The sequence below is a fragment of the Kogia breviceps genome, chromosome 19, assembly GCF_026419965.1.
Source record: "Kogia breviceps isolate mKogBre1 chromosome 19, mKogBre1 haplotype 1, whole genome shotgun sequence".
NCBI lineage: Eukaryota > Metazoa > Chordata > Mammalia > Artiodactyla > Physeteridae > Kogia > Kogia breviceps.
In genome coordinates this window covers 41,495,831-41,784,188 of record NC_081328.1, presented here as the reverse complement: position 1 = coordinate 41,784,188, position 288,358 = coordinate 41,495,831, and the positions used below count along the sequence as shown (strand labels likewise).

The 288,358-nt window shown below is 43.4% G+C and overlaps 3 protein-coding genes across 5 annotated transcripts; 1 reads left to right on the top strand and 2 right to left on the bottom strand.

Annotated features, from left to right (window-relative positions):
- Positions 1 to 43,833: 43,833 nt before the first annotated feature.
- LOC131746964 (ADP-ribosylation factor 2) lies at positions 43,834 to 58,606 on the bottom strand. Of its 2 annotated transcripts, none has more exons than XM_067020817.1 (5): positions 58,334 to 58,606; positions 55,775 to 55,941; positions 52,472 to 52,582; positions 47,510 to 47,634; positions 43,834 to 45,625 (listed from the first exon to the last, which is right to left on the bottom strand). In XM_067020817.1, the coding sequence occupies exons 2-5, from the start codon at positions 55,920 to 55,922 to the stop codon at positions 45,464 to 45,466; spliced, it is 546 nt and encodes a 181-aa protein (XP_066876918.1). In that variant the 5' UTR covers positions 55,923 to 55,941; positions 58,334 to 58,606; the 3' UTR covers positions 43,834 to 45,463. The 2 variants fall into 2 exon arrangements, with proteins under 2 accessions (XP_066876918.1, XP_058904786.1); XM_059048803.2 differs by having other exon boundaries at positions 44,108 to 45,625; positions 58,013 to 58,402.
- A 7,547-nt stretch (positions 58,607 to 66,153) lies between these two features.
- Positions 66,154 to 223,071, top strand: NSF (N-ethylmaleimide sensitive factor, vesicle fusing ATPase). 2 transcript variants are annotated; one of them, XM_059048767.2, is made up of 21 exons: positions 66,154 to 66,304; positions 93,214 to 93,299; positions 95,186 to 95,285; positions 97,618 to 97,657; positions 112,054 to 112,220; positions 114,962 to 115,069; positions 115,539 to 115,614; positions 118,615 to 118,770; positions 151,895 to 152,094; positions 167,012 to 167,177; positions 168,259 to 168,333; positions 168,521 to 168,708; positions 176,170 to 176,265; positions 179,538 to 179,694; positions 182,768 to 182,901; positions 194,539 to 194,605; positions 196,830 to 196,909; positions 217,073 to 217,207; positions 218,303 to 218,416; positions 222,179 to 222,234; positions 222,688 to 223,071. In XM_059048767.2, exons 1-21 carry the CDS (start codon positions 66,293 to 66,295, stop codon positions 222,731 to 222,733), a joined length of 2,259 nt encoding a protein of 752 aa, XP_058904750.1. In that variant the 5' UTR covers positions 66,154 to 66,292; the 3' UTR covers positions 222,734 to 223,071. The 2 variants fall into 2 exon arrangements, with proteins under 2 accessions (XP_058904750.1, XP_066876730.1); XM_067020629.1 differs by having other exon boundaries at positions 66,286 to 66,366.
- A 6,557-nt stretch (positions 223,072 to 229,628) lies between these two features.
- WNT3 (Wnt family member 3) lies at positions 229,629 to 277,825 on the bottom strand. The gene is made up of 5 exons (XM_059048772.2): positions 277,452 to 277,825; positions 238,290 to 238,531; positions 234,306 to 234,571; positions 233,215 to 233,702; positions 229,629 to 229,703 (listed from the first exon to the last, which is right to left on the bottom strand). The coding sequence occupies exons 1-4, from the start codon at positions 277,823 to 277,825 to the stop codon at positions 233,223 to 233,225; spliced, it is 1,362 nt and encodes a 453-aa protein (XP_058904755.1). The 3' UTR covers positions 229,629 to 229,703; positions 233,215 to 233,222.
- Positions 277,826 to 288,358: the final 10,533 nt, after the last annotated feature.

The window sequence follows — 288,358 nt, the reverse complement described above, 5'->3', positions numbered from 1 at the left end:
TATTCGAAAAGTGATGAGAAGCTGTTGGAAGGTTGAGAACAGAGGAGTGAAATGATCCAGTTTGTGTTTTAAAGGCTCACTCTGGCTACAGGCAGGGAGAGACTAGGGAAGGGGCTTCAGTAACAATTACCCAAGCCACTTGGCTAGTTCGGGGCTACGGCTGGCATTTGAACTCAACCACTCTCACTCCAGAGCCCTGGGACTTCACCCCTGGGTCTGCCGTCTCCTGAAGGCTGATGTGCAGGTATCAGCTCTTACCTGGATTGTTGCAGTGAGCCAACCTGCCCATCCATCTTTCTGCCTCCTGAAAACACAGTAGGTAGAAGACAGGTTTCAAAGGAAGTCAGAAAGTGACAGGACCTCTATGACCTGCTCAGCCTCGGTTTCCTATCAAATGATGATAATGTCACGTGCTCCGAGGGCGGTTATGAGCTTTAACTGAGACACTGCATATGAAGTGAGGTGCTGGGACACACTGACTGCACTAGAGAATCCAGAACCTTCTAGGCCTACTTCTAATAGCCTTGGGAAGAGGGTCCCTGATCCCCACTGTTTGGTTTTCCTTTTCCTGGACAGGCTGGGATCCTGTCCCCTGGGTGTAAGGCTTTGCCTCCTATTACCATGCAAAGTCCCCAGAGAGAGGGGTTACATTCCAAAGTCCCTGTCAATTCCCTCTGGAGTAATAGCTTCAGCAAACCCTCCTGGAAGCCTGCTTGAATGAGGGTCTCAGGGCCCGGTCTGTGGGGAGAGGAGCGCCAACCAGAAGAAAAATGACCCTCAAATTAGGGCCAAAGATCCTCTTTCCCTCTCAGGCAGTTTACCTGCTCTCCAACCCCAGAATTCACTCACATTCCTTGACTCCATTCTGGGGAGAAGTTAGCCAAATTCTGACCCCTCTTGAGCCCATAGTTGGAGCTCGCAGGCTAGGACCTTGCCCATGTGAAGAGCTGGGACTGAAGGCTTGGTGTTGATGTTTGGGGCTCTGAGGCTCAAATCTTTGAGTTTTTCTGATGGATAATGTTCACAATTATTCAAAGGAGGAAAGCTCCAAACAGATTATTAAAAAGCTCTGACCCAAACCTGCTCCTGGTGGAGCACATTTTGACATGTTGACTAGTGATGGGTGAAGAGCTCTGGCTGAATAAAGAGGGATTATGACAAGTGTGTGCAGAACGTGAAGTCAGAGGGCACCAACTGGGGCAGTGGAGTGTCTGGGGTTGCCCACTGGCCACATTAAGGAGTTGGAGCTAGAGAACCAAAGTGAGGAGCTGGGGAGAGACAGCCAGGAGCATTGAAGAAACCCTGCCAGAATATTCCCTTAGGACATGCAAAGCTAACAGTCGAGATCTAGGAGACAAGTGTGGCTACAGTGTGGAGAGAAGGGGTTTCCGGCTTCCATTCCATTTCTGCCCGTCTTCCAGGCAGCCTGGGCAGCTGGCTCACGGAAGGCCAGCCTCTTAATTCATAGGCTGACTGCCTGTCTCTGACCACACCTTTCATCAGTTCCAGGCCAGCCCCGGCCAGGCAAGGGCCTCCCAGCTGGCCTCCAGCTCCTCACCCACCCACTCCTTTCCAATCTCCACAAGGAAACCTCTCTGCAGCTTTGATTTTAGTTCCTCTTCCAAGAAGCCTCTTCTGGGTCTGTCACTTCTTCCCCAGAAAGTGGTGCCAGGAGGCCTCTTTTATCCCTTGCTCTGAGATTCTCTACTACCTCTCCTCTTCCTCCTGCACCTTCTCTGCCTTCTTCAACTCCTCTTCCTCCAGAAAGCCTCACTTGAGCAAGGGAGAGAAAGGAAAAAGGAGTCACATGTAACTGCCTGGCAGCATCGCGTCTTCTCTGCTGGGCGCTCCATGTCAGGACCAGAGGAGGCAAGCAGCATACCACCCACACCACCACTAAAACGAATCAGTCAAGCTCTTTCTAAAGTTTATACAGAAAAATCACCAAGCAAGAATAGGCAGAAACCTAAAAGAGAATAGTGAGGGGGCTTATACCTACGGGATATTTAAAACAGTATAAAGCTATGGTGAGTAAAACAACATAAATAGACAAACAGATCAATGGAACAGAAAAAAAGCCCCAACTCTATCATGAAAACAAATAGCAACAGCAATTTTGTATGTGGTGAAGATCGTGTTTCAATTTACTGGAGATGAGATGGATTATTTATTATATAGCATGGAACAACTGGAAAAAAAATTTAGATCCCTGTCTCGCACCTTATACTAAAGTAAATGTCATATCCATCAAAGGCTTAAACATAAAAAAAGAAAATGAGACCAGAAAAATAATATTGAGATTTTAAAAATTAATTTGGAGGTAGGAAGACCTTTAAAATGTGATACAATACCTAGAAGTCATAAAGAAAAGGTTGATACATTTGATTCCATAAAAGTCAAGAATTTCTGCCATGGGAAAGCATACCACAAACAAACAACAAGCTGGTATCTCTTAGCGCCACGCAAATGGGTCGTTTTCTTAATATGTAAAGATTTCTCCAAATCCATAAGAAAAAGGAACAACAATCCAGATGCAAAGTTATCATGTAAAGAGTATAAACAGGGCTTCCCTGGTGGCGCAGTGGTTGAGAGTCCGCCTGCCGATGCAGGGGACACGGGTTCGTGCCCTGGTCCGGGAAGATCCCACATGCTGCGGAGCAACTAAGCCCGTGAGCCATGGCCGCTGGGCCTGCGCGTCCGGAGCCTGTGCTCCGCAACGGGAGAGGCCACAACAGTGAGAGGCCCGCATACCGAAAAAAAAAAAAAAAAAAAGAGTATAAACAGACAGTTCACAAGGAAGGAAGAACGAACAGCTCTCAGACACATGTAAAGATGCTCAACTTCGCTCATGAAAGAAATGCAAATTAGGCTACAAGGAGAGAGCACTTTTTCTCACCTATCAAATCAGCAAAGATAAAAAATATTTGTTAACACACTTTTATATTGATATATCGCCGGGGACCGTGTAAATTGGTACAATCTCTGAAGAAGGCAATTTGGCCCTAACAAAATTAAAAATTCATATGCCCTCTGGCCCAGAACTTCTGCTCCCAAATATTTATCTCACAGATTAAGCATAGAAGTGGGTACTTGCAGGGCTGTTGTATTGAAGCACCTCTTGTAAAACAAAAGGTTAGAAAATGATTTAAATGGTTAATAGAGGATTTACTAAATGAATTGTCCATAATATGGAATACCAGCAACCGTCTCAAAACTGTTTAAAAAATGTGCCTACTCTGTGCCAATCTGGAAAGATTTTCAAGACAAGTAAACTGGCAAAATCAAGGGACAAAAGAATGTGTATAATATGTTACCTTTTCTGGGAGAACAAGAAAAATTTCCTCCTACGTGCACTGATTGACATAGACCGTCTCTGGAAGGATCTGTGAGAAAGTGGAGTGGTGGTTGCCTGTGGGGCGGGCCTAAGTGTGTGAACTGAAGGCGGTACTTTTCAGAGGAAACCGTTCTTGTAAGTTTTGGACTTTGTTCTGATTCTAACAAATAAAATCACTGAAAACAAAACCAAACCCAGTTCTTTCCATAGTCTAACAGCTTTCCTGTCATGATTGACCCTTATTTCTTGCTCATCATGTGTTGGTCTTATTTCAAAGGCCACTCTGGGGACTTCCCTGGTGGTCGAGTGGTTAAGACTCCGCGTGGGTTCGACTCCTGGTCAGGGAACTAGATCCCGCGTGCCACAGCTAGAAGAGCCCGCATGCCAACTAAAGACCCTACGTTACCATGCAGCAGCTAAGACCCGGCGCAGCCAAATAAATAAATATTTTTTTAAAAAACCAAAAAACGCCACTCTGATGGTTGGTGCCTATTACTCTCAAAAGCAAAAGCAAAAAGCAAAAAAAAAAAATTTCCCGTGGGACCCCACCCCCCTATCGGAAATTAATGAAAACGTCTAGCTGCCCCTCCCACCACCCCAGCCCTAGCAAATTCCAAACGCCCAGCTGTTTCAAAGCATGGGCAAAGCCAAGGCCTGGACAGATTCGATTCCTTGGTATGTGTGTCTGGGGTGGGCTGGTCTGCGGGGAATGAAGAAAGGGTATCTAACCACATGGGCATGAATCTTCCCAGCTGAGAAGTACCTCATCCCCAGTAGAAAATGGGAACAGTTCCCAGGGAGCATGTGTTTGCCCCAAGGCATCTGGCAAGGTTCCTGTTTCACTTGGAAAGTCATTCCTCCTTCCAACCATCATGTCCTAATCCCTTGCTTCACCAACCAGCCCAGGCTGGGGTGCAGGGTGGCACCAGAGGGAGGGGAGCACACGGAGAGGCGGCATGGTCCCTGCTTGCAACAGCAGCCTAGGGAACCACTAGGAGTTTAGAAACTAGCCTGATGGTTCCCATGCCTGACTGAGCAACAGAATCATTTGGGGGAAACATTTAAAAATACAGATTCCTGGGAACTGTATTCAATATTTGATAATAACCTATGAGGGAAAAGAATCTGAAAAAAAAAGGAAACATATGTATGTATAACTGACTCACTCTGCTGTACACCTGAAACTAACACAACATTGTAAATCAGCTATACTTCATTAAAAAAAACACCCTTTCATCTTTAAAAAATAAAATAAAAAGTGAAAAAATAGGGACTTCTCTGGTGGCACAGTGGTTAAGAATTGGCCTGCCAGTGCAGGGTACACAGATTCGATCCCTGGTCTGGGAAGATCCCACATGCGGCGTAGCAACTAAGCCTGTGCGCCACAACTGCTGAGCCTGTGCTCTAGAGCCCGTGTGTCACAACTACTGAAGCTCGCGCGCCTAGAGCCCGTGCTCCACAACAAGAGAAGCCACTGCAGTGAGAAGCCCGCACACTGCCATGAAGAGTAGCCCTTGCTCGCCGCAACTGGAGAGGATAGCCTGCGTGTGGCAACGAAGACCCAGTGCAGCCAATAAATACAATTTTTAAAAAGTAAAATACAGTTTCCCAGGTCCCATCCCCCGCTAGTGAAGCAGATCTCCCAGAGGACGGGGCCAGGAACTTGTATTTTAAAATATTTTTCTAGATGATTCTGATGCAGCCCACCATCCAAGATGTGCTGACTGGGCCCCCTATCTAGGCTAAACCATTTATGGGACAGGTGGGGAAACTGAGTCACATAGAGTAGTAATTCGCCAAGGTCACGCAGAGAGCTGGTAGAGTGTCACCCACAGTCGAGCTTGTGCTGTGTGAAGGTTCAGCACAGAAGTGCCCGGGAACTGATGGGCTGCAGTCTCACTTAAGACCAGCCCCATGTATCGGCAGGGTGGGAGGTGGCCTGGCCGAGGTGTGACTGCAGGGACCCTCAACTCCAAAACCCTTAGTGGAGCAGAAAGAGGAGTTCACATTTCATGAGCATCCACTCTGTGCCACGCACTGTGCTGCACCACCTTGCCCCCCAGTGTTCGTGTAATGATCACCACCGCAGGCAGGCGTTCACACCCATTGTACGGAGGAGGAAACTGAGGCTGAGTAATGCCAAGAACTTGTGAAGGCCCAGAGCCAGTGAGGAATGGAGCTGGTTGTCAACCCCGAGGTCTGTGGCTCTGAACTCAGTCTTTTCACGGCCCGACTGCTTTTCCCCAGATGGGGTTCTCAGATGGGATCCCACCTTGGACACCCAGGAGGCATTTGTTCCTTCGTTGACACAGAGTGGCTTCCCAGGGCTGTGAGCAAGGGCTTTGGAGCCACACAGAGCTGGGCTCAGCGCCTCTTATTTGCTGTGTGACTTTGGGCAGGTTACTTAATATCCCTGAGTCTCCATTTCCTTGTGTGTAAAAGAGGTATAAGTTCAGCTAGTCCATAGGTTATTGGGAGAAGTCATTTCATCATCAAAGTATAATGATGTCTGACAATTCTTGAGCCCTTCTGATGTGCCAGTCACTGCACTGAGCACTTTATAAGCATTACTTCCTTTTGGCCCCACAACAGCCCTAAATGCCAGTGCTATTACTGCCTCATTTTATTTATGAGAAAACCGAGACTCAGAGAGGTTAAGTAATTTGTCCAAGGTCACACAGCAGAGTTGGGACTCAAGCCCAGAAATGGAGCTCTTATCCACCACACTTCGACCTACATTTCAGTGCCATGCCTGGCACAAATGAACGCTCAGCCAATTCTAACTATTAGTAATATTAATATCCTGCTGCTCTCCTCAGAACAGAGAGCAAAGTTCAGGGTAAGAGGATATTGGTGAGGACATGTGGGAGAGGAGAACATATCTTAGCCCCTAGGAGGCTGATGTAGGTCACTGTGGCCCAGTTACTGATGTGAAAATAGGAGGTCTGTGCTAAAAAAAAAAAAAAAAAAAAATCGCGTGGTCCCTGCTTCAGCAAAACACTCCTCTTGCCTTGTTTTGTCCCTGCCTGGTGAGATTCTATTTCTAGTTCCCTTTTGAAGAGTGATCAAGTCACTTAGGTGAGAGCCTGGCCACGTTATGAACACCAGGTGTAGCGGGGCTGACCCGGCCTGGCCTCGGGTACCGAAGGCAAGTATGAAATTGGCAGAGGTCTGAGAAATCCAGACTTTCACTCACTGCCCGGTGCTTAATTGCTTTAATTAAGGTTCAGAACTGCAGGTCAAAGGAACACATGACATGATCATGGTTAAGGGGTGTAAACAGGATCTTAAATCAATTTGTGATTAGGACTTCTCTGTTACTGACATCAGCTATTGTGTCTTTAGCTTGTGCTGAATGCATTCCTGGAGAAGAGCTTTGTCCTAAAGGAGGCTCCGGAGCAGAGTGGGCTTCTTGGGAAAGCTGTTTGGAGAAGGTGTGACTTGCACACAGTCATGAAAGAAGATATGTGGGGATGGCAAAGAAGAAAGAAAGAGGAAAACTATTTTAGTGCCTACTGTACACCAGGTTCATTTACATTCAGAAGTCTGGACCATCCTCCCAGTAATACTTGGAGATAAGTATGTGCTCCCCATTCTACAGATGAGAAAACTGAGGCCAAGAGCAGGCTGTAAACCTGGCCTGAGGTCACAGGGCTAAACAAGCAGCAAAGACAGAACAGGAAGATTCGCCAAGCGCCTCCCATGTCTGCCACTAACGTTTCCACAAACGTAATACTTAGGAAAACCCTCCAGCACGGGTGTGCTTCTCACCATTTTACACAAGAGGAAACTGAGAACCAGAGAGCTTAAGAGGCTTGCTGGCGAGTGGTCTGTGTTACAATAAAATTCACGTTCTTTTCCCGGTACCTCAGAGTCTCAGATTGCAAAGAATCCACGGATCTGTAGTGTATCAAACAATGACAGAATAAATACTACACCTTTTCTGTTTGCGTACTGCTTTTCAAATGTTTGTAAACTGCTGTCATACTGGATACAAACAAATCCATTTTAAAGGGTAACAAATTCAGAGTTGCTTTTTTAACAGTGTCCCTCCCCCCAATCTGGTCCCAATCGATGGTGACCAAAATGAAACTGCTGAACCTTGAGGGTCTGAGACATGGGTTGATGATGTAAAAGGGCTTTCATAATGGAAAAAGTTGGCGAAACTTGCTTTGCCCTCTTTGGTAGGAGCATGTCTGGGAGGAAAGTGGGTACTCTTCCAAGGGAATGCATCTGACAATGGGGGATCTGGACAAAGGGGCAAGGAGATACTTCTTCAGCAACGGGGTGGAGGTAGAGGGGCTGGGAAGGTGTATTCACTTTTCTCTGATGATGCTGATTCTGTGACAAACCACCCCCCAGATCTCAGTGTCTTATAACAATGAGCTCGTGAGGCTGCAGGCTGGCTGTGGTGGGATTCAGCTCTGCCCCACCTGTCTCTCATCCGGGGACCCAGGTTGAAGGAGAAGTGGCTGCACGAGGCATGCTCTTCTCAGGGTGCAGGGCTGGAGCCCAAGAGGCCAAGCCAGCCAAGCAAGCACATTTAAGACCTCTGCTTGGATGAGCTACAATCTATCGGCAAAGCCACAGTCAGCAGGGCAGGGCAGTATACTCGGCTGCACAGTGACGCCGGGAGAGAAATATGCATTGCACATAACACAGTAATCCATAAAGCGTGTCTCTGCCTACGGCCATCTGGGCGGGAAGGCCTGGAGGACCATTCTAGGGGAGCAGGTCCCAAGAAGCCAGAATTAAAAATCTGCAGTAGTTTTAGACCTGGACACCCGTGGCCATCACCTAACAAATGTCAGGGATGGAGGCCATTTGGGGCCCTTTGCTGGGCCTGATTCTGAACCTGCTCTGCCCTCTGAGTTGTGGCTTCAGGCTTGGAGCCCCAGGATAGCTCAGCCGGTCCCAATCCAAGACTATCTCCTGCCTCCCCGCATGCCCATCTCAGGCGATTGCTCCCCAGCCAACTCGTGAAACATTCATTTCCCCTAATTCAAATATTTTCACCCTTTAGAAGCCTTGTTAATACTGTGTTTTAAGAAGCATTTAAAAGAAATCACTCTCTGCTCTGGCTGGAGCCGTAGTTCGTAAATTATTGATTTCTGCCGGCAGGAGATGAGGATTCTCTTCCTTCTTGAACAGAAAACATGTTGCCCTGGCTGGGGTCTCAAGAGAGGCAAGTAGGAGCTGGTGCACGAAGAGGGTCTTCACCCCCACCCAGGGCAAGGGAAGGAAGAAACATGCCCCGTTCTGTCCACCCTAAACGGGGTTCCAGTTCCTGGCTTTTCTCACCCTGGTTTGGGCAATGGGCCTGGCAGAATTCCTGCACTGCCTCTGGCCAGCTGTGCTACCCTGGGCCAGCTGCTTGGTGTCTCCGGGTTGTAGGCAATATCCCTGTAAATATATAGAATAGTGCTGCCTGCAGCTCAGGGCCGCAGGGAAGCGAGGAACGAATGAGATGATGCCTGAAGGAGTCACCATTAACCCCCAGGTCCTAATAAGTGTAATTTTCTTCCTTCTTCCTAGGGCTTTAAGTTCCATCGGAACAGGGCACCCTGCACTTGCAGGTACCCCATGCAGGCTCTGGAATCAGTGCCAGACTGCGCCTAGAGCAGGAAAAAATTCCAACCTGGGTTCACCAGGGAGGCCCTCTGTGCTGCTTAGAGGCCCCCGCAGCGCAAGCCAGCAGTGCCCTTGAGCCTGGCTTGTTCACCCAGAGGTAGGAATGACCTTGATGAGGGTGTCTCTGAAGCGTGGGAGCCACCGCAGCCCGCAGTGCTCAGTGTCAGGGTGGGAGCCTCTGTGCAGTCTGCCTTCTCCATGCCAGCCTTTGCCCCATCCCGTCATCCACAGGGGGTCCATTAGCATCTCTCCACTTTCGCAAGGCTTGGTAAATCAGGCTCCCTGTATGGCAGTATTCACTGGAGACCAGAGAAAGGGACGTGGAGGTATTGGGAAAAGGCAGCTCAGAGCCCCAGGGAGCAGGGCTGGGGAGCACGTAGAGCTGGATCTGCTCGAACCCAGAGGAGGAAGCTGGACGTTTGACCCACTTTCCCTGCCATTGGCCATAGTCTGGGGTTCAGGCAGGGGGAGGTGGCAATGGGGGAAATGGGTGGCAATGGGGTCCCGGGCAGGGAAACAGTGACACTGGACACCAGGCCCTGGCCCAGCTTTGCTTCTCGCTGAGTAGACCAGTGCTTGGGCGCACCCAGAAAGCCAGAATCAGCGCATCTTAGCCCCTGAGCGGAGAGACCTGGGAAGCCGGGAGTTTCTCAGGACGGTGGCCCAGGTGCTCAGTAAATCGTTCCTAAATATCCAGTGCAAAAGCTTTGAATTTTGTGATGCAAATTAGGACAGATGCAAGGGTATCCCTGCAATGCCATTTTTGGTCATCGTTCTGATGAGCTTTTGGGAGAGGGGGATAAGGGTTTGTGTTACTACAGCCCCTGGAGTAGTCCTGGAGTAGCCAGAGGGAGAGGCAAGCATGTGTACTCACAGGTGGAAAAAGATAGACTGAAAGTCGTTGATCTGGTTCAACCTCCCCAGCTGAGTGAGGAAACCCAGACAAGGTAAAAGGTTTGGACAAAATCACACAGCAAGTTAAGGACCCAAGTTCCTATCCAATTCCTTTTCTGCTTCTCCTTTTTTTTTTTTTTTTTTTGGCGGTACGCGGGCCTCTCACTGCTGTGGCCTCTCCCGTTGCGGAGCACAGGCTCCGGACGCGCAGGCTCAGCAGCCATGGCTCACGGGGATCTTCCCAAACCGTGACACGAACCCGCGTCCCCTGCATCGGCAGGCGGACTCTTAACCACTGCGCCACCAGGGAAGCCCATGCTTCATTATTCTTGAAGAGCCATAAGAGAGAAGGAGAGGAGGGGTGGGATCAAGGGGATGGAGAGATTAAGGAAGTATTCTGTCAGGAGATGGGGCAGAACTGAGCTTGGAAGGATGGGTGGATTTCAATCGATGGCGAAGAGCCCGGTGGGGAGACAGCATGGGCTGAAGTGGGCAGGGCAGAGGTAGACATTGAGGGTTGGTGAGTGAGTAAAGCGACAAGGAAGGTAAAGCTTAAAGTTCAGGCAGGGTCACTATGGGAAGGGCCCTGTTTCCTTTTCCCAGAATCTACCCTGGGAGCCCTGCCTGCAAAATGGTATTGAGGACTTGTACTCAACCCCAGCCATTTGGCCTTCTCTGCCCGACTGCCTTTCTAAATCAATTCTCCCTGCCCCCTGACATTAAAGGGGAAGCCATATACCCGCCAGCCATGCGCCATGTGACTTTGTCCCCCTCCAGGCCACAGGGACTTGGATGAGGGGTGGACAAGTGACTGCTTCATCCATAGTCTGATTCAAGGGCACCAGGAATGCTCTCTTGAGAACATCACTGAGACACACAGAAACTATAGTCAGGAATGGGGACTGAAACCAAAAAGCTGTAACGTGGGGAGAGGGCAGGGGCAGTTAAAATAGCTCTGTGCAAAGTGAGTAGTCTGCTGGACCCCAGGAGAAGGGCTGGAGTCTCAAACCTTCCAGCTCAGCCGCTGAGGCCCGTCTCTGCTGCCCTGAGGCTGCCTGTTTTCTTTGCCAAACAGCAACACGCCCAGGCAGTCAGGGAGTTACAGTTCCTGGTAACAAGCATGCCTTACGTAGAACACAGCTCAGCCAGGGCAACCGGCCTTAGAAGTTGTGGCCCCAGAAGAAGCTACCCTAGTCCCCTGCATCTTGAATTAGTATCAGAAACAATCTCCAGAGACTTCCCTGGTGGTGCAGTGGGTAAGACTCCACGCTCCCAATGCAGGGGGCCCGGGTTTGATCCCTGGTCGGGGAACTAGATCCCACATTAATGCCTCAACTAAGAGTCCGCATGCCACAACTAAGAGTCCGCATGCCTCAACTAAGAAGTCTGGATGCCACAACGAAGGCCCAGCACAGCCAAAATAAATAAATAAAATAATAAATAGATAAATGTTTTTTGAAAAGACTTTAAAAGACACGATCTCCATAGAGGCCCTGCTGCTCTCCCACCCCAAATGGTTTGTTTCTCTTGGCCTTTGCCACTGTTGTTCCCTGTACATTTAGAGCCCAGCTCAAGACTCACTTCCCCAAAGAAATCTCTAATTACACCAACCTCACCTGACAACGCCATCACTAAGCCCCAGACAAAATGGTGGTGCCAGAATGAGAGGGACCGTGAGAGGCAGCCCTTTATAATTTACAGCAGGCTTTTACTTCCATCACATGGCCTGAGTTTCACAGCTACCTGGGAGGATGCGGGGAGCTGCCTTATCTTCTCTTTACTGCTGGTGGGGGACAGGGCTGGGGCTCAAGCCCAGCTCACCCAAATCCCATTCTGAGACCTTGTTCACTTCATCTCCTACAGTGGGTAATTCATTGCTGGGCATATAACTTGTCCTAAGAACACTCAGAATTGTCTTTGTTAATTCACTAATTCAACTAAGATTTATGGAGCACGTTCTTCATGCCAGGTGCTTTTCTAGATCCAGGAGATACTGCCATGACTAAAACAGACAAAAATCCCTACCCTTGTGAACCCTGAATTCTAGTGGAAGGAGGTATCCAGTAAACATAATAAATAAGTAAAAGATACAGCATGTTAGATGGTGATAAGTAATAATGGGGAAAAAATAAAGTAGAAAAGGAGGATAGAAAATGCTGGGTGTGGGGTGACATTTTAAAATAGTGTGATCAGGGAAGCCTCACTGAGAAGGTGAAATGTGAACAAATATTTAAAAGAGGTAAGGGAATTGGCCACCCAGATATATTGGGGGTGGGAGGGGAGTCTTCCATTTGAAGGGAATGGCATGTGCAAAGGCCCTGAGGCAGGTGATTGCCAGTCCTGTGTGGCTTGTGGCAATACCTCCTGCTCTTTTTCCTTGTATAGTTTGGCCTCTTCAGTTTACTTTGTCCTGCTGCTCCTTTCAAGGTGCTGGCCACAGAAGGAAGGCAACACCTTATAGCAGCCAAGATAATATTCCTAGCCCTATTTTCCAAAAAGAGAGGCCCAGACAGGCTATTGCTATGTCCAGTGACTAAGACAGAGCCTTAAGAGTCTTTTCCCATGGCAGACTCTGCTCCAAAACTCAGGCCAAGACACTGGCCACTAGCTCCATCTTCTTCTGATGGATGTGCACCCAGTTCAGTAGCTTGGGGGTCATTGGCTACAGATTCCTTGAAACTTCTATTCACCAACCTCACTGACTAAGAAGGACTAAAGAGATGAAGACAAAATACACAGGCAAGCACCAAAGAATGCAGAAGGGACAAGATCAGGAAGACAATGCCATGCACATGAGTGACCTCAAGAGAGACCTGAGAATGTCAGGCCATCAGTGGGTACCAGCTGCCCCCACTCCAACACCCCTGAGTTTCCGTATTTCCTTGAGCAGGTAAGGATGTGCAAACCCCTTGCCTTCACCCACACTTTATTCCCTTCCCTGAATCATATTCTCTTTGTCATCTACTCCCACTCAGAGTGACTCACACATGTCAACAGACCCTACATGCTTTCCCCACCCTTCCTGCAGTTCCCAAGACTGGCCCCTGGTGCATATGGGGCTGGAGGGGGCAGGGAGTGGGGAGACTCGGCATTGGCTCCAGTGCTGATGCTGCTGGGCAGGGAGCAAGAGGGAGACCTGGAAATGAAGTCTCTGGAGCCCCTGAAAGGAAGGCTCATGGATTTCTGCTAAAGGCAGAAAGTAGGGGAAAAGTAGGGTAGAAACTGGGGCCGGAGGCGAGAAGTCAGAGATGGCTGGCTTTACAGACTGTGCAGTTCTGCTGCCCATCCAGACATGGCTGACTTTCCTCTGAGGAGGGCTTAGACTCTCCCCCAGGTACCCCTCCCAGCATCTCTTCTCCTGTCCCTAGCCATACCAAACGTGGCAGAATTTTCAGGGATGTCTAAGGGACGCAGAATCCACTGGGACAGCAGTTGAGAATAATGAAATGGATGGACTGAAGAGAAAAAAATTCCATTTCTCTTCCCCAACCCAGTATTTACCAAACATTGAAGCCCCATTCTCTTTTTTCCTAGCAGGGAAGCAATTACACAGCCCGACAGCCAGTCCCTGGGGCCCAGGCTGACTTGGAGCTAATGACTAATAAACATTGAACTAATACTCTGGACCAAATTAAAACTAATTTGGATCCAACCGTAATGACCCAAATGAATTCCACCTCCATGGTCTCCTCCACACATATTCACACACTCACACCAACTTATGTCTGAGCCCTAAAGTCTCCCCAAATTTGGGAGTCCCAGGACAAAAACCCAACCCACAGAGACATGGCGTCAGGACCAACATCTCTCTCATTCTTATTGAAGCAGCTCTAGACTCCAGCATGCAAGGCCCTGGTCGTCTGCCCACCCCCCGGTGCTGCATCTCACCAAACCCATCTCACACTCTCTTCACGTGGCCCTCTGGAGGCCACTCAGCTCTTCTGCTCGCTAAACGCATTCAACTTGCCAATGACTGCTTCTGTCTTTACAATGTATGAGGACCCCTATCTCTCTGCAAATCCTGATTCAGTGCCTCTTCTGAAAGCTTCTATGAAGAAAGCTTCTTGGGGAATCCTTGTCACACACTGAATCAGGGTTTATGTCTTGTCCCACATTCCCACCTGCACAAGCCTCCTCTTGGCATTACTCAGTCCCTTCCTGAAGCCTTGAGAGTGAAACCTTTGTCTGGAGGGGTGAAGATCTACTCTTTCTTCTCTATTTTTTCCTTCCAAGGTGGTGAGGCTTTGGGGCTGGTCATACCCACTGCCTTTTCTCTTGAGAGTTAATAGAAATTAAAAAGGGTCTTGCTAGAGAGCCTGGCTCTGGTTAAGCTTTCAGGAAAGAGATGGGTGTAGGGTTCCTTTAGGTTCTGTGTTATCTAATCCAGCTCCACTGGTAAGAAACAAAAGAAAATTGAAAGCAACAGTCCCATATGAGAATAAAGAGTATGCCCATGGATGGAAACTTTCCTGAGTTTTAGCTCTCAGGAAGTTAAGACTTCAGGGAGTGAGGTCGACGAATGGGTTCCATATATGTCCAAGGTGAGTAACGACCTAGCCAACATTTTCTGATTCAGACAAGGATGAACCAGCAGGAACACTGCTCAACCATCCAGTCGATTCCTCTAGTTTAAAGGAGAAACTGAGACCAATAGACGTGCGACCTGCCCCTCATTCAGCGAGTTAGTCAGGGATCAGTGTTTTGATCTGATGAAATACCAACCTTTCCAATTCCAGTGATAGAGCTAAAGCAATTCCTTTCCTCTGTGAGAAGTAGACCTGCACAAAGATACAGTCTGGATGAAGGCATGGGCAAGTTGCCTCCTCCTATCCCTCCTGCAGATGAGTGAGGAAGGCAGGGAGGTCCCTAGCTAAAGAGGGAGTCCCAAGTGGCAGCCTCTCCCCGTTCAAGGCAAGGGAGGGCACATGCCGAGGGTGGAGAGGGGGGATGGGCACTGTCCCAATGGGCCCAGGTCCTGAGAATGCTGAGGGCAGGGGAGGGCCTGAGGAGGGACAGCACTCTCTCAGCAGTGACCTCTGCAGCCTCCTGCTGATAGGGACAGCTGGCTGTGACTATGACAAACAGGGCTTGAGACCATGGCCATGCAGTCTAGGGCTGGGCACTCAGACAAAAATTGCCCACCGATCCTTTTTGTATTTTTATATAAATTTATTTATCTATTTACTTTTGGCTGCATTGGGTCTCCATGGCTGCAAGCGGGCTTCCTCTAGTTGCTGTGAGCAGGGGCTGCTCTTCGTTGAGGTGCGCGGGCTTCTCATTGCAGTGGCTTCTCTTGTTGCGGAGCCCGGGCTATAGCCTCGCGGGCTTCAATGGTTGTGGCACGCGGGCCTCAGTAGTTGTGGCTTGCAGGCTCAGTAGTTGTGGCGCACGGGCTTAGTTGCTCCGCGTCATGTGGGATCTTCCCGGGCCAGGGCTCGAACCTGTGTCCCCTGCATTGGCAGGTGGATTCTTAACCACTGCGCCACCAGGGAAGTCCCTGCCTACCAATCCTTTTTAAAGATATAACTAAGAAACCAATGATATGTTTACATTTCAGACGTAGCATTAGCGCTTAAATTTAAACTGCACTGCTGCAGTTAGATCAACTGATTTTATATCCAAGACCTTTAGGCTTTAAATACTCTAGGGAATGATACGGTGACTAAAGAAAGAACATTTCATTATAAAGTGGGGTTTTTTTCCCCTTAAAGGGCATAGTTCCTAAAACAGGGCTTGTCTCAGGGACCCCTTTATCAAGATGGCCAGAGCCCTTCCCCCTGTGCAGTTTTCTGAGACCCATAATTATATGGACTGTTTAGGATTGTTCCTATGTGTTCTCACATGGGTGTTTTATTGTCTCCAGCTGGATTAAAAGACCCTTTGTGGCAGGAGCTGGGTTCCCTATGTCCTTTGGGTTCTTTCATAGTGCACAGCTGAGTGCCGATCCGTGAACAGAAGCCCAGAGGCTAATTATTTCTGTGATTGTTGTTCAGCACCATGGACAGAACCTCTCCTCTCTTCCTCCTTTTCCCACGCTATTTGATTTCTTTCAAGACAAAGCCCCCAGCTGCCTCCTTGAGGGCTCAGCTCCCCTCAAACACGCCTTTCTCCTGGGGGGACTGCACCGGGAGCCAGAAGCCACATGGGAGAATAAAAGGTGGGAGAAGGACCCTGGAAAGGAAGGGATTTCATTACATTTCTTGCTGTGCTTAGAATGAGAAGACCACCTGAATTTTGTGTCCCAGACAGAGCCACAGTCCCCAAGCACCCCCAAGAGCTGCAGACACCCGTCTCAATAGCGCCCAACATGGTCTGTAGTCACGGGGTTGTAGGCCGACAGAACACCTGGCCACCTGGGGTGATGTTGGGATAGAGCCAGGGCTGGTCTGAGCTGGGGAGACCCTTGGCTTGGCAGGAGACTGAGGGGATGAAGAACACGTTTGGACTGCAGATAAGGAGAGAGTCAAAGGCTGATTGGGAAGGCAACCTCAGTCATTAAAGTCGGCAAAGCCCTGGGCAGGGGACAAGACAAGGGGCCAGCAGCTGAGACCTGCAGGAACAATTCAGAGAAGATTCAAAGTGGAAAGTGGTGGTAGGTTCAAGCCAAAGGTTGCAAATACTACTATGGGGCTGGGAGTTTCCTCTGGCTTTTTGATATTGGCTGTGGGGTGGAGACGGGTCACCACTTTAAAGAGGGGGTGCCAATGGGACACATCACATGGCAGGAGAAAGACAGAATTTTCAGTGGGCAATAATCCAGCACCCAGTAGAGGTCAGATAGTACCACTCTAGAGCTGGAATTAGTCTTACAATAGGTTACCTGGGAAACAGACTCTGAAATGGAGATTTGTAAATTTCAATAAATTCACACATAGGAAACTTATTGAAGGTACTTTTGGCAGCAACACCTGGGAGTGAGGGCTGGCGGGGAGAGTGAACAAAGTGCGATTGGGCAGAGAGAGGAGGTGAACTGGGCTGAAGCTCCAACAAAATTCTCAGCCAGTTCTACGGGGAGCTCTGGAGCTGGGCTGACACTTCTGAGTTGGCCTGTCCTGAGGCAAAAGCGATGGGTATTTACATCCCCACACTCAGAGTTGGATGCCGCCTGCGCCCAGGAAGCAGGAAGGTGGCATGACCTTGAGTGAGGTGGCCGTTTTGGCTGAGGGCGAGTCCCGGAGGGGGTCTGAGCTGACGGGCATCTGCTAACACTCCCGAGGGCTAGAGGAAATGAAGACCTTGGTCCTGAAGAAGAGATCAGGGTGACACCTCACATCATCCACTACATGGACCAACAATTTGGACCAACAGTTTGGACCACACTGGGTGGAGGGCACATATCAGAATCGCAGGAGGAGGCATAGTTTAAAGAGTTGTCCAAGATGTTCTGTTACAACCTTACCCCCCCCCACACACACACACACAGAGGCCGTCATGATTAGGAACTGCTGATCTACTCCCACCTGCCCTGAGATGAAGGAGGTGATTTGCCCAGGGACACACAGCAGGTGAGCAGCTAGTGTGAAAGGAGCCCAGGTATTCGTGGGCTGCCATTGGGGTATGAGCCCCATTTCCCAAGTGAGCACCAAAAAAGTAGCACCCATGCTGTACCTGCTACTCATCCTCTGTAATGAAAAAAGCCTAGCAGACACCTGGTCCAGAGAAGATGGAGATGTGGTTGGCAGGTGGAGGTGGGAGAGGAGGTGCGTATGACAGTACGTGCATGTGGAATTGGATTGGGTTTTTTTGTGTGTGTGTGGTACGCGGGCCTCTCACTGCTGTGGCCTCCCCTGTTGTGGAGCACAGGCTCCGGACGCGCAGGCCCAGCGGCCATGGCTCACGGGCCCAGCCGCTCCGCGTTATGTGGGATCTTCCCGGACCTGGGCACGAACCCGCATCCCCTGCATCGGCAGGCGGACTCTCAACCACTGTGCCACCAGGGAAGCCTGGATTGGTTTTTTAAAAAGCAGTTATCATGTATAGATATGACCTTTGTGCTGTGTATACATGACTTAACCTGAAGAACAAATCCTCTGATTCTTAATTAACCTTTGCATTTGAACCCCTTGACCAGGCAGCAAATGGAGGCTGGTGAACTGGAAATGACAGCCTCACCTCCCCCATGCCCCAACCTGGCCAGCCACCTAGGCTGGTAATTACCTTGGCCAAAGCTGGGGACTTTTTACAGGCTGATGAACAAATAATCTCCTGCTAATAACTGTGATAACCACAAAGCGAGTCCTACCCTCCTTTATTTCCTGATTAGCTTCTGTGCAACCAAAGAGCAGACTGTAATAATATTTCAGTCTCTCTCCCCACCTCTCCCTCCCCTTTCCTTCTCCCTCCCTCTCTCTCATTTCCTCCTTTTAATAATATAGACTGGGGATCAGGAGACATAGCGTAAGGAAGGGAGACATTTGCCTGCAGAAGCCTCTCCCCTCAGGAAAGCCAGATGCTTCGGCCGTGTCCTTTAGCAGACCTGGTGAACAGCTGACATTTCTGGAGAGTGCACCTCAGTAGATGTCAAAGCAATCTGGAAGGCTGGCTCTTGGCCCACAGTCACATGGAGCGGGTGGGGAGGTGTCAGCAAGGTCTTTAGCCCTCAGGGCTCCCAGCAGAACTGAGCAAGGAGCAGCAGGGGAGAAAGGGAAAAATCGATGGGACAAAGAAAGGGAGAGGAAGAGAAGGATGGGAGAAGGATGCAAGAGAGGAAGCAAAGGTTAGATACAGGGTATTATTGGGGGTCTGGGCATAGAAAAAAATGTCCTAACAGTGGCCTGGGTCTCTACCGCATCCCTCTGAGTTGGTTCATTGCTTCTGCCTGGACTGTCTTTCCTGTCTCACTCACCTCAAAATAATTATATTTTATAGTGATTCTATAATGGTAGAATCACGTAAGAGTGCTTACTTAGGGCCAGGCCTGTGCTGAGCACTTTACGTGTGCTATCATGAGCGAAGCTCAAGAAGCCCTACAAGGTAGGCACCATTCTTCCCATTTTGCAGGTGAAGGAGCTAAAGCACAGAGAGGTTAAGAAAATTGCCCAGGGATCATACAGCTAGTTCACGATGGAGTCAGGCTTTGGAGCCAGTCAATCTGACTCTAGAACCAAGCCCTTAATTATTCTGCCCAATTCCACCTCCCCCAGAGCTCTGGGTACATTTCCTGTACCCAGCTGTGCCTGATGTAGCAGAAAGAGCATTACATTTAAGCCCCAGCTCTGCCCCACCCAGCTGGACAACTGTGAGCCAGTTAACCTGCTTGGGCCTCAGCTTTCTCATCTATGAAATGGGTATGAGAATACGCATCCCGCTTACTGCACAGTACAGGTGCAGGGATCGAGTGAGATTATATTTGTGAAGGCTCTTTGTAAGCCCCCAAGGGCCTTGCATTTGTCCACTTCCACTTGGTGAGCTCCTGCCAGGACCATGAATGGTCCTTGCATTGCTTATCTGAGTCCCCTCTCACATGTGGTAGGGGCTCAGGAATTGTATGCTTCCTGTTGAGCCTACTCCTTTTTCTCCTCCCCAAACCCCAGCCCAGCCCAGTATTCACATTCTGATGGGAAGACATCTGCCCTCTCTTTCCAACCCATCCCACGCTTTGCTTTGAGACCAAAATTTCAAAAGTACAACCGAGACCGCATCACAACCTGCTCAAAATCCTTCAAAGTGCTCAGAGGATGAAGTCTGAGCTTCTGAGCCCCTGCAGTCGGGCCCCCACCTCTCTTTCCTGGCCTCGTTTCTCAAGACTTTCTTCCAGGATATTCCAGTCCTCACTCACTTCTACTGTCAGTTTCTTCACCTGTAATAACATCATAGGTAATGAGCTAATGGTGCCTGACACACGGTTAGCGTTCAATAAATGTAATCGAGATGTTCAGTGAGGGCTTGCCCTGCTGTTTTGGAATCTCACCTGAGACCCCAAGGCTGAGGACTTCAGGTGTGAAGTGCCCACGTGTTCTGAAGGGAGGTGCCGTGCCATCTAGGTAGGACTTATCAAGACTGGCCCCATGCTGGTTCTACAACACTTGCCCCGTTATGCATTTCGGCCCATGTGGAAGAGAAGGCTAGAGATGGAGGTGATGGGCGGGAGGTGGGTTTTTTTAGACTCCTCGGCTAATGGTGAGAGCTGGGGTAACCACAGGCCTGCCTGTCTCCATCTCCCCAAGCCAAGTGAGGGCACTCCATTGGCCAGATACGACTGTGGACCTGGAATCAAACATATCTTGGAAAAACTTGACCTGTGACCTCCCCTCCCTGCCAGAGCTGAGAAAATATAGAGCCTAGGGCCCAACTCACCCCTGAAAAAGTCTAAAGTCAAGAGACCAACTGGAGCAGCCTGTGTCAATGTAAGAGAGACCATTGAGCAGGGAACAGTCCCCACCTGCCGAGTTTAGTGGGGCAAAGATGCCAAGTTTCTCCGAGGACCAGGTGGACGCAGGGGGAGGTGGATGGACAGGACCTGTGTTGAGACGACCCACCCAAGAGGCCCCAAGGACCATCTCCCGGGGCGAGGAGGCAGCCCTGGCAGGAGGCGGCTATGTGAGTGACGAATCGAAGGGAAGGGAGTACGAAGGGAGGAGCTTCTGCGGAGTCACAAAGTGGTCAAGGACCATACCTCACCCAGGGCGGTAGGATCCCTGACTGGTTACTGTTTATTTATATTATCTTTTCCAGCACTAATTCTCAAACCTCCCCTAGAGGAGTGCTCCAGGTTAGACTAACATCCCACTATCTCCCCCCACACAGAGTGCATTTCCCTTTGCTTATATTCCTTCCCCTGCCTGGAATGCCCATTCCACTCATGTCTACCATTTAAAACACAATCAGTTTCTTCAAGGCCAAGCTCAGTCTTGCTCCCCTGATGAAGCCCTCGCTGATCTGGCCTCCCAGGTACCTGTCCTTTCTGTGAATTTGCTACTTACAGTAGCCATAGCTAGTTGCCTATGCCAGTGTTCGCTGTCTTCTTATTTAAAAACAAAACCTCTTCGTTTTAACTGGGCACATGGCCACTCACGATAAAGACTGATTTTCATAGCCTCCTTTGCTGCTAGGTACAGCCAATTAGATATAAACAGCAGTATTTAGAGCCAGCTTCTAAGAAACTTCCTTAAAAGTCTGCTGGTGTGTGTCTTTTAGCCCTGTTCTTCTTTGTTCCTTCATCCTTTAACATGCCTGGAATGCAGATGCAATGGTAGGGAGCTTAGCAGCCATTTTGGACCGTGAGATGGCCTTGGGGAATGGGAGCTACATGCGAGGAGCAAAAGGAGACGTATGGGTTCTTGGCACTGTGGGGCTATACTACAAGTTCTGGACTGCCTACCTGTGCATTTTAAAAGAGAGAGAGACATACTTCTATCCTGTTTAGGCCACTATTATTTTCATTTTCTTATAGGAAGCAGCCAAACCCAATCCTAATTGATATACTGCCTAAATTACACACAAGCTAACATGGGTGAAAGTACCAAGCATACTAAGTCCCATAGGACAGCATCTCAGTCAATCTCCTTTCTCTCCTAACCTGTGACATCTCTGATATCATAGACTTACACAGTCTTTATACTGTCAATCAACTATGTATAGGTTTGTGTATCTCCAACTGTCTAAATATAGCTCCTATTATATAGTGCTTTTCAAAGTTATTTTCCTCCTGAGCTTCTTCAGTCCTTCAAATAATACATTATTTGTAACGTATCTTACAGATGTGGTTCTGCAGGCTCCAGGGGAACCGAAGCAGGTCAGGTACCCAGGTCTGCTCTCTCTAGATTCACTGCTGTTCCTCCTACCTGATCCCTATAGCCACTAGAACTAAGCTCCTTCATTTATTGTCATGTTCTTACCATTACAAAGAATGTGAACATTCTCTGGTATGCACACAGTAGGTGTTCAATAATAAATATATTATATGAAACCCCAAGAAGTTAAGTAATGCATCCAGGCGAGTTTCCGAGATATATCTCAACCAGGGGCTGGCAAACTGGCCTGCAGGCAAATCTGGCCCACAGTCTGTTTTTGTAAAGCCCATGAGCTAAGAATGGTTTTTGTATTTTTAAATGGTTATGGAAAAGTGAGAAAAAGAAGAGGAAAAGGGGGCAGGGGAAGAGGAAGGAAGAGGGCAGGAACATGTAACAGAGACCACAGACATCCTGCAAAGCTTAAAGTTATCTGGCCCTTTACAGGAAAATTTTGCTGTCCCTGGGTTAGTCCATCCTCATGCAGCTGGATGTTTTATCCACTAGCAGCACCTTCACCAGCTGCTGTCCCCTGAGAGACACGACGCCCAGAGAGCTTGGAGATCCTGCACAGAGAGCCCGTGGGATTGATCTTCAGCCCTCTTGTGCCGGCCCCGGACGGAACCCCCAGGCCCTCACTCTCCACAGCACCACCTCCTTCGGGATAGATGGGGATGAATTTTCTATCCCCCTCATCCACCCTAAGACTTGGAGACCTTTATGATTCACTGGTCAAATACTCAAGCCCAATTTAATGAAAATTCATTGGCTTTTTTCCTGTAAAAAGAATGAATAAGTAAGCAAACATCTGTGGCTGAGGCTGTAAACTGAAGTGTGAAAGCCCAAACAGGCTGAAACCATCACAGGAGAAACAATCAGCTCCACAGCATTTCTATTTCCAAAAATACCAGCCCTCTAGAAAGGAAGCTGAACGAGGTTCCCATTTCCAATACCCCTGGCAGCATGTCCCCCATCAGATCCCTCAGTTATTCACTCAGTAGATGTTTCAGTGGTTAAGAGAACGGGGTTTAAAGTCAGACGATTTTTACCAGCTGTGTGCCCTTAGCTGAAGCACTTAACCTCTCTGAGCCTCGGTTTCCTCATCTGTAAAATAAGAATGTTCACATTTACCCGGTAGGATATGCAAAGCACTCAACAGAGTGCCTAGCCCTGAAGTGCCCACTAAATGGAAAGTATATATTTGATATTATTATACTGACCAGCCCTCACTCTTTCTCCCCTCCTCCTTCCGACCCTCTTCTTTATTTCTCCCTCTTTATCACTCCTCAGTTACATGCTAAACCCCATCCTTGAAAACAGTCCAAATTACCTCTCTAACTTGGCCCTCTCCTTTCTGGCCATGCCCCCAGCCTTGGCACCAAATCTTCCTTAAGCTGGCTCAGACCATCATCCTCCAAGCCTCCTGCCAGGGGTCTCTCCATTCTTCTTTTCCTGCCTGTTGTCCAGGCCACCTTTCTGCCCTTTGCCGGCACATTGTAAATCTAGAAGGTAAAAAATCCATCTTTTATTTGGCGTAGCATCTTGAGAAATCCGTCCATTTTGAAAGCAGGGATTATGCCTTTCTTATTCTACTGACATCTCTGGAGCTGGGCCCATAGTAGCGGTTCAGTGAGCATTGGCTGGTAGCCTGGCCAGGAGAGCGGACAACGACCAGCTCACGGCCAGAGTGTCCCTGTCCCATGACAGGTGTGGGTCCCAAGAACCTCTTGGACTTAGGGACTGGGTCAGGCCCAGACAACATTGTCCAGTTGGAGGGCTGCCTGATGTAATAGAAAAAAATGTGGATTTGGAAGTGAGACATGTCTGGTTTGAATCTTGGCTTCACCTCTGTCTGTCTGAGTGTACTTGGACAAGTTGCTTCACCTCTTTGAGCCTTGATTTCTTTATCTATAAAGTGGGATCAGTCTACACTGAGATGCCTATTTACATCCACTAGGATGGCTATAATCAAACAGACAGGTAATAACACATGTTGGTGAGGATATGGAGAAATTGGAACCTTATGCACTTTGAATGTAAAATGGTGCAGCCACTTTGGAAAAAATCTGGCAATTGCTCAAAAGTTTAAACATAAGAGTTACCATATGACCCAGCAATTGTATTCCTAGGGCTACACCCAAAGAAATAAAAACATGCGATCACACAAACACTTGTACACAAATGTTTATTAGCAGTGTTATTCATAATAGCCAAAAACATGGAAACAATTCAGATGTCCATCAACTGATAAATAAACAAAATGTGGTATACCCATACAATGGAATATTACTTAGCCAGAAAAAGGAATGAAGTACTAATACATACTACAATATGTTTGGGTTTTTTTTCTTCGGCTGCACCACGAGGCTTGTGGGATCTTAGTTCCCCCACCAGGGATCAAACCCATGCCCCCTGCAGCGGAAGCATGGAATCCTAACCACTGGATAGCCAGGGAATTCCCTACATGCTACAACATGGATGAGCCTTGAAAACATTATGCTAAGTGAAAGAAGCCAGACACAAAAGATCGCATATTGTATGAGTCTATTTACATGAAATGTCCAGAATAGGAAAATCCATGGAGACAGAGAGTAGATAAGTAGTTGCCAAGAGCTGGGGGAAGGCTGGGGGACTAAGAGTGAGGAAAATGTTATTTTTTGGTGGGTGATGGAATGTTCTAAAATTATATAGTAGTGACAGCTGCACAACTCTGGGAATAGAATATAAGCCATTGGATTGTACACTTCAAAAGGGTGAATTGCAGGGTCTGTGAATTTTAGCCCAATAAAGCCATTCTTTTTTAAATGGGGTGGGCAAGACCTCCCCACCCACCTCACAGGGTTGTTGTGAGGCTCAGAGGAGGACATGGTGCAGGGTTTTAGACACCGTGTCATGTTAGTACAAATAGGAAGGCTGGGGCCGTGGCTCTTCATACGGATGGAGCAGTTTGCTGCCCTCCAGGGTAAGAGTTGCTGAGGAGTGACACTGCCATCTGGCAATGACAAGAGGAGGTTCTGGGCCTCTGATCTGTCCATCCACCCCAGAGCCGGGGAGGCAAGAAGTGTCTCCTCTCACACTGCAAACTGGGAGGGACCTGACCCCACCAGGACACTCTTTTGTGTCCCAAGGCTGCCTCTCACCTCATCAGAAAGCCTCAGAGCTCAGCTTTCTACCGGAGAAGGGAGGGGCCCGTGTAACTTCAGATTTGGGAGTAACTAGGAGCAAGGTAGGGGAGAAGAGGAGGGCTGTGGGTAACAGACCATATCTTGTCGTTGTTGTTGGCTGCACCGAGAGGCTTGTGGGATCTTAGTTCCCCGACCAGGGATGGAACCCGGACCCTCGGCAGTGAGAGCACAGAGTCCTGACCGCTGGACCTCCAGGGAATTGCCGACAGACCATAGTTTAAAGAAAGGTGGCTTCAGCCCTCTGAAACCTTTAGCGAGCATCAAAGGCTAAAATAATGATGATAATGACTGATGGTTGTCACGTGAGCATTTACTAACTGCCAGGCACCGTGCCAAGCAAATATACACGTGTGTAATCATCACAAAGGTCACAAAGACCTTATGAGGCAGGGACATTGTTGATTCCATCTTACAGAAGACAAGATTGAAGCACAGAAGTTTCAAGTAAACTGCCCAAGATTGCACAGCTAGAAATGACAGGGCTTCCCTGGTGGCGCAGTGGTTGGGAGTCCGCCTGCCGATGCGGGGGACGCGGGTTCGTGCCCCGGTCCGGGAGGATCCCACATGTCGCCGAGCGGCTGGGTCCGTGAGCCATGGCTGCTGAGCCTGCGCGTCCGGAGCCTGTGCTCCGCAATGGGAGAGGCCACAACAGTGAGAGGCCCGTGTATCACAAAAAAAAAGAATAGAAATGACAGAACCAGGCTTTGAACGCTGGTAGCCTGGCTCTACTTCCTGTTTACTCATATGCTCTGTTAGACTGTGTAAAACATATAGGCTGCACGCAGTGGAAGACCAAGGTTGTCACCAAGCCTGTTCAATGGCCCTCCCCTCAAGGAAGTAGGTCTCAAACTTAACCAAGCACCGCAATCATCTGGGGGAGGGGATGTGTGCAAAACACAGAGTCCTGGGCCCACCCCAGCGAAACGGATTCACTGAGCCTGGCAGACCAGGAATCTGCATTTGTGACCAGTACCCCAGGTGACCCCGATGAAAGCTGTTCAGGACATACTTGGAGACACTTGGCCTCCCCGAATCAAGAACCAACTTTGGGGCCAGGCCGCCTAGGTCTGCCCCACGAGGTGGACTCTCCCTGCTGAGGCAACGCCACACTTACCGCAACTCCACTGCCCCCCTCCAAGTCCCACCCATCTTTAAAGGCCCAGGTCGAGTTCCACATAGTGTCCTAAGCCCTCCACAGGAGTAGCAGACCACTCTGGTCTAAGTCCTTAACCCCTTCTAGAGGAACCCGTACTGCTTCAGAACCTCATTCTAAGCTGTCTGATATCCCTACCTCAGCATCCCGTGGCTACAGGCTTTTTCTGATGAACTAGACCATTGCATGTGCCTTAAATGTAGAAGGAAGCTTCTATTTTCCTTGTGTGTGTCCCCCACAGCTCGTAGTAGGTTAGCATTCAGCAGAGACCTGTGGATTTGGTTACAGACCTCAAGTGCCAATATGCTCTTATTGCAATGATCAGCATGACCTATGTGCACAGCTGGCCGGTTCAACGCCTGCCTGCCCAGGGGCCCAATCCAAGGGTCTGGATCCTTCCTCCATGGGATCCAGGTGATTTCTCCATGCCAGGCACCATTTTAGCACTGCGGGTCCAGAGGATACACCCTCTCTGAGGGCTGACACATCCAAACAGCTCATTCTAATACAGCATCTTTGGGTGCAATTTTGCCCCCTGGGGACAGTTGGCAGTGACTGGAGATATTTTCACTTGTGACAGCTGGCGTGGTCGGGCTACTGACATCTAGTGGATAGAGGCGAGGGATGCTGTTAAACATCTTACAACGCACAGGACAGCCCTACGACAAAGCAGCCCCCAGCCCCAAATAACAGTTCCGAGGTTGAGAAAGTCTGCTCTAACAGACTATGCCAAGACCTGCAGCGTAGCAACGACTGATGTTAATGATGAGAACCCAGAGGAAGGAACGATGAACTCCCAGGGAGTAGAGGGTTGTTGGAAACGGGTTCGCAGAGGAGATGCTCAGTACACATGAACTGATTGACGAGCGATGGATAGCGAAGATTTTACCAGGCAGAGGCAGGGAGGAAGGAGAGGGTGTTCCCGGCTGCGAGGTGTAAGAGTGGCTGGCAGGTTTGAGAAGCTGTTGCTGAGTACAATGTGGCCAGAGTGCCTGGTGCTTGTCACCCAGCACATCTGCTGCCATCTTATTCCCTCACTCATTTGCCCAGCAAACTCTGACAGAGTGGCACGGGCAGCTCTGGCCCCGGTGGAATCATCCCCGGTTCCGAATTAGCGATCTCTGAGCAAGCAAGGTTTACTTCGACGGGTGTACAGGGTTGAGCTGAATGTGGCCATTTAGCTGCAGTGAGAGGTGAGACCCCCCTAGGTCTGCAGCTGTGAAAACACAGCAGTGGCATCATCTTAAAAGGCTACCATCTGAGGTTGAGGTCTTCCTTCCCAGAACAATGAACGAGGGGTTTCCTGCTGTGGCACGTGAGGAAAATGGGTTTGAAAGAGTGCACATGCTTCTCAAAGTTAGATAGGAATGAACACACATTACAAAGGAATTCTGAAAAAAAAAAGAAGTAATTCTGGTAATGTTTGTCTCTTTAAAAAATAATAATAGTAACCAACTGTAGATGGCCCTGTTTATTTTAAATAGGTGTTTTCCTGGATGAGCTCAATTTTGCCATCTCCTCTCATATCTCTCTTTAGGTGTCTCTCTCTCTCTTGCTTTGGCTTCTCCACCTCTGTCTCTCTTCACATTGAGTGTCTGTGCGTGTGCGGTGTGTGTACATGCTTCTCTTTCTTGGTCTGCATTTTTGTGTTTCTTTGAATCTGTTGCTCGCATTCTCTCTCTCTGCCTCTCTCTGAGTTTCAACATTTTTCTTATTTCTTTTTTTTTTTTTTTTTTTTTTTTTTTTTTTTTTTTTTTTTGCGATACGCGGGCTTCTCACTGTTGTGGCCTCTCCCGTTGCGGAGCACAGGCTCCGGACACGCAGGCTCAGTGGCCATGGCTCACGGGCCCAGCCGCTCCGCAGCATGTGGGATCTTCCCAGACCGGGGCACGAACCCGTGTCCCCTGCATCAGCAGGCGGACTCTCAACCACTGCGCCACCAGGGAAGCCCATTTTTCTTATTTCTAATCACCTGTTTCTGAGTCTGCTTCTCGCCCCCTTCCCCATTCCTTGAACCTCTTTCTCCTCCTCTGTCTTCAGCCTCTCTCAATAACTGACCACAGTAGATAATTGAAGTGTATTTCTATTACTGGTTGTATTTACCGACTAGAGTTACTGCTTCCCAGTCTTGATTTTTACAAGCAATTGATGGAAACGTTTTCTATTTCTCTCACCCTAATGTTCCCTGAAGGAAGCTGCATTTTACTTTCATCTTCCTCTGTTGATTTAATTTTCTATTCTGTGGGTCACCCCTTGAGAGGAAAAAAATATAAGTTCTCCACTGTCCTTTCACTGTATTTCAGAGACGAGCTGGCCCAGGCCCAGGTGGTGAGGTTCTGGGTTGGGGGTACCCCAGTGCTCTACCACTGAGGGATTTTCTTGGTCGATCTGATTTTATTGGAGCCAAAATGTGCTTTGAGTTTAACAGGCAGCTCTGGAGGAATATCTATGGATTCCTAATTCATCACCACAGATTCCCTCTTCTTCAGTGTTGTCTGTAGTGGCTGGAGAGAGATAGAATATGATTGAACATGGTCTCAGGGAGCAAATACTTTACGTCTTAAAAGGAGAGAGATTTTCAGCCTGGCAGGAACATTGAACTAGATCCAGGAACTCTTCGAAGGTTTGCACTTTCCTCTTTGGCTTGGACCTTTGATACGCGGGATGCCTTTTTTGCTAGGTTATCGGGTCCAGCGCTCCGTTCGACCTCTTGCTGGAATTGACTTCTCCATCTTTTTGTCCTGGCCCTCATCCTGTCACTCCTGGACCCTCCCATGGGTCATGATAGATAGAGTCACAGGACATGGAACATCGGGGATGAAAGGGTCCAGGCTAATTGCCTCGCCTGATAAAGGAGAAAACAAGTCTCAGAGGATGGAAATGATTTGCCCAAAAAGCACAAGGCTACCTGGTGGTGGATGTCCCCAGTACCCCTCCAAGCCTGTCCGCACATCAATGAAAGGTAATGCTACCTGGCTGGGGTCTGTGGACTAGATTCCCATCTCTGCTGACAGTTCCAGGATATGGGGCACATGGCCAGCCTGGCAGCATGAGTGGGTCCATATGGCAGCCCTCAGGGACCATCCCAAGGCATACATGATGCTCGCCCCCCAGAAGGATCACAGATGACCCCCTGCCAAAGTGAAGCGGAAGGAGGAGGGGAAATTACTGAAGCAATCACTTCTATGTCCACTTTCAGTCTCATTGAATTCAATTTCATTTATTGATCTCTTAGTGTAAGCCAGCCTCTTTGCTAGAACTGGGGACAATAAGAAGTTGAGAGCTTTAGGCTATAATACTGAGGTACATGCGAGGTCACAAAAGGGCAGAGAATCAGTCCTCTCTCCCAACTCAGCTGGGTAGGGGGGTGACTCCAGGAAGGCTTCCTGGAGGAGGTGATGTCGCGAGAAGTAACTGGACTAATGTTCCATTGGACCCTTCCTCTGTGAGCTCCTGGTCAGGGCCTTCTAAGAAATACCATGGAAATGAAAGGCATTTTGACATATTAGCAACTCAAATCAAAACACTTAGTGTTTCCATCTCAGTCTCCAGACTCATTCACCAGCTGTGTGGCTACAGGCAAGTCACGTGACCTCCTGAGTCTCCCTTGAGTGCTCTGGGGCTGGGGTGAGTGTCCAGCAAGATGTGATCTGGGAATGCAACTTGCACATTTTAAATTGCTCCAACACTGTGGGCCATTATAACCCTTAGGATTCCATTTAAATCCTCTGGCCTTGGAGTGCAGCTGAAAGCAAAGCCATACCCCTTCCCTGGAGGGCACAACAAAGGAGCAAAGAAGTAGGGCCTCAGACTCAGTGTCCTCGGACTCACCCTGAGCCTCTCCTGGCCTCCGTTTCCTCACCTGAGAAATGAGGGTGTTGGTCTTTTCCTTTAAGGTGCCTTCCTGCACACAGAGGCCTGCGTGACCTCTGACCCTGACTGCCACCTCAGGCTAAGCCCCTAGCTCTGCCACTTTGGTGCACCACAGCAGAGCAGGAGCTCTGCTCCATACAGGAACCAAGATGCTGCATATATACAATAGAATATTACTCAGCCATAAAAAGAAACAAAATTGAGTTATTTGTAGCGAGGTGGATGGACCCAGAGTCTGTCATACAGGGTGTAGTAAGTCAGAAAGAGAAAAACAAATACCATATGTTAACACATATATATGGAATCTAAAAAAAAAAAAAATGGTTCTGAAGAACCTAGGGGCAGGACAGAAATAAAGACACAGACGTAGAGAATGGACTTGAGGACATGGGGAGGAGGAAGGGTAAGCTGGGACGAAGTGAGAGAGTGGCATGAATGTATATACACTACCAAATGTAAAACAGATAGCTAGTGGGAAGCAGCTGCATAGCACAGGGAGATCAGCTCAATGCTCTGTGACCAACTAGGGGGTGGGATAGGGAGGGTGGGAGGGAGACGCAAGAGGGAGGAGATATGGGGATATATGTATACGTATAGCTGATTCACTTTGTTATAAAGCAGAAACTAACACACCATTGTAAAGCAATTATACTCTAATAAAGATGTTAAAAAAAAACAAACCAAGATGCTGGAAATGAGCTCCATCCCCAAAAAGAGAGGACTAAGGAAAAAAACATGTGCCATTTTCCTCAAAATAAAAACAGAGGCAGATGGCTGGGAGGGTTTTCATGGCTAATTAAATATGCTTTAGTCTCTAAGTTAATTATGAAATGATTCCTGCAGGGGGAACTCTGCTTTGTATGGAGTGGGTTCAGGTAAGTAGCCTGGGGAGGCTGCTAGGGCCCCCTTTGCATCTCTCTCCGACATGAATAAAAGATCCTCCTGTCCAGGCCTCAGAGGCAACAGCAAAGGCCACCAATTCACGGGGTGACAGGAGTCATCACTTCCCCAGGGCATCTGTAAAGAGAGAGGTACCAAACAGCAGAGCTGAGACTCTATAATTTCCTTTCAGAGGATTTCTTCTAAGGACATTATCAGAAACCCAGATAAAGATTTCCTGGACAAGAATATTCGCCGCAGCACCATTTATAATCATGAAAAATAGGAAACGGCCTAGATGCCTGCAACTAGAGAACTGGCTACATAAATTCTGATACAACCAGACAATGAAATATCATGTAGTCATTAAAATGGCGTTTTTGAAAACTACATAATGACATAGGGAAAAGCTCTAGTTGTATAAAACAAAAAGAGCAAGATGCAAAATTGTATATAACGTACCACCTAATCTTATAAATAGTTGTGCACAGGAAAAAAAAAAAAAAAGGTGGCACGTTAAATGCTAGTAATGATTATTTTTGAGAGAGAAGATTCTGGGAGCCTTTACTTCTTTCCATGAACACCTTTCTGGACTTTCTTAATTCTTTGCAATGAGCATGTATTACTCTCATAGTCGGAAAAATAACAAAATTTTGTAAATGCCAGAACCACTTATTATAATGGATTTCCGAGTGGGCCTGAACAATTTTTCACACCGCCTTTGAAGTAAATGAACTTTACTAAAATGTGAGATTCCAGGATCGGTAAAGCTGGGCAAGAGTTTATTTTCTAGAACTCTCGAGGGCAGGTGCTTTCAACGGGCAGCACTGCACGTGTTAATTGCCCACTCCTACTGGTGGAAGGAATGTGACATGGCATCTGGCTTTGTCAGCTATGACAAACGTCCAGGGGTCCGGGAGAGAGGAGGTAGGCAGGAGTTCCTGGAACCACCTAATCTAAGGATTTGATGAGGCCTTGGGGCTAACGCGGTTGGCAAGGATACAGCGGAGGTGTTCCGAGTAGGAGAAATCTTTACGGTCTGGAGAAGCATAAGAACGAGAAGAAGGTCAAGGGTGAAATACCAGTCTGGCCAGGACCAATACTGGACTCTCCTTGGTCTCTGGAACCTCCTTGGAGTCCCCAGAATTATGTAGGGACAGTGGTAGCCAGGCTGACCTGTAGAAGCTGAGAAGGTATGATTGAGCTCACATGCCTACTGGCATGACAGGCATAGGAGATGGAAATAGAAAAAAAAATTCACAAATGTTCATATGATCCAAATACCACTTAACATTATGACTGTTGCCATCCCTTGTCAATTTAGCAAGCCCCCATCACTAAAACAACTCACATCCCAGAATTTAAAAGTGGCGCGGGGGGCTTTCCTGGTGGCGCAGTGGTTGAGAGTCCGCCTGCCGATGCAGGGAACGCGGGTTCGTGCCCCGGTCCGGGAAGATCCCACGTGCCGCGGAGCTCAGTAGTTGTGGCTCGCGGGCTCTAGAGCGCAGGCTCAGTAGCTGTGGTGCATGGGCTTAGTTGCTCCGTGGCATGTGGGATCTTCCCGGACCAGGGCTCGAACCCGTGTCCCCTGCATTGGCAGGCGGATTCTTAACCACTGCGGCACCAGGGAAGTCCTGTCAGCTATACTCTAACTCCTGGTTCCAGCACTTCCTGGCTGTTCTATAGCATCTCTGAGCCTCAGTTTCCCCATCTGTAAAATATGAATTATAATATCAACCTTATGGGTTATTGGAAGAATTAAAAATATGAATCCCTGGCTCATAGAAGGGGCTCAACAGATCCTAGTTCCCTTATCCACTACCCAATGTGCTTGGTGAAAGCAGGTCACAATCGGACACGTCAGAAAAATTGCTAAAACCTCTACGTGCTTGTTTTGCTCTTAAACCAAACCACACTCCATTTCCCCACTCCCTGCTGCAAATGAATACAGTTTTCTTTTATTTGGAGGCTGGCACAGCTGTTCACTTGCAGAAGTGTCCTGCTCAACTCCAATGACCCGATCTTGGAGCTACTTTAACATAACAGTCTCTCCAGGTGGGAAACACTCTAATTGGTCTAGAGGTTGAGGAAACTGGCTTAAGTGGCCTCCCACAGCTCCGGAGGGGGCTGCATGGGAACACTTCATACCAAGGTCAGTAATTACACAATTTCTACTTCGTGCCACTTAGTGCCAGTCATGGAGTGGGGTTGCCTTTCCCCACTACTGGTGGAGAGTAGGTTGGCTAGTTCAAAAGCATGCTTTGATCATCTGCAGATTGTTGGATACAGTGCCAAGGAACGGAGCAGGAAGAAAGAAGCGGGGGTACAGTAAGAAACAGCCCAAGAAGCACCACCGTCAGCAGCGCTTTGCAGGAGCCAGCTAGATGCCAAGAAGTAGCCAGATGGGAAGACTCAAGGATGCCTGGGGCCCTGATTAAAGTCCATTCCACACCTGGCTGCTCACCTAGTCACCCGGGGAGTTGTTAAATATACAGATTCACAGGTCTACCCCAGCCCAATGAGGCAGATTCCCTGGGGTGAGGACCCAGCACTCTTTAGTTTTAACACACTCCCTGGGTGATTCTGGTGGTACCAGCATAGCACTGGTCTGAGGATAGATTTTGAGGAAACACGATACTAAATGTGATAGGAGGGAGGACGTTGATGCCCGCAGATCTGGGTTCAAATTCTGGGTCCGAGGCAAAAAAGAAAAAGACCAAGCATAATAGAAAAAAGTGATGAGTTGAGCTACATAAATTTTTTTTAAACTTCTACCATTCAATTATTATTATTATTTATTATTATTATTTCTATCTGTTATTATCTTCATAATAGATACTATTATGAAAATGAAGAGACAAACCACAGACTGATATTTGCACACAACATCTGCTATGGGCCAGGCCCTCTTCGAGGGGCTTATTTAATCATCACAACTTTCTGTGGTAGGTACAATTATTGTCTCCATTTTACAAATGAGGGAACTGTGTTCCAGCAAGGTTAAGCAACTTGCCTGAGGGTGCACAGCTAGAAAACTGGCAGAGCTCGTCACCAGGACTCTACACTGCCTCCCAGCTCAAGCATAATTAACAACCAGAGCAGCGTGTAAGATAACCTATTGTGGTCAGGATTGGCAGAGGATACTCCAGTTCTTTCCTCGATTGAAGTAGAATTTGTTCTTTATTTTGCAGAGCTTGGAACTCCTCTGGGACCCCCAAGTTGTTTTCACCACACAGGAAATTTGGGGTTTGGTACCGTCTCCAGCCCTTTGCTGCTATTTGCAGATGGTCTCATCCTCTGTCTGCGGCTGCTCAAAGTTCACCTGTGCACCAGATTCTCTAGTAACAACGTTCCTGAGAGGTTGGTGCCTCTGAGATAAAAATCTACAGGATGCCAGATCCTGATGGACGCCGAAGCGGTGGCCCCCTTCTTGGTGCCCACTCGATGCCACATGCCTGTTCTCCCTTCAGCAGTAAGTAATCGTGGGAGGGGACTGATGATCGGCTCCTTTGGGCAGCTAGAGTAACTCCCTGATTGAAATAGATCCTCCACTGGACAGAAATGCCACTGTCTCAACCTTTCCCAAGTAGCATCATTAATCATCCCCCAGATTCAATAGTCCGGGAATGTTCAGCAGCCCAAGAACGTCCTTTCTTAGCCTGGTGAGGAGTGCCGTCGGTCAGAAAGGCAGGGAGGGGTGGGTATATCAGAAGACCCCTGGCCACCGTCATAATTGCATGAGTAGCAGCCAGCTGGGAGTGATCCAAGGGGACTGAACAAAGGAAGCAGGCTGGATAAGAGGGTAATATGTGGAGGGGCAGTTTGGAGCCACTGCCTCCAGAACCTTCTCTGAGTCTGGCCCTATGAAGAGTAGAGAAGGAGAGGGGAAGAAGGGAGACCTCAAATCTCAGCAGCAGCTGCAGCTGGTCCTTCCCATCCAAGGGGCCAGGAACTACTGACCCTGACCAGGAAAGCCTTAGCCTCAGCTGGGGAGCTTTAAAAATGCTGCTGCTGGGCTTCCCTGGTGGCACAGTGGTTAAGAATCCGCCTGCTAATGAAGGGGACAGGGGTTCTATCCCTGGTCCGGGAAGATCCCACATGCCGTGGAGCACCTAAGCCCATGTGCCACAACTACTGAGCCCACGTGCCACAACTACTGAAGTCCGTGAGCCTGGAGCCCGTGCTCCGCAATGAGAAGCCACTGTGATAAGAAACCCACACACCACAGTGAAGAGTAGCCCCCACTCACCACAACTAGAGAAAGCCTGTGCACAGCAACAAAGACCCAATGCAGCCAAAATAAATAAATAAATAAATAAAATTTTAAAATACAATACAATAAAATAAAAATTAAAATCTTCCAACAAACAAAAGTCCAGGACCAGATGGCTTCACAGGTGAATTCTATCAAACATTTAGAGGAAAGCTAACACCCATCCTTCTCAAACTCTTCCAAAAAATTGCAGAGGAAGGAAAACTGCCAAACTCATTCTATGAGGCCACCATCACCCTGATACCAAAACCAGACAAAGATACTACAAAAAAAGGAAAATTACAGACCAGTATCACTGATGAATATAGATGCAAAAATCCTCAACAAAATACTAGCAAACAGAATCCAACAATACATTAAAAGGATCATACACCATGATCAAGTGGGATTTATCCCAGAGATGCAAGGATTCTTCAATATACACAAATCAATCAATGTGATACACCATATTAACAAATTCAAGGATTAAAAACCATATGATCATCTCAATAGATGCAGAAAAAGCTTTTGACAAAATTCAACACCCATTTATGATAAAAACTCTCCAGAAAATGGGCATAGAGGGAATCTACCTCAACATAATAAAGGCCATATACGACAAACCCACAGCAAACATCATTCTCTTTTTTTTTTTTTTTTTTTTTTTTTTGCGGTATGCGGGCCTCTCACTGTTGTGGCCTCTCCCATTGCGGAGCACAGGCTCCGGACGCGCAGGCTCAGCGGCCACGGCTCACGGGCTCAGCCGCTCCGCGGCACGTGGGATCTTCCCGGACCAGGGCACGAACCCGTGTCTCCTGCATCGGCAGGCGGATTCTCAACCACTGCGCCACCAGGGAAGCCCAAACATCATTCTCAATGGTGAAAAACTGAAAGCGTTTCCTCTAAGATCAGGAACAAGACAAGGATGTCCACTCTCACCACTATTATTCAACGTAGTTTTGGAAGTCCTAGCTATGGCAATCAGAGAAGAAAAAGAAATAAAAGGAATACAAATTGGAAAAGAAGAAGTAAAACTGTCACTGTTTGTACATGACATGATACTATACATAGAGAATCCTGAAGATGCCACCAGAAAACTACTAGAGCTAATCAATGAATTTGGTAAAGTTGTAGGATACAAAATTAATGCACAGAAATCTCTTGCATTCCTATACACTAACAAAAAAGGTCAGAAAGAGAAATTAAGGAAACCCTCCCATTTATCATTGCAACAAAAAGAATAAAATACCTAGGAATAAACCTACCTAGGGAGACAAAAGACCTGTATGCAGAAAACTATAAGACACTGATGAAAGAAATTAAAGATGATACCAACAGATGGAGAGATATACCATATTCTTGGATTGGAAGAATCAATATTGTGAAAATGACTATACTACCTAAAGCAATCTACAGATTCAATGCAATCCCTATCAAATCACCAGTGGCATCTTTTACAGAACTAGAACAAAAAATCTTAAAATTTGTATGGAGACACAAAAGTCCGCAAATAGCCAAGGCAGTCTTGAGGGAAAAAAACGGAGCTGGAGGAATCAGAGTCCCTGACTTCAGACTACACTACAAAGCTAGAGTAATCAAGATAATATGGTACCGGCACAAAAACAGAAATATAGACAAATGGAACAAGATAGAGAGCCCAGAGATAAACCCACACACCTATGGTCAGCTAATCCATGACAAAGGAGGCAAGAATATACAATGGACAAAAGACAGTCTCTTCAATAAGTGGTGCTGGGAAAACTGGACAGCTACATGTAAACGAATGAAATTAGAACACTCCCTAACACCATACACAAAAATAAACTCAAAATGGATTAGACACCTAAACATAAGACCGGACACTATAAAACTCTTAGAGGAAAACATAGGAAGAACACTCTTTGACATAAATCACAGCAAGATCGTTTTTGATCCACCTCCTAGAGTAACGGAAATAAAAACAAAAATAAACAAATGGGACCTAATGAAACTTAAAAGCTTTTTCACAGCAAAGGAAACTACAAACAAGACGAAAAGAAAATGCTCAGAGTGGGAGAAAATATTTGCAAACGAATCAACGGACAAAGGATTAATCTCCAAAATATATAAACAGCTCATGCAGCTCAACATTAAAAAAACAAACAACCCAATCCAAAAATGGGCAGAAGACCTAAACAGACATTTCTCCAAAGAAGACATACAGATGGCCAAGAAGCACATGAAAAGCTGCTCAACATCACTAATTATTAGAGAAATGCAAATCAAAACTATAATGAGGTATCGCCTCACACCAGTTAGAATGGGCATCATCAGAAAATCTACAAACAACAAATGCTGGAGAGGGTGTGGAGAAAAAGGAACCCTCTTGCACTGTTGGTGGGAATGTAAACTGATGCAGCCACTATGGAGAACAGTATGGAGGTTCCTTAAAAAACTAGAAATAGAAATATGACCCAGCAATCCCACTACTGGGCATATACCCAGAGAAAACCATCATTCAAAAAGACACATGCACCCCAATATTCATTGCAGCAGTATTTACAATAGCCAGGTCATGGAAGCAACCTAAATGCCCATTGACAGATGAATGGATAAAGAAGAAGTGGTACATATATACAATGGAATATTACTCAGTCATAAAAAGGAACGAAATTGGGTCATGTGTAGAGATGTGGATGAATCTAGAGACTGTCATACAGAGTGAAGTAAGTCAGAAAGAGCAAAACAAATATCATATATTAACGCATATATGTGGAACTGAGAAAAATGGTACAGATGAACCAGTTTGCAGGGCAGAAATAGAGATACAGATGTAGAGAACAAACGTATGGACACCAAGGGGGGAAAGTGGCGGGGTGGTGGTGGTGTGATGAATTGGGAGAGTGGGATTGACATATATATACTAATATGTATAAAATGGATAACTAATAGGAACCTGCTGTATAAAAAAATAAAATAATATTCAAAAATTCAAAAAAAAAATGAAGCCAACAGATCAGAATGATGGGCCAGGGTCTAGAAGAAATGAAAAGAGACAAATGTCATTAATGAGGTTGCTAAAAGCAGCTGAACAAATGTAGAAGAGGGATGTGGTTTCACTGCAGTTCACGGAAGAGATCTGACAAAGAGATTGGAAATGACCAGAAGCTAATGTGTTACATTAGCATGAAGTAGCTGCCAAAACACAATGGCAACCTTCGGCTATACAGGAGATTAGAGGAAGAATGGTCCCAGTTCACACTGCTCCAGCAACAACAGCTCGTATTTATTGAGTGCTTACTATATGCCAGTACTGTGCTGTGCTTACATGAGTGATTTCTTGATACTTCTTGTGTCGTTTTGATCAAAAAGGATGTCTATCATACTGGCAGAGGGAAAAGTCTGTTTGTATGTAAGACTGAGCAGAAATATAATGTGTGGAGTCAGTGAACTGAGGGCAACATCATAAGAGACAGTGTTGGTGGGAGAATCTGCAGGGTGTTTACATTCCTGGGACCCTCAGGGGGAGGTGAGCAGTGAATCGAGTTAGATTTCAGCCAAATGGAGCCATTGACCTGACTAAGGCTGAATTATGTAGACCCAGCCTGGGGGTCTCAGTGCGGTGTGCTCCTCCTCAAGTGAATGCGTTGCAAAGAGAAAGGGCTGGAATAACAATAACTAAATTGTAGGGCAACACATTGTCCAGTGAGCCCCACCCTGGGGGTTGTTTGGGAGAGGGGTTTGTGCAGTGGATAAAGGGTGAGATTAAGAGGACACTCTCTTGAAAAAAATGCCATGGGGACTTCCCTGGCAGTCCAGTGGTTAGGACTCCATGCTTCCACTGCAGGGGGCATAGGTTTGATCCGTAGTTGGGGAACTAACATCCTGCAGGTCGCAGGCATGGCCAAAAAAAAAAAAAAAAGGCCAAGAAAAAAAAAAAAAGGTGGACAGACTGCTACAGCTTAAAAGAGATTAAAGAAACATAAACAGGCACTTCCCTCGTGGCTCAGTGGTTAAGAATCCGCCTGCCAATGCAGGGGACACGGGTTCGAGTCCTGGTCCGCGAAGATCCCACTTGCCGCGTTGCAGCTAAGCCCGTGTGCCACAACTACTGAAGCCCATGTGCCTAGAGCCTGTGCTCTGTAACAAGAGAAGCCACCACAATGAGAAGCCCGCGCACCGCAAAGAACAGTAGCCCCCACTCGCGACAACTAGAGGAAGCCCGCACGCGGCGACGAAGACGCAGTGCAGCCAAAAACAAATTAAAAAAATTCTAAAAAACATAAACAAATGTAATGGATAAAACTTGATTGGATTCTGGTTTGGAAAAAAAAAAAACCCTGCTATAAATGACAACTGGTAGACAATTGAGGAAGTTTAAATATGAACTGGAAAAGAGATATTAGGAAATGAGTACAGCTTTTCTCAGGTGTGATAATTGTCTTGTGTTTATGTTCAGGATATCTTCACATTTAGGAGATCTGGGAGGAAATTTTTAGGGGTAATGAGTCTTGGTGTTTGTATGTTGTTTTCAAATGAATCAGCAAAAGAAGTGTATATAAACAGAGATCTAAAGAACCAATGGAACAAAGTGAACAATTGTTGCATCTAGGTGAAGATTTTCTAAATCCTGCTTTCAACTGTATGTTTGAAAATTTTCAAATAAAAATGTTGAGGGAAGAAAAAGAAGGGAGTTACAAATACGTCAGGAAGTAACTCCTTGGGCATCCGAGTCAGGCGCGTCAGCTGATGTTGGTTGCCGCTGCCTCCACCTCGCCACACTCCCTCTACCAGGGACCAAAGTTCCTCGGGAGGAAAGCCCTGCAGGCAGAGATGGCAGATCCCCTTCCCCTATTGGTTAGTGTGTATCCACTGGGCTGATTAGCAGCTGTGACAGCTTGCTATTTTGGATTGCTGTCCTTCACTCTAGCCATCACCAAGCCAGGCCAAGCCCACCTAAAGGGGTTGGACAGCAGAAGCCCTCAGGGAACGAGAGTCAGCACCACCCTGACAATAGCTCAGACGGAGACACTGAGGCTCAGAGAAGTTGGAGCGAGGATTTGAATCCAGAGAGCCTTAACTCTAGGATCTAACCTGTTAACCTTAGTACTAGGCTGGCACCTGCAGAATATTGGGCCCACCACTGGCCCCACATTTTAGGAAGGACGCTGACAGATCAAGGTGAGTGTGGCAGAGACAGCCACCAGGAGAGCAGGAGAGGCTGGAGATCGTGTCCTATGAAAAAGCTCGGGGATCTCTCTACAGGATAAAAATGACTTGGGGGGCATGCAACGACTGTCCTCAAGCGCTGAAAGAGATGGTAGATGGCAAAGCAAAGAGGTTTATTCTGCACCACAGGCTAAGAGATAGATTTCAACTTTCTAAGGATTAGAGAGAGTTATCTCAAACTAGAATGGGCTGCTTTACGAGGTACTGAGCTCCCTGACACTGAAAGCATTCAAGCAGATGCTGGACAGCCATTGGTCAGGCTTTCTACTCTGAGACGCGACTCTCCCTCTCTTCTCAAAGTGCCTACAGCACTGCTGAGAGACCTACCGAGTTGGCACCCTCATCGCTATTGGTTTCATGATTATAAACTTCATACAGCTTTATTGAATATTCATCTATCATACAATTCACCCACGGTAAGCAAACAATTTGATGGTTCTTAGTAAATTTATAGTTATACAACCATCGCCACCATCCAGTTTTAGAACACTGTGATTATCACTCTTGCTTCCCAAGAACATTATCAGCATCCAGGGTAGGTCCAGGTCTCCACTGGCCTCAGCGCATCTCTGTGCCCTGGCTCTCCCCCTTCATCCACTGCCCATTCCCCTGGCGTGTCAGCTGACACAGTTCTGCGCTTGCTGCTCTGTGTCCCTGCCCAGACGTCTCCACTGGGCACTTTTGCTGCCTTCCCTCCGCCTCTGGCAACCTCTGGAGGCCAGAGCCCACGGCAGTAGTACGTACTGGAAGGACACGGGCCCTGGTGCCCCAGACCTGCATGTGAATCATGATCGCGTGGCCACCAGCAAATCACTTTGTATCCTTGAACCTCGGTTTTCCCCTTTGCAAAGCGGATATAATACAAGTGCCTTGCTGGGTGTGACGATTAGACACGACGTGTGCGAAGTGCCTAGAAAAGTACCCAGTATGCTCAGTAAATAGCAGAGATTACTGCTTCACGATTACAGTTGTGGGGGCCACCTTTATAATTACTGGCAGTCAATTCCTGGGTGCTCTGGGTGCCTACTTTGTCTTTCTCCTCCAGGCATATCCCTGGCTGTCGTTTTCTGGGTCACTCTTGGTGTCCAGGCAAGAGGATGGATTCTCGCACACTTGGGAACCCCGGCGACCCACCCCAGCAAGGGCTGCGTGTCAGTGTGGTGGGGCAGCAGCACCGCCTAGCGGCAGTGAGCAGCAGCAAGCTATTTACCGACCAAATCAGTAGCTGGTCTAAGGATCTGGACACACCGTGAAAGTCACCTAGTTCAGTGGTCCCTCCAAAGCTTGCGTGTCGGTCACAGCATCCTCCTAGAAGCCTTCCCATGACGTGCATTAGAGTAAAAGAATGAAAATCAAAATAGGAGAAAAGTCCTTAGTGTGGTACTCCTCAACGTCCACCTGGTGGTAAAAAGCAAAGTTTAAAAAGTGTCGCGGGCTTCCCCGGTGGCGCAGTGGTTGAGAGTCCGCCTGCCGATGCAGGGGACACGGGTGCGTGCTCCGGTCCGGGAAGATCCCACATGCCGCGGAGTGGCTGGGCCCGTGAGCCATGGCCGCTGAGCCTGCGCTCCACAACGGGAGAGGCCACAACAGTGAGAGGGCTTCGTACCGCAAAAAAAAAAAAAAATAGTGGCCCCACCAAATCTAGATAGAACGGAGACCAGTGGTTAATAATGGCCTAGGGCCGGAAGGTATGAAAGAAATGGGGAGTGACTGGTACAGGCTGCAGGGCTTCGTTTCAGGGTGATGAAACTGTTCTAAAATTGATTGCAGTGATGGTTGTACAAATCTGGGAGGATAGTATCGAATAAAACCAGCGAAGTGTAACGGGGGAACTTTATGGAAATGTATCTCAGTAAGGTTGCTGCCAGAAAGGGTGAAAAGAATATCAAACATTTCGAAAGAAAAAAGGGTCTTCAGAGCATATTGTCAGATTTTCTGTGTACTGTTTGACAACCTCCAGATACCCGTGGACAAAGGACTCAGGTCACTTCAAGGTGTCATGCTTCCTTTCACTTGAAATCTATCTCCACAGGAGTATAAAGCTACCTGTCTTCAGAAACTCACATGCAAATATTCTCAGCCCTGTTAAGGCATTTTAAATAGATCAAATTACATGACCCACAATATATAGAATTGACTCATGGACCTCCCTGCCATTACCCCCACATTCTTGGTATTCACTTACTTATTCGCTTACCGGGGGTACGGCTCTGGGAACTTCCTTCCCAGGCAAGGAAATTGGGAGTCAGAGGTTGAGTCCAGTTGAATCCAGCTAGTGAACGAGCAGAGCTCGAATTTCAGCCTTGGCCTTTGATTCCAGATTCAGAGCTCTCGCCATTCTGATTGATAGGGCAACCACACATCCCCTTTTATGCCCCATCTCCCTGCATAATTGTTAGAAGCACCTCTTTCCCTCTCAAGGTAATAAATTCCAGTCACCTAACTCTGGGGCAGTCTTTTCCCTGGGGCTCTGCCTCACTTGTCATCAGGCTGATGCCTCAGGACTGAAGCTGTGTTCAGACCAACAGCACCTCAGCACTTCCCAAAGCACCCACCAGCTCCCCAGGTCCCTCACCTGCCCAGAATAGGTGAACCCACAGAAATAGGAAGTAAATTAGTGGTGGCCAGGGGGGCCATGGGGAAGGGAGGAATAGGCATTGGATGCTCATGGATCCAGGGTTTCTTTTGGGGGTGATGAACATAGTCTAAAGTTAATAGGGTGATCACACAACTCTGTGAATATGCTAAAAATCACACTTAAAAAAAAAAAAAAAAAGAAGGGCTTCCCTGGTGGCACAGTGGTTGGGAGTCCGCCTGCCGATGCAGGGGACACGGGTTCGTGCCCCGGTCCGGGAGGATCCCACGTGCCGCGGAGTGGCTGGGCCCGTGAGCCATGGCCGCTGAGCCTGCGCGTCCGGGGCCTGTGCTCCGCGCAACGGGAAGGGCCACAACAGTGAGAGGCCCGCGTACCGCAAAAAAAAAAAAAAGAAAAAAAAGAAAAAAGAAAAACAGTGAGTGTGGGACACAGCAATATGGTCTTTTAAACAAGCATCCCAAATGGTCTTATGGTTAGAAAAGGACAGAGGATTCAGCAGGATTAGGTGAATAGACTGGGAAAGATTAAACATAGCCCCCCATCCTATCCCACTTCACTGCTCCTGTAAATAATACTGATCAGTTTGTGGCCAGCACTGCTATTCACACCTTAGACATCAAGATATCCCCCAGGGAAACACCAGGCAAGGCATACAAAGGTCTCACAACCCTATGAGGTAGCTACTATCCTCATTTAAGAGTTAAGCAAACTGAGGCTCAGAGATATGGAGTCAAAGAGTAACAGGCCTGAGGCCAAGCAGCTAGTGAGGACACAGCTGGGATGTGAACATGGCTTTCAGGCACCCAGTCTTTGCTCAAACCCACTACACTGAAGTGCCCCCCCCATAAACCCCAAATGACCAGCTCCAAATTCACAGAAAGAGAAAGACAGGAGTTGAAAGTGTCATGTAAGGTAAGAATGGAGAGCACGGCTGAGAGCAGAAGGGCCGAGACAGCACCTCTGTGGCTTCTGCCTTTTGTACAAGTGCCCTGGGAGTTTTCAATAGCAAGTCTGCTAAGATGGAGAGGGAAAGGGATTTTCAAGTAGTAGCTCGAGTCATCCAGAAGCACATGGCTGTCCTCTCCTCCTCCAGACCAAGTTCTTTACTGTCCAACCAATCAACAGGTGTTTAATGAGGCACAGGACTGTACCACATACACGGTACTAAGCATAAACACAAAAGTCTAAGACACAGTCCCTGTCAATTTGAGGCGTACAATCGAAATCTTTCTCAGGACTTAACTCCGTGGTTAAAAATCAAATCTGGACTTCGTTGCCAGTATTGCAAGGAACATTCTTTAAAGTCAATGTTTTAAAGAAAAAACTCCACATTTATCATGGCATGAAATTTCTTCCTAGTAAGAGCAACTTCATTGTTATCAGTAAACAAGGTTTACTTTTGTTAAAATTCATCTTACATTCTCCTCCTCTGTAATCTGAAATGAAGATTTTTTTTTTTTTTTTTGAAAAAGGAATTTTAAAAGGCAGTAGTGGAACAGCTTAGGTAGAAATGTGGCCAACAGCTGTCTGGGCAAAAGAGCTCTAGACTATTGAGTGAATCCAGCTCATTTCCAGGCCATTGTTACTATTTTGAGGACAACATAAAGCACGTTTCCACGGAAGACATTATTGCCAACCAGAGAGGGAGTCAGTGGCACGGAGAGTGGTCTGGACGAGACGCTCTTCATAGCAAAATTTAGCACCAACCAACTCGGCTGCTGGGAGTCCCGTTCCCCGAATGAACATCTTGATTCTCTCACAAACTCTCAGAACTCACAGGTGTGTGGTTCTGGGAACACAGCTAACCTAAACTGCAAGATGGGCTAAGATACTGTACACGGTGACGATTCCATCCCGGGAGCAAAGCTCCTGCTTCGAGCGGAGAACACTCAGCGCAGAGGCGTGGGAGCAGCAGCCTCAGGAGACAGCGATGTAGGGACACAAACACGACGGCGCCTCCCCGCCTTAACCCGGCCCTGTGAGCGGCGGCGCGGCTTCGGCCGTGCGCTGGGTTCCTACCCCAAAAGGGTCTCCATGTGGCAAATACGAGGCAATGAAGGGAAGGACTTGATGGTTTCTACCGTTACGGGGTCTGGTGTTACGGGGGTTTTTTCTAATGAAAAAAGATCACTGATTCCTCCCAATGAAGTACATTAAACCAGGGTGTCTGGGCTAGAAAATAACTTAAGCTCAGATCTTAACATCTTAACAACTTAACATCTGTGGTTAAGCAAGGGCCTTTTTGTCTTTGAGGATCATTTGCTTTAAAGCACTGAAAAGTGAGCTGCTAGCTCTGGCAGTGATGGGAAAGAATGACAGTTCCTTCCTTTTTACGAAAGGATGCCAAGTCTAACAGGATCCCCAGGTGTGCAGGGACCCCAGACCTGGACTAGAACCACACCAAGGAAGTCAGTCCACGGCTCACCCTCCCCCTTCTTCCCACCACAAAGACCACGCTGGCTATCGGGCACCAGGGAACCCCCGGGACTCCTCCGTCGACTGCAAAACTGATCACCAAAGCTATGGAAATAGAAGGTAGCATATAAAATGTAACACTGCTTGTTTGTACCATGTAGGACTGGTTTCCTTAGAGGGCGTATAAGGCACCATGTGAGAAAGCTGCTCCCACGCCCGGCCACGCACCCACACTCAGCTCCTCCCACGCACACACGCACACAGCAGAGGCCAGCTGACTTTGCCACGACGCACAGGGAACGCAGCCCTTCCCGTCACTTCTGGGTTTTGAGCTGGTTGGAGAGCCAGTCCAGGCCTTCGTAAAGCCCATCTCCACTGGTGGCACAGGTAGCCTGAATGTACCAGTTTCTCTGGCGGAGGGAATGTAAGCCAAGCTTGTCCGTTATCTCTGCTGCGTTCATAGCGTTGGGAAGATCCTTGAGAGAGAATATTCAAAAGTCAGTTGATAGATGTTATATCCTCATAAGGGAACATTATGCTCTTCCTCCAACATCTGCCCTTAACCCACAGTCTTATCTCCAGCCTCCCAGTGGCTCAGGCTCCAAATCTTGAAATCATCCTTAATTTTTTTTTTTTTTTTCTCTCTCTCTCTCTCCTCTCACAAACTCCACACGAGGAAATCCCACCAGCTCTACCCTCAAAATATATCCAGAATCTGACCACTTCTCACCGCCTGATCCCACTACCATCACCTCGCACTGGGTACTGAAATTACTTCCAAATTGGTCTCCAGGCTTCTGGTCTTGCTCCCCCGAAGTCTAAACACAACCCGGCAGTCAGTGAAAGTCAGGTCAAGTCATTCTTCTATCACAACCCTGTGACATCTCTGACTCTCCCGGGGGAACAGCCCGAGTCCTCAGGGTGCTCTGCACGGCCTTCCTAACCTGAGCCCCCGTGACCCCTCCTAACTGTCCTACTCTACCTACAGCCCTCACCACAAGCTACTGTATTATAAAATTGACTGACTTAGTGTGTTTATTATGTGCCTCTCGTAACTAGAATGCAAACTTCACCAGGGCAGGGATCTCTATTTTGTTCTCTGATGTATTCCAAGTGCCTAGAACTGTGCCTAGCACGTTAGTAAGCTCAAACCAAATTTGAATAAATTAGCATTAAAGGTAGATCTAGACGCAATGATCTGGAAGGACATCAAAGATATGCTAAGTGAAGAAGCAGGTTACAAAACAGAATGCAGAATATGATCTCCAGAATTTAAATATGAATATAATCATATAACTGCTCATATAGGCACAGAAAGTTTTATCTCTGGAAAGAACTCTAAGACATTTAACAACGTTTTACCCTGAAGAGTGGGGCTAGAATGTTTCACTTGATATTGTGAACTGTCCGCATATTTATACCATGAGCATGTTCTGTTTTTATAATTAAAAAGAACAAATGTCACTTTCTTTTATGAAAGTCCGTTGTGTTCACTAGTGAACTTCAAGCTGACATCCACCCCACCATTTAAAATCATGTTTATAAAGGGCTAGATGACAAGAGAAAAGGCCTTCAATAAAGTGACAAAACAGGATGCAACACTGTCAAAACAGTACGATCTCGATTACACAACGAATGTGCTCATGGAGGAGAAAGTGCGGGGACACACATCAAAACGTGACCCTGGTTTATCTCAGGCTGGTACATTCCACAGGATTCTGCCTTCTTTTCCACGCGTAGTTCAGTTTCCTGAGGCTGGATGGTTCTACACCCTGCTCCTACTCCTCTTTTACTGCTTTTGGTTATATTTACACAGAAGCCGAGTTTCCCCAAGGATAGGCCCCATATGATCCAATCTCATCTCCTCCTTTGCTTCCCCCCACCCCCAATCCCGTCCCAGCTGCACTGGCTGCCTTCCTGCTGGCCTTCAGGTGTCTTCTTATTGATGTCATCTTATCAGAGAGGCATTCTAGCCCTTCCCCACATCTGCCCCCTCCTCCACGACACTCCCCCCAGACATATTACATGTGGTTTATTGACTGACTCTCCTCCCACTAGAATATAAACTCCATGAACACAGGGATTTTCGTCTGTCTGGTTTACTGCTCCATCTATATCACCAATACCTAAAACAATGCCTAGATCTTAGTAAATGCTCAGTCGATATTTGTTGAGCGAGTGAATGAATGTAAGACATATGCTAACAAAGAGGTGGAGAGAAAGGCTAGGGACAGGAGAGAGGAAGGCAGGCAGCTAATTAAATGTCTCTATTTTTAAGGCAGCTAATTAGATATCTCTATTTTTAAGTGAGCAGCTGGCAGTACTTTTCAGTCCCAGGATTCAGAAAGCCAGCGACATACCTGTTTATTTACAAACACCAATAAAACTGCATCTCTGAGCTCATCTTCGGCTAACATTCTGGTTAGTTCTTCTCGGGCTTCATTGACCCGCTCTCTGTCGTTACTGTCGACCACAAAAATCAGACCTAGAAAGAAAGCACAAGTGTGTTAGTAATCTGAACCTGGGAAGGCAGCTGTTTATACGTCCTTATAGCTTCTCCCTGCTAACACATGTGGTTTCACTAAAGCAATCAATACGTTAGGATTTATAATCTTTAGAGTTGGGAAGCCTCCTGTACATCCAACTAGCCTTTTTCAGAGGCATCATAGCCCTTCACCAGATGAACAATAACAAGAATAGAGGGAGAAAAGGTTAGGCTTATTTTTAATCGCTTCATTTCTACATCATGCCTACATGATGAAGACCCGATAAAAATCTATGGACATCCAAGTTCAGATAAGCTTCCCTGGTTGGCAATGCTCTGCATATGTCACACAGCGATGTGCCAGAAGGGTAATGCATTCTGACCCCATGGGAAGAGGACGATGCGAGCTTTGTGTGTGGTACCTCCCAGATCTCGCCCTACGCATCTCTTCCTTTGGCTGGTTCAGTTGTATCCTTTTGCTATAACAGAACTGTAATTGTAAGTATAGCGCTCCCGAGTCCTGTGAGTTGTTTTAATGAATACTGAACCTGAGGGGTTATTTGGAACTGCCAAATTTGCAGATAGCTGGAAAAAAGTGAGGGTGGTCTGGGGAGCCCCGAATTTGCAGCTGGTGTCTGAAGTGAGGGAGTCTTGTGCCCTGAACCTGTGACGTATGGCCCAACCCCAGGTAGTTGGTGTCAGACGTCTTTGCAGCATCCCACACTATACAGCAGCAAAGAAATCCCAGGAAGCAAAAGACAGGTCAGAGAAAGGGACCACCACACCGTATCTGAGCAAAGGTGGCTGAAACCTGCACAGATCTGGTCACTGCCACGTTGGCTGGAGGCAGAGGCGGGGCTGCTAGGATCTCAGAGGAGGTGCCCAGGAGGAATCCAGCACACACTCCAGACACAGGATGCAAAAGACTGTCTTAGCAGTAGTCCACGGGACATTAATGGTAATAAATACTGGATGGTTAGCTGACAATTAAGCCTTCTGTGAGACAAAAATGGGAAGTGGCTGCCAAAAGAACTATCCTAGGCTCTATCAACAGTAGTGACAGCAGCTCAGTTTCTAAAATACGGGCAATAAAAAGCCGATGCTACGGTGCGTCAGTCAGAACATCGTGGGAATGTTACGTGGCTGGTGCTGGACCCCACACTCTAAGACACAGGCGAACTGGAGGGACAAAGAATGACTAGGAGGGCAAAGGAATTAGATACCATGTCATATGAAAAACAATTTATATAACTGGAAATAGTTTGCCTAGAGAAAAGATTCATTGAGGGGACTGACAGCTGTCTTCAAATGTCTAGAAGCTGTGACATAAAGAGAGGTTCGACTTGTAAGTAGATGGAAGATCAGTGGGTAGAACTACAGGAGGTCAAGCTGATAGTCAAGAGAAATGCAGGTGCAATGGGCTGCCCCAGGAGGCGTGCCTGTCACTGAAGATGCTTGTGCCCAGCTTAAGCGGCCACTTGTGGGGACACTGCAGAAGGGATTCTGCTGACAGGAAGGGCAGTGGAATGAGATGACCTCTGGGTTCCTTCTGCCATTGAGATCGCACCACCATGTCTAGGAGGGAAAATCTGTGCTGGCCCTCGGCCCTTTCCCTCTGTGCTTCCCAGGCCAACCAACAGCTGCCTGACCAGCTGTCTGGAGCAGCCCACTCTGGCAGACGGGGGTGCCCACAGCTTCTGAATGTCTGCGGCTTACATGAGACTCAAAGTCATGTCTGTTACATCACATCAGACCCCAAAAATGAAGAACATTCAAAACTCCCCGCCAAAGATTTGATAGGCCGCCAGTAAGTTCTGGACTCTGGTCATAACTAAGCAAACGAGGTTATCCTGAAGTTTGAGGAGATCCTTAGTCTATGATGCAAAACTGACAGGGTGGAAGCTGACATATTATCCCTTTGCCATGCCTAACAGAAAGAAAGGTTTATAAATATTAGGTCCCATTTTATACTGTTTTTATTTTAGATCCTTATGTGAGAAACAAAAGAACCTAGCCATCAGACTGACTACACTTCTGAACTAAGAAAAGCTAGAAAAGGTAAATTTACAAATGAATAGTACGCTGTAATTTGTTTTTGGAAGTGGGGAGAAGAAAATTTAGATTAAAAAGGACGGCCTGACTGTTGGGAAGTGGCAGGAAAAAGAGGGACAACATCCAAGATTGCTAATGGCTGAAATGTTTGGACCCACCAGACAGCAAATCCATTCTTCGAAAGCCCCCGTTTGCTAATTTCATGAAGAGTCTAAACCACCCACCACAAGGTCCTAGAATATAGCCAGTTAGTTCCCCACCATCAAAGCAGGAGTTACTGAGACTCAATACAATTAGACTTGTTATAAAGAGAAGATTGAAAACAAACAGGCATTTCTACTTGGTGACTGAGTGTGACAACTCTTAATAAGGTGGGTAAAGGGAACCCTGCCTGAGAATGAGGACAAAAAAACCTCTAGTAATTTGGACTCTGTGACAGTTAACTTTATGTGTCAACTTGACTGGGCCACAGGGTGCCCAGACATTTGGTCAAACAGTATTCTGGGTGTGTGTGGGAGGGCGTTTCTGGATGAGATGAACATTTGGATCAGGACACTGAGTACAGCAGATTGCACTCCTCAGTGTGCTCTAGTCCAATCCAATGAAGGCCTGACTAGAACAAAAGAGAGGACGAAAGAATTCACTCGTCTTGGAGCTGGGATATGTGTCTTCTGCCTTTGGACTGGAACTTAATCATCAGCTCTCCTGGGTCTCCAGCCTCTGCCAACTGCAGATCCCGGGACCCCTCAGCCTCCACAACCATGGAAGCCAAGTCCTTAAAAGAAATCACATACACACACACACACACACACATATATATATATATATATACACAAAAACATATTGTTTATACATGTATGGATAGCCAATCCATCATACTGGTTCTGTTTTTCTGGAGAATCCAGACTAATACAGGCTCCTGAGTGCCCACTACCTTCCAACCACAGAACTAAGCATTTTATAAAATTAATCTCTTTCAAGCCAAATGATCCGGCACAGTAGGTGTTCACCTCCATTTTACAGATGAGGAAATCGAGACAGGAAAGATTACCTAACTTTCCCAAGGTTTCATAGCCGAGCTGGGGTTCAAACCCACATTTTCTACTTTTATCACTCGTGAGGAATTACAATAGTTTGACCAACATGGCAAGTGCCAATCCAGGTTAAATGGACACTCGAGTATGAAAAAGCGTATTGTCTGCAACGGATTGAAACACAAAGACATAAAAATCTAAGAGTCATCATGGAAGGTTGCTAGGGTATCGAGTTGTTTCTCTAAAAATCAATAAAGGGAAAGAATTAAATACTTTTCCTGCCTTTCTTATACAAACTACATTTCAGAGAAACCAAATATTCGATGAAGGGATTCTTTGTTTAGAAGGATTTCAGCTTAATAGACTCAGATGGAATGACAGAAAAAAATGGAGGGATAAACTGTTGGAGAGTAGCAGACGACTAAAGAGACATAACAATGAAAAGCAACGTGTAAACTGTGATTCCTTCACGAACAAATCAAATGTGAAAAGGACGTATTTGATACAACTGGAAAAATCTGAATAAGGACTGGGTACCAGATATTAAAGAAAGAATGTTAATTTTGGAAGTGTGATAATACATGGAGATTATGTTTTAAAAAAGTCTTTATCAGTTTGAAATAAACACTGAAGGATGTATGAGTAAAAGGCATCATGTCTGGCATTTGCTGTAACACACTCTGGGCAAAACACTGATAACTGCTGAAGCTGGGTGATGAGTACGTGAGGATTTGTTATGTATCCTCTTCCTTTTTTGCATTAAATTTTCCACTAACAAAACTGAAAAAAGAAAAGATAAATGCACTATTTTGAGGAAAGACATTCTAAATCTATAGGCTAAGGAAATAACTACAAATAGAGTTAAGTGTTAAAGGTAATAGCTAAAATAATGATACAAAATATAAAGGGACAGTCGACTAGGGTATTTGGTCTGAAAAGATCAACAAATATGGGTCTTTACTATGAAACACATGCAATGAAAACACCATAGGTAGTAGAGTCTTCAAAATTAAAAGAGTCCAAATAAATTCTAAAGTGAGTATGTAGATGCCAGGTGGTTATGATTCTACATGAGAATCAGGGTGTAAAAACTATATGAACAGCTTATGGATATCTTGACAGGTGATACTCTGTAAGGTATCATTTATCCAAAATATAATCAATGAAAAAAACTCAAACAGAATGATGGGGGACTGGAACACATTAAAACCCCAAATTTTAAGAAACCAGTGATAAGGAAATAAGGTAATGATCTGGGATATTCATGCTTATTCAAGCACTTGTAGAATAACGCGCAGTAGGGAGGCACTGTGGCCACACGGGATGCTGGGATTTGGGACTCCAGCCGTCACTGTTCATTTCTTTCTCTCCACAGGCATAATTTTCAAATATTCTCCACAGGTTTAGAAGACTGTACTGAATTAAGTTCTTCAAAAATTGGTACTTCATCTAAGGCACATACAACTTTCAATTACCCAAAAGATGAAATTCATTAGAACAACCATTTTCTAACTGTTCTGGATTAAGAGGAGATTCCTATATAAGGCATTAAAGCCCAAGTACTTTTTCAAGGAAGGCAGGGACCACTTCTCAAAAAGAAACCTCCCCAATAAGTGTAAGTGGGTCAGCAGAAAAGAAGGAATGGCTGAAGGTCCAAATAAAGCAGCGCACCACAAGGTTTTGCTTCAAGCATCGACCTTTAGGTGTGTTTAACAGAAATGGTTGCAAGGCTAGAACTGGATAATCTTTACCTTGTGTGTTCTGGAAATAATGTCGCCACAAAGGTCTGATTTTGTCCTGGCCACCAACATCCCAGACTGTGAAGCTGATGTTTTTATATTCTACCGTCTCCACATTGAAACCTAAATTGGGAAGATGGGGAAAGTGTTTAATGAAGACTTCCGCTGGTTCAACAATTCAAAATAATTTCAGCTACCATTTGGGCAGTACTTTTCATTGACGAAGCAGCCTGCCAGTCAAAGATCCATAGCTTACAAAACAGAATGTGTTAGTCAGCTTTCTCCCCCATGCATTGTGACAGGTGTCTCCAACCTTCTCCACTCCCTCTAGTCTCCCTCCTCACACCTCCCCTCCCTCTCCCAGCAGCTCTTCCTTCATACTTCAGAGCAAACAGAAGCCATCAGTGGGACTGCTTCCGCTTCCCACCACACACTGTAGAAACCCACCTATATCTTCACCCACCCTTTTATCCCTCCCTCTAGGAGCAATGGAAGGGGGCAATTAGCTAATGTCAATCCCATACCCCCACGTGCTGGATGCAATTCACCCACGCTGTCTGGAACCTTCCAAGTCTCCAACCTGTTTAAGTCTTTTGCATCTTTCAAAAAAGATGACTCCACACCTTCAAGCGCTACCACCCTCTATTTTCCCTTTTAAAGTCAAACTTCTCTAAGACGTTTAGCTACCTTCACTGTGCCAACTTTGTCACCTCTCACCCAATACACCTTAGTTCTACTTTACCATGTCTCGCTGGTCTCGCCAAGGTCAGCTAGGTCAGCATGTCAATAAATCTGACAAATGCTTTCCAGTTCTTATGTGATTTGATTTTATATCTGACACTACTGCTCACTCCCTCCTTGAAACCCTTCCCTGGCTTCCCATTTTCCTTCTGTTTCTATGGCTGTACCTTCTCAGTCTCTTTAGTGAGCTCAGCCATATCTGACTGATCTTTAAATGATGCTTAGTTCAAAATCATTTACATAGAACTGTTGCACATAACCTAAACATCCATCACTGGAAATTTGTTAAACACGTAGCCACATAATGGAATACTATCTAGTTACTAAAATATGATGTTGATCTGTACTGATTATTATTTAAGACCCCAAACATAGTGGCTTAGAACAATGATTTTTCCCCCCTACCCAATTCTGTGGGTTGCCTGGGCTTTCTCTTGTAGATGCATTCAGCATTCAACTATTGAGTCCTTTGGGGGCTAGCTGGACTTCTCTCTCTCCAGGTGGTCTTTTTATTCCCAAGGTGGTGGTAGTGTTCCGAAAGAACAAACCCCCAGACACAGCACTTATCAAATCTTTGTGTGAATCACATTTGCTGATGTGCTCTTGGCCAAAGCAAGTCACATGGCCAAGCTCAGCACCATTGTGGAAGGAGACTGCACAGGGGTTTGGCTATTGAGGGGCGTGATTCATTGGGCGCCATTAGTTTAACAATCCACCACAAAATCAGTATTCAATTCATTCACCAAATATTTCCTGGACATGTGTCACGCATTTTGCTAGGCTCCTGGGGACAGTGGTGAACAAGGCAGACATAATTCTTCCTCTTATTCACACTTTTGGAAGAGAGACAGTGAGCAAACAATGACAAATGTGCTCAGAGTTACTAAGAAGTTCAGGTTGCTATGGAAACTTACAACAGGGGGAAAACCCATCCAAGGGATCAGGAAAGGCAACCCTGAGAAATGATGCTTAAACTGAGACGGAAAGAATGAGCTGGCATTAGCTACATAAAGGGGGGAGGGGGGTAAAAAAAGAAGGCAGGAAAGCATTCCACAGAGAGGAAATGACATAGAAAAAGATCCAAACACATTGTTTAATGCAGAGTAAGTTGGAAGACAGCATGCATATGACTTCACAAAGATATTCACCAAAGTCACAGTGTTTTTTCACACTTGTTTAGATTTTTTTTGTATGTATGACATTATGGAAGCATGAATTGTTTTTATAATTGGAGAAAACCCAGTAATTATGCTATTTTCATTTTGGACTAATAACATTTTTAAAATTATGGGTATGAACACTTTCTCCATCTGGTTTCCTCTTCCTTTAAGTGCTGCAATCTCTGAAGCTACTGCCCAAGTTGGAAGTTGATCGGTTGGTTCCTGTGCCTAATCCAACATTTGGAACACTATTGACATTCACATGCCGTCCTGGGGAGGCTATTCTTGCTCAGGAGTTTGGATCTGGAAGCAGCTGATGAAGCACAGCCTAAGTTCTGTCAAAACTGCCTTTGAGGGGCTTCCCTGGTGGCGTAGCGGTTAAGAGTCCGCCTGCCAATTCAGGAGACACAGGTTTGAGCCCTGGTCCGGGAAGATCCCACGTGCTGCAGAGCAACGAAGCCCGTGCGCCACAACTACTGAGCCTGCGCTCTAGAGCCCGCGAGCCACAACTACTGAAGCCTGAGCGCCTAGAGCCCGTGCTCCGCAACAAGAGAAGCCACTGCAATGTTAAGGCTGTGCACCACAATGAAGAGTAGCCCTCACTCACTGTAACTAGAGGAAGCCCACGCACAGCAACGAAGACCCAATGCAGCCAAAAATAAATATATAAAATAAATAAATTCGTAAAAAACAAAAAAAAAACCCTGCCTTTGCAAAAGTCTTAAAATAGCTGACAAAACACAGTGCTGGGCTTCCCTGGTGGTTCAGTGGTTGAGAATCCGCCTGCCGATGCAGGGGACGCGGGTTCGTGCCCCGGTCCGGGAAGATCCTACGTGCCGCGGAGCGGCTGGGCCCGTGAGCCATGGCCTCTGGGCCTGCGCATCCGGAGCCTGTGCTCCGCAGCGGGAGAGGCCACAATAGTGAGAGGCCCGCGTACCACAAAAAAAAAAAAAAAAAAACAGTGCTGGTTTGCAGGAATAACTACACCGCCAGATAGTCCTCCAGCATTTGAACAAATCAGATTCTTCACTTGACCACCAGCTCAAAAAAAAAAAAAAGTCACACTACATCTTTAAACACTAGGAACATACTTGGTACGGAGAGATGCTTCCACTTAGAAAGGCCAGCTGGAAGAAAGATGGATTTTAATAATCATTATCTTTCCCTTTTTTGCCAAGCAGATAGGGTTAAACTTGTTCCACCTAAATGTGTTCGTATGACTCCCCTGTAAACCTAGCAATTTGCCAGAGATGCCAGGGAGCAATTAGGAAATTGTATATTACCTGGTTTTGGCCTCAAAACCGCTCTTGGGGCGGACAAGATTTTCCAAAAAAAAAATTCAATAATGCAAGAAGTATGTAAAAGTATAACATACTAAAGTGTAAACTGGTCTTGTCATAGGTTGTCAACATACCTATCGTAGGGATGGTAGTCACAATCTCTCCCAGCTTCAATTTATACAAGATGGTGGTTTTTCCAGCGGCATCCAAACCCACCATTAGAATCCGCATCTCTTTTTTCCCAAATAGACTTTTAAACAGTTTTTCAAAAACATTCCCCATTGTAACTGAATTCTGTAACCTGAAGGAAAAGAAAGGCAAGTCAAGTAATTGTTCTCTGCAGAGATACAGAAACATAAATACAAGATATATACATGAAATACAAGTCTCCATTAGAGGTGGCTCCTAGTAAATACTGAACAATTTTAAGTATAGTTTGGCCAGTAAGGAGTAGAGTATCTTGTTTTCAAAGAGAAACTCAACTAAGCCTTTTGATGCCTTGCCAAAAAATTCTCTTTTCCACTGCAGCATCCAAGTGGGACATGTGAAGCGCAGTCGCAATGGTGGCAGCGTTTAGTCATCTTAAGTATGAAAGCAATGTCACAACAGACACAACTAACACTTCTGAAATGAGAACTCAGGAAGCGGAGAGCCGGTTTATTTTACATGGTGTGAAGCAAAGTCTTTAAGGCAGGTTAAATATCAGCACCTTTTAGAAATTCAGTAGTTGCCTTTGGCTAGCAGACAGTATCAAGACCCAGAAAAGAACCTAAAAAACTTCAGAGGTGAGGAAATACAGCCTGGGAACCTGCACTGCTAACAGAGAAATTAACTAGGCAAAGAGTAGAGGAGATACCAAAGCATTCAGTGTCGACCATCACCTTACTCTTAATTATTTTTAGCTTTTTTGGAAACAATTCACACACATATAAACATAAATGATAACGTACAGTTCAGTGAAAATGTCATGAACCAAATAAAAAAAAAGATGATTACCAGCGACCCAGATCTCCTTGTGCCCCTTCCCAATCATTACTCCCCAAAAGGTAATCACTATTTTGACGTCTAACTGCATAAATATTCAATATTTTTCAGTAGAGTGCATGATAGATTCTATAAAGGAAGGCAATAGTAAAGACAGATTAGGGATTTCCCTGGTGGCACACTGGTTAAGAATGCACTTGCCAATGCAGAGGACACAGGTTCGTGCCCTGGTGTGGGAAGATCCCACATGCCGAAGAGCAACTAAGCCCATCCCTCACAACTACTGAGCTTGCGCTCTAGAGCCCACGAGCCACAACTACTGAGCCCACTCACCTAGAGCCCGTGCTCTGCAACAAGAAACCACCACAATGAGAAGCCCAAGCACCACAACGAAGAGTAGACCCCGCTCGCTGCAATTAACCAAAAGCCTGCACACAGCAATGAAGACCCAACACAGCCAAAAATAAATAAAAATTTTTTTAAAAGACAGATTAGCTCTGCAGAAATTTATTCTACGTCTTTAGTTTTAACAGATCAGCCTATTTGAGGTGTGAACTTGACATTCTCATTAAATATTTAAAAGTAGTACTGTCTACAACCCTAACCTTGCTACTGGAAGTCTACAAAGATTCTTCAAAGAGAAATAAAAAATCCTTGTTTTCCTTTAAACTGCTAACCATAGGAAAACTTTATTCCTGGGCAGAGCAGGGTTAAGACAGAACAAGGACAGCCCATCTCCCATTCATCCGGATCCTAGGGACCTCAGAGGGGAGGTCACCAAGTTCCAGAGGCCCACCTCTGAAATTCAACTGTGTCCTACAGTAGCTTAACTTCATGGATGATGTCCAAGCACACACCATTTTATTCTACGACCTGGGAAAAGGAGCAGAGCATTTATCCTGTACATAAATTAGGTACAGGGGAACTGCTACAACCAAAGAATAATGATGAATGTTTTCATCATTCATAGAAGGGCCATATAGAAAGTATATAGAAGTCCAATGCACTATGGCACTCAAAATCTTGTTGGGCGACAAAACTAAAGATTCCTTATCTTCGTTTCCGAAAAAAGATAAATCTCACACATGAGAAAAAAAACAGTGAGGAACATTCTGGGAAAGGGAAGGTACTTCCCACTTAGATGTCCTATGAAGCAAATACTTGATTCCTCCTCCCAACTACAGTACACCTCCAAGGTTCTCCCTCCTGCTTCTCTTTTCCTCTTTTTCCTACTCATCTGCCAGAGGCGCCCAGAGCCCGCTGCGCTGCTAGAGACCCTCTGGAAGACGCCGGCGACCCTGGCGCCTATTTGGCACGCTCACCCTCCCCTACCACGAGCACCAACTGTCCGTCAGGGAGAACTGTGTGGAGATCTCCAGGACACGAACCAGAGCGGGTGGCCAAGTGGGCGTGCGCAGCGGGCAGACACGCGCGCTGGGTCCCCGGGGAAGGCGTCCGAGTGTCCTTTCTGCCCAGCCGCCAGGCCGCTTCCTCTCGACCTCCGGACCCCCGGGAGAGCGGAGGGCCCAGCGACGGACAAGCCAAGCCTCTCTCGATCCCCGCAGCCCCTGGCCTACACGAGGGCGGAGAAGGGACAAGACCCCTTTCTGCAAGCCACCCGCTGCTCTCTAGCTTCCCGACCTCTAAAGGTGCGGAAATCCAGCCAGGCCTTGAGTGCCGCAACCCTCTCTCCCCAGTCCGCGACTCACCAGTCCCCAAACTGATCACGGGTACCAATACCGCTGCCTTTAGGATTTCTGATCCTCTCTGTGAAATGGCGACAGGCTTGGGGGGGAACAGTAACCAACCAATCACCCGTCGCCTCTTGAAGCTTTTGTACCAGTGAGCGCGAGGTTCCGTGAGTGACAAAAAATATGACCAGTGTAAAGGACAATAGGAGCCGGGGAGGGAGGAGACCCTCCCCTCGCGACCTAGGCGACGGCAAGAAGCTCTGGAAATGCCGGCTTCATTTTTCCAATGACAGCTCACCGGGTCCTGGCAAGACACGCCCATATGCCCCGCCCCTAGGCTGTGCGCGACCAATCAAAAAAGTAAAAAGATTTCCGGTTTGCTCCGCCAATCAACTCGGAAAAATTCAAAGGATTGAACTAACCCGATTCGGACCAACTGGGTAGGGGCATGTGGGCGGGGCCAAGCTCATGGTGCTATTTAAGGAAATTTGCTGAGGTTGAGCTAAAAGTAGAAACTAGTTTGGGGTGTTGTTTTGTGTGGGAAACATCCAGACACCGACACCGGAATTAGGCATAAGGAAGGTTTCCTGTTCAGTCTGAAGCTGGACAGCCGCCCTGCTTTTGAACAGATTTTCAACAGTTGGGGAAAATACTAGCCACCTGCACCCGCGTTCAGGCGCACAGAACCACAATCCTCACTTTCTGAGAAATAGTCTAGATAACGCATCCCCCTAATGACAACTTGGTTCACTAAAAAGTTTACAAACGCCCGTAAATGGTACATAACTGTTCCTAATGGTACATAAACAGAGAAAACTAACGTCTATTGAACGTGGTATGTGCCAGGAAATATGTTAAGGACTTAACCTGCATGACCATAAAGCCCCGCTAGTTGGAATCTACTATTATTCCCATTTTACAAAGGGGAAAATTAAGTAGCGGCAGAGTTTTAAGCCTAGGTCTGTCTGACACCTTAATCTTTTTAATCAAATGCTTCCCTGATCACAATGACTGTATATATGAGGGTAAATATAAGTACATATGAGAGGTTTTTCTACATGACTCCTTTAAAATTATACTATTTTTTCCTAACTATAAAAAAAGTCATTTTAAAAAATATAATGGGAAAAAATAGAGACACTTCCCACCAGAGAGGGAGAGGAAAAAGAGGAGGAGGAGAAAAAACTCACCCATCATCCTGTCATAAAGAGGCAATCACTGCTACCATTTTGGTTTATTCCTTTCCATTCATTTTTCCATGAAATTTTTACATAGTTCAGATTATGAATATGTACAATTTTGTCTTTTTCACTTAATATTTTAATTTGAGCATTTTCCAGATTGTTTAACATTTTTCTTACAAACATTTTTGATAGCTGTGTGATATCCCATCATATGGATATACCGATTTATTTAATCATTTTCATGTAGTTGTTGATGAAAAAAATTAACCAGTTGATCTAAGAAAGACATGGACAATTTTGTTCAAGCCAAATTGAGGATCATAACCCAGGAACAGCCCCTCAGAAAGCTCCAAGAACTGTTCTGCCCGTTAAAGGTCAAAGCACAGTTATATAAATTTTTTGAGACAGAGGGGGCTGTACATTAAATGACGTATTTTTTATAGGTTTTTAAAATAAATTTATTTATTTATTTTTGGCTGCGTTAGGTCTTTGTTGCTGCGTGCAGCCTTTCTCTAGTTGCAGGGATTGGGGGCTACTTTTCTTTGTGGTGCCCGGGCTTCTCATTGCGGTGGCTTCTCTTGCTGCTGAATGCGGGCTCTAGGCACGCAGGCTTCAGTAGTTGCAGCACGAGGGCCCAGTAGTTGTGGCTTGCAGCCTCTAGAGCTCAAGCTCAGTAGCTGTGGCGCCAGGGCTTAGTTGCTCCGAGGCATGTGGGATCTTCCCGGACCAGGGATCGAACCAGTGTCCCCTGCATTGGCAGGTGAATTCTTAACCACTGTGCCACCAGGGAAGTCCCTAAATGACATATTATTGACAGTTTACAGAATCCATATCTACATGGACAAAGCGAGTAGTGGGTCATGGGTCACAGTGGCCCCTTATGAAATTAAGCAGAGAGGGGAGTTGTCTTGGTGATGCTAGGAGAATGTTGCTATTTATGGTTGAGCAGGTATTTCTGCTGATAAGGAGGTTTGGTGAATGTGTAATGCAGATACACAATCCCTAGTAGAGGGGAGAGAGGAGGCCCAAGGGCAGAGAAAAAGAAAATTTTTTTTGGCCAAGCCACGCAGGTTGTGGGATCTCAGTTCCCCAACCAGGGATCAAACCTGGGTCCTCAGCAGTGAAGCTTGGAGTCCTAACCCCTGGACCACCAGGGAATTCCTGAGAAAATACTTTAAGTTTAAATTTTCCTTGACTTGCCTTAGAGTACAAATTTGTATTTCATCATAGTTCAATAATTAGATTTAAAACAATTTTTTCTCTTATGAATTATACTGCAGCTAACGTTTTTTTCCCTTCCTGCATTCCTTGCTAATTAAAAAAAAAAGAATTCCAAAAGTTCAATCACTGAGTCAAAACATTAAAATTGTTAAGGCTCTTGATATATATTACGTGCCAAACTATTTTCTGAGTATATTATAAAAATTTCCATTCCCATCAACCAAGTGAAAGCCAAACTTACTTACTTCATCATTAGGTAAGCTCTTTTTAAAAAGAGGGTTTTTTGTGTTTTTGTTTTGTTTACTAACTTGATAACCAAAAAAGTATCTTATGTTGGTTTAATTTTCAATTCTTTGATTACTTGGTTTATTTTTCCCCAAATGTTTACTAGTATTTTTATTTCCTGCACTATGAATGATCTATTTGTGTCCTGATGACTTGCAAGAAAAGATGTAGTTTTGCCAGCAACTATGAAGTTTGTTTGTTCGAATGGAGTCATCATAACCTGAAAAAAAGGTGAAACAGCAAAGATAAGATTTTTTTTTACCTACCATTGTTTGTGCCTACAGAAGCAATGTTTAGGCTGATAACAATAGAGCTTTTTGCCTCCAACCCTCACAACCTGAGAATATGCATTATTTTCACATGAGCTGCATCAAGCCTGTGAATAAAATAAAGTCTCAGTCCATATGGCACTCAGTTGCTAAAGGATTACAACTATATAGGTACATACACAAATATGTTTCATACATACATATATATTTCATATATATAAACAGATGGTCCCCAACTTACAATTAAAAAAAAAAATATATATATATAGGGTCCTTTTCTTTCTTTCTTTCTTTATTTATTTATTTATGGCTGCATTGGGTCTTTGTTGCTGCGCGCGGGCTTTCTCCAGTTGCTGCGAGTAGGGGCTACTCTTCGTTGCTGTGCGCGAGTTTCTGATTGTGGTGGCTTCTCACTGCGGAGCACGGGCTCTAGGTGCGCAGGCTTCAGCAGTTGTGGCTCACAGGCTCTAGAGTGCTGGCTCAGTAGTTGTGGTGCACGAGCTTAGTTGTTCTGTGGCATGTGGGATCTTCCCAGACCAGGGATCGAACCCATGTCCCCTGCATTGGCAGGCGGATTCTTAACCACTGCACCACCAGGGAAGTCCCCCAACTTACAGTTTTGACTTATAATTTTTCGACTTTACAATGGTGGGGTGGCAGTACAAATTCAGTAGAAACCATAGTTCAAATTTTGGATTTTGATCTTTTTCTGGGCCAGTGATATGCCATACATTTGGGCAAAATCATCTAACACGAAGCCACACAGCTCCCATAAGGTCTGTGGGTCAGGCACACGTTCACAAGGATAAACAACTGATATACTTAAAACCATTCTGTACCCTTACAACCATTCTGTTTTTCACTTCCAGTACAGTATCCAATAAATTACATGCGATATTCAACATCTTATTTCCAAACAGGCTTCGTGTCAGATGATTTTGCCCAAATGTAGGCTAATGTAAGTGTTCTGAGCATGTGTAAAATAGGCTAGGCTCAGCTATGATGTTTGGTAGGTAAGATGTGTTAAATGCATTTTCTACATAACGATATTTTCAACTTATGATGGTTTATAGAGACATAACCACATTGTTAGCTGAGGAAGAGCTGTCTTTTTTTATAAGAATATGCATGGCGGGAGTTCCCTGGGTGTCTAGTGGTTAGGATTCCGCACTTTCACTGCCAGGGGCCCGGGTTCAATCCCTGGTTAGGGAACTGAGATGTCGCAAGCCACTGGTTTGGCCAAAAAAACAAAAATATCCATGGGGAATGCATGGGAGGAGGCTAGAAGGAAAAGAGACCTAACTTACTAGTGATTGTATTCAGGAGTTGAGGTTGTGATTTTTTTTTTTTAAGTGACTGTGAGAAAATGTTGTACTAACTTTATAAGGCAAAACAACTTATTTTTAAAAAAATACAAAATTTTGATAATTAGGAAGGAAGTGTAATAGAATAATAGAAATCATGATTGGTGTTCAGGGGAAATTTAACAAGCTCACAAGCTCTGTACAAGCTCAACTCTGGCAACTCTATAAATACAAATTGCTTATGGTGATATTGATTGAGTGGGGTTTTTTTTCTTAATAGAAAACACTTCTCATCAATATAATATTATCTGTACAGCATGGAAAGTACAAAGTGCTCTTGGAAGAAGCAGAGAGATAATTTCATCCTGAGAAGCATCTTATTTGGAGATCTCTCCCCGCCTCTGAGTTCGACTTTAAAATTGGTTAATAGTGTTATTAGTATTAGTTTTAGCACTCTTGGTAGTGGTAGTTAGTATCTGCCTTATAATTGCTGGGTCAGGTGCTTAATGTATTAGGTACTGTATGATAATTACCTCATCCAATTCTCACATGAATACATTTAAGTTTAGAGAGTTTAAATGCAACACAGTATACCCGGACCACCTCCCCTCAAGTATCACTAAACTTATCCTTCTATTCTGGTCATGTTACTGCTGGAGAGATGTACTTTCCCTCCCTTGGAAAGTCGTGTTGTATATATTCCTTGCCCTAGAAACAAACCTCTCCAGTAAATTTGCCCTTAGGAGAAACCTTAAGACACCCTTCACTTTTTCTCAGGAGTCCTCTGTAGAAAATGTAGTCACCCCCAATGTGGTTTGTGGGCCTCTGGTGTCTTGAAGTTCTAGACAACTCAGCCCCTCCCAGGAGATTGTGACTTCCTTCTCTTGAGATGCATAAAAGCTCATCAGACCAGTATCTGAATGATTCTTTTTCAAAGAGATGCAGGCAGCTCTCTGGATCCACGATGTTTCTTATGCAGGGTTATGCAGCCTGGCAAGTGCATCGGGGCTTTCACTAAAGGATCAGCTGGTTTCCATAGCAACATTCATTCCTTTCCACAGAGGATTCTATCATCTCTCCTGCCTACTGAGACTTTCCAGAATGAATTGATTTTTGTGACTATAGGTGTTTGTCCTTGATCCTCCAAAGAGAAAAGACACAGTCATCAAAAAATAAATAAATAACCCAACAATAAAATACCTGACTGCAGCTAAAAGGCTGCATTGCATCAGCTGGTCTTCCTTCTTCTAAAAAAACTCTGTATTCTTTCCCCATTTTGCTCTGTTCTCTAGCCTTATCCATCCTTTTGGGAAATAGTTTTCTCCAACAGAAAACAAACAGATGGCAGCTTCATCTTCCTAAAACCGGCTATGATGGGGCCATAATATCAAGTTTTCAACAGGGCTCTCTGAAAGCCTGGGCTGAGGACATGGGTGGCTGAACTGTGGGTTATGATTGGAAGGACAAGAATAAGGATCGCTGTCCACATAGAGATGTCCCAGTCTCTGAAATTTTGCCCTTAGAGATTTGTTTTTCTATTGCTCCCCAGCAATATTCTCTTAAATTGCATACACTCCTGGAAAGAGTAATATATTAGGTTATTAATGCTGAAAGAACTTGGGAAAGAGGAGGAGGTGCAGAGGGAAGGGTATCAAAGGATTTATTAAGACCACCTTTGTCTGCTTCACAGGGATATCTTCTGCAAGGGGTCAGTGCAGTTCCTTGTCACACACACACACACACACCACACCCTGGAGGATACCCTCTGACAGTCACAATGCAGTGGTGAATTCAACGCACAGCGGTGTTCCCTGAAACTCCTGCATGCAGTCCTGTTGGAAGATCTTTGAAACCTACACCTTGCAGTGATTAAAACTCCTTTCTGTCCCCAGTGCCATTTGTTTAACTCTAGGCTTCCACAGACTAAAGTGAAGTTTTCCTTTGACTACTGTGGAAATCAGAGAAACATCACATTGCTTTGTTAAATAAACTGGATAACAGTGAATCAGTTCACTTTTATGTAGCTTACTATTGCTCTCACTCCTCAAAACACAGAAGAAATCTATTTCCCCCTAGTTAAGCATCACTGTTACAACCAAAAAGTCCCAAAGTTACTCAGCCCCATTCTTTTTTTTTTTTTTTTTTTTTTTGCAGTACGCGGGCCTCTCACTGCTGTGGCCTCTCCCGTTTTGGGGCACAGGCTGCGGACACGCAGGCCCAGCGGCCATGGCTCACGGGCCCAGCTGCTCCGCGGCATGTGGGATCCTCCCGGACCGGGGCACGAACCTGTGTCTCCTGCATCAGGCAGGCGGACTCTCAACCACGGCGCCACCAGGGAAGCCCACTCAGCCGCATTCTAATGGAGCATTTGTTAAGTGATGTTTAACTGGACATAATTTGAACATATCAATAGAATTATATCCATGGGGTTTCCAAGACTTTGAATTGGGCCTCCACCTATAGATGCTCATTACCTAACAGGGAGCAACAGGTGATACCAAGTTTCACAGGAAACATGATGTATTAGTCAGGGTTCTCCAGAGAAACAGCACCAACAGGATGTGTATATATAGAGAGATTTATTTTAAGAAATTGACTCATGTGATCATGGAGGCTTGGCAAGTCCCATTATCGCTAAAGCTTGCCCAGCTCTTCTAATTCTTTCTTTCCTTTCCTCATATTGGAAAAAACTATTTTTTTCTAATTAACTGTTGAAAAGGTAACACGTTTGATCATTTTTTATTGTCTTGTGTAAATATAGAGAAATATAAGATGGTAGAGGAAATAAGATCATCAGAAACCCTATTTGGGAGAACCTCTCTTCTTGTAGAGAGCTGTTATTATTATCTATTCTGAGGAAATGTTATGGTAGATAGAAAGGAAACATCAAGGTCAAAAAAAAAAAGGCCGAATTTAGGGCATAGTTTATTCAAATTTCACCGTGTATATATTGTCTAAAATGAACACTGGGAATTGACAAAAGTTGTCAATTACAAATTACCTTTATTAATAAATATAGTTAATAATAAACTAATATATAAAGATATACAAACAGTCACAATTCACTTACACATTTGAAGAAAATCTTAACCTGAGTTTTCCAGGCTACACATAAGCTAAATGTAAATGCCAAGGCCGATCACTTCCAGGAGCTAGGAAACACGTCTGCCTACAAACAAAAGCCTGAATTCACTCAGAATTTGAATTCAGAACCAACTACACATTACTGATCTTCCCAGGGGAGAAGGCCAGTGACCGCGCTGGGTGCTGTTACACAGATTTTCACACTTAAGTGGGTCTGGAAGCATAAAGTTAAAAGGTCATTAAAGGGCAGAGATAAGCAGGGGCTCAGTGATTAAAAGCATCAACGTCCTTCCTATCCTTCCTATAAAGTCCGGCGCAATCACAGCTGTGATGAGATTCGCAAAAGGAGCCCTGGAGAAAGTCGCCAGCGGACACTACGTGAAAGACCCAGAAGCCCCCACCGCCCCGGCAGCTCGCGTTCAAGATGGCGCCACCGCCCCGCCCTCCCCAGGCCGCCGTCAAGCCCGCGCGTGCACTGCAGGGCGGGGGTGTCGGAGACGCGGCGGGGCGCGTGCGCGGCGTCTAAACGGCTGCGCGCCTGCGCGAGGGCGGGCAGCGGGTGCGCGCGCGGCGTGGGCGGGCTTTTCCGAGCGCCGAGCTGCAGCGGCGGAGCCGGACGAGTCCGCGAAGATGGCGGGCCGGGTGAGTGCAGTTCGCGGAGCCGCGGCTCGAGGCGGGGGTGCCGGGCTCACGGACAACTGGAGGTCCAGACGGCCCCAGGGGAGGGGAATGAGCCTGAGCAAACGGGGCGGTGGAGGGGGAGGCAGGCCAGAGGAGCTGGGAAGAGGGAGCGGTGGCAGGGGATTAGCCCTCCTCAGAAACTCCATCCCCGTTAGAAGCTCGAGGGAGGAGACCCCCTCGCTACCCGGGTCTCCTAGGTCTCCCGTAATCCTCCCTTTCCCTCCCTTGGGGCTTGTCCCCCGCTCTTCTCAAGCTAGCGGCAGGCTCGTGGCCGTCCCAGGCCGGTCTGAGGGCTCTAGGGGGTTCTCCGCACCCTCTTGCGAGGGCTTATTAGGTGCCGCCTCTGGAAAAACTGCGGGGGATCCGTCCGCTGCACTGGGGCGAGGGCTGTGACAGGGACCAGAAGGAACCCATTTCTGGTTTTTCACAATAAAAGGTCTTGAGAAAGGAGGAGGGGGTGCAAATGACTGTTAGTGTTGAACCCCGGCCACCTGGGGGACGTGTCACTGCCGGCTCAGTCAGAAATGCGTTGAGCTTGGAGTGGGGATGGATTTGGAGTGTCGCGTTTTCCTTTTATGAATGACAGCCGTTTCGAATGCAGCAGGATATGTTGTAGTTTCAGGGTTTTAAATTTTACTTCCTCCTTTAGCCTCTGAGATCGCTGGGTAGTATGGGTTTGGCGAGGGGAGATAAGGTTGGTTCTGGGGTGTACTGCAGTGTGCGTTTGAGCAAAAACCTCTCTGAGGGATGGATCCTGCCCAGAGATTACACTGGTCATAAACCTGGGGACGTTAACTGCGTCATTAGGGGATAAGGATGTGCTTGACTGATTTATTTCTACTGGAATGTTTGAATAAATTTGCATAGATTATGCATACACGCAGATGTTCTCCCTAAAGGAAATTGTTAAGTCAGGAGATTCTAGAGTGAGAAGAGACCTTAAAGGTCATATAATCAGGCCTCTTTCTCTTCTTTTACCCGCAGCCTCTCCTTTTATCTACAGCTACTACCTTCAGCTGTGCTTCAGGTTCTCTTTCCCCCGCTTCTAAGGAGCCCCATTCCTTTATATTCACCTGCTCCCTCTTAACAAACTCAGGCTTCTCCCATCATAAACCCTCCCTGCACTCCCACAGCTGTCACCTTTTATCTTCCCACTTTACAGCCAGAAATCTTGTCTCCATTTATTTGTCTCCCATTTGCTTGCCACCTACTCACGCCTCAACCCACTGCAGCTGATTTCTGGCCCTGTCATCCTACTGAAACGTGCCCCTAAACTTAACTGACATTTTTCATTCCTTGTCTTACTTGATGTCTCAACAGCGTTTGACGTTGTTGACCGTTGCCTCCTTCATGGAAAATGCTCTTCCCTTGGCTTCAGCCTCCCTCCTGTTTTTAGTCAGACTGCTCTTTTGCAGACTCACCCTCCTCTACTCTGTTATTCAATGCAGATATTCCTCAAGGCTGTCTCCTCACTCTCTGTTTCTCCCCAGGCAATCTCTTCTAAGCCCAACTTCAACTACTATCTAGATGCCAACGATTCTCAGTATCTTACTCCCAGTGCAGACCTATCATTTAAGTTTCAGATGAGTATGTCAAACTGACTTTAAAACCAAGACACCTCAAACTCAACTTGTTCACATTCAAACCCATGGTCTTAGCCCACCTAATTAGTATTTTTGCAGGGTTTCTTATTTCAGTGAATGGCATCACAATGCATTCCACTTATATAAGCTGGAAACCTGAGGGGGGGGGAGTGGGTCATTCTTTATACTTCTGTCTCTTACCATATCCTTTGCCCTCAAGGAAAATTCATCACTGAGTTCTGTTTCCCCCCTCAGAAAAGGGTATTATTAATTATTAGGGCCAAAGAATCTGGGTTGGGCATTGCTACTTTAAACTATATCCGAAACACCCACTGGACTAGTCACATGGGTTCTGTCATTTTAACATCCTAAAAATCTCTCCAATCTGTCAACCTCTCTACATCTTCATTTCCACCCCTTTTCCCAAAATACTACCATTGCTGGCCTGGACTACTGTGGGAAGCTCCCGAGTGGCCCCCTTACGCCATTCACCACATTGATGATTCCCTCCCATGCCCACCGCTACTTAAACCCCTCCCTTAGTAACAACTCATTACTTTTGGGAGAAGACTAAATCCTTAACTGGGCCTTTAAGGCCCTTTGTGGTTCTGCTCCTGCATCTCTACTCACTGCCTTACTCTCTATGCTCAGGTTATATAAGCCTTTCAATTCCTTGAACCTCTTACCACAGGGTCTTTGCATGTGCGTTTCCTTTCTTTGTGATATTCTGCTCCCAACCATTTACCTCTTACTCATAGATCACTCAGCTACTCAAGGAAGACCTGTTCTGATCCCCCACTAAGTCAGGATCCTTTGTTAATATGCTCTTGAAGAACTGAATTCCTTTCCTTAGATATTTATGTCTGTCATTTAAAATTTATTAGTGTGATTGCCTCTACCACTAGACTTTGCTTTCCATGAAAGCAGAGACCATGTTAATTTTTTACTTACTATCATCAGTGCTTTGCACCTGCCTGGGGCCTAGGTGCTCAATACATTTTTGTTGGAAATGAATCTAATCTCTGTTTTAATACTCTAGTGATAGAGGGTGCATCACCATAAGGCTAGCCCATTTTGGTGTCATGTTAGAAAGGTCTTTTTTATATGGGGTTCCATGTAATTTTTATATGTATTATTTCTGCTGTTTAGAACTGCATAGAACTAAACACAATTCCTTTTCCGTATGATAGCTCCTTAGCTATCTGAAAACAGGTTACATATTCCTTTGGATTTTCTCTTTTGCAAGTTAAACATCCCCAATTCCTCAAATATCCTATATCCCAAACCATTCATCATTTAGGTTATCTTCCTTTGGAAATGTTCTGTTTTGTCAGTGTTTCTTCTAAAATGTGCTCAAGAGACTAACACAGTGATCAGTGAAGCATATCCTTGAACTATTATCTTAACTATTGTCTTAAGCTGGACACTACCATTATTAATACAGGCTAAAATTGTTTTTGCTTTTTTCTGCAGTAAATCACACTCTTGGCCCATACTGAACTTAGTCAATTACAACTCTCATGTTCTTTTAAAATCAACCCCCCTCTTCTGCATTCTAGGTATTGTGCAGTTGTTTTATTGAACCTAAGTGTAACACCTTACATTTATCCCCTTTACAATTCACCTTTTTTTGGTCCATTTCTGCTACCTGTTGAAGGTTTCCTCGATTCTTTCATGTTATACAACATAGTAGTGCTCTTGTCCAGTTTTGTTTCATGTGTAGGTTTAATAATCATGACTTCTCTGTCTCCATTCTAGTCATTGAGAAAAGGTAGGATAAGACAGGGTCAGAAATAGCCCTTGAGCATGCTGCTAGAGACTCTCCTCTAGGCTGGCACACATCAGTATGCTTTGAGTACCATTGCTTAACTACAAATGTATCTTATTTAATCATGACAAAACCACCCTGCAAAGGTAGGTAGTATTAACTTTGTTTTACTCAGAGAGAGGGACTTAGTAACTTGCCAGGTTCACAGCCAGCAAGAAGCAGGGTTAGCATTTGAATTCAGGTCAGTTCATCGACTTAGTTGCAAGGGTATAAAGAAGAGTAGATTTACCTTACCTAGAACTTATTAGAGCCTGATGTCAAAGTTTAATTTTCAAAAACTACCTTCTTTTTTTTTTTTTTTTTTTTTTCTGGTACACGGGCCTCTCACTGCTGTGACCTCTCCCGTTGCGGAGCACAGGCTCCGGAGGCGCAGGCTCAGCGGCCATGGCTCACGGGCCCAGCCGCTCCACGGCATGTGGGATCCTCCCGGACCGGGGCACGAACCTGTGTCCCCTGCATCGGCAGGCGGACTCTCAACCACTGCGCCACCAGGGAAGCCCTCAAAAACTACCATCTATCTTTTGGAAAATTTAAGCACCTTTGGCCCATCTCTAGTGGTCTTATCTTTTCTTCCTATAGCCATAATTGTCTAACAACTACCTATCCATGTTTAACAAATACAGTCAGCCTTGTTGTAATTCTCTTTTTATGGGAGAAAAGCTATTTTGAGTTTTTACTGCTTTTGATTGGTTTAGTTAATTTTGGCATTCTGACATCATCTTGTAAACGGTATTTATGTTCACTCTGTAATTGAAGATTTGTATCCCTGTTGCTGATGATAGCATTAGTAACCTGTGTGTCTTGGCCTTTGCTTTTCCTGACCAAAAAAGAAAGCATCATATTTAGTCCATCTGGGAAACTGAAGAATAAACTGTGTGATGTTATTCAATAGAGCATCTAGGTCATCAGAACTTGGTTAATCCCTAAAATACTTTGAAGCCCCTAATCTTAAAACTAACGAACCTAAAAGAAAATAATTTTTGTCATTATTGTTTTTGTGTATTTATTATATGAGAAAAATATGGAATGACAAGTTGGATACATTTTATAACATGATCAGTTTAAACATATCTGGTTCCTTTTGGCCTTTCAAGAGATTCAATTAGGTAATAGGTTTTTCTCAGCTGTTTTAAATTTTTGCTAGTAATAAATCAGATTCTAAAGTTATAATTCTTATTACTTACATTGAATATAGACTCTTATTTATAAAAGACCTCCATGTACAGATGGCTGCCACTGCCCCAGGCCTCCACACCGTCTTTCAGAACTCTTGTGCTGCAGCTGCTCTGGAATCAGGGAATCAGAAGCAGAGGAAAGAATCTGAAATGTAGCCTTCATAGCTGAGGAGAGCTGCCTCTAGGCAGGGAGAAGCTCCTTAGTAAAGCTTCTCTGTTTGGTGTTGCTTTACAGATCCCTTAGACTACCACTGTCGCCCCCACTCCTGAAGAAAAAGGAAAGAGAAGAAGATAGGCTTAACACAATGCCTGAACTTTTTTGTACTCTCTCTTTTAAAATTGCCAGAAATCTCACTTACTGGAGATTAGCAGTCCCTTTCTGAAAATATACATTAATGAAAATAAAACTAAGGGATTGTTTTCTTCATAAATTCTTACATCTAGTGGAGGTAATTTGTTTTAAGAAATAGGAGTAAGGTTATGTTAAATAGGAATCTAAGAGAGGGAACTCTCTTAGGTGTTGAAAGGGGTTTAGAAGGATGTTAGAGGTAAGTTTTACCTAATCTGGCTGTTTGTCTAGGTCAGGCTAGTATATTTAGTATCAGTATATTGAAAAAGCTTTTGTAACCTAGTCCAGAAACCTAACCATTTATAACGTTTTTATGGGTGAATGACATCTTTACCAAATAACCAACCTTCAGATTGGAGCACAAGTCCTAGATTGGGGACAGCTCATGGGTAGTACCACAAGTCAAAACAAATAATATAAACTGTTTTGTAATCCCATTTCCTAAATCAGAGTTTTCCTGTCCGGAACATATCAGCTCTCTGCAATCTTGTATGCAGTAGTTATTGCTTTTGTGTATCACTCTAGTGGAGATTTTATAAAGTATGTTCAAATGCAATACATTTTGGAAAATAAAATTGAACTCTAAGCACTATCAACTAGCTTCTTCTTTCTGAAACCCAGAGGAATTTATTCTTAAGATGAATGTATTCTTTTTTCAGGTATTTAAGTCAGGGTGCAAAGGTGTAAGGTGAAAGTATATTATTTTACTATTGAAAATTCTTGAATTGTTAGAGCAGTGACTCTTTGGAAACAGCTGCATTGGCAATACACTAGTCACTCGCTATAAGGCTGTTCTTAAGGGTCTATACTCTGGGTATAGTGTATAGGTAAACATCTCTTAATGAGGTTCTTTATCCTGCTTCAGTATTAATGCCCTTGAATGGGCTCTGAGACCTGCCTTACACTGCCTTCAATTTCCTAGTGATTTAAACTTTCTTTTTTTTTTCTTTTTTTTGCATTACGCGGGCCTCTCACTGTTGTGGCATCTCCTGTTGCGGAGCACAGGCTCCAGACGCACGGGCCCAGCCACTCCGTGGCATGGGGGATCTTCCCGGACCGGGGCATGAACCCGTGTCCCCTGCATCTGCAGGCGGACTCTCAACCACTGCGCCACCAGGGAAGCCCCTCAACTTATTTTTTTATGATGCAAACTAAATATTCCTTGTGTGACTATAACTATTTCTAGCTCTATGCACTTTAAACAAGAATAATTCATATGAGCCTTAAGAGATTTCAAGCATGCTGAAAAGTACAGAAAATAGTATAACATATACATATATCCATGTGCCCATCATCCAGATTGTGTTTACATATTGTGATATTTGCTTTTATCTTTTAACTTTTAGAAATAAAACCTTATAGATCCAGTTGCATCCCCTTCGTATCCCTTCTTTTTATAAAAAATTTACTTATTTTATTTATTTATTTTTGGCTATGTTGGGTCTTCGTTGCGTCTTCGTTGCTGTGCGTGGGCTTTCTCTAGTTGCGGCCAGCAGGGGCTACTCTTTGTTGCGGTGCACGTGCCTGTCATTGTGGAGGCTTCTCTTGTTGGAGAGCAGAGGCTTTAGGCTCATGGGTTTCCATAGTTGTGGCACGAGGGCTCAGTAGTTGTGGCTCGCGGGCTCTAGAGCGCAGGCTTAGTAGTTGTGGCGCCTGGGCTTAGTTGCTGTGCAGCATGTGGGATCTTCTCAGACCAGGGATTGAACCCATGTGCCCTGCATTGGCAGGCGGATTCTTAACCACTGCGCCACCAGGGAAGTTTACATACTGTGATATTTGCTCTATATCTTTTAACTTTTAGAAATAAAACCTTATAGATCCAATTGAATCCCCTTTGTATCCCTTCTTGATTCCACTGACCTTTTCCAGAAATAACCACTACCCTAAAGTTGGTATAAATCCTTTCTGTTCACATCTACGTATGTTTGTGCCCATAACTAATATATTGTTTTGTGTGTTTTTAAAATGTATATAGTGGTGTCATACTGTATATTTCCTTCTACAGTGTGCATTTTTTCATTTAAAATTGTGATTGAGATTTAGTCATGTTGAAATTACATAGAGCTAGTTAGTTCTGTTTATTGTGTAGTATTCTATTTTGTAAATATACCACAAGTATCTGTTTTCTTATCAGAGGACAATTTAGGTGGTTTTCAATTTTATTTCTTCTGGTTCACACATTCTTGTATATGTTTCCTTACATATGTGTGTAACAGTTTCTTTAGGATATATGTCTAGCGGCGTGGACATATACCCTATGTAGAATAGCTACATAGAATTGCTGGGTGATCAGTGACCTTTATCTTTAACTAGTTACAACAGTTTGCAGTCTTACCAGCAGTATATGAGTACCTGATACTCATGTCCTCTCCACCACTTAATATTGCAGACATTTTAATTTTTACAATATGATAGGGGTAAAATAATATTATTGCTTACATTTGCATTTTTTTCCTGATTACTAGTGAGATTGAGCATTCTTCATATTGGTCTTCGGAGTTTCCTCTTCTGTGAATTATGTTTGCATATCCTTTGCCCATTTTTCTTTTGGGCTGTTCAGTGGTGATCTTTTCATGTTTGCAGAATTTTAGATTTAAATTTTTTTTTAGTTATAACTACCCATTTTTTTAAACCTCTATAATTAGTGTACTTCTATGTTTTAAAACAGATCGTTTCCCACTTTGAAGTTAGAGAGATTTTCTTTTAAAAGGTTTTGGTGTTTTTGATTCATCTGGAATTTATTTTTGTGTTTGGTGTGAATTAGGAAGCTAATTTTATCTTTTCCATATGTATAACCAGTTGTCCCAATATCATGTACTGACTCCATCCTTTTTCCCACTGATTTGTAATGCTACCTCTGTTTTATATCCACTGTAAGTCTAGACTATTCTGTTTCATTATTCTGTTTGTCTATATGTGCACCAATACCACAGTTTTAATTACCATAGCTTTAAAATTATTCGTGCTATCTGGTAGTGTTAGTCCCCCTCATTTTTCTTCATTTGGCATTTCTTGGCCCTTTTCCATATGAAGTTTATGAGCAACTTAATCCCTCCTTTAAAAAATTTTTTATATTTAAATTTATCTTTTGCCATTGGTTTACATTTTTCCTTATAGTATTTTATAAGGGCAGATACAAAGATCATTTCAATAAAATTTAGCTGAATTACTCTAGGAAGCTGATAAGGTGATTTTGTTCCCTCCCTCCCTCCCCATTCTTTCCTCCCTCCTTTCTTTCCTGTTTTTTTTGCCATTAAGCCAAAAAGTGCTAATAATTTATCGCAACTTTGTGCCCTGTAGATTTGCAATCTAGTGAATTAGCATTAGTTATTTATGAGTAATGCAGGGTGTTTTGGTCCTTTGCTAAATTCGGAATGAAGTGCTACAATTCTGATGTATTTTGCAATAGCTATGTAGACCTTTGGTAATGGAGAAAATAGGAAAATTATTAAAGTAAGAAATAAGTTGTCATTTTTGAAATCCAACATTCACTTCTTTATAAAATCACTAAATATTAAAGAGAATTTTAGGATTTCACTGATGGATTATTATTTTTTTAAATTTGTTATTTATTTATTTTTGGCTAGTGGCTTTTGGAATCTTAGTTCCCCCATCAGGGATTGAACCCTTGTCCTCGGCAGTGAAAGTGCAGAGTCCTAACCACTGGAGCTCCAGGGAATTCCCATCACTGGTGGATTTTTTTAAAGTGTAAAGTGTTTTTAGTGTTATGTGCATATGAGCAAACATTTTCTTACTTGGTTTGACAAGCAATGAAAATAAAACTTATCACAATTCTGGGTCTTCCAAAAAAACATCTGAGTGGGGAGATTAAAACGATTTAGTTATCCTAGTTACTTTTCTCCTAGAGAATAATATTGACAACATTTTTTGAGATGATAGCAGACTTAGTTCCCACTGTTTAGAATAAAGCCTGGCATGAAAGTGTTATTTAGTAAATGATTGTTGAATGGGTGAATGATTGTTTATTTCTGTATACCTTAGTAAATTATCATTTTGGACAGTTTCTGTAGTTGGATTTTAATATTATGTTCTCTGCCAACTATTGAATACTCTACTGTTGTTTATTCTGTTATCCAAGTCATTAATATAGCATAGATCTAACTTTAAATAGCTGCTGGCCTCTGATACAGTCCTTTTCTCGATCTGCAGATATTGAGTCTGATAACTTTTTTGTTAGACTTCCAATCAACTTACTACTTATGAAGCATCAAAATAAACTTAACTATAAAGTTTTACCAAGTTAAAGGATGAAATGGACCAAGAGCATTATTGAAGTCTCTTTTCTGTATTTTCTTCTCTTCTATTGTAGAAGGAAATGAACCTGCCATTATTTCTGTTTTTATGAAGTTTATTTCTCTTAGTGCAATGATTCTCAAAGTGGAATCTGCATACCAGCTAATCAGCATCACCTGAGAACTTGTTAGAAGTACAGATTCTCTTACCCCACAGAGGTTGATTAAATTAGAAATTCTGGAGGTGGGGCCTCTACAATCCCTTAACAGTTCTGAAGGTGATTCTGGTGTATGCCAAAGTTGAGGACCATAGACTTAGGATTTTGAGCTCTCCAGTTTACTTTAACAAATTGTTCAGATTTTTTTCTCCAGATTTCCTTCTAAATATATACTCAACCTTGTTATTTCTAGATTTCAGCATTATTGTCTTACCTTTCCTTTAATACCTTCACCTATATCCAATTTTCAGAGATTTAAGAAAGCATAAGTTATTCCCTGCAGTATGGAGAATTAGGTACCTTGACTGACCTTTCCATGGAAAATATTTGCAATGCTAGATAGCACGGTAATTATAGTTAACTAAAAAATATTGTATTCTTGAAATTTGCTAAGACAGCAGATCTTTCTTTTTCTTTCTTTTTTTTTTTTTTGGCCGTGCTGGGTGGCTTGTGGGGTCTTAGTTCCTGACAAGGGATCGAACCTGCGCCTCCTGTGTTGGAAGCGCGTAGTCTTAACCACTGGACCGCCAAAGAAGTGTGCTAAGACAGTAGATCTTAAGTGTTCTTACCACACACACACACACACACACACACACACACACACAGAAGTAACTTTGTGAGGTGATGGATATGTTTATTACCTTGTTGTGGTAATCATTACACAAGGTATACTTATATCAAAACATCACTTTGTATACCTTAGACAAAATTCCCTAAGGCTGAACGTGTGCATGTATGCTTGTGATCCAGCAGTTCTTCTGGAGGGGGTGTATGTAGGGGTGGGGGGGTGGGAGCATAGCTATCCAATTGAAATGCATGCATATATTATTCAAAAGACATGTAATGTTATTAGCAACAGTATTCATAATTAAAAACTGGAAACAACTCATGGATAAATAATGGTGGTATATTCATTTAATTATATATAAAAGGCAAGGAAAATGAACTATTGCTACATGCAACAACATGGATGAGTGTTAACAATCATAATATTGATGGGTAGAAGTCACACACAAAATTATACAAACTATATGATTCCATTTATATAAAGTTTTCAACAGGCTAAACTCTGATTTCTATCTCTGGTGGTAGAAACAAGATAGCAGTTATCTGTGGTTGGCGGTGAAGGGCTAGTGATTAGGAGGGGGCAGTATGGGATGTTGGTAATGTTCTTTCTTTAACTGGGTGTTGGTTACCCAGGGTATGTTCACTTTGCAGAAATTCTTTGAGCCAAACACAATGTGTGTACTTTTCTGTATGTATGTTTTCTTTAATATAAAAAGTTGATTTAAAGAAGTGGTAATGTTCTTTTTCTTAAACTAGGTGGTAGGAACATGGTGTTTGTTTCTTGGTATTTTATATCTTACGTTTTTAATAAGTATTTTATTTTTATTCAGTATTCAAAAAATATAAAAAGTACTCACTACTTCATTGTTAATTGAACATCTCCTGCACAGAGCACAGTGCCTGGAACATTATAGGTATTCATTAAATATTTGTTCCATTGAACAAAAGTAGGGTAGTAATTGCTTTTTGCCTTCTGACAGCCAATCTTTTACTCAATTATTTATAAATAATTATTTCTAAATAACCAAAAAATATAAATAATACCATTATATTATTCTTATACTATCAAGCTGAGTTTATTAAACAGAGAAACCTCTCAGTATTACAGGCACTTGCATCATGAATTATTAGCATGTTTAATTATAGTGACTCAGATTAACATCAGCAATTTAGATTAAAATAGATGTAAATCAGTAGATTTTGCAGCTTTGAAGATGTGAAATTTATTAGACTTTCTAATATTTTCAGGTGTCTCACTTTTTTTCTTTTTTTTTTTTTTTTTTTTTCTGAACAACTGAAATCACAGCTAACTTTTTCTACTGAAACTTGTGTTCCACCTTCTGTACCATGCTGCCTCTTGCTTCTTGCCTATCTTGCATCTCTAACTTTCTGCTTTCCTGAATGCCCTATGTCTTGCTAAGGGAAGAGCCCAGAGCTATGGGACTTAGGGGTTGGGACTGGGGAGAGGCTCTAAGGCCTGGGATCCTTGTTCTGATTCCTTCTCCAAAAATTCTTCCCTCCTTCTTCACCCCTCAGAAGAACATAGGTGCCAAACTTTCATCAGGATGTTGGGAATAAAAAAAAAAAAAGCTTCACAAACATTGTTTTGATTTCTTTAAGAACATTTGGAGTAAACTTTTCAGAGTAAGAACACTAAGTTACTAAATAAGAATATCTTAAATTGAATGAATGGTATTTTACAGTTTTGAAAACACCTTCACAGGTCTTTTCTTGTTAGACTCTCAGAGCAACCTTATGAGTTGGCACTCTGAAAATTCAGTTCAAAAAATACATTTCAACTAACACAGAAACTCTCAGCTAACATCATACTTACTGGTGAACACTGAAAGCTTTCCCCTTTTAAGATCAGGAACAAGATAAGGATGTCTGCTGTCTTACCACTTCTATTCAACACTGTTTTGGAGGTTCTAGGTAGGGCAGTTAAGCAAGTAAAAGAGTAAAAAAGGCATTCAAATTAGAAAGAAAGAAAATTATATCTATGTACAGATGAAAGAATTTACAAGAAAAAAACATAGAGCTAAAACACGAATCCCATAAAGTTGCAGGATACAAAATCAATGTACAAAAATCAGTTGCATTTCTATACACTAGCAATGAACAATTTGAAAATAAAATTAAGAAAACAGTTCCATTTACAATAGCATCAAAAAGAACAAAATACCTATGACTAAGTTTAACCAAAGAATTGTAAAATTTGTACATTGAAAACTATAAAACACAGTGAAAGAAATTAAAGATCTAAATACATGGAAAGACATCTTCTTAGATAGAAGGAAAAGTAGATGAAAATCTGTTCATGGATTGGAAGACTTAATACCGTTAATATAGCAATACTCCCCAAATTGATCTATAAATTCAGTGCAGCCCCTTTCAAAATTCCAACTGCTTTGTTACCAGAAGTGGACAAGCTGATCCTAAAATTCATATGGAGTTGCAAAGCCATTTTAGCCACAACAATTTGAAAAAGAAAAAGAAGAGTAAAGTTGGAGGACACACTTCCTGATTTCAAAACTTATTATAAAGTACAGTAATCAAGATGATATGGCAGTGGCCTAAGGATAGTCACATAGTCTTGTAAACCAGTGGAATAGAATTGAGAGTCCAGAAGAAAACCATGCATTTATGGTTAATTGATTTTCAGCAGAGGGCCAAGACCATTCAGTGGGGAAAAAATAGTCTTTTTAACAAAGGATGCTGAGACAACTGGATATCTACATGCAAAAGAATGAACCTGGACCCTTACCTCACACCACATACAAACATGAACTCAGAATGGGTCAAAGATCTAAATCTATAAAATTCTTAGAAGGAAACAAAGGTGAAAATCTGTATGACCTTGGATTAAACAGTGATTTTTTTTTTTTTTTCTGGTATGCGGGCCTCTCACTGTCGTGGCCTCTCCCGTTGTGGAGCACAGGCTCTGGACGTGCAGGCTCAGCAGCCATGGCTCACGGGCCCAGCCGCTCCGTGGCATGTGGGATCTTCCCGGACCGGGGCACAAACCCGTGTCCCCTGCATCTGCAGGTGGACTCTCAACCACTGCACCACCAGGGAAACCCGTGATTTTTTTTTAAAGATATGACACAAAAAACACAAGCACCAAAGGGAAAAATAGATAAATTAGACTTCATCAAAATTTAAAATTTTCATGCATCAAGAAAGTGAAGACAACCCACAGAATGGGAGAAAATATTTATAAATCATATGTCTGATAATGGTGTAGTATCCAGAATGTATAAAGAACCGTTACAACTCAACAATAAAAAGAAACTCTATTTTAAAACGGGCAGAGGATTTGAATAGATATTTCTCCAAAAAAGATGTGAAAATGACCAATAAGCACATGAAAAGATGTTCAACATCATAGTCATTAGAGAAATATAAATCAAATCCTACTTCACACCCACTAGGATGGCTATAGTTTAAAAATAAAATTGTTGGTGACAGTGTAGAGAATTTGGGACCCTCATACACTGTTGGTGAGAATATAAAATGGAGCAGCCATTGTGGGAAACAGTTTGGCAGTTCTTCAAAAAGTTAAACATAGAATGATCCAGCAATTCTCCTAGCTATATAACCAAGTGAGTTGAAAATATATGTTCATACATAAACTTGTACATGAATGTTCATAGCAGCATTATTCATAACAGCCAAAACGTGGAAATAACCCAATGTTCATCAGCTAATGAGTAGATAAAACAAATGTGGGTTATCCATACAGTGGAATATGATCACAAAAAGGAATGGAGTGCTGTCACTTGCTACAACATAGATGATCTTGAAAATATTATGCTAATTGAAAGAAGCGGTCACAAAGATGACAGATTGAATGATTCTATTTATATGAAATGTTCAGAATAGGCAAATCCATAGAGATAGAATGTGGATTAGTGGTTGCCAAGGGATGAGGGAGGGGAGAATGGGGATTAAATAGCTAACGGGCACAGGGCTGCTTTCTGGAGTGCTAGAAATGTTCTGGAATTAGATAGTGGTGATAATTGCACAACGTAGTGAATATACTAAAAACCACTGAAGTGTACACTTTGAAGTGATGAATTTTATGTTATATGAACTTGTCTCAGTCTATTTGGGCTTCTGTAACAAAATACCAGAGACTGGGTAGCTTATAAACAACAGAAATGTATTTCTCACAGTTTTAGAGACTGGAAGTCCCAGATCAGGGTGCCAGCATGGTTGAGTGAGGGCCCTCTTCTGGGTCACAGACTTCTCATTGTATCCTCACCTACTGGAAGGGACAAGCTGGTTCTCTGGGCCCTCTTTTATAAAGGTACTAATTCCATTCATGAGGGTTCTGCCCTCTTGACCTACTCACCTCCCAAAGGCCTCACCTTCTAATACCATCGCCTTGGGCATTAGGTTTTCAGCATATGGATTTTGGGAAGACAAACATCAAACCATAGCGGAAGTGTATCTCAAAAAATGCTAATAAACACTTCAACTAACGTTGCATAGACTGGGTGGCACAGGCATGCCAGAGCTTAGAGTATTGGTACTCAACTAAGTAGTTTAAGGCAGCTGGTGGTAAGTAGTGATAAGACTGTTGGAGAAGCACAGATAATAGAGATATGGGAGATACCCAGTCTTAGTAGGAACCAAACAAAGAGTTTTATAAACTTGGCTTTGTAAGATTGGTAAGATTTCCATAGGTGGAAGGGGTTTGGAATAGGGAATTCAGGAAAAAGGGGTAGTGTAAAACAAAGGTATGGAGTTAGGAATATGAAGTATCAATACATGGGCTTTATTATTTAGGAATCACATTTTTAGTTTTAGGTCATGTCTGGTGGCAGACAGAAGATTGAATTGGAGAAGAGAAATTAGAGTCAGGGAAACCAATTAGGTTATCCCAGTTTTTTTAGGAGAGAGGTGATGTTGGCTGAATTAGATCAGCTGTGAGGATGGAAGGGAGGAATCAAATGCAAGTTACAGTGCAGAAGTAGAAGTAATAAGTCTTGGCCCCAGTTTGTGTGTGTGTGTGTGTGTGCACTTGCGTGTGTATATTGGATGGTGATGGGAAGAATGGCCTTGAAATTGTGAATTTGAATGAATTGAAAGGATAATGATGATGTTAGGACAGCCAGAGAAACAAATTAAAATGAATACTGAGGAGAGGGAGATACCACAGGATTTTGCAGTTAGAAAGGCATTGGTGACTTGGAAGAGCCATTGCAGTAAAGTAGATGCTGGAGAGGATTTCAAAGAAGATTGCCAGAGGATGAGAAGATGGGAGGCAAGGAAGGGAGACTTGAGAAATTTGGTTGTAAATTGAAGACAGAAAGGTTGATAATTTGAGGTAAGAGAATTAAGGGACTTTTGCTTTTTAAGTCACTATGAAGGGTGTGGACCTGCCTCTGGAATGAGAGAGGCTTACTGGCAGTGACCCAAGAGGCGAAAGACCAAAGGCTGGATATGCGGGTTGCTATCATACCTACAGATGAGGGATTCTGCCTCCTTATACATTTGAGATATGTGCCTTAAGATGCTTCTGTAAGGTTAAGAATAGAATGCTGTGATCCTTGAATGTGACCAAATGGAGCTACAGTACATGCTTGAATCAAATTAGAGGTAGCTATAAGATTAAAACACACAATCTTTAATTTTATTCACTTTAAAATAAGTATACAAAATTCAGAATGAGTCATATTTTTTAAATCATTTAGAGAGAAGTAATTTTCTTCTGAGAAAACAAAAATGTTAGCTAGAGCGAGGGCCGGGTGTTTGCAGGTGTGTAAAGCTTTTAAAACAGCACCTGGCGTGTAATAAGCTCTCAAAACACATTAGTTATTATTATTGACACTCCTCCAGTCCAGCCACCAAGTGGATAATCATTCGTCTCAGTGCCCTTTACTGAATAGTTCAGCTTTCCTCTACTGATTCTAAATCTCACATATCAAGTTCTTACCTGGTTCTATTTCTGGATTGTTTGTTCTACTCCATTGAACTGTGTTTCTGTACTAATACTACAATACATTGTTTTATTTTATTTATTTTAATTTTATTTTTAGTTTTTTTTGGCCACAGGATCTTAGTTCCCCAACCAGGGATTGAACGCTGGCCCTTGGCAGTGAAAGTGTGGAGTCCTAACCACTGGACTACCAGGGAATTCTACTAAATTGTTTTAATTACTGTGTATGGCATGTTTTGATGTCTAGTAGGGCCAGTCTCATTTTTTCTGAAATTTTTCTTGGCTACTTTCACAAATTAAAAAAAAATTTTGTTCCCCTTCTCATTTTACTACATTTATAATACTTTGCCAGTTACAGTTGAGATTGAATTTGCTAAAGTCCCATTGGGATTTTCTTATAATTACATTAAATTTATAGGTTAATTTGGAGTTGATGATATCCTTACAGTATTGAGTCATTGCATAGAATGACATCATATATCTCTACATTTACTTGGATATTCTTTTATGTGCTTCTGTTTTCTTCTTATGGGTCTTATCACTCTCTAGACATATTTCGTTTTTGTTTTGTTTTGTTTTATTTTTTTGTGGTACATGGGCCTCTCAATGCTGTGGCCTCTCCCGCTGTGGAGCACAGGCTCTGGACGTGCAGGCTCAGCGGCCATGGCCCACGGGCCCAGCCGCTCTGTGGCATGTGGGATCTTCCCGGACCAGGGCACGAACCTGTGTCCCCTGCATCTGCAGGCAGACTCTCAACAACTGTGCCACCAGGGAAGCCCTCTAGATATATTTCTTTCCCAATTTTTTAATTCCACAAATACTTATTGAGTGCCTATTATGTGCTAAATATTGTACCAGGTACTTCTCCAAATTTTAAAGTAATGTATTTTGAGGCATTAATGAACTTTCCCAAGTTAATGCAGTCTTGGAGAGGAAATTATTTATTCACAGAGCCAAGGATTTAGTTAACTGACTTATGATTTGGTGTTCATTTTGATGCTCAGTCATTGGTTAATCTGCCCAGTATAAATAAAATTTTAATTCTTTCTATATCTATCAAAAGATTCTGTATAACTGATTCACTTTGTTATAAAGCAGAAACTAACACACCATTGTAAAACAGTTATACTCCAATAAAGATGTTAAAAAAAAAGATTCTGTTTCAGACCATATTTTGTAATTTCTTAGAGAGTTTATTAAAAAGTATGTTTTCTTAATTTATATACAAAAATCTTTGCCACACTGTAGTCAAAGAGAATTAGATTTAACCTACATGGTTTAATTATGAAGAAAAAACACACATAAACAAATTATGAGACCATATCTTACATTTCATGAATAATGACAGCGTCCTTTTATTAAGCATGTCCTTCCAGTTATTTTCCTAATGTGTGAGGTCATCACTGTCTATGCAGAAACAGAGGTCTGAAATGAAATATACCATCAATTAACTTTAATATAAAAATTTTAATTTGGGTAGTAAAATAGCAGCTATCTATATTTTTTAACTTGGAAAATGCAGAAAGGAAGAAAATAAATCACTCATAGTCCCATGGTCCAATCACAATTGTTTTTTACTTTTTTTTTTTTTTTTTTTTTTTGCGGTACGTGGGCTTCTCACTGTTGTGGCCTCTCCTGTTGCGGAGCGCAGGCTCAGCGGCCATGGCTCACAGGCCCAGCTGCTCCGCGGCATGTGGGATCTTCCCGGACCGGGGCACGAACCCGTGTCCCCTGCATCGGCAGGCGGACTCTCAACCACTGCGCCACCATGGAAGCCCTGTTTTTTACATTTTGGTGTGTTTTTATTTAATTGCTTTGCTATACTTTAAAAAATAAAACTATAAAGTAAAATTTATATATATATGTATATATATACATGTACATATATACTATCCTGTGATTTGAATATTATGAGGATATGATATTTAATTAAGTGGATATGTTTTAGTTTTCATAACCATCACTTTGAAATAGGACTTGTAGTTTGCTTCTAATTCATCACCGTTAAAGTAATCCTGTAGAGGACAACTTTGTACATAAAGTTCTCTATATTTAAAATTATTTTCCTCAGATAAGGGTTATTTATTGTAAAAAACAGTTCCAACCATTCAGAATTGTGAAAAGCGAAGGTGTTTCATTTATACCTTCTTGTTTCGCCTCAGTGGTAACTACTGTTAATTTAGTATGTATCTTTCTTATTAAAAACTTACTCTACATGCTATTTTATTTCTTTTTTTAAAATGTAGTTCTATATTGTAGACATTTCCCTTGTCAGTACATACAGAGGTACCTTGACCTTTTAAATGGCTGCATAGTTGTGATACTTTTAACCATGCTCCTATTCACGGCATTTATTTAGCTTTAGATTGTGATTTTTTTTCTATTACAAATAATTCTTTACTGAATATCTCTATGATGGTCATAATAATAGCTGAGACTTATTATTTACTCTATATCAAGTAAATAAGAATACTTCATTTAATTATCTTGTGTATGTTTGGGTGGTTGTGCATTTATTTATTTCTGTGTCCTCCTGTTTCCATTCCTGCCCATAGGGAGAGTAGAACTTAAGATCAAATTCCCTTTCGTCTTAGTCGAAGAATTATTACAGGGAAAACAATCTTAGTTTTCTCAGGAGGAAGAATTGCCAATCTGATGGTTGGTGTGGGACATTCATGCCAGGAGTTGTAGGCTTTATATTTCCTCTTCACATCCTGTGCCCAGGACTAGCAGGCCAATGTGGTCAGCAACCTTAGACTGGCCTTTAGAGGTAGATCTGGCCATTCTCCTAGTTCTGTTTATTCCTACAGCTGGGATGAGCACTGGTTGGGGAGAGAACTGAATCTGTTCTGCAGACCTAGTTAGCTCTCTTTTCCAGTAGGCCTACCTGAGTACAGATGTACCAAGGTCTAGGTCTTTGTTGCATGAGTGTATGTACCTTGTACCTAAACTATGTTTTCTAGTTTGAACATTGATACTGTCCTTACATGGGAATTATTGGTGATTGCCCAGCCATGAAAAAATCAGACCATCACTTCTCAACTTTATTGAGGTATAACCTATATACAATAAAATACAATCAAGATATAGAACATTTCTGTTATCTCAAAAAAATATTTCATGCTTTTCTGCTGTTCATTTCACCCCAGCCCCAGGCAATCACTGATTTTGTGTGTGTGTGTGTGGTTGTTACTCTAGATTAATTTTGCCTCTTCTAGAATTTCATCTAATTACAAGGTGATGCAAAAAAGAGTTCATCCTATATTATATAAGCATCTGGCTTTACTTGGCATTATGTTTTTGAGGTTTACTCATGTTGTTGCGTATATCAGTAGGTAGTTTCTTTTTAATTGCTGGTTAGTGTTCCATTGTATGGCTGTACCACAATTTGTTTATCCATTCAACTGTTGGTAGATCTTCGTGTTATTTCAGTTTTTGACTATTATGAATAAAGTTGCTGTGACCGTTTGTGTACCAGTCGTCGTGTGGCTGTATGTTTTCATTTCTCTACTTAAAACCTAGGGGTAGATCTGCTGGGTCACATTAACCTTATAAGAAACTGCATCACATCTTTGCCACTATTTAGTGCTGTCAGCCTTTTATATTTTCCTTTGTGTTTTTTTTCCCCCAAAAAAACCAAAATGGGAGCTCAGGGTTTTTTTTTTTTCAATATATGTTTGTAAAGGAATTTTAAGGCCCGAAGGGATGTCACCTATGTGAGTAGTTACTGATTTGAGATGGATAATGTGAAGGGTATCCCTACATGCTCTTTGCAATATTACTATAGGACATACAAATTTAGCTTATTTCTATCCATCACTTCTAGTCCCACAGGACTTCACAATTTTAATAGAAATTATTATTTCAGGAGTTTATAGCAGAGTGGTTCCATAGGCCTGAAGACACGGATTACTGATGGCCTTTCTCACACTGCTCTAGACTAGCACCATCTAATGAAACTTTCTTCAGTGACAGTTAATAGCCACTTGTGGCACTCGAAATGTGGCTAGTGCACCAGAAGAACTGAATTTAAAAATTTTAATTAGTTTTAATTACTGTATGTGTCTAGTGGTTACTTTATTGAATAGTGTAGTTCTAAATGTTATTTTTCAGGAAGCACAAAATTGTGTGAGACTTGTTAGCTGAGCTGGCTCTGGGGCAAGTTCTTATATTCTGTCCTACTTCCCTTTCCTGTGGGGGAATTTGTGTCCCTAGAGAGCTGTAACCTAGGCCTGAAGCACCACAGAGAAGACCAATGGATTCATGAGTTTTGCAGTTGTCTGTTATGAGGTCTTATAATCAGGTACTGCACACTTTGGTTTTTTCTATTTATTTTGCTCTACTGAGTTCTTTGGTAAACAATAAAGCATATATTTTAAAAATCCAATTTTTAAAGTGGACCTTTGGATGAAAGTATGTTATTTAAATTTGAAAACTATGCAGTGATGCCTAGAGGAGTCCTGGTTACCCACCCCCACCCACCCACCCAATTTTTTTTTTTTTTTGATGGGAAGAAGCCAGCTCTCTGCACTTTAAAGGCTCTCACATAAGTAATGATATAACATTTTCCCCCTTTGGCATAAGGATTATATATTATTAAAAATTTTTAATATATATTGATTGAGTCATTTAAAAATAACATTAAAGTCCATTACAGGTTATCATAAAGAACCTATCTTTAAGCAGAGGCTGACACACCACTGTAAAGCAATTATACTCCAATAAAGATGTTAAAAAAAAAAGAACCTATCTTTATGAAAAGATAACTATAGTTTCCAAGGCAAAAAAAAAAAATAGTGAGTGGCACTGTTTTACATTTTTGCAAATCTCTGACTTAGAAGATAGCTGTAATTCTCACACATCTGCATCTGCATTCAATCTGTTGTCTCATGCGGATATGTAGTTGGAAAAGAAAGGAGTATTTTTAAAATTTTCACTGGAGTATAGTTGCTTTACAATGTTTTATTAGTTTCTGCTCTACAGCAAAGTGAATCAGCTGTACATACATATATATCCCCTCTTTTTTGGATTTCCTTCCCATTTAGGTCACCAAAGAGCATTGAGTAGAGTTCCCTGTGCTAAACAGTAGTTTCTCATTAGTTATCTATTTTATACATAGTATCAATAGTGTATATATGTCAATCCTAATCTTCCAGTTCATCCCACCCAACCCCCTTTGCCCTTTGGTATCCATACGTTTGTTCTCTATGTCTGTGTCTCTGTTTCTACTTTGCAAATAAGATAATCTGTATTGGGCTTCCCTGGTGGTGCAGTAGTAAAGAGTGCGCCTGCCAGTGCAGGGGACATGGGTTCAAGCCCTTGCCTGGGAAGATCCCATATGCCGCAGAGTAACTAAGCCTGTGTGCCACAACTACTGAGCCTGCGCTCTAGAGCCCATGAGCCACAACTACGGAGCCCTCGTGCCACAACTCCTGAAGCCTGTGCACCTAAAGCCCGTGCTCCGCAACAAGAGAAGCCACCACAATGAGGAGCCCGTATACCGCAACGGAGAGTAACCCCTGTTTGCTGCAGCTAGAGACAGCCGCACACAGCAACGACGAACCAAAGCAGCCAAAAATAAATAAATAAATTTATTTAAAGAAAAAAAAGATCATCTATACCATTTTTCTAGATTCCACATATATGTGTGGAATCTAGAAAATATACGATATTTTTCTCTTTGTGACTTACTTCACTCTGTATGACACTCTTTAGGTCCATCCACGTCTCTACAGATGACCCAATTTCATTCCTTTTTATGGTTGAGTAATATTCCATTGTATATATGTACCACATCTTCTTTATCCATTCCTCTGTTGATGGACATTTAGGTTGCTTCCATGTCCTGGCTATTGGAAATAGTGCTGTAATGAACATTGGGATGCATGTGTCTTTTGAATTATGGTTTTCTCTGGGTATATGCCCAGAAGTGGGATTGCTGGGTCATATGGTAGTTCTATTTTTAGTGTTTTAAGGAACCTGCATAGTGGCTGTATCAATTTACATCCCCACCAACAGTGCACGAGGGTTCAAAGTAATGAAATAATTACTTCTACTGAAGTTTCCATTAAAGATTTGTTGAGATTTTCATTCTTTTGCATAGCAATGAGTTAATAATTTTTTACATTTCAAGTTGTTATGAAAACATTTTATAGCCTTCAGACAGTTAAATATTCTAGTACCTCAGATAACTAAACTTATATAAATTTGCCTGTCAGTTTTGTATTTTCATTTCATAATAGCTATGTGGCCGTTGTGGCTGGGCTTTTATCATTGTTTCCTAGAGGCAAGGTCAGTGTTAGAAAAGTTGTGGAATGTTCCCTTGGCATTATTGTGATACGTAAACAGCTACTATTTATAGGGTCTTATATTTTGATGAGAAAATGAGATACCGTTCTTGGCTTACCATAAAAACACAGATGCTTCTAGACTCCAGTAGGGAGGCCTTTTGCTCACAGCATGTGTCTTAGTTGGCCAGCCAGATGACTTTTACATATTTTTTCACTCTTTTTTAAAGGACACCAACTCTTTGACAAGTAAACAAGTTTACAAATGAAAAGGTTAACTTAGCATTTTTAAATAACTTTGGCTGTATCAATTCTGTGTAATTTTGAACTATTAGATAATTTTATTTAAATTATATCACTTCCTAAATATCCTTGAAATGTCCTTTGTGTCCATGTTCTTTGAATTATTTATTCTGCAGTTGGGATAGATTGTATTGATCTGTAAGTTCATTTATTCAACAAATGTTTAATGAGCACTGACTGTGTGCCATGCCCTGTCTTAGCCCTGGGAACCATAGATCTGAGCAAGATGTAGTCTCAGTCCTTGAGAACCTTATGTCTTTCACACAGTGTAAACAGACAATAAAAATACAGTTAAGTTCTTCCATTTGACCTTTATCTTACAGGAGGAGAAGATATCTAGGAAGGTCTTCTAGAAAATGTAATGTCTGAGCTGAGAAATTGTAGAATAAGTAGGAGTTGGCTGGACAAGGGGCTCAGAGTTAGGGAAGAGAGGAATATAAGAGAAAGAAGTGGGACTTCCCTGGTGGTGCAGTGGTTAAGAATCCGCCTGCCAATGCAGGGGACACGGGTTCAAGCCCTGGTCCAGGAAGATCCCACATGCCATGGAGCAACTAAACCCATGTGCCACAACTACTGAGCTTGTGCTCTAGAGCCTGTGAGTCCCAACTACTGCAGCCCATACACCTCGAGCCTGTGCTCTGCAACAAGAGAAGCCACCGTAACGAGAAGCCTGTGCACCACAACGAAGAGTAGCCCCCGCTCACTACAATTAGAGAAAGCCTGAGTGCAGCAACGAAGACCCAATGCAGCCAAAAATAAATAAGCTTATAGGATTAAAAAAAAAAGAACTTGAATGTCATAGAAAGCAGTTCTGGATTTTGCAGGGCCTCGGGGTTAAAATATTGAGGAAAAAAAAAAGAGAGAGAGAGAAAGAAGCTTGTAGGTGAGAGAGACCCCAGGGTAAGAGGGGAACAAAGTTCTGCACATTTTGGTCAGGTGGCTGGTCAAACAGTGACCATGGGCAAAAATACTGTCTCATTTGGAAAGCAAACTTATGACCTAGACCTTATTTGTGTCATGTTCTAAATTAGTGATTTCATAGATCTCATACACAAAAAATGTTTTGATCCTATATCCCCAGTATATTTACCTATTTATTTTTAAGTGATAACACTAATAGTTTATATACATAGTAAAACATACACAAAAAAGAAGGGCTTCCCTGGTGGCGCAGTGGTTGAGAGTCCGCCTGCCGATTCAGGGGACGCGGGTTCGTGCCCCGGTCCGGGAGGATCCCACATGCTGCGGAGTGGCTGGTCCCGTGAGCCATGGCCGCTGAACCTGCGCGTCCGGAGCCTGTGCTCCGCAACGGGAGAGGCCACGACAGTGAGAGGCCCGCGTAACGCAAAAAAAAAAAAAAAAAAAAAAAAAAAAAAAAAAGAATAAAGATGAACTGTAGAAAATTCTCTTAATTTTATTTATTAATAATACAGAAAGCAAAGTGATGCTTTACTATTCTTTAAAATCTTGGTTTTAATATTTTGTGATACAACTATTCAGAGGTCTATTTCTAAATTCAGGTTTTTAAAAAAATAAATTATTTATTTTTGGCTGCGTTGGGTCTTCGTTGCTGCGTGCAGGCTTTCTCTAGTTGTGTTGAGCGGGGGCTACTCTTCATTGCAGCGTGCAGGCTTCTCATTGCGGTGTCTTCTCTTGTTGCGGAGCATGGGCTCTAGGCACGTGGGCTTCAGTAGTTGTGCCACGTGGGCTCAGTAGTTGTGGCTCGCGGACTCTAGAGCACAGGCTCAGTAATGGTGGTGCATGGGCTTAGTTGCTCTGCGGCATGTGGGATCTTCTCAGACCAGGGCTCGAACCCATGTCCCCTGCATTGGCAAGCATATTCCTAACCACTGTGCCACCAGGGAAGCCCTAAATTTAGGGGTTTTTTTGTTACTTGATTTTAGTGGCCATCAAAGCATAGATAAGAATGGGGGAAATTTAGCAGTACTTTTGAAATTCTCCCAGATTATCTACCATTTATGGAAATGTTTTATTGAAATGTGTGAAATGTGGTTGGTAAATTTCCATCTATTAGTTTTTCTTGCAGACTAATCAGAATGTATTGTACTTTTATAGTACTAATAAACGGGTTCAAAAATCATTGAAAAATCATTTGGATGATTTTTTTAAAAAATTAGAAAATTTTGTTTCTAACTTTTTAAAGCATGCAGATATGAGAGTTTTTAGTTTTTGCTTGTTTTTAGGTAATATACATTGTTTTCAATAGCAGAATTGCTTAGCAATGGAAATGTTTCTAAGTAACCATTTTTGAAATGCTGTTTTCATTAGCACAAGATATTTTTTACTTTTTGTTTTTGTTCATTTTTATCTTGTAGGAGCAAAGTGAATTTTTCTTTTCTTTTTTCTTTTTTTAATATCTTCTTGGTAGCACTTTACCTTTTGGTAACCAGTGAATCCCTATATGGTTTACAAAAAAAAAAAAAGATTTGATACTGCTTTCTGGCCTTTTACAGAGTGTAGGAAAGATTCTATATTGTAAGGGTCTTGTTTTGATAAAGTTGACCTCAGTGACATCCTGAAGGACATGTGCACACCTTTGGCTCTGACTTATATGCAGCAACAGTTTACCTGTGAATGAAACAGTGAACAACTTTCACTTAATGTGCTGTCTTTGTAACTTTATTCTGGAATTATTCTTTTTATTCCAGTCAAAACAGCCATTCCATCAGTGGTTACAGTTTTCCCATAAAGCATATTGTTTCATTTATAGTTTAGACTGTATCTTTTTCAGTACATCTTTCCTTTAGTGACTCGCAAAATTGTAGTTCTTGGTGTGTTTTGCAATTACCTAGCAAATCTTCTAAGATGAAAGAAATAACTATATTTTGATTCAGCTATATAGCAGACCTCCTATACTCTATAATATGTCCTGATATCTTCAGCTCTTTAGAGTTTTCTAAGAGATTTTGGCTATATTTACCAATAAAAGAATACTAGTTTGTCACCATTTTATTTTCCATGTATCATTTTAGTCATTTTTACTGTGGATCATAGCTTCTTGTCTTTTCTCTCAGGAAACCTTAGCAGTTTCAACAGTTATTTAACTTTAATACAATGCTGTGAATTGCTAGATTCAATAGGATGTGACTTTAAACATAGGTGAAAAAATTAGAGAAGTTTATTTCTTGCTGTGAATACTGAATTTTTAAAGGCCTGGCAGATTATGAAGACTTTATTAGCGTCGTTAGGTTATATCTTAAGGCAGAATATACACTTAGCATGGGGTTCATCTTTAATAAAAATGGGTATAAATAAATATAAATAGAAGAACTGATATTTTCTTCTTATACCCCAAAGGATTATCCTGCAAACCCTTCAGGTGCACATATCTCACTTTAGAGACCACTGCTCTGAACAACTGGGGTAGCAGTATTGAAACTAGCCTTTTATTAAAAACAAAAGCAAGGGAAAGAGTAATTTATTTTCCTCTATAAATTTGTATTTGGGAGACAAATTTAAGAAGAATCAGCTTTGGCTTTAGGTTTGAAGAGTGAGTATGTTAGTCATAAACAGACTATGAGTGTCATATTTCAGTAACTAGGAAACCCTAGAGGATGGTGGAAGGATTATTGGTTACATACATTATATGAAGGAATGTTTTACTAGTAGCTGTTGATCAATGTTGATCAAAAGGATTGTTAATTGCTATTTTAGTTTAAATATACCTGTAATTATTTTTGTTGGGAGGTATTTGGAAGGTAGCTTTTCTTAGTCTATAGGAGAAATGGTTCATAGCCACTTGAGATCTCTTATGAGGAGATACTTTTTCACGATATACTTTATCAAATGTATTGAATTCACATCATTGCATTTCTGTGTCAAAATCTTTTTTTTTTGGAAGAAATGGAAAACCAACTCAAATAAGCTTGAGCAAAAAAGAGTTTATTGGCTCAACCAACTTTCAGAACTGGTCTCAAGGGTTTTAACTTCGTTGTCAGGTCTGAGTCTCAATGTATCTGTTTGTCTGTGTCTCTGTCACCTTTGCTTTCTCTGTGATAGTTTTCTTCTTTTAGAGCAGAAAGGCTTCCTTCGGGTGGTGGTGATGCGAGGGAGAGTGCCTTTCTTCTAGCGCCTGTCTGTATAAAGTCCCGTGGATGAGATAGTACTCTGTGTGATTGCACGTGTGCTGTGATTGGCAGGCCCACAAAAGCACATGGAATGGGGAGGGAGCAGTTTCTGAAAGGCAGGGTTTACTGTTACCACAGAGTAAGGGGTGCTGGGGGTCAAAAACAGTAAGTATTTACTACAGGTGATGGGGAATAGAGGACAGGGAAGCATAAAATATTCTTTAAGAAAATAAAAGGTGACTTAATTTTATTTTCCTAATCATTGATTCTTACAGAGTATGCAAGCTGCAAGATGTCCTACAGATGAATTATCTTTAACTAACTGTGCAGTTGTGAATGAAAAGGATTTCCAGTCTGGCCAGTGAGTAAATGACTTTGTTTTCTTCTAACCTGCTAAATGGTATTTTAGAAACTTCTAGAGAGTCCTTAATTAATTATTTTGGGAAACGTTTGAGTATAAGTTTTTAATTCCTCTTGCTGAATTGGAAAATGGGAGATGAGAAAGAGTCATGTATTTACTGTATCAAATTTTGATAAATATAATGTTTTCTAAATGATACATAGTTTTTTATATATAACTTTATTTTTCCATTGGTTTTCTTAGGAGAACTAAACATACTGGATATATGAATCATATATAGCGTAGTCATTAGGTTTTTGGCTTTGGGTCAGATTGTCTGAGTTGTGATCCTGGTTCTGCCAATTATAAACTGGGTGACCATGGGTAAGTTATTTACCCTGACTGTGCCTCAGTGTCCTAATCTGTAAAATGGGGATGATGGTACTATCTTCCTCAGGGTGTTTGTGAATATTGAATTACACAAATAAAGCACTTAGAAGAGAGTCTACCACATTAATAAGTCCTCAATAAATATTAGCTGTTTTGATCATTATTACTATGATCATCCAAGAGACATGAAAATTGGAAGATGCACAACAGTTGTAGAATCTTTACAAGCATTTTTCACTGTCGTTTATTTTAACTGATTCACATCACCCATTGGCAGAACTTCTAAATACCCTGCTACCAAGTTCGTTGCCATCCATGTGCTTCTAAGGTTGATGGAGATAAGGACATGAAGGGGCTGTTCCAGAAGGCAGACTAGGGAAATGAGGAAGGAAGTGGGATTTTAACTGAGCCTTTTTCTGTTTCTAAAGCTATCTGAGAAATACAAGAGTTTCACAGGGTTAGAATTGCTAATCATCTGTGGTTTTCCGCTTCAGAGTAAAGGGCTGTACTACATAATTGTATTAACATTGTTTCCAGTCCTAAAAATTCTGTGATTCTAAGTTGAACATAGAACTTTCTACATATAAACTGGACTACATACAATTAGTGTGAGAATTTGCTTATGGAATTCTTTTACGTGTTAGATGTTCACTGTACACAGGGGGTTACTTAAAGTATAGTAGTAGATATAAGGAACTTGTGTCCTACTGACAAAACGATATGTATAGAAGCATTAACCATTAATATTTAAAAATTATAGCATTCTAAAAGATAATTTTTAAAAAGATAGTGCTATTGTAGCAGAGTTTGAAGCTTCTATCTCACACACAGTCCTTGGTAGTTTCTTGGTATAGGAGATGATCATGAGATAACGATAGTTCATCTGTTTACAGGTAACTTCTGAGCAGGGTGAATTAGCACAAAATGCTTTGAAATAGTAAATATTGATATCTATATGGAAGCTGATATATGTTGTGAAAATTTTTCATTTTTACCACCTTTTTAATTTTACAGGCTGTTACTATTTCAACCTGTTGTGGGAATCTGCAAAGAGATTTAATGAATAATCCTAAAAGCTAACTTTTTTTGACTGTTATATCCTGGCTTTATTCTATCTTTGGTTCTCCTTCCTTTAGTCTAGTTAGAATGTGAAATAAGTCTCAGGAGAGGAAATTCATCTAATTTTACTTAATATCAAGTAAATCACTGTCTTCAGTTTTATGTAAACTGGAAATGTAATGACGTTGATGTTTTGGATGGTATGTACTCGCTTGAACTTAGTCCTGATTCTGCTTGATGTCTGTTTGGCCTGAGGTGGTCCTTATTCCTGGAAAACATTTTGAATTGCTGACAGTTTTTGGAAATGAAATTTGTGGTCCTGTTTCTTCAGGACTCATATAATGCCATGCTTCCACCCAGTACTCATCAAGCATCTTTTGTTGGAAATGAGCACATTTGGAATTGATGTTCTTTATTTCCTTTGACAATGGAGTATTGACTGTGTTTCTGTCTTTTAGGCATGTGATGGTGAGGACCTCTCCCAATCACCGGTACACATTTACACTGAGGACCCACCCATCTGTGGTTCCAGGGAGCATTGCGTTCAGCTTACCTCAGGTAACTCGGGAATTTATTCTCTTCTGTTCTTGAAAGTCGTAGAAGAATCAATTTATTTAAAGCAAGCTGTGTCACGCTGTAACTGTATTGATTCATATTGAGGAAAACCATCTAGGTATTATGTAAGGAATTAAAAGATATATTCTTAATTGCCAATTTTTACTATGTCTGCCTTTTATTGCCTTGACTTTTTCCTCCTAATTTAAAAGAATTCTGCAGTGATAATCAGCTATCAAAGTGTCACGTTATTTTAATGTTAGCTCACAGGGTAACTGAAAATGTATAAAATATATAAAAATAGCATTTACTTCTAAAATTGACACCTAATAGTGATTTTACAATGCAATGATGTTAGACTAAAGAATATGATATGAGTAGCTGTTATCTTAAATTACAACCTAACTTGCTGGGCTTCTGTAATAAGTGAAAGGATTATGATTACATTTATAACTGTTGGTGGATTCTGTGGAGGGGAATTGCCTAGCACTATTGCAGGCACCTAAGAAAGAATGTAGGAGCATCGCCAGTAGGAGTCTGTATCCTTTCCTGCCTTGTCACCTTACTCATGCTGCTGGTCCCCAGTCCTAAACAATACAAATGCAACCTTTACCTCCTTGTAGTATGCTAATAAGCATTGATTTCTGCCCTCCCACACCTGGAGGTTTAAGGAAGGAGATCAAACACTTGTTAGGGAACTATTAAAGATCTCTTGAATCCCTCAAAAATTATGGGAAATGTTCACTCACTGTTCCCTTTTTCTCTGTTCAGATGCCTCTCCAATATCAGGACTACCTTTCGCATTTGCTTCTTATAGATCAAAGATTTGGAATATTCTAGAGTTAACCAGCTTTTACAGAGCTGCATTTGAGATTCTGCTGGCCAGAAATGGGGTTTCTAACTATTTTTCCTTGTCTCTGCTTTAAAAAAAATTTCCCAATATTTACTATAGGCCAAGTGCTATTCTAAGTGCTTTTGCCTGTGTTCACTCATTTAATTCTCTTAACAACCCCAAATGATAGATACTGTTATTATCATCCTTGAGGCTGTCTCTGGGTATAGAACCTAATTGTGGCTGCTTTGTGACCCAAAGTCTGGGCTTAACCAGTATGCTACTAAATTTCCAGTTGGCCAGAAGTGGGATGGGGTACTACAGAAGAGAGAGGTGAAGGGTGGAGAGGTGGTAAGAAAGCTGGAAGGTAGAGCACTTGTTGCACATATTCAAAACGCAGCATCTTCTTAACTACCCACCATAAAATCCACAAAGTTCAGATGAGTAGACAAACTTTTGATTTCTAGTCAAAAATTATTTTTCTCACTGTTCTTTGGAGTTTTGTCAGTAACTACTAATTTTGAATCTATATACCAAGCCAGTCTTGAATTCCTGCCTGAACACAATCTGTCCTGCCTCTGTACATTCTTGCCAGTCGGTACTGGGGGGAAGCTGAAGCCAAATGCCTGACACTCTTTTGGCTAGTACACAAAGAATAGTCATGACCATCTAATGATTTGAATCCCTGCTTGTGTTTCAGTTTAGATGATCTGATAAGTCTTAATTTAGTTTTCATGAATTGAACGTCTTTCTTTTTGTGCTACTGTATCAAACAGTATAATTATCCACAGTACATTTAGAACGCTGGAATATCTGATACTATGAAGTCTTTCAGGAGCATTATATTATGCAAAGGAGCATCCTATTCAGTGGTGCCAGCTTTACTGTAAAAAGGCAAGCTTTATATGTTTTGAGGATAGATGTTCAGGCATAAATAAACTATAGCATATGTTTCCTAGGGCGGTTGTAACAAAGTACCACAAACTGGGTGGCTTAAAACAACAGAAATGTATTCTCTCACAGTTCCGAAGGCTGGAAGTCTGAAGTCAAGGTGTCAGCAGGGCCAGGCTCTCTCTGAAGGCACTAGGGAAAAATCTGTTCCATGCTTAGCTTCTGGTGTTGCGGACAATCCTTGATGTTCATTGACTGGTAGATATATCACTTCAATCTCTACCTTCATTGTCACATGACTTTCTCCCCATGTGCTGTGTGTCCTTTTCTTATAAGGAAGCCATATTGGCTTAGGGTCTACCTTAATTCCATATGAACTCATCTTACCTTGATATCATCTACAAAGACTATTTCCAAATATGGTCACATTCACAGGTGTCGGGGGCTAAGACTTCAACATATCGTTTTGTGGGACACCATTCAACACTTAACAGCCATGTTTTGGTCTGGGAATGTGTTAATGAAATTCAAGGAAATCCTCTTTTCCTCATTTCTCTAATTTTGATTGATTTGGTGTTAAGTGTCTTTTTTTCTCTCTTTTTTATTTTACAGCGAAAATGGGCTGGACTTTCTATTGGGCAAGAAATAGAAGGTAGGTATATTTTTTAGCCTCCTGAGGTAGATTTTCTTTATGATTTTCTCATAGTTATGGAGATCTGTACAATTTTCTGTTACTTGTCAGGCCATTACGCTTTCATCCATATTACAGTTAGGTCTATGAGAATGGAAAGTACATAGTTATGGAACCTACCTCTTCATCTACTTGTTATTCTATCTGGAAATTACAGTCTAGTAGGGAAAGGAATATCCACATGTTCATAGCTCACAGAAGATGTACAAGGTAAATTTGTGCACAAATATTACTTTTAGGAGCTCTGTGTAAAAGTGCTAAGACGGAACAGGAGTGGATGAATTGACTAGAAAATTAGCCAGAGAAGTCTTTCTAGCCACTGGAATTTTGAGCATGCTTATGAAATAGGGGAAAAGCATGACATGATAGAGACAAGGAAGAAAGACTCTTAAGATGAGACATAATATAAATAAAAGGCATTGAGTTGGAAGCAAGCAAATCATAGGCAGTGCTCATAAGTATGTTTGTCTGACTGAAAGGATTTGCCTGAATGGATTGTATTCAGTGATGAGAGTAGAGTATGAAGTTAGTGAAGGGCCTAGAAGTACATACTGAGATTTTTGGATTTTACACAAAGACACTTAGAGCTCCTGAGAATTTCTGAACGAGCCCAGCAAAATCCTACCTTTAGAAAAGAATTCTAATATCATTGTGGAGTCTAGTGGGGAGTGAGGAGAATTCAGGAGTGAAGGAAAATAGCTGGGAGGTTATTTGACTTGCCTAGAATTAAGCTGAATAGACTTTGTGAAATTATGGCTATGGAAAATTCTTTTAGAAGTCGAAGTTATGTTGAAGAGGAATAATTGGTATTACATGGTGATTCCATTTTACTGTATACTGAGATATGTTTCCTAATGTCTTTGTTTGGAAAAATAAATCTGATTTAGGGTAAGGAGAAAACAGTACAATGTACTTTTTAAAATGAAATGTGTTATAAAGTCATCATAGTTCATTAGAGAAGAGCATGGAAGGCAATTTATGACTTCAGGGGGAGAAAAAGACTAAACCACTTGTGGTTTATAAACTAAGGAGCTAATAAGTAAAAACTGGAATTGCTTCTTAGTCATTGTGGCAAAGTTGGGAAAATGGAGTATGAGTCTTTTTGTCAGGTAATTTCATGTCAACTTAATTGGCTCAGTAGGGGGAGAAAAGAAAATGCAAGTGTAATTAAGTCAGCTTTTTTTTCTGCTAGCTTTTAAGACCTAAAAAAAAAATCATATTTATGGAAATGTTACAAAAATAATACAGAGAATTCCTATGTACTACTTTTACCCAGATTCACTAATTGTCATTTTTTAAAAAATCATTTTTTCTCTCTCTGCTTACTCTCTCTCTCTCTACACACACACACACACACACACACACACACACACACACACACACACACACACATTTTTTTCCTGAACATTTGAGATTACATTCAGAAATCATTCCTCTTTACCTCTAATACTTTAGTGTGTGTTTCTTAAGAACAAAGATGTGCTCGTAATAGTGATCAAATTCAGGAAATTAAACATTGAAACTTTAATCTATAGTTCATATTCCAATTTTGTTAATTGTCCCAATTATCTCCTTTATAGTATTTTTCCCCTTCAGTGTGGGATCCAGTTCAGGATCGTGTATTGCATTTAGTCGTCATTTCTCTAATCTTCAGGGTTTTCTTTCCTTTCACGATGGTGACATTTTTGAAGAATACATTTATATAATGGGGAGTTGTTGGTTGCAGGGTACAGCGTTTCAGTTTTGGAAGATAAATTAGTTCTGGAGATCTAGTTACAGCATGATGACAATAGTTAACAATACTGTGTTGGATACTTAAAATTTGCTAAGAGGGTAGATTTAAGTGTTTTCATCACACACACACACACACGCACATGGAAAGGAGATGGTTCATGTGCACTGAGAAGGAGATATATTCTGTGTTATCAGGGTGCAGTGTTTGCTGTGTATCCATAAGCTCTACTTTATTGATCATGCTGTTTAGATCTCCTATATTCTTACTAATTTTTGGTCACTTGACCTGTCTTGCACTGAGAATGGTGTGTTAAAATCTACTGTTATTAGTGTTTTTCTATTTTTCCTTGCATCTCCTGTAGTTTCTTCTTTACACAGTACTTTCTGTATTATTTGGTATGTAAATATTCATTACTGTTATATTTTTATTGTGAATTATGCCTTTTTGCATTATAAAGTATCCTTTTTAATCTTGTTTAATGTGTTTTGAATTATATTTTGATATTAGGATCATAATCCCTGCTTTTTTATTGTTTTTAATTTACTCAAAATATCTTTCCCCATCTCTTGACTTTTAGCCTTTTTGAATCACTGTTTTAGATGTGTCTGTTGTATACAATGTAGAGTTGGATTTTGCTTTATGAACTAATTTGAATATCTTTCTTTTAATAGGTTTGTTAAGCCCATTCACAGTTATTGTTATGACTGCTATGTTTGATCTCAATTCCTTCATTTTATGCTTTAGTTGTTTATGTGGTGTGTCCTCTTTGCTATTATGTTATGTTTATTTTTAATTTTTTCATATTAGTCATCCATTTTATACACATCAGTGTATTCATGTCAATGCCAATCTCCCAGTTCATCACACCACAACCCTCACCCCCCGCCGCTTTCCCCCCTTGGTGTCCATACGTTTGTTCTCTACACCTGTGTCTCAATTTCTGCTCTGCAAACTGGTTCATCGGTACCATCTTCTAGGTTCCACATATATGCGTTAATATACGATATTTGTTTTGCTCTTTCTGACTTACTTCACTCTGTATGACAGTCTCCAGATGCATCCATGTCTCTACAAATGACCCAATTTCGTTCCTTTTTATGGCTGAGTAATATTCCAGTGTATATATGTACCACGTTTTCTTTATCCATTCATCTGTCAGTGGGCATTTAGGTTGCTTCCATGACCTGGCTATTGTAAATAGTGCTGCAATGAACATTGGGGTGCATGTGTCTTTTTGAATTATGGTTTTCTCTGGTTATATGCCCAGTAGTGGGATTGTTGGATCATATGGTAATTCTATTTTTAGTTCTTTAAGGAACCTCCATACTGTTCTCCATAGTGGCTGTATCAATTTACATTCCCACCAACAGTGTAAGAGGGTTTCTTTTTCTCCACATCCTCTCCAGCATTTGTTGTTTGTAGATTTTCTGATGATGCCCATTCTAAGTGGTGTGAGGTGATACCTCATTGTAGTTTTGATTTGTATTTCTCTAATACTTAGTGATGTGCTTCTTGGCCATCTGTATGTCTTCTTTGGAGAAATGTCTATTTAGGTCTTCTGCCCATTTTTGGATTGGGTTGTTTGTTTTTTTAATGTTGAGCTGCATGAGCTGTTTATATATTTTGGAGATTAATCCTTTGTCCAATGATTCATTTGCAAATATTTTCTCCCATTCTGAGGGTTGTCTTTTTGTCTTTTTTATGGTTTCCTTTGCTGTGCAAAAGCTTTTAAGTTTCTTTAGGTCCCATTTGTTTATTTTTGTTTTTATTTCCATTACTCTAGGAGGTGGATCAAAAACGATCTTGCTGTGATTTATGTCAAAGAGTATTCTTCCTATGTTTTCCTCTAAGAGTTTTATAGTGTCCGGTCTTATGTTTAGGTATCTAATCCATTTTGAGTTTAATTTTGTGTATGGTGTTAGGGAGTGTTCTAATTTCATTCTTTTACATGTAGCTGTCCAGTTTCCCCAGCACCACTTATTAAAGAGGCTGTCTTTTCTCCATTGTATATCCTTGCCTCCATTGTCATAGATTAGTTGACCATAGGTGTGTGTGTGTGGGTTTATCTCTGGGCTTTCTGTCCTGTTCCATTGATCTGTATTTCTGTTTTTGTGCCAGTACCATATTGTCTTGATTACTGTAGCTTTGTAGTAGTCTGAAGTCAGGGAGTCTGATTCCTCCAGCTCCGTTTTTTTCCCTCAATACTGCTTTGGCTATTCGGGGTCTTCTGTGTCTCCATACAAATTTTAAGATTTTTTGTTCTAGTTCTGTAAAAGATGCCACTGGTAATTTGATAGGGATTGCATTGAATCTTTAGATTGCTTTGGGTAGTATAGTCATTTTCACAGTATTGATTCTTCCAGTCCAAGAATATGGTATATCTCTCCATCTGTTGATATCATCTTTAATTTCTTTCATCAGTGTCTTATAGTTTTCTGCATACAAGTCTTTTGTCTCCCTAGGTAGGTTTATTCCTAGGTATTTTATTCTTTTTGTTACAGGGGTACATGGAACTGTTTCCTTAATTTCTCTTTCAGATTTTTCATCATTAGTGTATAGGAATGCAAGCGATTTCTGTGCATTAATTTTGTATTCTGCAACTTTACCAAATTCATTGATTAGCTCTAGTAGTTTTCTGGTGGCATCATTAGGATTTTCTGTGTATAGTATCATGTCATCTGCACACAGTGACAGTTTTACTTCTTCTTATCCAATTTGTATTCCTTTTATTTATTTTTCTTCTCTGATTGCTGTGGCTAAGACTTCCAAAACTATGTCGAATAATAGTGGCGAGAGTGGACATCCTTGTCTTGTTCCTGATCTTAGAGGAAACGCTTTCAGTTTTTCACCATTGAGAATGATGTTTGCTGTGGGTTTGTTGTATATGGCCTCTATTATGTTGAGGTAGATTCCCTCTATGCCCACTTTCTGGAGAGTTTTTATCATAAATGGGTGTTGAACTTTGTGAAAAGCTTTTTCTGCATCTATTGAGGTGATCATATGGTTTTTCTTCTTCAGTTTGTTAATATGGTGTATCACATTGATTGATTTGTGTCTATTGAAGAATCCTTGCATCCCTGGATTAAATCCCACTTGATCATGGTGTATGATCCCTTTAATGTGTTGTTGGATTCTGTTTGCTAGTATTTTGTTGAGGATTTTAGCATCTATATTCATCAGTGATATCGGTCTGTCCTTTTCTTTTTTTGTAGTATCTTTGTCTGGTTTTGGTATCAGGGTGATGGTGGCCTCGTAGAATGAGTTTGGGAGTGTTCCTTCCTCTGCAATTTTTTGGAAGAGTTTGAGAAGGATGGGTGTTAACTCTTCTCTACATGTTTGATAGTATTCACCTGTGAAGCCATCTGGTCCTGGATTTTTGTTTGTTGGAAGATTTTCTTTTTTTAATTTTTTATTGAAGTATAATTGATTTACAATGTTGTGTTAGTTTCAGGTGTACAGAAAGTGATTCATACATATATATGTATATAATTAGTTCCAACCTATTTCTGTTCATAATCTTGATATCGGTGGGCCCAGATTACCTCGGAGGAGGCAAGTGTAATTTGTTTGTTTGTTTGTGGTACGCGGGCCTCTCACTGCTGTGGCCTCTCCCGCTGCAGAGCCCAGGATCCGGACGCGCAGGCTCAGCGGCCATGGCTCACGGGCCTAGCCGCTCCGCAGCATGTGGGATCTTTCCGGACCGGGGCATGAACCCGTGTCCCCTGCATCGGCAGGCGGACTCTCAACCACTGCGTCACCAGGGAAGCCCTGTTGGAAGATTTTTAATCACAGTTTCAATTTCATTACTTGTGATTGGTCTGTTCATATTTTCTATTTCTTCCTGGCTTAGTCTTGGAAGGTTATACCTTTCTAAGAATTTGTCCATTTCTTCCAGGTTGTCCCCATTTTATTGGCATGGAGTTGCTTGTAGTAGTCTCTTAGGATGCTTTGTATTTCTACAGTGTCTGTTGTAACTTCTCCATTTCCATTTCTAATTTTATTGATTTGAGTCCTCTCCCTCTTTTTCTTGTTGAGTCTGGCAAATGGTTTATCAGTTTTGTTTATCTTCTCAAAGAACCAGCTTTTAGTTTTATTGATCTTTGCTATTGTTTTCTTTGTATCTATTTCATTTATTCCTGCTCTGATCTTTATGATTTCTTTCCTTCTGCTGACTTTGGGTTTTGTTTGTTTGTTCTCTAGTTCTTTTAGGTGTAAGGTTAGATTGTTTATTTGAGATTTTTCTTGTTTCTTGAGGTAGGCTTTTATAGCTATAAACTTCCCTTAGAACTGCTTTTGCTGCATCCCATAGGTTTTGGATTGTCATGTTTTCATTGTCTTTTGTCTCTAGGTTTTTTTAAATTTCCTCTTTGATTTCTTCAGTGATCTCTTGGTTATTTAGTAACGTATTGTTTAGCCACCATGTGTTTGTGTTTTTTACGTTTTTTTCCCTGTAATTGATTTCTAATCTCATAGCATTGAGATGCCTGATATGATTTCAATTTTCTTAAATTTACTGAGACTTGATTTGTGACCCAAGTTGTGATCTATCCTGGAGAATGTTCCATGTGCACTTGAGAAGAAAGTATAATCTACTGTTTTGGCATGGAATGTCCTATAATTATTAAGTAAATCTATCTGGTCTGTTGTGTCATTTAAAGCTTGTGTTTCCTTATTAATTTTCTGTTTGGATGATCTGTCCATTGGTGTAAGTCAGGTGTTAAAGTCCCCCACTGTTATTGTGTTAGTGTCGATTTCCTCTTTTAGATCTGTTAGCAGTTGACTTATGTATTGAGGTTCTCCTATGTTGGGTGCATATATATTTATAATTGTTATATCTTCTTCTTGGATTGATCCCTCGATCATTATGTAGTGTCCTTCCTTGTCTCTTGTAACATTCTTTATTTTAAAGTCTATTTTTATCTGATATGAGTATTGCTACTCCAGCTTTCTTTTGATTTCCATTTGCATAGAATATCTTTTTCCATCCCCTCACTTTCAGTCTGTATGTGTCCCTAGGTCTGAAGTGGGTCTCTTATAGACAGCATATATCTGGGTCCTGTTTTTGTATCCATTCAGCGAGCCTGTGTCTTTTGGTTGGAGCTTTTAATCCATTCACTTTTAAGGTAATTATCAATATGTATGTTCCTATTACCATTTTTTAAATTGTTATGGGTTTGTTTTTGTAGATCCTTTTCTTCTCTTGTGTTTCCCACTTAGAGAAGTTCCTTTAGCATTTGTTGTAGAGCTGGTTTGGTGGTGCTGAATTCTCTTAGCATTTGCTTGTCTGTAAAGCTTTTGATTTCTCCCTCGAATCTGAATGAGATCCTTGCTGGGTAGAGTAATCTTGGTTGTAGGTTCTTCCCTTTCATCACTTTAAATATATCATGCCACTCCCTTCTGCCTTGTAGAGTTTCTGCTGAGAAATCTGCTGTTAACCTTATGGGGATTCTCTTGTATGTTATTTGTCATTTTTCCCTTGTTGCTTTCAATAATTTTTCTTTGTCTTTAATTTTTGTCAGTTTGATTACTATGTGTCTTGGCGTGTTTCTCTTTGGTCTTACCCTGCCTAGGACTCTCTGTGCTTCCTGGACTTGGGTGGCTATTTCCTTTCCCATGTTAGGGAAGTTTTTGACTATAATCCCTTCAAATATTTTCTCTGGCCCTTTCTCTCTCTCTCTTCTCCTTCTGGGACCCCTATAATGTGAATGTTGTTGTGTTTAATGTTGTCCCAGGGGTTTTCATTCTTTTTTCTTTATTCTGTTCCACAGCAGTGAATTCCACCATTCTGTCTTCCAGGTCACTTATCCGTTCTTCTGCCTCAGTTATTCTGCTATTGATTCCTTCTAGTGTAGTTTTCATTTCAGTTATTGTATTGTTCATCTCTGTTTGTTGGTTCTGTAATTCTTCTAGGTCTTTGTTAAACATTTTTTGCATCTTCTCGATCTTTGCCTCCATTCTTTTTCCGAGGTCCTGGATCATCTTCACTATCATTATTCTGAATTCTTTTCTGGAAGGTTGCCTATCTCCACTTCATTTAGTTGTTTTTCTGGGGTTTTATCTTGTTCCTTCATCTGGTACATAGCCCTCTGTCTTTTCATCTTGTCTATCTTTCTGTGAATGTGATTTTTGTTCCACAGGCTACAGGATTGTAGTTCTTCTTGCTTCTGCTGTCTGCCCTCTGGTGGATGAGGCTGTCTAAGAGGCTTGTGGAGGTTTCCTGATGGGAGGGACTGGTGGTGGGTAGAGCTGGGTGTTGCTCTGGTGGGCAGAGTTCAGTTAAAACTTTAATCCGCTTGTCTGCTGATGGGTGGGGCTGGGTTCCCTCCCTGTTGATTGATTGGTCTGAGGTGACCCAAGACTAGAACCTACCCTGGCTCTTTGGTGGGGCTAATGGCAGACTCTGGGAGGGCTCACGCCAAGGAGTACTTCCCAGAACTTCTGCTGCCAGTGTCGTTGTCTCTTGGTGAGCCACACCTGCCCCCCGCCTCTGCAGGAGACCCTCCAACACTAGGAGGTAGGTCTGATTCTGTCTCTTATGGGGTCACTGCTCCTTCCCCTGGGTCCTGAGGTGCACACTGGTTTGTGTGTGCCCTTCAAGAGTGGAGTCTCTGTTTCCCCTAGTCTTGTCGAAGTCCTGCAGTCAAATCCCACTAGCCTTCAAAGTCTGATTCTCTAGGAATTCCTCCTCCTGTTGCCAAACCCCCAGGTTGGGAAGCCTGTTGTGTGGCTCAGAACCTTCACTCCAGTGGCTGGACTTCTGTGGTATAAGTGTTCTCCAGTTTGTGAGTCACCCACCCAGCAGTTATGGGATTTGATTTTATTGTGATAGCATGCCTCCTACCATCTCATTGCGGCTTCTCCTTTGTCTTTGCATGTGGGGTATCTTTTTTGGTGAGTTCCAGTGTCTTCCTGTCAGTGGTTGTTCAGCAGTTAGTTGTGATTCCGGTGTTCTCGGAAGGGGGAGTGAGAGAATGTTCTTCTACTCCGCCATCTTGAACCAACTTCTTCACTATTTTTTAAAATTTATTTTGGTATTTAGGAATGTTTACATTTTTGTTTTAGCTATTACTTCTGCATTTATACCTCTCATAGTGCCCTTAGTACTTCCTCTTTTTTTCCTTACTTAACCTTTTCAAAAAACTGTCCTGTCCGTTCTAAATGATATCCTTTGACTCTCATCTATTACCTATACAACAGTTAACTGTAATATTCTGCCTTGCCCTTTCTCCTCCCATTTTGTTAATTGTTTTCTTTTTTTTTCAAGTTTTAAGTCTTTTTTTTTTTTTACTGGAAGAAGCAAATTTTTAAAAATTGAAATATAATTGACATATAACATTATATTAGTCCATGTATACAACATAATGATTTGATATTTTGTATACATTACGAAATGTTCACCACAAGAAGTCTAGTTAACATCTGTAACCTTACATAGTTACAGCTTTTTTTTTTCTTGTGTTGAGAACTTGTAAGATCTACTCTTTTAGCAACATTCAAATATGCAATACGGTATCACTAATTATAGTCACCATGCTAGTTGATTTCTGTCTGTGTTATAAGAGCATGGTATTTACATGCTGTTCTTCCACCTACGACCCCACACTTGTTTTAGCCTTAACTCTACAATTAAATCTCTTAAATGATCATGATCAGTCCTTTTGCCTGTTTCTACTTAGTTGGATAAATTGAGTAGATTCCTCCAGGAAGTATAAATGTGTACAGTGTTTCCTAAGTTCTTGAATATTCAAACTAATTTTTTTATACCTTTGATATCTTAAGGACAGCTTGGCTGGATATAAAGTTCTTGGCTTGTTTTCTTCCCTTGAATTTCTTGAAAATAGTGCATTGCATTGCATTGCTTTGCTTTGTATGAAACTCTTGAGAAGGCTGATGCCAGTCTAAGTTTCTTATCTTTATAAGGAATTTGATTTTTCTGCCTGGGGATGCTGAGGATTTTTCTGTCTTTAAATTCTAATATTCTTAATTAGGATATTTCTTGGAATTGGTCATTTTGGGTCAACAACCCAGGTATACAATGCTTTGTTTCAATATGTAGATTTAAATTTTCTCTATTTCCAGAAAATTTTCTTAGATTATGGTTTTAAGTATTAGTTCTGGCCCAATTGTTTTGATTTTCTTCTCAGGAGCTCCAATTATAAATGTATTTTAGGCCTTATCGGCCTGTCTTCCATTTCAACTACTTTCTCTCTGTTCTTTGCAAATTCTTTCTTTGCCTTATTTTTACTACCTTGGTTGTTTTCCTGTCTTTATTCACTGCCTCTTACTACCTTGGTTGTTTTCCTGTCTTTATTCACTGCCTCTTATTAAATATTAATTTGAATCTGTTCTCCCATGGGCACTGTGTAATTTATTATTCACTTCTGAGTAGTTTGTCTTTTTCCTCTATTTCTTTCCTGTGTTTGATAAACTGTCATTGCATTTCTTTTATTTGTCTATTTCTGGTCTTAGTTTTTAATCTTCTGATTTTAGGTGTTTTGTTATATGTCTGAATACTTGTTTGAGGATACTTAATTTAGTTTAAAATGTTACATATATTTTCTATTTCATAGTTGATCTTTTTAGGGAAGATGCTTCATCAGCTGAAATGCTGCAATATTTTGTTATTTGTTATATTTTCTTTACAGTAACTTCGTGGAGTTATTTTTTTCTGTTTCACATGATTTGTAGACAAAATTATTAGTGCAAGAGCATTATTTTCTGTTAGTGTAGAGAAGTGCAGTTTCTTTAATAAGTAATAATGGTGAGGGGGAGGGGGAGGTAGAGAGATTGGTTGGCATAGCTTATTTCTTTTTGGTTTCGGCATGATCCTTAATTTTCCTCTCTTACTGCCTTCCCTTCATTGCCACATCTCCAAGGGCACCATCCCTTCTCTATTTATCTGATTCTTTCCAGTGATTCTTTGATGCTGCCACTTCCAGTCCTACTTACTTTCAGGTCCTGTCCCTGTACCTGGAGTCACGGACTACCAAGTCCCAAACCTGTGTGTAGTGTTTTGGCGTTTGGTGTTGGACTTTCTCTTTCGAGGGGTGATTTTGTCTATATGTTCTCTATGTAGTGCTCTCCCTTCTCCTTTTTTTCCGCAATGGGAGCTCTGTCTAATTTTGTTACATATTTCTCTACTTTCAAGTAATTTGAGTTTCATGGTATTCTCTGTCTCCAAGTAATGCTGAGGTGTGGACGTATGTAGCATTATTTGTTCTTTTTGTTTCTACGGGGTTTTAGGAGGATGTGTGGGAACGTTCAGATTTGCATTCAGATCCTCTAGATCCAGTGCTTTTGAAGATATTCAAAGATATATTAACTTTAAACTGGTTGAAAGAAAACAAATATTTAAAGCAGTTGCTTGGAACACATTACGAGGTTAGTCTGTCTGTAGTCGAGATGCCTGAGAAGAGAAGTTGGTAAAGTGGAAGGAGAGAATACCCTGTTCCTCATTTAGGAACATGGCAACTTATATATATATATATTTTTATCCTAAGTTAGAGGGAACTTAAATATTTGGATTATCTTTACTTGGCCTTTTCTTTGTGGAAGTATGATGAGAGAAAATTTTTTGACTTGGGGTGAAAATAAAGGAAATTACTTTAGTTATAGGTAGCTGGTAGTTGCATAATTAGTGCTTTCTAAACTTACCTCAAAGAAACACCTGGGGAGTTTGTTTTTTAATAAAGAAAAAGATTCCCAGGCCCCTCCCTTGGGAAGTCTGATTCATGAATCTGTGTTTTTAACAATCACCCTTAAGTAGCTCTTATCAGCCACATTTTTGGAAACACTGACATAAGTGATTCCCTTAACTATCACCTCCTCACCTGAAGCATGGTGTGAAGCTGAGACAGTGGAGGAGTTTGGTGCCAAAGGGGGGAAGTAGGTCAGTGCCTGAAGTCAGGGTTCCCTATTTGTGGACAGTGGCAGAAATAAAAATGAACACTTGTTAAATCTAATGAGAAAATGGGTGTGTATGTAGCTTAGGTTTCTAATTTCCTTAAACTTACTTTTCTAAATATAGGGTAGAGTGTATGTAAATTAACTTTTAATGCAGATAAATTCTGTTGTGAAGAAGTGAAAATTCATGATGAAATGAGAAATGTGTTTTGTGGCCTGAATTGTGTTTAAAGCATTCTCCTGCTACCAGAAATGCTTATCTTGAATGTAAAGTCAGTTCTTTAAAAGGCAACTCAGACCTAATGGGCAAAATTATAAAACTAAGTGTTCAGGTGAGACTAAGGTGGAGTAAGCATGAGGCAAGGAAGGATTTGGGGCCCTGGGTGATGTCATGATGTAGCATAAAGATAGAAAGCTGGTTCAGTGTAAGTAGAGATGTAGGCAAAGAAAGAGTAGGAAGTTTGGTATGAAGGGTAGTGCTAATTCAAAGATTCTGAACAGGAGTTCTGTCTGCAAGGAGACATTTTTTTAGTCAAGTCAATGATTTTAGTCCTCAGACAAAATCTTCTTAGAAGAATCATTTAGTCTTCTTTCCATCTGGAAATGCCATATTTTAAGTACTGCAGACTGATGTTCAATTAACACGTTTTTGACCATTACCTATCTTTGTAATGTCTGTTTATTCAAAGCGTTGGCTGTAATGTTTCGTTTATAAAAATATTTTTTATTAGTCTTTGACATTAAAATGCTCTTAATCATAAAATAAGAAAACATTCTCAACCTTCTGACGCTTTGCTTCTGGTTGAAACCTTCGGGGCATCTGTCCCCTTTGGGGCTGATGATGGTGCTGGCCATGGTGCTGCCTATGAAACTGTCCATGGTACTGTTCTAGCATTTGAAATTATAACAGCTTGGTCTTTTCTGTTTAGGAACATTGACCTGAAATTAAAATGCATTTGAAAACTATAGTCAGTGATGATGATATTTTAATACACTTATTCAAAGTTCTTGATATAAGGATGATGCACACATGTATATTTACACATGTGTAAATGCATATATGTATATATATGCATACATATATATGTATTATGACATGGAATTATTTTGGAGTCTTTAAGGTACAAAATGGTATTATATTGTGCACATCTTTCTGAAGTGTACTTTTTCCACTCAATATTATATTTTAATGGACCATCTATCTTTATTAAATATACATCAAGTTTTAATTTTAATTGCTATACATTCTCCACATTATGAATATGCCACATTTTATTAAGCATTTCCCTACTGATCAGCGTTTTTTAAGTGTTTGACTATTAGAAATAATGCTGCAATGAACCTCCCTATAAATCTCTTTTTAGGCAAATGTTCAAGAGTCTTTCTGGGACAGACACCCGGAAATGGAATTGCTGAATCAACGTATTCCTTTTCACATTAATATTTCATCCCATAAATATCTTCATTATTTGGGAAACAACTAAGCTCTCTTGCTTATGAAAGTTACTCAGAATGTAACCTGTACTTTCTAGGAAATGTTAAAGAACAGAACACCCAGAAGTGGAGGTCAGAGAGTATTCTGAAACTTTCAGCTGAGATTTGAACTTACTCTTCAATCTTCAGTGAATTTCCCAACCCTCACCCTGGCTTTCTTTGTTATTTTGCTTTTGAAATGTTTATCTTTAAAATATGTGTGTCCCCTTTATTATGGCAAACCAAAATATAAAAATATGATTACTCAAGCAATTTCATTCAGAGGATTTACAGAAAATCCTTGTACCTTCTTCAAGTGGCTAGACTATAAGAGATAAGTTTAGAACAGAAATTGAGTATGAAAGGACCATAAAGATTTATCTAGGCAGTCTTATTTTACCGACAAATCAAGGCACAGAGAGTCTTCTAGTTACTAACAGACTCTATTGAAACACAGACTCCAAAGTCCCTTTGTCTTGCCTCCTTTGTTTATTAACATGGGCACGATAGGTATTTTGCTGCTGTTGTTTCATTTAAACAGTTCATGAATATATTAAGCATCCTACAGACACTGTTGGGTGCTGTTAATACAAAGAAGAGCTAAAAACCTGGCCTTTGTCCTGTTATACATGTAGAACTTACTGTAGTTGCCCTGCATATCATAGGTGCTCAGTAAATATTTCTGTAGTATTAAAAAAAGAAATGTCACACTCTGTTTCTCTGGAGGAAATCCCTCTAGTAAACTTTCTTTTTTCTCAAGGTTTTGTGTGTGTGTGTGTGTGTGTGTGTGTGTGTTCTACATTCTAATTTGTTAGGACAAAAGAGCCCACACACCTTTCACCTTAGCTCTTTCTTGTGTCAAACAAAAATCTTGTTTGGAAACAGTATGTTATGCCAACTCCACTGGGACTTCCCACTGTCATTTTGTCCTCTGTTTAATGAGAAGGAGGAAGATGCAGAGGCTGTGTAGGGAGGGCTGTGATTTCCCTAGAAGAGTCGGGCAACGGGTAAAAGTATAGGAGAGTGCTGTTCAGTATGTCCTAATTAAGTCAGGGGGAAGAACCTCTCTAGTGGTTATTATTATTTTTAAAAATCTGTGCCTATGTGTCCCTCCAAAGAAGGCCATGTAAAATCCCCTTTTGGTCAAGTTCTGTTATAATTCATTTATATGAAACTTTTAGTTACTTGAAGCACAGCAAGTATTTCGTGTCTCTGTGATTTAAAAAATGCTTCTTTTTTTCTGTAGTGTCCTTATATACATTTGACAAAGCCAAACAATGTATTGGCACAATGACCATCGAGATTGATTTCCTGCAGAAAAAAAGTATCGACTCTAACCCTTATGATACTGACAAGATGGCCGCAGAATTTATTCAGCAGTTCAACAACCAGGCATTCTCAGTGGGACAACAGGTAGTTTTAAATTTTCTTTCATTTCTAGACATTCTAATCTCTGCAGTTGTGGAAAATTAATTCTGTTTTTAAAAACTGAGAGGAGCTTTGCATGTGAACAGCTATATCTAAGATGAGTGATAAAAAGTGAGGGAAATAAATATGTTTGCTGAACCTCTAGCAGTCTGTTCAGAAAAATTCTAAAGTAGCTTTTAGGTTACAGTGTCATATATAATTACAGCAGCTTTTCTTTCTGTAAATTTGGAAATACTATAGACATACATGTCTCAAATTTCTTCTTATTGTGGGACATTTGTCTCTGGATGTCTTTCTCTTTTACTGATATATTTCTGTAGAAAAGTAATTTTTAACTTTTTTGGTTATGAACTTCTTTGAGAATCTTAAGAAAATTGTATGTGTGTGTGTGTGTGTATGTATATGTGCATATATATATATTTAGTTTTTTTCATGGAGCTTTTGAAACCCAGATTTGCTTTTCTTGAAAATGATATTTACATTGCTCCCTTTTTTTGGACTTTAGTTAATATCATATTGTTTAACCTCCTAGGAAGAAATTCTGTTCTTGTAAAATTTTAGTTAAAAAATGTATGAGTTCATAAATTGCCATTTGTACACATAAATAATCATTGCTCTTTTGACCTTACCATTACATTTGTCTTGTTCTCTATGACTTTTCTTAATCATTCCTAATTCCTTCTTCCTACCATAGCTCCATAGCAGCTGTTCTCAAACTGTGGTCCAGAGACTTGTGGGGTCCCTGAGGCCCTTTCAAGGGGTTTGCGAAGTCAAAACTATTTTCATAATAATATCAAGACATTATGTGCCCTTTTCCTTTTATTCTCTCACAAGTCTACAGTGGAGTCCTGTAGACTGTGTGATGGGTATAGCATAGCACACTGACTGCTGAAGCAGACATGAGCATCCAGCAGTCTTCCATTAAACAAGAAATTAAAGAGATTTGCGAAAATGTCACAGTGCCACTCTTCCCATTTATATTTTTTTATTTTGGAAAATGGAGGGATTTTTTTAACAAATTAAAAATATGTTATTAACACATAATGTACTTAATTATTTTTTGAAAAATGTTTCTTGTTCTAATTTCTAATACAGTGATTATCAAGAGATATAATCCATATAAACAAAATTTTGGGGGTCCTCAAAAATGTTTAGGCTTATACATAAAGGGATCCTGAGACCAAAAAGTTTGAGAATCCATGCTTATAGAATTCTGACCTGTAGTGAGTTACATAGACTGCCTCTGCTTCTCTCACATGGGAAGGTCTGTAAGATGGGGAATGAGAGAAGTGGTAGAAGGAAGGACCTGTGGGAGTGAATGGAGTGTCATTATCTGGAGAAATGAGACTCTAAGGATTTGGATAACCCATACGTCATAATATCAAACTTTCACAAGTGCAAACTCGCTTCCTGGTAGACAGGAAAAGGATGTAGAGCATTTGTTATTGTTTTTAAAAGTACTAGAATTGGAATGAACCTCAGAGGTTATCTTGTCTAACCTCATTTTGCAAATGAGGAATTTTATTTAGATCCAGCAAAGGTCCATGACCTTCTCAGCCAGGGGTGTAGCTGAGACAAGAACCTGTTATGTTAGTCAGTTGATCAATTAATTAATTAAATGCTTATTGAACACCTAGTATGTGTTCAATATATTACTGTTTTAGTATCCCTGTGGATCTGCAGTGAACAAAATAAACAGAATTCCTGCCCTCATAGAGCTTACTTTCTAGTTGGGAAAGACAGAAAATAAGAAATGCCACATACTGTTTAGTACTTTGATGTCAGTAAAATGGGATGATGCACTAGAGAGCCACTGGGCTGCTACTTTGGATTAGATGGACTGAGGAGGCTCCCCAGGATGGCAGAGATTAGCTGATACTTTGTTGACTTACCTGTCCATTGCTTTGGGGGCTTTACCATAGTCCTTCTGGGTTCTTACACTTTCTGCCTGATAGTTGTGCTCAGATTGCCTGACTAAACTTCATTGCTTTTACCTTCTCCTTTAGCTTTTGTATTTTAATAGAAAATGCTTTGGTATTTGTAATAATTTAAAACCCAGTAACATGCAGATGTCTATAAACCCATGAAACAAAATCCTCCATAATACAGAGAAGAAATAAATATATTGCTTCAGATCACTTTTCTTAGTATTTATTCTCATCCGTAGTAATTAGTAGTGGCAAGATTGACAGTCAGCTTTGTTTATTATATTTTTGTTATACCCCAGTACCTAGAAGAGGGCCTAGCTTGTAGAAGGTACTCAATAAATATTTGGTGAATGAATGACCATTCAGAAGCTGTCTCTGCACTCGAATGGCAGGCACTTTGTATTGGTTGTAGAAAAGCATTATTTTAGAGTCACACACCCAGGCTTGCATCCTGGCACTGTCATTTACTGTGACTCTAGGTCCCATTGTTTAGCCCCTCTCTGGATCTCAGCTTCCTTCCTAGTAAAACTGAGGAATACTTTCTGTTCGCAAGAGCCTTTGTGAGTATTAATTACAGAACCTCCTGTAATGTTTGTTTGGCACACAGCAGGTACTCAATAAATGTTAGTTGGTTATGGTAACCAGTGGTTACCTCTCATTGGTTATGTGGGTAGTTTGCTCGTGGTGATATACAAAAGAAAGCTGCTTGCCTGCATTTGGAAAACATTGATGATGATGTGAGAATCAAGCCACTGAATCATGAAGTGATTTTTCTCCCCTTACTTCTTTTCTACATAGCTTGTGTTTAGCTTCAATGAAAAGCTTTTTGGCTTACTGGTAAAAGACATTGAAGCCATGGATCCTAGCATCCTGAAGGGAGAGCCTGCGACAGGTAAAAGACAAAAGGTATGTTTTACTTTTAATAGTCTTTATGATGTGCATTATGCAAATTAATATAATTTTCCTAGCCATTCTCTCCCTCAGTGATTTCTTTTATATTATGTGCTCTTTCTTTTAAGATAGTAGGGGGGAAAATTGCTTTTCTAGCCAGCGTATTTATTAAAATATAGTGTAAAATATACTTATTTGCAGATCTAATAGTAATTTGAAATTTGTATATATACTTGTAATTCTGGTTGAATGCAAGTGATATTTATTGTAAATAAATAAGACAGGTGTTATCAAAAATATATGTGTTGAAATAAAATAGGAATAATAGAAGGTAGTTATGACAGAAGTAAATGTAACTTAGCTGATAGTTTGGAAGATTTACTTTGCTCAGAGAGACCTCATTTCCCCTTTGTTTTCTGCCTTGCTTTCAGAAGTCCAGAAGTCTGCTATTAAGATAACTACTAATTACTGTCTTTCTATACAGATTGAAGTAGGACTGGTTGTTGGAAACAGTCAAGTTGCATTTGAAAAAGCAGAAAATTCATCACTCAATCTTATTGGTAAGATTTACAGTTTTTAGAAGATTCTGAGTAAAGTGGGACTATCTCTGTTATAACATGTGACTCAACTACAGTGATTTTTAAGCAGGGAAGGAGAATAGGGACACCTCCCTTGAGAAGGCTTATCACAAAATCATGGAGTGTTTCATATCTGTCAAATGTGATGATGTAGAAAAGAATTTAAAACCTTCACTTAGGTCAGTGTTGTCCAATAGAAATGTAATGTGAGCCATGTATGTCATTTTTAATTTCCTAGTAACTACATTAAAAATAAGGGAAAAGATACAGATAAAATTGTTAAACTTTTAATATTGAGATAAGTTCAGGCTTACAGAGGTTCCATAAAAAATAGTTCAGAAAGTTCCTGTATACCCTTCACCAGCTTCCTCTGATGTTAGATCTTTTTTATTTTTTATTTTTTATTTTATTTTATTTATTTTTGACTGCGTTGGGTCTTCGTTGCTGCACGCAGGCTTTCTCTAGTTGTGGTGAGCAGGGGGCTACTCTTCATTGCAGTGAGTGGACTTCTCATTGCGGTGACTTCTCTTGTTATGGAGCACGGGCTCTAGGCACGTGGGCTTCAGTAGTTGCAGCACGTGGGCTCAGTAGTTGTGACTCACGGACTCTAGAGCACAGACTCAGTAGTTGTGGCACACGGGCTTAGTTGCTCCACAGCATGTGGGATCTTCCCAGACCAGGGATCGAGCCCGTGTTCCCTTCATTGGTAGGCAGATTCTCAACCACTGAGCCACCAGGGAAGCCCCTGATGTTAGATCTTAAATAACCATAGTACAGCTACCCAAACTAAATTAACGTGGTTCCATTGCTACTAACTAAACTACAGACTTTATTTGGATTTCACCAGTTTTGTTGTTGTTTTTTTTTAAGGGAACGCTGTTTATTTATTTATTTATTTTTGGCTGTGTTGGGTCTTCGTTTCTGTGCGAGGGCTTTCTGTAGTTGCGGTGAGCGGGGGCCACTCTTCATCGTGGTGCGCGGGCCCCTCACTGCCACGGCCTCTCTTGTTGCGGAGCACAAGCTCCAGACGCACAGGCTCAGTAGTTGTGGCTCACGGGCCTAGTTGCTCCACGGCATGTGGGATCTTCCCAGACTGGGGCTCGAACCCGTGTCCCCTGCATTGTCAGGCAGATTCTCAACATCTGCACCACCAGGGAAGCCCCTGGATTTCACCAGTTTTTTCATTATGTCCTTTTTCTGTTCCAGGATTTAACTCGGGATTCCACATTGCATTTAGTGGGTTAGTTTCCATAGTCTTCTCCAGTCTCTGACAGTTCCTCAGACTTTCGTTGTCTTTCACAACCTTGAGAGCTGGTCACTTTTTTTGTAGGATGTCCCTCAGTTGGTTGTGTGTTAAATGTGATACTCGCATCCCATCCATTACTGATTGAGTTAAATGATGAGTGTGCAGGTGAAGAGCATCTTAACAGATTCATGGTTCAGTCCTACTCTTGTACATTAGCCCTACTTTTATTATATTAAAATAATGCAGATTGAGCTCTAAAAATAGTAACTCACCAGAATAATGATGCTGTTAATCGTATAGTAATTCTTATTTTTGGTTGACTTAACTATGTTATGTCTAACCCAGTACAAGGTAGAGGGTTTTCGATGGTTGCACACCATTATATTCAAAGTCAGTTAACTTCGAATATGTGGCCTTTCTCTTGATCCATAAATTATCATTCCTCCCTTATTGTTTTTTCATAATTATAAAATAAAATATTTAGCTCATGAAATATGGATACTCAAAAATAACACTAAAATTTTAAATTTGATATTTTCATACTGTTTTATAATTTGTTCTTTTTTGCTTAACATATTTCAAGCATCTTAATAAATACACTTCTACAATATAATTTTTAATGACTATACATATTGTTTCATGGATGTAGGATATATAATAATCTCCTATTATTGATCCAATACATTTCTGGAGTGATTTCTTTGTATATCATATTCTGTACCACATTTTGTTAAGGTATGTTATCCCAAGAGAGTCACATGACTTTCGTACAATGTGGATATTTCTAAGTAATTCATGCAAAGGTGTGATTGATAGTTTTTTTTCCATTGGAAAGTAAAATTGTGTTGTGATTTAACATGCAGTAAATTTGACCACAAGAGGGCAGTAGATTGTAAGAAAAATATTTTTGATAGCTTCATAAAGGAAAAGTTTAAGTCCACAAAACTCTAACCATACAAATAGCATCTAGGGTAAACTTTTTCTAATGTGACCTTTTATTCCCTAATTTAAAAAAAACTATAATCTTACTTTCTTTTTTTTTGTTTATAGTGGAATGTACTAAGTAAGGCACTTTTACTCTTTGTGTTTGAGATAGTTAATGTGGTTCTCTTGAGTTACTTTAGGGGGCACTATGACATTTAAGTTAGATAATTTTCATTTGCGAAAGAATTTGAAAACATGAATTTTGAAATCATGAAAGACTTTAGGATGATTTTAGACTTGTGTGTGCAAATGAAGAAAAAGCAAAAATAAGGCATCAAAACTTAGTGCACCTTTTCAGACTGAGGGGTTATATGCCCAATTATATACTTAGTCTAGATAAATATATGTATTTTAAAATCTTGCTCTAGGAGCCTTGAGGGACTGCTAGATTTCAGTTGCATTTCTGGCAACTAGTGTTTTCTTCATCAGACATGAACATGATGTTTTTTCTAATCAACCAAGTTAGTTAACTTGGTTAGGATTAGAGGTTAATAAGACCAGATTCCATGGATTGACTATAGCATGCGTTTAGCTAGTCATTTTGAAAGTGTTTTACTGACCCTAAATGGGGACCAGACAAAGTAGTGAATATAGCAAAACTCATCCTTCTTAGAAATCAGCTAAGAGCATGTTGTTCATCTTTGTATAAGGGTAGCTTTTCTTTATTCACTGAGGATACCCAGGGAGTTCTATCTTTTTACATTTAGTGATGAAGTTCTTGTCTCTCATTTGATTATCTTTGTTTGACATAGGCAAAGCTAAAACCAAGGAAAATCGCCAGTCTATTATCAATCCTGACTGGAACTTTGAAAAAATGGGGATAGGAGGTCTGGACAAGGAATTCTCAGATATTTTTCGACGAGCGTTTGCTTCCCGGGTATTTCCTCCAGAGATTGTGGAGCAGATGGGTGAGTTTGAAAAGGAAAATTTGATAAAATCTTGTATTGTTTTTTTAAAAAATGGATGTGATAAAGTCTCTTTTCAGTAATGTTTTGAAATTATTTTTCAGACCTGACAAAGTATTTTTAACTTTAAAAAAAAGTTTAAAAAAAATCTTTGAAGTATTAGGATTTTGTAAATTACATTTTAATTTTATAGGGAAATCATAGAAATATTTGTGGTTGCTAGATTTTATGTATCAAGTATGTTTTTCTATAGGACATATTTAGAAATTTCATTTTATTTATATATTTATGAATTTTTAATAGGGCATATTTAGAGATTTCATCTGACTGTAAAGATTCACTAGAGGTCAGATTTACCCTGCTGAATAGTCATTACCGATTAGACTATGGGCATTGTTCTAATATTAGCTGTTGTTTCTTTTTATTGTACTGTTGTATTACCCAGTTGGTGCATCTTCATACCTAGTAAATGGATACTTGACATGTTTTAAATTTGTGCAAAAGGACAGATGCAGGATAGACATTGGAATTTTCATGTTGCATACACAGAAATGCACTAGTCATTTATCACTTTTTTCTTGAAGGTTTATTTAATTTATCTGTGTGTGTGAAATGGCTTTATTTGCCCTGGTGGAAATGCTGTCATGACTGTTTTCATATCCATATCATAGGTTGGATTGGAATGTGAGCAACAGAATATCTGAGGAAGGAATTTATAATGTAACAGCTTCTGGAAGACTATTAGTATTAAAAACAGTATCCAAAAAAACTGAAGGAATACAAATATATGACTCCCTTCACCTCCATCATTCTTTATCTTTAAATTGCTACTGGGAGATAAAAGTATATTCATCATGGTAGGGGTAAGAACTGCTTTCCAGGCACTAAGTGCTTGGTTCTATCAGCCTCCTATTGTTGGTAGCTTTTCTGCCTGGTCACTCACTCTGATAAATTACAGGCACAGCACACACCTGTTCACTGGCTAAAGGTCGAGTTTGGATTTGGATTAAGAGAAAATGACAGAGACCCTCATCACCTGAGTTTTATACACCTTGAAATGGCAATAGCATACTTTTTTTATCTGAAAGGTACAAAGGCCAAGTCCATAAAAAACAGAACTTTAATTTGGAAAATAGTTTAAAATATGGTAGTTCACTATCTTGGTAATGTGTATTTTGAGGCACAATAAATCCATAAAACTTTTAAATAAAGACATGGAAATATTGTTTAAGTATACTTGGGGTATAAGCAGAGATTAAAGGGTGATTCCAAATGTTCTAAGTTATTCTTGCGGAACATTTTTACTAGTTTTCAAACCTGAGCCCCATATAGAAAGAGTCTAATGATTGTTTCTTTGAGCATGTATACTCTTCAGCCAACAAGTAGAAAAACTACTGCTTCTATAAGTTATATCTTTTAATTATAATATAAGTATTTTCTCACGGTTTAGAAACTTTTGAGGATTCAGTTATTCATATACTAGTTTCCTGTTTGTGCATTATCCAAACCCTGCTCATTAGGGCCTCTGTCTAAGGTTGAGGTGACAACACGTAAAAGAGTAAACTCATTTCAGTCAGTTTGTGACTGCCAGCTGTTGAAGAGTTTGAAATTAAAACAGATTTGGAATTTCTGAGTGACTTTAATCTGTTTTTGCAATCCATATTGAAATTAGTTGAATTATATAGTATGCTTTTTGTTGTTGTTAATGTGCTTTTTGACCAAGGACCTTGAATTTCAGTTTTGTTGGTGGGTACTACTACCCAGAACCTTTTTTAAAAAATAAATCTTTTATTTAATTGCAACATTAACCATTAACTTGTTTTAGGCAAACAAAGAATTACTATATTTTATTTATTTATTTATGGCTGCATTGGGTCTCCGTTGCTGCGCTTGGGCTTTCTCTAGTTGCAGTGCGTGGGCTTCTTATTGCATTGGCTTCTCTTATTGTGGAGCACAGGCTCCAGGTGCACGGGCTTCAGTAGTTGTGGCACGTGGGCTCCGTAGTTGTGGCTTGCAGGCTCTAGAGCGCAGGCTCAGTAGTTGTGGCACATGGGCTCAGCTGCTCTGCGGCATGTGGGATCTTCCTGGGCCAGGGCTCGAACCCGTGTCCCCTGCACTGGCAGGCAGACTCCCAACCACTGCACCACCAGGGAAATCCCTAGAACCTTTTTTTATGGATTTACTTTTCTAATACTTTCATACTGACTTAGTTAGGCATAAATGAGTTCTTTTTTTCTTTTTTTAATGTAGTAAATTTTTTTCTCTTTATGGCTTTTTGCCATCCAGAAGTTTGTGTTAACAATTTGATTTAAAAGACATTAAGTCTAAAGGTACCTTGGCTTTTGAGCTGAACTGAAAGACATTTTTTTCTTTATTACAAATGAAGATTCTCAGTGTCCTTATTCTACTTTTTTTATGGTAAAATGGCTGAAAAATAATTCTCTTGCTGTGCACGTGTCATTCCTTATTTTCCAATAGAGCCTTCTTTTTTCGTTTGAATTTCGGGAGAATTACATAATAGACTATTTCATTGCCTTCTAAGTACAGTGTGATTTTAAAGTTCTCATTGGGCTTTGATAAAGGTATATAAAAGTTCAGATTGCTACATTTAATTTAAAGTGACATTAGAGGGACTTCCCTGGTGGCGCAGTGGTTAAGAATCTGCTTGCCAATGCAGGGGACACAGGTTCTATCCCTGGCCCGGGAAGATCCCACATGCCACGGAGCAACCAAGCCCGTGTGCCACAACTACTGAAGCCCGCACACCTAGAGCCCGTGCTCCTCAGCAAGAGAAGCCACCGCAGTGAGAAGCCCGCACACCGCAAACGAAGAGTAGCCCCCACTCGCCACAACTAGAGAAAGCCCGCGTGCCCCAACGAAGACCCAACACAGCCAAAAATAAATAAATTAATTAAAAATAAATAAATAAATAAAATGACATTACATGTGTCCTTTTTAATATATATCCTGTGTTCTTTTACCCGGCTGGGTGGGAACAAAATTGGCTAATTTTTTTCCTCATTCTCTGTTAACTAAATCATCAACCTATATGGTTGTGAGATCTCACTGGGCACTGGATATGATTGGCTAAATCAATTCAAATGGGAAAAAAATAGGGATTAGAAAAGAATAATTAATGTAGGTTATGGGACTATTTTATTTTGTTTAAGCAGAGAACATTTTTACTTTTGGCTTGAGACCAAATCATTGTTTTTACCATGGAGTCTAGAGTTATGTCTACTTTGTAAACAGGAATCTTAACTAAATGAATCTTTTTGCCTATATATCAAAGTTTCAAGTTCACAAAGTGATAAATATAGAATTATCTTCTGTCATTGTGTTTATGAGACTGATAATTGTAAGTAATATAGTTCTTTCCTTTTGCTTGAAAAACTTCATGTTGCTTTTGAAAACTGCAATTATACCTTAGGTAATACAGAATTTTGCCAGTGAGATACAGAGACTAAAGTACTAACCAGAGGCACACATTTATGCAGAAAAAATAGGGATCAGATGAGGTAATACACATGAAATAAGTGTCCTAGAGTTTCGAAAATGTTAGTTTCTCTCTTGAAATACATTCAAGTACTTCCTGTTTTTGTTGTAACATTTTTATAGAATTAAAGTCAAGGAAGGCCTTAAAAGGGAAAAGAAGAAGTCACATACAGCTAGCCCTATAGAGAATGGAAGAAAGGTCATATGTAGAAGTATGAAAAGGGATTACTTTGGGGGGATATCAGTTTCAACTTTTGTTGTTCTTGTTTTAATCAGTGTAACGTTTTAATCAGTGTAACTAACTTTTTCTTTGTCTGGAGCAGTTGAACTCACCCAGACCCACATGGGGCAGCTCTTCCTTGAAAGCACATGAAAGCATTAGCAAGGAAAACTAGACCTAAACCTTGCACTTAGTGGATACCCTCAGCAATTTAGTTAGAATATCCTCCAATGCCTACAGTGATAGCCGTTAAGTTAGGAAAGACCTTAAATCCTTTGTGGGATAATATAGAAGTACCTTTTGGGTCCTAGGATAGAAATGTGGGCATCAAAAACCAGCATCTGGAAGTATGGGTGAATAAACTCAGCAGTCCTTGAGTGCACCCAGGTGTCCATGGCATGTGCATGTACTCCTGTTCAGACACTGATCACGCTTATTCCCTTGTGTACAGTTTTGTGCAGAGTGCTCTGGATAAATAATTGATTACCTCAGTTCTCATTGTAGCTCTTTTGTTGGAAAATATAGTTTCCACAAAGAAACTTCATGTTTTGGCATCCCTGGCAGTTACCTCTAAACTGTAAATGTCAGAGCGAAAACAACAATAACAATTGTTTTTCAAAGAACAGTGAAATAATTGTTAAAGAATTAAAGAATTGTAATATAATTTTAGGACTAGGTTCACATGTATCCAAGGAAAGGGGCTTTGGCAGAAGTTATCTGTATTAGAGCTGAAAGGAAAAGAGTGTAGAGACTTAAAGGCCTCGAGCCTTGTCCTGTCTTTGGGTGGACCTGTACCTTGTAGATATGCAGGCTGCCCAGTGGGGAGGAAAGCCACTGGTTAGAGTTTTGTACGCCCTTTCTTTAAAACTGACACTGTGCTTTTTGGTCCCCCTTTTTGTGCCTCCCTCTCTAAGCCCATTTTCAATCTGTATTTTTAAGGTTTTTTTTGAAATTCTAGAGGAAAGCAACTCATTTCTGATATCACAAGTGAAACTGCAGTTACTCTGTGAGTAGAGCTACGGAGAAGATAAGGAGGCTTTTAGTCACATGCAGACATCTTTCACATGCTAAGAACAGTGCAAATAAAATGCAGTGGAAGAAAGGGCACTACGGTTTTGTACATGCCATATTTGGGAGAGAGGGAGTTCTTGCTGAGATTAACATAAACACTGACACTCTTAAAATGCATTTTCACACCCCCATCTCATGAGGAGAGATTGCAATTTACATGGTGGTTAAGACATCTTACCGAACTCCAGGGCTCTGTAAAAGGAACCCTAAGGCTAAAGAGCTTATCTGAAATTTGAAAAAAAAAAAAAAAAAAAGCTTTCTGACATTCATCTTTTTTCCTTGTATTAGTCATAACTTGCTTTTCAGCTATATTTTAGGTTTTGAATGCCAACCTGACATCTGTTCATGTCTGCCTGTAATTTATTAAGAAAGGAAAAGAAAGCAATTGCTCACTAGTTAGAGATGCAAAACTTACCCTTTCTGCTTTTCCACAGCGTACTTATAGATGATATTTGAATATGAAGAATGTAATAATTTACTAATTCTAACTCAGGTTGGGGAACTTATCTTTTTTTTTTTTTTTTTTTTTAACTAGAAGAAGAAAATGGCCTTATGATCATGTGATTTCCAGAATCTCTAGAGCAGGATATAGATATAAAGCAGACACCCTAAAAATACTATGGGTGCCTTTCAACAAACTGAAAAATTTAACCTTGAATTAATTTTTCCATTGGTTTTAATTTTTCAGGTTAAATTTACTTACATTTGAATAGAAATAATGTAGTTGTGCTTATATCTCAGAGTCAAATTATAGGTAAATTCAGTTGGCATTTTTTATTTATAAACAGACTTTTAGAGTGACTTCTTTTCTTTTGGGGAGGCAGAGCTGTCCATAGAATCACCAATGGATTCGATTTGCTGGCAACTACAGTTGAGTTACTTATAAATCAATAATCAGGTCACTATGAAGTTGAAGTCTAAGTTTTTACTTAAATGTCCACCAGTAAGGAAATGATTAAATAAACTATGCTGCATCCTCCCATCCTCATTATGGAATAAAGTGAAATGAATCTTAAAATGGTATATCTCTAAATGTAGAGATATGTTTTAGTAATTTAAAAATCCTTAAGTAAATGCATTACAGAAGTCCATATGGACTCACATTAAATTGAAGAAAATTGTTTACTTCTGTGAAAGGGAATTTAGGATGGAAATGGAGATTTTTGTTCTTTCACTCTGTGTACCTCTTCTCTGAATGTTTAACTGGTATATTTCTACTTGTGTAATTAAAAAACAAACAAAAAGGTACCATCACAAGCTGTTTCTGTCTTGTGGCGGCTCCCCTGACAGCACAGCAAAGGAGCCAGGGGGACAGATATGACCCACTCCGTTCAGGAGGTTTCAAGAGGAGAAGAGGGTGAGGCCTGGATCCCGAGGGCTTTAATTGCAGCCCCTTACCGGGCATAGGCAGACGTGCCTGTCCTTTTCTACTAAAAGATAAAAACAATTTCTTGATGTGTAACAAACTACCTCCTCCAATTACTTTTTGCATTATAGAATGGATACAAGTGGTTTGTATTCCCTCCAAACCGTGAAAACATTTGCATCTCAGTGCTTAAGCAGCTGTGGAAGCATTAGAGAGGAAAGAGTGGGAGAAGGGAAGGAGGGAGAGCAGTTTCTGACGTGTGAGGAACTGTGCTTGAATTTGTTCAGTCTTCAAAACCTTTCCACTGAGGAACCTAACTCATGTGACTCCTCAAGTGAAATGGCTGGTGTTTTTTTTCCGTTTTATTCCCATGTTTAGGTGGTGATGATGATGTTAGCTAATACCTATATAGGGCCAGCACCCTTCTAAATGCTTTACATATATTAACTTATTTAATCCTCACAACAACCTTATGAGGTAGATACTATATTGTCCCCATTTTATGGAGAAGGAAACTGAGTGTCAGTAAGTGGTGGAGTCACATTTGAACTGAGGCAGTCTCGCCTCAGAGTCCATGCCGTTAACTCTTTTTTTTTTTTTTCTATTTATTTATTTGGCTGCGCCGGGTCTTAGTTGCAGCATGTGGGATCTTCATTCGGCATGAGGGATCTTTAGATGTGGCATGTGGGATCTAGTTCCCTTACCAGGGATCAAACCTGGGCCCCCTACATTGGGAGCACAGAGTCTTAGCCACTGGACCGCCAGGGAAGTCCCATGCTGTTAACTCTTGTATTGTTCTTTTCTCATGAAAGCCCATAACATAAAACCATTAAAATGGGGAGCCAAGGATTTTGCAACTGTGACACCACTGACATTTTGAGCCGGATAATTGTCATGGGGTGCTGGCTGTCCTTTGCATTGTAGGATGTTTAGCAGCATCACTGGCCTCTACCCACGAGATGCCAAGTAACACTCCCCATCTCACCCCTAGTGGTGACAACCAGAAGTATCTCCAGACATTGTCAAACATCCCCTGGGGGCAAAATCACCGTTGGTTGAGAACCACTGATCGAGTACAAATCCCCTGGCTCCTTCTCTTTACAGATGCAGAAACTGTGGCCCAAGGTCACTAAGCAAGTCACAGGCAGAACTAGGACTAGAACTTGGTTCTCCTGGTCCAGGAACCTGGAGAAAAAGAGGAAAAGGAAATGACTCACTAAGTTTGTACAACTAGTAATTGGCAGAACTGGGTTTGGAAATCAGGATGTCTGGTTCCAGGGTCTGTATTCTGAACTGCCTCTCTGGATATTGAAGAGATCTAAAAATCAAGTAGTCAATAAAGCCTTGAATTTTATGTCAGAGAATATCCTATGATGAGTACATATGTTCCACGTTTGCCTTTCTTCCTGAATTAATTCTCCAGGAAATTTACAAAGCTTTCCATGTATGTAAAGGTTGTGAGAACTTAGACAAAATAGGTTTGGGAGTGAAAAGGAAGGGAGGAATTACTAAAACACTGAAGATCTATAGGTCTGGCCTCACCCCCTGCCATTTCCTATATGGACTTATAAATGACAGCCTTCGAATTCAGAAATTATCCAGTACTTTAGTGATTTGGTAGAATTCTACATATTGAGTATATATAGAGATAGTTAATAACTACAGAAATCTGACATTTGCATTTCGGTATCAGACAACTGTTTAAACTTCTCTGGCCTCTCTTTCTCTGCTAAAGAGTTAAACTACCTCCTCCTCCTTTCTCTTTGTCATCCTCCTTTTCATCTCCTTCTCCTCCTCTTCTTTTTCCCCCTCCTGCTTCTCCCCTTTCCCCCCAACCCCTCCTTCTTCCCTTTTTTCTTTTTAAGAATAGAGGTATTTTATAAAATCTCAGATTTCTGTCAAGGCAGTGAGGGTATTGATTGAAAGCATAAAGATATCTTTATCTGTTTGGGTTTCAAAATTTGAGTGGACAAACTATCTCAATTGGGATTCCTTTTTTTTTAAAATTTTATTTATTTTTTATACAGCAGGTTCTTATTAGTTACCTATTTTATACACATCACTGTATACATGTCAATCCCGATCTCCCAATTCATCCCACCATCACCACCCCACCCCCCGCTTTCCCCCTTGGTGTCCATATGTTTCTTCTCAACATCTGTGTCGCTATTTCTGCCCTGCAAACCAGTTCATCTGGACCATTTTTCTAGGTTCCACATATATGCGTTAATATACAATATTTGTTTTTCTCTTTCTGACTTACTTTACTCTGTATGACAGTCTCTAGATCCATCCACATCTCTACACATGACCCAATTTCGTTCCTTTTTATGGCTGAGTAATATTCCATTGTATATATGTACCACATTTTCTTTATCCATTCATCTGTCAATGGGCATTTAGGTTGCTTCCATGACCTGGCTATTGTAAATAGTGCTGCAGTGAACATTGGGGTGCATGTGTCTTTTTGAATTATGGTTTTCTCTGGGTATATGCCCAGTAGTGGGATTGCTGGATCATATGGTAATTCTATTTTTAGTTTTTTAAGGAACCTCCGTACTGTTCTCCACAGTGGCTGTATCAATTTACATTCCCACCAACAGTGCAAGAGAGTTCCCTTTTCTCCACACCCTCTCCAGCATTTGTTCGTAGATTTTCTGACGATGCCCATTCTAACTGGTGTGAGGTGATACCTCATTGTAGTTTTGATTTGCATTTCTCTAATAATTAGTGATGTTGAGCAGCTTTTCATGTGTTTCTTGGCCTTCTGTATGTCTTCTTTGGAGAAATGTCTATTTAGGTCCTCTGCCCATTTATTTTGTATCCTGCAACTTTACCAAATTCATTGATTAGCTCTAGTAGTTTTCTGGTGGCATCGTTAGGATTCTCTATGTATAGTGTCATGTCATCTGCACACAGTGACAGTTTTACTTCTTCTTTTCCAATTTGTATTCCTTTTATTTTTCTTCTCTGATAGCTGTGGCTAGGACTTCCTAAATTATGTTGAATAATAGTGGCGATAGTGGACATCCTTGTCTTGTTCCTGATGTTAGAGGAAATGCCTTCAGTTTTTCACCATTGAGAACGAAGTTTGCTGTGGGTTTGTCGTATATGGCCTTTATTATGTTGAGGTAGGTTCCCTCTATGCCCACTTTCTGGAGAGTTTTTATCATAAATGGGTGTTGAATTTTGTCAAAAGCTTTTTCTGCATCTATTGAGATCATATGGTTTTTATCCTTGAATTTGTTAATATGGTGTATCACATTGATTGATTTGTGTATATTGAAGACTCCTTGCATCCCTGGGATAAATCCCACTTGATCATGGTGTATGATCCTTTTAATGTGTTGTTGGATTCTGTTTGCTAGTATTTCGTTGAGGATTTTAGCATCTGTATTCATTAGTGACATTGGTCTGTCATTTTCTTTTTTTGTAGTATCTTTGTCTGGTTTTGTTATCAAGGTGTTGGTGGTCTCATAGAATGAGTTTGGGAGTGTTCCTTCCTCTGCAATTTTTTGGAAGAGTTTGAGAAGGATGGGTGTTAGCTCTTCTCTAAGTGTTTGATGCTCTTCTCTAAGTGTTTGATAGAATTCACCTGTGAAGCCATCTGGTCCTGGACTTTTGTTTGTTGGAAGATTTTTAATCACAGTTTCAATTTCATTACTTGTGATTGGTCTGTTCATATTTTCTATTTCTTCCTGGTTCAGTCTTGGAAGGTTATACCTTTCTAAGAATTTGTCCATTCTTCCAGATTGTCCATTTTATTGGCATAGAATTGCTTGTAGTAGTCTCTTATGATGCTTTGTATTTCTACAGTGTCTGTTGTAACTTCTCCATTTTCATTTCTAATTTTATTGATTTGAGTCCTCTCCCTCTTTTTCTTGATGAGTCTGGCAAATGGTTTATCAGTTTTGTTTATCTTCTCAAAGAACCAGCTTTTAGTTTTATTGATCTTTGCTATTGTTTTCTTTGTTTCTATTTCATTTATTTCTGCTCTAATCTTTATGATTTCTTTCCTTCTGCTAACTTTGGGTTTTGTTTGTTCTTCTTTCTCTAGTTCCTTTAGGTGTCTGGTTCCTTTAGGTGTAAGGTTAGATTGTTTATTTGAGATTTTTCTTGTTTCTTGAGGTAGGCTTGTATTGCTATAAACTTCTATCTTAGCTTTTGCTGCATCCCATAGGTTTTGGATCATTGTGTTTTCATTGTAATTTGTCTCTAGGTATTTTTTATTACCTCTTTGATTTCTTCAGTTATCTCTTGGTAATTTAGTAACGTATTGTTTAGCCTCCATGTGTTTGTGTTTTTTTCGTTCTTTTACCCTGTAATTGATTTCTAATCTCATAGTGTTGAGATGCCTGATATGATTTCAATTTTCTTAAATTTACCGCGGCTTGATTTGTGACCCAAGATGTGATCTGTCCTGGAGAATGTTCCATGTGCACTTGAGAAGAAAGTGTATTCTGCCACTTTTGGGTGGCATGTCCTATAAATATCAAATATTAAATCTGTCTGCTCTGTTGTGTCATTTAAAGCTTCTGTTTCCTTATTCATTTTCTGTCTGGATGATCTGTCCATTGGTATAAGTGAGATGTTAAAGTCCCCCAATGTTATTGTGTTACTGTCAGTTTCCTCTTTTATAGCTGTTAGCAGTTGCCTTATGTATTGAGGTGCTCCTATTTTGGGTGCATAAATATTTAAAATTGTTATATCTTCTTCTTGGTTTGATCCCTTGATCATTTGGTAGTGTCCTTCCTTGTCTCTTATAACATTCTTTATTTTAAAGTCTATTTTATCTTATATGAATATTGCTACTCCAGCTTTCTTTTGATTTCCATTTGCATGGGATATCTTTTTCTGTCCCCTCACTTTCAGTCTGCATGTGTCCATGGGTCCGAAGTGGGTCTTTTGTAGACAGCATGTATACAGGTCTTGTTTTTGTATTCATTCAGCCAGTCTCTGTCTTTTGGTTGGAGCATTTAATCCATTTACATTTAAGGTAATTATCCATATGTATGTTCCTATCACCATTTTCTTAATTGTTTTGCATTTGTTATTGTAGGCCTTTTCCTTCTCTTGTATTTCCTGTCTAGAGAAGTTCCTTTAGCATTTGTTGTAAAGCTGGTTTGGTGGTGCTGGATTCTCTTAGCTTTTGCTTGTCTGTAAAGGTTTTAGTTTCTCCATTGAATCTGAATGAGATCCTTGCTGGGTAATCTTGGTTGTAGGTTTTTCCCTTTCATCACTTTAAATATGTCCTGCCACTCCCTTCTGGCTTGCAGAGTTTCTGCTGAATGATTAGCTGTTAACCTTATGGGGATTCCCTTGTATGTTATTGTTGCTTTTCCCTTGCTGCTTTTAATATTTTTTCTTTGTATTTAATTTTTGATAGTTTGATTAATATGTGTCTTGGAGTGTTTCTCCTTGGATTTATCCTGTATGGAACTTTCCGTGCTTCCTGGACTTGATTGACTATTTCCTTTCCCATATTAGGGAAGTTTTCAACTATAATCTCTTCAAATATTTTCTCAGTCCCTTTCTTTTTCTCTTTTTCTTCTGAGACCCCTATAACTCGAATGTTGGTGCATTTAATGTTGTCCCAGAGGTCTCTGAGACTGTCCTCAATTCTTTTCATTCTTTTATCTTTATTTTGCTCTATTGTAGTTATTTCTACTATTTTATCTTCCAGGTCACTTATCTGTTCTTCTGCCTCAGTTATTCTGCTATTGATTCCTTCTAGAGAATTTTTAATTTCATTTATTGTGTTGTTTATCATTGTTTGTTTGCTCTTTAGTTCTTCTAGGTCCTTGTTAAATGTTTCTTGTATTTTCTCCATTCCATTTCCAAGATTTTGGATCATCTTTACTATCATTTCTCTGAATTCTTTTTCAGGTAGACTGCCTGTTTCCTCTTTATTTGTTTGGTCTGGTGGGTTTTTACCTTGCTCCTTCACCTGCTGTGTATTTCTCTGTCTTCTCATTTTGCTTAACTTACTGTGTTTGGGGTCTCTCTTTCACAGGCTGCAGCTTCATAGTTACTGTTGTTTTTGGTGTCTGCCCCCAGTGGGTAAGGTTGGTTCAGTGGTTTGTTGTAGGCTTCCTGGTGGAGGGGACAGATTATTGCGTTCTGATGAATCAGGCTGGATCTTGTCTTTCTGGTGGGCACGACCACGTCCGGTGGTGTATTTTGGGGTGTCTGTGAACTTATTATGGTTTTAGGCAGCCTCTCTGCTAATGGGTGGGGTTGTGTTCCTGTCCTGCTAATGATTTGGCATGGGGTGTCCAGCACTGGAGCTCACTGATCGTTGAGTGGAGTTGGGTCTTAGAGTTGAAATGGAGATCTCTGGGAGAGCTCTCGCTGATTGATATTACACGGGGCCCAGAGGTGGTCCGGTGTCCTGCACTCAGCTCTCCCACCTCAGAGGCTCAGGCCTGACACCCGGCCAGAGCACCAAGACCCTGTCAGCCACATGGTTTTCCCTCTTGGCACTGGACTCTGTGGACCACCACCCCGTCCTCATCACAGAGGGATGCTTTCAAGTAGGTAGGTGCGGAAGGAATGCGTGACACACTGGTGGAGAGGCGGGGGGCTGGCCAGTCCGATGGGCTCCAACAATGGGTGAAACTGCCAGTGAAACACACTGCAAGTTCTCGGGTCTATAGCTCTGTTCTTAATGTCTTCTAATTATTCATTTGCATTACACTTGTAAAGCAGAGTTTCTCAACCTTGACATTTTTGACATTTTAGGCTGGATAATTCTTTGTTGGAGGGGTTATATCCTGTTCATTATAGGATGTTTAGCAGCATCTCTGGGCTCTATTCACTCAATGCCAGTAGTTCCCTCCTTCCTCCTGTGTGACGATCAAAAATGTCTCCCCTGAATGGCAGAATTGCCCTGCATTGAGCACATGCGTTGAAGGCAGAACTGTAATGTCTTTTTATCCATGTATTATCAGCACTAGGGCTGTTTGGAATATGGTCTACAGATCACTGCTAGACCATGAACTGTTGTTACCAGTCCATGATCAGATAAATATCAAAATTGAAAACAAGAATTTAGAAACTTTTTTTTAGTAATTTAACATTACCACAACGTTTTTTATTGCATTCTACAATATTGGTCTGCAATGGATTGAAAACTTAAAAGAAAAAGAAAAAAAGCAGAACCTTAGCATGGGTAGTTTGAGAAGTACTGCCCTACATAAATATTTGCTAAATGAATGAAATTTGTGAACAAACAATTATAATGGGAAATCATTGGGGAATTTTCAGCAGTGGAATAAAGCAATTTAAGTTAATTTTTTTTTTTTTTTTTTTTTTTTTTTGTGGTACCCGGGCCTCTCACCGCTGAGGCCTCTCCCGCTGTGGAGCACAGGCTCCGGATGCGCAGGCTCAGCGGCCATGGCTCACGGGCCCAACCGCTCCACGGCATGCGGTATCCTCCCAGACTGGGGCATGAACTCACGTCCCCTGCATCAGCAGGCGGACTCCCAACCGCTGTGCCACCAGGGAAGCCCAAAGTTAATATTTTAAATAATTAATATGTTATTCTATGTGAAAAGCATTGCTCTAGAGAGGAAGTGAAAGATGGAATAGTGGGAGACCAGTAGACCATAATTGTCCAGTTGTATGGTGCTTAGAACCTGCATTAGGGCGGTGACAGTGGGAATGGAAAGGGAAGAAAAGATGTGAAAACAATTACAAAGATGAAATTGGCAGAGTTTGGTCATTATTTACTGTGGTGACAGAATTGGAGGTAAGACTCTTGTCTCAGTGAGAAAATGTTAGAAATAAGAAAATCAGGAGGACCTCATTTGGGGGGAGTGGAGAATAGTCACTGCACATATTTTCATCACCACGAAAAGAAACTGGAAGCTGAATTGAGGATAGAAGGAAGAATTGCTTATATTTACTTTTACTGAAGGAGAGCTTCAGTCATTCTACACACATTTAAGAAACACTGTGGAACACTCTTTCTTGAAATAACCTCATTACTTGATTTTTCTCCCTCCAAGGATTTCTGATCTTCCTTTTACCTCTCTGGCTGTCCCTTCTCAGTCTCTTTTGTGTCCTTTACAGTGGAGTTCCTCAGGGGTCTGTCTTAGAGCTACTCTTTTCCTCACTCTGTAATTGTTCTCCTCCAAATTGATCACATCCATTTCCGCAGGTTAAATTAGTGTCTTTATGCCATGAACTCTCAAATATGCATATTCCATCACAGTCTTAACTTAGAGCTCTTAGCAGCATAACATCTTGGCTATCTCGTGATCATACAGTAAATTCACAGTCAAACTCATTCAACTGCCCCCCGCACCCTCCCTAAACAGACTTCTGTTTTCTAGCTCAGGCGATGCTCTAGCTGAGAACCTGGGCACCCTCTTTAACTCGTCCCTTTCCCTCACCTCCCATTTCCTGTCGGTGCTGCAGTCTTCTCAGGGTCTCAGATCTGCCCAGTTCTCTCCATCTCCCCCGCCACTGCCTTCCTTCAGGCCACCATTATCTCTTGCCTGAATTGCTCCTTAAGCCTTCAGCCTTGCCCTTCCCTAATCCATTCTCCACACTGTAACTGGAGCGATTTTTATAAAAAGGCAAGTCTGATCCTGTCACTCCACTGGTTAAAACTCTTTAGTAGCTCTCCTTAACTCCGTCCATGGCTTACAAGCCCTATGTGGTCTGCCCCCTGCCAAACTTTCCCACCCTTTCTTTCAGCCTCTGCCCCCTCTCCCATGCTCTGGGTTCCAGCCAACCTGTGCTATTTTCAGTTCGTCTAATTTGCCATGCTACTGTTTCTTACCTCTATATCCGAGGGTACTTTTTCACCATCTTTTTATCCAACTCCTGTTTATCCTTTAGGCCTCAACTTTGATCTCACTTTTTTCAGAATGCTTTGACTTTAGCGTCCTCCTAGGTGTTCCAGTAATTCCATGTGTTCTTTTATGCATTATTACCTTGTAGCATAATTGCTTATTACATATATTCCAGTCCCCTGCATGCCCCTACCCCACACAAGCATAATATAAATTCAGTAAGGAAGAGACCTTGTTTATTTGGTTACTAGTGTATGTTCTGCTCCTGTGCCGGTGCCTGGTTCATAGTATAAGTTTTCAGGAAAAGAATAAATGCCGAGAACTTGATTAATCTCGGTTGTGGAACACTTAGATGGTTAGACCCAAGTCCTGCCCTCAAGGTGCTTACAGTGTATTTGGGACTAACACTATATTTGCACATCCCAAAGCAGTATTTTATTTAAAGATTTATTTATTATTTATTTGTTTATTTTGGGCTGTGGTGGGTCTTAGTTGAGGCACGTGGGATCTTTGTTGAGGCATATGGGTTCGTTCTTTGCGGCGCATGGGCTTCTCTCTAGTTGTGGTGTGTGGGTTTTCTCTCTCTAGTTGTGATGTGCAAGCTCCAGAGCACATGGGCTCTGTAATTTGCCACATACAGGCTCCCTAGTTGAGGGCCACGAGCTCAGTAATTGTGTTGCGTGGGCTTAGTTGCCCTGCGGCACGTGGGATCTTAGTTACCCGACCAGGGATCGAACCCACATCCCCTGCATTGTAAGGTGGATTCTTTACCACTGGACCACCAGGGAAGTCCCCCAGAGCAGTGTTGTGTAAAGTATAAGGTACATTGTGGACCAAATTAACAAAGTAGGCAATATGAGGAAGCAGCAGATGCACTGAAGGAGTAAAGACTTGAGCCATGTCTTTAAAAATTTACTAAATCTACACTGATCCTCTGAGATTCCTTCTTAATCTAGGAAAGACCTCTTGTATTGGCCCCAAATGAAACTAGACTACAGGAATAAGAAGGGGGAAAGTATTTTGCATTTATACACATATGTATTTTTGATTGTCTGTACTCATGTATAGGTTATTTTTCTGTTTAAATAGGATCATACTAGTCATTGTTCTGTGACTTTTTCCTTTACTTAATAGTGTGTCATGAGCTTTTTTCCAGGAAAGAACAGGTAGATAACATTTTTTTTTTAAGATAAATAGTATTAGCAAAATTGTATCCAGATAAGCCCTGTACTGGTAAATTAGCATCTCTTCCTCAGCAGTAAGAAGGCTCTTGGGTATGCCAAAACAAGGCTCACTTTGAGTCTGCCATTACCACTTGTCACTTGTATGGTCCTGGGCCTCTTAATACTTAAGGGCCCTGGGCCCTAAACTCTCTGAGTCTTGGTACCCTCACCTGCAAAATTATTTACTTTGGAGGTTTATTGTCAGTATAGCATTAGTGTGTATAAATTTTCTTTTTTTTTTTTTTTTTTTTTGTGGTACGCGGGCCTCTCACTGCTGTGGCCTCTCCCGTTGTGGACCACAGGCTCTGGACGTGCAGGCTCAGCGGCCATGGCTCACGGGCCCAGCTGCTCCGCGCATGTGGGATCCTTCCGGACCGGGGCACGAATCCGTGTCCCCTGCATCGGCAGGCGGATTCTCAACCACTGCACCACCAGGGAAGCCCTATAAATTTTCTAACGTAGTGTTCACAGTGAGCAAGGTACTATGTAGGTGGTGGTTGGTATGATTATATTGCCAAAAAGTAATTTTATGAAAGACAAAAATATTTAATCTATTCCCTTTAATAAAATCCTTATCTTAAACTTTTGTTGCTGTTCAAAATAGTTTACACCTTAGATTATCCTCATATGCTATTTTTTAATTACCCATCTTGAACAGTGTTTGTTGATAAGGTAATCAAGGGAACACCTAGAAATATGTTTTCTTTGTTTGTGAACTCATACTTTGGCTGATTTGTATTTATTTTTTATCACATTCCATCAGAGGAGAGCTGATAAATTCTCTATCACTTCCTTCTATAAATCTCATCAGTTTCTTCTTAAATAAATGTGGTATACTGATTTGGAAAAACAACAACCATCTTAATAGACATTATAGAGAATAGGATGTTGTAGGAAGGGAAGTGGAAGAAAGAATTAACAATAATGTTAGCAAAAAACTGCCCAGAACATAACTCTTCATTTAGGCAACCAACTGTAGCTGTGAAAGCTTAGAAAAAGGGAGATAGGAAGACCCACTTTACTGTGTTACAAATTCTCTGTAGTCTGATCTTTATCTGGCTACAGAAGGCTGACCATGTGTCATACTAAATGATATAGAACTCAGCCATTTGGGCTTCCCTGGTGGCGCAGTGGTTGAGAGTCCGCCTGCCGATGCAGGGGACACGGGTTTGTGCCCCAATCCGGGAAGATCCCACGTGCCGCGGAGCGGCTGGGCCCGTGAGCCATGGCCACTGAGCCTGCACATCCAGAGCCTGTGCTCCGCAACGGGAGAGGCCACAACAGTAAGAAGCCCGCGTACCACAAAAAAAAAAAAAAAAAAAAAAAAAGAACTCAGCCATTCAAAATTCATATTTGTCTTATATGTAGTAATGGCTCCAGGTGAGACCCTGTGTGTAACATAAAGATGATCGTTTCTTGCCACAAAAGATTGAATCCTTTTCTCCATTTTGCCTAAAAATGAATTTTTAAAAAATCAAATGGGTTGAACCTGTAGTTGGCTAATTCTGTTCTTAGCACCTTGTCTAAGAATTTGAAGGAAAAGATCATTTAGAAGGATAGACAAACAGAATGAAAGACATTTACATTTATTACCTTAATTATCCAGTCCTTTCTCAGTTTTTGTCCCTCTTGTTATTAGACCCTTTGCTTTCTGCTCTCAATCGCCACTGTCAAGGTATGAAATTTTCTCAAAAGGATTGTCACCCATTTTACATTCTTTAATACTCCTCTCTATGAGATAATCAAAAGCAAATAGTATATCTGTATATACATTAGATTTAAATTCATTAAGGTAACTATATATTTGGATCAGAATTACACCATGTTAGAGCAGCAGACCATAGAAATTATCTAGTCTGACATTTTCCAAATTTATTTAAACTTACTTAACAAACATATGGACATAAATATATAACTATTAATGTTTCAAGGAACACCAGTTTGAGAAAAGCTTATTTAAAAGCTGATGTCATTCTTATTTCATAGATGAGGATTTGGAGCCCCAGGAGGGTAAACAATTTATTTAAGCTAGAGCCACAGTAGGGGCTAGGATGCAGGTTGCCTTGCTCCCAGTCTGGTGCTCTTCAGGCTTCTTGATTCCGTATTTTAAATGAGTTGATTTACTATTGGGTTTCTTATTCTAGATTTCACAGCTTGGATGTAAAGCCACACTACCCATTCTCTAGAATAAGCTTCACTATTTTCTAGAGGCTTATTTCCTTTTATCCAAGCATTTAGTGGTGATTTTTAGATCACCTTTACTGTATGTAATGTATGACTATATCTCCAGATGCTTTCACCATCTCCCATTGGAATTCTTACTGAAGTGAATTCTTGAAATGTTCAAAACTTCGTTACATTTATTAGACATTTTTTTCCCCATCCCACAAATAGTTCTGTCTTCCCAGTTACCTTTATTTTCTAGGTCCTTGGAGTCATGTTTTCTTCCCTTTTTCCTTTGCTTTGCATGCTTTTTTTTAAAACTTTTTATTATTTTTATTTTTTCTACACATTTTTACTACAATTTTAAAGGTTACTTTCTGTTTACAGTTATTACAAAATATTGGCTATACTCCCCATGTCGTATAATACATCCTTGAGCCTATCTTATACCCAACAGTTTGTACCTCCCACTCCTCTGCCCCTGTATTACCCCTCCCCTCCTTCTCCACTGGTAACCACTAGTTTGTTCTCTATATCTGTGAGTCTGCTTCTTTTTTGTTATATTCACTAGTTGTATTTTTTAGATTCCACATATAAGTGATATCATACAGTATTTGCCTTTCTCAGTCTGACTGATTTCACTTAGCATGATGCCCTGCAAATCCATCCATGTTGCTGCAAATGGCAAAATTTTGTTGTTTTTATGGCTGAGTAGTATTCCATTGTGTATGTATGTGTGTGCATACACACACACACACACACACACACACACACACACTTCTTTATCCATTCATCTGTTGATAGACACTTAGGTTGCTTCCATATCTTGGCAGTTGTAAATAATGCTGCTAGGAATGTTGGGGTGCATTTATCTTTTCAAATTAGTGTTTTCGTTTTTTTTGGATATATACCCAGGAGTGGAGTTGCTGGGTCATATGGTAGTTCTATTTTTAGTTTTTTGAGAAACCACCGTTCTGTTTTCCACAGTAGCTGCACCAATTTACATTCCCACCAACAGTGTACAAGGGCTCCCTTTTCTTCACATCCTCACCAACATGTTATTTGTGTTCTTTTTGATGATAGCCATTCTGACAGGTGTGAGGTGATATCTCTTTGTGGTTCTGATTTGCATTTCCCTGATGATTAGCTATGTTGAGCATCTTTTCATGTGCCTGTTGGCCATCTGCATTTCCTCTTTGGAAAAATGTCTATTCAGTTCTTCTGCCCATTTTTCAGTCGGCTTGTCTTTTTTTTTTTTTGATGTTGAGTTGTATGAGCTGTTTGTTTATGTTGGACATTAATCCCTTATCAGTCATATCATTTGTGCTTTGTATGCATTTTTTAATTGACTTTTTTTTTTAGAGCAGTTTTAGGCTCACAGAAAAATAGAGGGGAAAGGACAGAGATTTCCTGTTCGCACACATGCACAGCTTCCCCCATTATCACCATCCTCCACCAAAGTGGTACCTTTGTTACAACTGATGAACCTACTTTGACACGTCATAATCACACAGGTCCACAGTTTACCTTACAGTTTACTCTTGGTGTTGTACATTCTCTGAGTCTGAACAAATATATAATGATGTGTATCCATCATTATGGTATCATACAGAGTATTTTCACTGCCCTAAGCATACTCTGTGCCACGCCCACCCATCCCTGGCAACCACTGATCTTTTTACTGTGTCCATAGTTTTGCCTTTTCCAGAATGTCATATAGTAGCCCTTTGGGATTAGCAATATGCATTTAAGGTTTCTCCATGTCTTTTTGTCGCTTGATACCTCATTTCTTTTTAGTCCTGAATAATATTCCATTGTCTGGATGTTCCACAGTTTATTTATTCATTCACCTACTGAAGGACGTTGTGGTTGCTTCCAAGTTTTGCAGTTATGAATAAAGCTCCTGTGAACATCTGTGTGCAGGTTTTAGTTTAGACGTGTTTTCACTGCCTTTGGGTAAATACCAAGGAGAGCGATTGCTGGATCAAATGGAAAGAATATGTTTAGGTTCGTAAGAAGCTGCCAAACTGTCTTCCAAAGTGCCGGTACTATTTTGCATTCCCACCAACAATGAATGAGAATCCCAGTGCTCCATAGCCTTACCAGCATTTGGTGTTGTCAGTCTTCTGGGTTTTAGCCACTCAAATAGGTATATAGTGATATCTCACTGTTGTTTTAATTTGCATTTCTCTGATGACATATTGTGTAGAGCATCTTTTCATATGCTTATTTGCCATCTGTTTATCTTATTTGGTAAAGTGTCTGTAAGGTCTTTGGCCCATTTTTTAATTGGGTTGTTTTCTTATTGTTGAGTTTTAAGAGTTCTTTGTGTATTTTGGGTTCTTTTGTTTGTTTTTTAAAATTAATTAATTTTATTTTTGGCTGCATTGGGTCTTCGTTGCAGTGCACGGGCTTTCTCTAGTTGTGGCGAGCGGGGGCTACTCTTCGTTGCTGTGCGCGGGCTTCTCATTGCGGTGGCTTCTCTTGTTGAGGAGCACGGGCTGTAGACACATGGGCTTCAGTAGTTGTGACTCACAGGCTCTAGGGCGCAGGCTCAGTAGTTGTGGCGTATGGGCTTAGTTGCTTTGCAGCATATGGGATCTTCCCGGACCAGGGATCAAATCCATGTCCCCTGCATTGGCAGGCAGATTCTTAACCACTGCGCCACCAGGGAAGTCCCGCATTTATTTATTTTTTTTAATTTTTAATTTTTTGGCCACGCCTCGTGACTTGTGGGATCTTAGTTCCCAGAGCAGGGTTTGAACCTGTGCCCCCTGCAGTGGAAGTGCAGAGTCTTAACCACTGGACTGCCAAGGAAGTCCCTTACATTTATTCTTGGTAACTTTTATCTTGTTAGAATAGCTCTTGGCTCTTCAACAGCTACAACTTGTCAAGGAATAAAAAAATATACTTATTAGCTTATGATTTAATTGAGGCTATAGAACATGTACCCTAAATAAAATAAAAACCTAAGAACTCTTAGAAGGCCGCTTAATGTAGTGTCAGTTATAACTATGAATGATGTTTCTCAAAGTGTCCTCTGGCCTGCATTACCGTCACCTGGAGGGTGCTTGTTAAATAGCTTCCCCAGCTCCACTCGAGACTTAATGAATTCAAATTTCTAGGAGTAGAGCTTGGAAATCTGCATTTTAAAAGGCTCCATTGGGGACTGCAAGTAAAATTAGTTTAAAGCTAAGGGACAGAGGGAAAAAAAGAAGAAAGGAAAAGCTGTAAAATTCTGAAACTAATAAAGATACATGCTGCCAGATGGCAGCAAGGCAGGACCTGCTATAGTAGAAGCATGATCTTTGTCATCAAGAATTTGTGAAATACCAGGCCACACCCTCTGAGGGAGTAAAAAACGGATGGGGGTGTCAGCAAGGATTAGTTTGGAGAGTTACTACACATACCCCATCTTTAGTTCTAGGCTATCTAATGAGAAGATCTGTAGTGAATCTCAGATGACTAATTTGGATATAGACTAGTCGGGTGGTAGGCATCCTGCATAGATGCTTGGTGCTTAGGGCACAGGCCTTTTCCACTTTATCATAACGGAACTCAAGGTGCTCTTGGCATTTTAAAGTTGATGGGGCAATAACAGGTCTCTACTGGACAAAATGATACCCAGAGATTAGACGATCAAAGACCTGACTGCTCAGATGGGGTCAGAAGTTATGTTTTTAGTCTTAAGTATTTCCTTTTTCTTAAAGATTTGCTAAGTGCCCAGCTAAGCAAATGTAGATAACTCGTTTTAGAGGCTGACTGATGATCTTTGAAACAAGCAAACAAAAAGCCCTCCTATATTATGAGTTGATGCAAGCTGTTCTCCAGGTCCTCATTGCATGGTTGGAAAACTGTTTCTTAGTGTAAATAATCATATTGTACTACTAAAATGATAAGTTGAATAGAACTAAGAAAATACTCATAATTCTAGGAGAAGTTAGAATTATGCAAACTTTAAAATAAAAGATTAAATATTGATGTTAATCTGTGATTGTATTTTCTGCAAGTGCATGCATGATTTAAAAATAAGCATTCAAATCGGGTTTGCACAACTGCAGAGAGAGACTTGCAACATTTGTGAATATGTCCTGACTTGCCGCTAGTCTGTTGATAGCCTCCCCTATTTTGCCAAACATGGCAAATCTGTCTGCATTTGAACTGGAAGCTACTTGGGATTCCCCTTTAAACATCACAAAACCCACTTCACACTTCTCTCTCTTTATAGATCATGTTGCCCACAAAATAAATTAAACACTCTTTATCCTGATGCTAATTTGACAGACATTCCTCCTAATTTATTATTATTCTGCTTACTCTTTTGTAAAATTAGTGTTTGCTGTATTTTTTCCTCTTTTGGATACCTAAAAGTTGACTGACAATTTTTCCTCAGTGCAGCTTGCCTCTGATATAATCTCAAGAAAACAAAGAAAATTCACTGCTTTTTAAAATTGAAGAGATTAGAAAATACAAATTTGTCACTTTTATGGATAATATTTGAAAGATTATAAACAGTAAACATTACTATTTATTCATTTTACTGCAGAAATAGGCTGTCTTTTTCATTGAGCTATTTTAAGAAAGATTACAATTAGTATATTAGGTCTCATACATATTTTCATCAGAGGGGCTACATAAGCCTTATTATAATGGATACGGTCTTATTATATTTAGACTTTTAGGTCAAAAATCATTTCAAGCTATTTATAGCACACACTTAAAGCCTCCTAAAGTTCTCTCCACCAAAATTTGTATGATTATAATCACTGAATATCAATACCTGGGGCTCAAACGGTGTTGTAAATTTTTGCATTGTTGGAGAATTGCTAATTCAACTGGCAGAGAGTGGTAGTTAGAATTAAGGTGAGAAGTGCATATCATACAAATCTACCTCAAACTAAGAGGCAAAGGTTGGGCAGTGGTAATCTAGCATTGCAAATGTCCTTTTGGGTGAAAAACCCAGAAATAGCTCCAGTTCCTCTCAGCAGAACCAAATCGTCCCAGGTGGGTGCGAGCAGAGTGAGGTGTGTGCCCCCATAAGAAAGAGGAGGGGCAGCTTTCTAATATCTGGTAGTTAAGGGCTATGCAAGTGGGTGCAGTTGGGAGGATAAGGGGAACTTTGGAAAAGAAACAGATTTATTATAATAGAACAGGTTGGGGAGAAAGATGATAGAAGGATGTGTATACATGGAACTGATAGTTGTGGTAGCTTGGTTTTTATGGATGGAGCTACATCTTGACCCTATATGAGGTTGGAAGGCTTGAGAAATAGGTGTGAACTGAATTCTGCCTAAGGCATAAGAGAAGCAGGCAGGATTGACTCTGATAGTAATCCACCGGGAAGAGAGAGACTAAAGCTACAGAGAATCCTGCCCTACTGAACACTAGTAAGATCTTTGTGAAACTACTGTGTTACAACTCAATTACTACAGTGTTAATTTGGAGTTTGAGATTCATCAATGGAATGGGCACTATAATTTTCAATGTCCAAGTGACACTCGTGTTTTAGATCAAGTGTCTAAGGGGCCAGATGGTCACAATAGTCTCAGAAAAAAATTTCATAAGCAAGATTGTCACTTATTTTCAAGCTTTACAGTCACCTAACAGTCACATTAACAGTTGGGAGTCTGGTTCCATTTCATCACTCCTCTATAGCAAGGTGATAAAAAATAAGCTAATATTTATTAAGCCAAAATTTACGAGATCTTCCTGTGTGCCAGGAAGTATTCTAAGTGCCTTATGTGCATTATACTTAACCTTCATAATAATCTTCTGAGGTAGTTGCTGTTATTTCCAGTTAGTAAGTGGAAGAACCAGGACTTGAATCCAGGCAAGCTGACTCCAGAGCCCCCACTTTTGAATTTATTTAATACAAAAAACTGTCCTTTATTCTGAGATTATGTCCATCCTACCTTTTGATATTACAATATATTTTCTTATATGAAGTGGTGCTGATAGAAGATGCCAGGTTTGATATTTTTGTTTGTTTAAGAAATCTTTACCTTGCAAAATAAAAACTAAGCAACCCAATGACAACACTAATCTCCAGGTATTTTTTAAAAAAGAAGTTGTTTAGCTAGTTTTGGAAATCTAAGTCTGAGAATCACTGATCAGAAAAATGGGACTCTTAGTAATTTTTAATGTTCTCTAGAGATTTTTTCACTTGATTTATTTCCTAATGCACTTAATCCAATCAGTCCTCACCTATCTGGCACCTGACCACAAGTCATACTTTCATCCATTTGACAAATATCTGTTGTGAAATATAATTGAAATGCAGCTTTGCGGTTCATATTTTAGGAAATCATTAAAAATACTTTATGACAAGGGCTCTAGAATGAGATACAAACAAGCCTTATACTAAATTATTTACAGAATGTAGTCTTATAGTGAGGTTCCAGTGTCATGTTCACTTAAATCCTTAGTAAACAATGGCATTACCATTTGCTATGTTTATTTCTTTGGTGTTTTACATTATTTGTACTGTTATTAATAGCTATTACATAATGATATATTAATAGATATTAATACTTTTCATTGTCCCTAACATATGGAGAACAAAATGGAAGAGAACAAGAGTATGCCTGCTAGAGAAGAATGAACAGGGGAGCCAGACAAAGAAGTTGTTTGGCTTATTGCTTGTTGCTCTAACTGTAATCTTCATTGTTTGCTTTATTTATCTATGTGTCATTGGTGACTTCAGTATCCTTGTTGGTGATTTGTTCAACAGTCTGTCTTCACAGTTCTTTGGAGTCCTCATTTCCATTTAACTTTTCTTTCACTCCATCGCAGCTGCTCACTCTTTGGTCATACCCACGACTGCACCGTCACTAATAACCACTACTTCGGGGATCTCAGTTCTAAGCATCTTGCTCTCTAGCCACCTCCCATTCTTTCCTTGCTTTCTTCTAGCATAGCCCTTACCCCAGCTCCAGCAAGTTTGACATGGGGACCTTCCAGTTAATTTACTCTGTCACTTCCCAGCCATTTTGTCATCTTTACCCAGCTTAGATTCCATGGTCTATCACCTTCACCCTCCTCACATACACCCTTAACAGCCTTGCTCCTCATCTTGTATATGTCAGGTGTTTCTCAGCTACCTGCTTACTCTGTATCAGTACCCAGACTTAAATATGGCTTAAGAAAAACACAAAACCATGGTGTTTGATCTCACTTTAAATTTAAGAACCAAATCTCAAGCAAGCCCTCAGTATTTCTTGGAATCAGTATTTCCTTGCATTCCTTCTGTATTTCCTTAGTCTACACTTGATCTTAGCCAAAAGGCCGAGAAGGGATGTATTTCCTTAGTCTCGTTAGTTTCCTCACCTACTCTCTGAGATGACTAGCTCCTCTCCATTCTTCTCAAACATCCAACACCACCTCTTCTGTCCTTCCATCCTCACCAGCAGCTGATGACCTGGAATCTTTATTTCACTGAGAAAATAGAAATAATCAGAAGAGAACTGCTTCATCTTCCCACCTCCAAATGTAGCATTTGTTGAATTAATCAAAGAACATGATATCCCAGAATTTCATTTACTCCTATATTCAAATATAATTAGCAACTTAGAATTCCAAAACCAAATATATAAAGCCATTTTGGGCCATTATGAATTATGCTTTTCACTACCACCTTCCTTTATGTTACTGTAACCAAGAGTTGTTATGTTTTGCCTCATCCATATAAAAATTAGGTATTTTTAGGAAGATGATTAACAGGAGCAGTTAATAAAATAAGCAGTTAAATAACTGAACTCAGGAAATGAGAAGAAATACTTTGGCGCTATATTTGATTATACTATTAGCCCACATTAGTTATTACTTATATAAGTTATGGAGAAAGGAGAAAAGATGCGAATGACTTAGAAATGAAGACTAAAGCCTCAAAGTTGGTGGAGAATGGAGGGAGAATGTTGAAAACAGGCCATGTGATAGTTTTGGATTTTTTTGGATGGAAAATTAGATAATAGACTTGAGCAAAAATTAGATAATAGACTCTAGCTAAAATTAGATAATAGACTTCAAATTAAATTAATACTTTACCTTGTGTTGCTAAACTTTAAGATTCAGTTTTGAAAAAAAGAGATGGTTAAAACCCAAAAAGTCAAGATTCCTATGCCAGCTTTGATAAAATTTATATTTATATAATTGGGTAAGAACCTACCTTACCTAACACTGTAAGTTGCTTATATAATTACAACAAAGAGGAGAGTCCCTCAGTAACCTGAATTTCGTATGCTGAGCTCACTTACCCAATGGCATCTGCCTGCTCAAGCACCTTTCCCCACACGTTTTCCCAATTCCCCACGTTCTTTCCAAACCTTTACCATGTTTCCCAGTATCATCTCCTCATCCTGCATTTTGTAGATGACCTAATAAGCCCCCTACTTCACATAGTAAACAGAACCCAACAGGCATAACCTCAGCTTACTTCCTCTTCTCTTTACTTAACTAGTCTGAGTTCCTGAAAGTGTGATCTCTGTCTGTTCTTTTTTTTTTTTTTTTTTTTGCGGTACACAGGCCTCTCACTGCTGTGGCCTCTCCCGTTGCGGAGCACAGGCTCCGGACGCGCAGGCTCAGCGGCCATGGCTCACGGGCCCAGCCGCTCCGCGGCACGTGGGATCTTCCCGGACCGGGGCACGAACCCGTGTCGCCTGCATCGGCAGGCGGATTCTCAACCACTGCGCCACCAGGGAAGCCCTCTCTGTCTGTTCTTGCTTATGCTACTTAGCTTCCTTCTCCTACCACAACCCAAAATGATCTGACCCAGATCAGCATGAACTTTCCGATTTTTAAATCTAATGTTCTCTTTCCAGGCCTCATCCTTTGTCTCTGGAGCATTTGTCCCTATTGTCACATTCCTCCGCTTAAAGCTTTTTGAGGCTTTTCATGTGCCCAGAGCGGGCATTCAAAAATATTGAATCAGTAGTTTTGATATCTTCTCTGAGCTTTCAACAAGTCTTTCTTAATGAACATTACTGCCTGAATCTCAAATGCCTTATAGCCAAAAACAAAGTTACGATTTCCTCTTGCTAACTTCTTGGTTGTTTTCTGAGATTACTATCATTTTTCCCATGTGCCCCCAGGCTAGATGCCTTAAGGTCATCCTTGACTCCTCCTCTTTTTCTTATTTTCATTTGGTCTTTAAGCTCTGATGAATATCTCCCCTCTCTTCCATTCTTTTCCTACTACAATTTCTTAAGATTATTACCTCTTTCCATTCCTGGTCTCTTGTCTGGATTATTTCAGTAGTACATTCAGGGATTTTAATTTGAATTCCATGATTGGACCTCAGAGGATCTAAAAATCTTCTCAAAATTGCATGCAAATTTTTGTACATGGGCATTTTTCTGGGCAGGTCCATTAGACTATTCCATGGAAAAGAAAGTGAGAGGTAGAATGAGAGAATATGACATTTTAAACAAGTCAGTTCCACTGATTTCTCATTCTTCTATGCCTGCCCTTTGCTATGTAGTTCCCTAACCCAGGGAACCTGATCTCTGAGTAGTGAGGGGGCATGTAAGACATAAAGGAAAAAAAAAAAAAGAAACAGTACAGCTCGCAGTCAGACAGTCCAGCAGCCAGAGATCAGAGGCTCCCCAGCATCAGAGCTAGGCCTTAATGTCCTGGAGAAGCTCAGGGGAAAGCTGGGGTATCAGTAGGGAGGCAGCCTTCTGAGGCCTCCGGACCCAGTTGTTCATGTGCTTGCAAAGGACTTGGAGGGATAGGAAAGCTTAATTGGCAAAAATCCAGAGCCAGCCAGTGAGGCAGTGTCCCCAGAAAAAGGTTAAGAACGTTCCTCCAACTAGACTCCCACCCTCTGATCTTTGTTCTCTAGTCCTTCGTCTACTCCACTGCGGTTAGTTTCTAAACACACATCTCATTATGTGTCCTCCTTGATTAGAAAACCCTGGGTTTTTACAAAAAAAATTTAAAACTCCTGGGCATGGTGTCAAGGCCTTCCTTAGTTGGGAACCTGTCATCCCTTTCCTCAGGCACTCACCTCCAAGGCTCCCAGCCACAGAAGGTGATAACTGGCTGTTCTGAGAGGACAGTTTCTAGGTCCATACTGCCATGCCTAATCTAATGCTAATCTCTCTCTTTAGGGTGCCATTTCCCTTCGCTTGCCCACCCATGAACCTCCAACTGGCTTTCAAGACCCAGACTGTATGTCCATCCCTAATTTTCTGCCATCACTCTAGCAGAATCAGTCTCTCTTGGATAGGTTCCAAAAAACATTTCATGCACACCTCTGATAATGTCATATTATATTGTAGATAACCTATTTTTGTCTTTCCTACTAAATCAGAAGTGCCCTGCAGGTAGGGACTGCCTTTTTCATGTTTGTATCCCAAACACCTAGTTTCGTGCCTAGTCCAAACAGGAGCTTAATACACTTTTGTTGAATGGAATTACTTATGAAGACTTTTTATGACTCATTTAAATTAGAGACCAATGCTTATTTAATAAGTCAGAAGGGCTATGATAATAATAGTAATAACAAAGTCCCATTTCCATTGCTTATTCAAGTAACTGCTTCCTTTGTGGAAGTGGATTTTGAAAATCTTCACATGTCATTATATATTTTTGATGTGCTTTCTTGACATTCTAAAAGAATTATGGTTCTCATGCAGAATAGAGTTTCTATGACATTCTTATTGATGTTATATTGAATAGATTCTGTAATTTCACATATCTGTATTATATATAAGTTCCACAGATGTGCATTTTATCTTTCTCTCAAACTTCATGGTAATATTTTGTGGGTTATTTATTTTATGACATCTGAGTCAATTTAATTCAAAACACATTAAACTGAGCATTTCCCACGTACAAAAACAGAGTTACAGAGTTAAAAATCTAGTATTTATGTATTATGTAGTCTGTCTTGCTAAATTTGTAAGTCCCAGTCATTGCAATGGTGTTTTTTAGGTATTTAAATTAGTTCAGCCATGAAAGTACTGTTCATAATTTAAGAGCTTCAAATAATTTTTAAAATCCACCTTCTATCCCCCCATTTTCTCTGAGTTTTGTAGGAAAAGAATCAATAATTTACTTATTCAGCCATTTATTGAGTACATATTATGTGCTAGGCATTAGGCTGGGTGTATGCAATTCAGGATTGATGAGACAGTACCTGCCCTTGAATAGTTTACAGTCTAATAGAAAAAAAATTGTATGAACAAATAATTGCAATTTAAACTTTGGAGAAGAGGAAGGAAGCTCCTTCTTTGAGAACTGATGCTGAGGTTGAGAAAAGAGATGTCTGCAGATAAATTTGTAGATAAAGAAGCAGGGATGTGAAGGGGGTTTGGAGATGTAATTAAGGTTACTAATAACCTCATCAAAAGATAGGGAGATTAACCTGAAATATCTGGGTAGGCCCAACATAATCACATAAGGTAGTTTAAGGCAGAAGAGACAGAGAGATGTGTCAGAAAGAGAAGCTGAAGAGAACTGAAGCATAAGAGAAACTCAGTCACTTGCTGGAGGGGGACCCCATGGAAAGCATCAAAAGGAAGGTAGGCAGCCTCTAGGAGAAAAGATCAACCTGACCCCTAGTTGACAGCCAGAGCAAAGGAACAGGGATCTCAGTCTTATAGTCACAAGAAAATAGATTCTATCAACAACCCATATAAACTTGGAAGTGGATTCTTCCCAGAGCCCCATTGGCCCACACCTTGATTTCAGTCTTATGAAAAATGGAACAGAGCCACCAAACCCACCCAAACTTCTGACTTAAAGAGCTGTGAAATAATAAATTTGCAGTGTTTAAAAAAAAAGAAGGGGGCTTCCCTGGTGGCACAGTGGTTGAGAGTCCACCTGCCGATGCAGGGGACACGGGTTCGTGCCCCGGTCCGGGAAGATCCCACATGCCGCGGGGCGGCTGGGCCCGTGAGCCATGGCCGCTGAGCCTGCGCGTCCGGAGCCTGTGCTCCGCAACGGGAGAGGCCACAACAGTGAAAGGCCCGCATACCGCAAAAAATAAATAAATAAATAAATAAATAAATAAATAAATAAATAAATAATAAAAATAAATTAAAAAAGAGAAGGGGACCAAAAAAAGAAAAAAAGAAGCAGGGAGCTGAAGGGAGTTCATACCTGATAGTCTTTTTTTTTTTTTTTTTTTTTTTTAAATATGAAAAGTAGGAAACTAGATCATCTCTAGGAACTAATGGCATGGGTAGTGCTAGAGAAGAGAACAGTGAAGTCTGGATAATAACTAAGGAGAATTGGAGATGAACAGAAACAGGTAAGGGGTGGCATGAAATATTGAGAAAGCAGTGAGAGTAGAACTGAAATCAGATAGCATGAGACTGTTAGGATATCAGTCAGCACAGTGGTGTAATTTTCTCTGGTCATGCTCTGTGGCCAATGTTTAGGTGCAATAAAGCCGTATTGTGTTCAGGGCTCATAGGGTAGGTATAACAAGTATAAGAATGCTGAGGAGGTGAGAGACCTTGAAAGAAAGCATGGCTTAATATGGAAGGAAGTGTGGTTAGAAGGAAGTTGATAAACTTGGAGAAGGCTGAGACTGGAGAGATGGGGCTAAGGGCTGGTACTTTGTAGGTACTTAGCAAGTCTTCCTTTTATCCTTTCTGGCTCTCCCCTCATGCCTGTTTCACTCCCTCCACCACCTGCCTCTGCAATGGTTTATACAAATAGTTTCAAATCATGATAGTAGCAGTTGGTTTGGAGAGGAAGGTTAGGAGCCGGGTTCCAAAATCCTCATCAGATGTGTCCCAGTGGCTTGGATGCTGACAGTGCCTGGTGGTGTTGGCCTCTAGGAGAAGCTCAAGGCTTATCCCCTTATCTCCTTACCCCTCATGCCCCAAGGGTGGGACAAGAGCAAAGACATTTTATGGGCCATAGTTCTTTTATATTTTTATTTAATTTATTTATCTTTGGCTGCATTGGGTCTTTGTTGCTGCACGCAGGCTTTCTCTAGTTGCGGTGAGTGGGGGCTACTCTTCATTGTGGTGCACGGGCTTCTCATTGCGGTGGCTTCTCTTGTTGCAGAGCACGGACTCTAGGCACGCGTACTTCAATAGTTGTGGCACACAGGCTAAATAGTTGTGGCTCGTGGGCTCTAGAGCACAAGCTCAGTAGTTGTGGCACACGGACGTAGCTGCTCCACAGTATGTGGGATCTTCCTGGCCCAGGAATCGAACCTGTGTCCCCTGCACTGGCAGGTGGATTCTTAACCACTGAGCCACCAGGGAAGTCCCTGGGCCACAGTTCTTAGGACAAGAATTTACTCTGTGATGAGAAGGGTTAAGAATCTAAGCCTTTAAGGGTTTCCACTAAGTTCCCCTTGTCTCTGCAAGTCTAACCAGAAGCACAGATCTCATTACTTTCAGGGATTTAAAAGGGAGTCTTTTTTTGAAACAAAGATAGAAGCAATGGCAGTACTGGCAATCTAAAGTATCTTCTTCCTCAGAATCTAAAATTTCTAGTAGAGTTGGTTGAATCTTGTGGTTTCCTTTATTGAGTCATTCGATGTATTGTCATAATTTTTCTTAAAGATGTAATTTTTTAAGGCTTTTGTTCCAAATGAGGACATTTTCCATAAAAATACACTGTATCCCATTTCCAGAAATTTTCTCGTTCACCTGTAGTTTTGAGTGTAACGCTTGAAATCTAAGAATTCATTATTTCACAGAGTGCTTTTTTGGTGTAGTATAAAGAAAAAACGCATAAGTAAAGAGTCATGCATCTTAAGTGTGAAACTTAAATAGGTGAGAATTCCTAGAGTAAACAGAAACCAAATTTCATCTTAATCTTAAGAAATGGAGTAAATGCTTGTGTAGAGTGGGCTAAAGAAATCCCAGGGAGTCTAAATCATTAGTCTTGCTATTTTGCTCTTGTTAATGATACCTTTAAGGCATTTAGCAATGGTTGCCTAGAAAAGAATTGAGTACTATTCTTGTGAAGCTTCAGTTTCATTTTTATCCTGGTGGCTCTGAGAAAACACATTTCTCACTTGGCATAGTCACGTGAAACAGGGCATTCAACTTCATCCACAAAGTCTGTAACATCCATCTGGACCCTATAGATTGCCCTATACCCACCCAACTCAGACATGTCTGCCCTTTCTTCAAGTGCTTGTATTGACAGGTAGACCTGTAATTTCTTTGACTAAGATACAGTTTCTGTAGCCTGTCGTATCATAATAGATCTGTGTTGGGTTAAACTTGCCTAAAAACAGATCTTTTTTCCCCCTGGCTTTAAAGTAAAGGATAATGAAAAAGAAGTAATATTTCCTAATTAGGTATTTAGGTCAAAGAGACATTTTCAGAGTTAAAAGTATTTGTTCTCAATGATAGTTCAAATATACTTTTCTCTTTTTTTTTTTTTTTTTGTGGTACGCGGGCCTCTCACTGCTGTGGCCTCTCCCTCTTTGGAGCACAGGCTCCGGACGCGCAGGCCCAGCGGCCGCGGCACGTGGGATCCTCACGGACCGGGGCACGAACCCGTGTTCCCTGCATCGGCAGGCGGACTCTCAACCACCGCGCCACCAGGGAAGCCCCAAATATACTTTTCAAAAGACCTTTAATTGGCAGCTTTCCCCCTCAACTCTTGGTACTGGTGTAGGAATTGTTTGTGGATTTTCTGTTTTAAAAATATCTTCAGTTCATTCTTGTTCTGTTTATGGCACCTAGATATTAATATGTATGTTAATGCTGTTGCTGTATTCTTCCTAACATGCATGTGAAGAAGAAAGAAAACTGATGTCTTATTTGGATTTTAGTTAGTTGATATAAGACTGTTTTCTTTACCTTTTTAGGTTGCAAACATGTTAAAGGCATCCTGTTATATGGGCCTCCAGGTTGTGGTAAGACTCTCTTGGCTCGACAGATTGGCAAGATGTTGAATGCAAGAGAGCCTAAAGTGGTCAATGGGCCGGAAATCCTCAACAAATATGTGGGAGAATCAGAGGCTAACATTCGTAAACTCTTTGCTGATGCTGAAGAGGAGCAAAGGAGGGTAATGTTAACATAAGTACAATTTAGAAAAAGTTTGTTATCACTTATATGATGATTGAAACCCAGAGTTATGGTGGAAGACTTGTTGCTGTGATTTATAGTTTGAAGAAATTGCAGATAAAATTTATTTTGAACCGAGTTATGTCACTGAACTGGGATTATGGGAGATTTACATGGTGTGAGCAGATGTCAATATCCACATGTTCATAATACAAAGATAGATGATTATATGAGCCAAAGGTTTTGCAAAACAGGTCATGAATATGTTTTTAAGTGACACTTTTATTCCACATTACTTCCAGAGACTTGAACTCATTTATCCTAAAATAGAGAAATTAAATCCATAAAGGGACTTTGTAGAATTAAGTATGTGTAAGGTTCATGTGCAGAAAGCTAGTTTACTTACCACTGACTTAACTCAGCTATAGTGACAGGTATAAGTTGTTAGATCTCAAAGGAAAACTTGATGGAGGTCTTAGAAAAAAATAAAATTAACTAAAAATCAAGCCAGAGTTTACTAATTGTGATGGTTAATTTTGTGCTAATTTGCCTGGGCCTCAGAGTGCCCGGATATCGGTTGAACATTATTCTGGGTGGGTTGTGTTTACCATTTGAATCTGTGGACTGTCCCTAATATGCCATCCAATCAGTTGAAGGCCTGAATAGAACAAAAAGGCTTACCCTCTCTTGAGTAAGATGGAATTTCCTACTGCCTGAGCTGGGATATCAGTTTTTTCCTGCCTTCAGACTCAAACTGAAACACCTCTTCCTGGCTCTCAAGCTTGCAGGCCTTTGGACTGGAACTACACCATCAGGTCTCTTGTGTCTCCAGTTTGCCAGCTACAGAACTTGAGACTTCTCAGCCTCCATAATTATGTTAGCCAACTCCTTACATTTAATCTCTAGATAGATAGATTTTATATATATATATATATACTTAATTTTTCAGGTACCAATATAATAGATAGACTAGATCTATAGATCTATTGATTCTGTTTCTCTGGAAAACTTTGACTAATATACTAGTATTAACATATTTGTTTCATTAAAGGAAAGTTTAAAAACAGTGTTGTGGGATTTCTGGTCCCGGCAATACAGTAGACTAGGTAACCTGAAAACCTTCCTTCTACAAAACTCTTCAGATGCTAGGTAAAATATAACTAAAATCATTTCAAATGCACAATTGAGCTCTCAGGAAAGAAAAGGACGTCTTCAGAAATCAAAAGAAAACTGAAAACTAGAGTAGTAAAGATAATGAGCTGCAGCTTTTGGTTCTGGTTAATGTGTGCATTTGGGTTTTAGCATCCACTAGGGGGCATAAAATGAGTCCTTGAACTTACTTAAGGTGTGGCATAGGAACTGGAACCTTCAAAGCAGCTCTGTCATCAATGAAAAGCATGACTAGAAAATATTTCCCTACCAGCACAGAGAAATAACAAAACCTTTTAACTCTTTGCCTGGGTTCTAGAGTGGGAGATGAGGAATCTGCCATGGGAATTCTAAACCATAGATCTTTAACTCATGCTTAGGATTTGAAAACACACACACACACACACACACACACACATAACCCACTATGTAGTCTGGGGCCCCCAAATTGAGAAATTAATTTAAAAATGAATCCTGGGCCAATATTACCACATAGAGTTGTTAGATACAAGCACACCCCAAAGGATACTCCAACAAAGCCAGGCCACAAGAGATTCTCACAGGGGAAGCTAAAATAGCTGCAGTAAATGGAAAATGTCATCATCAAAATTTTAAACTCAGCAACTAGGTTAAACATAAGCATTAGTTTTAGCTGAGGAGAGAAGTGATAAACAGTAGAATAGATCTAAAGAAATCACCCAGAATATAGCACAGAGAGATAGAGAGATGGAAAATATGAAAGAGAAATTGAGATAACAGAATTAAAATGAGAAGTCCAAATAGAAAGAATAGTGTATAGGCAATATTCAAAGATAGATTGGCTGAGAATGTTCTAGAATTGATAAACATAAATACTTAGATTCATGTAGCACCATGAGCCCAAATGGGATAAGTAGAAATGTATATCTAGATGCATTGTAGTGAAACTGAAGAAAGCCAAAGAAAAAAAGAGAAATGTCTTAGTATCAACAAAAAAGACATGATGATGACATCATATCCATTATGTTGACAGTAAACTTTTTAACAACAGCAAGAGAGACTAGAAAACAGTGGAAGAATATCTTCACAGAGCTAAGTAAAAATAACTGTCAACTTAAAATTTTATACCCAGCTTAATTCTCATTCAGGAATAAAATGAAGTGAAGGTATTTTTTCAGACAAAGTCTAATAGAATTAACTAGTCACAAAAGCTTGTTGGAAGAATGTGAAGCAGGATATATTTGAGAATGAAGAAAATTGAACCCAGAAGGAAACAGTGGATGCGAGAAACAATGGTGAGCAATGAAATTGGTAAAAATGTAGATAAAATCTGGAACTTCTACTTCTGGTAGTGGCAGATTAGGTAATTTGAATCATGCCTGCCACTGAAGACTACCGGAAAAGCTTAACAAAGTGTTTAATTTTTTTGTTGTTTTTAATGTGCTTGGAGGGATCAGAGAGCTTACAAGATCTAGGGGGAGAATGGAGGCCCAGAAAAAAAGGTCCCAGTGTATGGGGGTCACTGTTCCTCTGAAGAAATTAGCCATTTCTGGAGGGAGCTGCTAAATAGCTATGCAGCCCTCTTGACTGGCTAGTGGGTAAGGGGGGCAGAGATTAGAACCTGTGGCCCACAAAGAGGGGACATCTGATGAACGTGCCTCATTTTGAGCTGGGACTCTGAAGGGCTACACCATAGGAGCAAGTGTTAACCAGAAGCAGACATGCTATTACAGAGGCTACAGATCAGCTTTGAGTCATGTCATTCTCTAAAATTAGGCTGAGGGTTCCTAAACTACTAGTGCCCCCAGACATTGGCAAAATTGTAGATCCTTCCTGGTGAAAGGTAGTATCATGCAAGGCCATAAACTGTTTCTATAGTTTGCAGATGCAATGCCTGGCTTATAATCAAAAGCAATCAGATACACAAAGACATAAACAACATGAAGAAAGAGAAACAAAAGATGATAGAAATTGGGCCTCAAGATACTGGAATTCTCAGATACAGACTTTTAAAATAAGTATGCTTATTACATTCAAAGAGAAACAAGATTGAAAATTTTGGCAGAGCACTGGAAACTGTTAAAAAAATCAAATGGAAATTCTGGGAATGAGAAATTCAGTAAATTAACTCAAGTTTAAACAACAGATTAGACACATCTAAAGAGAGAATTAGTGAACTGAAAGATGTTAGACAAAAATAACTACAGACAAAGGATGAAAGGAATGAAGAGAGATAAATACCACAAGAAGTCTAGTGCACAATTTAAATTTCCAGAAAGTCAGGAGAAAGAGGATGGGGCAAAAGCAATATTTGAAGAGAAAAGGGTTTAGAACTTTCTAAAATGGATGAAGAACATCAGTCCATGGATTCCAGCAGTGATATAAATCTCAAGCAAAAGAAATACTGAAGAATTCTAAACTTATAATCATTGTTAAATGGCTGAAAATAAAAAAAGGAGAGAGAGAGAGAAATCTTAAAAGCAGCTAGAGAAAAAAAGGATTACCTTCCAATAAACAACATTTAGCTGGCAGCTGTCTTCTCAACAGAAATGACAAAAATCAGAAATCAGTTGAATGTCATTTTTTAAGAGAATAGCTGTCAACTTAGAATTTACATTGTCATGTAAATATACAATAAAGTACTGTATTGTAATAAAAATAGACTGTACACAGTTGTGAATCTAACAAATAAACGTTGAGCAAAACGCAAGAAAGGATCATATATACTGTATGATTCCATTTATATACAGCTCAACTAAACTGCAGTGTTTAATGATGCATGCTTCTAAGTTGGTAAAACTATAAAGGAAAGTGAGAAATAATTACCTTAAAAATCGGATTGTGGGGGCTTCCCTGGTGGCACAGTGTTTAAGAATCCGCCTGCCAATGCAGGGGACACAGGTTTGAGCCCTGGTCTGGGAAGATCCCACATGCCGCAGAGCAACTAAGCCCATGCACCACAACTACTGAGCCTGTGCTCTAGAGACCACGAGCCATAACTACTGAGCCCTTGTGCCACAACTACTGAAGCCCACACACCTAGAGCCCGTGCACCACAACACGAGAAGCCACCGCAATGAGAAGCCTACGCACCACAACGAAGAGTAGCCCCTACTTGCTGCAACTAGAGAAAGCCCTCACATAGCAACAAAGACCAAAAAATGCAGCCAAAAATAAAAATAAGTAAAATAAATTTATAAAAACAAACAAACAAACAAAAAGATCAGATTGTGGTTGCCTTTGGGGCACGGGGGGAGGGGTGTTGGGGAAGGGTGGTGAGGAGGCACTGCCAGGATGCTGGCACTCTTCTGCGTCTTGTTATGGTTACATGGATGTTCGTTTTGTGACAGTTCCTTCAGACATACATTCACATTTGTGGAACTTTTCCCTCTATGTATGTCATATTCTACAATAAAAACGTTTAAAAGAGGTTAAATTTAAGAAGCATTCACTGTACAAAATAATAATGATGATCAATATCTCTTTTTAAGGATAGAACTAAAATATGGAACAAAACGTGGGAAGTGGGTTGAATTCATGTAAGATCCTTGTATTATTTGGGAAGAAGTTAGACATGTTAATTAACATGAAACTTAAGTAAATGTTTATGTGAAAATTGTTTATAGTTCTCAAGCTTTTCCAAGGCATGAGGGAGGGAGTGGGAGTAGGAATAAAGAAAACTCAAGTACTTTAGAAGGCAAGAAAGGAATAACAAGACTCAAAGAAAATGTGAAGATACTGAAAATGTAACGTTTAAAAAGATTTCACTTACAATAGCAGTCAGAATGATAAGGTAACTAGGATTAAATCTAACAGGAACGTTAAAGGAGAAAATTATAAACATTTTTGAAAATCTTTTTTCAAGAGCTAATAAATGGTAAGATAGAACATGTTCACATGGGAATCCTGACATTATCATAAAAATGACAGTTCTGCCCATATTAATCTGTAAGTTCAGTGCTTTTCCAGTTACGTCTAACAGGACTTTTTTGGAATTTGACTTTTTTTTTTTGGATGCTTGAAGAGTCATGAAAATTTTGGAGAATAATGAAAAGTTACTTATTCAGATATCAAGACTTACTGGAAAGCTGTAGTAATTGAAACAATTTTATATATTCATGCAAAAACAGACCATGGAAATAGAGGAACACAGGAAGAACTTGTTATGTGAAAAGTGGCAATACAAATCAGAGGGGAAATGATATACTGTTCCATGATGGGACTGAGATCATTGGCTTTCTGTTTGGAAAAAGATAAAATGCAGTCCCTATCTCGCTTCATACAGAATTACAAAATAGATTTGCAAAAAACAAAACTAAAACTTACAAAAGAAAATTTTTAGAAGAAAACTAGGGAAAGGCATTAAGAATTGAGGCTAGGGAAGAATTTCTTAATAAAATATAGAAATTAAATTCATAAAAGAAAAAAAGTGTTTGGCTACATTAATATAAAGAAAATTCTCTCTGACAAATTACACTGAGTACAAATGTCTCAAACTAGAGAAGATGTTTGCAACCCATATAATCCACAAAAAATTGGTATTCTTCTATAATAAATTCTCTGTAATTCCTGTACAATAAGTAAGAAAAAGAAACACCACAATTTTTTTTTTAAAAACTGGCAAAGGATATGAATAGGCAGTTTCTCAGAGGAAGAACCCAACTGATGACAAGCAGATGAAACAATGCTCAGGAAAATGCATAATAAAAGAGAAATCACCTTATAAACAACCTGATAAAATTTACAAAGGCTAATAATGCCAGAAGTTGATCAGGTTATGGAGAAACAGGGCTTCATATACATTACTAGTCGTAGTATAAATTAGAAAAATAGTGAGTAATATCGTGCAGATTAATTTGACATCTTACAAAAATGAAGATGCACAAACCTCATGACCCATGAGTTCTACTTCAAGACAGCTACTGTAGAGAAACACTCTTGCACTTGTGCACCAAATGACATGTACCAGAATGTTGATTGCCGTACTATATGCAATGGGGGGAAAACTAGAAACATCTTGATTCTTCTCAGTAGGAAATGGAATATCATCTTAGACATTAAAATAACAGATTTACATGGATCAATATGCATAACACCCAGAAACATAATATCTATTTTTTTAATCTAGTAAGCTTTATTAAATCTAATTTATTCTGTCATTTCCTACTTTTTCTTATTTTTGTTGATGGTAAAAATAAATTTTAAACATTGCCTTTATAACAACCCTTCTACTGCTTCAAATCTACTTGTTGGGTGCTTAATCATTTCACTTTTACATAAGGTGGTTTTCTCCCCTGCTTCCCTTTATCCCATTAAGTTCTTATTCATATTCAGATCTCTAGCCATCTCAGCTCCATTGCATCCTGTTATATTATTGCAAGTCCAATAACTGATCTCAACTCTTCAGACAGTCCCAGAACCAATTCGATTTTACAATTCGTTCCTAATACTACAATATTTTTTGTTTCAGATATCTTTTTAGCTGTCAGAATACCAAGAAAAATAGTCATTACCATTTACTATCTGGGTTGAAAGAACTTCTCTTTAAAAATTGTTTTTAAGTTGATTACAGATCACTTACAAACAAAAATAAAAGGAAGTAGAGACTATTAAAATATTTAATAGAGCTTAAATATAGCAAACCAAATTTTTATTCCATATTTTCCTGGGTTTAAAGATATCTACTGATTGATCGATAGATATATACCCAAAATGCGCAGGAGCCTCTGTATGTAACTAACTGTTCATCAGTTGTCATGCGTGAACTTGTACACTGATTCTAAATTTCAAATACATCTCTAATAGATTATAGCGTATCATTACTTCTTCTTCTACTTGCGTCGTCAAGACAATACTTGAAGAGTTTTTTAAAAAATCCTTGGCTTATAATTTTGTTGAAGAGGGGATGGACACCAGGCACTCTGTAATTGCAAAATATTTTAATTTATAGATTTGTATACACCTTTTAGAATGGCCAATCTAAGTTTTTTAAAGTATCATTTTAACTTTATTTAATTATGGCTGCATTGGGTCTTCGTTGCTGCACGTGGGCTTTCTCTAGTTGTGGCGAGCACGGGCTACTTTTCCTTGCAGTGCGCGGGCTTCTCATTGCAGTGGCTTCTCTTGTTGCGAATCCTGGGCTATAGGCTCGTGGGCTTCAGTGGTTGTGGCTCGCGGGCTCTAGAGTGCAGGCTGAGTAGTTGCAGCGCATGGGCTTAGTTGCTCCGCAACATGTGAGATCTTCCTGGACCAGGGCTTGAACCGTGTCCCCTGCATTGTCAGGCAGATTCTTAACCACTGTGCCACCAGGAAAGTCCCCCAATCCAATTTTTAAATGTCTACGTCATCTATTTCTTCTTGTTATCTCTCTAATACCTGCCTTCAGTATATGCCTACTAGAAACCATGTCAAGAAAATTCTGATACACAGATGAAAGACGAGATGAAAGAACATGGTCATGTGTCCCTTTAGAAAAAAATGAGATGGCCTAGCTGATCAAAAAAATATTGCACAATGAAGACTTTCTGTTGAATAAGTAACTGGATGAAAATGTTGTATTTTCATTTTGTCCTTAGAAATATATTATTCAGGGCTTCCCTTGTGGTGCAGTGGTTAAGAATCCTCCTGCCAATGCAGTGGACACAGTTTCGAGCCCTGGTCCGGGAAGATCCCCCATGCCGCGGAGCAACTAAGCCCGTGCGCCACAACTACTGAGCCTGTGCTCTAGAGCCCTCGAGCCACAGCTACTGAAGCCTATGTGCCACAACTATGAGCCTACACTCTAGAGCCCACGAGCCACAACTACTGAAGCCCACGAGCCTATTGCCCAGGCTTCACAACAAGAGAAGCCACCGCAATGAGAAGCCCGCGCACCACAACGAAGAGTAGCCCCTGCTCACCGCAACTAGAGAAAGCCTGTGCACAACAATGAAGACCCAAAGCAGCCAAAAATAAATAAATAAATCTATTAAAAAAGAAATACTCAGTCATCCTTGAGTTTGAGAAAATCTATGTAGGATACCATTATCTGAAGGCACAGAGTCTGAGATTTTACTTAATAATGATCCATTTCACCATCTTCTTTTGTGTCTCAGGTGCTATCTCACTCTTTGTGTTCATCTTTGGATTCATCTAATAATTATGAAATATTTTCCTCTGTTGATTTTCTTTTCTTTGCCAAGGAAGGCCAAGTAACAAAAACAAACAAACAAAAATCTGAATTCTCAACTGTGTTCAGTTAAAGCTAAAATCAGGCAACAAAGATGGTGGATGATGTCTAGACTTCTTTTATACCTTCTTGAGAGAAGATGCAATACTTTGGGCAACACAATGAAAAAGCTAGAAGTTGATGTCATTGTGATACTTATTTCACTATTGCATCATCCTTCAGAGCAATTCCATCCATTTATTTTCTTGTTATTTTAATCTTTTTCAGTACAGTTAGGAATAATTGATGAGTAATGATGACATAATTTCTAGAATTTTGAAATACCATTATATATCTTAGATTTATAAAAAGATCCAGTGGACCCATACAGTAATTGCAAGATAGAATGAGGTTTTTTTCTCTTTTTAAAAATATATATTTTCCGTTTTGTTCCTGTGGAATGCTTCTAGAAAAAACGTAGTCATGAGATATCAATCTTTATAAATAGTTAAAACTGCTTAACAATGAAAATTAAAAACTGAAATTGTTTTTCAAGTGGACCCTAATGTTATACTGAGGATTAAACATTAGGTGCAGGTGAGAAGCATTTCATAAAATCTGTTGTGATAGTTTCCACATGGCTGCATAGGTATCTTTGGTGCTGTTTTTAAACTTGCAGACAGTTTAAGCATGACACTATTAATGTCATAATAAAACTGAGTTGGCAGAGAATTTCTAGGTAGATATTAATCATAGCCAGCTTTTTCTGATATACTTTTCTCAATCCGTACATCCAGAAAGGCTTGGTATATTCGGTTAATGACCCCATGGAGAGTATATATGTGTTACATAATAAAGAAAAGCATCACCTCTGTGATTCTGGACAGTCCAGGCTGACAAAGATGAACACTTGCATATAGGTCAAACTAGCTAAATATAGAACAGCCATTTTCCAAGGCTGTTGCCAGGGGCTCAACAGCATCAGCTCTGTTTCTATGGGGGAAGACTCTGCAAATGATAAGAACAGAGCTAGAAGTCAGTGAGTTGAAGAGAATTGCATTGTGGAACTTTAAACTCTTTGGTAAAGGGTTTATTGATAATTCAGCTATATTAATCTGTGAATATTAATCTTGACATCTTCCTTACCTGATTCCTAATTTATTGCAGTAAGAACTTGCCTTTATTTAAGTAACACACCTGTAGAAATTGATGTTATCATACTCAGTAGGTTGGCGGAAGGGACCTGATGACAAGTCATAAGATTAGCAAGGTTCTGAAAAGGTCAGAATTGTACTGAATTATGTTTAGGGAAGATTGCTCCTGTGATCATTAAATCAAGCACAGTGTCCTCATTGTCTCTGGCTTCCCTTCCACATAGATAATTTTTGAGGTTGGACTGAGAAGGAAGTCATGATTCCAGTGGTAACATAAGGCACAGTGATAGCAAAATTCATACATTATAACAGCTTTTTGTTTTATGCTGTATTGACAGACAACTTTGAATAAAAATGTTTTCTAAAAATAATGTAGAATCTTACAGCTTTTTAGTCACAAACAGGAGTGTCCTAGTTTTTCTTTGAAGACAGCAAGCATTAATGCTCTACTATATAGAAGTGTTTGGCAAAGCTAAGGGTGTAGTTCCAATTCTTCATTCTCTGTCTTCTCTATAGATGGAAAGGTGAATAGTTTTTGGTGTTGAAATTTTTTTAAGCAACAAGCTATCACTTATCATCAGACATCTGTTCAATAAATATGACAATAATTGAGAAATAAAGGTAATTCTTCCAGATTTTAATTTAGTTTTAAAACAATTGTGGAAAGAGAAAAGTTTGTAAGTTATGTTCAGGAAAAAATATAATGAAACTTAGTTAAATTTTGGAAACCTTGATGAACACGTAAGGTATCATCTTGCATAAGAATGCATTAAAGAATGAATAATACTCCAAATAATAATAGAATGTAAGTGTTATAAGATACTGTATCTGTTTTTTGTTTATTATTATGAAGTAGAACTAACTTTTCTGGTGTACCATTTTATAGATTTTAACATGTGTATAGTTTCATGTAACCATCACCAAAATCTACATGCAGAACATTTACATCACCCCCCAAAATTCTCTCATGCTATCCCTTTGCTAATAACTCTTGGTAACTACTGATCTGTTTTCCATCCCTATACTTTTGTCTTTTCGAGTGTCATATAAATGGGATCATAGTATGTAACTATGACTGGTTTCTTCTTTTTGAGACTGGCTTCTTTCACTCATCATATTGCCTTTGAGATTCAAACAAGTTGTCGCATGTATCAAACATCCGTTTTTACTGTTGAGTAGTATTCCATCTTACGGATGTACCATAGTTTGTTTATTCACTCACCCACTAGAGTGCATTTGGGTTGGTTCTAGTTTGGGGCAGTTATGAGTAGAGCTGCTATAAACCAAGGAGTGGAATTGCTTGATCATACAGTGTTTTATCTGTTTTTCCTTTTTTAAAATATATATTCAGATGTGTTTTAGATCCAATCCAATTTCCTTCAGGTCATTTTTAGAACTGTTTTTCTTCCTACTTCTGATGTAACATTTCATCTTTTATCTTTGTCATGTTTGCTTGATAGTTTTGCCTTTGGGTTGCCTTTATTAGAGTCATCTTCTGGTATTGTAGCCCAGAATCTGTCTTGCTTTTATATGCCTCCAGCTTAATTATATGATTCATCTTCTTACAGAATCTAGTTCGCTACTATACTCTTCTTTACCATTTGTAGATGGCTTTCAGATCTATCTTTCTCACCTGTTTTGTTCAGTTTATACCTTATTCTCTGGAGAACATTTCTAATTAGATGTCCTGTTAATTCTTTAATCTTCTTATGGTAGAAACTTAAAAAAAATTTTTTTCCCTTCTATCTTTTCCTTTCTACAGCTTTCTTATCATAACTACAAGATAATTTCTTACCTTTGCTGTTACTTCCCCTTCTACTTGCAGGCAGTAACCAAACCTAGGACTTTGCTTTTTAGTCTTCACTACTCCCATCACCAAATCTCTTTTACAGATTCTGTTTACCTCATTTACATACCATTGTTTCTCACTGACCTTCCAACTACGTATTTCTCCATTTTCATCCTAAAGTCAGGATTAACATCATCTTACATAAAGAGCATTCTGCTTTTGCAAGTGTGTGTGTGTGTGTGTGTGTGTTTGTGTGTGTGAGAGAGAGAGAGAGAGAGAGAGAGAGAGACTTTCAATAGAAAGGCCTGCTCCGTGTTGTGATAGTACTATAACTTTTGTTTCTCACGTTAGGTAAATTTTATTATCCCTTTTATAGGGCCTGGATTGCCTCTTAGCCATTTGCTCAAGTGGCCCTGCATGCTTCTAAATTCTTATCTGTTAGGCCCTCTCTTTCTCCTTGTACATGTCTTTGTTCAGGAATAATTTCTCATACCCCAAAACAAGTATACCTGTGATTTAGGAGGACACAAAGTTGTATTTGTAGGTAATATGATTGTCTACTTAGAAAATTCAAAAGAATCAACTAAAAAAACTTAGATGTTAGAAGAAAGTTAAGTAGACAGATATAAAATAAATATACAAAAATTAATATTTTTTCATATATACTGTTTTTGAAATATAATGTAAAAATCCCATGCACAACTGCAACCAAAAAACATAAATAGTTAGGAATGTTATGAATGAATTAATATGACAAAAAGTACAAAACTTTGTTGGGAGATGTAAAAGACTTGAATAATTGGAGAGACATATTCTTAAGAACTGAATATGCTATAAAGATATTAGTACTTCCTAAACTAATTTAGAGATTGAATCTAATTCCAATCAAAGCTTGGCTTTTTTGTTTATTTTTTACTTTTTTTGTTTGTTTTTCATTGGAGAAAGTTGTTTTTGCTCTAGTAGAATGATTCTAATAATCATCAGGAAGTAAACGTGGTTGAAAGTAGCCAAGACAGTTATAAAAAAGAAGAATGTGTGGAGGGTAAGAGCTTGCCCAAACTACTGCTGTAGTCCATAGTATAGGCTGGAAATAGTCTAGCATATATAAAAATATAAAGTCTGATAGAAATGACATCTCAATTGATGAAGAAAAGGTTATTTGGTCAACAATATTGGATCAGTTAATTAACTCTTTGAAGAATTACTTGGATTCTTACTTCACTTGTACCATATATAAAAATAAAATTCCAGATAGACTAAAGAATTACATGTAAAGTTAAAATTTACAAGAGAAGAAAATGTAGGTGACTACCAATGTCTGTAATGGGAGAGGATTTTAAGGATAAAAGTAATGGAAAACATCATAAAAACAAAAATTGATAATGTTGGCTGTTTAAATAGTAAAAATACATTTTTTAAAACCCTTCCATTTATCAAAAATATACCATAAGTAAAATTAAAAGACAAATAGAAAACTGGGATAAAACATTTATAACAAATATAATAATACCCTTGATATATAAGTAATTTTTATAAATCAATAAAAATTATTAAATCCCAACAGAAAAATGTACAGAGGACATGAACAAATAATAAGAGAAAAATTATCAATGGTAAAAAAAAATGATTTTAAAAAGAGCTAGCCTTGTGAATAATTAGACAAATGCCAATTAAAAATGATTGAAAAATACCATTATTCATCCATCAAGTTGATAACTACTTTTAAAAATTTCTAGTATTCATTACTTTCGAGGATATACCAAGATAGTCACTGTCATGTACAGTGGTAGGATTGTTACAAAATGATAAAAACCTTTCTAGAAAAATATTTGAAAGCCTATTTCAAGAGCATTAAAATACTCAAAACACCTTTTAACATAACAATTTGCCTTCATGAAATAATTGTACATATTGTCAAAGATTTAAGTATAAAAATGTTCATTGTAACAACTTCTTGATACTAAAAACTTAGAAATTATTAAATATATGACAGTAAAGAATTAATGTGGAGTAGGGGAATTAAATTGTGAAACCAGTCATATGATGAAATATTATGGAGCCATTAAAAATTAGAGTGTATAGCTGTATTTATAGACATGGGAAAGAGCTTAAGGTAATATCTGGGCCGAGAAAAAGAGATATAAACTTTTTGTGTAGTACCAAATTAATAATATCAGTTATTTCTAGCTAGTTGAATTTTGGATGATTGAGATTTCTTTACATCTTTTGGTATTTTTTCCAGGTTTTCTATAGCGATCATGTATTTTGCAATTAGAACCCAAAATAACAATTTTAAATTGTTTTTTAAAAACAGTTAATATTCAAGAGAATGCAAGATGCAGTGAGTTTCCAATTTTTAATTAAAATAAAATTAAAGCAGAAATAAATCTGTATTAAAGCATTTATCTTTAAGCAATATAATATAGTTTATTTTTAACTTATTTCTATTTGTTTTATAACTTTTTCTCAGTTAACATCTAATACTTTCATAATAAAATTTTTAAGTCTATTTAAAAAATAAAATGATATCCTTGCCAGAGTTTTAGTGAATACCAACCATACCTAATCTTGAATCTCATTATGCCCATCATTTATACCATCCGTATGTTGTCATATTTAGGTTATGTTCATTTTCACCTGTTTTGTTTTGCTAATCCCTAATGATTTTTGTTAAAAAAAAAAAATCTCTGCAATGCACTTCCCCCTTTGGTTCCTAACAAGAGACTTACTTACTTAAATATAAATTGCTAGAAGATCCATGTTAACTTAACCTAGTGAATTATTGGCATTTAAAAGTATTTGCATCTATTAAAAGTTCAAAATATATAAACTGATTTCTTTTAATGATAACTCTATATCTGACAAAGTAAAACAAATCACTATGTAGAAGAAACAGCATCTGCTTGACCATGTTCTTTTTATTTTATTATTTTTATTTTATTTTATTTTTTTGCGGTACGCGGGCCTCTCACTGTTGTGGCCTCTCCCGTTGCGGAGCGCAGGCTCAGCGGCCATGGCTCACGGGCCCAGCCGCTCCGCAGCATGCAGGATCTTCCCGGACCGGAGCACGAACCCGTGTCCCCTGCATCGGCAGGCGGACTCTCAACCACTGCACCACCAGGGAAGCCCGACCATGTTCTTTTTATAAACTTTGTCTCTGTTCTCACTTTACTGTTCAGAAGAAGCAATCTGTTTTCATATGATATAACTGAAAATGAATCAAGTTCAGTATCTTCTCCCATTTGGCCCAATTCCCAGTCCACCTCTGTGTGGAGTTACTCTTCAGCTATATAGTATGACAAATATTAAACTTACTGCTTTGGGGGCTATCCTCTCACCAAAACTCAAGGAAAATGGGAGGGAGCTGCCGTTCATTGACTTAAGAAATGCTTGACAGTTCTTTCAAAGAGTGAGATAAGAAATGTGTGTGAATGAATAGTTAGTTATGATGGACTGTTCACTTTCATCAGTATATAATGTGTGTTTTCACTTAATGTCTATTAAATATGAGGTTCTGGAATGCCTTTTCACTTTGCAGAATTCTGAGACTGCAGTTCCAACACCTTTGAGAGGGCAGCAATCATGATTATACTGGCTACATTTATTAGTCAAAAGGCGAGAAAGCTTTGTTTTGCTTTTTTGATTAGTTTGTTTAATAATATATTCAAATTATGACCTTTAATGTAATTTCTTTTACTAGCTTGGTGCTAACAGTGGTTTGCACATCATCATCTTTGATGAAATTGATGCCATCTGCAAACAGAGAGGGAGCATGGCTGGTAGCACAGGAGTTCATGACACTGTCGTCAACCAGTTGCTGTCCAAAATTGATGGGGTAGAACAACTAAACAACATCTTAGTCATTGGTATGTTTGCTTGGTTTAAAAAAAAAGTACTGTGATTTCAAAAACATTAGATACATAGATTCTGAATTCAGATTTGTGTAGCTTGTAATTATACTATTTTGCCAGTGTTTCCAAATTAGAATCAAGTGATATTGACGAATTTCACTATTTTAATGTCTAGCCTTAATAGGACAAATGAAAACTGGGTTTTAGTGACTCATGGCTTTTTTTTTAAAATAAAAATCCTCACTTTTTTTAAAATTTATTTTTGGCTGCGTCGGGTCTTAGTCATGGCACATGGGATCTTTCGTTGCGGCACGCGGGCTCTTCGTTGCAGCACATGGGCTTCTCTCTAGTTGTGGTATGTGGGCTTAGTTGCCCTGTGGCATGTGGGATCTTAGTTCCCCGACCAGGGATCAAACCCACATCCCCTGCATTGGAAGGCGGATTCTTAACCACTGGACCACCAGGGGAGTCCCAACTCATGGCTTTAAACTTATAGTTAACAGGTGAAAAAAGCTGCACAATGTAATGCAGTGGTTTTCAAACTGGGTCCTATAGGCCTCCAGGAGTCCTCAGAGGTACTTCAGGGTCTGTGCGGCCCGGGTTTGAGCTTCAGATCATGCATCCCTATTATAACTTATCTTTTTAACTGCTTTGTGTACTGAAGTTCTTCTTAAGATGACTTTGAAAACAAAACAAAACAAAAATTTTGCCGATTATGAAGGTTGAAAACCATTGGCCTACAAAAAAGAGAAGGGATGTTGGGGACAGACAGATCATGTTCACATTGCCCCTCTCTCACTTTGACAGTTTACTTACCCACCTAAAATTTTCTTTTTAAATATTTGAAGCTTTCATTACATTTATATTCCACTGGCCTGTACGGTAGTGAAATACTAAAGCAAAGTCCCCAGTTATTTTCATTAGGTCGAGAACAAATGATATTTTTGAAAATGACTGCTTTTCTATTTGACTTTTATAAAATGTCCTCTTAGCTTGTCAGGGAAATTGCTATTCTTACACATACTGAAGGGACATTTTATCTTATTTTTGAATTGTGATCATTTGTGTGTTGTTTTGTTTTAACAACTGTGCTCAGGAATGACCAACAGACCAGATCTCATAGATGAGGCTCTCCTTCGACCTGGAAGACTGGAAGTTAAAATGGAGATAGGTAAATAGATCTGTCACTGATTGGGGGACGGGGGAGTATAATTAGAGTTCATTAGCAGGAGCAAAGTCATATAACTTAATATTTGTTAGAAAAGTTGTGTATCAGAAGCAGGTATTTACACGCTTGAGTACCTATAAGAAAAACATTAAGATGATAATAATGTCTATTTTATTTTCAATTTTATCAGGCTTACCAGATGAGAAAGGCCGACTCCAGATCCTTCACATCCACACAGCAAGGATGAGAGGGCATCAGTTGCTCTCTGCTGATGTAGACATAAAAGAACTGGCCGTAGAGACCAAGAACTTCAGCGGTGCTGAGCTCGAGGGTCTGGTGCGAGCAGCGCAGTCCACTGCTATGAACAGACACATAAAGGTCAGTAAAATCAACTACCATATTAGGAGTCTGCAGCCCTGTAAATGCCATGCCAGTATTCTTTCTCTTTCCTTTCAAGCATACTAAGGACTAGGGTAATACTGACTTTTGATGGAGAATAGACATGGTAAAAGGTATAGGAATTAATTGTCAACTGCTAAATCTTCTGAGTAGTTGGAAAAAAGATAATGGTAGCATCTGCCCCACGGTAACCACTGACCCATTTACCTTAGGTTGCCACCATTTGATACAGACACGTGCAGATGAAAATTTTGAAGAATTTTTTAAAAATTTGTGCCATGTTGACTTGTAACATGACATAGAAAGTTGGATTTTCTACATGCTAGAATCACGGGGGCTGCTTCATTAAGTAAATATATTGAATACCTGCCATTTTCAAGGTATTAAGCGGGAGACACAAAGATAATAGAGCACGACCTTTTCCCACAAGGAGTAGAGAGTCAGGGAAATGGATATGTTTGCAAATTAATACAGTAATGTTATTGATACTTTGGTAGAAATACAAAGGATACTTTCATTTTGGTAAATAAAATTTGATAAAGTGCATTTGGTCCTTTACCATTGCTTCTCTTCAGGTTTTACTTATCACCTGTAGTTAGATGACTCCCAGATTTATGTCTCATCTCTTGAAAGTATCTTTCTCCCACTTTCAGATTTATACCAAATACCTCTACCTGGATGTGTTATCAGGTCTCAAATTTAATATTCCAAAACCAAATACACTTTTTTATTGTTGTTTTTTTACTACTTTCCTTCCTGCTCCTACTTCCCTGTTTATCCCAATTTCCCAAGCTTAAAACTCCAAGATTATCTTTGATTTCTACCACTCTGTTGTATCCTACATCAAGTTATTTGCCAAATTTTGTTAGTTCTATCTTGGCAGTATTTTTCAGTTCTCATTGCCACCACCTGTCTTCTGTTTGATTAACCTTCCTGTTTCACACCATTCTATTCTTCAGAAACTTTCAGTGACTCACCATGATCTACAGAACAAAGTACAGAAGTCTTAGTCTGGTCTTTAAGGTCCTCTTAGATCTGATCCTAAATTGGCCTTTCCTGATGTGTTCCCAGTTATTCTCCATACACTTTATAAATTTATTTATTTATTTATTTTTGGCTGCATTGAGTCTTCATTGCTGCACACGGGCTTTCTCTAGTTGCAGCGAGCAGGGACTCTCTGTTGCGGTGCGCAGGCTTCTCATTACGGTGGCCTCTCGTTGCGGAGCACAGGCTCTAGGCTCATGGGCTTCAGTAGTTGTGGCGCACGGGCTTAGCCGCTCCACAGCATGTGGGATCTTCCCAGACCAGGGCTCGAACCCGTGTCCCCTGCATTGGCAGGTGCACTCTCAACCACTGCACCACCAGGGAAGCCCTCCATACACTTTAGCCAAACTAAAATATTGAATATTTACCAGTCATCAGATAGTAATGTATTTTTCTACTTGTCTGCTGTTACCTCTTTGTTTTTTCTTTTTTTTTTCTTCACTGAGAACCTTTACTCTCTGTGTTTACTTATCTTTTCAATACCTGGCTCATGTACCACCACTTTCTTCAAACTATTTCTCATTCTCCCTTTCAAGAATGTTGTGTTCTGTTCCTTCTTGAACTAGTAGTGTATCAGAAATTCCCTGGCGGTCTAGTAGTTAGGACTTGGAGGTTTCACCGCGGTGGCCCAGGTTCAATCACTGGTGGGGAAACTAAGATCCTGCAAGCCACACAGTAGGGCCAAAAAAGAAAAAGAAATAGTAATGCATCATTTACAATACCTTCTGTTGACTTTCAATCAGTGGATTTATCTAGCCTAGTGTGTGTCAGACACTGTACTAGGGGTTAATGCTCCAATTGCCTACCCTTGAGCAGCTCACAGTCTAATCCTCCACATGCAGTAATAGAAAGTACATATGGGGTAAGGAAGTGAAAAGGTGTCAGGTGTGGTCAGCTTGTCGGGTGAGAGGAGCCTTCACAGAGGAATTTCTGGGTGGATATGTTTCCTGATGGAGTCAGGCATTTTAGGTAGAAAGAACAAATATGCAAAGGAACAGAGACACACAAACAGCATGGTGTGTTAGAGTAATTCAGTATTGCTGCAGCATAAAAGGTAGGGAAGGGGAGGTAGAGAGAGACGTGGGGGATAAGTCAGGAGGCTAAAGCAGGGGATGGAGCACAAAGAGCCTTTTATACTGTGCTAAGAAGTATGGACTTCTTTTCTGTGAGTAGTGCTAAGCCATTGAAGAGTTTTAAGAATAGCAGTGACATAGTGTTAAAACATAAGCTCACTCTGGCAGCTGTGTCGAGTGGAGTATTTAGGGGAGTGAAGTTGGTGACGTAAGACAAGATAGGGGAACTTGTATAACAATTCATGCAGGAAATAGTAAAAGCCTGAACAGTCAGGTCAAGTATGTTTTATTCGGGTATACCCTGGCAATGGTTTTAAACCAAGGGTCGGTAAATTGTGACCCATGGGCCGTATCCAGCCAACCACCAGTTTTTATAAATAAAGTTTTTTTGGAACACAGCTACCCCTGTTCATTTATGTATTGTCTGTGGCTGCTTTCATGCTACAATGGCAGAGTTGAGTATTTGCAAAAGAGACTGCATAGCCCACAAAGCCTAAAATATTTACTATCTGGCCCGTTATGTAAAAAGTTTGTCATCCCCTGTTGTAGACCTTAAGTCCATATCTTATTCATTTCTGAATCTCCCACAGTATTTCATATAGGTCTTAATACTGAGAATATGGTAGCTGTTTAGTAAATATTTTTTAAATTAGTAAATATGTATTCTGAATCAAACTCTATCTATAAGCCATAATTCCCCTACATAATAGAACTGACTTTGTTCTAGCTCAAGAATGCCATAATGGAAGAGGCCACTTTAGACAAGATGGTAAACCTCTTTAAAATACTGGAGACCCAATGGGGAGGAGGATACTAGTACTACTGCATAAAAACAAAATTGAGAATGCCAAAGGACTGGATAGTGTGGGAAATATAGTATTGGGTCCTTTATAGAATGGATCCATTCATTTCATTCATCCATTCTTTCTCCTTGCCGTAAGAAATGTCTTAGAAAAAGTGATGGTGACTTCAAGAAAAATTGTATAAATGATGTGAAAATTGCTCCCCACTATACCGATCTTTCACCTCAGACCACATCAGCGCTTCTTGATACTATAATCCACAATAGCTAGTTTATTAGATATCAGATTTTTCATATGCATTAGCCACTGAATTTTTATCTTATTTAGTCATTTGTCATTTTTATCACAATAATCTTATCCCAAAGTATCTCTAAGCCATTGTCAAGAAACATACTTTCTTTAAGCATGTATTGGATTTATTTACACACGAGGCAATGAGAAACGGTGGAAAAATCACAAGTTTTGTAGTCAGAAGGTGTGGTTATGTGTTACAGTTCTTCCCACTTTTTTTGTTTCTGATTTGTCAAGGGGAAATAACTACCTATTTCATCAAGTTTTTGTGAAAATGAAATCAAATACTGTTTGTGGAAGTACCTTACAAACTATATAAATGTTTACTTCCATTTTTGTTATTGTTGGCTGATTTGAGAGGATACTGTATACATCCTTTTCAATATCTGAGTTTCTGATTTTTGTTGACTCTTTGCAGTTATAATATTTCTGATTTAAAGCTAAAATGTTCACCACTGTACAGAATATGTTATCCTTTTAGCTTTGCAAGTAAGAAGTAGTGCAAATAGTGGGCGTTATTTCCCTCACTTTTTCCATATGGTTGAATTATCTTTAATTTAAACTTCAGATGATGCATATAGGCTTGTGATCAACACCTTTTGTACCAAACAGCTTTTGGTTTTTGGGGGTATCTGTGGACTATAATGCAAGGGAGGGACTTCACAGGTACTTCGGGGAAGGGAGAGATATCTAAGACACTAACCTCACTACCAAAAAAGAAATATTACTAACATTTACTTTCTTTTCTGCATTTAAAAACGTCGGTACTGTCCAGGTCTTTAAACATTGTTTTCCCAACAAGACTCTTCCTCAGTTGAACAAAAGGCAGGCACACAGTTTTAGTATTCTCATTTCTGTACATATTTATAGCTTTATTAGTAGTGATTGATGAGTATTTAATTTGAAACTTATGACTTACAGTTGGTGTAGAACTTATACACAACATTCATCTGTTTATTATGATGTTCTTTCTTTGTATTATAAAAAGCCATTATTGGGAATTCCCTGGCAGTCCAGTGGTTAAGGCTCGGTGCTCTCACTGCCAGGACCTGGGTTCAATCCTTGGTTGGGGAACTAAGGATCCTGCAAGCCGACTGGCGTGGCCAAAAAAAAAAGCCATTATTAGTGTTATTTTGCTTCCTTTTCAAAAGAATTAGGTTTAAACAAAGTCAGGTGGGATAAACTAAACAAGTCTTCCCTGTTAAACTGTTCTTTCAGGCTGTTTGAAGCAAGTGGAAAATCCAGTCATGAACACCTGATGTGCATGTCATTTGTGCTTGAACCCATGTTTGTGGTCAACTAAAATTCACGTGACATTTGGTTGTTTTTAGCTTGAAAGGAATTTCTGCTTCAGGTAGAGAAGATAACAGATTTCTTCTGCTCTAATCTGTTGTAAGGAAATAAATTGAGGACACACACACACAAACACATACACACTTTAGAACTGAATCAAAGCTGATTTATGTTTGCAGAATTTCAATAAAATTCTTCTTTATTTTCTGTAGAATTTTGAATGATTAAGGTCATTCTACCCTTAATTTAAGAGGAATGATAAGAACTTTGAAAGGTCAGATTTAAAAGGTTATGAAATTTAAGTGTGACCACTGGATATTTGCTAGTGTTGAAATACAAGTTTATTAGTTTCCGCAGGTATAAGCTGAAAGATGTTGCCTCTTCCATATTGATTAGCTGTTATAAATACAATGCAGAAAAAAATCACACTAATTCAGACAAATAAGAAAAGGTTTTCTGAATGAGTAAAAATTCAGAATTGTAGATTTTTTTAAATAACATTTTGCGATTTTGACAAAATAGTAGAAGTTAACCAAGAGAAGTCCTTAGAAAACTTATTTTAATGAATAGGTATGAAAGGTTTATCATTGTAGTATTGATTACTTACAATTAGGTGACTTCTGAAATTCCTGGAGTGTCTAAAAACAACTTGTTCTAAAATAACTGCCCCCCCGGCCATCTTTTTTTTTTTTTTTTTTTTTTTTTTGCGGTACGCGGGCCTCTCACTGTTGTGGCCTCTCCCGTTGCGGAGCACAGGCTCCGGATGCGCACAGGCTCAGCGGCCATGGCTCACGGGCCCAGCCGCTCCGCGGCATGTGGGATCTTCCCGGACCTGGGCACAAACCCATGTCCCCTGCATCGGCAGGCGGGCTCTCAACCACTGCGCCACCAGGGAAGTCCCCCCCGCAGCCATCTTAATTCACTTTAATTCATTGGGTGAGTCCTTTCTTAGTAGTAAAAATGCAAGGTTCGCACCAGCTCCAGTCCTGAAATCTGTCATATTTTTCAGCAAATGCTGAAAGATAGACAAGATTTTCCCTTCATATTGCTATATGTTTCTGTCATTTGAATTCAGTTTCACTCTAAAAGGAAATCATAATAGTATTTCATAACTGTTATGAAAATGCTTGCCTGTGCTTCCCTATGTACATACAAGAATCATTTTCTAGGATAGATAGCCAGATGGATTTTTGAAGACATGATTACATTGTCTTCTAGTTTCCAGTGTTTATTCTGGTTCCTTTTACAGGTGACCTGTTTTTGTCTCTCAAAAAGGTTCTAGAAATTTCTCTTCACCTTTGGTGTTCTGATAGTTTACAACACTGTGTCAAGACAGATGTGGGTTTCTTTTCATTTACCCTGATCACTCATTAAAACCTTTAAACTGCAAAGATACACCTTTCTTCAGCCGGAGAATTTTTTTTTCTTCTGTCTTTTATTGTTTTTTCTCTATCATTCTTTCTCTTCTCTCCTTCTGAGACTCCTCTTAGATCAGTGTTAAAACTTCCAGATACGGGCTTCCCTGGTGGCGCAGTGGTTGAGAGTCCGCCTGCCGATGCAGGGGACACGGGTTCGTGCCCCGGTCCGGGAAGATCCCACGTGCCGCGGAGCGGCTGGGCCAACTTCCAGATACATGTTCCATGCTTTTTAACCATTCTCTCTCACTTTCTGTCATTTCATGGGATTTGAGGCAGGAAGGGAGACAAAAGTGTTCTGTTTGCCATCTTGATCTAGTTTTCTGACAGAGTTCTTTTTGTCCCATAAGGCTGAGTTTTACAAAATGTTTGTCATTTTATTTGTCTCAGCAGTCCACTCCTAAAGGAACATGACTCATATTTTATAATAACCTTTGGAAGGTTGATATGGCTTAACATACTGTGGTTTTATAGTCAGATTTTTTTGGAGATATGTTTTTTTAAAGCCCATCATACCGTTTTAAAAATTAGACTCACTTGCTTTGTGCTATTGGGAGTGAGCCCAGTCACGTTAAAAAGTGTGTGGGTATCTCAGTCACTCGTCAGGTCCAGGCAGCTCCAAGTGCTGATAAAGGCCTTGATGCTTCTCCAGATGTCTCTTCTAAGTGGTAGCTCCAGGTGCAGTAAACAGAATATTTGGAGCTGGCACATAGATTCTCAAGTGCAGAGTATGAGTAAAAATCAAAGTTGTAGGTCCTTGGTCTCCTAGAATAATGGTTCACAAACCTGGTTGAGCATCAGAACCACCTGTGCATTTTATAAAAATGTAAATGCCTGGACCCTCTGCTGGACCTGTTAAATCAAAATCCTGCAGGGTGGGGCTGGGCATCTATATAAGTATGTAGGGGTGTGTGTGTGTGTGTGTGTGTGTGTGTGTGTGTGTGTGTGTGTGTGTGTGTGTGTGTGTGTGTGTGTGTGTGTGTGTGTGTGTGTGTGTGTGTGTGTGTGTGTGTGTGTGTGTGTGTGTGTCTTTAAAGACTCTAGGCGTTATTCTGATAGGCAGCCGAGGATGAAAACCACTGTTCCTAGAGACCCTTTCTATATAGTTTCTCCTCGTGCCTTATTTTGAACAAAAAACAAACAAAAAAATGCTATCCAGTGTTATTTGGTGAAGATATGTGATAATTTACTTGACTGGTACCCTCTTCATGGACATTTAATTTGCTTCCAGTCTTCGGCTGTGACAAATTACTCTAGTAGATATCCTGGTACATATAACTTTGTGCACATTTGTGAGTATATTCATGAGATAAACACCTAGAAGTGGAGTTGTTCAGGCAAAAGGCATAATATATGTATATGAAGGTTTGTATATACGTGTGTGTGTATGTTTGTGAATTTGAGAGAGATTTTTTTTGTCTGTGGAAATATGCCTTTTATATCCTCAGGTCTTATATTCTTAGGCTGAAAATATTCTTAAATCTTGGAAGTCCTTAACGTTTTGTTTTCATTTCTAATTAGGCCAGTACTAAAGTGGAAGTGGACATGGAGAAAGCAGAGAGCCTGCAGGTGACAAGAGGAGACTTCCTTGCTTCTTTGGAGAATGATATCAAACCAGTGAGTATGAATACTGAGTGATGTATAAGCCAAAAAAAATAATAATAATTCAGGGGAAAAATAAGTGCCATTTTACCCAATATTTTGGAAGGTTATATCACATGTAGTTTTAAAAAAATCATAAAATCTCAGTACTGGAACTGTCCAATATAAGAAACATCTGTTCAGTAACTCTGATGGCTGGGTAATTAACCAAGACTTACTGAAATATTTCTCATGATAGGGAGCTCACCATCTTGTAAGGCAGACCATTCAATTTTGAGACTTTCTAATTATTAGTTCTTAAATTGTTTTGAACTAGAAATAGTTTTCTCATTGGTTCTTATATAATCTGAAGCTATGGGAACCTAAATTCATCCTAATTCATCCATCCTTCATATGTTAGTTATTATGTTTAAAATTAATTCTCATCTCCTTTCTCTCTCCCCTTCCCCACCCTCCTCCAAGGCATCCCTTTTTCTTGCTCAATACCTCCAGTTCCTCTAACTGCTATAGTTTCTAAAACTTTTAACCATTTTCAGTGCCCTTTTTTAAAAAGGTGTCAATTTTCTTAAAATATACTCAAAACTCAATAGTCATAGTTGGAGTTTTAGAATACATTATAAGGTCATTAACCCATTTTCCTATAAAACAACCACTCATGTTTGAGTAACCATTATTTGGAGTCCTATATTTATACAAAAACAAATTGTAGAACCGTAAAAAGGTGTGTATGTTGTTTTTCTTTCTTCAATGGACCTTGGGTGCACAGAATTGGATTAACCTTAATCTTTAGTTCATGACATACTGTCTTTAGTCTACAGTGTGTAAAATAAAATATGTATTAATTTTTTTGAGACTTGCTATTTTATTACATATTTTATTATCAAGTCATCTATATGATTGTGCTATGCCTCATTTATTTTCATTGCTGAATAGCATTCCATTGTGTGACTAACACAATTTGTCTGTTTTCCTGTCGATGGACAGTTGGAACGTTACCAGTTTTTTGTTATTACAAACAACTGCTGCTAAAACATTCTTGAATGAGTTTCTCCTAGATATATGTTTAGGAATAAAATTGCTGGGTTGTTGGGTATATGAATGTACAACTTCAAACTAAGACTTTCAAGCTGTTTTTTTCAGTGGTTGAACCAATAAACACTTCCCCCAGTAATGTAAAAGAGATCCTGTTCTCTACATCCTCTACAACACTTGGTATTGTCAGACTTATTTTTTGCCTTTCAGTTGGATGTAAAATGGGATCGTGTTTTGGTCTTGATTTTCATTTCACTGATTACCTATGAAGTATTTCTCCATATGTTTATTGGCCATATGAGTATCTTCTGTGAGATGCCATTCATGTTTTTTGCCTATTTTTCTGTTGTATTGTTTATTTTATCTGTATAAGTTCTTTATATATCCTTGACAATAATTATTTGTTGCAAATATCTCCTTTAAAGACAAAAATCAACTTGTTTTAGCCCATCTGCTTTTTTAAAATTAATTAATTTATTTATTTATTTATTTTTGGCCGCATTGGGTCTTTGTTGCTGTGTGTGGGCTTTCTCTAGTTGTGGCGAGCGGGCTCAGTAGTTGCGTTGCACAGGCTCTAGAGTGCAGGCTCAGTAGTTGTGGCGCATGGGTTTAGTTGCTCTGCAGCATGTGGGATCTTCCCGGACTAGGGCTCAAACCTGTGTCCCCTGCATTGGCAGGCGGATTCTTAACCACTGTGCCACCAGGGAAGCCTCCTGTCTGCTTTTTTATGACCATTCTGACTTTTAAATATAAAATAACTACTTTCAAAAGTTACTCAGCAGTGGAAATGGTTTAATCTTTTGCTGTTATTATTCGTAATAGTTACCAGAAATATTAGAGCCCAGCCTAACTGATCTGTCTTAAAATTTTTTCAAGACAGATAATTTGGCTACAAGGAAAGGGCAACTAAGATAACTTAGTTAAATAAGCAGTAACTTTTATTTATTCCAAGGGTCTGGGGGATAAAAGAAAAACTGAAATGACAGGATAAGTAAGGATGACTCATACATATTATATAGCTTGGGAGGGTCACTGTTTTCTGGTTCATGTATCTCAACGCTGTTAGACAAAAGCCAGCCAATCTCCATATTTCCTACACAGCCTTCCAACCAGTATTTATTAGGATCTTCCCTTATAACTTTTTACACAGCCACTGCATTTACCATATTCAGACCAGGGAATAAGAACTTTCCTCTGTACTCAGGAATCAAAGCACTAGTGTATGCAAGGACCAAAGAGTGGTCTGAAAAATGATTTGGTGGCAAAGTAATAGAGTGATGAGATAAACAGTATTACAAAGGATGACTTTCTGTGAGGTGCAAGTTCTAAAGAACTGTTAAAGTTATTCCATACATTGGGGAGTGAAAACTTGACTTGAGGGTTGTGATAATTTTTTTAAATTAGAAATTGTCAAGCTATATGAGCTTTATATTACATTGGGTTATATTTTCCTACTCATTTCTTCTCCTGTTAACCTTGTGGAAATGCTATTCAATTAAGTAAATAAGTACTAAAGTTTTTAACTACTTTTGGTAGTTGGTTTGATGGGAGTTACAATTTGAGATTAGAAGTTGAAAATGAAAAAGGATGTGATTTATGCCCCAATATATAGTACAAATGAAATGATTATATATAGCAATTGCTTTTCTTTCCTTTCCCTAATCCTTCAATCTTCATTACCTCTGCTCATTTCTAGCTCGTTCTAAATCTTACATTTACACACACACTTACCTTTTGGTGCGTTTCGACTTTTATCACCTACCACCAAGCGTATGTGGACAAGATCTCCTCATTACCATTTCATATTTCCATTTTAATATCTGACACCTACAGTCAGTGTTAGGATAGTATCTTTGTGTGCTGAGCCAACTGTTTCTAATTTCTAAATCCATATGCTCTCTTTCTCTTTGCTCTTGACAGAAGGCCGCAACCCATGTACTCCTTACAGAAACAAGCACATTGGAACATACCCTTTCTCAGGGATTGCGAGGGCTTGAGCCCTCACAGAATCTAAGCCTAGAATATATTTTTTATTCCATTAAGTCACATGAAGCAGTATTTGCCCCAATTGGGTAAAAAGTTAAATGAGAAATTATAAAAGATTTTTTTTTTTTGCTTTTCAGGCTTTTTATATTAATATGGGATATTGCTGTAGCCCTAGCATGTAGGAATTATTACTCATCCTTTATACCTTTAAATATTTAATTTTTAATACTGACGCTGAAAATGCCTTAAACTGTTCTTTTCCTTCATAGGCATTTGGCACAAACCAAGAGGATTATGCAAGTTACATTATGAATGGTATCATCAAATGGGGTGATCCAGTTACTCGAGTTCTAGAAGATGGGGAGCTGCTGGTCCAACAGACTAAAAACAGTGACCGCACACCATTGGTTAGCGTCCTTCTGGAAGGTGAGAAAAAATGATGCGATAGCATCAAAAGCTGAAAAAAGAAAAAGAAGCACTTTTACAAAACCATTTAGCACATTCCAGAAAAATGAATTATTTTCAGTTCTAAACCTGTTTATTATCTGAAAGTAGCAGTCCATCCTGTGTTCCGATATTGTGCACGAATTTAAATCTTCTTGGGTTAGAATGTTACTAATGAATGATAGCAACTAGTTTTCTTATAAGATTGTATCTAAATTTCTGTGTTACTTAATAGACTCTATGATACCACATAATATTCAATTCAATTAAAAAAATATTCACTGAGTATTTACTATGTCTTAGGCATTGAACTGGTTGCTGGAGACACAAAGAGATTCACAGAGTTGAGTCTGGTCATGAAAAAAGCCATGTAAACAAATACCTAACTACCATGTACGTGTGTAAGGGTATGTGAATGTAAGTCATTTTGCCCAGGGGTGGTCAAAGAAAGTGTTCAGTTTAGACTTTGAAGGATCAGTTAGGATTTTACCAAGTAGACAAAAAAGGAAGGACATTCTACCAATTATTTTTTATAGTTATAATTAGTAGAACAACAGAAAAGTTCAGTGAGTCCACATGACAGGGGAATCCAGCCCCTTCCAAAGGGCTAGGGGTGAGGGCTCCCTGGGAGAAACACATTAAGCCAAGACCTAAAGGATGAGGAGAAGCTGGGCGGGCATAGTAACTGTGGAAGATGTTCTAAACAGAGGGACCAGCGTGTGAAAAAGCCCTGGGCTGGAAGGAGACTGAAACAGAAAGGGAGATGGGCTAAGACATGAGACTGAAGAAGTAGACAGGAGCCAGTTCATGCAAAGCCTTGTAGACCATGTTAACGATTTAGACTCTATCCAGGGGGCAGTGGGGAGCCGTTTGTAGGATTTTAAGCAGTGAAGTGACATGATCAGATTTATATTTTCAAAACATCATGACTGCTTTGTGATAGAGAACGGATTAGAGTGGCAAAAATATACAGGAAAGACCAATGGTGAGAAGCAGTTGCATTAGTTTTAATGAGAGCTGATTATAGTTTGAAGTACTGTAGTGGTAGGAGAGATGGAGCTATGTAGACCATTTTGAGAAATATTTAGGAGGGAGAATAAAAGAGACTTCATGATAATTATAATAATGATTAATTAATTATTAAGCATAATTAAGCTAACGTTCTTTGAACTCTTAACTATTTGCCAGTCAGTCTACTAGCACTTTACACATACCTTCTCATTTAAACCCACTTCAGTCCTGTGAGGGCAGATGCTGCTGTTATCCCTATTTTGTAGATGAGGAAGCTGAAGCTTAGAAATAGTAACTAGATTGAAAATGGGGAGAAATCAAACATGATCCCCACGTTTCTGGTATTCACAGCTGGTAAATGCTATTGTTTACTAAGACTGGGAACGCTAGTGGAGAAGTACATTTCAGAAAGAAAGATCACGAGTTCAGTTTGGGACACATTAAGTTCATGGTTCCTATAGGATAATTGAATGGGAAATGTTTAGTAGCCCACTGGATATGTGTGGGTCTAGTGCTTAGAAGAGAGGTCTTGCTGGCAGTATACGTTCATGAGTTGTCAGTATGTAGATTGTTGTTGAATCCATGGGAGTGGATGAAGTCACAGAAAGGGTAGGTTGAGAAGAGATGGGGGGCCTAGGACTAATCTCTGATGTGTGTCAACATTGAAGGACTAAGTAGAGCAGGAAGAGTTAACAAAGGAGATTGAGCAAGAATAACCAGAGAGGTAAGAGGGGGGAGAAAGAGAATGTGCTGTCACAGAAGCCAAGAAAAGTATTTAAGGAAAGAAGAGAGGTATAGCTGATTCACTTTGCTGTACAGTAGAAACTAATACAACATTGTAAAACAGCTATACTCCAATAAAAATTAATTATTAAAAAAAAAGAAAAATAAATAAAGATGAGAGTTATCAGTTGTATCAAATATTCCCAAGAGGCCAACAGATGAAGTGTTGGATTTGGTGACGTGGAGGTCATTGGTGATCCTGATGGGAGCCTGTCCCACGTAATGGCAATGGAAGCCATAGCGTTTGTTTGAGGATGGATGGAAGGTGAAGAGTGAAGGCAGCTGGCATAGATGATTATTTAGGAAGGTTCCATTTCGAAGGGAGAAGGCAGAGTAGTGTTGAGAGTAGTGAAGTCAAGAAAGAGGATTTTTTGTTTTGTTTATTAAACTGTCAGTAGACTAGAGCATGTTTATACTGTTGCTAAGGCTCCAGGGAAGAGGGTGGGGTGGAACATATTGGGGAGAGGGTACAATCAATAATGTCAGGTTCCTCACAGATGTAGAGAACAAATGTATGGACACCAAGGGGGGAAAGTGCGGGTATGTGTGTGTGATAAATTGGGAGATTGGGATTGACATGTATACACTAATATGTATAAAATGGATAACTAATAAGAACCTGCTATATTAAAAAAAAATTTTTAATAATAATAATATCAGGTTCCTGAGAAGATGGGAAAGAATGATTGGTCAGTTTATGGTTGGAAGAGGGGCACATCTTTTATTACACAGAAGGGAAGGAGGAGATGTCTAAATATAAGTAAGTTTGTAACTTTGGTTGCCTTCATGAGAAGACCTGAGTCTTTAGTTTCCTAGCTCTTTAAGTCACATTTGCTTCTAATAAGGCAGTTTTCCCTGCCCCTAATATCACCTCCTAAGAAGATTGTAATTTTTTGTCAGACAAATGATTTGATAGAACTAATAACATAGTTACTAATATGCATTTGAATGCATTCTCTTTGTTTTTTTAAAGAAGCAAAACCCTTGCATTTTGTATATTTAGCCAGAAGTTTGAAAGATTAAGGTTATGTGAGAAAGAAAGAAGGAATATATTTCAACATACTTTTGAGAAGTGCTAATCAGTTCATTAAATTTAGTTGCTAATAAATAAGAGAAAACATGTCTGCCATGAAATTGTCAGGAAATGTTAATGAGCAGCTAGTTGAGGCCTCAGTACATTGTGGATAAAAGTTTAAACTTGTTTTATTCCTCTTTGCTTAGGTTGGCTTTTTTCCCCTGACTTGCTCGTATTGTTATGCAGGTCCTCCTCACAGTGGGAAGACTGCTTTGGCTGCAAAGATTGCAGAGGAATCCAACTTCCCCTTCATCAAGATCTGTTCTCCTGATAAGATGATTGGCTTTTCTGAGACAGCCAAGTGTCAGGCCATGAAGAAGGTATCAAGATTTCTACTTTCATTTTAATTTCCTATCTCTTAGATGTGTGTGCACGCGCCTATGCATGTGTATGTACACATGTACATACATATCTATCCTTGTGTGTGTATATATATATGCCATGGCAGTTATGTTCTTCTCAAGTAGAATTAAATTATCAGCAGAATTTGGTGGGAAACAGCAACTGTTTTAGACATAGTATTTAACTTTGTAATGCATTTTTATTAGAGTATCCTAATCTTCCAAATTATACTTTGTTTAGTGTGTATTATGATTAATTTTCATTTCTTAAGTTTGTACTGACTTGATTGAAAGATCACAGTTAAGAGTGTTTGAGTAGAGTGGAGCAAATTCATTTAGGATTTTTTAAGTTCTTTTGTCAGTGTATAAAGTCAGACTAGGGTCAATTAAATTGACTGTAGTTTGGGAAAGAACAGAGGTGTATCATTGGAAAGATACTCTCAAAACCCCTACAGAAAGATGGTGGTATATTAGATAGTAATCAGTCTGCTTGGCAGACTTACTGTGGTCCTTGTCTTTTTACCTTTCTCCAAGTGCCATTTGTCACCTTAATATGGCTGCTTTGAACCAGTGGTGAAAGTTAGAACAATGTAGAATAGAATCCTAGCACTGAAAGAACTCTAAGATCATCTGGTTCATCGCTCTTACATTCAAGCAAGTACCATGTAAGGCATTTAGGATAGTAGGTGGTTACTCATTAAAAACAGAAAACAAAAACAACAAAAATCAATGCTGAACACTCTTAATGGCTGTTTCACCTCACTTGATTTTCATTGATATTCTGATTTTGCATACTCCCAGACAGTGAAGAAAGATTATTTTTTATATATTTAGTTGAAGTATTTATTTTACTTAAATCCTTTTTTTCATGCTTGATCTTTTATAGATAAGAACTTACTGTAAGTTAAAGAGATGTGAGAAAATCAGAATGAGGGGAAAGAATCTTGAGAATGGGATTGCTGCCTAGTAAAGACAGCTCAGATGTTCTTTTACCTTGTTCTTAGGCCCTTACTTTATAAAGATGTAGGATAGAATTACCTTAGTTTTTCTTTAGGGAAGAGATTGAAGAGGAGAATATATTCTTTCAAAAGCAGACTCCATTAAAAATATAAGTTTGAGAAGTTAGTCTCATGTTTGTGCAGGTAGCAGAAAATCATTTGTGTAGGTTGCTTGAAATGGATAGAGGAGGCGGAGCTTGGAACAGGATTCCAGACCTGCACACCAAAATGTCAAGGTAAATATTCTGCGTAAGGTCTTTGAAGCTGAGTGTGAAAGCGAGGGAAATGTTGCCAGATACAAGAACTTAAATATCATAGTCTGTTTATTCTGTGACTGAGGTGAGACCCGTAGTGTCTATCCTTCCCAGGAAAATCTGGACAGAAATCACTAGGACCAGTAACCTCCCTAATGTAGGTAGGGGTTGCTTTTCTTTATTTTTTGGTCTTTTTCCCTTTAAAGGGAACCCTTAAACCACTTTCATTGAAAATTTAAATAGCCCTTGGAATTGGTGGCCATTGAACTTAGCATTTAATTGATCAGCTGCTTCTATTTGTATTTTCTTAACTTCATCTATTCCTTATACTTGTCAAAGTAGTCGTCTTCTGTGCATATGGTAAATTACTCCACTGCTTTCCACCAGCTGCCAGCTTCTACCTCACATGTACTCTGAGATGTGGGTGGATGGTCCTGTTTTTTTCTATAAAGTTTTTTTTGAAGTATTTTAGGCTCCTGCACATCAAAGCTGCTTTGCAAGTGTGAGATATTATCATTTTTATTATTTCAGTCTCTTGCAAATTGACTTGAGGGGGGAAGGTAATATGTGCTGATTTTAGAGGCTTAAATGGTTAAATTAATGGCTTAATAACTTATGATTTAATCTTTAAATTGTTGAAGCCTTTCAAGGTAGGGTTTCAGATGAGTAGAAGGCTAAGGTGTATAAAAATAAGTGTCTATACAAGCTCACTTGAAATCGTTTGGATTCATGATTCACTGTCTGGATCATCCTTGTACCCTTAAAGTTACAAAAATTATTTCTGCTTCAGCAGTATAATAAATTCATATTAAGACTTTTTGGGTTTTCCTTGGGGAAAAATATTATTCCTTGTGACTAAAGAACAGAACAGAGAAAAGAATGAAGCATAGGTGTCTTAGAAATATATTAGAAATACTGCAAAATCTTTCCCTGCAAATAGTTTTCACATTGTTGCCTAATGATAGATTGACAAAAGCCTGAGGGCTCAGACCCATCTAAAGGTGCTAAGTCTTCCAGTTTGCTTTTGAAAATGAAATATTAACACCATTCTTCAGTAGTTCCAGTCTCCCTCCCACCATTGTTCTCTTCCCTTCTTTTTTTTTTTAGTGTGAAATGGAAAGAAGATTTTATTTTTTCAAAGCACAAATAATTTATAATTCTTTATCATTAGGGAGAAGACATTTCTTTCCTTTTAAGTGCTTCCCTCCCACCCCCAAAATGTAGCTTTTCCCAATTTCAAAAATAATTTAGAAAATGCAGAAAAGGATACAGAAGAAAATTAAGTCCATATTTGTCCTTCTGTTTTCTTCTCTACTCAGATACACATACACACACACATATATTGGGGATCACATTGGACATACTGTTTTAAATCTGGTTCTTTCACTTAATATGAAATTTTTTCATTGTCATTAAAATGTATCTCAATATTATGTTAAAGTAATAGCTGTGTAATATCCATTTAAACATTGCTTTTTTGTTGAACATTTATGTTTCCAGGTTTTTTCACAATTATAAACAATATTCTGTAGAACTCCCAATCACTGCCCCCATTTTCTTATTACATTTTTCTGAGAGTAGCATCCTGATTTACTGGCTGAGAATTTGGACTTAGGTTTCAAGTAGACCTGAATTTGAATCCCAGCTCCACTGCTCTTACCAGCTCTTATAGTCACTTAACATATAAGCCTCTGTTTTCTCGTCTACCAAATGAAGATAATATTAATAGCTGCCTCATTGGGTTGTTATGAGAATTAAATGAGATGGTGATTTATGTACGGTATCACATAGTGCCTTGGGATATAATACGTGCTCAATAAAGTATAGTGGTTGTTTTTACTTATCATTATTATTGCACATACATTTCTGGTTATTTCTTTAGGATAAATTCTCAGAATTGAGATTGCTATGGTAAAAATATTAATGGTTTTCAAATTTTTATAAGTATTGCTATTAAAACTTATGTAAAAATACTAATGTTGGGCTTCCCTGGTGGCGCGAGTTTGCCTGCTGATGCGGGAGACACGGGTTCATGCCCTGGTCTGGGAAGATCCCACATGCCGCGGAGCGGCTGGGCCCGTGAGCCATGGCCGCTGAGCCTGTGCATCCGGAGCCTGTGCTCCGCAACGGGAGAGGCCACAACAGTGAGAGGCCCGCGTACCACAAAAAAAAAACAAACAAACAAAAAAAAAACTAATGTTTATAAAGCCCACCTCTTAAGAAAGTTGTGCTAATTTACACTTGCAGCCCCATCATATAAGAATGTCAGTTTCCTTGGGCTCTTGCCCGAACTTGATGTTGTTAAAATATTTTTTGCAGAAACTAACATAACATTGTAAAGCAATTATACTCCAATAAAGATGTTAAGATATATATATATTTTTGCAAATTTGATAGGTAAAAGATTGGCATTACAATCATTTATTCACCTACATTTTAATGACTATATGCTCAGTTTTAAAGATTTTTCAAAATGTTTTGCAATGGCAATAGTGTGTGAGACTCAGAAATATTATAACACATTAATTTTTCTTAAAGAGAGGTGGTCTGAATACTTAAGTCATAGAATATCTTTATATACCATTTTGTTACTTAAACCAAGAGATGAGTTTTTGTTAGTAGAGAGGGCCATTAGGCTTGCTTTAATGAGTATCTAAGATTTAATTGCAACTAAGGTATTCTTATTCACATACAGATGGTGCTAAAATATATGAAAGTAGTTTATTCTCGATTAATTTAAAATTTACCTTGTACTTCTCTTAATCTGCTTAATAAATCCTTTCTCCATAGATAAACTCCTCAATACTAGCAAAGTCTGTATGAAGTATTATCCTTACATTCTGGGGGGGATACTATGTGTTCCATTAAGATATTTGAAGCATTCACAGATCTTTCTCTTCTCCCCCATTTTATTTTTGTTTCCCCAACTTTATTCTGTTTAACAATTTTAATTCCTTTATCCGTTTTTGCATCTATACTTTAAAAAAAAACCTATTTTACTAGTTCTATTAATGGCATTAAATGAACAAAAGAACAAAGCAGTAGAATTTGATTTTAACTAATTACCTAATGTTGGTGCTTTCCGAGTATACAATCAGTACAGAGGTGAAATAGAACAATCCGATGTGACTACATGTTTGAACAAAATTAAGTAGAAAATTAGTGATTTATAAAACTATACCCATTAATAGCATAATATAGTCTTGTTTTTAGAAGGACTGAAAATTAATGGAAGAAATTTTCCTTTCCACTAGCTTTGCAAGAAAGAAATAATCTTCTTTGAATATCCTCCTGTAAATCCCACTGCAAATTGTAGTCTGCACAGAACAGAATCATGGTGCCTAATCCTCCTCTTTTCATGGTTTAGTCCATACAAAGAGCAGAGCTGGAAATTGGATCTTTTGACAGCAGTTACTAAGCAACAGAATTTGGATGTTTTTGGTTAACATCCTAATATATCATGTAGCTGATTTGTTGAAGATTGTGCATGCATTAACTGAGAGAAGTGGACACCCCGGAAGTGACTACAGGTCCCTGAACTGCTGGGGGACGAGTACTTGTTGTTTTTGTTTAATACACTCTGTCTTTTGACGTTTGTATCTGTTCGGCACACAAAGGAAGATGGTGCAGCTCTATAGTGGAATTTAACTTTCAGATCTTGTGACTTTTTATATTATTAAAAATACCCCACTCTGTTGCTTATGTCATGTGAAAATTTAAGAATTTTTCCTGAAAAGCAGGGAGAACAAATAAGGGATTTTAAGGTCATTCCAGGAGGCTTGAGTGCTTTGCCAAAAGTTTAGGTCCACTTCCTGAGGCAGTTTGATTAGAAGACAGCTAATGTTTGCTTGGTCTACTCCCAAGTTGTTTTTAGAAACTAGAGATTATTACTGATAGCACCAATTTGAATTTGCTCATTGACGTTTTTATGTGCTACCAAATATGATTAGAGTATTCTTTCAGCTAATTGCTGACAGATTTACTATATTAGGGATTTTCTAAGTCGTCAAATTCCTACTGTCATCAGATTTCTACTAACTAGGTACTTCATGCCAGCCACTTCAGAACTGAGATGAGCTCTTTCAGCCCCCAAAGAACCTGAAAATTTGGCTTCACTTACCTCAGAGCGCTAAAGAGGTTATAGAAAATGGAGGACAGAATCTACTTAGAACACGCTTTGCTGTGGTTTGTGATTCTGAAAGGCTGGGATTAACATGGAGCTAATGCTGGCGTGTTCCCATTTGTATTCGTGTAGACTCCAGCGTCTGCAGCTGCTGCCCCTCCCCTGCACACAGGTGGCTCCCAGCTTGCCTGAAGATTCCTGGAGCGGGCTTTGTGCCTTGAGAGCTTGCAGTGTCCTTGAGGACCATAATAGATCTGCCCCTAAGCCCTTGGCAGCAGGAGCCCCACACCTCCTCTCACAGGGCCTCCAGCATGCCCTTGCTGCAGTCCCAGGCCCCCACACATTCTACGTTGTCTCTCATGACCCACTACACCTGACTTTGCACGCAAGAGCGGAGGCACCAGAGAGTTTAATGATGACAACTTCATTATGTCCACAGCTAGAGATAGACTGTGGAACTCTGTTTTCTAGAGACGTTCGTCCTCTTCTAGAATAGACCTCTCATTTTTTCCCTGTTGACTGTTGACACTCTTTTCCACATTTTTTCTTTCTTCCGTTCTTCCCATTCTGTTTCTTTAGCCTTCTCTTTCAGACTTCTCACCTGACTCTAAGAATATGTCTATTCTGCTAATTTTACCTGCTCTACAGGAAACTCCCTGATAGAACTAGGATGACCATACACTCCAATTGCTGTGTGCAGTCATGGTTTTTACCTGTTGTTCCAGCGTGATTATTAACTCCCACCTCTCAAGTGTCCTGCTTTGCATGATAACTTCTATGATCCCCTTCTGATAACCTCTTCAGCAAGAAAAGCCTTGAGCATCATACTTTCATCTTCTAAATGAAAGGATCAGAATTTCAGTTAATTTTTTAAAGAGTCTGTAAGATACCACTATTAGCCCCAGCTTCAGCCCACTTGGCTAAATGTTGTTTGGGCGTTTGGTGTCTGGAGCAGGCACTGTGTATTTTCTGTGTGCTGTTACTGACGGCAAGTTTGGCACTTTAGTTGCTGAATTCGAGCTGTGGCGGTTTGTACAATTTTACTTTTCTTTCATCTTTCCTTCTTGTACCTCTCCTCCTTTTTGGGTTTATCTACCTAAAGTTATGGTAGAACTTCCCAGCTCAGTATGTAAATATCTCACTTAGATTTTAGTCTGGTAGCTAATCGCCTATACTTGCCAGTGGAATCTGAGTATCTCCTTATTTAGCATTGGGCCAGGAAGCCAAGAATGGAAGAGGCTGAGGAGACTAGGCAGAAACATGGATTCAGAGGAAGAGTGATGACCTTATATTACACTCATGACTACATAAGGAAAAGAATGTGTGTGTAAGAAGTGAAAGGTGTGTGTGTGTGTATTTAAATTAAAGCAGAGTTAACTGAAACTGGTCAAATTACAACTGGAATTGCATAGCGTTTGTCATGGTTAGTATGTTGTTAAGAGAGTTTGCTGTGAGTACTCCTATCCCCATGGTAGTAATTAGTACATTAAGAGCTGTCTGTAAAAAAAAACTACATTAAAGACTGCTGTAGGTATTTTTCTTCTAAAATTTTATAGGTAACCCATGTGGCCAGCTGTGAAGTGATTTGTAATGCTTTGTGAATCACAGTATCTGAGATACGTTAGTGAGACTGCATATGAATTTATCATCAGTTTAGACCCCAGCAGAGTCCTGAATAAGGTTCCTGTAGCCCTGTAAGCTCTGTAAGCTTTAAGAAGGGAGAAGGGCTGATTCAGGGAAAGTGTAAAACTAATGCAAGTAGCTAGTCCATGATGTCTTGGGCCCCTGTGGCTTTAATCCACGATATTACAGCCTGTCAGACAGAATGATATGCTTGCATCAGAGCCCTTAGTAGAATTCTGAACAAATGTTTTAAAGAGCCAAGCACTTTTTTTCAGTGACTTCTTAAAATCACCTGAGTTTGCAGGATACCACATTGGCTGCTTTATGGTCCAGTTTTCAAAAAAGAGCAAATAACCACAGTGGAACTGCTTCTAAACTTTTCCATTGTCTCTTCCATTTCTCTTCTGCTTCATCTCTCACCCACTACTCCCCATACACGCAGCACCAACGCTGACACCTCTTCATTTTAATTCTTATTGACTGTATGTTAGTTCCTGCAGTGCGCCTAAATTTTCTCATCTCTGTGCCTCCTAATAATCAGTACACTCTGCTTAGAACACTTTCTTTCCTGTTTTTTACTGCACTGTTCATCCTTCAGGTCTCAGCTTAAATGTCACTTCCTAAATTTAGGAGACCATCGTTGACTCCATAAGCTCTTATCATTCACAATAGGCTAACTTATGCTGCGGTAATGAACAACCCTGAAAATCTCAGGGGCTTAACACAACAAAGTTTATTTCTTGCCCACATTACATGTCCGTCATGACTCAGAGGGGAAGCTCTGCCATAGTTTCTCAGAGACTCAAGCTAATAGGTAATAGAGACTCCATCTCACATGCGATTCCACGATAGCCAAGGCAGGATAAAGGAAGTATGATGAATCAAGCAGTGGCTCTTAAAGCTGCTTTCAGAAAGTGATAAACTCTGTACTCACATTTTATTACCCAAAGCAAACCCCATAATCATCCCTAACTTAAGAGGGGGTAAGGAGGTGCAATCCTACCGTGTGCCAGAAAGAGAACCAGGATGTATAGGGTATCCCCAAGGACTACCACAGCTCCTGTGCTGTACACTAGCACTTCATCTTGTATTTCCTCTAACATCGTGATGCCATGCTTTATTATAGTTACATGTGACCTTACTCATTACTCTTTCCATTGCCTTCATCAGTGCTTGACACATAATAGGAATTCAAAAATATTTGTTGAATGAGTGAATAGAACAGCACTCCAAGGTTCAGTCCTTAGCTCTTTATTCTTCTGCTTCTACCATTTCTCCTCAAAGATCACATGCCTCTCTCATGGTTTCAGCAGTCACTGCCCTGAGGGTGATGTCCATGCCCTGACTTCAGTCATACATCTCCAACTACTTACTTGATATTTCTACGTGAATTTAATGCATAACTTTAAATTGATTCCTTCAGTAAATATTTATTGATTACTTTCTGATAAGGCATTATATGAAGTGATGTGGATACAGAGATAAACAATAGTACTTGCCTTCACAGGGCTTAAAATCTAGTGTAATATAGGGAAGAATACAATGAATCCGTTAATATATACACAATATACAAAATGCTATAGCAAAGGAGAAGAGAAACAAGTGACTTATGGCAAAGATGGAATTAGAACTTGTGTTGTTTCAACCATTGAATCCACTGAGCAAATATTATTAGTAAATACTCTTCTATGCTGGGTACTGAGGATAACATGAATAAAGTTCTTTTTCCACCTCACAGTCCAGTGAGGAGACAGGTAGCTAAGGACGAAAGGGTCGGTGAGATTTTGATACAATGTGGGAGGGTGCCTGATGGGTATGGGGGATGGTACAAAGGAAAGCAACAGAGGCATTCTTTCATGCATGCATACAGCAAACATTTATTAGGCACCAGTGAGGCATCAGACCCTGAAAACATAATACTGGGGAAGACAATTCCTACCTTAAAGAATATTTAAAAATAAATAAATATATATATATATATATGTATATATACACACACACACACATACATACACAGTATGTTGGGGAGGAACTTAACATCTAGATTGTCAACATGAGTTATTATTTTGCTTTTGTTTTTGTTGTTTTTGCCTCTCTGAGGATGACTTTTGAGCATAGAAAAGACCATGTGTAGCTAATTTGAGGTCTAAAAAATTAAAATTCAACATATTAGAATTATATAATTTAAAATCTAGTTTTTCAACACAAAAGAAAACTTCAACTTTAAAAAGGTCCACCTCTGGGGCTTCCCTGATGGCGCAGTGGTTAAGAATCCGCCTGTCAATGCAGGGGACACGGGTTCGATCCCTGGCCTAGGAAGATCCCACATGCCGGGGAGCAACTAAGCCCATGCGCCACAACTACTGAGCCTGCGTGCCACAACTACTGAAGCCCACGAGCCTAGAGCCCGTGCTCTGCAACAAGAGAAGACACAACAATGAGAAACCCGCGTACCGCAATGAACTGCCCCCCCTCCCCCGCTCGCTGCAGCTAGAGAAAGCCAGCACACAGCAGCGCAGACCCAATACAGCCAAAAATAAAAACAAATAAATAAAATAAATACATAAATAAATAAAAGTAAATTAAGTCCACTTCTTTTATTTTATTTATTTATTTTGTGTGTGTGTGTGTGGTACGCGGGCCTCTCACTGTTGCGGCCTCTCCCGTTGCAGAGCACAGGCTCTGGACACGCAGGCTCAGCGGCCATGGCTCATGGGCCTAGCCGCTCCACGGCATGTGGGATCCTCCCGGACCGGGGCACGAACCCGTGTCCGCTGCATCAGCAGGTGGACTCTCAACCACTGCGCCACCAGGGAAGCCCCACTACTTTTATTCTATTTGTAAGTCTAGTAAAAGGTAGTTCAAAAAGAGACTTTTATAACTTAAATTTCTTTAAATATTTTAAACAATATTTACACATTTAAAATATTTTATTTTCTCTTTGATGTACTTCAGTTGTTTAACAAACAAAACATTCTAAATTTCAAAGTAAATCTATAAGTACATTTACTTAGTAATAAATTAAAACTAATAATATAATTATGGTGGGTCTCAGATTACCATTACCATTTGGAGGGTTATTAAAGTTATATTTTACCTTCCAACATAAAAGTTTATCAAAATTAATTATTCAACTGCATATTTTAAATTGAACTAACAAGGCTAATCTATTAATCTAACATGGTAAGTTAATTGTTACAAATAGTTTAAAGACCAGCTATTCACAGATTGTCTTTAAACTTAATATGAAAAAGATTAATATTGTAGGTTTAATTTACTTTATTTCTGTACCTAATTCTTAATCTTCTATAGTTAAAAGATACCCAGTAAGAAATATTGTGCTACTACAAACAAACTCGGGAGAGGCGTGGTTACCATCTTGTTGCACTGAGGTTACTTATCAATCAGATTGGGCTGGGATGCAGGAAGTAATTCTTACAGATGACACCAGTGGGATTCACTGAGCCCCAGTTATGGTCACTGGAATAGGAATGCTCACATGTACAAAAAGGCTGGTCTCAAGGCCTTGAGCACTTACATTCAATTTATGCATAAATTAATTCTTCTGTCTGGCTTGAAATTGCTACATCCTTGCCAGCATATAACAGCTTCCTTCACTGTTTGCTTAATTTGCATTTCTTTGGTTATCTTAAGGTAATGTTCTATTATCTTTTGTCTAGTTCTAACGATGCATCTATCCTTTATACCAGCTTTAATTCTTTTGTAAACACTTTGGCTGCTGTGGTCTGATTTGAGTTGACAGAATTCTCTGCTTTCTGTGTTATTCCTGTTTGACATGCCACAATTCTTACAGATAATAAAATGATATTCAGTTCTACCCTGCACATCCCTGTGGCTCCATCTAGCTCTTGAGTCATAACACTGAAGTCATGCGTCTGACATAGATAGGAGAGACCATTGTGATAAACTTGATGGATTTGTCAGTTGATTAATTCCAGCTGTTCCTCAGCACACCCCAGTGTGACACATCCAGCTCTTGGAGCTGAAAGCAGCATTACCCTGCCCTTGCTCAGCCATGATCCTGCTGTGACATCTTGGGCAAGTCATTTAACTGCTTTGAGCCTCAGTTTCCTCACTTTTAAATTGTAAGAACTCTTGGGCTTCCCTGGTGGGGCAGTGGTTAAGAATCTGCCTGCCAATGCAGGGGACACAGGTTCTATCCCTGATCCAGGAAAATTCCACATGCTGCGGAGCGACTAAGCCCGTGCGCCACAACTACTGAGCCTACGCCCTAGAGCCCCCGAGCAACAACTACTGGAGCCTGTGCCCCACAGCAACAAAAGTCATCGCAATGAGAAGTGCACGCACCTCAACGAAGAGTAGCCTCTGCTCACCACAACTAGAGAAAGCCCACACACAGCAACGAAGACCCAACACAGCCAAAAATAAATTAATTAATTAATTAATTTTTAAAAATTATAAGAACTCTTCAAGTTCTGAAGTTCTATTAAATTCTAGTTTTGTGTAGTCAGAAATATTGGGTGTTTTACTGTGTTTTGTTTGAGCATTGGTCAAGAATTAGCTATGTTTTATCTTCTTGGGAATTGTCATAATTATGAAGGGCAGTGAGATAATAAATGGTTTTGCTTTCTTCTAGATCTTTGATGATGCATATAAATCCCAGCTCAGTTGTGTGGTTGTGGATGACATTGAGAGACTGCTTGGTGAGTCATAACTTTTGCCATCGTACTATCCTTGCCACATTACAGCTAATGTCTCACAAATTACAAGAGAAAAATATAGGTGTTTATAATCTATAGGGCAATAGAAATACCTTTCTTTGTCTAATAAGGAAATATAACACTATCTCTTATATCGGAAGTCAACAATGGTATTCATGTTAAATATGCCTTATGACTGTAGCTACATTATAAACTGCTTTCCTCTAAGGGCCCATGTCTCATATCATTTTGTATCTTCCACAGAGTTCCCTGCCCAGAATAAATGATTAGTAATTTTTGTTGATGGATATATTTGCTGTATACTGTTTCTGAGCTGCCTGTAGCTCAGGGATTCAATTTGTGAACTTTGACAGAACTAAGGAAAGAGGAGTTTAGGGTTGGAGTGAAATCTACAAGTTAGCTATAACACTTGGGACAGAAGTTGTAAGCTCATTGTACATCAGTTTTTGCTCACATAAAAAAGAGACTGTATTCTCTTCCTTACTTATCCCACAGAGTAATTGTAAAGACAAAAATGAGATAATATTGTGAAAGTTAAAAACATTCTGAAAGTTTAAAGTACTCTACAGTAATTTTTAAAAATACCTATTCAACATCTCCTATGTTTAAGTGCACTCGTACAGAATACAAAGATGAATAAAACAGTCCCTGTACTCAGCTCATAGGATGTATTCTACAAATAAATGCCAGAACAGTGTTATTACTCTTACATTTTATTTCATTGCAAAAAATAGATAAATCTGGAATACATTCATTGTAACAATGGCTCAGGATGCTATAATAAACTTGATTGAAATTGAACCTACATGATAACTTAATAAATATCTGAAAATACTGCCAACACCTGGTTAACTAACCCCTTCTTCATTAAGGGGTCCATAATGGTGTAGTAATGATTTCACGTTAACTGTTCTTACTGCGTTTTTCCCATGATTTTCAGACTTGCTTTACGTCCTGTATTACTTCTTTACTTTCCTGTTTCCTAAGGCAATGTTTATTACAAAGCAAAGCAGGTATATCTATGAGGTCTTCTTAAATCAATAGTTTTATCTAGTGACCTGGGTTTTGGGTCTGCTATTTTTGATACACTTCAGCTCAGTTTCTGGGATTATTTCTTTAAAAGCTTTTAGGCACATACTCATAGCTCTGTGTAAAGTCCTTTATCTAAACACAATTGAGATGTGTGGTCATAGCAACAGTACTATGTCAGGAATGTGTGCCCTCTGAGTATATTTTCACTTGTATGAATAGTTATTATCCGTACTTGTTTGTTCATTTATTCAGTAAGCATTTGCTGAGCCCTTACCACTGTGCTAGAATTATTAGGGTTTCAGAAAAATAAGTAGTAAGATGCTGTCATTATGACATACATTGGCAAAAATTAATACAAAGTAGAATGTGCCATGTATTCTGGATATTCAGAAAAGGGAGGATCACTTTTGACTTCAGAGGGCTGATGCCTGAAGGCAGCTCTCAGCACAGGGCAAGGGTGCATGTGCAACATGCAGAGAAAGCAAAGGGGGTGGCATTTGTGTCGAATCTTGAAGGATGGGTAGAAGTTTTAACAGGTAGAAAGTTATTTGAGAAGTTCACTGTTCTTCACCATCTGAGGACCAATCTTAGTGGCTTTACCATCATTTCAGTTGTATTGAAGTACCTTACTTACATTATTATTACTTGCCATTTCCCCCTCTACCCATTTTCTAGTATCATGTTTTGTTGCCTGTGTACTCACTGTATTACCATGGTTTGCAGTAACTTCTTGGAAATGTTTAGTAAATACTCCTGGGGTTTTTTTTTTCCTCTTTAAAAGAAAGCAAAACTGTCTCTGAATATCAGACAGAGATGTCTACATGAACTCAAAATGGATATTTAGATGCTTTTTTAAAAATTTACAGATAAGAATTCTTATGTACTATTTTAAGCATTTAAGTTATTGTAGATATTTTGTCTTGTTATCGTTAGTTGCATGACTGTTAATTAGGACTGTGTTTACTCTTTTTTTTGGAATATCTTATTTTTATACAGCAGGTTCTTATTGATTATCAATTTTATACATATTGGTGTATATATGTCAATCCCAGTCTCCCAATTCATCCCCACCTCCCCCAGGACCGTGTTTACTCTTTATGCAGAAAAATCAGAATGTTTGGAATATGTGCATATGTGTATCCAATCCCTAAACATAGCAATGTTTCTCTTCCAGATTATGTCCCTATTGGCCCTCGATTTTCTAATCTGGTATTACAGGCTCTTCTTGTGTTACTGAAAAAGGCGCCTCCTCAGGTAAAAATAATATAAGGAACATTTTCACAGAGTTTCTCCAGTAAATTATACAACGGTGCACTCTCTAAATAAGCAGATTATCATAAACAGATAAAACTTTCTTGTTGAAGAGATTTTGAAAGGTTGTCTGGTCTGGCCTTCTGCCTTAAGGTAAATGATTTTCTTAATCAGAGAAATTTTCTATTCTTTTTCTGAAGATCTCAAAATCCCAGTGTCAGTTAGTATTCTGTGTTGCTTTAGAAGTTCACCACCATATTACACATCCCTACTTCCCTCCGTTTCCCATGAGAGATATTAATACATGATATTAATGTAGAAGGGATTAAACACATGTTCCCATTTGTTTTGTTTTTCATTTCATAAGTTTTCCTAAGAATTTGTATTTGGGGTAATTTACATCCTGTAGGGAGTATTGTTTTGTTTTTAGTTTTTACAGATGAGCTTGAGTTATTTTTCTTGTGTCATGTAGCACTTTTGAAGAGTGAGTTTATAGCCAGAACCTTGGTTCATGTGGTTGGAGTTTTTACTCATGTGGCTGTTGGAGACTGGCGGTTTTGATAGGTTAACACATTTAAACTAACCTATGAGGGTTGGTTAAATATGTTAATTATGTAGAGGCTTCCAGAGCATGTTTGGCTATGACATAAGACATGAATTCTCTTGGTTGATTCTGCATGTTGTAACCTTGAAGAAATGCCTATCAAAGGCAGATACAAAGGGGTGAAGCACTAACTTAAAAAACATCTTAATGTCTGTATGTGAATCTCATATTTGAAGTTAGAGATATAAACTAAGCTGTATGGAAAATATTTAGTGTTAAGCTGGTGAATCTAATATGTAATTTAACAGTTAAAATTGTATGTGTGTATGTGTTAGACCTAAAGGTAAAGGACTTGTCTTGACTTTCTAGGTGGTTTTTTTTTTCCCCTAAACTAGTGAAAAGAAACCTACAACAACCTTGAAAATTTACTACATATTTGCAGGGTGAAAGGATTTTTAAAAATCATTTTTCTGTAAACTGTTATTCCCAGGAGTTGGAGCTTTAGCTTATATTGAAGCCGAAATTAGAGAAGTGAGAATTTTTTTCTTTTTTGATTCCTTCAAAAAATATGTATATAGTTATAAAGCAGAAACTAACACACCATTGTAAAGCAATTATATTCCAATAAAGATGTTAAAAAATGTTTTTTAATGTATATAGATATATCTAAAGTTTCTAGAATAAAAATAACCCCAATAAATAAAATTTTTAAATATATATATCACACACAAAAAAATCCTTTTTATGAAATCAGCATTTAAAAATTATAAGATTAGGAGACTTTTCCCAGACACACACATATATATACACACACACACACATATATATAAACTTTTAAATATTTTTTGAGTGTCCCCTCATTTTGGTGAGGTTGAGTATTTAGTATTGCTGTAGTTTATATTTGGCAAGATATGAATAAAGTGAAAACATTCAAAAATAAGTAAAGTTCAAATGGCCAATAAGCACACAAAAAGATACTCAACATCATTAGCCATCAGGGAAATGCAAATCAAAGCCACAGTGATATATCACTTTATATCACCTAGGATTACCATAATCAAAAAGTCATATAATAACAAGTATTGACATGCCTATGGAGAAATTAGAATCCTTATACACTGCTGGTGGGAATAGGTAAATTGTGCAGCCTTTGAAAAACAGTCTAGCACTCAAAAAGTTAAAGATAGAGTTACCATATAACCCAGCAATTCTATTTCTAGGTATATACCCCAAAGAAATGAAAATATATATCCGCACAAAAGCTTGTACATAAATATTCATAGCAACATTATTCATAATAGCCAAAAAATGGAAACAACCCAAATAAATGTTCATCAAATAAAATAAACTATGGTATATACATACAATGGAGTATTATTTGGCATTTAAAAGAAATGAAGTACTAATACCTGCTGTAACATGGATGAACCTTGAAAACATGCTAAACAAAAGAAGCCAATCACAAACGACTACATAGTGTATGATTCCATTTATATGAAATGTCCAGAACTGGCAAATCTATAGAGATAGAAGACAGATCGTTGGTTGCCTAGGACTGGAGGGGTGGATAGGGAGAATGAGAGGTGACTGATAATGGGTACGGGGTTTCTTTGGGCGATGATGAATATGTTTTAAAATTGATTCCAGTGATGGTTGCACATATCCGTGCAATCTACTAAAAACCATTGAATCGTACACTTTAAGTCAGTGAGCTGTGTGTTATATGAGTTACATCTTAATAAAATGGTTACGACAGATAGATAGATACATAGATAGATAGTGTCAGAAGTTTAAATGACGAAAGGAGGATTCCATGCAGAGCTAGAGGTAAGGAGTGAGCATACAACATACATGGCCCAGCTTGGCAGAAATCTTAGAAACAGGAGTTGAATCCTTAAGGAAGGGCTGTGGAATGAATTTCTCTAAGGATTGGAAAGAAAGGATATAGGAGCATGTAAGAAGTAGAAGATAGATCTGGTTGCCTTAGTGATTGGAAATGGTGGGGATTCTCTTTTAAGAGAATACCAGCCTGTCCTTAATCAGAATTTGGTTACTCTGACCTGGACTGCTAGATGACCTGCTGTATAAGTGAATCAGTGGCAGAAGAAGGTAACGTTTAAAATATTTCTAGTCGGCATATATTTAACAAAATAAAACTATGCTTTCTCTGTACCACCTTGCTTTTTTAAATTAGTTTATATTCTCTCAGGACAATAAGGGAAAATTTTTCAGGCTGATCCAGCATCAAGACTATTTGTCATTCTAAAGTAGAAGCATTCACTTTACCAAACCATTATCATGTAGGTTTTTCAGATGTTTTCAATTAAATACTAAATGTATATGAATCTGAATGTTGTAGAGATGCATAGACTGGTAGAAAGCTATTATTTTATCACTGTCAAGAAAACAGAAAAGTTATAGGCATTTTTCTTTCAAAAGAGGAACTGTACATGCATACAATACAGTAATCATATCAGTCACAGAATCTTTAATTTTGCATCTGTTGTAATTCAGCTTTCACATAGAAAAATTGTATGTGCATGTGTGCACATGCTCAAATAAAAGAATCCCTTCAGGGGTACTATGTTGTTATGTATCAAGATATTCTTTTTTTTTCTACTTCTCCCCCTCCCCCATCTCCCCTCCCTCATTGTAAATTGGCTTATTAAAACTGGTTCACAAGCCTTCCTTTTTTCCCTTTGTGATTGCTTTGGTCTTGGATTTTCAGCGTAGGACTAAAAATTCAAGTCAGATTTCAGTTACTAGGATAATTTTCTTTGAATTTTAAATTTTTCCAAGTAAATGCATAGATTTTTAATGAACCCAGTATTCAGTGGATTTGCTTTAAATTTAGCTGGAGAGTTAATTTCATGATTGATTTATTAGCCCTTTGAAAGTATAAAAAGTGGTATCTGTAGTTCATGAAGACTGAAAAACATCATCACATTTTGTTTAGCATCTTTTTAAAACCAATTAAAAGCTTTTCTAAAATGGATTGAACAGGAGAAAATAAAACATGTTCCCTAAGTCTTTATTTCAATCAAGTTTCCCTGTGTTCTGCAGGAGAAGAGATCGAGGGGGGATAGAAAAATTGAAAAGGGCTGTCCCAGCAGGGAGCCACGCCGCAGAAAAGGGCTGCTCTGAGAACTCAGCAGCAGTAGCTAAGAAAGCTCCCAGCCTGCTTCATCTACATGCAGAGTCACACAAGGCATGGGGGTGCTCACCATCACCACAGAGGTTTCACATGTGCTTCCCTGCTGATTCTTGTGAAAAGCTAACAATTGGCTTGGAGGGTAAAAGACCACTGCAGTTCACCCTCCCTGAGCTGGACGTACAATTTGTCCAGTGTTAGGAAATGTCCGGCTTAGCAGTGAGAGGCTTGAAGACACCCCTCCTTCCAGTGAGATTCCTAAAGCCGTCTCTTTTGCTTGATGACACTGGGGCTCTTTTCAAGCTTTGCAGATTTATGGAAGTCGAAGGGAATGTGCCTTTCAGGATCATGAGGATGAAAGCCGTAGTCTTCGTGTCAAGGAAGAGGCAGTAGTAATGCAGTAAGGCCAGGTAAATCTTCCTGCAAACTGCAGCACCAATGGCTTTATGATTTTCCTCATAGATCTCTTCTGGCACCTTCTTTTTTTTTCTTTTTGGGAGACAAAGTGCCTGAAAAGGAACTCCTCAGCTGTAAAATGACATGACTTCCAGTTTCCTCAACAAGTGTGAGAGTAGTTAAGCCCATTAACCTGACTGCTTTAATGTTTACCTGACACTTTTGCAAATCAGTTTGGAAGACCTCATCCATATGTACCAGAATAACCTTGTAACTAATGGAGAGCCACTCCTTTTTCACTTCAGTGCTTCCCAGCCTTTTTCATATCATGGCATGTAGAAAATGATAACATCTGTTGATGTACTTGGGTAAGCGGATGAGGCCATTCACAGCTGGCCAGAGATGCAGCCACGCCAAGTGCCACCCAGCCTTCCCAAGGGCTGATGAGAACTGATATCTTAGAACACTTATAATTCATTTGCAGCATGCCAGCTGGAAAACTCTTTGGAAACTGTAAACTTTTACAAAAAGAAGATCACTCCAAATTAACAGCAATATTACTGAAGTAGAACTTGGACCTGACAGTTGTTAGAATTTTAGCTGAAAAATAAAGTTGTTGAAAAAAATTACTTCCTTACTGCTCTGGCACTTAGGAATATTACCTGATAAGAAAGAAGTAGGGCTTAGAGTTGGGAAGGGTATAACTAACAATAAGACTGTTAGTAAACTCCTGACGGGAACTCAGGCAGACATATTTGTTTCCCCGTGGGTTTAATTCGAGATCCCCAGTCTCTACAAGATTGCTTTTTCTGTGATCCTTATATGACACCTCAGTGCAATCTTACGTCGGAGATGTTCTTAGGAAGTCTTGGTGATATTAAGCAACTCTTCAGTCTTTGGGTTGCTTTAGCAAAATAAGCAAATAATGGAAGAGACTCCAAATCACACAGGCCTAAACATGAATATATCTGTCTATCTGTTCAAAATTAACTCTGGCTAATGACTACAATATGACTCAAGAAGATAAATAACCACGTTAAGAGAGAGGTTTAGTAATTTAGCCAGACACATTAATTGTAATCACTGATGTGGTGACTTCTGCATTGGACTTCTTTATTAAAAAAATCTGTGTAATGATTGACTATTTAGTAGCTCAGTTTTCTCATTTATTAAGTCAGTGATGTTAGATGGCTACTATAGATTAAAAAATTCTCTAAAAGTGTACTTTACTTACTAGGTTATCTCAGAAAGTTCTATGTAAATTGAATATATATATATATATAGATAGATAGATAGATAGAGAGAGAGAGAGAGAGAGAGAGAGAGAGAGAGAGAACAATTTCAAGTTCATCAAAAAACAGTGAAAGACCTTTTTTTTTCTTAGATTCCATATATATGTGTTAGCATACGGTATTTGTTTTTCTCTTTCTGACTTACTTCACTCTGTATGACAGACTCTAGGTCCATCCACCTCACTACAAATAACTCAATTCCGTTTTTTTCATGGCTGAGTAATATTCCATTGTATATATGTGCCACATCTTCTTTATCCATTCATCTGTTGATGGACATTTAGGGGTAAGATGGGAATAAAGACACAGACCTACTAGAGAATGGTCTTGAGGATATGGGGAGGGGGAAGGGTAAGCTGTGACGAAGTGAGAGAGTGGCATGGACATATATACACTACCAAACGTAGGATGGATAGCTAGTGGGAAGCAGCCGCATAGCACAGGGAGATCAGCTCGGTGATTTGTGACCCCCTAGAGGGGTGGGATAGGGAGGGTGGGAGGGAGGGAGACGCAAGAGGGAAGAGATATGGGAACATATGTATATGTATAACTGATTCACTTTGTTATAAAGCAGAAACTAACACAGCATTGTAAAGCAATTATACTCCAATAAAGATGTTAAAAAGAAAACAACAGTGAAAGAAATTTGGTGAGTCCTTTCATAAAACATTGCTCCAGATATCTGCTAAATAAAACCATGTTTTCAAAATAGGGTTTTTTGTTTTGTTTTTCAGTAGAGCACATGTAAAATACGTATTAATTAATGCAAAAAATTATAAGATAGATATATACATACACCATTTTCAGGTAACTCAAAATTAAATATCTAAATTTTAATCATAGAAAAATGCTAATGGTGCTGAGACAAAATATTCTCTCACTGCCTTAAATATATTACTGTGACTTGACATCAGCATTAGAAAAGTGTTAATTATACCATCATAATGTTCCATGGGGCCATGAATCTAGTTATGAGTATCCTCTCTGCACAACTTACTCATTGTATTGGACTTGGAGTCAGAAAACCTGAGTTTTGAGTCTTAGCACAGCCATCTGGCGTTTTAGTCTTGAACTAGTCCCTTAATAACTTTGTGTCTATTTCTTCATCTGTAAAATGAAGATAATTCCTCCTTACCTACCACAGTGACGGCCAACTCACATAATGTAAGTTCTGTGTAAACCTGCGGGCTGCACAGATATAAGTTATTAATGCCTTATTGTGAAAAGCATAGAGTTACTGAGAAGTCAGAGTATGCTGTTGTCCACAGAGCATGTCATTTGTAAAGAATCAGTTTATAAAGTTCTAGCCTTAAAAAAGGATGAATGTTTCTCTTGCGTGATTTGAATGTTCCCATTGCTTGGAGCCTAGGGGTTGACATCTAAGATTCTGTTTCTTCCTGTTTTCTTAATGTTTCAAAGTTCTTAGGGGTTTAGTATTTTATTAAGGCTGTTGTATAGAACTAGAAATGTATTTCCCAGCTGTTGTTGTTTTAAGAAAAGAGGTGCCTTTAGATAGTCCACAGAACCTCTTTAGCATGTAAGATAGGAAAACTAAAGAATGTAACTGTATATAGCAAATTTCCATGGAGAGTGAGTTCAGAGTTTCAAGTTGGAATGCCCAGGTTCAACTTCTCTCATTTGCAATACTGGAAAAAGAAGTAAAGGCACCCTGCTTCCCCATCGCCCATTCACTGACATTTAGAAGCTTCCTGAGTCCTAAGACAAATACTCTGGTCTGGGGATTGGAGATCCCTATTATAAAAGGGAGAATGAAGTAGAAACAGGAATTTCAGAGTTCAACAGCGTGAAGAGTAGAGAGAGGGCCAGGGCTTCTGGCCATTGTGGGATCCCAAGGACACTACCCATTACGCTTGTCCTTAGCCTCCAGGGACTGGCCCCCCTTCCTGTTTCCCTGTAGCTACCTGTTGCTTGTGACTAAAGTTCACCTCTTTTTCTAATCCAAGGTGGAACAGAATAGCATTTCACAGCTTCTCTTCTACCTTCCTGTCCCCAAAACAAATACACAGATCTTTGAAGATCCGTAAGGGTTTATACTATATGGCGTTAACAACTATTGGGTGAGAAGAACCAATAAGGGGAAGCTTACAAAGGGTCCAAAACAATCTGTCAGTATTCCTGATAGTTATTGGAATGTAGATGGAACAAGGCCTTGATCTTTTCATGTCACAGCTTGTTCTGTAACCATGTTTTCATCTTGACAATCATGCTTACCTTTCACGTTGGGGAATGGCAAATGTCAAGAGTGCTTTTCACAAGGAAAGCTCCAGACAATCTGCCTAGACCCTTCCTTCCCTTCTTTCTCTTTCTCTCTTCCTCCCCTTCCTTCCTTCCTCCCTCCCTCCCCCCTCCCTCCCTTCCCTTTCTCCTCTTCCTTCCTTCCTTCCTCTCTTCCTCTCTTCTTCTCTTCCCCTCTCTCTCTCTTTGCAGACCTATTTAGGCTACATAGATGATGATATTTGTTGAATGGATATCTTGAAGATGGTGAAGTCTACATGTAGAACTGGCATTGGCAGTGTAAATAAGAGCTCAGGAGTTAGAATTAGAAGACTTGAACTTGAATTCAGTCACATAATTTCTGAGCCTCAATTTTCTCATTGTAAAAGGGGAACAGTAGTAATATTTAATATTTAGATCGTGAGAATTAAATAAGATAAATGTTGATTATAGTTCTTTGTAAACTGCAAATCACAACTCAATTGTTAGTTTATTATTCACTTAAAAGAAAACTCTGACTCTGTCTTTCCTCACACAAAAAATATGTAAAACCAACAAAGTAACCAACCCATATCAAAGGAGCTAGGCTCCAGGTGACTGCTGCGGAAGAAGCCAGCCCTAGAAATGTCAGCAGGAATGACAGCTTCCTTTCCCTCTAGCTGCCAGCCATCGGGCTCCTGCAGACCCTGCTGGGGCCAGCCCTGGAACAGGTGGAAGAAGGGTGCCAGTTCCCCAAGTAAGGAGTAATAATGGGAAGGGAGGACAGGGAGAAATACCAGCCAGAGCAGGGAGATGAAAAGCTTGGTGGCCGACCCGCTAGTGATCCATTATCTATATTATATAAAGTGGGCCCATGTCAGAAACTGCCTGCCTAAGGATCAAATCCGCCTTCCACATAATCCTCAGTTATTCTCTAAGTGTGATTTCAGTTATGAAGAAAAAAGGACTGGAGGAAATATGCCAAAATTGTTTTCTGTGATTGCCTCCAAATTTTGAAAAGAAAAGTTTGAGCTCATCCTCCCAATATTTTAATGCATTTATTATTCTGTTAGTTGATGTTCATTTTAAGATGTACAAAAAAGGAATTTTTAAAAAGAATGAAGAGAAAAACAACAGTTAAAGGAAGTTCTATTATTTCTCCATCTTAAAGAGAACTGCTCTTAGATGGTAGATCGTAGGTGGGTTTTTCTGCTTTATTATTTCTTACATTTTATACATTTTCTACAATAAGCATTTGTTACTTTATAATCAGGAAAAATAAGAACTTAATGTGTATACAGTTGTTTTCATTCTTAACTCAGCAGTATAACTGTCAAAATTCCAGTCCTTTGCAACTAAGTTGCTGCTTGACAATAACAGTTAAATGAATCTACCTTTGTATCTAAGCTTGTGTGTATGCAATATATTCTGTTAGCCTTGTTTTTTCTTTAAGGCTGATTTAGTTTAAGGTCTGATCTGTAAGATACTCTGTGGTCCTGCGAGTAAAAGTGTGTATGTAAGTGCCTCCTGACTCTCACGGTTGTCCTTGGACACCCACCTGGCATTCAGCTCAGTGCTCTACTTCTAGGCTGAACTTAATGATGGTTGAATGCCAGTGTGACCAAGGTTGACCAGGATAGATGGTGACAGTTCTACTAAGCTTCATGGAAAGGAGATGAGAAGTTTCTTTCTATCCAAAAATATTTCTTTTCAAATGCAAGTTTGAAATATTTCTTTAGGGAATATATGCTTTTATTAGGATGTACGTTTCATAAACTTTTGTTCTGGGCTATAGAAATAACAGAGATGAATAAGACATGCTACCTGCCCTCAAAGAGCTCATAATCCAGGACCACCTATTCAGTTGTGCAGTTTGGGTACAAGCTGTGCACAAGGTCAACTGGCAAGTGGGGATTAACATCCAGCCCACACTCCAGTCGCCCTGTGAGCCATGTACCCTGACGTGGGCTGTAACTGCCTAGCTGAGTAGGGTTGCCACATTTAGTAGTTGAGGATATAGGATGCCAAGTTAAATTTGAATTTCAGAAAGACACCAAATAATCTTGTGTGTGTGTGTGTGTGTGTGTGTGTGTGTGTGTGGTACGCGGGCCTCTCACTGTTGTGGCCTCTCCCTTTGCGGAGCACAGGCTCCGGACGTGCAGGCTCAGCTGCCATGGCTCACGGGCCCAGCCGCTCCACGGCATGTGGAATCTTCCCGGACCAGGGCACGAACCCGTGTCCCCTGCATCAGCAGGCGGACTCTCAACCACTGTGCCACTAGGGAAGCCCCCAAATAATCTTTTAGTGTAAGTATATCCCATGCATTGTTTGGGACATACTTATACTCAGGGCTTTATCTCGCAACCCTAGCCTGAGGAAGAGGAAAAGGGGTGCCTTTTTACTCATACAAGGCGCTGGGGCTTTAGGAGATGGGGACAAGGGTGGCTACATATACCTAGATGACTGCTTTTTTCTAATTCATCCACCTAGGAGGGGTGTTTTTTTTCTTATTTGTATGCAAGCCAACTGATGTCCCTGACCCAATCCAGTGAGGGAGAAAGATGTGTAAACCTGATGATGTAAATAGTTGAGTTTTACAACTTATGTGGGTTCCAGTGGACTGTGGAGGATAGTATGGTCCATTTTACCTGAGAAAATCTGCAAATATTTCACAAATAGTAGTTCTTGATCCTGGTCTTGAAAGATGAGTAAAAGGGAGATTGATCAGGACCATTATGCTGTGCTGAGGAATTCCAACTCTGCAGCAGTGGGCAGAGATGGTGAAGGATATGCCTGCACCAGAACCAGCACATTTTTATTATTTACATACTAACTGATACTTGGGAATTTAAGGATACGTTTTGTGTACAGTTACTTATCTTAGGCTTCATATGGCATATTCAGTTTCACTGGAGGGAAGAATAGGAATTAGTAAGAAATCAAAGGCTTCATTTTTCCAAAATGACTGAAGCTTAACCTCTTTAAATATCAATTGCTGTTATACTTTAGCCTTTTTTATAAGGAAAGAAATGCTACATACATCTTTGGTGTCTGAAGCAAAGTATTATAAACACTATGTCAATGAATAAGGATCTTCATTACAAACCATAATCACATGGCGATTATGCAAGAACTATTGGAATGTAGAGGACTCGGCCCTGGGAGTCATTAAGTAGGCCCAGTGTGCCCTGTTTTTTTGAGTTTGTTGTACTTTTTCTTGTTTTTAATGGTTTTGCTATCAGCTTTTACTTGAGGAATTCAAGTGAGTTGTGTCAGTCTGCCTGCCTCTGACAATTCCCCCTCGTCTAATTTGCCGCTTCTTGTCAGCTGTGAGCTAAGAAAGGCAACCTCCAGGACCCTTGAGTTGTCTGTAAAGTGAGAGCAAATGAGAGCCGGAGGAGCTTCCTGCCAGCAGGGCCATGTTGTGAATTCCGTGGGTCCCTTTCTTCATAAAAAACAATGTTAAACTTTTATTTTCCAACTGTTGCTATTTAAAACACTTTCCTCAACCTGAAAGTGCTTTTATTTTTCTCCTGATTTTAGAAGAAGTTAGAATATTTCTGTGGGCCTTTGCCCCTGTGCCTGCTGTGCCCAGTGGATAAGTTGGTACTACCTGTGAGTAGTCACTTGAACCTCATTTATTGTGTTTTTTTCAGTTCTAGAAGTTAGAGAATTGTGTATATATCTTGGTTCTTGGCTATGTTCTAGATAGTTGAAATTGTTCAGTAAATCGGCCTCCAGATAAATGAGGTGTTTTTGCTGGGCACATTGTATCCACGCTCGGAGAGGGTGGAGCCTGAAGGAGCAAACTGGGTTGTGTAGGGTTAAAGGAGGGCAGAATGTGGAGAGAAGGCAAGTTCTGAAATATCTTGAACATAAGGGATAATTGCGAACTGGTAGAAAATTCTGGAAAGCATTTTAATAAAGAGGAATGCTGTGGATAAAAATCACAGAGATAGAAGTTAAATGAGAAAGAAGAAGAAAATTGAACTGATTAGAGCACAGGGTTCATTTTAGGGCATCTCAAACTAAAAGCAGAGGGAGGGAGGGAAAGTCTACTGTGGGTGCCAGGTGGAAGAGTTTGGATTTGCTGATGAATCAGTGATCATCTTAGTTAAGTTTCTAATGAGAGAGCACCCACAAAACTGGGCACTAAGAATACCGTACATCAGTACGTCTTTATTTTCTTAATTTATTTAACCTTTTTCCTAAGAGCTCTGAGGTCGTAATTTGTAGGTGGATATATCTATCTAACTCATAATTAAGAGATCAGCCATTGCTGATATAAGTTAAAAATTACACAAATAAGAATGGACAGCAAAGCATAGTGGGAATATCGGTGAGGCCTGAACTCTGGTTTCAGCTCCCTCCCTGGATGTAAAATCTTACCCCCGTTTCTCACCTACAAAATAGCCAGGAGAGGAGAGGGAGGTGGAGAGAACTAGGCAAGCTTTCAGAGCTGCTCTGATTATAAAATCTGATGATTCCATGTCTTTTTCACAAACTGGTACTAAAATATTCTTTAATATCTCAGAGTGGTCTGCTCTTGCCTATAGTAATTTTTAAAAATTATTTGGGGTGACGTTTCTCATTTCATATTCAACATGCATTGTGAATTCCCCCTCCTTATCGTTCTCTGTCCTGCCTGCAGCGCCAGGAGGATGGTTACAAAGACAAGTAGGCTAAGAATTTGCTTCAGGGTAAAATCTAATGGAGAGTTTAAATGTAGTTGTCTGCCTAGTTGTAACATGATTTATTTGAAACATCCTTCCTTTGGTATTCAACTTAAACATTTAACTACCAAAAAAAGAAGTTACAGACATATGAGCGTGAGAAATCAAATGCATGCAGGATATGCAAAGAGGCCCCATTCCTCTCCTTTCGGTGTCCAGACTCGGTTGGTTGTGGGTTTTTTTGTTTTTTATAAATTTATTTTTATTTATTTATTTTTGGCTGTGTTGGGTCTTCGTTTCTGTGCGAGGGCTTTCTCTAGTTGCGGCGAGCGGGGGCCACTCTTCATCGCGGTGCGCGGGCCTCTCACTGTCGCGGCCTCTCTTGTTGCGGAGCACAGGCTCCAGACGCGCAGGCTCAGTAGTTGTGGCTCACGGGCCCAGTTGCCCCGTGGCATGTGGGGTCTTCCCAGACCAGGTCTCAAACCCATGTCCCCTTCATTGGCAGACAGATTCTCAACCACTGCGCCACCAGAGAAGCCCGGTTGTTTTTAATAGTAAAATTTTTCCCTTGATTTGGGGAAACCAAGAGTTGTAGGAGATGCTTAATAATACTTATCTCGCTAGCTTAAATTAATGGCTTCTAATGAGTCTTATCTTTTCTCTGTTAGAGAAGTCTGTATTATGAATAGTTATGAATAGCTTAACTATTGATGATCAATTGATTAGCTAAAAGAAAGCGGTATGACATCCTTTGCATCTAGTTATACTGTAAATGAAGCATACATGCTGATCCTTCTGGATTGTTTTCTTTAAAACTTGTTGACTTGTTATCATAGTATTCAACACTTGGGGCTCAGATGTATAGACTCTGAAACGGTAGTTATTTTCCTGTTGAACATTTGGTATAGTGTGCATTATTCAGGGCCAGAAGAGAAGTGTAATAAGGAAGGAGTGATCTGCGGCCCTTGAAACCTACACTGAGATCACCATTCATTCATTCAACACAAATGTATCAACCTGTCACTATGTTCAAGGCACTATGCTAGCCCTGGATCCATCAGTGAAACCAAACAGACACAAGTCCTGTCCTTATGAGGGAAGACCAGCAATAAATAGAATAAGCAAGTAAAGACAGTAAATGAGTAAAGTATATAGGATGTTAAGAGATGATCCCTACTGTGGGGGGAAAGAGCAGGATAAAGGGAGATGAAGCGGGGGGGGGGGTAGGCCTTGTGGGAAAGGTGGTGACACTGGAGCAGAGCCCTGACTTTGAGGCAGAGAACCATGTGGATGTATTAGGGAAGAGCATTCTAGGTAGAGGGAACATCAGAGTATCTTCTGTGTGCCAGGCATGCTGTGCTAAAGACCTGCAAGGACAGAGATGAATAAAACATGGCCCCGCCCCCAGGGAGCTGACAGGCTAGAAACAAGATTCAGACTTGCAAATAAATGCAGTGGTAAAGTTGTATAAGCTCTATGGTGGATAGAATTTTTTATTTAATCTGCACTGAATAATAACAAACTAAGTTCAAGTATCAGACATTACTCCCATTTCAAGAATGAAGCTAGTGTAAGTGACAGACTGAAGCACCTCTTACCAGAAAAGCTTCACATCCTCCGCCCTGAGCTGATTTCTTCCTCAGAGTCCCTGCCTCTCACCGAGGCCCCTCACTCTCAACCTGCTGTCACGGCTGCTTCTGAGGGCGTTTGATCTTTAGCTTCAGGCCTCGTCTGGGCCTTGACTAACCGTCGTTAAGCTGAAGATCGGCGCGCTCATCTCCCCCTAATGCAGAGTGAATCTTGGCCCTCTGGGAGAATGCACCCTCTTGGCATCATTTGCGGCCAGTGCCGTCCATTGTTGGGAAGAGAGGAATTCTCAGGTGCCTCACCGCTCGCCCACCCGACCCGATGTCATAGATTCCTGACATCCCAGGCAGAGGACAGTTTTTCAGATTCCTCTCAAGACCATCGTTCAAGCTCTCACTTCCTTTCATTCCTGCCTCCTCTGACAGTGATGGCAAAGGCCTCCCTCCCCCACGCATTCTTACCTCATGTTCTACTCTGACAAGTAGGTAGGATTTTTAATCCCGTTTTTATGGTTGCGGAAGAAACAGGTGCTGAGAAGTTCAGTAACCTAGCCCAAGTCACCCAGCTATGAATGGTGGAGCCTGTGCTTTTTGTATGGCACCGAGCCACCTGTCCATCGGGGGACTTGCCTCTCCTCCCTTGCTTTCTGCCCACCCTGGGCTTGCGTTGAAATGGAAGGCATGCGTGTGCATCACTGATGACGAGGCGCCGACCCTTCCTGGGCGCACTCACTCGGAGACCCCTTCCCAGAGCCGTCTTTCCCGCAGCAGCCCCCGCACAGGCTGCCGGACTGCCTGGCATGAAGCTCCTGGGATCATCTTTCTCGTCCTCACAGTTCTTCCTCCTCCAGCACCTTCTTTAGTTTCCTGTTGCTTTTTATACTAAATCTCCTTTCTTAGTTTGGCATTCTGAGTCTTCCTTTTATTGGCTGCCTACCCCCCATCTCTCTAAAAAGACTTCATTTTCAGCCCTGAGGGCTCTGGCTCAGCTGCCTCCACCACCCACATGGGAATTAGGAGCATGGGAGACCCGTCCCTTCTCCGCCAGGGCCTCCTCTTCATCAGTGTCTCTGTGATACTGTAGGAATCTTCCCAGATGACCCCATGCCAGTGAAGCTGTGCCCATAAGCTGTGTCCCCTCAGCCATTATTCATTTGTGTTTGCTGGTGTGTTATTTGGCAGTGGCCCCTGAATATTTACTTGGTCTCCGCAGCCAGATTGTACTCACTTCAGAGGCACAAACTGAATCTCATAAAGTCCATAAATACCTGAACAGAGTCAATTCATGTTAATGGTCTGATCAACTAATCTATTTTATCTTTAACTTACTGGGCTTATAAATTCTGAATTCTGAAAAATTTCACTTTTGTTTACAAAAGCCTCAGATTCTAACAACCAGGAAATAAAGTTTAAGGCCCCCCGCCACACTCACTTCTTAATCCATTTCAGGGTTTCCAGTTGTTCACAGTTCATTCTTCTTACCAAGGGTGTATTGCCCTTGCTCAGCATTGAATGATATGGAAATAATTGGCCTTTCTTTACTGCATAACTGACTTTACTTTTGTTAGCAGGTTAAAATCAGCCCTTCCATTTCACTGCAGTATTATATTGGTGGCATTTTTATTTAAGGGAGGGGAAAAAAAGCTTTCTTCCACATGAACTTTTGTTGCAAATCAGTTTATTGGGGCCAATCAATGGGCAGGACCTATGAAAGGGTGTGGATTATCTGGTTAGTCCTTTGTGTGGCAAAAGGCTTAGATACTGCTTAGTACTTGGTTCATTCTTCATCATGTAAAGAAGTGGTTTTTCTGAAGGATCAACACCTGACTGAGCCCTGCCTTTTTCATGGTAATGTTTTCACCTGAGTTGCTTCTTATGGTACTAAGAATTAGTTAACTAATACTTATTTAACCTTGGAACAATGTTTATCATAATCCGATTGGCAGATAGTCGTTTTATTTAAGTCTTTTCTTTATTGCATCAGGACTAGAAAATCTCAGTGAAGAGTATGCTGGGAGCAATTTTTTCCAAGTTAAGTTGTCGCTCAGCTTTTTTTCTTTCCATCAAGGGGCATGTTTTGGCGTTATAGACTCGGACTAGTAGCCACTAGTAGTTGGATTTCTCTTTCTGGGTTGAGCTCTACTTTTATTTTTAAAGCTGGCCTTCTCATTTCATGCTGCTGGCAACTTTTTCTCCAAAATGTTCTCCAATGTGATCTATGATATTAATATATCCAGAGCTGGTTTTTCATGGTAAAGCGTCCTCATGAGTGTTACCACTAATTAATATACAGAATGACCCAGCACACTTTAATTATTTGGTAATGTTTGTCAGTGTTTTCTTAAAGATGATGCTAGCAAGTCAGGGCCGGAGCTCCCCTGGGTCGTGACCTCTCTGCAGTGTTTGCAGTCTTGTTAAACAAGAAGAAAAGCAGAACATAAATTAACATCTCCATTATAAGTTGCTCTGCATTTCCCAGCCTTAACACTCTGAAGAGCATAGTCACTGGTAAGGTAAGACAGTTTCACTAGGAAAATGGCAATTCCAGCCTTCTGGAATGGGTAAGAAGCCATTCTTCCAGGGCCAGTGTTGTCCTCTGTAAGAGAGGGGCGAGATGAGGGGCTTTGAATTATGGACTATGGAACATTAAAAACCTAAGGAAAAAAGCAAAGTAACAGTTATCTTTAATCGTAATGAAGGTATACCAGCCTATGTGGCTTTTGGCATCTATCTATGAGCGTTCAAGGATATGTTCCTAAGTTTGCAAACAGAAGTTTAAAATAGTTGAAAAATAGTTCGAGTGTAAAAGCACCACTTTTCTGTTACATAGTAGAAACTTATATGTCTTTATGTGTTCGTAATTACCCCAACACCCCAGTTTTTGTTATTTTGCCTTTGGATTTATCTACTGCTTTTTTTTTTTTTTTTGCGTTACGCGGGCCTCTCACTGCTGTGGCCTCTCCCTTTGCGGAGCACAGGCTCCAGACGCGCAGGCTCAGTGGCCATGGCTCACGGGCCCAGCCGCTTCGCGGCACGTGGGATCTTCCCGGACCGGGGCACGAACCCGTGTCCCCTGCATCGGCAGGTGGACTCTCAACCACGGCGCCACCAGGGAAGCCCTGGATTTATCTATCTCTGCTCCTTCTGGCTTGGATGTCCTTCCCCTTCGTCTCCTAATCACCCCACTCACTCCTTAAGACTCAGTTCAGATATGGTCTCCTCCAGAGAAAAAGATGATGTTTCTCTGCCACATGTTTCTTCCCTCTACCATGACATCCTATGTGCAATACCTCTACCTTTCCATATTGTATTATAATGATCTGTTTTGTATCTGTCTCTCTGTGTATACAAGATCTATTCCATATTCATCCAGGAGCTTGGTAAAGGTCTGTTGACAGTGTGTTTGATTTTTAGCTAGTTGGTTTCTTGAATAATAACAATGATTACCCTTTAATGTGTATACTTCAGAGGTATACTTCTCTCTCACAGTCTTTGCACAGGCATTTGATATGCCAATTACTAATTATACCAGAAAGCCTCAACCTCGTTTCTCTGGTAGGCCTGTGTTTATGTTGGTGCATCATCCATTCTTGGCACAGCAGATGGACAAAAGCCATCAGTAAGACTGGGAAAGGCTAGCACACCTTATTAGCAATAGTGGTTTAATATTTACAAAACCCCAATTGAAATTGTTTTGGCATCTGGTCTTCAATTTCTTAAAATCTTTTCCTACATTTAATTTAATTTTCACATAATTTTTTAATTTTCTCATTTATTTTAATGCCCTGAGTTTCTAAGATCTGTGAAAGGTTTAATTGTATTAAAGGCTTATCTGTGGAAGGAGTATGTATCATACATCTAGTGACATAGTTTAAAATCCATCCCTCTTCCATTTTCCGAGTAAACATTTTTAAAACGTGTTTTCCTTCGTGAAGAAAGGCAGTATACAATTTCAGATTCTGGATCTGGTTTCCATTCCTGGCTCCATCATTTATTAGTTATTAGACCTTGAACAAATTAGTTAAATCTATAAGACTCAGTAGCTTCATCAGTAGAACAGAGATAATGTTGATACTTAATTCTTAGGATTATAATGGACACTGAATGAGAGATTGATCTAAAGAGGTGCCATACTGCAAATAGGAGTAAATGGAAGTCTCCATATTGAGTGGTGAGGTACCCAGACTCCTTCCCCCATTGACTCCCATGTAGTATGTTGGGAACTAGTCTCTATAACCCTCAGGAAGGAGACTGGAAGATTCTCCGGGGAAAATGTACACATCCTGACCTTTGAGGGATGCCCAGTAATCAGCCAAGTCTTATGATCCTATCATGAAGCTCTCAGACTCAGAGCTTCCAGTCACTAGTTTAACTCTTAAATATGAATAGGAATCCAACAATCACCAGACACTTGAAGAAAACCACCAATGAACAAATAAGAAAAAAAAAAGAAAGAAAAGAAAAAGGAACTCAGAGGAGACAAAGCAGAGAAAAGAAGAAAACATTTTTTAAAATGTGTAGTATTCACGGAGATCTAAAATAAGGTAGTATCCATGAAATATAATAGGATGTAATTTTTTAAAAAAAGAAACATTCAGTAAACAAGAAAGAGTGACTTATCTTTTATCTCAAGGTTCATAACTTATAGAACATATGGATAAAGAAAAGATTCTTTTAAAATTATATTTATTTTTAAAAGTTAGAAAGAATGAGTCAAAATTAGAATGGCATCAGTCTTCTAGTCAGCAACAGTGAAAATTAAAAGACAATAGAACAATGCCTTGAAAATTCTGCGGGGAAAGTTGTTTCTAACCTTGTTCTCTATACCTAGCCAAACTATAAAGTGTACAGTATTAAGGGTGGAATAAAGGCATTTCCAGGTCTTAACATTTTTACCTCCCATACACCCTTTCTCAGGAAGCTTTTGAAGTATATGTACCGTGGGAAAGAGAGAATAAATGAAAAAACAAAGGAAGGTGAGGAGATGGGATCTAACAGAGGAGAGAGGAAAGTTCTAGGGCTACAGCTGTGCAGCAGGCCTAGAGAACAGTCAGTTCAGATTGAACTTTGAGAACAGAGGACTCCAGGAAGGGAATGTCTTTGAGAAAAAACACCCAAAACTTTAAAATTCCCTAACATGTTTGAACATATTGGTATGATATCCGTGGCAGTATTTGTTTGGGATGAACTTGTGGTAAGTACTTGATAAACTAAGCAAAGGGGGGGCGGGGGGAATGGCAATTATTAACTCTAATAAAAACAAAATGTTGCCCAAGAAAGGAAATTTAATAATACACTACATGGCTTAGCTCTAAATCATATTTATATAATCATAATAAATACTGAATATAGATTTAACCAAAGACTGTGAAATAATTGGAAGGATGAGAAAAGGACATATTGGGGTGGGGGGCTGTGCAAAATTAATATTAACTCTCCCTCTTCCATAATAGGAATTCAGGAAATGATATGTAAAGCTGAAAAGAAAAATCTAAAAATAATAGTGTACCATTGTTATTTAAAGATAAGGAAGTAAATACAAGAAGAAAAACTAAGAGAGTAGAAAATGGTTGCTTCTGGAGAGAGGGAATCAGGAATGGTGGCCTAAGCCTGCTGTAGTTTTTAAACATTCCTTGTATATTTTGGGGTTAAAAATTAAAAAGAAATTAAAGATATTAAATGAGGCAATTATGTAAAGCATTTAACACCATGCCTTTCACAGTTAACTGCTGCATAAATGTAAGCTATTGTTATTATCCTACCTCTCCTAAAAACCGTAATAAAGCCTTGCTAAGTGGGTGGCATGGGGTTTCCATTCATTCATTTCATTTTTTTCCCAACCATACATATATTGATACTATGTTGGCTGTGAAAAATGAATTACAAACATATACTAAGGTATCTTTCTATTTGGTTTGTGTATCTTCCTGATTTACTGATCCATGATGTTATTGATATGGATAAGGAGAAAGAGCAGTTGCCTCTTTCTGAACCACGTGCTAAAGAAAGTGTTGCTTTTTCTGAATCATGTTGTTGATACATTTTTTAAAGATTTTCAAGGGACTTCCTTGGCGGTCTAGTGGTTAAGACTCCGCGCCTCCACTGCAGGCAGGAACTAAGATCCCACATGCCGTGTAGCACGGCCCAAAAAAAGAGGATTTTCAAGAGGACAGTTCTGAATTTTTTTCCTTCTCTTTTGCCTCATCATTTGCATTTCTGCGATTAAATAAATGGATATTGTTGAGGCTTACTCTAGTTTCCTAATCAGTTCTTTCCTATGTGTTTTAACACATTTTCTCCCTATGATCAGGGCCGCAAGCTTCTTATCATTGGGACCACGAGCCGCAAAGATGTCCTTCAGGAGATGGAAATGCTTAACGCCTTCAGCACCACCATCCACGTGCCCAGCATTGCCACAGGAGAGCAGCTGCTAGAGGCTTTGGAGGTGAGAATGAGCCAGTGGACGGCACACCGTTCAAAGAAAGGAGTTGAGGCTGGGATTAATGCTGAGGGTGCCCCAGACATCGCACCTGGTGTTTAGTTTCTGTGTTAACCTAGAACACGGAACCTGGGCTACACCTGCAGTCATTTTCAGGAATTAGAGGAAGAAGAGAGAAATATAAGTGAGAGTGAAGTAATTCCTCATTCCTTGGTGGAAGCAGCATACAAACTGCCAGGAATGAATTACTTTATGCCCAGCATGACTAATGCATATAGATTACATGGACCAGAAACTTGGAATGGGGGGAGGGAGTAGAGTAATCCATAAATAGAAAATTCAGTTATTCATAGTAGCTTTCAGCCCATTTACTTGCATTTAATAAATTGGAGCAATGGTTAAAGCCTTAGAAACTTGAAAAAAGCTATAGAAGTAAAAGCAACCCCTTTATTAACAAGTTCATAATGTGGAAATGTTTTCTGACTTTTTTTTGAGGATGACATAGTCTTTAATTTAAAAAATATATATATCCTGTATTAAACTTTTGATTAATATCAGTGTGCACAAATGACTTGATGAGGTGTTAGAAAATATTATCTAGTGACTTGTTCAGCAGTGAGAGTCAGGAAGGCTTCTTAAAATCCTCAAGACCCATACAATTGGGGCATACTTCCAACAAAATAGAAACTATATGATAAATGTTTCCAGCTTACTGTTTGAGCGGTTTTTGTGCTGGGGTTGAGTAAGAGAATTAAATTTAGTCTGCTTTGACACATATAGATTATTCCTAGAAAGGAATGTTAAAAATTTTAACTGATATATATTATGGATTGGAGCTATTTTTCCCCCAGCAAATATATCTCTAAATTATAATCAAGGTCCGTAAGAAAACAGAGTTTAGGATACAAGTTTTCATTTTCATGATTGCAGCTAATGGATTTCAGGAAAGTCAGGTTGTATTTTAAAATATGAGAGAATTCTGTCAGCTTGAACCAGTTAGGTAGTTCTTATCACTGTTCTTTTAAGGGTAAATGTGGCAATTAACTAATGTTGTTGATGCACTTACAGAAGTGCTTTCATTTTTTTAAATTGTTTTTGTAGCTGTTGGGCAACTTCAGGGATAAAGAACGCACCACAATTGCACAGCAAGTCAAAGGGAAGAAGGTCTGGATAGGAATCAAGAAGTTACTAATGTTGATCGAGATGTCCCTACAGGTAAGATGCTTCCTTCTCCGTATGGTTCAGACATAGAAGCTTCACGATATATCCCAAGAGTTTTTATCATTCCCTCTCGCTGAGGTTTTAAGTTATAATTCTTTTATATTATTTCCAGAATCAGGTTGGTGTTAGTAGCCTGCTTCTGAGATCAAACAGTAACTTATTGATACTTTTCTTTCCTACTTCTTAAAATTCAAAAATAGAAGAAAAGAATATAGAGTTACTTTAAGTTTTAATTTAGGGAGTCAACTAGGTCTTAGAACTAGAAAGGACTTAAAAGAACAATTGTTCTGCTGCCCCCTCATTTTAGAGGTGAGGGTCCTGAGTGTCCCAGCGGTTGTCAGTGAGTCATGCAGGGTCACAGTCAGTTATCTAAAGGAGTCGGGGGGTTGGATGGCGTTGTCCATCAGAGGTCAGGCAGCGACGCACAGACACCAGAAACTGCGAGACAGTTTCAAGGGACAAGGTAATTGAGTGTACAGATTAGACTTAGGTTGTGTATATTCTCCCCTGGCAGGGCTCCTAGAAATTTTATGCAAACTATTGTAGGGTTGAAGCGTCCAGGATCACATAGAAAAACTAAGCCCCAGGCTACTGCCTGGGCAAAAACAGATGAAACCTCTTTGGGACTTTCTCACATCTACGGGCAACTTCCCTTTCTTCTTTTTGTAACTCCAACCCTCCGTGTGCACATCCTGTGTCTTTTTGTCCTTATCTGACATACTAGTTAGATAATAAATGTATCACTTCCAAGCTTTGTGAGTTCAGGGACCTTGGCTCTCACTCACTACTAAATCCACAGCCCCTGGAACAGAACTGGACACATAGGCGGGCACTCAGTAAACTTCTGTTGAATGAATCTCTCCCGGGTCTTAGGTGGACAGACTGGCTGCATTCTGAGAGTCATGTATTATTATGCTCGCTCAGGCCTGCTCTTCCAGCAGTGTGAGCTGTGGGTGGATGAGGTGAAATTTAAGTTTCACTTACTTCTGAAATAGGCTCTTGGACCAATAACAAATTGGAATCACGAAGCAAATGCTTTTTAATCTTTGCTGGTAAATTTTTTTAATATAAATTTATTTATTTTATTTTTATTTATTTTTGGCTGCATTGGGTCTTCATTGCTATGCTCAGGCTTTCTCTAGTTGTGGCGAGCAGAGACTATTTGTTGTGGCGCATGGGCTTCTCATTGCAGTGGCTTCTCTTGTTGTGGAGCACGGGCTCTAGGCACGTGGGCTTCAGTAGCTGTGGCACGCAGGCTCAGTAGTTGTGGCGCGCGGGCTCTAGAGTGCAGGCTCAGTATTTGTGGCGCGCGGGCTTAGTTGCTCCATGGCATGTGGGATCTTCCTGGACTGGGGCTCGAACCCATGTCCCCTGCATTGGCAGGCAGATTCTTAACCACTGCGCCACCAGGGAAGTCCGGTAAATTTATTTTAAAATAAAATTGTAGCTTTCAGAAACCTAAAATTTAATTTACTGAACTTTCAGCTGGACTATTTTAAAGCCAATTTATTTATTTTTCATTTTGAGCAGTAAATTAAAGTTACAGACAAATCACTTTGCTTAGGATTATTCTTGGTAAAGGTGCGTACATTGGCTCTTTCCTTGGAAAAGATAAATTTGTCAGATAGTCAGCTCTACTCTTCATTTTGTAAGTTTCAGCACAATTTTTTTTTCAATAATTGTATAGAAGAAACTATGTGGGTTTTTCTCCCCGATCCCTACCCCTTCCTCTTCCTTTGATGCCCACCGGTCAGTGATCAAGTTAATGCTTCCTCTGTATGTGGGGTGGAAAGTGAGAGTGGGGCACTCAGGCCTAATCTTCAGCGACTGACACTTCATAGGCCTCTGGGTTTGAACCCCTTCACATCAAATGGATTTGGTGCAGCTGAGTGAATTCTCTTTAGATCTGCCTTAGAGAGACCGAGCCTGTAGTTTAGCAGAATATAAGTCATGTTACCTCTGTTCACTATACACAATTCTGTTAAAACTTGCACAGCGCTGAGGACCTGCTCTGACTGGATGTCACCTGAGGGAATAAAGTCATTTATCTAGATTACTTTTTTCCTCCCTTTCTCTTGACTTTTAATTCCATAGCTACAGGCAAGTCAGTAAGTCCTTGCTCACACATATTAAATATATTTAATGGGCAAAGACCTGCAAGTACTGACTACAGCGGAACTCCAGCCAGTTCCATTTTTTTTTTTTTTTAAAGAACTTGACAATTGACTCATATGTAATTCTATTCCCAAAGAGGAAAAATGTTTCTCTTGTTAAATATTCACACTTTTTCTTAGTCCTTTGTAGTCTGACCTCTTAACTTTGATACATTTGAAACTTCTGTTCAGATGTTTTTCTGGGATAGAAGAGAACAAATCTTAAAAAACAAAAAAAAAGTGGTTGGAGGGGGGAATCCAATTGCACAGTTACCCACAGCTGCACTGAGCATTTGAAAGCTATTCCTGGAGGGCAGGGAGTTCCCTCTTGGGAAACAGATTCCTTGCCCTGGAACATTTTTTTCAAGTTAGGTGTGTTTCTTACAATAAAAATGTATTGTGTTTCTTACAATAAAAATTCATCTTAAGGAATTAAATTTTTATAAGTTTGTTTAATTTATTTTTGGCTGCATTGGGGTTTTCGTTGCTGCACGCAGGGTTTCTCTAGTTGTGGCGCGTGGGGGCTACGCTTCGTTGCAGTGCGCAGGCTTCTCATTGTGGTGGCTTCTCTGTGGAGCATGGGCTCTAGGCGCACAGGCTTCAGTAGTTGTGGCACGCGGGCTCGGTAGTTGTGGCACGTGGGCTTTAGGGCGCAGGCTCAGTATTTGTGTCGCGCGGGCTTCATTGCTCCACAGCATGTGGGATCTTCCTGGACCAGGGCTCGAACCCATGTCCCCTGCATTGGCAGGTGGATTCTTAACCACTGTGCCACCAGGGAAGCCCCATTAAAGATGTTTCTAATGATCATTTTTTAGATTACTTCACCTCTCTGGTGGACCAATGAGAATAAAATATAATTAAACAAATTAGTAGAAATATGAATATGAAATGAAAATGAGTAGGGATAATTAATAATAACAACCTGAACCTAAAACCTGAGCCAGATCTAACTCCCCCATCTTTTTTTTAGACTCACGATGCAGTTCTCAGTCACAAGAGACCCGGATTATCCAGAGAGCATGTCAGAGGAATCAGCCCCACTGTTCTTTTTTTTTTAGTTTCAGCACAATTTTTTTCATGAATTGCAAAGAAGAAACTATGCAAGAGAGACCAAGGCTAAGAAAAGCTCAAGTGTCCATTATATAGAGTTAATAAGCTATTTTTTAGTTGCTTAATCAAAACCAATTGGTTTCTTCCGTTTTGGTCTCACTTTGATGCCTTCGATGAACCCTATGAATTGGATGCCATGTGCACCCCCATGAATGGGCAGCCCCGGTCCCACACTTGGTGCCTCTCAGTGCTGCCTCCTCACCCAGTGCTAGCTGAGGGAGTGCTCAGCTGAGGTGCCTGTGGATGACCAGCTGGGTCATTCGCAACCGCGTGCGTGGCGAGTCTCTATGCTGGGAAGTCCCATTCACTTCCCTTGAGTGACAGTCTGCTTTGCTGTGTATCAGAATACTGGTCAAGGAGCAGGTAACACATTTCTGTGACTCAGCAAAGCACTAAGAAGTATAAACCCGACCATTTTCTTGGCATGAAGTAAGTGCATCATTATTAGAAGGCACCACTAACCCGTCGTCTTTATTTCTTCTGATGTGTTTAGATGGATCCTGAATACCGCGTGAGAAAATTCTTGGCCCTCTTAAGAGAAGAAGGAGCGTAAGTACATGCGACACTTAAGACCGCCAGCCAGACTTCCCACTCTTTTAAACCCATGTGCCTATTCTAAGAGTTGCTGTACAGTGCATGTGAATTTGAACTCTCAACCTCTCTTGGACAACTTTGTTTCCATTTATTAGAATTCTTGGCTGTGTTGTAGGTCTAGGAGACCAAGCAAGGAAATGGGTTGTACTTTTGGTTTGCTCTCTCTGTCCTGCTTTGTAAAACTTCCTTGTCACAAGGCAGGAAAAAGCTCGATGGTACATATTTATTGGAACCTGCTTTTAAATTGCATGGAGCGTAACCATTTTCTTTCGTGAAATGCTCATCTAATAGCAAATACATAGTGAAAATTGTAGAAAAACCACTAAGAAGCTTTTAGTGTGATTTTGTGATGAACGGCTTTTTGCAGACCGTCATCTGTTTTTTGTGTTTTGGATATTTCTTTTTCAGTAGCCCTCTCGACTTTGAAAATGAACTATTTTCAGATACAAAGTGACCAAGGAAAGTGACCAAGGTGAAGGTGGCCTGGGATCTTCACTCGAGTTACTCAAGATACTGGACAAAGTGAAATGTTCCCTACCTTCAACTCGTGCTCGCTCTGCATGATTAGTGCAATGAAACTCCCTTCCTTGTGCTTATTGAGATACTCAAGTTTTGTGGAAGGTATAAATTTGCTTTAGAATGCAGTGCTCACCTTTCCGTGCAAGCCGATTCCTTCTCGCTCAGTCTTTAAACGTGGGAAACATACTGTGCTTGTGAACACTACACATTCTAAGCTCCCTACCACCACCGTTTCCCCAAAACTCTCAATAAACGCAACGATGTTGCAAAACAGCAGTTGGCGGAGTAGAAGGAAGACTTTCTACATGTAAACCTGGAGCAGTGAAGAGAGGTACAGGCTCGAAGGGGTTATTTTGTAACTCCCTTGTGCTAACACTAAAGGTAATTAATTGGATATATGGTTAAAGGTTCTCCCGGAAGCCCCGTTATCTTTGCCTAAAGAAACAGGGCTTTGAATTTCTAAGATGCTGTTCTCAGCCATTTTCAGAGATGTTTCCAAGTTGCAGTCAGGAGATCTTTCTTAACAGAAAGTCAGATTATTACCATGTTGGCTGTGACACCCCCTTAATATAAGTAATTTGCTCTGTGGCAAGAGATATGCTAATCATTACCACTTGGTAGATGTTGTTAACAGCTTGTGAGAGGTGTGTATGGAAAAAGCACACACCCCTAAACAGAAAGGCCTCATTAAAGTAACTTACAACCCTCTCCGCACTCATTAGTGTCCAACTCTAAATGGGTCAGTCCCTTAGTTTAATATTAAAGGCTTATTTAGTATCACCACTTTTCCTTTTTCCTTAGCTTAATGACTGACTTAGAATGTATCCTTCCTTTAAATTATCTGTACTACTTAGCATCTAAATAAAACACTATTTTCCAGAAAAAAATAAACCACTTTCTAGTCGTCTCCCCTCAGCGCTTTAACATCCATTCCAATACACTGAAGACATTTCCTTTCCCCACTACGCACTTCTTCCAAAGAGAAGGAGAACGGTGGTTGGTGTAAGCCGAGTTTGAAGAAATTTAATCAGGTCGTCATGTTTGGTGAGGAGACTTGTGGAACGTGCCACTCTCTCCCCGTTGCTGCTTGAACTTCTAGGACAAACGATCAGGAGCCACCTGAAGGTACCTAACACCGCCTGTAAGGCTTGTCACGCATAAGGTACTTGGGTGTAGCTATGTCATCTGTCCCCGTGGTAGAAGGTAAATTATCTCCAGATCTTGCTCTCTGTATATTTTTGGTAGACTTGTATGTCACGTCTACTTTCTTTTGGGTTTTCATCCCTAGCTTATTTTGTGGCTGTTTTTTTTTGTTTTTTTTTTTTTAGGTGGATTGTATTGTGAAATTCTGTGATTGCTGGTAGCCAATATCCTGGATTCCCTTATCTGTTCTAGATCTTGCCTCTTTTTTCTCTTCCCATGAAAGCAGCATACATTGTATTAACTTATGTGTCTTGTTAGATAAAGTTAATGTCTTTGTGTTTTGTCCAAAACTATATTGAAAAAATATAAATATTATATTGTTTAATGCAAATGAAGGAATGCAATAAAGAGTACATAAACTTGAAAACATTCTGTACACCAATATTTTGTACAAAACAGCATACATAACTGATATGAGTGTATGAAGAAAGGGATCAGAAAAGCCTCTCCTTGATTTAACTAGTGTAAGGAGAAGGATGATTTTTATTTTAAAATCTATTATTTTAATCATTCAGAAAATATAGTTAATTTAAAGGAAATTCAGATCGATAGCATATTTTATCAAGTTAGTGCACAACAAGAATCTTTATACCTCTTTTACTTATTTCCCTTTACTAAAAAACTGAAGTGTACCAAAGCCATAAGCGGGTTAGTAATAAAAACCGGAAGGGAAAATTGTTTCTCAAGTAGAATTACTCCTTCCTATGACACGTACAGGCCAAGGGACTCAAACACTCTCAGTGAGATTTCTTCACATGGCTCGTTTTGGTATCCTTCATCCATTTTTCATGTTTCTGAGCTATGAGATCTTTTAGCCTAAACCCTGATCCTTAGAGGTGGCTCGGGTTAGGACTAAAAGCCACCCAGAAAATCAGCAAGGCTTGTGGGGAGAGGTCAACCTTAGGGCTTCTCCAACAGCACGGTCAGCTCCCCGGGAGCTGTCCACACCCTCCCGGGAGGAGGACCCTGAGGTCACCTGGTCCCTGCGTAGCCTTGACAAGGTAGTCTTAAAGCCAGCCCGGAACTCTTCAAAGCCGATGCTGGGCAGAGAGCGAGAGTTGGAGGTTACAGCACGGCCTGGTGATAAAGCAAAGGAGACTCCACTATCCGCTGCCTTAGATTTCTTCTTCTGTGGATGAACTGTTAACAGGCTACTTTTTATCAGAAGGTGTAATTAAAACCTCAGAAAAGGAGGTTCTTTTATCCTTTCTAAAGTTGTACAAGTTCCCTGAAACACCTTTTTTTTTTTTTAATGTAACACAGAAAACCTGGATAATGATGGTTAAACCTGAAATTTGTTTTACTTTAAGGCTTTTTCATATCCTAAAAATTACAGTGAACAGCCTCCCTAAGTTTCAGCAACAAGTCTTGAAGTAGATTTAAGTGTCTAATAATCAAATCCTGGTAAACAGACTTGCTGAAGCACTGAGTCAGCTATAAACAACCGACCCAGCCCAAACACAGAAGGTAAAAGCAAGATTTCATTTTCCTTGCCTGGCAACTTGATCCATAAGCCTCTTCAAAGAAGTGACTGGGAAAGGTGTGTACAGAGAGTTCAAAAAAGCATGTAGATTTCAGAAGTTATTGCAAAATGATACAAAGTTTCTCTTCAGCTGGCAAGCAGTGCAGAGACTGGGTCCTGGAGCTGGGCCCGCAGAGGGCGTGTGCGGTGTGGACGCCGTGACATTAAGATGCAGGAGATGGCGCCTACGATCGGCAAGAATCCCAAGGAGCCGAGACAGTTTGCAAGGGGGACTCGGGTTTGAAATTTTCCCAGCGCACAGTCTCCACACAGCTGACTCTGTCTCTCCATTTCGGGAGTATAAGATTAATGGTAAGATCATTTTTGCCTCCTAGAAAGTCCTCTGTTGAGCTAGGAGAAATGATGACGTTATAGCAGCCGTAATCTTGCTGAAATAACTTCACTGGTGTGTACGTGTAGGTGAGCCACGCACATTAGCGCACGTCCACATCCCCGGGGCCAGCGTGGATACACCGTTGGCTCGTTGGACGCTACCATCTGACGCACCTAGAATAATCTCGCCATCATCGTTCCCCTAGCCTTGCTTCTTCCTTTGCCTTCATTTGTACCTCATCTTCTCATCCTTGGACTCTCTCACACACTTCCCTTCCCTTCTTTCGTCACAAAATAATACTGCTTTGAAAGATAATAATGATTCCCATTATATTATCTCTTTTCTTTCTTTTGGATTTTTTTTTTGGGGGGGGCAGATCTTCCTCTCGTTTTTAGATGTTTAATAGTATTCATGCTTATGGAGAAACTAAATGTTCAAGCACTGCTATAAACTGTATTCTCTTAAATCATAGAATATAGTTAATCATAGAAAGGATTACCAGTGGCCTTGGTGAGTGTGACACCAGGGGCCATTTAAATATTTGGCTATTTTATAGGTTAAAAAAATAAGTGCCCAAAATACTGGGGTAGATGCGTATTAGCTTCATGTGAAAGTGAAATACAAACATGAGCAGCCCCATGAGACGGGGAGATCTGTATCCTTTCCACGTCTGATTCACTGCACAGCCGAAACCACCATTTTTGTGATTTAAGCTTTTCAGGTACTAAAGACAGGCATGTCACGGGCAAAAGAAAGTTCATGAACTTCTAGTAGCCACCCCTAATCTAAGGTTAGAGCACAGGCAGCCCATCTCCACACGCACAAGGGAGACCCCTCTATTTTTCTGTTGTTTTTTCTGTGAAGTGAGATGAATTTACTTACTCCTACTAAAGGTAAATCAGGAGAAAGAAAAAGGAAGAGAAAGCATTTTTGCTGTGCCAGATAAACTGAAGGTGGCATTTTATGGGTAGGTCTGAAGACCAGAGGATTGTCTGTGGTCATAAAACTGAGTTACAGCATCTCATGGATGAAAAGGCGTTACCTGTTAGCTTCAGGTGAGTCCTTTAGGGGCCTCAGTCCCAGGAGAGAGCGGCCTTCCCAAGAGCATGCCCACTAGTGTGTCTGTTCTGCCCAAACGGATCTAAACCTTCAAACGACACCTGTTCCAGAGCCCAGGGCACACCGTTTCTTCTTTCCCGCCAACCTACCCTTTCCGAAGCTTAGCTCTCAAGTGGAACTAGCAGGGGAGAGCCATGTCCACTCAAGTTTCATTTTCAGTAAAGCGAATCCTATTTTCCCAATAAATGGAGTTGAAAACATGGGTTAGAAAGGGATTAAGTCGGTGGCCAAGACCCATGGTCCGTGGGCCTCGAGCCATATCTCAGTGTTTGTGACATTAATTTGTGCATTGGAAGTGCTGGGGTCTATGAGATGAATTACTGCCCAAATTGCTGACTTCTAAGACTGGAAATTCTTTGTGAGAAGCTGATTTAGAACAAAGTAAGCCTGTAAGAAAGTCCTTTAGTAGATCAGACCTACTGTCCATGACGTCTCAGATGATCTTGCTTAGAAAACAAAGGAAATTACCTTAATTTGGGCCACTAATTTCAGAGTGAAAGTGGAGGTGACCACATTCAGAATCTCATATCCTTGACCTCCTAAGCATTAATCTGGAAACTCCACACACTGTACAATGTATCCGTTTTAAGTTTGTTTACCTTCTCTTTAATGACTTAACAGAAAAAAACTGCATGATGAAATATATTTTCTCCAAATATATATATATTTATATAATATATAATCTTAGTTAACTCAAAGGTATATACATTGTATAATAAATAATATTTATAAAAAGAGACTTTTTGAATATAAAATCAAAAAGATCAACAACTTCTACAACTTTTTACAAAACTTTGGATACAGCAGGTTGGTAGGAAATTTCTGTTGGATACTATTACCTGACTATGGCGAGAATAATTACAATGCACTCAATGTACTATTATTAAATAATTACTTGTCAGCTACTTGAATACGCCCCAGAAACATGACTTTATCACTTTTAATATAGAATACATAGATATGAAAAGACTGTTTTGAAAATTTGTATCCATTCTGCTGAAAGAATTCTCACATAAAGCAAGCATTATCTGGTTGACATGATTTAAAACTTCAGTCTGAGATGGGGAGGGGCATTTCAGACTCTCTAGAGGGGATGGGATGTGTATCTTTTTAGCAGGGCTCACCGCCAGCAGATTCAAGAGTTGCAGGCACGGCTTCTAGACAATTGTCTTGGCGAACCTGCCTGAGCACATAGGAAGATGGCTTGACCCGGTACCTTAGGTCAGTGTTAGGCAAAGAGAGAAGGGGGGGGAGGAAGAAATCACTGTGTTCTGTACCGCGCCCCTGCTGCACCTCTTCTTTCTGACTCTAAGGCAGAGCTGTTGCACTGACTCACACCATCAGACCCGTTTGCCTCCACTGTGCTCGCTTCCTCCAGGACACTCCAGAGGACCCGTGTGGATCAAGGAGAACTCAGCTGTGAGACGCTTTACCCAAGGGAGCAAGTGACGGCTTGCCCCCCTTTGAACACCTAATGCTGATCCTTGGTGTCCGGATTGATGCTGTCAGCATACAGGTGAGGCCGGAAGACCTGTGTGAAGGAACTCTGCATTTCTGTTTCCTCACGCAGGCCAACGAAAGACAAGGATGCAGGACGACGTGTCCTTATAGGAGAGGAAACGAAGGAATCATCGGTATCCTCCCCATCTACTAGCCACAACATTGGAACTTCAGGAATATATTGCTACTCTCCCTCTGACCCTTTTTGTCTAATTTATACTAAGGTGACCTACAGTCCAACTGCTCGACCTGGAGTTTGTTTTTGTGGAGAACCTGCAGGTGAGCAGGGCAGGGAGGGACAGAATGGCCCCTTTAAAGATACCACTTTCTTCAGGAAGCCACTGGAGCTAGAGGAGGCTTGCCCCACACACATAACCTATTTACAACGTTCACTACAGAAAAAAAAAAAAAAAAAAAAAAAAAAAAGTACTGCGTTAATGGTGGAGACTGCAGAATGGTAGAAAAAGATTTTTGAGATCTGACTGCAGTTCCCAAGAGCCTCTCGTGCAGAACAGGGTTACAGAGAAAATGGGACTGAGAAGAACATACCGCTGCTCTTCAAACAGCTTTACCAGGCCGCCTGGAACTCCCGGTTCTTCAAACTCAAAACCTGACTCTAACGATTGCCTTGGGCCTCCCTACCACTTGATCCCAGCTAAACCTATGGCTTTTATCAGAATGTGAAAGTCTATCAGATTTGAATGGGAGTAGACGGAGAAAAGGAGACTGCAGGGCTTTGTCCTACTTCCTAACTCTCACCTCGCAGGCATCTTGGAATGTCACCAGAAGAAGCAGCTGGGAAACAGAATCTTGCCCACGTTGATGTCTTTACCACCAGGCAGAGCGCTCACATGAGCCCAGCCTGTTCTGTTGGAGTAGAAGTGGTTTTCTGTGGGGTTTTTTTTTTCCATTTTTATTTTCTTTAACATGTGCAAAGATAAGCCTCGGGTCTGTTCCTATCAGACCCTAGAGAACTAAAAAGAAAGCCCCTTCTTTAAAAACCACACACCATCCAGAGTAGGGTGAGAAACTTAAGATGAGAGAGAAGGGAGGGAGGCCTCCCAGGCAGCGGGCGGGTTGGAACCAGGTAATTTACCACACGTGCATCTGGCAACAGTCCGGATTCCTTGCTGTCTGATGCTGAGGGCTGAGCCCGGCTCTGGGTCCTGCTTCCCGTAGGACTTCGGTGAATCTGCCCAGCCACACGCTTCACCCGTTACCAGTGCCCTTTGGAAAGTAAAGAGGAAGAATTAGGAACATGATTATTTTCCCAGAGAGACCACCCACAGGGCGCAAAGCTCAGAGGCTGCTGATCGGGTGTCTCAGCACTTCTCTTGAACTCGGAGGTAACAGGAGACTCCAGTGGCTGTTCCGTGCTCCCTCCGCTACCTGGGGTCTACCGCTGAGAAAAGGCGTGCGAGCTACAGAACAGCAGAGCTTCAGCGTCTACACGCTGGGATCCACATCCTACCTCTCCACCCGCTAGCTGGGGCCTGGGCAACAGGAAGCCCAGTAGCAGGTAACTAGCCTGATACAGGAACCTGTCTTGCATAGAGACTGGGAGAAACGTTGCAGATCTAGGGCCCAATTCCCAACTTCGTAGACTCCTGTACACTGTGTTTCTGTATCAAGCTGTCCAAACAGAAGAAAGTCTATTGCGTTATGAATAATTCCTTAGGAGCACCGATGTGTACATTTTCTTCATTTGTATTTGTATTTCCATGTCACAAAGGATTTAACCCCAAAGGGCTCTGACGGGTGTTCCCAATTGACCCCCAACTCCTTGGCCAGTAGACTTTTACAAGGAGAGAAACAGACTCAGCAAGATTAAAAGGACACGTCCAGAGTCTCACAGCAAGCTAGTGACAGACCCAGGACTTGGGGTCAGCCAGGCCACCTGACTCTCATGCAGAGCCCTTTCCAGCTTACTGTGCTCACAGAATCTGAATAACAAGGAATAAACCCGGAACTCGTAAGGCAGGAAATCAGTGGTTAACCTGAGATGCTGGACAAAATCTACAAGCAATGGAAAGAGGTTTCCCCACAAGGAAGGCCCAGGACTCTGGCCTTCCTGTGGCATAAAGCATCTTGACTGGGGCTCCTCCCCGAGCGTGTGGAGGGCACACGTCCTGCTCTGGGGCGCCCTTCTCTCTCCCACCTGCACTGGAGACAGTGCAGCCAAGAGAAAGGCTGCAGGCTCTGTTCTCTGAAGTCCCTGCCAGCCTGTCTCAAAAGTTCTCATCTTGCCTGCAGAGTGTCGGTGTGGATGAAAGGACAGGAAAGATAACTGGTCTCAGCCTGTGGCTCCAGACCAGCAGCAGGCCTGGGGAAAGTCGCCCTTGGAGGTCAGCTCCACTCAGCCTTGGAATCTTCGGCTGCTTCCGTGGACCCTGTGCCAGGGCTGTTTGTGTGGATGGCCTCTAGTCCACAGGTGAGGGAACTGGGGCTCAGAGAGGCAAAACAACCTGCCCCAAATCACTTGCCAAACTGAGTGTCAGAAAGGCACCACACTGGGGGACACTCCTCCACTTGTCCCAGAGCAAGGACTCCAGAGGGTCCGTATATGAGGGCGCGGGGGGCCACCATCTACCCGGGTGGGGCATGTTGAAACCACATCCACGTAGTACTTTCCAGAAGACTGGGGGCAATGCCATTCTGTTTCAGAAACGGGGAACAGAAGGCTGATGGGGAGTGTTGACTCTTCTTAACGATCAGTGTCAGATCGCAGGCGGGGGATTTTTATGGACACTGAGGGCAAACCCAGCACCTCCTTCCCACTTGGCAGATGGCTTCTCGGCTGCTCACTGAGGGCAGGGGAGGGGAGGTCCTGGAAGAGAGCTGTCACACCCTGGAGCCCCCTAGAGCCACTGCTGGGGCCTGGGCTGTGGCCTCTGCAGGACCCACATACGGGGCCTTTGTGGAGGCAGAGCCCTGGGCTCAGTGTCCTTATCTGTGCAATGGGCAGGCTAGACAAACGGCCCTCTGTGCCCCCTCCAGGGCTAGTGTTCTGAAACTCCGATTTCCCCCCAGCCTCCTCTCAGAATGGCCAGAGCCGTGTCCTGCTTGACAGCGGGGACACTGTTGCCTCTGGCCAGAGTGGACATCAGAGGAAGGAAGCACTGCAGGTTTCAAACATTCCTTCCACCTGACAAGCCACAGGGAGCCTCGGCGGCGTTCTCTCTTATTCACTGACTTGCATCGTTTTCAAAAGCCGTAAATGAAACTGCCCAAGTGATGACACCGTTTCCTTGCAGGACGACTGCCCTCATGTCCTGGCTCTCATGGCATTTACCACTTTCTGTTAGCGCCCCATTCAGACGAGCATTCGCGTCTGCTGGCTTGCTTGAACCGCGGGAAAATTCTGCTAGGCCCACATCATCACCACTGCCGTACAGATGAGGAAACTGGGCTTCCAGCTGGGAAGTGGTGGAGGTAGAACCGCCTCTGTCCTCTTTCCACTCCCCACGCTGCTTTTATTCAGACACCAAGAAAAGTGGTGCCTCCTGCTCTCTTCCCAGACTCCGTCCCTGCCAGGACGGAACTTGAGCTACACAGAGGGGCTTCCCAGACTGGCTGAGCCACCCCTCCAGCAGAGCTCTCCCCAGCACCTGAGGTCCCTCCATGCCGCAAAGAAGTCCGACCCCTCCCCCAGTCCCGCCCTGTGTGGGACCGCATCGCCCAGTGGGGTGCCCTCGCTGACACAGCCCCAGGGAGGCGAGTCCTTCACAACAGATCAAGCACTGTCTCCAGTGTCCTTCACTTTGTTCCTCACAGAACCTCTGGGGAGGATGACAGATGAGGAGATGGTCTTGTTTGGGGTCACAAGGTGGGCGAGTGGTGGAAGCTGGACCAGGGCTCGGACCCCTGTAGATTAGGCCCCTTCTCAGGGCAGAGAAAAGGGAGAAACCCTCCCTTGGGCCTTAAGAGACCCTCCAAGACCAGGACCACCACACGCCAATCTTGACCTGTCCTGGGGACCTGTGGACCCGAGGCCCGGGCAACGGTGTCTCCCACGCAGGCCCCCTCTGGGAAGCTCGGGAGCCTAATCCACCGGCCTCTGGTCCATTGATTACTCGCCACCATCACTCTGAACATGACTCCTTCCTCCTCCCCATCACCGGCCACAAACGCGGTGAGAGTGCGCCCCACCCCACCTTCAGATCTGCCGGGGTACCCACCTCCTTGAGGGTGGGAGGAGCTATGCTTGCACAGAAACCTGCCCTCTAAGTTCAAGGTGGATGCAAAACGACTCTGCCTCAGGGTTAGAGGAGACTTTTGGGCCTGCTATTTCAAGTATTTTTAACCCCCTCACTTTACAGTAAGACACCTGAGGCCCAAAGTGAAAGAACAGGAAGTTAGGAGCACAGTCAAGACCAGAAGTCAGGCGTCCCAGCCTCCAGCCCCACAGTCCCTCCTCCGGCTCCAAAGATGTTCAATAATGACAGCTAGTGGCTGTGCGAAAAACTGACCTGGCTCCTAATTTACTTACTAACTCGTACACGAGTTTAATCAATTGCAGCCTCGTGCGCACACACTTGCTTATTATCTGTGCTTTGTGTAATCCACCAAGACACTGCCCAGGACCATTCCCACTGAAGCTTGGGAAACCCTGGCTTCCTTGGGTTTGGAAACGTGTCCTGGACGGCTCAGAAACGGAACAGGGTTGCCAAGAAGAGGAGACAGGCAAACCCAGTGCCCTGCACCAAGGCACCCCAGCCTCCCCACCGGGCCACCCTACCTGGCTCCCTACTTGCAGGTGTGCACATCGTAGATGCGGATACACTCCTGGCAGCTCACGTAGCAGCACCAGTGGAAGATGCAGTGGCATTTCTCCTTCCGCTTCTCCGTCCTTGTGTTGTGGCCGCGGCCGCAGCAGAGCAGGTCGCAGCCATCGATGCCGTGGGAGGTGACGTTGCAAGTCCGGTCCCTGGTGCCGAAGGAGCCCGTCTCGGGGTTGGGCTCGCAAAAGTTGGGGGAGTTCTCGTAGTAGACCAGGTCCCTCTCAGTGGGCGGCTTGAAGAGCGCGTACTTGGCGCGGAGGGTCTCCACCCAGCCACGGGACTCCCGGTGCTTCTCCACCACCATCTCCGAGGCGCTGTCGTACTTGTCCTTGAGGAAGTCCCCGATGGCGCGGAAGTCGGGCTGGGCCCACCAGCAGGTCTTGACCTCGCAGCTGCCCGACAGCCCGTGGCACTTGCACTTGAGGTGCATGTGGTCCAGGATGGTCTGGGAAGAGGAGTAGCAGCTGGTCCCCAGACTGACCCCACCTGGGAGCACACCCAGGCCCTCCCGCTCTGCCCCACCCACCCGCATCGCTGAAGCCTTCCCTATTCCTGCGCTGTGCCAGGCTGAGAACTGACTGGGGACCGAGGCTCAGACCTAAAGAATGATGACCGTTGTTTCCCTCCCCTTCACACCCCAAGCAGTGGCAGAAATCACATCCCCTTCTCAAAGCGCTAGGAAATAAGGATTGTTGTTCCCGTGTAACACATAGGGAAACAGGCTGGGAGCTGAAGTGACTAGCTCCCTGGGTCAAGCAACCACAGGAAAGGACGGAGGCTGAATTCAAAGCCAGGTCCACGGGTCTCACAGCCCTACACAGGCAGCTGAAGTGCACCGGATGGGCTGGCGGGTACCTGCGCTCGCGGGCGGCCGCATCCCCCGGGTGGGGTGGGCACAGGGACGGGAGCGGGCTGAGGAGAAAGGAGGGGGAAAGAGGAGAGCGGGGAGCTGGGAATGCACAAGGGCCACAGGGAGGGGCGGGCAGGGGCAGGGACAGGTCGGGAAGGGGTCCTGGGCGGGGCTGGGCTGAGGGCAGCCAGGGCTCACCGTGCGGCCAGCCTCATTGTTGTGCTTGTTCATGGCTGAGCGCGCGTCCGGCCTGTTCTCACGTGCGTCCGCGAACTCCCGGGACACAAGCACCCCGAAGTCGGCGTCCTCGCTGCAGCCGCCCCACTTCCAGCCCTCGCCGGGCGGCCCTTTATGATGCGAGTCGCAGCCACAGATGGTGGAGGTGCCCTCCGCACAGGAGCGTGTGACGGCGAAGGCCACGCCGGCCGAGGCGATGGCGTGCACGAAGGCCGATTCGCGGGTGGCTGTGGGGAAGGCGTTGGGAGGCACTGCTCAGGCCGGGCCCTGGGACGCGGCTGCCCTGCCTTGACTTCCCCAGCTGCGAAAAGGGGCTCGGCAGCCCCAAGGGAGAAGAAGTGCCTTCTCCTCTTTGGTTGGCCGAGCCCCTGGTGGGTGTCCCCAGTTTACAGATGAACAAACTGAGGCCCAGAGCTGCTAACTGATTAACCCAGGGCTTTAACAGCGGGCAGAGTGGAGCCTGTTAGAACAGGGGTGGGAAAGACAACTCTGGCAGATTGCTGAAGAGATAAGGTGGCCTGGATCTGTCCTGGCCCCAGGCCCCCCTGCCCTCCACCTGCACAAATTGGAAATCCCAGCACAGGCCCGGGCCCTCCCACTCCTGAGACAGCCTGAGGTCTGTGGGGAGGGAGGCCTGGGAACCTACAGCCTAAACCTACCCAAGTCCACCCATTGCCCACCTGGATGCACGTGGGCAGACCCTTTCCTTTCCTGAGCCTCAGTTACCCTTTTTGTAAAATGGGCACAACTCCCCTCTGCCACCAGAGTTCCTGACCAGGAGTGCCGTGGTCAGCGTGTCAGCTTACCCCTTCCGTTCTCCTGTCCTCCACCCAGACAAAGCCAAGGTTTTGGACTGAGAAGGCCAAGCCCCTCCCGGGAGGATGGAGGGACACAGGGCACTTCCCTGCTTCTGCCCCAGGGTCCAGCAAAGAGAAAGAAGAGATTCTCAGGGTGCCCCCCCCACCCCCGACCCCGCCGACATCATTATAATGATAACTACCTTTGAGTGCTCGGTTTGCACCAGATTCTGCCCTTCATGTGCTTTATCCCATTTAATCCTCTCACCCCTCCCCTATGAGGCAGAAAGTCTTATCACAGGCCCATTGAGCAGATACAGACAGTGACAACTAGGGAGGCAAAGGCCTGAAAGACCTGCAGTCCAACCATCTCTCTCCTTACTGCTGAGGAACCCAGAGCAGGGAGGTGACCTGCCCAAGGCCAGGCAGGTTGCAAAACGCCGGGCTGCTGGCCTGGATGCCTCCTTTCCTGGGCCGTGGCTCTGGTCCTGAGCGCTGAGGGCAGCTCGGCGGACGAGGGAGCCTGGTAACCCCTCGTGGCCACTGCCGTCTCTTCAGAGGCCCCGGGGCCCTCGTGGGCCACCTGCAGAGGAGGGTGCGTCCCCCTTCCCGAGCAGGCTGGCGGGGAGTGGGAGCGGTCCCCTCCTGGGCAGTGGACCCGCGCAGCCAGCGCCGACTGCGACACGGGGCGGCCAAGGCCTGAGGCGCTGCGCCCCGGCTCCGACCCCGGCCCCGGCTGCCCACCCCTCAGCGACCCGGGGGCCGGGGGCGCCGAGGGCGAGCGCCGCGCTTCCGGCCGGCCCGCGGCCTCTCGCGGCGGCGGCGGCGCCCCGGCCCCGGGCCGCGCTCGTTTCCCAGCCCCGGGGACGCGGGGGCGGCGGGGGCGGGGCGGGGATTAGCCTGGGAGCGGCGCTGACAGCCCTGCTGTGCTGGTCCCCGTCCGGCGGGGCCCGCTGGGCCGCTCAATCCGCCTTTGTTCGCGCGGTGTCACACCGCATTACCCGCATAATGCGGCCGCCGGGCCCGGGCCGCCGGGCCGGCCGCCACCGCGTAGCAACGGGCGGCTCCCGCGGCCGGGCCGCGCCCCCGGCCCCGGCGCCGGCCCGCGAAATCCCCATTGAAGCGGCGCCCCCCGCCCCCGCGCAGCGCCGAATGGCCAGAGGGCGTGTGAATGGCTCGGCGGCCGCAGCGGGCGCGGGGCCGGGCCGCGCGGTGGGGGGCGGCTCTCGGGCCCCTTTTCAAGCCGCCTAAGCCCCTCCGGGCCGCCCGCCCCGCCCGGGGACCGCGATCCCCCGCCGCCCCGCACCCCGCCGTCGCAGCCTCGCGCCTTCCGGCCGGCTGACCCCTGCGCCCCCCGCGCCTCCGCTCCGGGCGGGCCAGCCCCCCCGGGGAGTCGGTCCCCGGCGTCCGTGGAAGATGCGCGCCCCGGAGCAGAACGCCTCCGTGCCACCCTGGGTCTCAAAGCCGTGGGCAGAGGTCTACCCTGGCGGCCCACACGGCAGGGGTGCGGGCGGGGCCCGAGCGTGGAGCCTAGAGCTACGTTCGAACCCGTTCCCGCCGGGCTCTGGGCGCTGGGGCGCGCGTGCATGCGGGGGCCCTCCTCCCGGAGACCGCAGAGCTTCCCTCAGATTCCCAGTGTCTCTGACACCTTCCCTCCCTCCCCCCACACAAAACTGCCCTCTTGCAATTTCGAGATGTAGGCAAGTCCTAGAACCTACAACGGTGATTTAAAACGTTAAACACAGACGTGAAGGGATAATAAGCTCAGAGACCCGGTTTTCACAGGCTAACGTCCCGCGCGGGGAAGAGCAATCAGAAGGTGAGTCTTGCTTTGGGGAGCGCGTCTAGACGCCAGGCTGTTTGATTAAGCGCTACCTGGCCCGAGGTGGGGCACCGGAAGGCGAGGAGACTGACACACCGGCAAGATCAGGTTTGAAATGCAAACCACCGCCACTTGGCCCCAATTGGAAGCCAAACCTTTTATGTAAACAAGGAATAATTAGCTTTGGTAATAGAAGCGTAAGCAGAATCATCATCCATTGATTCGCTAACTGTCCTTCTGTCCCATGACAATAGCCTGTATGTAGGTCGGACTTACAAGGTGCACCTGAGGCACAGGTAAAGGGGGACTCCACTCTAAAATGGGGGGTCGGCTTCGTCCCACTCATTCCCTGCCACTCCCCTCCAACCCTTCCCCAGGTCCAGCTGGTTCTCAGATCCCTTTTCTTTCTAGCTGTAAATGCAACTCTTCTAAAAGGAGGGAGGGCCCGGTTCACGCGTTTGGGTGCCAAAGCCCTGGTGGTGGCTGGAGGAGGGTTCAAGTTGCTGAGGAAAAGAAATGGTAGCTCCCGGGAGGCCAGTGGGCCATTACATTCCTAGACACTGCAATTGCTCAGAGAGTAGCCCAACTTCAGCCCAGAACTCACCAGCCCCGAAGTCCCCTTCTTGGGAGCAGTTGTGCCTCCATCCCTCTCTCCCGGTGCCTTCATGTTGAAAGTCAAGTAACATGAATCCCATTCATTTGCGACACAGCCAATGAGGCTCCCAGGTTGCAAGATGCAAGTTACCCAGAGGCCAGCACACCCTCTAGCCCCACCACAGTCCGTGGGCATATGCAGCTATCAGGGGCATGGGGACCAGCGGAAGCTTCTCACGGAAGCACCTGGGGGCAGTGCAGTGCCACCAGCACGAGGCAGCTTCCTCCACTCCAGAATTTTCTACATCGGAGGGACCTAAGGGGGACAGTGGTCTCACCACCACCCCCAAGCTAGATTTACATAGCACTTAACACAGCATTGGGAAAACGTCACAAAAGTCCACATCAAAGCCCAGGGCCACCCACTGTGCCAGCTGGGAGGAAAAGAAGGCTGCAGCCTCCTAGCCTGCCCTAGGATCTCGGGATGGGATCTCAAGGCTGCCCAGCCCCCAGCAGCACCTGGAAAGGTGTGGCAACCACGTGAGAGCCTGGGTCAGGCCAGAGAGGGACCTGGCCCACTTTCTGTGGAGGCCGCGGGTCGTGACCAGCGTTATCGCCCTCCCCTGGGGACCCTGGGCTCAGAGCTGAGACGCCCTGATGTGGAAGAGTGACTGTGTCCCGATGCCCTCCCCCCACCTCCTCACGCCCCTCCTACCCACCCAGAGCCGGTACCTTTGTCGAGGACGGGCCCGAAGATGGCCAGGCTGTCGTCGATGGTGGTGCAGTTCCAGCGGCGGCCCCGGAACTGGTGCTGGCACTCCTGGATGCCCAGCTTCACGCCCTCGGCCACGCTGGGCATGATTTCGATGTAATTGCGGCAGAAGCGCAGTTGCTTGGGGACCAGGCCTGGGATGGAGCCGCAGAGCAGGGGCTGTGAGCCCAGGGACGTGTACTGCTGGCCCAGGGCCAGGGACCTGCGGGCAGACAGAGGGCGGTGGCACCGCAGGCACAGAGCATGCGGCCCACTGTGGGCTTCGCTTCTCCGCGAGCACTCAGGGTAGGTGGAGCCACGGAGGGCCTGTGAGCCTGAAGCCACGGCCCTGAGGAGCCCGGCATCTGAATGCACTGCCTCTGACCCTGCGGTATACTGTCCCTTGAAGGGCAGAGCTCTGACCCAGGGAGTCGGCCCTCTGCCGTGGGCATCTCCAGTTTGCAGGGGCACCTGGGGGCAATGCAATACTATGAAAAGAACCCTGGGTGGAAAGACGGTATTAGAGACCCAGGTCAAGTCCCTCCCAGGCTCTGGGCCAGTTTCCCTGATGCGGAGAGGTCAGGTTGGGAGTTTCAGTTTCTAGGGCCACATGGAGACTTCCAATGATCCATCGGAAGGAAACAAAATCTACGGAGAGGAAGATGGCAGGAGCTGCCTTGACCCCCATCACATCACATCACATCTCAGAGAAAGCAGAAAGTAGAGAAGCCTCGGTCCTAGCAGGGAGCTTGCACTCATACATACACATACACACACATACCACCTGTGGCAATGCCTCTCGGCCTCTTCCCTAGGACGATGCCTGCCCAGCCCAGAGCCTCCCAGTGTCTCTCCCCAGCTCCTCTGTCCTTTGTCCACCATCTTTGCATCTGGAGCGCCATCTCTTTTTTGACCAGAGATTGGAGCTTGGCTTTGTTTCGTGAAAGTCTGGCTCAGGGTCAGGAGGGAGAAGACCTCAGATCGTACTCCCCCCATCCAATTCAAGTGACCTTGATCAAATCACGTCGCTCTAATGTCCCTCACTTTTCAGTCAGTAGTCTGTCACTCTAGGTGGGGCTAACCAGTACCACCCTGCCTTCTGGGCAGTGCCTGCCTGGGTCCTGAGGGGTGGGAGGGACTGCAGGCCTGGCCCGTCTGCACCCTGGGCCTTAAGACTGAACCTGAGTGATAGAGCAGGTCAGCCCAGAGCCCCCCGATGGGCACCAAGACACACACAGCACCTGACAGGGCTTTGCAGGGTGCCCTCTCCTGCCCCTGCCCTGTTTACAGTTATAAACTGGTTATTGTGATAATAATGATAATCGAACACCTATCATTTATTATGTGCTGGACCGGTTCTGAGTCTCTTACCTTACGTCTCTTACCTTACGGAAACCTCACAGCAAGTCTGTGAGGCAGGAACTTCATTATCATCATCAACATCCCATTTCACAGACAAGGAAACTGAGGCCAGGGAGCTAAGTAAACTGCCCACGTCTGCAGGACTGTGCAGCAGCAGAGTTAAGCCTCCCGCCCCAGCTCAGGCTGCCTCTCCACGTGCTCTTAACCAGCACATCCAGGCCTGCCCTGCAGCTGCCCCAGCGGCACTGCAACCACCGGATAGAGAAACCGAGCCAGGGCTCAGTGCAGATGACTCAGCGTTGGGCCATCATGGGAGGAAGGGAAGAAGGCCAGGCCTTTCCCACTCCCTCCTCTGACGTTTAGGCCCCAAAGCCCTATATGCAGGCAGCTGGAGAGGGGAGCTGGGGCCAGATGGAGGACGCTGCTACCCCCACGGCCTCACCTGCGTTTGGTCTGAGTGTGGGCCATGAGTGCCCCTCTAAAGGAATATGGCGATTCTTTGCCACCTCCTCATACCCGGCCTGGTCCCTGACTGTCCAGAGCATCATGGGGAGACCTGGCACCCACTGCCCAGCCTCCGTGTCCCTCCCCTTCGGCCAGAGCCCTCCCCGGTCTCCCCCACCACAGGCACCTCCATCCATGCCTGTCCCTAGAGGGATGGACTGGCCTTGTGGAGCCCACGCAGTCCTTCAACCTGGCCTCCTGGACCCACTGCAAACTCTAACCTGGTCAGGCCTGTGTCACGATCACCTCTGGCACCGGGGGGCTCTGTCCCATGTCGCCCCCCCCCATTTATGGGTCTGCTCACCAACCACACCAGGGCCCCAGGGCTCTGTCCTTTACTCCTTCCCCATCCTCTGTCCCTCTCCTCCTTCCTTGCCCTCTCCCGGCCTTTGCCCTACACCCGTTGGCACTTCTGCAGGCCCGGGCACCCTCAAGCTAAGCTGGATCAGAATAAGAACCTACAAGAGATGCCTTTAGAGAGCACAAAGCCCATTATACAGATGAGAAGGCAGAGGCCCACAGAGGAAGCGGCTTGCCCAAGGCCACACAGCCAGATCCACGGAGCCAGGTGAGGCTGGTGCCACCAGGGAAGGGGAGCTGGGGTGTGGGGAAGCCCCGGCTGGCTCTCCATTTCCACTCAGTGAGGCTGCTCCGCATCCCAGCCCTCCGAACGGCTCCCTGCTCCCTCATTGCACCAGTATCCCCACCCCAGTGGGTCCCAGGTGGGCCTAGCCAGCCCAGCAGAATGCCCAAGCCCTACGCACTGGCTGGCAGGGCTTGGTTGGCTGCAAAGGCCAGAGCTGTCCCCCAAACATCTCCCAGTAGGGAGATGCCACGGTCCCCTGTGCTCCCCTCCGGGGCACCAAGCCCTTGGCTGTGAATCCTTCCTCCTGGACAGTTGCAGTCTCTCCTCTGACCAAGCAGATTTCCTTTCCTCTGCAGGCGGGTTCAACACTAGCGATCATCACGACAACCATTTATTTAGCACTCATATGCCAGGCACTTCACAGATATCATGTCACTTAATCCTCAACAAGAGCTCTGTGACGTGGGTACTGTCATCTCGGTTTTACAGATGAGGAAACTGAGGCAGAGAAGTTGGGCAACCGTAGGTTTGTCTGACTCCAGGGATGATATCCTCCAAGAATAACTCCCAGCCTCAGAGATGATGAGTTCTTTTCCCTCCTCCCAACAAACCCTGTCTCCTTCCTGCTGTCCAGGTCCATCGTGCACCTGGAGCCAGGCTGCCTGCATTCAAATCCAGCTCTGCTGTTTCCGAGCTGCTGGTCTCAAGCAGTTTACTTAACCCCTCGTGCCTCAGTTTCTTCATCTATTAAATAGACATAACGGGAGAGAGAAAGGATAGAAAGCTCCCGGCACATAGGGAGTCCTCCAGTCGCGGTGGTCGTGGTGGTCACCATGTGTTTGGGGGCTGTCCCGAGCACTTTGTCCCCGGCTGTGTCATCAACCTCACTTCTCAGCCCTCCCATCCCTGACTTGACAGAACACATCGGAATTTTCAGAGCCCCTTCCCATCCATCACTGGGAAGGATGCAAAGCTGGCCCCTTTCCCGGAAGCTCGGTCCTAACCAGGGTGGCTGAAAAGACATCTGTGATCTGGCCGAGTGTTAAAGTTAACCCAAAGGGCAAGGGCGTAAGGACCTTTCCAGGATGCTCCGTTCAAGGATTTCAGCTCAGATCTGGACATCCTGCCGGTAATGAGCAAGGGCCTCTAGGGAAGGGGGTTTAGCTCTGAGGGCTGCTGCTGGGGCTAATGGGGCTGTGGCCGTGGGATTGATTTCTGCAGGATAGCTGCCCTCCCCCAAATACGCCCTGCCGCCCGACCCCTGAGCCTCCCGCCCACACATGCTCATGTCTGAGATTCCACCACCACAGACGCGTTAACTTGACTCACAGCTCCTTGTCCCCATCAGCGAAGTGCACGTTCCCCTGGAGGAGGTCACACAGCGAGCCTCGTCCTCCTCAATTCTTCGTACCGAAGTGTGAGTGGCCTGCTGGATGACTAGCAGCCCGCCATCCAGAGCGCCTCTCCACCGCCCAAGTGCCCGGCAAACAGCTTACCCAACCTTCAACTGCCAGTTCCTGGGTCGCCTCCATTCTGAAGAATTTCGTGGGCCCCCAGACAGAAGTAACCTCTCCTCCCTCTGTGTTTTTCCTCTACTTCACTCAGACCTTATCTCAAAGGGCTGAAATGACTTGTTTCCAATTCCATCTGGCTGTGCTAGTGTGAGTTCCCTGAGGATAGAGGTTGTGTTGTGTCTCCTCCCATTCCCCCCCCCCACCTCTCACCATACCAGACACACACACACACACACACACACACACACACACACACACACACGTACACGCACACACACAAGCACACTTGGCCTACCAAAGGGCCAGGCCCATGCCAGGTACTCGCTGATTCTCCAGGGGAGGAATAAAAGAACGACTCCTTCCCAAAAGGCCAGTCTGATCCACCCCCAGTCTTGCAGCCCCTCAGCCAAACTCCCCAGGCCTCCAGGCATCCGGAGGTTCCACCTACACACAGGACAAGATTCCTCAGTTCCGCTGAGGAAGTTCCTACGTTTAGGACCTGAGACAGTGGCTGGGCTCCCAAGGGAGGTGGGGACCTGCCTGGCACCGGCAGCTGGTGAGGGGGAGGGTGGAGGACACCTCCAGGCCTATTTATACCCAGCTCCTGGCCCTGCCCGGCCCGAGGGCCCTGCCACCCTCCCCTAAGGACAGCTCACCCTCCACCCAACCACCACCCACTGCCCAGCTGGGCTGAGGACAGACACAGGCAGCCAGGCGGATGGGCGGCAGGTGCCAGCCCGCGACAGGCTGCTCCAGAGGCCTCGATGTTGACCTCTGAGGATGAAACCCCCTCTCCAAACAGGCCAGGCTTAAATGCCACGCACAGTCTCATCAGCCTCCCAGCCCCACCAAGCCATTCACCGCCACCCGCGGCGCCTTCGGCCTCCAGAAGCTGGAGGTGGGCCTGCTTGGTGTGCACAGGGCCACCTCAGTGCTGAACTAGCCTAGGCACACAGCATATAGTGAGAGGCCTACAAGGCTCCCACGCGGCGCAGCCTGTTCCGTGACCGTGGCGCCGTGGACCCACAGACTCTGCTGTCCGCCCAGCGATGACCTGCCGGCGGGGAGTACGTGCTCCCGTTAACGAGCCACGTGGGTTGGAGCCCTACACCCAACCAGCTGCCCTGCCCTGCGCTCAAACTTTCCTACATTTTTGACCTTAGACTCTTCCAACATCATAGTGTTTGAGAGATTGGAGGGGCCTCAGGAGTCATCTAGTTTAGGGTGTTTCTTATTTGTTAGCCATTTTTTCCTAATATACATCCTCCCCCCACCCTCCCCGGTACATAAAACAGATAAAAAGAGGGACCCTTCCTCAAAAAGCTAAAGATAGAATCATCATATGACCCAGCAATTCCACTCCTAGGTACGGACCCCGGAGAATTGAAAGCAGGGATTCAAGCGATACTTGTACACCGGTGTTCATGGCCGCACTATGCACAACAGCCAACAGGTGGAAACAACCTGAGTGTCCATCAGCAGATGAATGGATAACAAAACGTGGTAAAGCCATAGAGTGGAATATTATTCAGCCACGAAAAAGAACGACGCTCCGATACATGCTACAGCATGGATGAACCCTGACAACATTATACCAAGTGAAAGAAGCCACACACAAAAGGACAGATATAGTATGATTCCACTTACATGAGGTACCAAGAATAGGCAAATTCATGGTGACCAAGAGTAGATTAGAGGTAGCTAGGGGCTGCGAGGGGAAGTTACAGCTTAATGAGTATGAGTCTCTGGGACAACGAAAAGTTCTGGAAACAGATAGTGGTGATGGTTGGACAACATTGCAAACCTACTTGATACCACAGATTTGTACACTTAAAAATGGTTAAATTGAAAGGAAAAAAAAAGGGCAGGGGCCCAGAGACCGACCCCTTGACTTTCCCCTTGCTCTCACCTATGGCCCCTCTGCAGGACACAGTCTGAGAACCACTGGTCTTGTCTAATCCCTTCCTCCTCTGGATGGGAAGACAGACCCAGAGAGAGTTTATTTTCCCAGGTCACACAGTCACATATAGGCGGGGCTGTGGAAGGTGGATCCAAGGGTGCAGCCCAGGGAAAGGCTCCAGGGTCCCCACCTCTGCTCTCCAGTCTCAGGGTGAGCTCCGTGGCCAAGCCTCCCCCGGTCATGCCTCTCTTGGAGTCATGGTCCCCTTGGCCTCACCTTTTCCAACGGCGAGGACTAACCATCTCTGCTAGCCCCAGACAGGCCACCTTCAGACGCTGACCCAAAGAACCAGTGCCTCTTAAGCTGACTGCCATGAGTTCAGGAGGAAAGGAAGGAGATGGAAAAAGGGAGGAAACAGAACCACCTCCTTTGTGGTCCTTTGTCTCTTTCCTCCAGAGTGACCACCGTGTTTCTGGAAACAATAGCCCAGTGCTTGGTGCTGTACCAGCTGGCTCCTGGACAGTACTGGACAGATGGCCTTCCTGTTCCTGGGTCCAGAGGGGCCCAACCCTGGCCTGGGGCAAGATGGAAACTTCCAGAAGGGAAAAGAAAACCTTGAAAATGGGCAGGAAGTAAAGATCCAGCATTGGCCTTGGAACTCAAGGCTACTACCTTTCTACTTAGCTCAAGAGGCCACTCAGGGCTGGTGGACATCATGAGGGGAGCCTGACAAGTTCAGGGGCACATGTACCCAGTGGGGTGGGGGAGGGCAGGGGCAGGGCCTAGTGGGCCCTGATGCACCCAACTCCTGGAACTTCCAAAGAGCTTTAACACAAGTGGCAAGGGCCACTCACCCTGGTGCTTTGGCAGGAAGCTTGTGACAAAGCAAGAGGAGGGACTTAGGTCAAGAGTCACAAGCTACCACTTTTTCCCACCCATCCGCTTGTCCTCCCTGGAGCACACGTGGGCCCCACGGGTGCTAAGCACAGCTCTACACCCTCCCAACCCAACCCTGAACCCATCTCAGTGCGAGCCAAGGGGAGGGAGTTGCTTCTGAGTCCAAAGGGCTCACGTGGTCCCGTAGACCTCAGAGCAGGCCTAGATACCCCAGCAGATGCCTTTCATCAACATCACCCTGGACCTCTCCTGTCAGCAGCTGGTCCATTCACTCAGTAGGCATGGATGAGTCCTCTGGTTCTCGTGTCCCAGGAAGAGCTACAGGGCCACCCTTGTTTATACACAGGAAGGGAAGGGTGAGGGTAGAAAGGATCCACACACTGAGCTGGGACCCAAGGTCCAGAGAGGAGTCAATGAAGAAGCAACTGCAAGAGCCTGACCCCAAGAGCAATAAACATGGGGCGTTGCATAGAGGTGCCTGCCCTTGGGAGAGCAGGTTAAAGTCTTCCCCTGGCAAACAAATTCATTCCCCACCTATTCACTCAACACACATGTAAGTGACGACTGAGTCGGGCAGAGTGCCAAGCACTGGAAACGTGGAGGTGAACTGAGCCACACCCATGGGGCACCCAGACCAGGAGGCATCTGTCAATTACAGAGCAACAAGCGTTTTTCCAGCACCTACTAGGTCCGGGTGCCATGTGTGCCACGAGTGACAAAGGGTCCCCAGGCACCTGTAGCTTAGCACCCAAGTAACCCTCATGCCAGAAAGCACGTGGTAAGAGCAGGGGCATCCTGGAAGGGGGGCGAGCGAGTCCCAGGCAGTGAGGACCGTGAAGGCCCGCTGGAAGGCAGGCACTGAGCTGGCGAAGGGGGAGCTGGGGTGCCAGGGAAGAGCCCCAGGCAAGAGGTGGGAGACCCAGCTGGAGTCCAGGGACCTTACAAAGGAGCAGGTGAGGGGAAGGGGGCCCTGAGTGCCAAGCTTTACTCCGGCGACGTGCGCAGCCATTGAAGGTTCCTGAGCTGGGCTTTGGAATATTAACCTATTAGACAACATCTAACTGCAGAAAGGGACCAGCGGGTGGGCACCAAGAGACCCAAGGCTGGGAAAGGAGTGGGGGGGGAGGTGGCCGGGGTGACACTCTATACTAAGGAGAGTCTCAGGCCTGTCTGCGTATTACAGTCCTCCAGGGGGACAGGTTTCAGGGGTCAGGGGTGAGCATCTCTGGGCTGGGGCCCGAGCACCTCCCATTTAGTTTAGCGGGGCCTGTGGCTCTGGGTCTCTGGACAGTGGCCTTAGAAGCAGAGAGGAAGGGACTTCCCTGGTGGTCCAGTGGTTAAGAATCCGCCTTCCAATGCAAGGGACGTCAGTTCGATCCCAACCTAAGATCCCACATGCTGCGGGACAACTAAGACCGCACGCCACACCTACTGAGCTCGCGCGCCTCAACTAGAGAGCCTGCAGGCCACAAACTACAGAGCCCGTGCGCTCTGGAGCCCGTGCACCCCAACTAAGACCCGACACAGCCAAAAAGATAAATCAAATAAATTAAAAAAAAAAAAAAAAAACAGAAGCAGTGAGTAAGGATGGGTCACATGGAAACAACAGGAAGGAGGAAAGGGTGACCAAGATTTTGAGCCAGGATGACCAGAAAGATGGAGATGCTGTCAACCAGGAAAGGGAATGTAAGAGGCAAAGCAGTTTGGGGAAAAAAGAGGACGTTTGTGGGGCTGGTGAGACCTGCAGGCACCCAGGTTCGGACAGCCCCAGAGGTACAGAACTGGAGCCCAAGAGAAAGACCAAGGCTAGAAGTTCAGATCTGGGAATCTGTCCTGGAGCTAATAGTTGAATAACACTCGAGGCCTTGTCTGCCCCAGGGGGCACCCGGAAAAAGGGTGAGACAATCGGGGAGCCTCATGGTGGCAGCGCTGGATACCACGCACCAAGGGAGGGAGGGAGGGCACGAGGGTGGAGACGGGGCCCTCACACCAGGGGGGCTAGAACTTCAGGTCAAGAGGTGGGGAGGGCCTTTCCAAAACCCCGCAGGAAGCAGGCTGGTCGGGCTGGGCTCAGCCCACACGGGCACCAAGCACCTGGGTCTGTTTTCTTGCCAGTATTCCTGATCAGGAGACGTGCAGCCAATAGACTTGGCCAGAGCGAGTCACCACGCCCTTCCTTCCTTCCTTTCCTCGGCTCTTTCCCTCTTCCACTTTTGTCCCCACCCTCCTCCATGCATCCTCAGCCTTCAGTTCACAGTGTCCTCCCGCGGGGTGGGGATGGAGATGGAGGGACCTCTCTGTGCTCACAGTGGGACCTCCCAGCCTGCCCGCCCCCACCGCCCTGGGGAGCTTGTCCTGCTCACCCTGGGACCCAGGATCTGGGTCACTCCCTCAGGTTGTCTTGGCTGAAATCTGGCCCTTTGGACTTGGGTCAGCACTTCCTGGATCTGTCGCTCTGTACTGGTGTGAATGTGAGGGAAAGGGGGTATTCCAGGCCAGCAGTCCGCATCGCCATGGGTGACAAAACCCACACATTCCCCCCCCAAACGGAACCAAAGTAAAAAGCCATTCCCTCCCATTGGCAGCAGCCCCCGAGGACCGGCCACGGTGCCCTAAACTCTCCATCCAGCACAACTCAGGGCCCTACTGGCCAAGTGGCCACTTGTGCACTCTGTGAGCGGCTGTGACAACACCCCTCTGCTGCCCAACTTCTCGAAGCCACCGTTCAGGACCCAGCGGGCACCTCAGACCACCTGAGAGCTCAGAGGGGCCACAGCCGTGGGAGGGAGGGAAGCGAGAGGGGGGACACTCAAAGCCAAGGTCTCCCGGAGTTCCCAGTAAGAGGGAGGGGCGGGCTCTGCAGGACGTTTCTTTGGGGAGAAGGTGGGGGGGAGGGGAGAGAGGGGTGCAGAGGGTGGGGCAGGGCCTCGGCTGGAATGTTACAGCTTCTGTTCTCCAAAGCGGCTCCCAGAGTGCCTGGCCTGAGGCTCCTGGCTGATCTGATAAGATGTGACAAGGCGGCCTGAAAAATGTTGAAACCTGTAAAATGTTGAAACCTGTTTTTTGTTGTGTTGTGAGCGTTAGGGTTTTTTTTTTCCTTCTCAATTTCATAGGAAAGTGGAGTTGATCAGAGTGGAGAAGGGGAGGGAGTAAGAGAGAGGGATCGTCCCCTTCAGCAAAGTGCAGGGGGAGGGGGGGTGGCACAGAGCGGATGGTCAGACCTGGGGAGGAGGAAGAGAGGGTGAGACTTGGAGGAAGCAGGGGGACAGAGGCCGTGGAGAAGGGGGAGGGAGGGGCTCCTGCCTCTCTGGCCGGCCAGGGGCGCCAGCTTGGGTCCTAAGGGCTGTGTCCTTCCTCGACACCGAGAGGACGCTCGAGCTCTCGGCGTCTTCCTTCAGGCAGGTATTAGCCTGGGAAGGCTGGGCCTGAGCCCAGATGGGTGTCCAGAGAGAAGTGAAAGGGGGCCCAGGGCCTCACTCCTCAGACCCCCAAAGGGTCTCCTGAGGGGCACCAAGACCCCTGGGGGACAATGTTTCCAGGTGACACAGAGGGACGCGCTCCCAAGTGCACCGGCTTCGCCAAGCACTTCGGAACTCACAGGCCAGCCCTTTAAACCATGTCACGGGCTTCCCTGGTGGCGCAGTGGTTAAGAATCCGCCTGCAAATTCAGGGGACACAGGTTCGAGCCCTGGTCGGAGAAGATCCCACATGCCGCGGAGCAACTAAGCCCATGAGCCACAACTACTGAACCCACGTGCCACAACTACTGAAGCCTGCACGCCTAGAGCCCGTGCTCTGCAACAAGAGAAGCCACCGCAAAGAGAAGCCCGTGCACCTCAACAAAGAGTAGCTCCTGCTCGCCGCAACTACAGAAAGCCAGCACCCAGCAACGAAGGCCCAACGCAGCCAAAAATAAATAAATAAAATAATTAAAAAGAAAAAAAACACGTCACACTTGTTCAGTCGAGTCCTGACCCTTCAGAGCTGGAAGCTGCGGCCCAGCCTCTGCCCCCAGACCTGCACAGCTGGTTATGCTGTTTCACAGCAGAGGCACCTGGGGCCTGAAGACATTAAATGACTGGCATGGGGTTCAGGATACTTCTGCCAAATGGCTTCTCTCCAAACGAGTCCAGTCTTAGCAACTTGAGAGACGCTGAGCATTCTAGAAACCATGGTGGGACCAGGTCTCTGGGGTGCTCACTGGGTACAAAGGTAGATGCTTGATAAAAGCCTGGGGAAGGAAAGTGTCAGCCTGAGAAGGTTCCCCTGCCGTCTCTTGCTAGTTGGAGGAGGCGGGGTGGGGGAGGGACATGAGATGCCCTAGAGAGGCTTTAAAGCCTTCTGTGAGTGGCCACAGGCCTTAGTTACTCTATCACAGTACCAGGCTGCAGTGTCCAGGTTGGTGGGACCTTGGCCGCTATCTGGTCCAGTTCCAGCTGAAGCCCAGACCTGCCCAGGGTACCTTCAGGCTTGAAACAGTGCAGGAAGCACAGCCCAGGCCTGAGACGCCCCCAGCCACAACTCTGCCTCCCTTCCACCATGAAGTTCCTTCTTCTTTCTTTTTGTTTTTGATAAATTTACTTATTTATTATTTTTGGCTGCGTTGGGTCCTCATTGCTGCGTGCGGGGTTTCTCTAGTTGCGGCGAGCGGGGGCTACTCTTTGTTGCGGTGCGCAGGCTTCTCTTGTTGCCGAGCACAGGCTCTAGAGCGCGCGGGCTTCAGTAGATGCGGCGCGTGGGCTCAGTAGTTGTGGCACACGGGCTTAGTTGCTCCGCGGCATTTGGGATCCTCCCGGACCAGGGCTCAAACCCGTGTCCCCTGCATCGGCAGGCAGATTCTTAACCACTGCGTCACCAGGGAAGCCCCGCAGTTCCTTCCTGAAGGCTCCGTTCTGAGGGCTGGGGCTTCTTTCTGTACACATGCATCACGTGCCTCGTGTGCATAAACACAGCCTCCACCCTCCTCAGAGGCCCCCCGCCCTAATGCCAGAGAGACATTCCCGCAGATGAGCGTGGTCAGCAGCAGAGACTGAGAAATCCCGTCTCACTCTGTGGGGTGGAAACCATGAGGAATGGGAGTGCTGAGGGGAGGGAGACCGAAAAAAGCGGGGGATACGTCTTTGAAGGGGCAACCTTTGAGCTGGGCCTTGAAGGTGAGTTTGGCTTGGACATCCTTTACGCCTGGACTGCTGCCATGTTTCTTCACCTCACACTCCACCAATGAGAATTCTAATTTAAACTTTTCCTAAACCATGTTTGCATTTTTAGCTCATTTTAGTTGTATAATACTTCTCCACTGCCCAACTCCTCCAGCCCCTAAGTTATATAAGGCAGAGATTAGCTTTCCATTTTACAGATGGAAAAATGAAGGCCTTACCGGGTTAGGTTGCTTGTTCTAAGAAGGCAAGCCTGCTCGTTCCTAGGCTGGGATTTTGCTGGGTTCTGAGACTGCTTTACCCTTCAAGCCCGGTTCTGGCAAAAGACAAGACATAGCCTGCCCAGCCCTCTTATTTACTTTGGGCTCCTATTCATCCATTAAGATCCAATTTTAGAAGCCCTTCTTAATGTGTCCAGTTTAAACTGTTCCCTCTGGGTATTTCCCAGTTCTTATATATACCTCAGGGGGAAACTCAGACACTTTCCATTGACGCTCTGTTTTTCCACTAAAACAGTTTTTTGAGAGGAGGAACCATTTCTTTCATTTTTGTAGGCTGGGCGGGCAGAGAGCTTGGTTCACCAACAGGCCCAGCACACCTCCCCCTTCTGCCACACTGAGCGGCTCCACCTGATTACCCCAACCTCCTCACCTCCCCCAAATCCCACAGGCTGCCCCCAGGACAAGCTGAGGGCAGGTGATGGCCGCACTGGTCCTCTGGGCCTTATCACACAGCCGCTGCTTCCACCGTCTGTAGGAAGAAACCCAGGAGGGAACATGGAAATCAGAGCTGCTTGGCTGGGAGTTCACTCTCACAGTGGCTCCCTAGGGCTCCTCTGAAAGCCCTGTGTCTTCAAGTCAACAAATATTCATGGTAGGCCAGGCCCTGTCCTGGGCACTGGGTGCACAAAGTGGTGCCTGGGGCACCCCTGGTGTTGCGTGAGCTCCCAGCTGAGCCTGGGCGCTGCCCCAGGTGGCCCGCGCTCTCCCCTGACTGGGGCCGGCGTGCCCACCCCCCCCCCCCGCCTCACCCTCAGACAGCAAGGACCACCTGCCCTGGTGAGGGCTGGGGCCCTGAGGACTTCACCTGCCTCGACCAGCCCACCTACACTCCCTTACACCACGCCTTCTGGAAGGCCAAGAACATGATTTTACCAGCTGGCTGCTATTCGGGGATGCAGGCCACGGCACTACGGCACTCAGATCACTTGCAGTGGTTTTGAAAAATACAGACAGCTGGGCTCCAAAGCCAGCCCCGCTGAATCAGACTCTCTGGGGAGGAGTCCAGGAAGCTGGATCGTTAGAAACCTCCTCCAGAGTGTGACAACAGCACAGTATAAGGTGATGCAATGCGAAGTATCCAGCATACCCTAGAAAGTTCTCTGGCCAAAGATGTTTAACCTGAATCTCCGCAAGCCTTTAGAGGTGACTTTCAGCTATCAGGAAACACGAGGGATAGAGGAACAAAGCAAATGACGCTATGGGGAAGCAACCACACAGATTCACAAGGCTGCAGGCCTGAACTCTCCAAAGTCCAAGTCACTTTTACAAAGTGTGTGTGTGTGTGTGTGTGTGTGTGTGTGTGTGTGTGTGTTGGGGGAAGGAGGGGAGGGATGTTTTAGATTAAAATAAACTTATGAGACAGAACAATCAAATAATTGGAAACTGGTTTGAAAATCCTAGCCATGAAGGCATTTTGAGGATAATTGGGGAAATGTGAATCATTAGGAATCATTAATAACTGGGTTAAGTGTGATAATGGTATGTGGTCGTAGGGGTCATCCTTACAGTTTAAAATACAGAGGTGAAGAGTCACGATGGCTATAACTTACTTTGAAATGGTTCAGCAAACCTAACACTGTGTAGGGGATGGAGCGCGGGGAGGGGGGAGCAATTACGGCAAAATGAAAAACGCTTGAACTAGGAGGTATGTACGTGGGTGCTCCTGGAATTATTTTTTGTTTTCCTGATTAACAATTTTCATAATAAATGTTAGAAGGAACATAAACTCCAACTAACTCGTGGGGACTCCTGGACACGACCCGCGCGGGGCTCGCACCTGGCCTCGCCCGCCCCGAGCACGGAAGGTGGCCGAGTCTCGGGACACGCCGTGGCCCCTGCGGCAGCAGGTGCACCCGGCGGGGCGGGCGGCGCTGCGCCATCGCTGGGCGCTCAGGGCGCCGTCCGCTCCCCGCCGAAAGGCGGGTATTTCCACCGCGTTCCCAGGAGCGCTTCCTTGAGCCCGGTCCCCCCACGGCGCTGAGCGCGTGCAGGTGGGAAACAGCCCTGCCCGGCACCTGGACTCCTCCCCCACCCCACCCCCACCCCACCCCCACCCCCCGCTCTGTTTAGGGAGGCTCCACGCAAGTTCAAAGCGGCGGCTGCCCCTCCCTCCCGGCCCCATCCCCATCCGCAGGCAAGGCAGCCCGAGCGAGCCTCAACATCTTCCTCTGCGCCCCTCCAAATTCATCCCGGAGTCCCGCCGCCAGTTCCTCTGCAGGGTCCTTGCACTCACTCGCCCTGTCCTCTCTTCTCAAGGGCCCCTCGCCACAGGCGCCTGAGTTTTGCAAGCATCTACTCAGCACCTATTAGGAGTCCTATTCGGGTCCACCGCAGACCCACGCAGGACCTTTAAACGTTCCAGCACTCGGAGGGGTGGGTCACCAGCTCTCAAACCTGGCCGCAGGTCACATGGCCCGGGGGCGTTTAAAACTACTGATGCCGGGGCCCCGTCTCCAGAGAAAGGGACTTAATTGGTCTGGGTGCCCCCTCCTCTCTGTGGTAGCCTCCCTTCCTCCACTATAAGAGGAGAGGCAAGGGACCTCCCTGGTGGTCCAGTGGTTAAGACTCCACGCTCCCGCTGCAGGGAGCACCGGTTGGATCCCTGGTCGGGGACCAAAAAAAAAAAGAAGAGGAGGCAAGATGGAGGAGAGACACTGTCCTCGGTCACAGACAAGGCTCAAAACCTGCCAGTGGTCACCGGGGGTCAGGTGGGGGCACAGCTGGGCCTCCTCAGGCCTCTCATCCATCCCCAGGGGTCCTACCTCCTCCTGCTCCAGTACTAACCCATCCTTTACCACCACGGTTTTGTCCACCTCCTCTCATGAAGCAGCTCTCCCTCATCAGCTCTCCCTCATCGTCTCTCTTCCTGGCCTCCCAACAAATCTCCATCTTTATGGGAACGGAAGCAAAGCTTTTCTGATCCGGCAACACATCAGTAAAAAGTGTTTGGGCATGCCTCTCCATTTACATACATTAGGTCTAAATCACACGCCAGCCTGCCCCATGCTCACCTTTTAGGTGCATTACAAAACACACGCTAACATGCACTGGAAAAAGACAAGATAGAAAGTATATTTCAAAAGAATCATTTCCTCCTACAGCCTAATCTAGTGACCTCCCACCCAAGCCTTCAATCCTGTATCCTTTTCTTAGCCTTGCAGTGGCGGGGTATATGTTTGTTAAGTGGAAATTCTCTCTGCAGAAATGCAGGACGCCACCAAACACTCTTGGGGTTCAAGGTACCAAGGCCTTTCTCCTCCTTTCTTCCCCATCTTTCTTGGTTCTTGCCCACAGCTACTTTGTTTTTGTCTACGATTTCAAGTTCCCCACTCATCTCTCACTGGCAGTGCTTTCTCTCCACACATCCATGGTGGAGCCCTCCTGTCCTGTCCACCTGCCTCCTCTCGGTCTGTCCTCACTTTCCCCTCCTTCACCTCTGCTCACTGCATACACCACTGTCCCCCCAGACCAGCTGCATCCCTGCACGAGTGCTGGTGCCACAGGCAATTTCCATATTTTCAGTCCTGTTCCTAGTCACATTTGTTACAAAAGTATTTCTTCCAGGGGAAATACACTTTGGACAGAAAGGATAAAATCAGTCTCTCTCTCTCTTTCTCTCTCTCACACACACACACACACACACACACACACACACACACACACACACACAGCAGACATTTAAAGTAAAAAAAAATTAATTACCAATTTCTCTACTAATAGGATGTGTGTTCAACATGAGGGGCAAAATATCATAGCATATTAGCTCCAGTTAAGGGTCCTTCATAAATCACCTGGGCTAAGAGAAGGCCTGAGTACCACAGACAGGAGAAGGTGCCTACAAAACACAGAGAGATGTAATGGGGACATGCAGAGCGGTAAACAAAATAAAGCGGAAGGCTTTTACAGGTGCATAGATAATGTGAGTGTATTTACTTGGGTAGAGAGTGGTTAATAAGGTCATGAGGGGGCTTCCCTGGTGGCGCAGTGGTTGAGAATCCGCCTGCCGATGCAGGGGACACGGGTTCGTGCCCCCGTCCGGGAGGATCCCGCATGCCGCGGAGCGGCTGGGCCCGTGAGCCATGGCCGCTGAGCCTGCACGTCCGGAGCCTGTGCTCCGCAACGGGAGAGGCCACAATAGTGAGGGGCCCGCATACCGAAAAAAAAAAAGGTCATGAGGAAATAATTTACTGAACTGTGTAAGGTAGTGAGGGGACCAATTTACTGGGGCACTCAGAATGGTTATTATTATTACTAATAATAGCTAACATTTATCGAGCCCTGACTAGTGCCAGGAGCCAATGTAAAGCACTTAACATAGAACATATATTTTAATTTGCCAAAGAACCCTACGAGGTTATTATTATCCCCATCTGACATGGGTTCAGAGAGGCTAAGTAACTTGTCTGTGGTCACACAGCTAGGATATGGTGGTGCTGAGATGGCCACGAGGGCAATGAGGTAAGACATTAGGACAAGGTCTGTATGGAGCGTGTTGGTGGAAGGCTGAGGGGGAGGGGACTACTCAGGTCTGTCCTGCTACGCAGGCTGCTCTCTGGATGTACAGCCCTATAAATTCAAATGTTGGGGCCCCTGCCTATTGCTCTTTCTTCCTTTGAAAGTTGTCATGGATCTTCCATACTCGAGGTTCACTTCTCTGTATCTCAGACAAGGCCAGCCCGGGGAGAGGAGACCTCCGTCTGAGGGCTGAAGAGGTTTGTGTGTGAGACAGGACACATGAATTCAGGACCTCTTCCAAGAGAGGTCAGGATAGATGACACATGTTCCAGCACCTTCCAGTTTGCAAAGCATCAACGACATCTCAGTGAATCCTCACAACAGCCCTGGGAGGTAAATACTGTCTCTTTACAAATGAGGAAACTGAGGCTCAGACAGGGCACCATAAGCCAGTAAGTGGCGGTGGGGTTTGACCCTTGTCTGTCTGACCCCAAATCCTGTACTGTTGCTATATTGCCCCACTGGGGAGATTCCACCCGCTGGTGATAACCAGTTCATTCGAGCAGAACGCATTTATTCAGCACCCACTGTGTGCTCTGTACAGAACTGGGCACGGGACAGTGTCACGTCCTTAACCTGGAGGAGGGTAAAACGGAACGGGCAGGCCACGTGCACAGGAACAGAGGACCAGCCAGCACACAGACCGTCCTGGTAGAGACACAAGGAACACACAGAGCGGCTTGGGTGCGGATAATCCACAAGACCTCAAAGGGCTGTGCTCTGGGGTAGATCTTTATGAGAGAAAAGTCAGAGGAAGGGCACTTCTGAGACAGTAATGTGACTCAAAACACTGAAACCTGAGGAGCAAAGAGGGAGGAGGCCAGGGCTTGAGGTCCCAGCGGATGAATTTAGATCCCATAGGCAGTGAAGTGGGGACCACCTATGGACCTGAAAGAGACCCGGGCCCTACACAGGGCTGGCCCCCCTGGAAAAGGGTCCCTCAGAGCTGCAAGGAACAGTGGGGGAAGCTGGCACAAAACAAAGGCCCCCAGGAGGCTCCACGGCCCCGATGGGGGAGTTCACTTGGGGTCCCAGGAGCTGAGGTGCTGGTCAACTCAGCCAACTGGGGGAAGGGATGCTTTCAAGCCTTCACGGAATTCAGATTCTCCTTTGTTCGCAGAACAGACACACTGCACCATGTGGAGAGGATAAAAATCTAAAAGCTGACACCTTCCCAGACTCAAGCTTTTGAGAGCCCAGTCGGTAGAGGGATTCCTGGGAATTCCCTTTTCCTTCCAGGCCAGGAAGATCTCAGCACCCCCTTCTCTCACTCCCCTCTGCCACATCCACTGGCTGCTTCCATTCAGGGGTGCCTTTGCCTCAGGACAGCTGGTGGGAGGTCTTCCCCGCTCACCGCACCGCCAGCCCTCCGGCCGCCATTCGGCCCCCGGGACCTGTGCTCAGGTGTTGAGGCAGCAGCCGCTCACCTGCCTGGAATGAAGTTCCCCAACCTTCTCTGCTCCAAGAGAAACAGTATCTTAAACCTCCTGCTTCGCATCACCAACTTCAGCCCCTCTCCCAAGGCCCCCACTTCTCACTTCTGCTGTGCGGCCAGACCGGGGAAGGTGCTAGAATAAAGCCCTGGCCAGTACGGAAAGAGGAGGATGGTCAACCCCGTGACCGCTGGGGAAGAGTGGAGCCCGCCTCCAGGGTCTGAGAAGGCCAGCTGCCACGTGCGGAAGGGGACTCCAGGTTGCTCATTTCAGAAGTCGGGGAGATGCGCCCCCTCCCCGCAAATCCGGGCGCCCCTTTATAACCCTCAGGAACCTTTCCACCTTTCACCAGGATAACCGAACTGGGTAAACGCCAGCACAGGCGTCCTGCCTGCGAGCATTTCCCAGGCTCACACGGCGGGGGGGGAGGGGGGGGCGGCGGCGAGGTGCTGGGAGCGGTGATACCAAGCAATTCCAGGATCTCTCTGCCTTTTCGGCAGCATTGCTGACTCACGGGTGATTTTCTGCTGTGTAGTCTCAAAGTCCTGCCTCAGTATCTTGGTCTTTCTGTGTCAGCCGCGAAGGTGCTGGCAACAGCGCCGGCGCCTCTCTCTCTCTCTCGCTCTCACCGAACGTGCGTGCTCTGTTATGCGCATGCGTGCGCGTACGCGTACGCGTACACGTAAAACCCAATCCCGCGATGGATTTCCCATCTTATTGGGAAGGCTAGAGGACAAATCAGGTTCTCATTAGGGTTAATTACAGGTGAAAAGAGGTAGAGGAGATGCCCAATCCCTGAGTGGTGAGCAGCACCTCCCACTACGGGCTTATCTGGCCGGCCTGGTCCCTTTGCTACCACCAGTTCATGAGGTGGAAAAATGTAAAAAAAATGTAAAAAAAAATGTAAAAAAACCTACTTCAAAGAGACTGGAGGGAGGTGTCATTGAAAGGATGTAGGTAAAGCCCTTATCACAATCCCTGGGACAACAGATGGTAGTTGCTGTTGTTATAAGCGCTAACACAGACCAATGCCATCTCCATGCCAGGTACTGTTTCATGTGCTTTACACGAATGAACTCATTTAATCCTCCCAAGGACCCTGTGAGGAGGGTACTGTTATCATCTCCCTCGCCGGGGGAGGGAAACTGAACTGCAGAGATTACGTAGTTTGCCGAAGGTTACCCAGGTAGTCTGGAGCACATCCAATCTGACTCCAGAGCCTTCAGCCTTAACCACACAGCGCTCTACCGGCTTCTGGAAGAGGTCGGTGGAGAGCCTCATTACTCATCAGGTGGGGACCGAGCACCCGCTCACGGGAATACAGAGAGATGAGTGTGACATGGTCCTTGCCCTGCAGAGGCTCCCAGATTCACAGGGAGGCAGATGCCTAAAACGAAAACGATACGAGACCTAATGCAAGAGATGCATTCTACCGGGGTGATGGGGTTAGGCTTTGTAGAAATACTGTGGGAAGGGTCTGACACTGACCAGAGAGACCCATGTCCCCAGGTTACAAAGATCAGCTGGGCCTGGTTTCTGCCAGCCTCACAGGAAAGGGGATTCAGCTAAATTGACCAGTTGATTAGTTGATTGCTTCATTCATCCATTCATGCGTTCATTCAACTCAAGACCCTCTGGGATGGGCGCTCTGGACTGAACTAGTTCACACAGAATGATTCTTAAAAGTCAGAGGTATCGTAGCCCAATTGCTGAGATGAACAAGACCACAAGGACAAACTGACACGTAAAAGAGACAGGAGAATCTCCTAGATCACGTTTTCCAAACAGGTAATAAGTTGTTACTTGAGAGAGTAAATATTTTTGGAAAACAGACTAAACAAATGAAAACCAGGATCGTGCCTGCAGGTGTCTCTGTGTTGCTAATATAAGATGCTAATATGCTAATGAGCATCACAAACGCAGGAAGTAGCAGGTGGCCCCTCTCAAACTTATTTGACCCCAAAAGCCCTCCTCAGCAGGGTTATGTGCCACTGCTGTAAGAAACACGGTTTGCAGCTTCCCGCTCTGACCCAAAAGGTGTGCAGAAGACCTGGGAGAGAGGGTGGAAGTTAGAATGGGAAGATTCCCAGGAAGGTGACAGCTCTGAACGGGATTTTCAAAAATTCCAGGAAGGTCATGGCCAGATGGAGGAGTGATGGAAAAGAATTTTTTGGTCAGGAAAGGGGTCCTAAGACCCCTTTATCTTTATAATGGAGGCCCCAGGAAGTAGCATTTTGCTCCAGGGCAGGAAGGGAGGATGAGTAAGGACCAAACAGTGAGGACAGAGATGCCAGTCGGTGATGACAGCCGCATCTGGTTTCTTTTTCTTTCTTTTTTTTTTAAAAATAAATTTATTTATTTATTTTTGTCTGTGTTGGGTCTTCGTTGCTGCGTGCGGACTTTCTCTAGTTGGCGGCGAGCGGGGGCTTCTCTTGTTGCAGAGCACTGGCTCTAGGCCCACAGGCTTCAGTAGTTATGGCACGCAGGCTCTAGAGCACAGGCTCAGTAGTTGTGGCGTACGGGCTTAGTTGCTCTGCACCATGTGGGATCTTCCTGGACCGGGGCTTGAACCCGTGTCCCCTGCATTGGCAGGCAGATTCTTAACCACTGTGCCACCAGGGAAGCCCTGCATCTGGTTTCTGATGTGCACTGAGGAGCCCATGGCTTTTCTTTCAGAAGGAGGGAGTCCTAGCGCTTGGGTGAAGGCTTGGGGGAAGAAGTCACCTTCTCGTATTCCCTGGAAAGGCACCTGAGGGAACGCCTTGGCGATCCCGTAGTCAGGACTCCATGCTTGGAACTGAGATCCCGCAAGTTGCACAGCACAGCCAAAGGGAAAAAAATGGCATAAACTGGCACCTGAGAGATGTTATTGCTGTATCTCAGGCAGGGTGGCCCACTGGGACAGAAGGGCAGAGAGGGGGCCAGGAGAAAAATGTGCCCTGGCTCTGGTGGGGCTGATGGGGTGGGGACTCCTGGGAAGAGTGGCCTTGTCTCTGAATACTGGGCGGGCGTTCACACCCAGTGAGGGTACAAAGGGGAAGATGGTGGGGTGAAGAGGTGAGCCAGGGAAGTGAAGGCTGGAGCTCCGTTAGCTACTTTTGCCCCTGCCAACAAATGGCCAGTGGCGCCCTCTGGCCCTTGGGCAGACAACGTGAGGAGCTGGAGGTCGGGGAGGATGTCCACCAGACACACCAGACATGGCCATATGTTCTTCCAAATGCACATTTTTTTTTTTTTTTTTTGGCTGCCCGTGCCGCTTGTGGGATCTTAGTTCCCTGATCAGGGATTGAACCTGGGCCCTGGCAGTGAAAGCATTAGAGTCCTAACCACTGGACCACCAGGGAATTCCCCCCAATGCACATTTTTATGTGTTGACATGAACCCCAGGGTCCCAGCCCTGCCTCCGCTTCTCCCAACTCTGGGACCTTAAAGCAGTCCCACCTCTGCCAATGAAGACCACAGACCACATTCTACAGCTGCCAGACTGACAAGAGTGAACTCACTCGAGTTCAAGTGTCAGTGAAAATGTAGAGCAAAGATGAGAGTGCAGATGGGCACAACTTCTTTGGAAAACAGTTTAGCATCAACTTGCAAAGTAGAACTTTCACACGTCCTGCGGCCCCAAAGTTCCACTCCTGGGTGGGTACCCCTGCCAGAGAGCTACTCTCCCTCAAGTGCACCTCAAGACACTCGCCCACTGACAGGAGATGGAACAGACAAACATCTTATGATAAAAACTCTAATGAGCTTTTTGGCCAACCCAATATATACACGTATATATATATAAAACGGAATCACTTTGCTGTACACCTGAAACTAACACAACATTGTAAATCAACTATACTTCAATAAAAAAATTTTAATAAAATAAAATAAACAAAAAATATATATTGTCTAGGCATTCCTAGCTGGGAGAACTATTATTTTAAAGTGATGGAATAGTGACTTCCCTGGTGGCACAGTGGTTAAGAATCGGCCTGCCAATGCAGGGGACACGGGTTCCAGCCCTGGTCCGGGGAGAACCCACGTGCTGTGGAGCCACTAAGCCCGTGAGCCACATCTACAGAGCCTGTGCTCTGGAGCCCGCAAACCACAACTACTGAGCCCGCGTGCCAAAACTACTGATGCCCGCGCTCCACAACTACTGAATCCCGTGCGCCTAGAGCCCATGCTCCGCAACAAGAAAAGCCACCGCAGTGAGAAGCCCGTGCACCACAACAAAGAGTAGTGTCCCTGCTTGCCACAACTAAAGAAAGCCCACTTGCAGCAACGAAGACCCAACGCAGCCAAAAATAAATAAATAAATAAATAAAAATTTTAAAAATAAGAAAGTGATGGAATAACTATACAAAATTCAGAATGTGATCATGCCTGGAGGGAGATACAGGGATAGGACGGGGAGGACCCCAAAGATAGATGCAATGACCTTGATTTTATTCTGGTTCCTCAGGGGTGTGGTAAGGCCCAGGTTGTTTTTATCTTGTTATTATCTCCTGTATTTATGGTATGTTTACTCTCTCACGTGCATCAAGCATCACATTATAAAAAACATTTTGTATCAGTCTGCAATCAAAAATGTTTTTAAGAACAAAAAGCATTATGTGGCCTCTCTGTGCCTCAGTTTCCGTACCTTCCTTCCTATGGTCCAGCAGGCTCTTCTCCCCTAAATGTTGGAAGTGTACAGTGACTGCCATCCCTGAGTCAGCCTGCATCCCACCCAGGCCGCCTGGTACCCCAATCAAACTTCCACACTGTGCTTAGCAGGGCTGAAATGGCCAGTGTCTAGTTAATGTCCATTAACTAGGGCCATATTAAACCTACAGAGACTGGTCCTAGGAACCCCCCCAAAAAAACTCCAACAGCCACGAAGTGTACAGCTTTCCCTGAGTATGGCCTTTCCTGTTTTGGAAGGAATTCAGATCTTGCTATTCCAAAGAAGCCTGGTCTGGGATAGAATATCTTATGACCCTTGATACATTGGAATGACTTCAGAACATCCTTAACTTATTTAATACTTCTTCATCTTTAACTCAGTTCCTGAGTACTATTTCATTTCTTCCTCACAACTGCCCTGAGATCGGAATCTTTGCTCCCATTTTACAGATGAACAAACTGAGGTTCACTTTTTTTTTTTAACAACCCAAAGTTCCAGAGCTATTAAGTAGCACTTCTGAGATTCACATCAAGGCCGGTTTGACTCCTCTTCCTGGAACACCATGCTGCCTTCCAGAACAGAGGCTAGAAGCTCAGAGCTGGACTCTCTGGGAAATCACAGAGTGAGGAGAAAACTGTCCCAGAGAGGGGGAACGAGCCTGGACTCAAGCTTGCCTGGGAAGGAGCCCGGAGCATTAGCCAACCAACCAATACTATTACCAGCTGGGCTCCTGCAATATTCAAGATGATGTGTGGGGCTCACTTGGGATATGAAGAAATACAAAGCAGAATCATGCCCTCAAGGGGCTGACCCTCTAGTTGGGAAGACAAGCCAGATGCACATGAAGAGGTTAACTAGTGACAGGGGCCCCAGGTCTTCCTAGGAGGGCCTCACAGAGGCAATGGGAATCTAGCTGGGGCTGCAGACTGAGCCTGCGACTGGCAGGTGACTCTCAATGGTGCCCCTTCGTCCTACCACCTGTCATAGAGGATGAAATGTGTGCCCTGCGCTATCCTTGTGATGTGGGCACAAAGGTGATGGAGACCCGGTCCTGCCTTCGGGGCGCTCACAGCATAATCGATGAAATGGATACACCCGGAAGGGACTGAGCTGGGGCCAGGTGTGAAAGAAGGCAGCACAGAGAAGGTGGTGCCAGGACTGTGCTTTGAAGAACGAAGGAGAGTTCACAGAAGTCATTCCAAAGATGGTGGGGCAAACGCAAAGGCCTGGAGATGTGAGGTAGTGCAAGAACAACCCAAATGATAAAGCAACATTATGGCAAAGGGTGGACACCAGACTCTACACTAAGTCTCTCATGTGTTTGTCACCTCATCCTTTACTCCTCATTTTACAGAGAGAAAGCTGAGGCTCAGACAGGTTCAGGTCAACAAGATTTTTTTTTTTTTTTTGTGATACGCGGGCCTCTCACTGTTGTGGCCTCTCCTGTTGCGGAGCACAGGCTCCGGACGCGCAGGCTCAGCGGCCATGGCTCACGGGCCCAGCCGCTCCGCGGCATGTGGGATCTTCCCAGACCGGGGCACGAACCCGTGTCACCTGCATCGGCAGGCGGATTCTCAACCACTGCGCCACCAGGGAAGCCCTCAACAAGATATTGAAGGCAGAACCATCTAGAGCCCAGGACTGCTGTCACCCAATGTCCAGGCTCTCACCTGTGCAGGTGAAAGTAGGTCATAGGGTGAGGATGTGGTGGTGGGAGGTGAGTTAGGGTGGAGAGTCAGGAAGGGGCGAGATCATTCCGGGTTTCAAAGGCCATGCTAAAGAGGGTGGAACACCACCTGAAATTAACACAACATTGTAAATCAACTATAGTTCAATAAAATTCTTTTTTAAAAGAAGTAAAGAAAAAATTTTAATTAAAAAAGAAAGAAAAAAGAGGGTGGAACATCACAGTCAGACCTGCTGGTTGAATGCTCTTCTGTTGGGCCATTTAAAAATGACAAAACTGAGGGCTTCCCTGGTGGTGCAGTGGTTAAGAATCTGCCTGACAATGCAGGGGACACGGGTTCGAGCCCTGGTCTGGGAAGATCCCACATGCCACGGAGCAACAAAGCCCATGCGCCACAACTACTGAGGCCAAGTGCCACAACTACTGAAGCCTGCACGCCTAGAGCCCGTGCTCCGCAAGGGAAGCCACTGCAGTGAGAAGCCCATGTATCACAACAAAGAGTAGCCCCTGCTCGCCACAACTAGAGAAGAGCCTGCGCATAGCAACGAAGACCCAATGCAACCAAAATAAATTAAAAAAAAAAAAAAAAAAGACAAAACTGGGACTTCCCTGGTGATCCAGTGGTAAAGAATCCGCCTTCCAATGCAGGAGACACAGGTTCAATCCCTGGCCGGGGAACTAAGATCCTACATGCCACAGGGCCCGCACGCGCCACAACTACTGAGCCTGCATGCCTCAACTAGAGAGCCCGCATGCCGCAAACTACAGAGCCCACACACTCTGGAGACCGCGTGCCACAACTTGAGAGAAGCCCACTCCTCAATGAAAGATCCTGCATGCCTCAACGAAGATCCCACATGCTGCAGCTAAGACCCGAAACAGACAAAAAAAAAAAAAAAAAAAAGAAAGAAAGAAAATAAATAAATAAAGTAAATATTTTTTTAAAAATCAGAAAGAAAAAAAATGAATATAATCCAGCCTGGATTATATGTCTTTATTAAAGAAAGAAAGAAAGAAGGAAGACAAAACTGACCAACTATGAAGGAAAATCCTTTGAGGCCAAGACTGTGTAAGACAAGGTCCCAGTTTACCAAAAGGGACTTGAAGCTAAGAGGTGACCACAGACTGCAAGGGAGCTAGAAGTGTTGTTGATGTAGAAGAAAGTCAGCCTACTAAGGTAGGAAGATGATAAAGAGATGGAGAAAGATGATAAGATGATGCAGAGATGGAGAAAGCAGGGCTTCTTCTAGCTTCTGTGCTAGTCAGACCCCGGGGAACCCCATTTCCCGTCCAAGTCCCCAGGTCTGGCTGGAACACTTACAGGGCCTGGGGTGAGAGTACTAAAGGAAGCCTCATCCACCAGGCGCCCAATATTTAAAAATTTCATGTCAGGTTAACAAACTGTTAAATAAAATATCTTTTCTATATATCAAATAGGTAAACAACAGGGACCTACTGTATAGCACAGGGAATTATACTCAATATCTTTTCATAACCTATAATGGAAAAGAATCTGAAAAGAATATATATATATGTATAACTGCATCACTTTGCGGTATACTTGAAATGGACACAACATTGTAAATTAATTATACTTCAATTAAAATATATATATATATATTCTATCCAACTCGATAGGCTTATAATTCATGTGCTTTTATTTAGGTATTTTATTTAGGTATTCTTCAATAATAAGCTAAAAAAAAAATCTATCGTCTTATTCACCACCTGGAAGGCTAGGTTCTCCACGGCGTTCTGAGCTAGAAAGTGACAAGGAGAGAGCCAGCCCCCAGCTCACAGCCAGCAGCCCCTTCTTCCCTGCTTCATCTACACTGGTCACCCCGACTGAACCTCCGGGCTCCGTTCACAGGCCCTGCAGACGGCCTCTCCTTTACCACTCTCATCCCTAGGGGCACACACACCAGCAGCATGGTCTGACCTGATAGGATGAACCCCAGGCAGAGGTCTGCCCAGCCCAGAAGTAGACTCACAGCCACTGAAGCTAAGCTCTTCAGGGTGCCTTGCGGATACTTCTGAGTATCCAAAGCATGGCTGGGGGTGAGGTGTTGTGGGTATGACCCCTTGGGCCCCAGATTCCTTGCCCTGCGGGGAGGGGTGCAGCCTTAGGACACCAGAGTGGAGCCCTCTAAATTGAAGGGCCTGGCAGGACCCCTTTGTCCTGTTCTAACAGCTGTGCTATGAGTCACAGCACTTGCAAAAGGACGTAGAGAAGCTGGAGAGAGATCAGAAGGAGAACAAGATTGTTAAAGGTGTGCAGGAGACTGGGTCATCTGGGAGGGATTGTTCTGGAAAAAAGAAGACTCAGTGAGCAATGCATCCTGGTCCTTGAATCAATCTGAAAATCTACTATGAAGCTCATGACCCCAGGAGACCAAATGAGAGAATCTGGGCTTGGACTAAGTCAGGAAAGACTGCAGTCAGACCTAAGGAGGAACTTCCTGACTGTTGAGATGTGGTGTCACAGGCTGTGAAGCCTGGCAAGCTTGGCTTCAGGCAGTTTGTGTCGTGGTTGGAGCTCTGGGGTTTGCCAGCTGTGGAGGCTTGGGCGATGGAGTGGATTCCTTAGGACCTCAGTTTCCTCATCTGTAGAATGGGGATAACAAGAGTATCTGCCTCCCGAAGCTGTTGGGAGGATGAGTTCAAGTGCGTGGTGTGTTCCCTCGGCGCACACCATACCCATGAATTATCAGCTGGACGTTAAATCCTGCCTCCCCACTCGCTTCCCAGCTCCTTGCTTGGGCTCTGAGAGTCTCCATTTTCTCACAGATTAAATGGGGATGAAGATGCCAGTCTCATGGGGCTCTTTTAGCTTCAAGGACAGTGCCAAGGTCATAGACTCCTTCCTTACTGAGATCTGAGGAAGGCTCCAGAGTCTCTCCTGCAGAAGCTTCAGTTAGGATGGAGGACCACCCGGCCTGTGATTCGGCATTCTCCTTCCTGAAGTCTAGGGGCTGAGGAGGGCGGTCCCAGAGGTGCAGAAGCAGAGAGGAGGTGAGAGGCTAAGAGGACACCTTGCTGGCGGATGGGTGAGGCCAGCCTGGCCCCCCTTCGCCAGCCATTCTCTGTCCCTCCTTGAGGCTCCACCCACAGATGGGGGCTTAGCACCTCCCAGGTCAAGCCAGTGCCCCGCTAGGGTTTTGCTAATAGGAAGGGCCTGGCTGGCAGCGAGGGATCCTCAGCCGGCCCTCCTTCCTTCTCACCTGTGCCCACAGTGACAGCAGTTCTCACGATGGCTGGGGGGCGGGAGGTTGGAGCAGCCCAGCTGGAGAGACAGGGTGGGGGCTACCAGGGCATCTTGTCACCTGCAGAATGGCCTCAATAGCACTGGCTGCCTTCCAGGGCAAAGGAAGGTGGGAGGAACCAGGGGTAAAGGGAGACAGGGAAAGAGGAAAGCACAATCATTGGCCAGAAACAAGAGAGCTTCCCAAGAGAAAAGTTATGTATCAGCTTCAAGTTTAGAATGAAGAAGATCATGGAGAAAAGAAAAGATGGTGACTTCCCCAAAGACAAAGCTTCTGTAGACTTGGGGGACACGCTGATGATAAAGAAACAGAAAGAAACTGATCAGCATTCCTGCAACTCAAAACAATCCAGTCAGGGCCAGCTCTCTGATATAGCAAGATTTTTTTTCTTTTTTAAGTGGTACGCAGGCCTCTCACTGTTGTGGCCTCTCCCGCTGCGAAGCACAGGCTCCGGACGCGCAGGCTCAGCGGCCATGGCTCACGGGCCCAGCCGCTCCGCGGCACGTGGGATCTTCGCGGATCGGGGCACGAAACCGTGTCCCCTGCATCGGCAGGCGGACTCCCGCCTTGCCTCTTTCCAGAAGGATTTGAAGTGCCTGAGGCAACAAATCCCAAAGGCAACAAATATTTATTGAGCAACTACTATGTACTTGCCAGGCATAGAGAAGACAGCAGTGTGGAGACAGTGCCTGCCCTCAAGGAATTTATAACACAAAACACATGGGATTGAATAACAAAATGAAAATAGAAAATCAGGATTAAGGTAAAGAAGATGACAAATACACCAAGTCAAGGTCAATACAGGTGCAAGGACTGAGCTCACGTTTGACTTAGTTTTCTCACAGTCAGGACAGAAAGGGAAACATACTTTAACTGCAAGGAGGAATCATCCTAGCTCCTCAGGGAGAAATCAAGGTGAATATTGAAGTATAAAGGTCAAGTAAAAAATCATCTGTATCAGAGATACTAACACAAGAATTGGTTTGGGCAAGAAAGAGGATTCTGTCCTATTGTTTTCTGGTATGTGTGATGGGGGCTGCATGCAAAAGAGCATAAGGGATTACGTACAATGAGAAATCTTACAGCTGGAAGTAATGTGAGGGGTGAGAGGTCATGGCTCTACCTTCTTCCTGTTTCACAGGTGAGAAAACGAAGGTCTGGGAAGTAGTGATTTGCCCGAGGCCACTGTCCCTCCACTCCCACCCAGGCAACAAAACAGTCACAGGGCCACTACTGCCAGTTTCGTAGATGTGGAAAGCTTGCCAGTGACTTGCACATGTCCCCAAATAAGAGACCTCCCAGCGGTTCAGAAATAGTATCAACAAACACAAAGCAGCAGCTTTCAAGTTGAAGGTCAAATGTAATCTTGACTCAAAGCTATCCTTTGAGGACCAACATAGAATATGAATAAGTAAATTCCTGCCGCATGTAAGAAGTCCACTTTTTTTTGGCCACGCCGGCTTGCAGGATCTTAATTCCCCACCAGGGCTTGAATCCATGCCCCCTGCAGTGGAAGCGTGGAGTCCTAACCACTGGACTGCCAGGGAATTCCCAAGAAGTCCACTTTTGAGTCTGAATGGTGGTAGAAGGAAAAAGCTTTGGGCCCAACAGAGCCTGGGTTCAGAGCACAGGCTTCGTGACCTGAGTCCTCATCTGTAAAATGGGCAGGATTTCGTTCTAAATCATGATGTGTGTATAGGGGCCAGCACATATGCACCATTAACAAACATACTGACCCATGCCTGGATAGGGAAACAAGTCCCACCGATTGGGATTTTTAAGCTAAAGTCTCAGACACGTAAGCATCGTGTGAGCTGTGAGGGAGAAATACGACACTGAGAGGAAACGTTTGCAAATGGAGCTGGGATGGAAAAAATCATCCCAGGGGAACTGAGCCCATGGAGACAAGGTGCACCTTAGCTTCTGGGACGGCAGCCTACTCAGATCAGGGGTCCCATCCTCTTGGGTACCCTGTGAACCTCGGGGCTGTTAGCCACGTGGGGCCTGAGCTGAGCAATGGAGATCAGTTTCATCTGTCTTTCAAAGTCAGTAGAAGCGCTGTGCTCCCGGGTCACACCCAGGGACACACCCAGGGACGAAGAGCACAGGCTCCAGACAGGCAGGCTCAGCGGCCATGGCTCACAGGCCCAGCCGCTCCGCGGCACGTGGGATCCTCCCGGACCGGGGCACGAACCCGCGCCCCCTGCATCGGCAGGCGGACTCCCAACCACTGCGCCACCAGGGAAGCCCGGGACAAGGTTTTAATTCAGTCTGCTCCTTCAGTCTGCTCACGACACTGTCGTGATTCACGTGTGCAACTGGCACTCTCCAGAACCTCTTTTGCCCGCTTGCCTTTACAGAGTGTATTACACGCCACACAGAGCTGTGTTTTTGTTAACTGACCCCCACCATATGCTCGGCCCTGGGGGAGGAGGGCACGAGGCGGCTAAAGGTATCTGTAGTCTGGTACAGGAGCAGAAGATGCCCACAGCCCGTGGGGGAAGGTGGTGGGAACACATGGCGTGGCTGTGGGGAGGTGGGGAGGGAAGGGAGTGATGACACAGTCCCTGCTTGCAGGGCAGTGGCTCGGGAATCTAGGAGGGCTTCCCAAAGGAAGAGGATTTTGATCTGGGTCTGGAAAGCAAAATGGAATTTCAGCAGTTGCATGTGGGGAGGGGAGAGAGGAGGTGGCGAAGTATTTCCGCGAACAGGCACAGAGGGATGTTGGGAGGCTCGTGGGGGATTATGAAAGGTACAGCTGATATGGGTGGGGGCCAAGCCTAGGGAGCCTCGGTGCCAGACGAGAAGCGGGGAACCATGGGAGGTTTTAGAGCAGGGGAGAGACAGCCTCAGAAAGCCAGGTTAGGAAGATAGGTGGTGAGGAGCTGGACAGGATGTAGGAGGCTGGCTCACTCCCCCGCCACAGCCCCTATTTGCATTCCTAATGGGCCCTGAGAGGAGAGATTGGTTTTCCTCGGTTTTCCTCGCTGGCCCAGCTGGCTCTGGCAGATAAGTGGGACTCTGTGCCCAGGGGCAGGGCGCTTCACACACACACACACACACGCGCACGCACACACACACGCACGCACACGCGCGCACACACACACACACAGAGTCCTTCCTGTTTTTCCAGCCTAGCTTGAGTGAATGGTTTCCCAGTTTACTGGTCCCCATCCAGGTGATTAGGATTTCCTGGTGGCCACAGACCTCAGAAGAGCCCCTTCCAGCTCCTGGCCTTTTACACTAACTCCTCCTCACCTCTACTCGCATCTCCCACCACTGTGTCCCTGCTTAGAAATCCTACACCTGGCTAAGCCCGGGTCAGGCCTGTGATCTCTGCACTAGTTCGGGTGAACCTGGGCATGCCCTGTGGCCACTTGACCTCCGACCTCTGCTCCCTCCCCTCGGTGTTCCCCACTGAACCGCAAGACCCCCTCAGGAAGGAGCTGAGAACTCCCCTGTCCAGCTCCCATTCCTTCCTCCTCTGCTGGAAATACCAAATCTCAAGCTCAAAGACTCTGAGAGTCCTGCCAGGTCCATCCTTAGCACCCTTTGACTAGAGGCTGGCTCTTACTCCTCTTTTCTGGTAAGACCAGCAATGATAGAGAGCTTCTCTGGAAAGAACTTGATGTTTCTCAAGGGCTTTCCTAAAGATTATTCCTCTGAAGATCTTAACAGCCTTATCATGGCCCATTTTGCAGATGAGAAAACCGAGGCCTGGGCAGGTGAGAGACTCATCCATGATCTCACAGCTGTTTGAGTATAAAGTCTTGGGCTCAGTCCTCCCCACCCGGCCCTGAGGTCAGCTCTCAGTGCCTGCCCCCACCCACGCACCAGACACAGATAATCCAAACAGCTGGAAGTCCAAGGCCAGCAGTTTGTTCAACTCCCCTATCTACTGAGTCAAGAACAACGAAGGGACTTATTTAATGTCACACTGCAACCAGTGGCAAAGCCGGCTCTCAGGTCTCCTAACTCCCTGTCCAGAAACCTCCCACCACCCCACACTGCCCCCTCTTGTCTCCCAACATACTTCCCCTAGATGTATGGGTGTGCCTGACATTTCTGGAATTCACTCCACACACATAATGAGGCCATTTTGAGAAGGCTCGCCTCAGGGGGAACCAGAGAGCTGTCTAGTGTCCCCATCCTGACCCCTGCCAACTCCTCCCGGCTGTGCACGCTAAATAGGCTCCATCGGCCTGGGCTTCCCTATCCCCTGCCCCCGACACACCTTGCTGGCCTCAAGAACTAGAGGCGGAGTTTAGGGGTTTCAAAGCTGTGATGGAGGCTGCGTGGGAACTAAAACACAGTGGAGAGATGTCAGGCTGGTTGCCGCACGGGTCAGTGTTCATAGAGGGAACCCAGACATCACCACAGCCAGTAACAGACAGAACGGGGACAGCTTGTTAGCAGCACAGAAGTGATTTTTAGCTTTAGCAGTTGAATTGTGGCGACTCCCTGAGACATTAGTTTAATGTGAGGATAGGAAAGTTTCTCTCCCTCCGATGCAAGGCTGACCCTGCCTGGAGAACCTTCTGGATCTAAGGCGGCCACTGTGCCACGTACCACAGGTTGCCTAACACCGAAGAACTGAGTTTCAATCTCTGAGCACAGAGCCAGATCCCCAGCCCCCGGCCCACTGAGAACCAAGCAACAGAAAAAGGAGTCAACTTGAAGGAAGAACCCTGAAGCAGCTGTAGGGTAGGCCACTGGGGAGAAAGTATGGGGTTGCACCCTCAGGAAGATTCTAGAACCCCTCTGCCCAGGTGGGTTAGCTATTCACCTGCCCAGGAGCAGGGAGGAGACCAAGTGATCTTCCTGAGGCAGTCCTGTTTTCCAGCCCCCTCTGCATCCCAGACTCCCCTGCGGGAGTCCCAGGAGCTGGCACTCCGGCCTCTTCCCTTTTTCTCCACCCTCTTGAACCCCAGAAGCTCTTCCTGCTCCCCGGCCTAGTCTCTCATTGAGAAAAGGGAATTCCCTCTCTAGCAGCATGAGACCAAGGGACCCTGCTTGGAGTTGGGGCAGCTACAGGGTCAAGATCTGGAAGGGGAGGGGGTAGAAGGCGCTCCCCTGCTGCTCCCCCACTCATACCTCCACCTCCCAAAGAATGTAATTAAGCAGCAGGCCTCTGCCAGGAGCCAAGCTTTCTGCCTTCCGTCTATAAATCACCTTCTGAATCATCTCTCAGCTCCTGGAGGGCGGCCCCAGTGCCACCGCCCCCCTCCCAACCCCCCTGCCGTGAACCTGCCTCCCCTACCCCTCCCTGGCCTAGCCCAAGGTGGCTCAGCTGGAAATGGCAGTGGCTGCAAGAGTCCAGCAAACTGTAGGATGGGAGGAGGGTTAGGGGAGACTACAGTGCCCTCTCTACCCACCCCCTTTCCTGGGCAGGCAAACAGCTGAGCTTAGGTTAGCCTAGCCTAACTTCCTCGGGTTAAGTATAAAGCCACAGGCTCATGGTCACCAGCACCAAGTATAACGGGGCAAGCTGGCTCTGAGGATAAGGAGAAAACAGAGCCAGGTGGGGCCAAACTGGGAGGACTTCTTGGAAGCGGCAAGTTTAGATCCAGGACTTAAAGGAGTCAAAATAGCTTGCACACAGCGGGTGAAAATAATATGTATATAGTACTTCCGGTATGCCAGGCATTATTTAGGGAGCTTTACGTGTACTCACTCATTTAATCTTCACAACAACCCTGTGAGGTAGAAACAGTCACTGTCCTCGTTTTACAGATGGGGAAACTGAGGTTCGGAGAGGTGAACTTGCCCTAGGTTACCCAGCATGTGAACGTGAATGTGGGGAACCTGGCTCCAGAGGAATGTGAGTGTTTGGGGAAAATGAGGTTTGGGGGTGCAAGCAGGCAGGCTTGGCAGTAGCAGAGCAGCCAGCTTTGGGATGTAGGTCAGATGGGGCTGCAGAACGAAAGGGCTGGGCTGCTTAAGGCAGGCTCTGACTGTCTGAATGGCAAGGAAGGGTTGGGGGAGATAGGCTCCCGGGGTGGTGGCACTGGGGCCACCTGGATCTCCCTGCTTCACAGCCGTGAATCAGCTCCCTGTCATAGCCCTGTAGACTCCACGAGGCAGAAGGCATCCCTCAGGGCTGCTCAAGAAAAAGGAAGCCCAGAGGGAGGACAGGGCTTAAAGCACAGAAAAGGAAAGGGACTCATCCTGGGTCACACAGCCAGTCACTGGTAAACTCCACACCCAGACACAGGTCTCTCCACTCAAGCTCTATCCACTTCCTGGCACACAGGTAACATGAATGTGTAGATGTAGTATCAGGATGTCACTAACCTTTGAGGAAGGGGTTAGGCTAACCTCCTCCCCCAACTAGGGATAGGGAGTAGAGAATGTCCTTTCCCTCCTTGGTGGCTTTAGAAGGATTCTGTGGCTCATGGCAGGGTGGGCAGAAAAGGCTAGAAGACCAGGTCCTCCTCAACCCCTGGGCTGATCACATTCTGAAGCCAGAAAGGTCTTTGTTTCTCCCACGTTCCCTGGAAGGGTCTGAGAGCTACATCCTCCTCTGAGAAGAGTCACCTCTCCTGCCCCAACCCCAAGCTCCTTGTCTCCTGCCCAGACCCAGGAGAGACCTATTCAAAGTCTAGAGAAAACCCCAAGCTCATAGCTCCCTTCTCCCACTTCGTGTCCATAACACCTTCTCCATCCTACATCTGCCTGAGTACCATTCAGGTGTATTAGCATTAAGTTCCGTAGTGGGAAGGATGGGAGATACCCGCCTGGCTGAGTCTATTCTTTGGGGATTTCCACCTAGGGCCCTCTCTGTCTGCCTCAGTTTCTCCACCTGCACCAGTGATTGAGCAAGCACCCAGATGCCAGAGGGTGTGGGTGCTGGCAGGGCCTGGCAGAGTTTGCCACTGGGAAAGCTGCGGGAAGGGAGGGGAGCGTGCCCACCAAAGGACTTGGCACTGAAGTCCAGCTCCTGCCTCTTTTGACCTCCCCGCAAAGTTCTTCCCACCAGGCAGCTGTCCCAGGCCCTTCCCAGACCAGAGGCCCTCAGGATACCTGGGGTGAGGGAGACGCTCAGGGCCCAGATACTACCCACCCCTCACCTCATGGCCACAGAGCTGTTGATAAAATGCTCTAAGATTCTGGGAGAATTTTCCCCGACTGCTACCCCTTCCCACCCCCCCATACCTTCCCCCCACATATTAAAGCAGGTTCTTCCAAGAACATAACTCAGCTCCAGGCTCCTGGTATTATAGTAACATTTGACCTGCGTTTTGTCGTTGTTGCTGTTTGTTTGTTTGGTTGGTTTTTGGTTTTGTTTTTTAAGGAAAATGTGGTCCCATCAGAAGAAGACAAACAGATCAGCAACCAAAGTTGCTCCCTTTGGACAGCAAGCCCCGCCCACAATGGGGGGGGGCGGGCAGGAGGGCTGTTAACTCACTTCCAAGAGACCTGGATTAATTTCCCCACCACATCCCCCCAGGGTAAGGCCTGCCCTGGAAGGGAGAGACCACCCGGTTAAAGCCTGGCCATGCGATCTGGTATCTGCCCATCTGTCTGTCTGTCTGTCTGTGGGATCAACAGCCTCCAGCCAGCTCAGCTCCTCACCAGCCCCTGCCCGAGCCAGCTGTAATTCCTGCCTGTTACAAGTGTTAACACCTGGCCTGGGGCCTTCCTCCCCCAAAGTCTCCAGGTGCCTCCCTGGGCCCAGCCCACTGACCCACACGGGGGGTTTGACTGAACGTGTTCACAAGCCTCTGAAAGGCGGGTGGAGGTGCGAGTGGGTGGGGGAGGCAGCGGGACATCGGACAGATGGGGAAATTGAGGCAGGGCTTAGGGCAAGTGCTTGAGTGGGGAAATGGCTCCCAGGATGGTGGAGAGAGAACTCAGCTGTTATTGCCCAGCTCACTGCCCTTGACTTCGGCGGAGCACTTTCCCCCAAGCTGTGAAGCAGGGACAGGCTGGGGATTCCTGAGTAAGGAAACAGAGACCCGGAGGGATGTGTCCCACAGAGGTGGGCTCCCGACTCCCAGCACAGGCCCCTTGCATCAGGGCCTCTGCCTCTGGAATGCAGCAGGCACTAGGCTGGGCCCTAATAAGATCGTTCATTTTTCCCCCAGGAAGGAGAAGAAAGACAAGTTCCTCTACCGGGCGCTAACAGGGACTGACAAGAAGAATTCTAGAAATCAGTGCTGCTGCCCCTGCTTTCTGTCCCAGCTCCGCCACTACCTACCTGGCTGCGAGGCCCTAGAACACGTCTCTTCCTTCCATGAGCCTCTGTCTGAGGCCCCTTGTAGCTCAGGCTTCTGGTCTACCTTCTCTCAGGGCCGGGGCCCGAGCAGCGCTGAACGCTTGGGATGGAGGTGCCCTCCTTGAGGGGTGACACGGGCAGAAATCCCAGCTGAACGATTTCCCCCTAAAGTCTCTCCTAGGGAACATGTGAGCTGGGAGGGCCAAAGAGGGCAGGCCATGATGGGCTAAAGAACTGGAATCTGTCTGCCCTGGGGGCAGAGTAGGAATAGGAATCTGAGGCCCTTCTACTCTACTGTCCCTGTCCCAGCCCTGGCCCCCTGCCCCTGGCCCTGAGAACATGACACCCACCGCCCTAGCTCCAAGACCAAAGACAAGCGGTGTGAGAGGGGAGGGCTGGCGACCACAGTCCTCAGACAGACAGGATGAGCTTGTGCCAGAGAAGGCTCTGCACGTCCCCCTTCCCCGTGCTGCCCAGCCCCGGATCCCAGGTCACCGTGGCCCTTGCAGCTTCCTCATTAGACCCTTGTCTGTGTCTGCTGGACTGTCCCTCCAGGACCACGGATGCCCACCAAGCACCCAGGTTTGGGACGCCATTCACACCTACAGGTCATATGTCTGCAAACATATCCACAGCCACGGGCCCAGCCGTGGTCACTGGCACTTGAGGACAGGGTCACAGGCAAACTCAGACATAGCCCTCACCACACTCATACTCACAATCAGGTCATGGCCACGAGCACTGATATCCACGCACAAAGACATCTGTGGAGCTCTCCCCTTATACAATCATGAAGACACGTGCACGCAGGCACACGCGTGCGCGCGTGCAGACGGACACACACGCACACCACTCACATGCCTGGTCGTGAACACAGCCATGTGGTGTCATAAGCAGACACAGGTGCTGACCTTTACATGGGCATAGATACTTCTAGACTTTCTCTGTCTCATACACACTCACATAGAATCAGCCACTTGCTGACACTTGTGTGCAGCAGATACACAGCACAGCCTGTCACGGGCCATGGAACCCTCAGGCACATCTCACACAAGTTCACGTCCTCCACAGTCATCCGGTTGCAGGCACACACACTCCTTCACACAGAGGCACGTTAGTGTACAGATGACACTCCTTAGGGTCGTAGACCTACACACACACACACACACACACACACACACACACACACACACACAGAGCTCAGACAAAGCAGCATCCCTGTCCCCGCCAACCCCAAACAAGCCATGTGTCCAGCGTTCTGTTAGGGCCAATGTCCTGGCTTTCCAGGTTTTTCCAACATCTTCCTATTGGGTGGTCCCTATCGGGATGCAGACCCCCCAGCCACCAGCATTGACCCAGGAAGTGCCCTTGTCCAGTTCATAGGACAGGGGAAGCTGGTCTTCCCCCCTTGGTTCCTGCAGCCTATGGGGCTCCAAGCCCTCTCTTCCCACCCTCCCCGCCCACCCCCAAGGTCCCTGTGAAAGAAGAGAACAGCATGGCCTTGGGCAGGGGATGGGAAGAGGGTCGGGAAGGGCCAGTGGGGCAGGATTGGTTTCTGCAGCAGCCCTCCTGGCAACTGGTAAAGCCCCCAGCCTGGCATCCCTGGCTGCCCCGGCCACCCTGGGGACTTCTTTATGTACAGGAGGCCTCAGGCCAGCCCATCGCCACAGGGAAGGAAGGGCTGGGTAGAAGAAAGACTTCCCCTTGGATGTCTGTCCTGGGAGCAACTCTCAGTACCCTCTAAATGGAGACCCTTGGCCATGCCCTGCTCTCACTCCCATCCTGACCCCCCCAAACACCCAGACACAAATGCTGCCACCCCCAAACAGCTGCACGCAGACTCGGGGTGTGGCCCCAAATCTCCTTGCTCTGCTCCCACTATCCCAAGCTGGGCAAAGGGTGGTTAAGGGAAAGGGGGACACGCAGGTGGCACTCCTCTCTGACTTTCATTCCGGGGCCACAGTCCCTCTGCTAACTCACAGATCCCAAATTCTTCCTCCTCACCTTCCAGCCCCCCACCCACTGGCCGAGGCTCTCCTACATCCAGGAGGGGAAGATTCTTTAATTAAAGTTTTCCGGAATGCAGGGGGCTGGAGACTGAGGAGAGGCGGGGTGTAATTTAGAGAACTGGTTTCAGTGTGTCTTTCCCCTCTGGCCTCTGGGACCTGCTGGGTGTCGATGAGGCCGCTTGGAAAACAAGGGGACTCCCTGGAACTGGGGCTCCCAAAGGGCTGTTTATTCCACAGCCAGTTCCCCCATACACGCACAACCCCCCACCCGGCCCCCGCCAAAACACCGCGCCTGGTTTCCCAGCCTTATTTACTAAAAATGTCTTTTGTATCCACATTTCTCGGGGACGGGATCCTCCTCTCCCTCTCTCCCTTTCTCCTCGGTCCTCGGGTTTTTCCAAAAGGAACGAATTTGACATGGAGAATTGGGTTTTTGGTCAAAGAACAAACCCACCCCCTCCCAAACAACTACATTTTCAAGAAGCCCCGCTTTTGCCAGGATGGACAAGCAAGAAATGAATTAAATCTGAATTCAATGGCATCTCGGATCAGCAAATACCATATTCACTTCTGAGGCTCCAGATTAATCTAGAGCAGAGTGGGGAGAATCTGATGAAATCCACCCCCCACTACCCTGTCCCTGGGGATCCCTGAAGCGATTGCGTCTAAAATATGAAGGCACAGGGGGGTTATTGTGGGGAAATCTCCTGATGGAGGCACCGGAGGAGGTGAGGGTGGCAATGAAGGAACAGGATGATTTTGCCCATGAAGACCCCAAAATGGAGAAGAGGAGTGGCTGGGCCCCAGGGACATCGCTGGATTTCCAGAAAGCCAACTGCAAGCAAATGGAGGGTCTTCGGGGCCCCCAGATTGGGACGGGTGGAGGGTTAGGATCTAAGAATAAGAGACCTTCTGAGACGGGGAAAGTCCTCCAGCCTCTGCAGCGAGTAGCAGGGAAAATGGTGATTATCAGAGAAGCCAGGAGTTGGATTCTGAAGGCGACACCAGCAGAAAATCCAGGGAGGTGGGCGAGTCGGGGTGCTGGAGGGAGGTAAGAAGAAAGGAGCCCCAGCCCTGCCGCAGCCCACCCCTAGCTAGCGCCCCCCACCTCCCTGGGGCTCCGCGGAGAAATCTGGCCGCGGGCAGATAAGAGGCGAGTCTTACCACCAAATTGGGTAGCCGGCGAGGACCCTGGTGCCACAGAGCAGGAGGCCGAGAAGCAGCCCGAGCAGGTGGGGCTCCATTAGAAGCGGCGCCGAGGAGGAAGTTTGCCCGCGACCATGAAGAGGGGGAGCGACGCCCCCAATAGTTGGAACAAAGTCCACTTGAGATTGGAAATGACTTTCGGGCTTGTCAGAAGCGCACCTCCACCCGCAGCTGCCCCCCTCCCGAGCCCAGCGCGGAGCAGCCGGGTTTGAGGATGTCAGCGAGTAGCCAATCAGCGCCCGCGGCCTAAGGTAAGAGATGAGTCTGTAGTTCAGCCTGTCAATCACGCGCCCCTCCCGCCCGGCCCACGAGTCGGGCTCCGGGAAGGGCATCGCCCAGCAAACTTGGGCAAAACCCGCACCCCGGACACAGTGGGAACTTGGGGGGGACACGGCACGTTGGACCCTCTGCTGGCGCGGGACCGCCGCGGCCCCCCGCCAGCCAGGTTTAGGGAGCCGGGGCTGTGACTGGGGCGTTCACGTGGTGCCAGGTTGGCGTGGGTATTGATGGGTGGCTCCTTTTCTCTCGGGAGACCGTGACCTCTTGGGACTTGGGCCTATGAGGAATCGAGAGTAGAAAGCACAGGGATGTTTCCAGAAGCTTCGCTCGGGCAGGACAGGATCCGAGGGTCTCGGAGGGGGTTGGAAAATGCAACCCCTCCCAGCCTCCCGAGCCCGCGAGCGGGCCGGCCACGCGACCCAGCCGCGGGAGGTCGCTTCCCGGGTATCCGAGAGGCGCGCAGAAGGGTCCGCGGAGGCTCGAAGGTCTGGCTGCGGGCGGCGCCGGGGGACAGAGCCGAGTGTCATTTGAGTCTTTTGTCAGGGATCAGATCGGTATCGGGACCTCCTGCTGCCTTTGCATTTCCTGCAACTGACACCAGCGGCCAGTTGCATTTCCTGCGCGGGGAGCCGGGTCACTTTCTCCTCCTAGAGGGGTTCAGGCCCGGCCTCAAGCTCAGGTCTGAAGGACGACCCGCGGTCCCATTTGGATCTTGTGGATGAACAGTTAGGGGCGCGCGAAACGCAGTAGCCCCAATAGGGAGCAGCTGGGGTCCTCGGAGGACTTCCTTGCCCTCGAGACCCCCTTCCCTGCCCAACTCTCCTGCCTGAGGCCCTGGGCTCCAACCTGGGGTTTGGTGATAACGTCCCCCTTTCCTGTGTGGACACCAAATGTGTCCAAATACCCCACCCCTCGCCATAGGAAAAAAGTCCTTCCAAGGCCTCCGTGGGTTCTTTCTCTCTTCTCCCTCTCCAGAGTCAAGGAATTAGGTCTGCCTTAAGTGGTGCTGAGACTGAAGCCAGATTTGGGGGGCCCTGACCCCCGTCACCTGGGCACCTGCCCCCCAACCCTGCTCCCAGGCCACTGAAGGCCCCCAGAGGCACCCCAGGCGAGGGATGGGGGCTGGAACATCATCCCTGGGCCTGAGGCAAGGAAAGCAAGGGCAGCAAGAGGGATTGAGGGCGGTGACTGCCAGAACTGTAGCAGAAGGGGCAGCAAATGAGCTGACCCCCAGTGCTGCGAGGCTGGGAGTGGCAGGCCCTCTGCCAGATGGGGGCATGGCTGGAGGAAGTCCACGCCAGGGCCAGACATTCCTAGCCTTTGATCTGGGCCACCCGTGCCCATAGCTTGAACCCACTGCCCCTGCCCATCCCGAGAGCCCTCTCCGCACAAGGCTGTGATGGGCGCGGAGAGCTTGGAAAACTGGCCCGGGGGCATCAAGGGTCGGGAGAGCCGCCTGGGCTTGTCACAGCTTCTGCCGCGTTCCTAGCCCGGTGTTCGACTGGAGGGGTGGGGTGGGGGGGGGAGATGAAAGAGAGGAGGGGAGGGAAGGGGAGAAAAGGGAGAGACAGTGTAGTGAAAAAAGAGAAAGAGCACCAGCGAGGGCCTGAGAGAGAGAGAGAGAGAGAGAGAGAGAGAGAGAGAGAGAGAGAGAGAGAGAGAGGGAGGGGAGACTAGAGAGGGAGCCCAAGGAGAAAGAAGGGGAAGAAAAGGGGAGGGAGAGGCAGAGATGGGAAAGGATGAACAAGGCAAAGAGAAAACCCCAACCTGCCCTGGACAGTGGACGGGGTGGAGGCTGCAGAGATGGGGACCTTCAGAGATAGATGGCCCCGTGGCGGGCTGATTCTGGTGTGCCGTATTTCTGATTCACCTGGAAAGGGGGTTGCGGAGGATTTGCCATTTTCCCTGACTGAGGAGCCTCAGGGCCCCGACTCTAGGGGTGGAGAACCCTCCACACACACCCTAAGTCCAACCCGGAGTTCTGTCCTCCCCAACGGGGGCTGTCAGCTGGTTTTCTGCTCAGACGTGCCCGCTGGAACTCCAATCCTGCCTGTCAGTTTGGGGGCGCTCTGGAGCCCCACAATCATCTTTCTGAGACCTGAGGAGGGCTACCCTTCCCTGGCCACCAAGACACCACTGCAGATTCAGGGTGGCCAGGAGGCAGGCGGGGGATGGACTAGATGACCTCTTCGGGGTCATTTCTGGGTCCCCAAATTCCATAGGTGCCAGCCTGGGAGGTGGGGGCAGGAGATGCCCGAGGCTGCAGGTGGGGTGGGGTTTGGCTTGCCTCGGCCAGTGGCCCTGGGCTGTGTAGGCAAGGCTGGCCATTCCCTGAAGGGATGCGTGTATCCTGATGCCTTCTCCAGGCAGCCTGAGAGCACCCGGAGACCCCGGTCCTGAGCATGGGGCAGAGAATGGAAGAGAGACAGGGACACAAGTGGGTGGTAGGGTGGAGTCCCGGACTTTTGCTAGCCTCACACTGAGGAAGTGAAGAAGGAGAGGACTGGAGGGCGGTGTGGGAACCTGCTAGCGGCCGGGCAAGGCGCCCTGGAGAATGGAAACTGTGTGGGGATTTCCCCCCATTTGAAAGCTCCCCAGAGGAGGGGATTCCTGAACGCTTTCCCTCCCCTGCCAGGTGTCCTTCCTTCAACCCAGGCTTAATTTCCTTCCTCCTGCTGGCCCAACGCTGCCGGTGGGAACACAGGAATGGTCCCTGCCCGGGAGGGGGAGGGCACCCCAGAGCCCCGTGTCACGAACGCAAACGCCCTCTCTCATGGGCACCCGAACCGCACGAAGGGTTGCACGCGGTGGGGAAAGGGTTAAATTCACTCCAAGGCCAGCCAGGGCGGGTGAGGTGGAGGCTCCCGGGCGTTGGACCCCGAGGCCTCCGCCTGAGAGGGAGGGTGGCCTCTTGAAAGGGACCTGGGGGCTGAAGGGGTGGCACGTGGGAAGCACTCTGTGTTGTGTGTGTGAGTGTCCGGGACCTCAGACCGACCGAGTGACTGCCCATCTCCATACCCCCTCCATCTCTCTAGCTGCCCCGAGGTTCCCTTTGACGTGCGCTCCCCCGGGCAAGCAGTCGGCCGCTGTGTAGTCAGCGCCGCTCAACCGGGCTCCCTGCGGAGGCACCGCTGAGACAAAGGACGGGGCGGCCTTGTCCCCGCCCGCAGCGGGCTACCCGTCTATCGCGGGGAGGGAGGAGGAGGAGGACATCTTCGATCCAGAGCTGTGCGCTTCACTTTTGCTCGAAACTTGCCCTAAGGCTGCTGGGGCCCAGGAGCCAGGAGCCCAGACCAGCCTGGGGAGGGTGAAGGGAGAGGGCAAAGCTGCTGCGGGCGGGGGAAGCAGCAAGTGCGGAAGGTCTGCAACCTCGCGACTCCCGCGGGGAACAGCATGAAGGCGGCGCGTGGGAGCTCCCTCCACGGACTCCGACCGAGAGAGGGGCTTTTAACTTTACCCCAAGAGCTACAGGAGCCGCAGAACGGTTTCAAGCGAGGTTCTCCTTGGAGACCACTAGAAAGAAAGCTAGACAACCGGAGAGGGCAACCAGGAGGCAGGTGGTCCATAGCGTGGGTGGCGGCGCAGGAATTAATCAAGCAAGATTTCTTTAAACCTCCCAGTGTAGAGGCAGCGTCCTGGAAATGCAGGAAGCTTGCACTGGGTAAGCACATAGGTGAGCAACAAAAGCCAACCGAACGCACAAAGGCGCACCGGAGCCCGCCAGCCTCTCGGTCTCCCGGCCCCGGCGCGCCCCCTGGCGACGGTGCTGATAATAAGGCAGGAAGTCTGCAGGCGAGGAAGGTGGCCCCGCCCCGCCCCCGCCCCCGCCGGCTGGGAGCCGGAGCCTTTGTCGGTGAGCAGCCCGGATCTTTGGGGATCCCGGTTAAGTAGGCATCCTCGTGAGTGAATGCCTTTAATCTACTTGGCAATCCCCGAGCTTAGCTGGGGATAAGGTGTGCGTGGCTTCAGGCTCCCCTCTCCTCCCCACCCAGGTGGCTCCCCTGGGAGAGCGGGCCGCGCCGCAGACGCAGGACGCTCGAGATGCAGGACGCGGGCGCGGGCGGGGTGATGTGAGGCCCCGGGCTCCCACTCCTGGGCACCATCAGGCGGGTTCCGTGCGGCTGCCTCAACCTTGTGTCGAGACTCGGAGGGCTGCAAACGGCAGGGTGATGTCACTGAGTCCTTCCTGGCCTGGCCCACCAGCACCCCAAGATCACAGGTGCCACCTGAGGGGCCGTAAGGGCTTTTCCCTGTCCCAGTAGTTCCTCCTGTCTTAGTCATTTCTAGTTCCCCAAGGGCATTTTGGAAAGGGATTTGGGGGTCAAAGTCCTTTAGAAGGGAGGAAACAACAGAAAAATAGGCTGGGGGCACCCCTGGCCAGCTGACTGTTATCTCTGAGCCTCCTCTGTGCCATCCGAGGTGGAGACAATACTTTATATCTCATAGGGAGCTGTCAGCGTTAAATGAGAACCGTGCTGACAGGACGCCAGACCGAGGTTGGTGAATAATAAATATTGGGTTTCTTTCTTCCCCTCTTAGGGGCTGAGGAATAAGTGGCTGTCTTGGGTTGCCCCGTCTTCTCCTGTCAGCCTCAGCTAAGCAGCTCCTCAGGCACCCAGGAGCCTCTTCCAGAAGGATTTGTTCAGGAAAATCTTGTTTGACACCCCAACTTGAGACGCACCTCAAAATCTCCTTTTCGGCGAGACCCTCAGCCCCATCCTCCTAGCTGCTCCCCGACCTTGTCCCTCTGGGCCTCTTATTCCACTTTATTTTTCTGCATAGCCCTAAACACTGAGCTTATATTTCATATATTCCATATTGAATGTGTCTGTTAAGTTGCCCATTTAATGTCTCTTTCCTACTCTAAAATCTGAGCTCTCCTGAAGGCCCAGCACCCAGAGCAGGGTCTGGCGCAGAGCAGGGCCCTTATAAACGTTGCCGATGGCTGGCTGCGGGGATAAGGGGTGAGGCAGAGGCTGAGGCCTCAGATGGGGGACCATTGTCTGAGGACCTTATGGCCCTTTAGGGTCCCCATCTTGAGATCTTGGCACCTAGAATTCGCCCCTCCCCCCTAGCTACCCTACTCTGGTTTTGGCACCTGCTTCCCTCTCAGATGACACCTGCACTGCCCCAAGCAGGCTGAGATCAGGGGTTGGCAGCCTGTCGGGAAGTTATCACAACACAGGACACCTGGGGCTTGGTGGGCCTTGTGCTGCCAGCCCCCATCTCTGCCCCTCTGTCCCTCCCCCACTTTCCGTTTCTTCCAACTCTTTGGTCTTTTTCCATCCTTCTTTATTCTGCCTTTGCCTCCGACCCCTGAGCCCACACCCAGACATGACGGGCCTGCCTGAGGCCTTGGGGCTCTAACCCAAGGTCCGATCCTGCCCGGGGAAGTGCTCCTTCCTCGAGGAAGTCGAGCCAGACCTCGACGTGGCTGTCTATGCATGGCTGACGTAGTTTCTCTTGGTCAGGACTATGGTTCCCAGGGTTCTTTCCATTCCCCAGTGGGTGGGACTTAATAACCAGGAAGGGGAGCCCCAGCTGCAGCCCAGGAACCATCTCTGCTTTCTTCTGTCTCCAACCTCAGCCAAGCTGTGGCCCCCTTTCACCTGGGCTTCAGGGCAGGAAAGTGTTTCTATTTTTCCTATCACCCACAAACATATACTTTGCACCTGCTGCGGGCAAAGCCTGAGGCCAAGCTCTGGGGGAGGAATGGTCCATCCTCAAGGGGACCCCAGGAGCACAGTAGGTGCTCTATGTGCACAGGGTGGGGGGATGGCTCATTCATTCAACACATTTTCATAGAGCACAGGGTAAGCACTGATGACCAAAAACTGTCCAGGCCTTGCCATCTGTGGGAGAGACAGTCTTCCAAGAGAAGATCAAATAAATATTTTCTTTAAACCAAGGTAAGAGCTGTGAAGATTCTTTTCATCTCGGCCATCTTCGTGGGGAGACTTTTGTGGGGGCCCATTAGGGAGATGGGATAGAGCAAGCCTAATATTATCCTTGGAGATGACACAGAAATTTCTGGTCAAATCCTGGTTTGCACCCTCCAGAGTTCTGCCAGCTAATTGTCTTCCCAACAGAACAATGCAGCCAGCAGCAGCCATTGCTGGAAACTCACATGGGCCCAACCGTTGGCTCTGGGTCCAGGGAGCCTGGACATGTGGATATGGATCCAGTGGGCTTGCAATGGGGTCAGAGCTGCCTCACTAGCAGGTACCCAGGATCAGTTAGCTGTGGCTGGCACAGGTGTAGGTGGGTCCTTGGGCAGACCAGGGGCACCTGTCTGGCATTGTTCCACACCTGGCATAGCCCACCTCCTCTGCTCATTTGCCTTGGCTTCCAGGTAACGCCTGAATGGAGTTTCATATATCTGTCTGGAGAGACCCTCTGTCTGAGTGGTGGTCTTAGAGCCCAGATCTCATGGCACCACCACAACCCCAATGAATCCCAGTGCTGCCTCTCAACTGTGTGACACTGGGCACATTACCTACCCTCTCTGAGCCTGTTTCCTCACCTGCAAAATGGGTATAATAACACCTGCTTCAGAGGGCTGTTGCTTGTTCAGTGGAGTGATTTCTGCAGTGTCAGAAATGACACCTGGGACATGTTAAGTGATGGGTAAGTGCCCCTTCTATTCCTTTGTGACAGTCAGCTGCTCTTTCTTGAGCCTCTCAAAGGCAAAGACTTCTATTTAGGCTGTAGTGTAGCTCACACTGCTGGTGGCCTCTTGCTCCAGGCTGGCAAGGGTCCCCAGTTTGTTCTGGCTCCCCAACCTGGCTCAGTGGTAAATTCTGATTCATCTAAGCCAATCATGGACACCCATTCCCCTTGCCAGGGATTTGTTTAAGGGCAGGCCTGGGGCCAAGTTTAGGCTAATGAGACATGAGGGGAGGTCTGCTGGAGGGTGCAAAAACTTTTCTGCCCTAAGTTTTCTGGGGCTCTAAAAATGATACTAAGACATGTCCCTTTTTCCTGTTTTTGGACATTATTGTGTCTGGGTGTGATGCCTGGAGCTGCAGCAGCCATTCTGTGCCATGAGGGAAGCTGCCTGAGGATGAGGCTGACTAGCAGAGGAAGAAAAGAAGAAAAAGAGAGAAAGAAACTGGGTCTCTGACACCATTGCTGACATATTAGCTGACCTCAGGGGAGTCGTGCCTCGGAAATTCTTGTTATGTGAAATAACATATTTTCCAATTGTTTAGGCTACTTCAGGCTGTTACTTGCACCCAAAGTCCTTCTAACTGAATTCTGTATCCTCCTGCCCATAGTGTCTGGCATAGGGCAGTTAGGTAAAGTGTTGTTAATTGACTTACAAATTGAGTTGCTTTAATTTAAGGGCTGGTTGGTTTTCTTTTTCTTGGTTTGGGGGTTTAGTCTGGTTGGGAATGAGGTTGCAATTGGAGCCTGGAGCTGGGAGACTCACTCTGAGATGGCTTGGGGGAAGAAGGAAACAACAAAAGGGAGGGTGTGTAGGGTTGAGGTGGGGCTTAAAACTAATCCAGAATAGCGTTTCATCTGGTGTTGCCTTTTCCTTTTCCTTAAGAAACTGCAGCTTGACTGCTAATGGGTATAGAGTATCTTTTAGAGGTGATGAAATGCTTTGGAATTAGATAATGGTGATGTTTGCACAACTTACTGAATATACCAAAAGCCACTGAATGGTATACTGTAAAATGGTGGATTTCACGGTGTGTGAATTATATCTTCATTTTTTAAAAAAAGAAAAACAAGCTGCAGCAACTCCCCTGCCTTCCTTCCACACTCTCTCCTCCACCTGTGATCTCAGCCCTACAGTCGCTGGCCTCCTCAGGCTCCCCCCTCCCACACATCCATGCACCACTTTCTGAGGCTCGGAGGCGCTGGCGGAAGACGCATCTGTGAACAGAGAGCTAGCTGAGTTCTACTTTCTACGCACCGTTTTCAGGCCTCTGCACATCAGCCTCACCCTTTTATCTGAGGGGCCAGGATCTCCTCGGTTCTGTGCGCACTGGCCAGGTGGCCTCGGGTTGCGGGGAGGGTGTCAGAATAATACTGTGGGGATTCATGGGCTCTGTGATCGGACAAGGGCAATTTCCAACCCTGACTCCACTGCTTAGCTGTGACTTTGGGCAAGTTATTTAGACTTCTGTGTGCCTGATTCCTTATCTGGCAAATGGGTACATGTACTCATACCACAGCTCACAGGGTCAAATGGCATAATTTACCCCAAGAGCTTGGGGCATATAGTTGACAACAAATGCTGGTTCCCCAAAACTATTATTAACTTGGGACCAAACAAATGGCAAAATCTTGACCAGGCTGTCTCACGATTCAAGGCTGATGGTGGCCGTGATGATGGTCCCAGCTTTCCTGCTTCGCGTGATCCAAAGAGCTTCCTTCCACTCAACCTCCTTACCTACCCCGAGTCTGACCGTCTCCAGAGCCCCTCTGCCTTTTGTTCTACATATTTAAGAGGGTAGTGCTAAGAGGAGAAATCATTTTCTGAAACCCAAACCAGAGAACGTGGCATAACCAAAATATTTTTCTTTTACTTTCTTTTATCTTTTTTTTTTTTTTTTCTGCTCCAGAATTTAAGAAAGTCTGAAATATAGTTTGGCCAAACTCTAGAATTTCAGGAGCATTTTTATGGCTAATGGTAACGTTTCTCAGAGGCCGGAGAGGACCATGGATGCCCCATGAGATGAAGTGTGGTATTAAATCACGTGGAATCACACGTGAGAAAGCTCATTTATTCATATTTCCTATCCCTGTCCTCTTCACTCCTCCTGATGCTTGTCGAGGGAGGAGAAAGTCTGTTTGGTGCTAAAGCAACGCTTACTAAGGTCCCTTTGTCATAAAGAGAGAAGGTCACACATTCAGTCTTTGGAGGGGCGTAGCATCTGGTTAGAAAGAAATTGTTGAAAATCATAGGGATCTAAAGTTTCCTCTGTAATTGAAGTTATTAAAAGGAAAGCAAATCAATGTAAAGAAAAGTGTTAATAGCAGAACACCTATGAAGTGAAGGTGGCGTGGAAATGCCTGGAGTCTGGAAAACACTGGATCGTCGGGACAACGGAGCTGAGCGCTTGCAGTCAGGGTGCCCTGCAAGTCCCACTGTGTGGTCAGGGCACCTTGGGGGCTGGCACCTGATGATTGGCCAGGGCCCCGGGGGTGACCTAGCTCCAGAAGCTAGCAGAATGGGAGGGCACTGGAGTTGTAACTGGCAGCTACCCCTGCTGTGAGCTGAGAATCACCCCAGCATCGTCCCTGCTTTGAGGTATCAGATAGGAGCCTTGGGGCCAGCCATCCAGCCTTACGAATGTGTTGGATGACAGGGTGGCCCAAGCACCAGGCCTTGGTGACCCAGATACTCCTGTCAGGGGAGGGGTGGAGGGGGAAGCTGAGTCTCCAGTCCAGGCCTGACAGAGGCTGTCTGTATGGGGGAGCCAGAAGGACCTGAGGAGGCAGATCAAGGCCCAGAAGGTCCCATTGGCCTCAGAGAGCCACCTGTTTCCCTCCTGTAAGGAGTGTAAAGAACCACAGAAGAGGGAGACCAGAAACCAGGGTTGCAGCCTCAGCTTTCTCCCAACTGGCTGTGTGTCCTTGGCAAGGCACCTACCCTCTCTGGGTGCCAGTGTCTCTCTAGAGCACAGTGGCCAAGTGAGGAGTCCTTCTGGCCCTGACATCATGGATTGGATGGTCCACTTCCCCATGATCCCTGCGCCTGCCACCCTTTGTGTTCCTGCCTCTTTCAGGGCAGACGAGGACACTGGCCAGAGCTGGCTGCAGGCCTGTGGCTGGGACTGTCCTTCTAGGTGAGGGGTTGTTGGTGTCCAGCCCGGTGAGGCTCTAGCAGGGCTGGGCAATGCCCAGGGGCCCTATTGGCAGGCTTAAGGCACTAACAGAGGAGACGGAGCCCTGGGAGGGAGGGAGGGAGGAGAGGAGAGAAGGGAGAGGTGCCTGGGTGGAGGCAGTTCTAGTGGCTGCTCTCGTGAACATGCCGAAGGTTGCCAAATTGAGTTTAAGCCTTGGTTCCAGAACACAAAGGCTCTTCTCTGGGGGCTTGACCCCTCAGGTCCCCCACCCCCAGGGCCTGGCTGGCTGAGCTGCCCCAAGGGAACTGGCCCCAGAAGGGCCTGGTTGTTGGCTGCGAAGTGGCTGGGAGGGAAGTTTTAATGATACACAACACAAGACACAGGGGGGAAAGAAAGGGGGGGGGTGGAGGAGAGAAGGGAGGTGGGGGGGTGGAGAAAGAAAGACCTCCTGCCAGGCCTGTTGCCAGGAGACGGCTAGGCAGCCAGAATCAGCCCTGCTCTTTTCACAGTTGCCTTTAAGCAAGGAGAGAAAGCCCTGTCCATAAAGAGGGACATGTGTTGCTGGGTGTGTAAGGCTAGCCTCTGCAGTTAGGGGAGCCCCCACCCCCGCCCCCGCTGCTGCCTGGAGAGAGCCCCTGTCGCCCCCAGCCCTGCCACCCTCTCCTGAGGGTTATGGATGAACGAGATTGGGCTACAGAGCAACGGAAAAGGACTCGGGAAGGCGGTGGCCCTGGCCACCAAAATGCCACAGCCACCTCTGGGGTGAAACTCACCAGCCAGGGG

Coding starts and splice junctions, on each gene's coding strand:
- LOC131746964 (XM_067020817.1), bottom strand. CDS start 55,922: ATGGGGAATGTTTTTGAAAAACTGTTTAAAAGTCTATTTGGGAAAAAA. Junction 52,583..55,774: donor GACTACCATCCCTACGATAG/GTATGTTGACAA, acceptor TTCCCAATTTAG/GTTTCAATGTGGAGACGGTA. Junction 47,635..52,471: donor TTATTTCCAGAACACACAAG/GTAAAGATTATC, acceptor CTTTCTTTCTAG/GTCTGATTTTTGTGGTCGAC.
- NSF (XM_059048767.2), top strand. Junction 194,606..196,829: donor TGACATTGAGAGACTGCTTG/GTGAGTCATAAC, acceptor TTTCTCTTCCAG/ATTATGTCCCTATTGGCCCT. Junction 222,235..222,687: donor CTCTTAAGAGAAGAAGGAGC/GTAAGTACATGC, acceptor TTTCTTTTTCAG/TAGCCCTCTCGACTTTGAAA.
- WNT3 (XM_059048772.2), bottom strand. CDS start 277,825: ATGCCCTTCCCGGAGCCCGACTCGTGGGCCGGGCGGGAGGGGCGCGTG. Junction 234,572..238,289: donor CGGGCCCGTCCTCGACAAAG/GTACCGGCTCTG, acceptor CCTTCCCCACAG/CCACCCGCGAATCGGCCTTC. Junction 233,703..234,305: donor ACAATGAGGCTGGCCGCACG/GTGAGCCCTGGC, acceptor TCCTCTTCCCAG/ACCATCCTGGACCACATGCA.